General features: G+C 38.1%; 13 protein-coding genes across 28 annotated transcripts; 6 read left to right on the top strand and 7 right to left on the bottom strand.

The window, feature by feature from the left end:
• Positions 1–3606: 3606 nt before the first annotated feature.
• LOC111606236 lies at positions 3607–12559 on the bottom strand. Its single transcript, XM_023326433.1, has 4 exons — positions 11760–12559; positions 9675–10234; positions 8408–8474; positions 3607–8319 (listed from the first exon to the last, which is right to left on the bottom strand). The coding sequence occupies exons 1-4, from the start codon at positions 12322–12324 to the stop codon at positions 6794–6796; spliced, it is 2718 nt and encodes a 905-aa protein (XP_023182201.1). The 5' UTR covers positions 12325–12559; the 3' UTR covers positions 3607–6793.
• apbb1ip (amyloid beta precursor protein binding family B member 1 interacting protein) lies at positions 12256–42057 on the top strand. Of its 2 annotated transcripts, XM_023326436.1 has the most exons (15): positions 12256–12314; positions 18362–18740; positions 25467–25526; positions 26647–26734; positions 27583–27875; positions 30267–30344; positions 32727–32886; positions 35602–35723; positions 37071–37145; positions 37231–37374; positions 37979–38089; positions 39580–39678; positions 39762–39888; positions 39969–40030; positions 40565–42057. In XM_023326436.1, the coding sequence occupies exons 3-15, from the start codon at positions 25467–25469 to the stop codon at positions 41201–41203; spliced, it is 2058 nt and encodes a 685-aa protein (XP_023182204.1). In that variant the 5' UTR covers positions 12256–12314; positions 18362–18740; the 3' UTR covers positions 41204–42057. The 2 variants fall into 2 exon arrangements, with proteins under 2 accessions (XP_023182204.1, XP_023182203.1); XM_023326435.1 differs by lacking the exon at positions 12256–12314 and having other exon boundaries at positions 18307–18740.
• Positions 42058–59029: 16972 nt separating this feature from the next.
• On the bottom strand, positions 59030–63351 carry LOC111606160. The gene is made up of 2 exons (XM_023325919.1): positions 60535–63351; positions 59030–59619 (listed from the first exon to the last, which is right to left on the bottom strand). Exons 1-2 carry the CDS (start codon positions 63328–63330, stop codon positions 59269–59271), a joined length of 3147 nt encoding a protein of 1048 aa, XP_023181687.1. The 5' UTR covers positions 63331–63351; the 3' UTR covers positions 59030–59268.
• Positions 63352–68988: 5637 nt separating this feature from the next.
• On the top strand, positions 68989–76703 carry pdss1 (decaprenyl diphosphate synthase subunit 1). The gene is made up of 11 exons (XM_005805734.2): positions 68989–69169; positions 70127–70215; positions 70294–70426; positions 71095–71225; positions 71439–71580; positions 72497–72608; positions 72687–72796; positions 73805–73885; positions 73954–74067; positions 74155–74235; positions 75542–76703. Exons 1-11 carry the CDS (start codon positions 69014–69016, stop codon positions 75680–75682), a joined length of 1290 nt encoding a protein of 429 aa, XP_005805791.1. The 5' UTR covers positions 68989–69013; the 3' UTR covers positions 75683–76703.
• Positions 76649–127261, bottom strand: abi1 (abl interactor 1). Of its 13 annotated transcripts, none has more exons than XM_023326535.1 (12): positions 127033–127261; positions 111883–112050; positions 98616–98792; positions 93961–93975; positions 91930–92033; positions 91115–91258; positions 86831–86922; positions 85209–85355; positions 82758–83006; positions 81431–81517; positions 80246–80428; positions 76649–79219 (listed from the first exon to the last, which is right to left on the bottom strand). In XM_023326535.1, the coding sequence occupies exons 1-12, from the start codon at positions 127147–127149 to the stop codon at positions 79044–79046; spliced, it is 1659 nt and encodes a 552-aa protein (XP_023182303.1). In that variant the 5' UTR covers positions 127150–127261; the 3' UTR covers positions 76649–79043. The 13 variants fall into 13 exon arrangements, with proteins under 13 accessions (XP_023182303.1, XP_023182304.1, XP_023182307.1 ...); XM_023326536.1 differs by having other exon boundaries at positions 80246–80425; XM_023326539.1 differs by lacking the exon at positions 81431–81517 and having other exon boundaries at positions 80246–80425.
• A 1444-nt stretch (positions 127262–128705) lies between these two features.
• On the top strand, positions 128706–137870 carry acbd5 (acyl-CoA binding domain containing 5). 2 transcript variants are annotated; one of them, XM_014471276.2, is made up of 13 exons: positions 128706–128816; positions 129029–129159; positions 131306–131426; positions 132930–133002; positions 133726–133843; positions 134959–135153; positions 135226–135390; positions 135692–135771; positions 135847–136027; positions 136325–136509; positions 136599–136655; positions 136738–136847; positions 136941–137870. In XM_014471276.2, the coding sequence occupies exons 2-13, from the start codon at positions 129063–129065 to the stop codon at positions 136951–136953; spliced, it is 1395 nt and encodes a 464-aa protein (XP_014326762.1). In that variant the 5' UTR covers positions 128706–128816; positions 129029–129062; the 3' UTR covers positions 136954–137870. The 2 variants fall into 2 exon arrangements, with proteins under 2 accessions (XP_014326762.1, XP_023182311.1); XM_023326543.1 differs by having other exon boundaries at positions 128710–128816; positions 129025–129159.
• Positions 137871–139264: 1394 nt separating this feature from the next.
• Positions 139265–149226, bottom strand: mastl (microtubule associated serine/threonine kinase like). Its single transcript, XM_005805736.2, has 13 exons — positions 149178–149226; positions 147561–147729; positions 147330–147467; positions 146699–146838; positions 146534–146622; positions 145608–145714; positions 145361–145520; positions 144871–145016; positions 143278–144252; positions 142298–142439; positions 141159–141272; positions 140516–140617; positions 139265–140019 (listed from the first exon to the last, which is right to left on the bottom strand). Exons 1-13 carry the CDS (start codon positions 149189–149191, stop codon positions 139862–139864), a joined length of 2454 nt encoding a protein of 817 aa, XP_005805793.2. The 5' UTR covers positions 149192–149226; the 3' UTR covers positions 139265–139861.
• On the top strand, positions 148431–159720 carry yme1l1 (YME1 like 1 ATPase). Of its 2 annotated transcripts, none has more exons than XM_023326409.1 (18): positions 148431–148662; positions 149202–149321; positions 150213–150381; positions 150464–150565; positions 150645–150754; positions 151280–151430; positions 151512–151595; positions 153170–153343; positions 153420–153572; positions 153650–153782; positions 154134–154196; positions 154714–154826; positions 154943–155098; positions 157253–157404; positions 157494–157620; positions 157704–157777; positions 158897–158983; positions 159068–159720. In XM_023326409.1, exons 1-18 carry the CDS (start codon positions 148627–148629, stop codon positions 159206–159208), a joined length of 2145 nt encoding a protein of 714 aa, XP_023182177.1. In that variant the 5' UTR covers positions 148431–148626; the 3' UTR covers positions 159209–159720. The 2 variants fall into 2 exon arrangements, with proteins under 2 accessions (XP_023182177.1, XP_023182176.1); XM_023326408.1 differs by having other exon boundaries at positions 151512–151619.
• Positions 159721–160597: 877 nt separating this feature from the next.
• LOC102230027 (reducing polyketide synthase PKS1-like) lies at positions 160598–171605 on the top strand. The gene is made up of 6 exons (XM_005805737.2): positions 160598–160655; positions 160730–160883; positions 162095–162255; positions 162339–162542; positions 164564–164745; positions 165464–171605. The coding sequence occupies exons 1-6, from the start codon at positions 160598–160600 to the stop codon at positions 170912–170914; spliced, it is 6210 nt and encodes a 2069-aa protein (XP_005805794.1). The 3' UTR covers positions 170915–171605.
• A 1599-nt stretch (positions 171606–173204) lies between these two features.
• Positions 173205–182700, bottom strand: LOC102230289 (mycocerosic acid synthase-like). Its single transcript, XM_005805738.2, has 6 exons — positions 182643–182700; positions 181629–181782; positions 180731–180891; positions 179784–179990; positions 179519–179700; positions 173205–178967 (listed from the first exon to the last, which is right to left on the bottom strand). Exons 1-6 carry the CDS (start codon positions 182698–182700, stop codon positions 173430–173432), a joined length of 6300 nt encoding a protein of 2099 aa, XP_005805795.1. The 3' UTR covers positions 173205–173429.
• A 1691-nt stretch (positions 182701–184391) lies between these two features.
• Positions 184392–188671, bottom strand: LOC102225111 (retinol dehydrogenase 12-like). Its single transcript, XM_005805719.2, has 7 exons — positions 188546–188671; positions 188171–188286; positions 186046–186201; positions 185864–185968; positions 185438–185647; positions 184748–184940; positions 184392–184620 (listed from the first exon to the last, which is right to left on the bottom strand). Exons 1-7 carry the CDS (start codon positions 188557–188559, stop codon positions 184518–184520), a joined length of 897 nt encoding a protein of 298 aa, XP_005805776.1. The 5' UTR covers positions 188560–188671; the 3' UTR covers positions 184392–184517.
• A 41340-nt stretch (positions 188672–230011) lies between these two features.
• On the bottom strand, positions 230012–235609 carry LOC102225374 (carbonic anhydrase 1-like). The gene is made up of 7 exons (XM_005805720.2): positions 235293–235609; positions 234841–235038; positions 233284–233402; positions 232509–232601; positions 232359–232421; positions 232127–232282; positions 230012–230620 (listed from the first exon to the last, which is right to left on the bottom strand). Exons 1-7 carry the CDS (start codon positions 235324–235326, stop codon positions 230501–230503), a joined length of 783 nt encoding a protein of 260 aa, XP_005805777.2. The 5' UTR covers positions 235327–235609; the 3' UTR covers positions 230012–230500.
• A 1259-nt stretch (positions 235610–236868) lies between these two features.
• Positions 236869–238702, top strand: c21h8orf59 (chromosome 21 C8orf59 homolog). The gene is made up of 4 exons (XM_005805721.3): positions 236869–236946; positions 237779–237894; positions 238022–238138; positions 238215–238702. Exons 2-4 carry the CDS (start codon positions 237784–237786, stop codon positions 238281–238283), a joined length of 297 nt encoding a protein of 98 aa, XP_005805778.1. The 5' UTR covers positions 236869–236946; positions 237779–237783; the 3' UTR covers positions 238284–238702.
• Positions 238703–255180: the final 16478 nt, after the last annotated feature.

The raw sequence follows: 255180 nt of genomic DNA, 5'->3' as shown, positions 1-255180 counted from the left end.
AAGGATTTTAGCAGGTTTGGAGAAAAAAGATGTTCTTGAGTTTCAGATATTTAATAAATCAAAATGCTAAAAATCTAAATTTTTCACAGCATGTTTTCCAGTACAGCAGCCCCACACCATCACACTGCCACCACCAGGCTTTAAAGTCCACAGAAGGTTTTTCTAAAAGTCTTGGGAATCATGGAGGCGTGTTCTGGAAAAACCGAGACACAGAGGCATGACCTTTGACCTCAACCAAGGCAAGTGAGACCTGCAGTTTTTCAGATGTTGTGGAATCTTTTGTGACTTTTTCTATAGATATTTAATAATCCCAAAACTTTATAAATCACTTTTCCAAACTGAGCCATTAAGTTTCGATTTCCTTTAACTTCCTTACTGATAATCAGCATTTAAAAACTGCATTTTGTGTTTACTTATGTGACCTTTGACTACTTTTCAAGTTGTCCTGAACCACTGAAGTGACAAACATGCAGACACTTTGTTACGGATCCACATCCAGAATCATCTGCCAGAGAAAAGCAATTAACCTCTACGACCTCAGAGGAGTCGACGTGATAGAGTTAAAAATACACCACAGGGATTCGCTCCAACATTTATTCAGCAGCAGACGTTTAAATGTTCTGACCTCATACATATAGATATGACACACGCTGATGTTTATTTCCACGTTCAGGCGGTTGATGCTGTTGGCTCAGGAGCTTCGGATTGACCTTGGCAGAAAAGATTGAGGTCAAGAAGGGAGAACGAGAAGTTATGAAGGAGAATTAGAGCCACAGCGTAATATTTAGAGAATAAAGTCAAAATGTACAAGAATAGTCATGATATTATAACTTTGCTCTCGAAATATTCTATTATTGCAACTTTATTCTTGTATATTATGATTTTCTTCTGATATTATTTAGACTTTATTCTTGTAGTTTTAAGACTGTCATAATTGTCTTTATTTTTTACATTATTTTGTCTTTATTCTCATATGACTTTATTCTTGTAATGTTGATTGTCATAATTTTTAACTCTATTCTTATATTATTTTTAAAAAATTATATTATTTTGACTTTATTCTTTTACTTGTATTTTATTTTCACATGATTATGATTTTTTCCTTACTATTTTGACTTTATTCTAGTATGATTTTATTGTAATTTTATGAATTTATTTTCAGAATTAATTTTTATTTCTCTTCATTTTGTCCCAATACTCAGAACGCTTCATTGATCAGGAAATTTATTAGAAACAAAAGCAAAGATTGTGAAAATATATATTTATATTTAATTAAGTAATAAAATAAGATTAAATTTATGTTTATGTACTGATTTAATTTTAATATTGGATTTGATTAAATGAAGCAAAATTAAAGGTTTTTACACGTCTTCACCAGAAGGGGGCGGCATGGACAGCTAACCAAGTTTAATCCAAATGTTTCCATTAAAATACATTTCCATATTCAGTCTAATCAATTTAATAAACAATTCTATTTAAAGAACAGAAACCCTCTTTATGAAAGATGCCAGTAATTTCCTTCCCTCTTGTTTTCCTGCAGAGCTGTGACGCTCAGCGGAGGCCTGCAGCATCTAAACTCACCACATGCTCTAAACATTTTTCCTCCAGACAAAAGAGACTTTGGGTCTTAGAGAAACATCCGCTTCTGATTAAAGCCAGCCCGCCTCCTGCTCCGTCCTTTTTCAGTCGACTCCGCAGCGCTCTGGGGCCGCCGTCGGGTTTGCCTTTACCACAAATCACCCAGACTGATGTGTTTGTTAAAGTGACACCATATTGTTGTTTCTTATTCCAGGAAAAAATTAACAAATGATCCTGAAACATATTTTCTGACACTCGTACTGGCAGGATGTGTGTTGTGCTTTTAGCTGCTGAAACATTGAGGTTCCTGCTGTGTTTGCACGCCATTGACTGAGTCAACGCCAAACACAAAAAAAACCCTGAGAAAGCCAACAAACGCACAGCAGGCGCACATATGGTGGTGGAGGATTCCTTGTTGCCTTGCCTCAAATTGTCTGGGAGGAAATTCCCAGATATGCAATTCATTCAGGTTTCATATCTGGTCATTCACTGCAAAAACTACCAAGTATTTCTGGTCTAATATCTAGTGAAAATATCTTAGTACAAATAGAACAAAACTAATAAGTAACTTTTCAGACAGAAATAGGAGCTTGTTTAGAGTAAATAACATCCATACTATTGATTAAAAAGTAGTAGTTCCATTGGAAAACGATTTAATTTATAACATTGGTAAAATGTCTTATTAAAAGTGAAATAATCTGCCAATGGAAGTAGTACTTCTTAATCAATATTAAGTAATTATTGACTTAAAACAAGCGAATATATCTTGCTGAAAAGTTACTTGTAAGTTAGTTTAGTGTTATTCGAAGTGTACTAAGACATTTGCACTATATAAACTAGACTAAAAATAGTTGGTAAGATTTAGTGTTTTGCAGTGTAATCATATCAAATTAAATTAAATTAAATCACAGCAGATAAAACAAACATGACTTTCCCCCTTAACAAACCCTTTCTGTTATTAGTTCAGTCATTTTTGCACATAGAAACTGTCACCAGAGCTTTTCTTCTGCAGACTGTATAAAAATACATCCTGAATTAAAACCTGACCGCTCTCCCTTGTAATATAAATAATGTTAAATCAGAATACCCAGTGAACTGCAGGCTGTAGGGTAAAGTCACACTCTCTCCCTTTCCTTGGTCTCTTCTTTTTCTCTGATCTCCCTGTAACATGTGAGGCCATCATTTGATCTACAGCACCCGGCATCTGGAGCGATCCTCCCCCCAGAACACCTGGTTTCAATCCGGGCCACCGACAGAAACAGTCATTTGTGTCCAGAAACCAGAACCTTAATTTCTTTGTTCGCTCGCTCTGTCGTTGCCTCTGAGGATATTTGTTATGTTAAAGTCCAAAACCAGCTTTCCTGCAGCGAACAGATGGGAGAATAATTAGACCCGGTTATCAGCGAGTCCGTGAAAATTACAGAGTCTGATTTTCAAGGTGATTTGTGAGTAATTCTGGCACTTTTGCTGCTAATTAAAGCGACTCGGTTCAGTATGTTTAAGATTGAACCTTCAACTGTGTAATAATAATAATGTTGTTCTTGCTACATAATGCTGCCCATACTTCCCCAGAACTTAGAGAGGAATTTTAAGGAATTTACAAAATAATTTCTTGAAACTTTCCTTTAACTGACCGAGTACTTCACTGGAATGTATTGGGCATTTTTAGAAATTGGGATGCAGCTGTATTTCTATTACAAATGTACGTAAAGCTTTGTCGATATTCCGCTAACGTCGAAAAATTTATTTGCAGTGTTTCCATTAAATAAGAAACACAACTAAAATCACACATGAATAAGTTTATTCGCAGAATAAGTCATTTAAAAACATCATCCTCCAACTACTTCCTGTTGTCTTCTTTGTCGTTTTTACCAGTAGTAACTTCCAGTTAATGATCACGTGACTCATGATGCAAAAAAAGTTTTTATTGCAGTTTTGTGAAATAAACCAATTTCAATATGGCTGAAAAACTGCCTCAACATAGCGCAACATTTTTTTTAATCAGAAAACCTGAGCTTTTTTATTCAATTAATTTATATTTGTAATTCCAATTTCCGCAATTACATAATCAATGGAAACGCAGTTTATATTATGAGATGATGTATAATGATAAAACTCATTAGATACTTTCTTTCAACTTTAAATTTACAGGTTACTGTTGCAAAATTTAACATGCAGGTTACTGAGTACTTTCCTAATTATTTTTTACTATTTTCAAAAATCAGGCTAGAATATAAGTTGAGATACTTTCTTAGAATTTACCAAATACTTTCCTACAACTTGCCTGTTACTCACCTAAAATTTACAGGCACTTTTCTGAAATTTACAAGCAATTTGTGGAAATCTTTCTGTATTAAATGGTTACCTTTAAACTTATTTTATACTTTCCCAGGATTAACAAGGTACTTTCCTAGAACTTTAAATAAATATTCTGGCTTTTTTTGTATAAAAAACATACTAGATTATGAGCTGAAGTATAACTTGGTGCTTTCTGAGAGCTTTCCCAAAACTGTAATTTTACTTAATTACCTGAAACTTACCAGATACCTTCCTTAATGTTACAAAATGTTTTTCTAAAATTTACAAAGCATTTCCAAAAACCAGTTTGTGTTATAAAGTGACTTGTAATGTGGCACTTCCTAAATTATTCAGCAAGTTTCCTGGTATTTTCAGAGAACATGTAATGTTTTTAGACGTGCTAGTACGTAATTCCCTAAATGTACCGATTACTTTCCTGCTAGGTGCCCAGTAACTTTCATACAGAAAAAGGTCAGAAAAAGGGCCACATCAGTTCCAGGAAGTAACCTACTGCACCAATGATAAAGTATATCCTCCAGATGTTTTGGCTTTACCATAAAGGTGTTTCATCTCATAAATGTACATAGATTAAATCCAGCAGGAAAACTATTTTACAGGAATCGATGGAATTTGGTTTCTGGCAAAATAGCACATATAATTTGGTGATGAATAAAAACGCATTTAAAACAGAAATGGGAACGCTGCTGCTGCCAAGTCTCCCCAACACTTCATTATGTCTTTAACAGTTTGGACAAAACACACAGAGAAGCAATAAGCAACATTAATTGTGAACAGCTTTTTACTGAGAAACTTTTCTTTCTCCAAAATAACAGATGTGTGCATTAAACATAATGCTATATGTGCATAAATATACCTGATACAGAAGCTATAGCTGCATGTTTGACAGCAAACTTTATATTTTTATTGTGATGCAAAACATTAAAGTCCTGTAAACACTGCATAAACCCTTTGTTGCTTTACTGAAAGTCTTTGTCAACAAACGTCTCTCAGCAACATAGAAATGGTTTCAGTTTTTAACAGTTTATAAAGTTTAAGATGATAAATAAGAGGCTAACCAAACTTAGCATGACAGTTCTGTTTTAAAATCCAACTCTGTTTATCTAAAACCACTTATTTTTTATCAGAAGGAAAAAGTTAAAAAGTTAGCCATTAGACAGTCACTGCTTATAATTGCCTATTTTTAAGGTCCAACAATAAATCTTCATTAATATGCAACTACCGTAGAAGCTGATATCCACAGTCTTCCTTATTTTCACTCTTTGGGGGTTCAGCCAATCAGCACACAGAGAAAATAAATGGAACTCCTTGATTGGCTGCAAGCGCCAGCCTATCAACCATGACTTCCAGACTTTTGACAAATTACAAAATGGCTGCTGTTACATTGGAAAAATATAGATGATGTGGACAAGCTGTTTCCGATCTTCTACTACGATTCAGTTCACTACTCATTGAACACAAAGAGCAGCAGATCTTCACGGCCTGAAATCCATCAATCGATGTTTAAACGGCTTTATGAATATTTGCAGAAAAAACTGTAATGACCATACTATCAGCTACTCGGAAGATTTAAAATTGTTTTCATCGCAACAGCAAAACATTACTTCTGGCCAAAGCCAAAGGAAGTTAGAAGCAGTTTTGTAATAATAGGCTCTTATTATTACCACCTCTTTACTTACCCACCTTCAACATTTTACGTCAGTATTCAACAAGTGACACAAAACATGTTACACGCATACAAATCCTAATGAACGGCACTTAAATAGTTAGCTAAGTCCTATTGCAGTCCAGGCAATTCTTCACAACATGAATACATGATATTCAATACATGAATACATGATATTGAAGAAAAACAAGAAATCTGTAAGAATGCTGTTTCAATTCACTTTAGGTGACCAAAAATCTAACAGAGAGAACAAGAAGTTATTCTGTGTAAATAAAGGTGCATGTCATCTGAACACTGTTTTCATTAATATTGACTAGAATGAACATTTTTAACTATAGAGTAGAACTGAAGCCCTTGTGTACCTTATCCTTAAAGTCATACATACAAAAGATACATTAAATATAATATTCTGCAATAAAAAATATATAAAAATTGAATTATCAATACATTATTATGAAATAAAGCCTATCAATGATTGTTTACATACAATATATTCAAGCATCACTCACTGTATGCACACAGTCTGACAGATATGAAAACACTAAGACTTTAAATTGGTCACATTTCAACCAGCTGAAGGACTTCAGGAAAAAGCATCACTTGAACAAACTCCCAAAATATAAATGCTTGAACAAGTGGAAAACCATTAACGTAAAGCAAAAATTCAGTCAATATTCATACTTTAGTAAAAAGGGATGGTGGACAATAAATCAACAACAATATCGCTAAAGACACGTGATCAATACCAATAGATAATATGTTTGATAGAATATTCAGTATGTAGAATAGTCACTGAAGTCCGACCCAGAACCGCATAGCATTCTGGGATATGTAGGCAGAGATTTTGAGTTAGCTGCTACCTTAGCTAGCTCCTCAAGCTCTCACAGCTAGCTAAGCTATGTTAGTGGAATCAACTAACGCACTCACTCTGTGGTTACCTAGCAACAACCTGCTGAGTCACTTGTGCAGCAACAGTTTAAATTTCCGCCACTCAAAAAAAAAGACAACAGCGCGATGTGAAAACTGTGGATAAAGTGACGGCATCAGTTTGGCAGCATTTCAGATACTTAAAACAAAAAACTAATTAATGATTATTGATATTGACTGATATAAAATGCTTATATTATGGTAAGTTTCTCAGCCATATTGTCCAGCACTACTACATAGCACAAAAATGTCTTTGAGTTTTCACAAAAATATTTCCTGAAAATGGTAGAAATCCATCCTCCTGGATCACAGAGCGACCCAGAGAATTGAAATATTTGTGCCACCCTCTTGTGTTATTTGGTTTACACGTCCTCTGATACAGTCCAGAGTAACATAAACAGCTGTGCCATTCTGGACCTGAAAAGAGGCTCTCAGCCCGATGCTAGTCCACTCGCTGCCTTCAGGCATTGATCCAGACACCTGCTGAGCCACAGGTCCGGCCTGCTGACCTCCGACCCTCTGCAGAGTCAGTTTGACTATATTACATGAGTGGATCAGTTTGAGGTTGAGGGCAATGTTTGCTGTACCCTGCTCATGAAAGACGAAGTTCCTTCTGGCGTTTGAGTCCCCAGAGCGAGCCAGATGGACCTGCGGCGTATCCGGGCTGATCTGCTGAAACAACAGCGGTTTATTCCTGACGGCTCCGGAGGGAAGACCGGTCCGTGAAACTGTGGCGGTCAAGGCTGACGACACAGCCGAGGGAATCCAGATCAGACTCAAGATACTGATCCCGGTGCTGTCCCCAAAGTACCGGATATTGCACTGCGACGGAGAAGTGATCTCAAAAGTGAGGATGTCTTTGCTCTCTACTGTCACTGCACCAGAGAGCGCGATGGAAGTATCCCTGTAGTTCACACCCGTCTTGAAGGCTTGCATCATCTTCAGTCCAGTGGTGTTCCGGGTGGTGTAGGTGATCAGGGAGAAACCTTCGCGAATGCAGGTGTGACCCATGGAGTAAAGCGCCTGCTGAATGACAAACTTCACTACTCCGCTCTCCGTGAAGCGCACCCCACGGCTATCGTGAGTCAGGCTGACCATGTAAGGGTCGGACACTGTCGTGATGCGGAAAGTCGGGCGGTAGCTGGTTTGGTAGTGCGCCAGCAGGGACATCTGGGCCATCATGGCAACAGCACCGGTATCATGAGACAACCAGAGGACACTCAGAGACGGGGTGGGAACATCAAAAACTTGAAGGTCTTTGCTCTGATTGCAGTGCTGGTTGGGACTCTTCAGCAGCAGAGTGAAGATGTGGTTGGGTTCAACCTCCACGCCAATACTGACGCTAACCCCCTGGAAGTACTTCCCATCCGGTTGCTCGATGCGGACGCCGCTGAGGTCCTGACCTTCTTCCTCCTGGCTCCTGTTGAGTCTCATCCCGACCTGGAGGAAGTTCCTGCAGCTGTGCTTTATAGCAAAGTTATGATCCAGCCACACCAGACCGTGCTGGAGGAATGTCACTCTTCCACTCTCGTTGGACAGAAGTCTACTGCTCTCTTTGCCTTGGATGTTGAGCTGCAGACCAGGAAAGATGTGGGTGCTAGACGTACCTGCAGGAGGTAGCGTCACCTTTGCCATCCAGATCTGGGAGAGTTGGTTCTCTGAAATCTGGCCGCAGACTGCGTCGCTAATGGCTGTGCAGGGGGCGACCAAAGGCTCCCCATCGCAATCTGAGCAGGCTTGGCACTCCTGGAGCTCCTGGTTGTAGAAGTATTCAGGACCACAAAGACCTGTCACTGCTTTTCTCTCTGAAACCCCCAAACACTTGAAACCACCTGCACAAAAGGAGACTTCAGATTAGCTCTGGCAAAACTATAAATATGTTGGAGAATATGAAATGAAACAAAGACGTTATGAACTGACCAGGAGTATTGAGACACTTCACTCGCTCTCCGCAAATCTGTGGTAGTTCAAGACATTCGTCTCTGTCCTGCAATCCATACAATTATACTTTTAAAGTAGTTCCTTGGACCAGTTTGTTCTTGTCAAGCAAATTTCCTTTTTGGCATCTGCTTCAAGGATATTCAGTGGATTTAATGGATTATGCATAAAATTTAGTGAATAGACTGAAGGTACAATGCCTTGTAACACTGTTACTCCTTGCCTTTTTCCTATCTTGTCTTGTTACAACTATATGCTGCAATGTATCTTAAAAGGGTTTTATGATAGACTGTAAAGTTTTCAAGCCCATGGAATGATACCACCACCATGTTTCACTAGCTGTGTTTCCATTGACCCAATTTAACATTTTGAAAATGAATTCACTTAATGGAAACACACCAATTTAAAAAAAACTCTCCTTTTTTGACAAAAAGCATTAGCAAGAGGAGGTTTTTTTTGGCTGCATCAAAATTGATTTAATTTGCAAAACTATAATGGAAAGAGGTTTTTTGCATCACATGAGTCACATAATCAACAACTGGATGTTGCCACTGGCAGAAACCACAAAGAAGAAGATGACAGGAAGTAGTTGGAGGGTGATGGCACCGCACATTTTCTTAATGATTTATCGAGTGAACAAACTTATTTGAATGTGATTTTAATTGCGTTTGTTATTTAATGGAAACACCGTAATTTTGCAATTGTGTTTTTTTGACATTAGTGGAATATTGACAAAGTTTTGCACACATTTGTAATGGAAATGCAGCTTGATACCCTGTGTAAACTCAATGAAACACATTGACTGTGTTTCCATTTACCATAGGTTTGCTGAAATTGGAATTGCATAAGTATATTCGGTTTAGGACAACAGTCTAATTTTGAAAAACTCACTATTTTTCGGCTGTATAAAAATTTGTTTATTTCGCAAAACTGCAATGGAAACACACGACTCACATGATCAACATCCGGATGTTACTACTGGCAGAAACCATGAAGAAGACAAGTGGTAGGAGGACGATGGCATGTTTTTAATGACTTATCACATCAACAGACTTATTCACGTGTGATTTTAATTTTGTTTCTTATTTAATGGAAATGTCACAATTGCAAAATTGTTTTTCTGACATTAGCGAAATATTGACAAAGTTTTGCGCTCATTTTTACTAGAAATGCAGCTAGTGTAGTTTGTTCCAACAGGACAAAATGTGGCTTGGATTGAAGTAGTTTTGCAGGCTAATATGAATCATACCTGGCACATTCTGTCTGCAGTTTGTGAGCACTGCGCGATGAGGAAGAAGCCCGGCGGACACATGGTGCATTTCTCACACTGCGGTGGATCCCTCTGAAAATCACAGAACTCCTCTGATCCGCAGGGCGATCGGCAGCCACGCAGAGGTTGCGGGAAATGAGTCTCTCCCACAACATCCATCACTTTGGAGTCAATGTCCATTTTATGCACAGCGTAGGATTTTTGCAGATGGCTGCGGGCCTGACTCTGCAGTCCCGCCAAGTGATTCTCGAAGTAGCTCTGCAGCTCCCCCTGCAGGCCCCGGAAGGAGGCCTGCTTGATCGTCTCCAGCAGCTGGCCGAACTGGTTTTTCACCGCATCCATCTGCTCGTACATGTGCCGCTGCTGCTGCAGGACGTCCCGCTGCTGCGACAGCAGCGCCTCCTGCTGGTCGACGAGCTTCTGCTGCAGGTCACGGATTACGACCTGCTGGGCTCGGAGGGCTTCAACCAGCTTCTCCTGCCCCTTGGCCAACTGGAGGTGCAGGATGAGGGCGTCTTCTGAAGGGACTTCATTCTCCCCTGAGGTCACATTTACAACAGGGCCATTAGAGATGGAAAAAAAATAGAGGAGTAAATTTCCACCAAAAAACTCAGGAATTTTGAGATTAATCTCAGATATTTTCTACAAAACAAGTGGAATTTTTGAGTCTGAGAAGGTGAAAATTTTCTAAAAAAAAAAACACAATGAAATGTCAGAGTTTGAAAAGTCAAATATTTGCTGTAAAAAAGCTCTTAAATTTTGAAATCACTTAGAAATTTTCAAGAAAAAAAGAGAAAATTCATGAGCTTGAAAAGTCTAAATTTTTCACAAAAAAATATGTAAATTTCTGACTTTCAAGAGTCAAATATTTGCTATAAAAACTGAAATTTTGAGATGAATCTCAGCAATTTTCTAGAAAAAGGACATTTTTGGAGTTTGAAAACTCAAAACTTTCCTAGAAAAAAATCTGAAATTTTGAGCCTAACCTCAGAAATGTTCTAAAAAAAAAGAGAGAGACATTTCTGAGACTCAGAAGTCCAAGTTTTTTTGTTTTTTTTTTTCAATTTTGGAAATTTTCTGAGTTTGAAAAGTCAAACATTTTTGACATTCAGAGCTCAGAAACGCTCATGTTTTTTCTAGGAAATTTCAGCAACTAATATCAAAATTTCTGTTTTGTTTCATAATTTTAACAATGTATTGCATATGCAACGACATTGGGTCAGTAATCAAAGTGCACTGAAAGCTTCCTACATGATCAAATATCAAAATAGTCGACATTTTCCAGCTAATTGACTCTGAGGTATTTTTCCAGCTCCGCTATTGTTACTCTGTCATTATCCCTTTTCTTAATGGCCAACAAAAAGTTACTTTTATAATTTGATAACAGGACAAAGTGTGTTACTGAAAGTAAACCATGGTATACCAAACATCATATAAAGATAAATATAGGATTAGGAATAAACTGGAGGAAGAATCTGTTTATCCAGATGAAAGCAGATCTTTAAGAGTAATCTGTCTTGGTCTTATAAACTTTCAAGTTGTTATTCTTTGACGTCTGTACGGATAATAAATCACATCCAGTCGGGAGGATAGGTGAGCTGATAACCTCATGAACCTGAAGATAACAATTCACTGCAAATGTTGATGTCAGGTACTAAATATGATATATTACAATAATACAAGGATGGATGTTTGGATTCGGTTTTTTTGTTTGTTTTTCTTGGATTTTTGATCGTATAAATCTTTTACAATCTCTAGTTTTGGTGAAAAACAACAGATTTGGATCGATCAAAGCTTTTAAAACGCAACATTTAAGACTACTTAGACCACGTTTGATTAAACTGGCCTTTAAACTGCCCAGGCCTGAACTGCAAACATTATTTAGCTTTAAAATTATAAATATTTGTTGTAATTATAAATTTTTTTTAAAAATTAATGTTTGTCTCTTTTGGTCAGTTGACGACATCCACACCTCTTTAGGTATAGAAACTATTTTTAAGGTGATAAAAACGCTCAATTTTGAGTTTTTAAATCTAAATAACCGGGGTTGTGACTGAAACAGACCTGGCTTTATGTCACATGTGAGCTGGACTCCCAGCGGAGCCCCGCCGAGCTCCGAGGCTGCATGTCCAAACTCCGGATAGTCTCCCAGAAACTGCGCGGCTCTGTCGGACAGGTAGACCGAGGACATGTCCGCCTCCCCCGCGGCCGAGCATTCCTCTCCCACGCAGGAACCCCCCCGGACTTTGGGCCGGATCCTCAGCGGCAGCCGGCACTCTATCCCCCGGCAGTCTCTGGATTCATTCCGGGGCTGCTGGAGCCGGATCCGGGTGCAGCCCGTGTCGGAGCATCCGCCGCCACCGCCGTGCGGGTCGGTCTCCAGAGGCGCTCTCTGCGGGCTCGGGTGCGCATGGTGCGGGGTGGCCGCTGCGTGTCCGGTTCTCCACTGCGGCGCTGGGTTGAACTGCCGGGGGAGCCTGGAGGATCTGCTCCCTGGACACTGCGCTCCTGTGCACGGTCTTGGATCCTCCGTTACCCCGCTAGAGCAGTGCGACCCCCGGCAGAAATCCCCCAAAGCAGGCGCCACGCTGTCCATGGAGAGCAGCACCGCCAGGAAAAGTAAGACCATTTTGCATTTAGCAATAAAAAACAGTTATTTACAGCTTTCCAGATTAAATCCCCATTCCAAACAAAACCATGATGCAGCTTTCAGCTCCAGGGTTCGGTCGGACTAAAAGGAATTGGAACATGACCCACTCAGAGACCCTGCACTTCAGTGTCTGAGTGGCATTCCGGAGATCTAATTAGCGTCAGGTTTCCCCGGCCGCATTTTAACCCTTCATCCTCTCCAGCGCTCCTCATTATCCATCTGCTGAAGCCAAAACAGGCATGAAAACCAGCTTTACGGCAGGCGCGACAAAAACTACTAAATTAAATTTAAATTCTGTTTAACATCTGGCTTTCTACAAACAAGTACATGAGCCATTAGACAGGAAAAAGGAGTCATTTTCCAACAAGAATCAGATTCTTTTACAGAAAAAACAAGAAAATTTCTGAGTTTGAAAAACTGAAAATTTGCTAGAAAAAACTCAACATTTCCAAGTTTACTTTGGAACATTTTTTAGTTTTTTTTTTCATGTTTTCAACTTCAAATTTCTCAGCAACTTAAGCTGAGAAATTTTCTAAACAAAAAAAAAACATTGCAATTTCTAAGTTTGAAAAGTTGTTAGTTTTCTAGAAAATTTCCAAGTTCTTTTTCTCAAATATTTCCAAGCTATTTTTCTTGCAAGTTTTGACTTCTTAAACTTAGAAACTGTGGCAATAATCTCAGACATGTTTGAGAAAAGAGTTCTTTCTAGAAAATTTCTGAGATTAATTCAAGGCTAGTTAGCATAGCTACAGATTACGGGAGTTAAACGGTTTTCCTGTAACAGTAAGTTGTATTTCTGCCATTCGCACATTTAGCAGTGAGTACAAGAGATTGATTGACAGACCTCCTCCTGGGTCTGATTGGTTGTTTTTAGTCAGAACAGTGCTTTTCTTCAGATGCCAATAGCAGCTCAGGAAGGAGGTGGAGGAGATTTATTTTTTCACAGATTATCTGTCTGATATTAAACTGTTGAAACACAGTGATAGTTTTAACAAATATGTAAAAAAAAAACACATTTATCATAAACGTTATATACTGCAGCTTAGAGCCTAGAGATCTAAAGAAATTCATGTGAATATAAGAGGAAAGTTATTGACATTCATCAGTCTGAAAAAGGTTACAAAGATGCAAAGTTTTTGGAAAATGAAGACAAAAGAGAAAATTTATTGATGGAGTTTATTCTAATCTAAGCAGCATTTCAGACGGTAGATTTCTGTAATGGCAGCACAACGGGTTCTTCAGAAAGAAGATCCTGCAGCATAATGTCTGACCATTAGTTTCTGGACTCAATTGTTCTTGGGTTTTATATTAGGAAGCACACAAGCAAGTCTACCTCCAAATGTCCCAAACATACAAAATGAATGGTTTCAAAGTGGCCTAATCAAATTCTGGGTATAAATCTGAATGGGATTTGTAAAGCACAACATACACCTTCCAGTATGGCTGAACCGAAACTGTTTCACAAAGAAAAGTGGATCAAAATGCTTCCACAGCAGTTCAAAAGATTTTTTTGATAGTTCTAAAATTTAGATGAGACAACAGACAAACAGAGAGGAAGTAAATTTTTGTATTAATTTGTTTGTACTTCCTTTGACCTTTAATCGTGATGCAATCCAACACCAACATTTAAACACTTCTGGACAGCCGACTCAGATAAACTCACTCAGAGACGACCCAAAAACCAGTTGGACGGCTTTCACATTCTTCTGCCTTGGACTTATCCAATAAAAGGTTGACCTCTCCTGACCTTTTCTATGTAAACACAGTTTGGGTGTTTGTGTTAACCAGGTCAGTGTAAGTGGGAGGATCCAGCAGCTGCCTCAACACACAACTCAACGTTATGGGAGCTTTCTGCAGCTTCGAAGGTCACAAATGTAAAAAAAGAAAGCAAAGAGTGAGCAGAATGAGAAGAGACAGCAGTTCTGAGAACGTTACGTTGCAAAAGTATTCATGTCCCATGTCCATTTTGTCAAGTTAAAACAAAACAAGTCTTGTCCTGAAATGATTAATCAAATTAGTCACGATTAATCCATTACTGAAATAATCATCAACTAGTTTAGTAATCGATTAATCGTTAACTGGAGCATACAGACAAAAAAAAAAAGGCAATTTCCTGAAAGAAAAACAACTAAGCCAAAATTGTACAAAAATACATTCTGCATGTAAGAAGATAAACCTTCTTTATCTGTAAATATGTTCTTCCCAACTCGGCAAGTGGCATTTTTAGCTTCACTTGGTTCAAATTCTGTAAGAAGAAATATCTCCGATTAATCAACTTTTGCTACAAATATTAAGCAGTATTGTTTTAGTTGCAGATGCATCTTTTGCTACAGATTACATTTTAGGCAGTAACATTTTTAATTTTTTAATGTTTGCTTATTTCTCTCTTTTAATGTATTTCTAATATCAAGTATGTTTGAATAAAACATCTGCAGAAGATGACAATTGTCTTATCTGATTAATCGTGAGAATAATCGATTACTAAAATAATAGTTAGTTGCAAGCTCCAAAGTACTTTATTAGAGTTTTTGCAGGGTCGTGCAGTGGTCAGTAGGCCTGTCACATTGAGCAATAAATCAATTAATTGCATAATAAATTAAAATGAGATCAATAAATTCCATTGGCATGATTTATCATTTTTCTCTTTTCTCTCCTTATACCAAAATCTGGATGATAAAAGTCTTCAGTCTGGCGCTATGGACTCAACTAAACATTTTTTTGAAGGACAATTTCGTTCACAGAAACTTCAAAATTAATTTTCTTGGAACTTGTCGGTGAGGCAGCAGCGAGTTGATCCTCACCAGGGATTGATCAACCTCTCGCTAACTGCACTGGCTGCCATTCTATGAGAGCATGTTCCTCCTGTCTGTATGCCGCCAATAAAATGGTTAAAAACATTAAATATATGAACTGATTTGAAAAAGACGAAAAAATCATTTGAGTCTTGTTTTATTCTCAATGTCTAAAACAATCAAAACCAAAAATAGAATGTAGGACAACCGTTGGTGTCTTCTCACCTCACCATCTCCCCTTCACAATAAGAGTATACATTCGGGTGTGAAATACTGTATATACATTGTATCCGCCACAGTACAGTGTTTTTTGTCACCAACTGTGTGTGTAACGGGATTCGTGTGCTGAGGAGCGATCAGGAACGGCAGAGAACAGATTCAAGGTTCCCCCTGCCATGAGGCAGTTCTCCTGCCTCATGGCAGGGGGCGCTCATGATCCCAGACATTGTGACTCCACATCTGCAGAGTAAGACACAGTAACAGTGAGCTAGCCATACAGTAAAGTCAAGTGCAGCGATATATTTCTAGTTTTCTCCTCTTAGCACAGCAATCACTTATTAATAATCAAATAACAAACACTAAGCCTAAAACAATACCACTGCAACAAACTGATTGTGTGGGAAATATTTCAGTGTTTTTTTTAGGGGCGTTGTTGTCAGTTGCTATGGCAACGAGTCTGCTCGTAGCTGCGCTGTTACAGAGGAGAACGACGCGATTTTGAGTTGTACTTTAACGGGTTTTCCCTTTGCTGTGGAGCACAGCACGACATTAATATCATCTACATGTCCAAGTTTGATTGAGTTAACAGAATTATGGATGGCATGTTAAAGAATTGTGTTTTTGTCCTGCAGCATTGTCTGCATGCGCGACATTTCCTTATGTAAAACAATAACATGCAGGGGGTCTGTATTTGTATATATGATTAAGATTAAGTCAGTGCCTCACCAGCTATGAACCTCACCGCACCTAATTGCTAAATAATCCACCTTTGACCCAAATGACCTTTGACCCAAACGCTGATAGACCAAACACCAACCAACCACATTCTTTCAGAGCAATCAGTCTAGCTACACTCACTTCAAGACAATAGTAATCTCAGTTTGAAGGACTTAACAAGAGCGAGCTTTAAATTTGGAGCTAGAAAACTGCTGGTTTGCAGATTTAACAGAACCTCCATCAGAACCAACGCCATCGGACCACCCTGTTTGCCAGAAATGAGGTTATAAAGACTCAACAACACAAACAAATCGCCTCGGTCCCTGCTGCTGAGCTCCACAGCCATTAATCTGCGGATTTATTTGGGAAATGCTCTCCTTCACGTTTTGGACGTCTGCCTTTGGTGTCCATCTGTTTGTCAACCTCAGCGAGGAAATGAGCGCGGTCAGGACAAACGCCTGCACCCGGGGTGTTTGTCTAATTTATCACCTGTCATGAAAGGTTCTTGGAGGCATTTGAGGTTATTCATTTCCCCCCGTTGGTGCTCAGCTTCATCCTATGATGACAGATTTCCGCCACAGAATGGGGCGGTCTGCTTTCCTCATCAGACCTGAGGAAAATACCGCTTAAAATAGTTACATAACTCAGAGAGTCAAGTATTACTGTAAAAGTACAGTTAGCGACAGGGGAACATTTGTCCTTTAGAGCAGTGTTTCTCAAACTTTTTTCAGTGATGTACCCCCTTAAAAATATATTTTTAGTCAAGTACCCCCTGACACGGGCAAAACATTTTTGGAATAAAAAAGAGGTACAGAGATCGTGGACGTAAATCCCATTAAAACATACTTTCCCATGTACATTATGTACTTCGTCGGCTCTGGTTTTGCCCTCTTTTTCACTTTATCTGTACTTTCAGCAGCATTGCTGCTACGCTTTAGCCACGTCTCCATAGTTACAGTGTAATCATGATAACGACAGGTCGTTGACGAGTGCCCTGGGTCCGTGGGTCAAACTAACTTGGTGGGGGGGTCCGTTTTATTTTAAAGGATATTGAAACTAAATACTGAATATAAAATTCAGTGCATGAACACACATTTATATTTTATTGAACTTTTTACAAAACAATTTTTCCCAAGACTTATTATGAGGAGCCTACTGATTTTTTAAAGATATTTTGAAAAGCTTCACGTACCCCCTGCAGTACCTCCACGTACTCCCAGGGGTACGCGTACCCCCATTTGAGAACCACTGCTTTAGAGAATATCTTTGCGTAAATATCTTGAACGTCATAAAAACAGAAATGAAATCTTGTTTGTTGGCCTCAGAAGTAGGAATCCAGTGTCTGCATGAAGAGATAATGGAAGATATTCATAGCATGATGGTTTGAATCTTTCTGGTTCCCCTGAAGATAACAGACACAGTTGCACCACAGCGGTTTGTTAAGATGTCCTGACCTGATTACCGGTAAAGAGAAAAAAAAACACTTATGTTTTTGAACATTGGTATTTTCTGCAATAGATCAACACAATGTAGCATCTAAAGGTTGTAGTTTTTAAATCTTTGCAGCAATGTGAAAAGTTTGGTTATTTGTATGCAACATCCTTTTTACATTAACACCATTAAATAAAATCCAGTAATAATAAGAAATTATTAGTAGGGTAAAAACGATTAATCGAATTAATTGTGACTAATCGATCACTGAAATTAAATGTTACTTCTAAAGCTCTGATTAGAAAAAAAAACATAAGAACTGTGTGAATAAAATACAATTTATGTGATTAATATAAAAAAATTACATATTTTCCTATAATCAAATGGGGATTGTAATGAAAAATTGAACTGTGCGGTAATAAATTCATAATATATTAGCTGATAATAAAACTTTCCGCCATGGCCAATTAAAATCAGACAATCTGAGGAAACATTTATGCTAAATGAATGTAATAATTACTGAATAGAGAATAAAAACACTCTAAACATTGATGTTTCTTTTTATATGTTGTACTTTTGGCTGTGGGTTTGGAAACGGGGTCTCTGGTAAGATGTTAATGCTGCTTGGGAAGGAAAATCAATTTCCTCAAATCGTTATAAGAGATGTATTAGGTAAACTCACTCACTCACAATGTTTTCTCAGTTTCAGTTTCTGTAATTTTGTGGCTTTTAGTTAACTGTAATAACGTTGGTTGCAGCTCAGCGCTGCCACTGCTGCCTGAAGACTTGCTGTAAATCAGTTTCTGTTATGGTGAATTATTAACCAAGATGGCTGATTCAGCTTTGCTTTCTCTCAGAAACTTCCATCATCTGCTCCAGCGTTTCTCTGCATCTCCTCTCTCCGCCAAAGCAAACTCGGAACTTCTGAAGCAGTTTTGTGGAGACGATAAGGAGCGACGGTGAATCGGGGGGAGGCGGATCGGTCCAGGATTGTGAAAGTTTTTATCTCTCAGCAGGAATGCAGTGGCAGGTCTGGACCTGAACTTCCGCGTTAAGCAGGAAGAAACAGTCAGAGAGCCCAAATGCAAGCCGCATCAGCACACCCAGATCTGCGTGCATGTGGCCGTCACCTTAGGCTTTTTTTTTAGCTGAGCGAGATTTCAGCGTGGATCTAATGTCCATGTGGCTTTTATTTTGAAACAAACTGGTGAATTGAGGATTATTACAACTGAAGAGGTGAGTTACATCTCTGTTTATTTGAGTGTTGTACCTGCAGGTAACGGTAAACACCTACAACTGATCTACTTTTTACTTATACCAGGAATGTCCGGATTGTTAGTCACTTCATTTGAATGATTTTCTATTTTTCTTTTACTAAACAAGGATGTTAAATAGAAAAAACAGCTTTTAAAAGTGAAAATATTACAGTTTCCACTTTTTCGTCAAGAAAATGATAAAATATTGAGTTTGTTTAATTTAATAAAGGTAAATATGGTGGTTTTGTTTACGTAAAGCAACCATGCATCATAAGCTGGTGTGATAAAAAGGGATGTAAGTTCATATGTGTTTATTTCTAACTGGGTGTAGCCTGAAACTTGCTGCGCTTACACAATAACGACATAAAACCATCAGGTTTGCTTGTAAAGCGCCTGGTGATTTCAGTTTGCTGCTAATATAAGAGAAACTTTTTAAATGTGGATGTGAAGCCTCTTCGGAAAGAAGAAGTAAAGGTCTTTTTGGTTGAGGCGGCGTCTTTTTCGTGTCGTCAGGGACCATTTTAGCCATCGCGTTACTCTGTGACTCGTGCAGACAGGATTTGGGGTTTTAAAAAAATACAATGACGAAATGAAGATAAGAAATTGTTTTGTGTTGTGTCGGTTATGAGTCATGGCTTTTCATCCCCTTAGGCGACGTCTTTTACTCTAATTTCTCTACGTTAAATCTCTGTAAACGCGTCTCCTAGATATAAATATCACATCCAAGTAAAAGCCATCGTTGCTTCTGCGTCTGTTTTTGAATTTCAACGCATTCGTGGATAAAACGGTGCAAACATGTTTGACGTTTTGTTGGATGGTTCTGTAGAGAATAAATATTCAGTTCTGCATTTTAATTATATGTTCAAATCTGATTGTGAGGCGATATGAAGAGTTTCAGTGCGTGTTTAAGAGGAAGTGAAAACTGTCATTGTTCTCTCCATCTCACCTCAGAGAGGGCAGCCTGCCGTTTTCTTCTCAGTTAAAGTCAGAAACTTTCACGTGGTAAAAACTGCCACTTAACCGATGCTATACAAGTAAACTTGAGTCTAAAATAATCCAGTCCAACATTGTTAACCATATTAATCCCTGTTTTTAAAAGAAACTGCAATATATATTTTCATAAGTCGACTGTAGCACCTATTTATGCATGTTGCTAGCTTAGCTTTACTGGTTCACTCAAAAAAGTTGCAAGTTTAAAGTATAAAGTACATAAGAGCTTTAATTTAATTTTCTCACGTTGCTGTAATTAAGTACAATTTGTCTGTAACTCTTCCTTTTTTAAGTTGTTTAGGGTACCTGAACTTTTATTTGAGTTTGTTTTGAATAAAGTGTTACATCTGAAATCATATCTGCTAATAAATATCAATAAAATTAACAAAAAAATAAAGTTTTGAAAATTTAAATCTCATTAAAAGTACACATAATAAACACCTCACAAATATTCATAGTAACTAGGTAACTTTTACTTAAAGCAACATTTTAATTAGGTAATGTTTACTTCCATTTCAGTAACATTTTTGATCAGTAACTTTAGATGTATTCAAGTCAAATTTGACCAAAGTAACTGTACTTTATATTTTCTTTGTGATTCACATTTTACTCCTTAAAATGTGAGTTTTGTTCTAAACATTATTTGGAAAAATGTCATACTTTGAGTATAAAGGCAATTGGTGAGGAGGGAAACAATTAAAGTGTATAAAATGTTACATTAATCAGCTAAAAAGATCAGAAATTATTTAAGTATTAAACATGTCATGACTAGGAGGTTACCAGAGTTTCTGCAAGTTGAATTTAAGAATTATTAAGACGTTTTTAGGACGATTATAATGTGAATTTAGAATCCACGTCATTAACAAAAGTTAAAATAATTAAGTTAACTTAATAGCTTTCATTGTCTAGGCCTCTATTGTATAACAAGGAACTTCTAAGCAGTTATTTTAGCTATTTTCTGAAACTTTTCTTCAATTAAAACTTTAGAGAAATTCCATGAACCAAGAGACAGATAAAAACTTCAATTACGTTTAAGCTTGAACTCAAGAAAACAAAGCAGCCAGTGCATATCTCACTGAAAAATGAACAAAATTAACACACTACAATTATTGCATTTAAAAGCATTTTTTCTTAGATCCAGCAGAAATCCTTACTACGATTTGTATAATAATACTTTGACCTACAGAGAAATGAAGCAACATTTCATGAGTTGTATAAAGAAGTCGTGTTTTTTTCAATGGCTGTTTCAACAAGACGGTATACAGCACGCGATCAACAACTTGGTGTGTTTTCAGTCCAGTAAACTCAGTTTGGTTTGGGACCAAAATTACAACATTTCTTACATTTCACTGTTTCAAACAAACCAAACCTTTTAAAAAAAAAACCTCTTCCCCTCCTCGCCTGTGGGGGCGCTGCACCAATAACCACTAAAGGAAATTACAAAACGTCTGAAGAACACACGGAGAGCAACTTCCTTCTTCTCGAAATGTTAACAGATTTTAATGGTTATTTGACCTCAAGCCATTTCTACAGCTAGCGTTAGCATCATGCTTTTATTTTGGTTGTATTTACCCAGAATGCCCTGAGCTTTTGTCCGCTTCCTGCTATTGTAGCTGTCTCCAGTCCGCTTGGTGTTCACGTAAGCATTTGAACCGGATCAGAGTTCACTTCAACAAACCGAGACCGAGGTTTTTGGGTGGATCGGAGTTTGTTTTTTTCTCAGTAACCCAATAGAAAACTAGAAAACAACCAAAAAATCCTGAAGAACTTTGTGATGGAGTCCAACCATCCTGGAACATCAGGATTTTCCGTCAATACTACTACCAATACAGACTCTTTCTTTAACAGCTTACATACACTGTTGGTTAATTTCTTTAATTTATAACAAATTTTATATTTTTTATTTCTTAATTTGGAAATAATGTGCAGCACATTTGGAAAACAGTTACTACAGCCCCTCCTCTTAAAGAGACAGTGGGTCTGTGTCAGTATCTAGACATCCTGTGGTTTTCAGGCAACGTGTGAATGGTTTTAATCAAATTTAAGTTTTTTAAATAGTCGTTAATACATCCACAAATGTAAGGATTCAGTTATTATTTTAATTTAGGGTAGCGTAATTTAATCATTTGGCCTTTTTTGGGTTTGTCTCAGAACTGCAAAAACACAAAATTTTACCAAATAATTTTGGTGTACTTTAAATACAAATATCTTAGTACAGTTGAAATAACACAAAACTAACTTACAAGTAACTTTTCAGGAAGATATATGAGTGTATTTTAAGTGAATAATTATAATAATATTGATGAAAAATTTCTAGATCCATTGACAGATTATTTCACTTATAACAACACATTTTCCCATGTTATAAATTAAATCATCTGGCAATGAAAATAGTAGTTTTTCATCAACATTGAGGAATTATTCACTCAAAATAAGCTCATGTCTCTTGCTGTATGTTAGTTTTGTCTTATTTGCACTAGAAACTAAACAAAAATACTTGGTTTTGAGTTTTTGCAGTGTTTCCATTAGTGTGCTTTTTGACACTTCTGCTGGTGATGCATGTTCACCCTTATTTAAGAAGGAAGTGTCTTAAGGATCAGGTCCGCTTTTGCCTTCATCAGCAGATGTTTTCACAATCCGTCCAAATGTAATCGCTCTTCTTTTCACTCCTCTGCAAGCTGGGAGTCGTCTGTTTAAGGCATCGGGCCTCGGAAATTAACATTTCGGAGCCGTCTGACTGACAGAGTAAACCTTTCCTCATGTGAGCCGGGTTGAAAAATTGAGCTGGTTTCATTATGGAAGATAAAATGTGATGCCAGGAGAAGAATATAAAAGAAAATGAGCTGTAGACCTTTTGGTATTATTAAAGAAAATTACTAATTTTTAATGGATTAGCACTTTACTTCGACCACAAACATCTCCTCTCCTAGAGGTGCACCGAAAATGAGAAAGGCAGTACAAATTCAGTTTGCAGGTGGCTGCTGACACCATTTCCGTGATGATTTCAGTTTGCAGAATGACAGGAAGTTAACCCTTCTACCACTTCCTCTCCAGTCTGCGTGCCCTCCCCAAACATGGTTAAATGGTAAAGACTCAAACTCTCCAGATGCTCCAATATGCACATCACTTGAATTTTGTAGATCAACATTTGATTTCATCAGTATGGAATGATAAGTGAGTGGAGATTAAACCAAGAAGGTATCTAAGATGGTAGCTGCTAGTTTTCACTTTTCCAAAACTTATGTTTCAAAAAGAAAAAATTAATATTCATCTTTAATTGGCTTTTTATTTCTTCCAATGCCAAGTCAAGATTTTTATAGGACTAACAGGAATACTTTAGGAAACCATATGGATGCTGCAACCACTTTTTAAGGTGATCTATTATGTTTCTATCAACAGGTCAGGATAGGCTGATGGCCTATACAAAACATGCATTTTTTGTACAAAATCTCTCTTAAACAATGAGATTTGTTCTGATCTCCTTTCAGAATGAGCTGTTTTAAAGCCTCCTGTCACTTTAAATCCAAACGAGCTGCTTCTGGCCACGCCCCCAACTCAACACTTACTCTCACACAAGAGAGTAGCTGCAAAAAGATGCACAGTTATGCAACCATTCATCTTTGAAAAACAGAAGTAGAGCCTCCTGCACAACAAACAAGAATGCAGCAAGTGGTTTCTGAATGACAAGTCAACAACAAAACATTTGTCTTTTCCAGCAGCCATTGTACAGCGCACACAGTGGTAAAACCAACTGACCAAATGTGCTTTAATTCAGCTGTGGTTGCTAGGTAACTGGCTGGGGTTGCTAGATAACGGTCAGATTTGTGACATTCCATTCTGTAATGGCTCGTTTTCCAGACACCAAAAATCATTAATTTATTGCCAAAAACCAGCTGGGTGTTTGTTTTTTTAAGCGATTGGTCGGTTTTTAGAAGCAGTAGAAACCCAAATGGAAGTACAAAAATGTGCAAAAGGTGAATTTTGCATAATAGCTGGAAGTCTACCATTAGCGCCACACTGACAACCAAGATAACATCCACAATTTACTTCTTATTTTCCAATGTGAGAAAAACAAATCCAGGACTCCGTTTTGACTCCAAATTCAGGGATTATCATAATATTCACTTTGAGGATAGAGGCAGCAAAAATACACGCTGCTGGCAGCTGATTCAACATGATTACAGTAAGGCTTATGGAGATGTTTTTTAAAAAACAACCACTTTAGCGGTTTCTTGGGCTATTTTGCTTTAACTTTAAATAATTGATTTTGATCATGTAGTTTAGTTTTTGGAGAGCTCAAAATGTTTGAGGGATTTTTTTATGATCTGAAAATGTTTTTAATCTTATTTGTTAGCATCTTGTGTGTTAAACTCTGCCCCTACTAAAATTAAAACCATGCATTTCATAATCTCTCGCTTGGTATTACGTAAATGAAACCGGACTGAATGTCTTAATATAGACCAGTATTTGAACTTTGGGGTGTTTGTGTGAAGAGTGGTGCAAATCAAATGTTGCCTCAAGACGTACCAAGACTCTGCATCGCTTTAAGTTTTACAGAAATGCAAAATAGGACTCACCTGTTCAACACGTACAACAAGACGTGGCAAGTTTCGACAAATATCGAATGCCTGAAGTTATGCATGCAGTCTCTCTCCAATTAATGCGTGTTGAAGATGAAGACTGTGCAGCTTCAGGGAACATATTTCTGCACACATTTTAAAGGAAAGTGTTTGAGTTGCATGAACATTAAATCTAAACTTTTGATCTCCAAGATCCCATTTTAGATTTCTTTGTCACTATTGCATTTAATCATCTGCAAAGAAAGCAGCAATTATTATATTTGTAGTTCATTTCTGGCATAAGATTGTGGATGTTTATATTTCATCGCAAAACAAGAACAAAACTGATATTCCACAAGCGTTTTTGCAAATATTGAACTAAGAATTAGATTTTTCTATGCTGCAAATTCACCAAATCTTCATCCAGTGTTGATAATTTAAAAGCTCTAGAATGTGAATCTAACTTTAAATATATCAAAAAATCAGAAATAGACCAAATTTCCCATTTTTCAGAACCAATTTTGATTCCAAAGTAAAAAGCCTAAACAACATCGTCATTACTTTTCAAAAGGCTTGAACTTCATTGTTGTTGCCACAGATGTTAACAGGAGCACCATAAATCCCAAGTATTGGGCAAATCCAGAAACATAATCAATAATAGTTTACCAAGGTTTTGAAGCTCCTTGTAATTTTAATGCTGCTTTTTCAAGCCTCCAGTCACTACTAGCTCAGCATAAGGGCTATTTTCAAACTTCCTCACAAACCTTTATGTTACTTCTGAAGCACTGGTGTGCTCATTTTAAATGGCCGCTTTTCTCATATCCAGTAGCGGCTAGCTGTGCTACAGTGCCAACATGAGCGAAAATTTTATATTTTTCATCTTTCTTCATAATGTTGCTTCCTTTTCATGCATTAAAGTTATTTTGAATTACATGTCTCTCTTTCAAACATCAGAAACTGGGACTGCGGTTTTATTTCTTGTGATTAGATCATCTGATTCGAAAGAGAACTGAGTTTCAGTTTTAATTGTTTTATATTTTATGTGTTTTCTGGTTCTTGATTGCATTATGTTAGTTACACTAAAATAAATATTGCTGTTTCTCTATGTTAGTTTATGTGAAAGCAAATCAAATCTCTTTTGTTGCTGTTTTTTTCAGATGGATGATATTGACGCTATGTTCAGCGACCTGCTGGGGGAGATGGACCTCCTCACTCAGGTGAAAAACTTTTAGCAATACTTCTTCCTTTTTTTTTTTAAATCTCCACTTGGATTTATGTGCCAGTTTTTTATGTCTTTTAGAAAGTTTTATTTTTTGAGATGACATGAGAAAATAAAGTAGAAAAAGAAAAGTGTGAAGTAAGAGTGACAAGGTTTCTGATTTAATGTGTTTAATGTCAAATCAAGGATAAACTTTACTCAAAGATATGTTTCTTTTCCAAATGTGGAAGTACAAGTTAGTTTTCCACTCATTCGATTGATTTCAAAATCATCAGTTAATTATTAGATTTCTTTCTTACTGTAAAAAATCTAAGCTAAATGTTTTTAGCACAAATTTAACTGTATATAATTATAATTTATTAGGAAAGATTAATTCATTTTGCACATATGTTTTTACTGTGGGAAACTCAGTGTGTTGCAAGATTTTGAATCAAATGTGTGTGAACAATCACATGTGGGGTTCCTCAAGGCTGTATTCTCGATCCACTTTATTTTTTAATATTTTTCATCCTCCTACCTCACACAGCAGCATTACCACTTTTAGCAAATGTATGCTGGTGACATAATTTTATATCTTTGTGATCACAGTCCATTACAGTCACTAATTTTGTGCAAAAACACAATTTTTGAATGTATTTTTTAGTTTCTAGTGCAAATATCTTATTGCACTTGAAATAAGACAAAATTAACATACAAGTAACTTTTTAGCAAAATATAGAGGCTTGTTTTAAGTAAATAATTCCTTAAAATTTATGAAAAAGTGCTAGTTCTATTATCAGATTATTTAACTTGTAACATGGGAAAAATGTCTTGCTACAAGTTAAACTATCTGCCAGTGGATCTAGTTCTTTTTCAGCAATAATAAGGAATTATTGACTTAAAACAAACTCATATATCTTGCTGAAAAGTCTTTTGTAAGTTAGTTTCGTCTCATTTCAAGTGTACTAAAATATTTGCTTTACAAACTAGACCAAAAATACTTAGTAAAATTTAGTGTTTTTGCAGTGCATAATATTAATTTGTGACTGTACCAGCATAAACGTATGAGAAATTGTTGTTCCCTGTACAGAAATAATCACATTCTCATAAATAGTCTTTTTTTTAATTCTTGTCTGCAGAGTCTTGGACAGGAAATCGAACCTCCTGAACCGCACCCCAGCACTAGCCACCAAATCGACTTCTCTGTCGGTTTTACTGGTCTGAACGGTGACTTTCCTTTTTTTGTTTTTGTCAAACTCTCTCTGACAGCAAGTCACTTACACAATAACTTCTAAAGTTACGTAAAGACAGGACACAGTCATTGGTTTCATCAGTAAAATGGAAAATTAGAAGAAAAAAGAAATCATTTAGTTGCTCTGTTTGATCTGTTTAACATTTCAGAGATCAGGGTTTAATCACACCTTATGTTCATAAGAGCTGAGAGTTTCAAAGAAAGGTCACACCCTTGATGTTCACAGCTCTCTTCTCTATGTTGCTCGTTTAATTCTTACAGAATATTTTTTTAATTATATGCTAGAAGTCAGCCTTTACAAAAACTACAATTTACATTTTTAGCTTTTGTTAGCCTGTTATTGCGTTAAGTTAGCTAAGTAAGACGCCACTGTCCCTTTAACTACTCCAAGAGTGCAAAATTCAGTATATAAATATAGATATACATCATATCAACCATAAAATATCTGTTGTATAAAAAAACAGAATACAAAAATTTATATGTAATTAATCAGTGACTCATATTTAATTAATGACGGTGATGATTACTAATACTTGGTATTTCATCAGTCCTGAATCAGAATTGGATTTTTTAGGCTTTAAGGTTCAGGAGCGGAAGTAAAACTAAAGTGTGAAAGTAAAATAATGCATGAAGACACTGTGCATCAGCAGTCTTCTGTGGACTTTTTCTTTGAATAAGGAAGATAAAAAGTGGTAAAACTGAAGCAAACTTCCCATGTACAATGTTCCTGAAACCCAATAAGAGCCAGTCTCAGTTTAACAGGACATGAAAGGACCATACAACATTTGAATTACGTCTTGATGGTTTGATTCTGCTCCACCAGCGTCCCTACATGACCTGGAGGACAATGACTTGGACGCCCTGATGGCCGACCTGGTGGCCGACCTCAGTGAGACAGAAAAGAAACTGGAAGCAGAAATACAAGGTCTGAAAGCGCCACCATCGTCTTCATCAGACCTGCCTCCACCGCCCAAAGGCCTGGGCCTCCAGCCTGCCTCCTCCATTACATCACCACCATCTCCAGGAAATAACAGAAGCAGCAGTGTCACCACCACATCTTCTTCCACCACCTCACCCCTGCCGCCTCCCCCTCTGCAGTCATCAAAACCCACAATGGTACGGGTCCTCACTCTAGAAAAGGTCATTGTCATCTAGACATCAATGACAATGACCTTTTCACTTCCAAAGGTTTACAGGTACCGGTCCAGATTTTAAAAGCAGTGAGACTTTGAATGAAGGTAACATTTGGAGGAGTTTACTCTTTAGGTAGACACTACAAGGCTAAACGCCAATGGGGTAAAGTCAAGTAAAAGCAGCATTACTTCAACGTATTTTTACTCAAGTAAAAGTAAAAGTATCCAGAATAGTATCCGCTAACGGCTCAATATCTATTCCTGAAGGCCCCCTTAGCCGCCCAACAAGGTGCCTGATGTAAAACACTAAGTTTAGCATTGAAGTAAACAAACAAAGGAATTTATAACATGGATTTTCTAAAATATACTCCTATATTTTAAAATCTGTACCTTACCACATTACTTCTTGACTTTTGACATTTTTGACCTCTCATGAATTGTAAATCTCATTTACTGCCTGAATTTTTTTACACACAATAATAATTATGCTTAGCTCTTCTTCGTTTTTTAAAATGTGCTATGTAGTTTAATCATCCCACCTCTGACAAGGCTGTTCCCTTTATGTAAATTTCAGATGACTTCTTTATTTTTTTTTCCTCCTGTCTCTGTGAAACTCAAAAAAGAGTGGTTCAGGTCTTATAGCAGTCAGACAGTGAGGTCACAGATAACCAGATCCATCTGTTGGAATCAGAGAGACGCGTGAGGAGAAACAGTTGAGGGTCTGTCTGGAACAGATCAAATGCATACGACCATGCGAAAACTGTAACAGGATCAGGGGGTCTAGAGGAAGTAAAACAGTGTCAGTCTTTGGATGGCCTGGGTAGGTAAGGTAGACGGGAGCTTATTGCTTTAACAGAGCTCCTGACCTCATTTTACTGTGGTTAAAACACCAGCTGTGGCAAAAGTGTGCGTCACTGGTAGGCGAGATGTGTACAGGTTAGCTTTATAGTCTTTAAACGTACAGTGTTGATGTTACTATCAATGTAAAGACTGCTCCTGTTTGTTGGAAACTGGCAATACTGGAAGCAAAAACCCTAACTGGATTCTGAAAATAATCGCACTTTACAAATATCTAAACATACTTACCTTTCTGATAAGAAAGCCAAACCTTAAAGCTGCAGTTTGCAACCTTTGTAAAAAAAAATATTTTTTTTTACATATTGCTAGTTAGCATTTCTTATGATGACAGTAGATAAACGGTTTTTCGGTAATGGTAAGTGCTTCTCTGCCATTGGCATATTTAGCAGCGCATTCACAAGGATTATTGACAGCTCTCAGACCCTCCTCTTGGCTCTGATTGCATTTCTTCATATGGCAATAGTAGCTCAGGGAAGAGGAGGAGGAGATTTATTTTTTTCACAGATTATCTGTGTCGTATTACATTGTCACAATATGGTGACAGTTTTAACAACAAAAAAAAACAATAAAATGGTTTTTATTAAACAGAAGTTGCTTACTGTAGCTTTAATATTTTCCTCATCAGTATAGTTTTCTTGATAAAAAGCTTTCTGAAGTTTTCCACCTTGTTTTTTTGGACTTTTTCCAGTAATGTTCCATCTAGTTATGATACCAGACAAAGATAGCATGAGAAATAATGAGAATGTTAACAGAAAGATAAAAAGAAAAGACGTCAGAACCAAAATTAACCATGACAGTACACGGAAAATGAACAGATTTGAGGAAATGAGGAATGGCTGAAAAAACAAGAAAGGTCTAAAGAAAAACTTTAAAAGAAAAGTCTGTAGGATTGTTTTATGAAACTGCTTCAACCGGCAGCAGAAAAATCTTTCTGGTTGGGAGGAAAATGTAAAGAAGCAAGTTATGATTGCAAAGTTTTACACAGTACAGAAATGTTTGGGTTTTTTAATAGTTTGATTGAAGACTTTTACCAAGGTTTCACAGGCAGGTAGAAAACATATTTGGAGATGCAATTTTTTGCAAACTACTAAATTAATAATGCGGTCACAAACTGAGTTAAACATGACATTTGGGGCCCAACTATTATGCTTATTTTCAGCTCTGCGGTATAATTTTACTTTGTAGTCTTGAGTATTTTGTGGTATGCATTTCTTATACCCTGTGCCACCTTTGTTTACTCTAAACACTCTCACCTACTTTGAGCAGCAGTCTGTCTGATCTTACTCTAACAACAGCTTAACAATGAATCTAAGATGTGGCTCCGTTGTAAACCACACCGCCTTGTACCAGAATTCGAGCCAATAAACCTGATTTGTAATGTTATAATGTTTGTAGGTCAAAAACGGAAAGAGCTAACAAAGAGAGAGTATCTTCCCTCAACTATTTATTAATTGTTGCTTAAATCAGAATAGCATCTACTAACTCAGTTCCTCTATTTGTCGTTTTTCCTGTTTAGGAAGAAATCGAAGCTCAGATGAAGGCAGATAAAATCAAGCTTGCCTTGGAGAAGCTAAAGGAAGCCAAAGTGAAAAAGGTAAGACATGTAAACTTCAACTCCACATATTCTGCTCTGATCTGACTGAGCTGCATTAAAGATGAAGAGAGTTATGCAGGATGGAAAATGCCTTCTGTTCCAACACAGCATGTTGTAGTTTCCTCTCCATCTGGCCTGACAGAGAAGCCATCAATCACATTAATAGATGGGTATTTTTTATCTAGCCAGCATTCTGCTCTGGATCATTCTGTACATGGACACTTAATCATCTTCAAAGTGGCACAAAAGCACCAAAACACAGTCTTGGATATAAAGCTGTGCATCGGACAAAAGTAAAGTCTAAGTATTTGACCTGACAAAGTTATCCATTTACTATAGTTTCAATGCTGTCTTGAGATAATTTGAACGTTATCTATTGACTTTTGGCTACTTTTCATCTACTTCCACATGGAAGCTCAATAAATTCAACATGTTCACTTTTATAGGCACATATATGCCTCAGTTTTTATGTATTTCCAGTAGCTTCAGCAGATGTTTCTGTGGTCAGAAATTCAGATCTATCCCTCAGTAAACCAATGCTGCTGCCACCATGCTTGATGGTGCAAACGCTACAATATTCACATGTTTGAAAGGTGATTTATTAAAATATTCCTTTTATCATTGTGGGAAAATGGTTTCCCTGCAAATGACTTCTGCAACGTCATTTGGTTTGGTCACCAACATAGCTGGAAAGTTTGTTGGCTCCTTTCCATTCCTTGATGTTCCAACCATGTCTGGTTTATTGCAGACTTTGTTAGTAAACTAACTAATCACTCTAGCAAATTTAATTTTATCCAAAGGGGATCTTTCGAGCCCACTGGCTGAAAGTTGGACACAGTTGGGCCCCAAGCTAAGAAAACCTAGCATTGCCAGTTTTGCGTGAACATAAGAAATCCAGACATAATTTTTCCAGTAGTTTCTCGCAGATCTTTCTGTGGTCTGGTCTTTTTTCAGTTTTAGATGTATACCCTGGTTTCTGAGAATGTTTGTGATATAGGACATATTGTTCAGCCACATGGAGAAGCTGTATTTTGGTAGAGATAGAAAAAGCCAAGCAAACTGGGATCTTATTAATCTTAGCCTTTATAAGATCTACAAAAGCCCATATGTATGACAACAGTCAGGCAACCAATTTCATAAAAAGTCATCAGTCTACCAGAACTGGACTTGTTTCCATATGGCAGGAAGTGTCAATTCTCTGGCCTAGATAAAAATAAATCCCAGTCAGCGCTCTGTCTGAGAACCTAAAATTACATGCAGACATTTGACTGGAATAACTGAAGTGCTGATGCTCTCAAAAGTTTTATTAAAGCTAACATTATGAAGCAGAAACAATCATTTGGGTACATAACATGTTATTAAACTGGTCAACAAGCTGCATGTACTTCAAGGTTGGATTTAGTCTTACTTAGGGAGTCTATTTCTCTCCACATTATATCTGAGACCTTTAGTCTACAAAATGAGCATGTAAATGTAAATGCATATTAGTAGATATTAAGCATATGCCGTATTTAGTCATGCCTTGAATATGCAGCAAGGAAATTACATTTATTTCATGGTAAGCTTGTCTGCACCAATCCACAGAGATGCTGATTATTTCTTTGACTAGTCAGCATGTCTGGTGCCAGTGTGGCTGACTTGGAGTGATGTAACACCAAAAACAATCAGTAGTATTATCCCCCTGTCTACCATTGGCAACAGTACATTGTAGCAAAAATTACGGTGGCCAAACAGGGTCAACAACAAAACGCAACAACAAAAATGGGAGCTATGCTACCATGAAAGCTAATGCTATGACAGAAATAACGCTAAAACTGAAATTATCCTAAAATAGAAGCCATACTACAATGGAAGCTAATGCTACATCAGACGTAATGCTAAAATAGAAGCCATGCTAAAACAAAAGCTATGTTAAAATGGATGCTATGCTAAAACTGAAGTTATGGGATAGCTTTAACTTTAATTTTAGCATAACTTTCATCTTAGCATATGATCAAATGGAGGTTATGGTAAAACTGAATTTATACTAAAAGGTAAAATATAATAAACTTGCTAATGTAACTCACATATAGCATAACTTCCTTTTTAGTATAATTTCCATTGTGGCTTTTGCATTTTGTTGACCTCTCTGGTTTACCAGAGAATTTCAATACTGACAGTAAAAAAAATCATGGTGTTGCTTGTTTGTAGCCTAGCTATAGCTTAGCTTTGACTTAGCTGTAGCCAGGCTACTGTTGTTGATCTTGAAACATCGCATCTTTCCCTAAAGCTTCAGTTGCCCTTGTTATGTTTTGTTTTAGTATTTTCATTGTTTTGGAAATAGATTTATATAGGTACATAAAAACAGTGTAAATTTATATGTTTTGTTTTTGTTTTTGACAGCTGGTGGTGAAGGTGCTCATGAACGATGGCAGCTCCAAGACTCTAATGGTTGATGAGAGGCAAACCGTGAGAGAGGTTCTGGACAACTTGTTTGAGAAGACTCACTGTGATTGCAACGTAGACTGGAGTCTGTGTGAAACCAACCACGAGCTGCAGCTTGGTGAGTTCCTAAAATACCACCATCAGGTGATGTCACAACGCTATCATGGTCTGTGCAAAGACACGAGGGATGGAAGTGGCAAAAATAAACCAAACTCATGTTATAAAGTGTTTAAAATAAGCAATGAACTGGTTAACTGGTATACACCAAGCAAAAACAAGTGGTAAAATATAGTTTGACTTGATTACGCTACAAAAACACAAACTCTTACCAAGTATTTTTGTCTAGTTTCTGGTGCCAATATCTTAATACACTCCTGTTGTGTGTGGATGTGTTTTGTTTTTGTACCATCCGACCACACAAAGCTTTAGAAAAATGTTTTCTTTTACAGCCATACATTGCGAAAACATAAAATCTTAAGTATTTTTCGTCTACTTTCCAGTGCAAATACCTTGAAACAAGACAAAACCAACTTACAAGTAACATTTCAGCAATATAAGGAACATGGAAAGAATTATAACTGAAATAATCTGCCAATGGAACAAGTATTTTTTTTTATTAATATTCAGGAATTATTTACTTAAAACAAGCTCCTATATCTTGCTGTAAAGATACTGTAAGGTTAGTTTTCTATAATATTCTATAAGATGTTTGCTCTAGAAACTAGATAAAGTACTTGACGGGATTTTGTGTTTTTGCAGTGTACAAAAACTCTAAAATAATGAAATTAAAAAAACAAATTTAGTAATTTCACTGTGGTCAGTGGGAGGATTTGCATCAAAGATTTCATCATTCTGGACACCCAAGTCTTTTCCCCCATACTCTTTGTATTTCATTTCCTGCTTACCCTCTAATACGAGTTAATGTGAGCAAGTGGATTCAATTTGACATCCTTTTAATCAGATGTCAATCATCTCCATCTGTCTAAAATAGGAGCCTCATGATCTCAGTTGTGTTAGCTATACTCACTAATGTCACATTATCCAGCCATGTTGCTTTAAGTCCATCAGGAAATGGTTTATTTTAGCAGTTCCTGAAACTCCCCATGCGATGCGATGTGAGGTGAACACAATGCAGTGTTGAATTTTTGGGGAACTATTTGCAGTAGTGGATTGACTCATGACAAATGCTAGTATTAACTGCTTTGAGAGCATGATGGCTGTGGTTAAAAAGTTCACACTCCCACACAGAGTTAAAATTAAGCTTCTCTTATTGAAGGATCTGAATGTTAACTTTGGTTTGTTAATATTAAAATTGGTTTGCTGTAGCAGTCGTCTGTTCATACAAATAAACTTCCTGCCGCCATGTTTAATTCCTAACAGGAAGTTGTGGTTGTTTTGAAGCAATCTGATTGGCTGACGTAGATTTTAGCTTAGCGCCACACTGCCCCCTATGGGTTTGGCATGTTCAAAACAACGCTCAGTGGCGTATATTTGTGCGGGTTCGTGTGGATAAAAACTTTTCTGAAACCAATATGATATTTGTTTTTATAAAGACTTAACTTCATGTGTATTTCCTTCCCTTTAAGATTGTTTTCTAACTTATTTGTACTGCAAGTACAAGGTGACGACCTTTGCCCTACTTTTATATTCACAGCTGTCTGACAGAGATTCCCTTTTCCACCATGACTTTTATGCAAAGAAAACGTCATTTGTAGCTGCTGTGACTGATAAGCACGGGGAGATGAGTTGTGTTTTCTGTCATCGCTGACTAACCTACAACTCAAAATAAAAAAATAAAAAACATAGAGGATTTTTAAAACCTTGAGATTGTTACACCATCTCTGCTGACCTTTAATCTTTACTGAGATAAAGTTGGGCCCAATAAACACCCACTGAGCTTAACAAGAACACATCTTCAAACAAATCTGCTACTCTAAAACGTCGCCATATGCTCACCATTCGCACCAGTGAAATGAAGTTCAAAGGGACCTCAACTCTTATCAGTTCATTCCCTTGCAGCTAACTTAAAGATCGCAGCAGCCAAACTGTTGTCTGAAACCGTGGCAGCAATTTTATGTAAAGCCTAGCTTTTTCCCAGCCGGCAACCTGTAATTAAAGACAGTGGTAAAACTGCGTTCAAATGCCAACTGTGATGGAAATTTAAAAGACTAAGTCGGTGGGTGGGCAAGAGGGGAAAAAGGAAGTATGTTTATATGTTTTTAGAGTTTAAAGCCGCTAAATGTCCTCCATGAAAATTTTTAAAAGTAGCATTTTATTCTTATTTTGGACCATTTTAAGCTGAAGCTGGTTTAAAGGATTTGTGAAACATGTTTTGAGTACTGTTAAGTGTAAAAATGTAAAATAGTTTAAGTCAAATTACACAAAAAGAGCTAAGCTAACTTTTTAACAGAATATTTTATATATTGAGATAAAATATTGGATAGAAAATAATAAATGTGGTTGTTATTTATTGGCATTGTGTGGCTTCTTGTACAGGTACATAAAAAAAACTAAATGTGTTCCTCAAGGCTCCATTCTCGGACCACTTCATTTCCATCTCACTTTATAGAACATCTTGAGCTATAAATGATTGTTTTTGGTCCCAAGAAGCAAAACTAGCAGTTTGCATTCAACTAAACACTCAGAGAAGACAATAAGCTAATGCTAACATTATTTTTTTTATGGGTTTATTTAAATAGAGGAGTCTTGAGCTTACTAAATTACATTTTAATGAAGTTTTCTGATTCAAAAGAGACATTTTTAGAGCCATCGTTGTGTTTAACTCTAATTGGAGGAATTGTTTTGATTCTTCAGTGTGTTTTTCTTTTGACAGAACGGACATTTGAGGACCATGAGAACCTGGTGGAGCCCCTCCTTGCCTGGACAAGGGACAGTGAAAACAGAGTCCTTTTCCAGGAGAGAAAAGATAAATTTGAGGTTTTCAAAAACCCACAGGTTGGTCCTGTCATTGCTTTAAAGAAAATACCACCTTTTAGCTCTTTGTACGTAGCATGATATCATACAAGTCCTGGACATTTGTGCAAATCCCTCTCTGAAAAAAAGGCACTTTTCTGTGTTGAATTATGATATATCTTTCCTCAAGGCAGGCTGACCCTTTTCTTTAATGTCGTAGCTGCAATATATCAGACGCAACAGCCAAAGAGATCTTGGCATGTTTGTTGTTATAATGGGACAATTTACAATCTCTGAGAGTTTAATTTATTCAGTCTGTTGGCAGAGACAAATAGTCCGGCTGGAACAGCGCCGAAGCACTCCATCATTCACTCCAACGAAAAAGACAGAACATCTCTGTTCATTTACATTTTTTTACATTCTGACAAGTGTGTCCAAACAGATTTTTCTTCCAGGTTTTTTCCAGCCATCAGCAGATGGACTCAGAAAGGAGCTCTAAATATTTTAGAAACAGAAAGAATGGAAAGTGAAATGGTTTTTCTTTCACGGATGGGCTGTATGTTTTAACAAAATAATGGCTTAATAATGACATCACAAAGTCAAGATGTGATTTATGGAAACGTTTAGAGGCCAGGAAGTGGAGCTGTGAGCCAATTTTTATCTCTAATTTAGCGTGAAAGCTTGCCAAGGTTTGTTAAACTTTCTACAACCTACAGAAGAGTATAAGCTACAGATCCACTATCATGTCTATGGTATAACTTCTCACATTTTAAGGTTTTATACATTTTATCATCAGACAATCAGATGTCCTGAATAATTTAATGTTTGAAGTAAAAAAAAAAGCTTTCCCTCTTGTTAAGTCATAAATTAACTGGTAAAATGTATAGTTTTTTGGTGAAATTTTAACATATACACAAAAACCTGATAATGGTTTGTCATGTAGAATCAATAAATTAAACAGAATTGGAATGACAACATTAAAAAGGCAAACATGTCTAAAAAAATAACGCCAATGAACAACAGAGAATCATTTTCCACAAATGGTCGCTAAAAAATTACTTTTTCAGACTGGTTTTCCTTTAAAGATCACGTGAAACTGTTTCGTTTCAGGTTATCTTGAATATTTAAAGTTTCTTTAACTTTAACTGAAACATGTTGGGGTGCTGTGTGTTGGTGTCGTCGTACTACTTTCAAATAGAGGCCACTTGAGCCAACAAAACCTAAAAAACCCCCCAAAAACTTTAACTGAAACATTTAAGCGTTAAAAAAGGAAAATAAATATGTATAAACTTTGCATATTAGAGATATCTGAACCGCCACAACCAGTGGCCGTCTTAGTTTGAAAAAAAAAAGTATAATTCTTAAATCAACTTTCTTTGTGACTTTCAGAACTTTTATCTTTGGAAAAGGGATAAGAAAACTCTCAAAGACATGAAAGACAAAGACAAGGAATTGTTGGTGCAGGTAAGTAAATAAAATTTCCCAGGTGTTGGTAGCTAGATGATGTTTCGTCATCTCAGATTACTTCAGAATGTTTTTGGTTGTGCAGGAGAACTTCTGTGGAACGTCAATCATCGTGCCCGACCTAGAAGGCGTTCTGCACCTCAAAGAAGACGGAAAAAAGTCGTGGAAGCAGCGACTCTTTCAGCTCCGAGCCTCAGGAATTTATTACGTTCCCAAAGGAAAAACCAAGGTAAAGGGACGAGGATGCTCAGCCATAATGGATCAGTGAAGGCTTCTGATCAAATGTTACCATTTCAATGGTTCTGATGTTTCTTAAAGTGATACTACCCTATTTATTACTGGTTTTACTGGCCAACAGTACATCCATTACATTGTATATGAGGATTTAAATTATAACAAGGCATTTTCTCTTGTTTCATTTATAATTTGTCTACCAATAGAACTAGAACTTTTTAATCAATATTAAGGAATTACTTACTTAAAACAAGCTTCTAACTCTTGCTGAAAATTTACTTTTAGTTTGTTTGATTTCAAGTGTACTAAGATATTTGCACTAGAAACTACTTGGTAAGATTTTGTGTTTTTGCAGTGTATAGCTGTAAAACAGAAACATCTTCTTCCAAAACTTTGTGTGGTCTGATGGCACCAAAACAAAACACATTCACATATAAGAATGACTCCACAAGAGGAAGATTTAACCTGTGGAACGGCCTAGTCAAAGCCCATAGTCAAAGTTGACAGAAAATGTGTGGGGTGAACACCAGAGAGTGTTGCATCTCTTGGCAGTAGGCTATTTATTTTTGGTTCAGTGAAAATGTTGATCTTGTTTCCAGTCGTCCCGCGATCTGATCTGCTTCGTCCAGTTCGACAACGTAAACGTTTACTACGGCAAAGACGTCAAGAACAGATACAAGGCCCCGACTGACTTCTGCTTCGTGCTAAAGGTGAGTTCATCTCTGTGGATGCTAGCTTTGGCTTCTCAACAAACATCACGTTGAGCATGTCTGACAGCTGTTTGCCGGATGGAGAAGCTGAGATGCAATAAATACTTTCATTTGAAGAAGTGAAAGGAGTCATTTTAATCCAGTTTATCTGAAAGACGAACAAAGGGCTAATTTTGTTGAGCACTTCCTTGTATGGTTCTTTAGATCTTATTATTATAACTAATAAGCAGATGCATGATAGTAAATATAGCAGGAGTGAGAGAATGCAGACAGAAACATGCTGACAGGTTGATTTTTTTTAATAGTTAAAAGGGATGTGAAACTCTTTTTTCTCTAATCTTATTTGGGAACGCCAGACTCTACTCAGTATCTCTTTGAAAATCCTTACTTTATTTAGCCAAGTTCAATAAATTGTTGTTACTCATGAACTGCTAATGCATAACTCAGTGAATAACAACAGAAAGCAAAAAACAGGGCAAGTAAAAAAGAAATACTTAAGATTTTGCACTTTAGGAAGAGTAAAATTTGTTTGCAAATGTAGTGCAAGGCCTCACATCAGAGGAAATATCTGCCTTTATTTTGTTTTGAAAAATGATTACATTTCTGCTGAGATCTAAGAATGTTTCTTAAAAAACAAAGAAACCTCCCAGTCTGAAAAGTAAAAAGCATCCTAGAAAAAAATATGAAATTTTGGGATTAATCTCAGACATATTCCACGAAAAGTTTGAGAATTTCTGAGTAAAACATTTTTGAATATTGAAACTAAGAAATCTCCTTGCTTTTTCTAGAAACTTTTTCACTTGTAACTCAACATTTCAGACTTTTTTCTAGAAAATGTTTGACTTTAAAAAAAAACTCAAAAATTCCTGTTTGTTCTACTTAAAAATGTCTAGTAAAAAAAAGCTCAGAAAATTTTCAAGTCAATTTTTTTTTACTTTTGAAACTTGGGAATTGCTAAGTTTTTTCTAGAAAATTACAGAGAATAATCTCAAAATTTGAGTTTTTTGGCAGCAATTGAAATTTACTCTTCCTTTTTTATATAACTACAACATCCCTAAAACACAGTTGGAGAAAAGTGATACTTTAAAAAAATCTTTGGTACCAAAATGACTGTACATAACTTTTAAGAACTTCTACTTGCAGTAAAAACTATTAATTAATTATGTTTGTGTGGTGAAATTCCTGGTGCATAATGTATGGCAAATAGAATTGACTAATTAATTTATATTGTTGATAAAAAAAAACAATTGGATATTACTGAGTAATGTTGAGTTATATACAGAAATAAGTAAAATGCAATTCATAAATAATTACAGTTTTATAAAATCGACATTTTATTAATAGGCTTCTCGTATTTATTTTGTAAATATTAATTTTAATTTCACACTTTTTTGAGTGTGTGTTCTGTTGAACAGCTGAAAAGATGCCAAGTATGAACTTTTAAATAAGTAATATTTATATAATATGATATATTGTGATTTTTTCTGCAGCATCCTCAGATCCAGAAAGAGTCTCAGTACATCAAATATCTTTGCTGTGACGACGCTTGGACCATGAACCTCTGGGTGACCGGGATACGGATCGCTAAGGTACCAACTGATCTACGCTATGTTTAAAAACATATTTCAATAAAACTCAGGTGTTTTACGGCAGCGATTCGTCTCTTTTCCAGTATGGAGCGTCGCTGCATGATAACTTCAAAACGGCAGAGAGGAAGGCCGCTGTCAGCGCTGCCATGTGGACAAACCGCAGCACTCCGTCCAGCTCCAGCCCTTCAACGCCGTCACCAACCATCAAAGGTACGGCGGCTCGCAGGACGCTCCTTTTTTTAGTTGTGATGTCACTTCACTCAGTCGATTCACGTTTCTGTTTCCTGCAGCCAAAGCAGCAACTCAGGCCAACGGCTACGCCCCCAAACAGCAGCCTGGACCGACGCACCAGGTAAACAAATCACCTGAAGAAGAAACTGACGGTTTCACAAACTCACAGTCAGGAAGTTTTATTAACATCCTTCCTTCATTACTTCCTTCCTTTGTGCCCTTTATTCCTCTCTTTGTGTACTTCCTTTTTTCTTATTTTTTGTCCTACATTCCTTCACTCCTGCCTTCCTTTGTTTCTTCCTTCCTTCCCATCTTTGTGTCCTTTCTCCTAATTTTTGTGTCCTTCCTTTGTTCCTTCTTTCCTTCCTTTATGTCCTTTCTTTCTTTCTTTCTTCCTTTGTTACTTCTTTCCTTCCTTTGCTTCCTTCCTTCTTTCCTTTGTTGTTTCCTTTCTTTCTTCGTGTCCTTTATTCCTATCTTTGTGTCCTTCCTTTCTTCTTATTTCTGTTTCTTCTGTTTTTCTCATACCAAACAACATGGTGACAATTTTAATAAATATGTAAATGGATATATTTTTATTAAAGTTTCGTGCTGCAGATTTAGATATGTCTCCCTGGTGGAAATCTTCCATTAATTCGTTCTGGGGTTTTTTCAGGGCATCGGTAATCTCCCTGCTCCTCCCCCTCTGAACGAGATTCTTCCTCCTCCTCCTCCCGACCCCGTCCTTCCTCCTCCACCGCCGTCGCTGGCCTCCAAGCCTCCACCCAGCAAGTTCCCTCCACCTCCACTTTCCATGGACAGCCTCCCTCCTCCGCCGCCGCCTCCACCCATGGACAACTTCTCAGAAGATCCTCCAGACTTCCTTCCTCCTCCTCCTCCTCCTACCAGCTACAGCTCACTTCCTCCTCCTCCTCCTCCTACCAGCTACAACTCACTTCCTCCTCCTCCTCCTCCTACCAGCTACAACTCACTTCCTCCTCCTCCTCCTCCGGCTCCGGCGGCTAATTTTGGTAGAAACATAAACAAATCTCTTCCCCCTCCGCCTCCAAATCCAGAGTTTCTACCTCCGCCTCCACCTGATCCAGTGTTCGTAGCATCAGGTGCGCCTCCCCCACCTCCACCTCCACCTCCTCCTGCTCCTGCTCCTGTTTCCGCTCCGCGATCTGCTTCACAGCTAAGAAAGATGCCTCCAGCTCCTCCAAAGAGGACAACACCATCGCTTCCGGCGCCGGCAGCAGGGGGGGACTTCATGTCAGAACTAATGACAGCCATGAGGAAGCGTACTGATCAGTAGCTCCAGAGGGAACAAATACAAAACAAATAATTTTACTCCAGATGATTACAATAGTGTATAGCTGTGTATAACAATTCATTAATTGTCAATTAGATTAAAATTAGGTCTAATAGATTCACTAATAATGTCTTCTTAGATATTCAGTTAGTGTTGTAGTTTGGCCGCCATCCAGCAGAGGGCGCCGTTTATCACCATCCCTAAGCGGAGCCGTTGATGCAGAATTAAACATGGCGGCCATTTTAGAAGGGGGAAGAGAAACGGTCCAAAGTCCGTTGTTGGATCTTAAAACCGGTTTAATGATTAAATGCACTTTATGCAGTTCTGTTTTGAAATGTAAACCGATTATAACAGATATAACAAAACAGGAACTTAGGAGGTTCCCGTTTTGTTGTATTTTATAAATAAGTTTAATAATGCGAGAAACCCGCAATTTTCTGCTTATTCTGTCAGTATTTAAGACAACTGACACAAAATGTTCAAATTAATTTAAATAAGTCAGTGTATCATGAAAGATTTAGCCCTTTATAGTATAGAAAAATGCTAAGCCCTTTTTATTCAAGAGAAAACTCATCAATTAATCAGCTGATAAGATTAATACGGTTTCATGTAACAATAAAGCTTTACAGATACTTTTATGTAAAGAAATGTGTATATATTTGCTTTGACTGTAAATACTGCAGAAAGACATTCCTTCGGTCTGTTCAGAGGTTTTATTGTTACAGCCATGGCTAAGAATTTTGGCCCAAGTGTGTTTTACAAATATTGAAATGTTAGTTTTGTGTGTTGACATTTCACTGCATGTAATCGATCACTGTTAAAGCTGTATTAAATTAAAATTTGATAACAAAAAAGCATTTTCCACTGTGTTTTTCCATAAAACTGTAAAATGTTGAGAGAAAATATGTGGGGAAAAAGTGTTTTTTTTTCTGTCCTGAGTAACTATAAAACATAAAATACAATTTTAAATGTGTAAAATTAAAGACAAAATGTGTTTTCAAAACATAAATCTGGAATAAAGCTGCATAAAAATGGGGGCAATGACTTAATATATTTCTGTTTTGCTTTTAATAATGTTGGTAATTTTGGTTTTCACAGCTGATAAAAACATTGATGGTTTTTATTATGTGGTTTATTAGTTGTAAGCCACAACCATCAAATTAATTAAAATAAATATCACACTGTGTGTAATTAATTAACACAAGTTTTACCTTTTGAACCGAATTGCTGAAATAAATTATTTTTTCAATGCTATTCTAATTTATTAGGCTATTTCTACTCATGAAGAACAGCTGACCTTTAACCTTGTAGCCCACAGAGGAAGTCTGGCTGCTTGGTCCGCCTCTTCTGCATAGTCTTGTGTAACAAACGGAGATGACAGGATGCGATGCAGCAGCGCCACCTGGTGGGAACCAGAGGAAAAGACGATGAAGGCGCTGCAGCGTGACTGATTTTGGAGAACAGCTTCATCTTCCTGAAAAAATCATTCTCTGCTTTTCTGATTCCCATTTTCTTGAGGCAGAACAAATGAGGCATAACTCTGTCGTTATACAGTGTGTCACACTGTATAATTCAGCACTTTGAATAGTGACTTGGACGAGGCTAAAGCGACAATAGAACAACTAACATCAGAACGCAAAGCCCTGTCAAGCCATAATAGGAAGGTACAATGGGGAACAATGGCAGATAAGAAATTTTTTACGAATAAAATGAAAGAGAAATCACAACAATTGTACTGGCTTGGCAAGGTGAACAAGGAGCTCAATCAAGAAATTGCTGGACTGAAATTAAAGATGGACAAAATTAAAACCAGGGAAGAAAATTCAAAGGCTGAGCTACAAACAGAAGAAAAGATGGACAAACCAACTAAACAGACCCCAGAACAGGAAACTCAAGAAGAGAAATCAAGTATATTACAGACAATTGGGAGAACATTTATCAAAATGTATCAATCAGGGACTTTAAGATATTGGGTGCCACCCTGGATATTTTAATTTCGAAATAACATTCCTAAATAACGACCCCAAAAGCAGGGTAAGACTCAGATGAAGCTTGAGAGCAGAGGCAGAAATCTGTAACTGGGTTTCAGCTGTGCTCTCCCTGCAGGTAAAACTAAATTCTGACTCTTGTCTCTGATTTGTGTCTGTGTTCAGGTAATTTAAACCTAACATAAATTGGTCCTTCGAAGCCGGAGTCCGATACGCCTGCGGTTTCCAGCGGGAGGGACGGACATCAGAAGACCGTGACCACCGCAGGCCCCTAGGAGTCTCACAGATCCTTTCCAGGACTGTCTCCGACCCGCCTGCTGGAAACTATCCGTCGGATAGTCGAGAAGATTCAGGAAGAGCAGTGTGGTTTTCGTCCTGGTCGTGGAACACTGGACCAGCTCTACACCCTGCAGGGTCCTGGAGGGTGCACGGGAGTTTGCCCAACCAGTCTACATGTGTTTTGTGGACTTGGAGAAGGCGTTCGACCGTGTCCCTCGGGGAGCCCTGTGGGGGGTTCTCCGGGAGTATGGGGTACCGGGCCCTTTGATACGGGATGTCAGGTCCCTGTATGACCGGTGTCAGAGTCTGGTCCGCATTGCCGGCAGTAAGTCGGGCTCGTTTCGGTGAGAGTTGGACTCCGCCAGGGCTGAGCTTTGTCACTGATTCTGTTCATCACTTTTATGGACAGAATTTGAGGGGATCCGTTTTGGTGGCCTTAGGATCTCATCTCTGCTTTTTGCGGACGATGTGGTCCTTTTGGCTTCATCAGGCCGTGATCTGCAGCTCTCGCTGGAGCGGTTCGCAGCCGAGTGTGAAGCGGCCGGGATGAGGATCAGTGCCTCCAAATCCGAGGCCCTGGTCTTGAGCCGGAAAAGGGTAGAGTACCTTCTCCGGGTCAGGGGGTTTGTCCTGCCCCAAGTGCAGGAGTTCAAGTATCTCGGGATCTTGTTCACAAATGGGGGAAGAAAGGAGCGGGAGATCGACAGGCGGATTGGCGCAGCGTCTGCCGTCAAGCGGGCGCTGTACCGATCTGTCGTGGTGAAGAGAGCTGAGCCAAAAAGCGAAGCTCTCGATTTACCGGTCGATCTACGTTCCCACCTTCATCTATGGTCATGAGCTTTGGGTCATGACCGAAAGAACGAGATCACGGATACAAGCAGCCGAAATGGGTTTTCTCCGTAGGGTGGCTGGGCTCTCCCTTAGAGACAGGGTGAGAAGCTCAGTCATCCGGGAGGGACTCAGAGTAGAGCCGCTGCTCCTTCACATCCAGAGGAGCCAGTTGAGGCTCAGGCATCTGGTCAGGATGCCTCCTGGACGCCTCCCTGGTGAGGCGTTCCGGGCACGTCCCACCGGGAGGAGGCCCCGGGGAAGACCCAGGACACGCTGGAGGGACGATGTCTCTCAGCTGGCCTGGGAACGCCTCGGGATTCCCCCGGAAGAGCTGGAAGAAGTGGCCGGGGAGAGGGAAGTCTGGGCCTCCCTTCTGAAGCTGCTACCCCCGCGACCCGACCCCGGATAAGCGGAAGAAGATGGATGGATGGATAATTTCCTCCTTGGAAGCCGGAGTCCGATATGCCTGCGGTTTCCAGCGGGAGAGACGGACATCAGAAGACCGTGACCACGGCAGGCCCCTAGGAGTCTCACATCTTTTCCAGGACTGTGTCTCCGACCCGCCTGCTGGAAACCAGCTGCTGACGGGACGTCCGTGAAGGGGGGACAAGTGAGTAGCGTTTAAATTAAAAAGTGAGCGAACGATTGAGGGTCGTTGGGGTGTAAAACCCCATGAATTCTAGGCACTGATAGGTAACAGAAGGACGGCGGAGTCCGCGTAAACTGAAAAACCCGTAATACCAAGTGTGTGTGTGAGTGTGAGAATACTTGGAGGAATTTAAGTAAGCAAATGATTTATGAGTAATGAAATAATATGGGAAATGAAGCCTAGGCGCAAATTCAAACTGGAAGACTCTTTTAGCCCCACCTGCATCATCCAACCGGAGCTTCCGGTTCATCACCGTTGATTGATTGACGCCGGTCCAAGACTCGTCACGTCCAATCACCGTCCAAGCCCCAGCTGATAAGGACCACCATCCATGGCGTCTCGTGCTTTCCAGCAGAGCTCAACCCACCTCCACCCACCTCCACCCCTTCACCCCCACTTGCTCTGCTGTCCTGCCGCATCCTTCACCGCCTCCATCACCAGTGCCGGGTCCCGTGGAATGACGTTCCTAACAGCATATGGAATGCTCATCCGAGCCCATCGCAAAGTTTGCGATAATCAATGTCCTCAGCCGGGGCCAAACGCCAAAGATTTAATTCATGCTGTTAATAAACTTTTCTAATTGTTTCCCTTTTCTCCATCTGAGTCTCTCCAGATTGAAGTTTTAAACGTTTCACAACAGCAAAGAAAATAATAATTTGGTATTGTGACGCCTTGAGTGGACATCCAGAGAGGTTGACAAGCAAGTGTTAAGGTGCCAACCTGAACATTATCCAGCTGAATACCTCAATTTAGGCTTTGATGAGAAAAGAGCAGCTCTCTTCTCATCAAAGCCTAAATTGAGGTATTCAGCTGGATATTAGAGAAGATCTCTGAGGTTGTTCTGGTTACCTCTGAATCCTGGGAAGAAGCTAAAGATTAGGAAACCGTGAAGTGAATCTGTAAACATTTAAGTTCTGCAATGAGCTAACACATTATGTTATGGAATTCCACCAACCATAAATCACTAAAGATTAGAAACGAATTATGGGGTTTTAGAGATATAATATGGACTGTTTTGGGAAAATAGAGTCATCTTGACGGTTTAGATCATGCTGAAATAAATTATTCTGTTTGTTTTATTGTTTTTGTTTTTAAAAAAGAAGTTTTTCCTTTTAAGTAAAGGGCAGTTATCTTTAACAAAACAAAACTAGTAATAAAAATAATGAAATGGAAAAGTTATCAATGGGAATTATTAATTCAAGCCGGAAGACTAAGGTACAACATTTCCAAAAAATATTTTCCATTGAGTATCTGAAAAGACACGACACATGAACACGCAAATGCCGTGTGCATGTAACCAAAGAATAGAACTTAGTCGGGTTCAGATAGCAGTTTACTATCAACCAGTTTTGTTTATTACAAATTTCTGGACTGAAATACATCCAACTTCATCTCAACTCAAATCTTAGAGTGAACAACATTCACTATAACAGAGTCCTTGGTAAAGGAAAAAAACAAAAGAAGCTGGCCAGCAAAAAAAAATAAGTTCATATAGAGCTCTATATTTGTATGTGTGTGTCTGGTGCATACAAATGAAAAAGGTTGTCTTGACTGGGATAGGGACCCAAAATGATGATGGCAGCCAGTGTCCACAAACACGAAATATTCAGCAGCCTCTCCTTCCTCCTCTGCAGCCACACGAAGACCCAACGTTCCTCTCACAACAATGCAGACATTACCAATCTCCAGTAATGCTCACCTAGCAGGGAAACATCATATGAGCATCAAAGTTAGGCAATATGCAGCCAGGCTGAGACTAGCATGTCTCTGCTCTGCAGCAGCTCTGAACTCTAAAGCCCGGGAATTCCCTTAGCAACTGCAGTGGGCTTCAATTTAAAACAGCATTTAAAATAATAAAATGAAATAATAAAATATGCACCTTATGAACATCAATGAAAATTAAATATTTCACTTAACATAACAAACTTGACAGTCATTTTAACTCACATTACCCATGGTAAAACAGGAGTTTGGTTTCTAGAGCATTACCGCATTAGCGACAACTTAGTAAATAAAGTTAGAACACATACGACATTACAGATCTCCAGTAATGCTCACCTAGCAGGGAAACATCATATGAGCATCAAAGTTAGGCAATATGCAGCCAGGCTGAGACTAGCATGTCTCTGCTCTGCAGCAGCTCTGAACTCTAAAGCCCGGGAATTCCCTTAGCAACTGCAGTCGGGATGCTGCCGTAAAGTAATGTCGTTCCGTTCTCTTAAAGGGACACTACCCATAAAGTAAAAGAATACAGAAAAGCAAAATAGCACAGTACAAATACAAAATAACACAGTACAAATACAGCAGGGTTACATCCTCCCCCACTTAAAATGTGACGTCCACGTCACTACCAGTAGTCAGGGACTGAACTAACCCTGCAAGTTGTTGTTGCAAGGACACCAAAAAACCACAAACCAGTGTCTGCTGTGTCGGGGAACATAAGTTGTGTTGTTGAAAATGAACTTTAGAGCCAACCTGGTAGTCACTGAGGTAGGCTGGTTGAACTCGCCTTCTTTGGAGTCTTGAACGTGGTAAAACTGGACTAACTTCAGCCACTGACCCTGCCAAATCTCTTTGTTCCGAAATGAACTCAGAAGCATTGGGATTCAGGGCATTTTGTGACGGTGGCACACTCTGCAAAGAAGTTCCTGCGTCCTCCCACTGTGGTTCCTGATCTGTATTCTCTTCATCATTTGTCACTGAAGACTGCACCAGGGGTATCGGGGCCACCCCGTCTCCATCTGGTCTTCCTGTTGCTGGTAGGAATCCGCAAGGGAGAAGCATGTCTCGATGCAGAACCCTGTCTCTGCCCTCTCCATCCTCTGGTGTCACGACATAAACTGGGATACTTTCATCAGGCTGTTTAACAACAATATGAACAATGGGTTCCCACTTGTCAGAAATCTTGTGTTTCTTTCTTAGACTCAGATTTCTTATAAGAACTCTGTCACCTACTTCCAAAGGCATGGCAGTCACTTTGGCATCCCAACGCCTTTTGTTCAGCAACATTCTCTTCTCTGCATTTTTGGAGGCCAACTCATATGCATGTTTAAGCCTTTTCTTTAGGTCTCTCACATACTGTGAATGTGTTTTGTGGTTGTAACCTTGAGGGCTGATGCCAAAGCAAATGTCGATGGGGAGACGTGGCTCTCTACCAAACATTAAAAGAAAAGGAGCTTCCCCAGTCACATCATTCCTGGTACAATTGTAGGCATGCACCAGAGGCCTAACATATTTCCTCCATTCTTCTTTCTTTTTGTCCTCCAGTGTCCCCAAGAGATCGAGCAAAGTTCTGTTAAATCTTTCTACTGGATTGCCCCTCGGATGGTAGGGCGTAGTTCGAGATTTGGAAATTCCAGCAAGTTTGCAGAGTTCCGCCACGACTTCAGACTCAAAACAAGCTCCCTGATCACTATGCAGCCGGCGGGGAAAACCATAGTGACTGATGAAATTCTCCCACAACACTGCAGCAACAGTTTTGGCAGTCTGATCTCTAGTTGGATATGCCTGAGCATATTTGGTGTAGTGATCTGTTATCACCAAAATATTTCGAGTGTCTTTGGAGTCAGGTTCTAAAGATAAAAAATCCATGCAAACCAGTTCAAGAGGACCACTGACTTTGATGTTTACTAACTTAGACGCTCTCTGTACCCTTGCCTTTCTTCTCACACACCTTTCACAGATTTTACACTTTGCCTCAATGTACTTAGCCATTTTTGGCCAAAAAAATCTTGCTCTAGCAAGCTCAAGAGTTCTTTCTATGCCCATATGCCCTGTCTCTTTATGGACACCTTCGAAAGCTCTTTCTCTGTGGCTGCTAGGCAGTACAAGCTGATTAAAAGTTTCACCTCTTTGGTTGCAAACTTTACGGTACAGTACTCCTTCTATCAAAACTAGTTTTGACCTCTCCCGCAGAAGTAAAGACACTTCTGACTCTTCAACCAAGTTTAGTGTCGTAGTATCGGGCTCATTTTCTAGAAAATGAATAACCCTCGCCAAAGATTGATCATTTCTCTGCAAATAATACCAGTCATCTCTAGACATTTCAGGTAATGCTGAGAGACCTGGCCCTAAGACTGGGTCTTCCAGGTCCTCTGGGACAGCATCTTCATCACACAAAAGTGTCTCAACTGCAGGTATCTCCCTGTCCATTCCCTGCCTGTCCTCTGCATCTGCAACATCGGTCACCCCAAGGCACATGTACAAACTGTTCACCACTTCTCTATCCAAAACCTTAAACTCATCAGAGGATGGGCTGGCACGATCCAATAGGGTAGTTATTCTCCTGTCTATTTCTTGAGACTCCTCATCATCGTGAGGTGGCTCGTGGGGCCTCCTAGAGAGCCCATCAGCATCAACATTATGCTGACCGGACTTGTAATGAATGTCAAAGTTGTACAATGACAACGCTGCAAGCCACCTATGGCTTGTGGCATCAAGCTTTGCACTGGTCAACACGTATGTTAGAGGGTTATTATCTGTCAGTACTTTGAAACTAGCCCCATACAAATAGTCGTGGAACTTCTCACTGACTGCCCATTTAAGTGCGAGAAACTCTAATTTGTGCACAGGATAATTTCTTTCACTCTTAGAGAGACCTCGACTTGCATAAGCTATCACTCTGGTCTGACCATCCTGAACCTGATAAAGAGCTGCGCCTAACCCTGTCATGCTAGCATCTGTATGAAGCAGATATGGGAGCTGCCAGTTGGAAAAAGCAAGCACAGGAGCTGATGTTAACTTTTCAGTGATGAGCTCAAATGCAGTTTGACACATAGGGGTCCATCTGTCCCCAAGTGGATGTGACTGTTTGCGAGGCCAATGGCTAAAATTTTTATGCCGAGGGCTCCAGTCTCCTTTCAACAGATCATTCAGAGGTCTAACCACTTTGGCATAATCCCTAACAAAACGTCGGTAATAGCCAGTGAAACCTAAGAATGACCGTAGCTCTTTAACTGTTTTAGGTCGAGGCCATTCTTTCACAGCAGCTACCTTTTCTGGATCAGGTTCTATCCCCTGGGCAGATATTACATGCCCCAAATACTTCACAGAAGTCTGAAAGAATTTGCATTTGGAAAGGGACAGTTTGAGGCCAAAATCAGCAATGCGTTTGAGGACCTTCATTAATCTCTCCTCATGTTCTTCAATCGAGCTTGAGAATATGATAAGATCATCTAAGAAGGCAACAACCTCCTGGAGGTTAATTCCTTCCATCACTTTCTCCATAGTTCGCTGAAATGTGGCTGGAGAGTTAGTCAAACCTTGTGGCATTCTACGGAACTGCCAGGTACCAAACGGCGTGGTAAACGCTGTTTTTGGTCGATCTGCAGGTTCAACATCCAGCTGATAAAATCCACTTTTAAGATCCAACACGGTGAACCACTTTGAACCTGACAACAGGGAAAATGTCTCCTCTATCCGAGGTAATGGGTAAGCATCTTTTTTAGTTAAATTGTTTAGTCTCCGGTAATCCACCACCATTCGCAACTCTCCATTCTTTTTACGGACTAGAACAACGGGAGAGGCATAGGGACTATGAGATTCTTCTATTACACCCACAGCCAGAAGATCTTGAAGATGCCGTTTCAAATCGTCAAAGTCTGCAGGTGAGACACGTCTTGTTCTCTCTTTGAACGGCACATGAGGTTCTAGTTCAATACGATGAGAGACACCTACAACGCTACCAACATCTAGATCATGCCTAGAAAAAGCACTAGCAACTTCAGTGTTGATTCTACATTGCATGTGTTCTTTTAATTGGGGCGATATAGGGCTGTCACCAAAGTCAAGATCGAGAGTTTCAGATGTTGGCGCTACTTTTACATCACTAGCTACCAAAAAGGAATGTGCTTGGGGAACTTCAGCATCTGGTAAAATGTCTGGTTTGCTGGATGTGATAGGCACAGCCCAATCAATGGGGGAACACTCAGCAATGAGAGTTTTTGGATACAGAGTTATGTCACGTTCTGAAACATTTTTGACAGCTAGGTGGAACTTATTGTGGGATTCAGACTTTACGTCCACAATCTGATCATAAACTATTAAGCCTCCTGGTATAGGGGCTTCCTCTGCACCACCTACAAGAGCTTGAAACTCACCATTCCCCTGCTTAGAATGGCAGATACCCTTTAAAGTATACAATTCACCACTCTTTAGGTGTACAGGTACTTTGCTGCTGAGTGTGACACGGAGAACTTTTGCACTCTTTGTTTGGGAATCTGTCAACTCACGACACTTGGCATAAGCCATTACCCAACTGGCCTGAATGGGCAAAGTTTCTAAAAATTTTGTCCCACCCATCTTCCTGCAATCTCTTGTCATTAGACGCAAGACATTTGTACCAACAAGAAGAGGGTACTCGTTGTTGTAAGTCTGGTCTGGACTGACTAAAGCTAAGATATGATAGCCTTGGCCTGTTCCACATGCATCTTTTGGGAACTGAACCTCCACCTCTACATATCCCACATAAGGGACCTTTTGCCCCGCTGCTCCTTCAATATCGAGTGCCCCTTTTATAGAGAATAACTGTCGGTGGGAAAGGTAAAGGGAGTAAAATGACTGAGATATTATGGTCACCTGTGACCCAGTGTCAATAATACATTTGCACTGAGCTCCATCCAACCATGCTTCACTATCACAGGGCTTCCCCACAAGTCCAATGGGGACCTGAGAGATTTCTGTTACATGAGATGGCTCAGCAATACTCTGATTTAAAACAAGGGAACTCGTTTGACTTTGGGCCCCTGCCTGTTCCCTAGCAGGAGCCCTTACTTGTTTAAAGCCAAGTTTGGCGAAGAGGTTTTGTCTTGTAGGTTCAGTGTAAATTGATTCTGTCTGGTTTGATGTCTTGCACACAGTTTCTTTTGCACCAGGACAGCATTGGTTGGATTGGTGCATTGCGGTAGCAAATGAGCGTCGTCTCCACAGTTATAACAAAACTTTCCAACTTTCATGAGATTTGCTGGTGAAGTGGTTGGGGCTGCTGAAGTTACAGGACTGCCTTTAGTTCTTTGGTGGAGCTTCCGAAGTGGTTTCTCTTCTTTGGAGGGATAAGGGTGCTTAACAGGCACATTTCTCTGAAGCTCAGCTTCCAACTGCCTGATCCTCTCTTCCAGGTGCTCTCTAGAATAGACATCTGGTCCTAGAGGGAGTGTGTTGCCAGCGGGCTCTGAGGTGTCACTTGTGAAATGAGTCCTGGTATGGACTTTGGTTGAGCTTGCCCCCATATGTCGCTTTCTCCTCATTTCCTTTAAATGGCTCTCTTTTTCATATGTTCTTATTTTGAACAGTAGTTCTGAAAACGTCAAAATGGTGTGTGGGCTATAACCTGACTCTTTCAGACGCAGTGTAGTTATTAAGGAATCATCCCAACAGCCTCGGAGGAACTGCTTTAGTAACTGAGAGTCAAAGTCTTGCTTGGCCACACCGCTGCTTTCTACAACTTCCTGCAGCAGAGTTTGAAGTCGACGGAGGTAGTCAGACGCCCTCTCCCCACTGTTCTGATGTGTCTCTAGAAACTGAATATACAGCTCTTCCCCTCCTGTTACATTACCATATGCTTTCTCTAATTCTTGAAGGTAAGCACTTGGTGTGGCTTGGGCTCCAATGAAAAGAGCCACATTTAAGGCAGGGGTAAGTAAGCTATCGAGTATCATACGGCGCTGTTGCCCTTCTGATAGGCTAATGTCGTTTATCACTTGCTTAGCTCGAAGCCGCCATATGCTAAAATCTACTTCTGTTGGAGGTTTTGGAAAGTTACCAGAGAAAAGCCGTAGCTCTCTTGGAGGAGGCTGGTGCACTGGTGAGTCATGTTTTACAATATGTTCTACTATAACTTTTTGGACATCAGCAGGCAGAGGGCTGATTAATACAGTCTCGTTTGCTGCCTGTGTACGATTTGAGGTATGGTTCTCATCATCTGCGACAGCTGGTCTTGCACGGGTGACTGGCTGGGTTTTGAGTGCAGATGCTGGAGTTGATGATACAATGTTTCTTTCTTCATGTTTTCCATAAATACGACTTGCAGCTACCTGACTTATTGTAGCAGGGTCCATTTTGTATGTTAAGGCCAACTCGTGCACTTGTTCCTGAAAACACGTGGTCATGTTACCAATGGCACGTGCAAGAGGTACTACTTCCTGACTGAATGACTCATTTTCACATTTAGGGGAGCAGTAGTCATCAATCTGTACAACCTCCCATAATGAATCAACAACTGAGTACTCACAGTCCAACAACATAGGAGTAATACCTTCGCCGAACTGGCACAGAATGGAATCAGGGAGACTGTCAATGAATTGCACTTTGATAACATCATCAAGCGCTACAAAGGCCCTTTTTACATCATCCAGTTTAGTTGTAGCTGGGACACCCTTAAGAATTACAGTGCATTCAGGGTCAAAACCATATATTTCACAAAACTCCATTTTTTTTTTTTTTTTGACTCAGATGTTAAGCTGTGAAAATATGGTTTGTTCAACAATATTAGAGATGAGATGAATGCCTTTCAAGTCCCTGTTCGGGCGCCAATTTTTCTACTTGCTTGGATGTAACCAAAGAATAGAACTTAGTCGGGTTCAGATAGCAGTTTACTATCAACCAGTTTTGTTTATTACAAATTTCTGGACTGAAATACATCCAACTTCATCTCAACTCAAATCTTAGAGTGAACAACATTCACTATAACAGAGTCCTTGGTAAAGGAAAAAAACAAAAGAAGCTGGCCAGCAAAAAAAAATAAGTTCATATAGAGCTCTATATTTGTATGTGTGTGTCTGGTGCATACAAATGAAAAAGGTTGTCTTGACTGGGATAGGGACCCAAAATGATGATGGCAGCCAGTGTCCACAAACACGAAATATTCAGCAGCCTCTCCTTCCTCCTCTGCAGCCACACGAAGACCCAACGTTCCTCTCACAACAATGCAGACATTACCAATCTCCAGTAATGCTCACCTAGCAGGGAAACATCATATGAGCATCAAAGTTAGGCAATATGCAGCCAGGCTGAGACTAGCATGTCTCTGCTCTGCAGCAGCTCTGAACTCTAAAGCCCGGGAATTCCCTTAGCAACTGCAGTGGGCTTCAATTTAAAACAGCATTTAAAATAATAAAATGAAATAATAAAATATGCACCTTATGAACATCAATGAAAATTAAATATTTCACTTAACATAACAAACTTGACAGTCATTTTAACTCACATTACCCATGGTAAAACAGGAGTTTGGTTTCTAGAGCATTACCGCATTAGCGACAACTTAGTAAATAAAGTTAGAACACATACGACATTACAGATCTCCAGTAATGCTCACCTAGCAGGGAAACATCATATGAGCATCAAAGTTAGGCAATATGCAGCCAGGCTGAGACTAGCATGTCTCTGCTCTGCAGCAGCTCTGAACTCTAAAGCCCGGGAATTCCCTTAGCAACTGCAGTCGGGATGCTGCCGTAAAGTAATGTCGTTCCGTTCTCTTAAAGGGACACTACCCATAAAGTAAAAGAATACAGAAAAGCAAAATAGCACAGTACAAATACAAAATAACACAGTACAAATACAGCAGGGTTACATGCACACCACGCCTGTAGGGGGCGGTGAAACTTTTGTCCCAATTGTTCTTTCTGGCCTGATTTAGAGGTCCGAAATGTTCCTTGGAAAGTTTTTGTGGAAGGACAAAGTGTGATTAAAAATGGTTATTTTTTAAAAATTGGAGTCAGGTGATCTAATTTTTTAAGAAGCTTATTTTAGGAGTTTATGAGCTGTAAACCAGTCATAAAAATGAATTGACTGTCTTCAGTCTGACTGAACTTGACCTGTTTTGTAAAAACAGAACTGGCAAATAATATTTCTGTTTTTTAGATGTGTGGAGGCAGTGACAAGTCGACTAAAAGGAGAAATAAGAATCTTTGACTCTTTTATTATCCAAAAACTGTCTAAGTCTTTGTGGAAGTCGCAACAATAAAAAAACTGTTTTCTTGGGACATAGAGAAGTCTGAAACACAGCTGCACACAGAAGGTCAAAAAAACTGAAAAACTCTCGTATTATGACTAGAAAATGCCACAAATCCTCCAAAAGTATCAGGAATTAAATCTCAAAAGGTTTTATTTTGTCAAAGACACACGGTCAGACCTAAATTCAACTTTATTCACATTTCCTACTATTAAGGAAGAATAATTAACATTAACTTTGGACAAAAAGTTTGGCTCCTTCTTCCTTAAAGTCCACGGATCTCTGGCAGGCGGACTGCGGCTGGAGGAAGTGAAACCACGACACTGCGCGTTGCCGTCACAGATCACAGAGTTTAATTCCACACAAAATAACGCATGAATCAATTAACAAAGCTACAGAGATATAGAGATATATTCATTACCTGTAACAGGAAAAAATAGAAAAAAGAAACACAAAGAAAACAAGGGGGTTGGGGGCAAAGACGCGTCTTTGGAGAAAGCTTTTTATGCCAAAAGCAAAACAGTGGTAGCATTCTGAATTTTTAACGTTTACATGAAGTTTTATACTGAGTGGGCGTTTCTTCAATTTAATATATTCAACTAAGGCGTTCCGCTCTTTAACCAATTAGAAACTCCCGTAGGAACTACAGGAAACTTGAGAAGTCTCCCAATTTACAACGAAGTTCCAAAGGCGTCTGGTTTCTATCGAGAGACAAAGGCGGACCAGTTAATCTTGGACGATACCAGGTACGAATGTCCCCGGCGCCGAGAGTCTTAAGATAAGATTTCGCAGACACCCATAAATCTGACGTCTCTTCCATTATCTCTCCTAACGTTCTCGAAGAGACTTGCATCTGGTAATTTTCAAAAAATGTTATCTTTACAAACCCCAGTTTTGCTTTTGCACATTCAGCCCCCCAAAAGATTAAGTTCTGCCAAAATAATACATAAAATCCACAGGACAAAATAAAGTATAATTCCTGAGCCATTTTCTAATAGTAAAAAACATTTTCATTCAAACAATTTCCATTTGCTTCTAATATCGTCACAGATAATACAGTTTTCAAATACATTCATCCTTTAATAATTTGTAAATGAGATAATACAATCTTCAGTAAACATGGTATTAATACTTAGAAGTTAAATGTTACGGGGTTTCAATTTTCTATTTTGCATTAGTTTTACACCATCGCAGATGCTGGCCTCCAGCAGTTCTCCCCAACTGCCTGCAAGAATGTTAATTTATGCTTCTGTGTTCTGGCCGGGCTGCGCCCCATTTAGTGATCTGCATTCTAACCCCTGTCTGTCCGGTTTAAAACAAGAGTATCAAACCTACCCTTTTACACATGCATAAAATTAACTGCATTAAGCACCAAAATCAATAATTTTCCTCGACAGTCCCCGTTTTGAGGTCTCAATTAAGAGACCTCACAAAAATTAATCAAGCCTTCTAATAGAGGACCAAAAACTATGCATTATACTACTAAAGAATAAAAACCCAAAAATCAAAAATAAAAAACTCAAAAAAGAGAGACCTGAATATATAACAGTCCCCGTTTTCAAACAGAACCTGCAAGCTCCACAACTCCCTCATCAGGAACACCACGAAAGAGCATCTGATAGGGAGGTGGAGCCGGTGGTCCACTACTTCCCTTTTCAATTGAGACTGTAATAAGCCTAAGGATAAGTGAACGGACGCACGGAATACAACAGCATCCACACGTCACCACTATGGCAACAAACGTAGCCACAGAAACTAGTAATGACATGACAATCCCTTTCCATTTACCAAAGATAGTAGAAAACCACCTGTCCAAACCACCATCAATACCCGAATGTTCATGCATAGTGTTACTCAGAATTCTCAAACCCTCCAGCGCTCGAGTGACAGATCCATCAGGGGCAGTATTGTTTGGAATAAAAGTACAGCAGCTCTCTTGGAACATAAAGCAGACTCCACCCTTTTCGGCCAACAGCATGTCCAGCGCCATCCGATTTTGAATTGTCATTAAAGAAGTAGGAGCTAACTGATCCTTCAAACCCCCCACAGCATCCCTGGTCAGATTCGCTAACCTCAGAAGATTATAATGGACATAATTTATCCTGTCAACATTTTTATTCGGAGTTATAGGAAAAAGAGCTGATAATACTGGCATATTTTCAAAACCTGCTGCAATTTGATCCGCCAATTTGTATTGATCCGGAACCCCTCTCGGCACACCGATGGCATCTACATAAGTGGGAGAATTAGTAGTCAAATCAAATGCAGTATCAACACGTGTATTACGCACCTGTCGCTCATGTCTCTGTGTCCGTAAAGTGAGCACCTGCGCCGGACCTACAGGATCAAGTCTTTCTCCAACAACCATAAGCGGCACTGCAAGGCGAGTCATAGCACATATTCCAACAGTCCTAGGAGGAATTCGCACATATAATCTATCACCCCCACAAAAATAATAAAGTCCAGCTCTTGCCCAACTCCCGATTCCGGATGCTGTTAAAGTAACATTACACCAATCACTAGAAATCTGTCCTAGATTGAAATCCGGCTTAAGATGAGTAAAATTAAAACACACATACAAACCTTTACCCTTAACCGGAAGAAAAGTTCCCGTCTGAGTATAGTTATTAATAGGTGGATATATGTTGGCAAGCGCATCACAATTTACTGGGTCTGCCTCAGTTGTCAATTTTAGCATGCAATTAAAACCCCAACTATCTCCTAAGTGTAATGGGGCAGGTTCCGTGTAAAGATGAGGTCTAGCTGTGGCACATGCAATGCAGTTCCCAATATTAGTTTCTTTAGCCGTTTGAACCATCCAATTCAGCCATAAATTTTTTTCCCTATATCCAGTCGCTGTTTGAATGATGTCTAATGGTGAAACTGCTGTGTAATCAATCTTAGCCGCATGCTGATCCGGAATTGCCATATCCCTATCTTCCTCCCCCTCAGGTCTGACCATATTAATTTTAATAACCCCAAGTGGATCTTTATCATCAACCGAAGCACCTAGAGTCAAATAAACAGCTGAATCTGCCGGATACTGTTTAAAGAAAACATCATGCATCGAGGAAATGGTTAGCACTAAAGGATTTTTACCCGTCGGTGGAGAATGTCTTAAAGTCCCTCGTCTTATGGTAACCTTGTCATATTCAGTGACAGATTTATGAGCATACGGTGGACTCCAACTTGATCCCACCCATCTGAAGGCCGATTTCCAAGTGGGACACAAGTGTCGAACCCCATTTTCCTGAGTAATACAATGTCGTTGGAAGGTCAGATCACCACACAAATACACAGAAGTCTTCTGCCAGGATTGAGGGGTCGACCAGCAGCGACGAATGACCTCACACAGATCAATTTGGTAATTAGTTACAGTACCCAGAGTATAGTTCAACTCAATTCCACGATATTTAGTGAGGCACTTATCAACAGGAGGACTCAAAGAACGCTTCACACGAACAGTCGCATTTCCGCAAGACACTCCGCACTCGACAAGACTCGGTCGGAGATTAAGTGTCTGTGAGGAAATGAGTCCACTCGTGGATCCTCCGAAAACCCACATTCCCAACAAATTGAGTTCAAGAAACACACCTAGCAAAAACTTCCACTCCCAGTTCATGTATCTTAAGATGAACCCCATCCTGCGAACCTGTCAAATGTAATCCTGTGTTATTCAACAATCCAATACTCACCTTTTAACCACAAACTTTCACCGGTAAAAATTAAAAGTGAAAGGCACTTATCATTCTACAAATATGAAAAAATCATAAACTCAATTATCAGAATACAACCCAAAAACACAGTACACAGAACAGCCCCAAATGTAAAAATGCAAAAATAAGACTAAAATATGTATATAACAATAGCTAAAAATTATTCTGGAAATTTTAAAAATATATTCGCCACCAATCAAAAACATGCAGACATAAAGAATTACACAATAGTTTTCTCTTTTTTTTTTTTTAAAGTCTGTAAAAAACAAAATATGAAGTCTTTTTTTTTTTTTTTTTCTTTTTTTCAAATGTTCTTTAAAAGTCTGTAAAAAACAAAATATGAAGTCTTCTTCAAAAAATGATAAAAATTACGCGCAAAAAACGAAACGAAAGTCCTTTTTCAGAGTTCGCAAAAAAAAAAAAAAAACAACGAAAACACGCAATAAAAATGTATCAATGTTGATCCTCTTGCAGCCTGATCCTTCTCAGTGAGAAACCTCAGGTTTCCAGCTGAGCGGCCGTTGCTCACTGAAAATTGGATTATTATGCCAATATAACAGTGAGTTTCAAGGAAGGTATGAAATCTCCTTTTTCCTCAATAGAAGGACTTCGGAACAGGATTATTATGCCTGTCCGAGCCTTTTAAACCTTGAATTTCAGGAACCTGAAGTGGTCGCGGCAGGAATTCCTGCTACACTCCCTCCTGGAAGCGCCTGGCGATGCTCCTCATCCGAAGATTGAAGCCGAAGATCTTCTTGTACGTCTCGGAGCGCACGCTGTGGCTCCTCGGCTGCTGTGCACTGACTCCAATGAAACCAGGTGTCTCCTTTCCCTTGCAGACGGACAGCATGAGATGTTCTCTCCACGACTCGGTATGGTCCGGTGAAGCGAGGTTCAGACCATTTCCTTTTGATGACTTTCAGGCGCACCCAGTCGATTCCCGGAACGGGTGGTGAGCCGGGACGTTCCTGTGTCGTCTGATATTTCACAAATTCCCCTGCCAGGATCTGCAACTCATTAAAGAAATCTTTATGAGATAAGTGTGCAAGTTCACCTTTCCATCCTGGAATGCGGGTTGCAGGTCCTGGAAACATCCGTCCCGTCTGAAGCTCATATGGAGAGAATCCTGTTGATTGGTTAACAGACATTCGAACAGACATCAAGGCAATAGGCAAAGCATCCACCCAATTTAATTTAGTATGTGCACATATTTTAGCCAATTTTTGTTTAACAGTTTGATTCAGTCTCTCAACTTTGCCTTGTGATTGAGGATGATATACTGTACCGAATGAATGTTTCACTCCGAGCAGCTGCTCCACTTTCTGCAGATCTTGGTTCCTGAAATGAGTGCCGTTGTCTGATCTTACCTTCTCTGGAAAACCATGGGTCGGAATGTAATAATTGATCAGACACTTTATGACAGTTTTACTGTCCTCTTTTTTAGCTGGCCACGCCTCCGGCCAGCTCGAATATGCATCAACACACATTAATACATACCTGTATCCTCTAACGGGTGTTATCATGTCTGTAAAATCAATAATAATCTCCTTACCCGGTTGTGTAGTCCAAGGGAAATGTCCCACTGGTGGTCTGACAGTTGGTTTCGCATTGTGTTGGCCACAAATTTCACATGTTTTCACATGATGCTTGACCATGTCTCTCAAAAATGGATGCCACCAGTGCTCCAGATTTTTTAACATCTGTGCGATACCTACATGTCCGAGTCCATGAGCTTCCTGGAAAACCTGGAATCTCATATTTGGAGGGAGAATTACTTTACCATTCGGTCCGCGCCAGAGTCCCTCATTGCAGATGGCACCTCTTGCTTTCCAGACAGAACGTTCCTCAGGTGACACGCCTTTCTGGTGAAAAATAATTTTCTCCAGGTTATTCTGTTCCATCTGTTCCATTTCAGTACTCACCATGAAGAGAGATGGCAGGTATCCAGCTGCTTCTTTGGCTGCCTCATCCGCGGCCGCATTTCCTGCTGCCACTCTGGTCTTGCTCTGATCATGTCCCTTGCATTTAATCACTGCAACAGACTGAGGCAACAGCAATGCCTCCGCCAATTCTTTCATTTCAGTTTCATGTTTTATGGGCTTTTGTGCTGCAGTTATAAATCCTGCTCTGAGCCACTGAGGAAGTTCCACATGGACGGCACTCGCTACATAGGCTGAATCACTATATAGATTTACCCTCATTCCCTCAGCTAATTTCAGAGCTTCAATCATGGCTTTGAGTTCTGCTCTCTGTGCCGATTGGGCACCCTGCAGTCTTTCCGCCCTCAAAACGTGAAACTCGCTGCCCAAGTCTTCCACCACAGCGAATGCTGCTCTCAGTCCATCTGTATCATGTCGAAAACAGCAACCATCTGTATAAAAATTTCTCACACCTTCACCAGCCAAAGGAGAAGCTTGTAGGTCAGGTCTTATTTTTTCTTCCTTTTGTACTAACTCCTCACAGTTATGCGGCTCTCCGTCCTGCATCCTGTCAGCCATATTCACTCCGTTATGTACAAAGGTTATATTAGGTGATTCCAGAATTTTGCTCAATTTTTGTTGTCTCAATGTTGTCAATGTGAAATGTTGTGAATTCACATATGCTACCACACTGTGTGATGTCATAACCTGTAATGGATGACCCATCACAATGTGTGCTGTCTTTTGAATCATTTTTCCCACACCTGCTGCATGTCTTGTACATGTCGGATGTCTTATCTCCATAGGATCTAGCATTGCGCTAACATACTGGAGAATTTTCCTCTCACCCCCTTTTTTCTGAAACAGAACGGCGTTCACTGTCAGTTCTGTTACAGAAACATCCAAATAGAATTGTAGAGAATAGTCCGGAATAGCCAGCTGCGCCGCAGCAGCCAACTGTTGTTTCAAAGAGATAAAAGCATCTTCTGCCTCCATAGTCCAAGTCAGAGCATGGGTGAGCTTACGAATCCCATGCTCTCTGACTAACGCCCGTAAAGGGTCCGTCAGTTCTGTATAGTTAGGAACATAGTTCCTACTATATCCAGTCAGTCCAAGAAAAGACAACATGTCTTTCACCGTACATGGTTTGGGGTGATTCAGAATCGCAGATTTATGACTGGCAGACATCTGAGTGCCTGTCCCAGTGATAATCCGCCCCAAAAAAGAAACTTGCTTCCTAGCAATTTGCAGCTTAGATCTGCTCACTTTGAAACCCCTGCCTGCTAGGTGTAACAACAAACTTCGCGTGCCCTCAATACAAGATTCCAACGTCTGTGCTGCCAGCATGAGGTCATCAACATACTGAACCAGGGTTACACCGTCTGGTAACAAACAGTCCGCTAACTGCTGTTTCAGAACCTGATTAAAAAGCCCTGGTGAGAGAGCAAAACCCTGAGGCAGACGCGTATATCGCAGCTGCTGACCCCTGTAGGTAAAAGAAAACACATCCCTACATTCCTCATCCAATGGGAGACAAAAGAAAGCGTTAGCAAGGTCCACACAGGAGAACCAAGTCTGAGAAGGGTCTAGGTTAGTCAATGCTACATGAGGATTAGGTACTGGCACCGTAGGGGTCAATAAAACAGAATTAATTGCCCTAAGGTCATGTGCCATGCGGTAGTTGCCTGTCCCCTTTTTTTCCACTGGTAAAATAGGAGTGTTCCAGGAGGAGGTGGAAGGTTCTAACACACCTGCCTCCAGAAGACCCCCAATAGTTTCTGCAATTCCCTCCTCTGCCGCTTGCTTATGAGGATATTGTGACCTCCAAATCGGAGGGCCCGGTTGTAAATCAAACGTGACAGGTGTGACATCAACAAGCCCCACATCAGTGGGACCCGTAGCCCATAAACACTCCGGGAGAGAAGCCAACATTGCAGCCGCAGTTGGATGATCAGTCAGCTCCCTACCATGGTGTCTAGGAAGTTGAACATGTTCCAAAACCACAGAGTCCACAGCCGAACACTTTATTTTGTATGTGTTTGTAGAAGGAGAGAAAGAGAGGTCAGGAGCAACAGTATTCTGCCAGTCTGTAGCTGCAAGAGAGCGTTTTACCACGCCCCCTAACTCCATGGCCTGATGTCCAGGATGGAGAGCCAAAGAAATATGTGGAACCGCTTCATCGTGCATCTTATACCAAAACAACTGATCCTGAGTCAGATTCACTGCAGCAGCAACACCCTCCGGTGCCACATAAATGTCCTGTGAAAACACAGTCCAATCTTTACCGGCCAAATTCGCCTCGAACTGCTCCTGGAACCATTCAGTCTGGTCTCGGTCATAAAACAAAGTGACATGAGGAAAATCAGGAGCAGACCCATACGGTGCGAGCGCTTGGATCCAGGGTTTCCAAAGCAGAAAACAGGACAGAATCCCAGCATGGTCCGTCGCTTCTGGCTGTAAAAGACCCCAGTATATATCAGCCAGGTGCTCCTCGGATTGTTGGAGCAAAAATTGTCCATGCGTATATACTTCAGTGCAGGCATGGGAAGATCCATCAGGAAAAGTGACAAGTAGTCCATCAGGTCCACACAAAATAGTGGCCCCCAGAGCAATCAACAAATCTCTCCCTAATAAATTCACGGGAGATGAGGGGGAACACACAAAAGGATGTGACACTTGTTGTCTGCCCACAACAGTGTGCAGAGGTGTGGAAACAGGCAGAGTTTGTTTCACCCCGGAAAAACCAACCACTGATATAGTCCGACTAGAAAGTTTTTGTGATGGCATGACAATATTCATGGTGGAATATGTTGCTCCCGTATCCACCAAAAATGGCAATGTTTGTCCATCAACTGTCACATCAATCAGGGGATCTGCCAAAGCTCCCTGATTCAGGTTCCTCTCTGGGGTGTGTCAATATTCTCCAGCCTGAAAGTACTGTCCCGGATGTCGCGGAAGTAATGCAGCATTTGGAGGCTGTTGTGGCAGACTCGGCAACGCGTCATCTCGTGCAGCAACCGGTGTATAATGAGGACACTGTCGAACCCAGTGTCCCTCCTCGCCACAATAAAGACACCTGTCTCTGAGTTTCCAGCCTCGTGCACCCCTTCCTCGCACACCCGACCACGCGGGGGCTCTCCCTCTTCTTCCACGCCACCCCTGAAGACCAGACTGCCAGCGCGGAGCAACAGAGATGTGCGGACCAGGTTGTGCTACTGGAACAGGGACCCGACCCGGAGCAGGAATTGATGGAGCAGCTGCTGTTAACATAGCTTTAGCCTCCTTCTTTTCCTGTTTGGCAAGATGCAGTTTTTGTCTGGCTTCGCCTAATTGAAGCTTCAGCAATTGTTTCTTAAAATCTTCCTGCTCCTTCTCCGCCTCTCTCTCCTCATCCTGAGAAATCTGCAAATTATGCAACAAATGCAACTCCCATTTTGCATGGTCACAAGATTTCAACTCCGGGTTTTTTCTCATTTGAGCAGCGACAGAAGGAGGGACACCATTCAAAACAGCTTGGCGAAAATGTTCCCTCATTAATGTGGGCTGAGTCGGATGAACTCCAGTTTGTCGACTCCAGATGTCTAAGGCTTTGTCTAAAAATACCTTTGGGTGCTCTTTGGAATCCCAAAAAAATTTAGGAATAATTGAGAGAGACACAGGAGGAAACGTGTCCCTCAAAGCCGCACCCACAAGAGTCAGAACAGCTGAAAGGGGCGTGTGATCAGGCATATTCAGAGTTCCAGCAGACAGTTCAACATTATGGAAATTCGTTGTCGTTGTTGAACGACTTAAAATAGCTCTAAAATCCCCCAAAGCTAACGTTAGCCCCCCTGTTAGTGTATCCAATGCATGTAGCCAAGGAGTAGCCCCATCCGCTAAAGAGGGTAGCTTGTCAATCAGGGTCTGTATATCCCCAAAAGAGAACGGCTTGTATCTCGGTCCTTGTTGTGATACTAATAAAGGCATAGCATGATTAGAGGAGCTCTCAGACTGTACTGACGAAGCCTCCAAAATACCCGATATATTCTTAATGCGCGTGGCCAAATCATCCGCATCACGCTGCAGTTGCCCTTCCAGTTGCGAGAGACGGTCATGAAAAGACTCTCCATTAGAGGGGGCAATCACACCCTGTGGTGTGTTAACATCACGAGGAGAGGGACCATTCCCCCTATTCTGCATCTCAGTTTGGTCAAACCCCTCCCGATGCAACCCCGGAGTAGAGGCAAACCTCGCAGCGCCTCCCACATGTGGAGGAGAAGACAATGCGCCGCCCCGAGCAGGCGGTGCTTCCTCTACAAGACTGCCCACCAAGTTCATATCTACACTCAATTGTACCTCCCTCTGCTCCTCCTCGTGTGGGGGAGGGACGAGGGCGGGTACGGGGCTGCCTAGTTGATGTGTAATTTGAGCCATACTTGGGTAAATCGCAGAAGGAGGCAGGGAAAAACAAAGCTTTTCACGCTGAACCCGATCTGCCATAGGCAGACTATCAGAAACAGATTGGGAATTTTTAAGGGAAGTCGTCAAATCAGGTGACTCCCTCACCGGCGGAGAGCTAGAACTCGGAGGAAGCGCTCTCATAAGATCCCATTCAACCATGCCCCCACGAACATCTAAAACTGGATATAAACCCGTATAAGAGGGATTACTATCCTTATATGGAGGCGGAAGTGGAGCGCCCGACGGACTAAATACCTGTTCAGGTTGTTCAGAGCACACCTCCGGACGATCTACATGGGCCTGAAATGAGTCCGGAGTCCGTGTAGCTGACCCCTTTTTATAACAGTGATCCGTACCTTGCCAACTCACCAAAAGCTTAGCCCATAACTGTCTATCCTGTTCCGCGTTCTCCAACTTCTGACTCAGTTTTTTTCTAGCAAAAAAATTAGCTGCGTCTCTCTGAACTCGCAGCGAATCCCTGTCAGCCAAAGCCTGCTTTAAACAGACATTCAAAATCAAACCCAAAGGCTTTTCAGCACTGAGCAGTTCATCTTGTTTGCAGACCGCATTTTCCAACATGATTTTCAATTCATCCGCCTTCACATTAAGCGAATCCAAACCAAGCTGTTGATCATAAATACAAATTAAGTCAGCAATCTGGTCCCGCAGAGTTTTCCATGGACCTAGACCATACGAGTGGCCTACAACATCATTTGTCAGCTCAGTGTCCATAATAGCTTCACAATCAAACGCAGCAAAAGCTACGCAAATTCACACAAGCAGCGCCTTACAAACACAGCGGTCCGCACAGACAATTAGCGCATACACACGCACAGATACACACAGACACACAGACACCCACAAAGCTCCGGAGGACAAACAGCGCACTTCCACGGCAGCCGGCACACAAATCAGTACACACAGAGAAATACAGAGACACAAACGGTTTCAGACGAACGTAAAAGACAGACGGGGAAGAAATAAAATAAAATAAAATGCCGGCTAAAAACTGCATTAATTTCCAAACTTATAAACTTAGTCCTCCGAGTGATCCAACTCTATCTTAGTCCTCTGAGTGATCCAACTCTATCTTAGTCCTCCGAGTGATCCAACTCTATCTTAGTCCTCTGAGTGATCCAACTCTATCTTAGTCCTCCGAGTGATCCAACTCTATCTTAGTCCTCTGAGTGATCCAACTCTATCTAATTCTAAGTCCGCTGGAGATGAGTCAGTCTCCGGGCTGATTCAAACCCACACTAAATTTAATACACCAAAAAATTCATTATTTTAGAGGCACAAGAACGAATCCTCAGGGCTAAAGAAGACAATTAACAAACCCAGCAATTCTGACAGAGGCTACGTAAACTCCTACTGTCTTGACCAGCCACGATCACTTGTAGTGTGCATTTTCCGTCCAATTAGTAAACAACAGACTCTTTTAAAAACAATCTGTATACCTCCGCAGCTTCGAAACTCCGAGCAGCTGCAGCTGGCTGCGACAATCCACTCCGGCCCGACCACAGACGACCAAAAAAATAATTAAATAGTATCTTACCGCATCAAGCCGTCGAGCCGAAACAGGCCGATCCGCCCGCCAAGATTTCAGAACCGGACGAAGCCCCCAATTATTAAGGAAGAATAATTAACATTAACTTTGGACAAAAAGTTTGGCTCCTTCTTCCTTAAAGTCCACGGATCTCTGGCAGGCGGACTGCGGCTGGAGGAAGTGAAACCACGACACTGCGCGTTGCCGTCACAGATCACAGAGTTTAATTCCACACAAAATAACGCATGAATCAATTAACAAAGCTGCAGAGATATAGAGATATATTCATTACCTGTAACAGGAAAAAATAGAAAAAAGAAACACAAAGAAAACAAGGGGGTTGGGGGCAAAGACGCGTCTTTGGAGAAAGCTTTTTATGCCAAAAGCAAAACAGTGGTAGCATTCTGAATTTTTAACGTTTACATGAAGTTTTATACTGAGTGGGCGTTTCTTCAATTTAATATATTCAACTAAGGCGTTCCGCTCTTTAACCAATTAGAAACTCCCGTAGGAACTACAGGAAACTTGAGAAGTCTCCCAATTTACAACGAAGTTCCAAAGGCGTCTGGTTTCTATCGAGAGACAAAGGCGGACCAGTTAATCTTGGACGATACCAGGTACGAATGTCCCCGGCGCCGAGAGTCTTAAGATAAGATTTCGCAGACACCCATAAATCTGACGTCTCTTCCATTATCTCTCCTAACGTTCTCGAAGAGACTTGCATCTGGTAATTTTCAAAAAATGTTATCTTTACAAACCCCAGTTTTGCTTTTGCACATTCAGCCCCCCAAAAGATTAAGTTCTGCCAAAATAATACATAAAATCCACAGGACAAAATAAAGTATAATTCCTGAGCCATTTTCTAATAGTAAAAAACATTTTCATTCAAACAATTTCCATTTGCTTCTAATATCGTCACAGATAATACAGTTTTCAAATACATTCATCCTTTAATAATTTGTAAATGAGATAATACAATCTTCAGTAAACATGGTATTAATACTTAGAAGTTAAATGTTACGGGGTTTCAATTTTCTATTTTGCATTAGTTTTACACCATCGCAGATGCTGGCCTCCAGCAGTTCTCCCCAACTGCCTGCAAGAATGTTAATTTATGCTTCTGTGTTCTGGCCGGGCTGCGCCCCATTTAGTGATCTGCATTCTAACCCCTGTCTGTCCGGTTTAAAACAAGAGTATCAAACCTACCCTTTTACACATGCATAAAATTAACTGCATTAAGCACCAAAATCAATAATTTTCCTCGACACTACCCACATTTTTTATGTGATCTTAAGTGATCATATAAACGTGTCCAAAGTATGAACGGACGGCCATTTCCAGTTCTTCAAAGGATTTTGCCAGATACATTTTAGATAAATAATGTTTTCTTAAAAAATATTAGGTACAAAAAATAGATTCCCATTTATTGACAATGCTTTTTGCATTTATCTTAATTTTAACTGCAGTCACAAGCATTGGCCTGCTTCTTCTAAAAAGCAAACTTTACTTCTCAAATAAGAAAACAATCAACCCCCAAAATTTAGAAACTGTACAATGATTTATAGATTTGTTTTCTACAAATATCCAACTATTTTGTTAGGTTTAAAATTCAAATTGAAAATGTTTAATTTATTATTGAGCAGACCATATAGGAAAAGACACCAAAATGTTAATGAAAGTGTTGATACAAGGCGTGAGCCATACTTTTCAGATTTGTGGCTTACAAATGTAGGAAATCCTGCATCAGCCAACATTTTCCTTCCACTTTACAATAATACACTGAGGTCAATTACATATAATTCCAATAAAACCCAACTGAAGGTAAAGGTTGTGAACGGAGAAAAAATATAGTATGAAAAGTATAACATTTTTGTATTTTTATTTTCTGTTATTCATTGGTTTATTTGACTTTAATTTGTAGGAGGATGGAAGGCGGAGGGGGTAATTTAAAATTTTAATACTTGCTTTTTTTTTTATCCCAAAAGGAAATTAAATATTGTAATAATTCATATTATTCAAGTATCTTCAAAGCATGCAATTATGCAATTGAAACTACTAAAATATGCATTTATTAGTGTATCTATATTTGTGGAAAAAACATTGCTTCTTAATTTTTGTCAGCGTTATTAAGAAACAATGCGGATGCTTCGAAGAGCCAAAGGTTGAATGAACACTGATGCTAACTTTAGCGGCTAGCCGCACAGCAACTAGTCGGATCCCAAACACTGGTATATTTCCTGGAAGTAAAGTCATAAAAACGCGTTATACTGCGTTATTTTATATGCGTAAAATAGTCATTATACTTCAGTTTTTCTAAGAAAAACTAATATTTGATAGAAATGGTCCCTATTTTTAGTAACTCACTATATCCGGTGTCCAATCTTATTTTGAAACGTTGTGCTAACCGACGTCCCGCTCGCTGTGTTCCGCTTCCGCCGCATCATATAACCGGTCCCCCCCCCCCCCGCCTGAGCACGCCGCGGGCTGGGAAGCATCATGGCGGGGTCCTGGTGGATGTGCTGCCGGAGGTTGAATGGGGGCTTTACGAACTCCGGTTTAACCGAAACGCTGCGGTGTTTTAGCGGACATGCCGCGTACTCCTCTGCATCCCCTACGGGTAGGCCGTCCCTGAGCTCCACACCGAGGAAGGAGGTGAGTTTGTACCTGACAGGAAGTGCTGTCACACCCGGGAAGGTCATTGAGTCAGCCCGGTCCTCCTTCAACGATGGTTCCGATCCTCAAGTTACTGCTGTTTCCTTAAGGGTTTTATCACATTTTGTTTGCTAAAATAATCTCTTTAATTTCTGATTGAATATCCCGAATGAGTATTGACTTGTTGCAGGTGATTTTTTAAATAATATTTTAGCATTATTTTTAACCTGTGGACATAAATATTAAGACCCGTACTCTAATCTGTCTGTTTAATTATAATCCTCTTTTCATCCATTCATTCATTTAACATAAAGGCACACGGGATACTTAGGGACCTCAGGACAAATTATTTTAAAATCATTGCATATTAAAATAACTGAAATAAACACAACTTTTGATTCTCTTTTAAACCACTAAAGTATACAACAATTAAACACTAACCGGTTAGATGCTGATAATTTTAGAGTTGCACACATCCTTTTTAAAATATTAATTCAATAATTTTACCCAAGAAGTGAGTCTGTGTCTTATTTATATTCATTACACACCCAGAGTTATAAATTTCAAGTGTTAATTTGCATTGTTGTGGCTCACATTTAATAAAATCCAAACATAGGTTTTCTAGGAAATGTAGTTATAAGTCCAGTAAAAAAGATAATTTAAATACAAAAATAAAAAAAAATTCTACCACATTTTCTCCCTTCACTTAACTTTCCAACTTCAATGAGGCTTTTAACTCTGTTTATAAATCTAAATCCCAACAAATTAGAATAAAACCATAATTTTATTTCAGTAATTCAGTTTAAAAAAATAATTTGGATCATATAGTAATTACACACAGATATATTTTAAGAAAATAATATGCATGTTGATGTACGACAGTACATGTTGAATTTAATTTATAACTGTTATTTATTGCCATATAAATTATGTTTCTACTATGTTTGCTAACTTCAGAGGAGGCCACTGTTTCCTGCACAAATCCACTGCACAAATCCTCTCTTAACCAAATCCAAAGCTCTTAACCTGAATCCCTCGTTACTCAGGTGAGTTGTGCCGCTGTAGCATCACTTCTTCTTCGTTTTGTTTACGTTTGTGAAGTCGGTGCGTTTTTCTCTCCACAGACGCCGCTCTAGTTCGCTGTATTCGACGCTACAGTCTTGCGGCTGCAGGACGACGCACAGCGACGCAAAGCTGAGGGACCCTTTTACGTTAGCGCAGAAAGACCTGACGAGCATATATGACGACATTAAAAAGGTGAGCCGATGAGTTTAGCATGCAATTTAGAGAAAATAATGGAATAATAAATAGTAATGAACTTAAATGTTTATCACAACGTTTCGCAATACTATTTATTGCGTCATTTTTAGCTAACTGAATGACTGTGACTGGGTGTCACAGCAACTGAAGACCCACAAGCACAAATACCACTCAAAACATTCCTGTTTTGTAATATGCTCCTGTAGAAATTCAGCCACATAAAGAAGTGAATTTTACACAGTAACTGTATTGTCTGATTTATTGGTATTTATTAATGCTTTTATTAAACAAACAGTGCAGAAAATAGTAAAATTATCCTGACAACAAGGAAAGTTTTAAAGGGTTTTAAACATAATTACGGTAACAATAAATTAGAACTCTTGTCATAATCAGAAATTTATCACAATAAATGATAAATGCGCATGACTAATAGTAGATATTAATTAATTCATAATCCCAGAATTAAACAGATTGAAACCAAACATTTTATTTAACTCGCAACACTCTTCAGTCAGAGGCCTCTGTAAGACTGACTGACTTCCTATCCTTTCCATCTACGATGGGTTTTTGAAGATACTTGGATGATTTATGACAACATTTAGTTTCTTTTTGGGATAAATAAAGTATTTTGTGTTTGTTTTTAAGAGTCTTATTGTGTCTAACAGGAACTGTTCGTGGCTAAAACGGAGCTAAAGTACCTCTGCGATTATTATTTTGACGGTCGGGGCAAAGCGATCCGACCGATCATCGTCATCCTGATGGCGCGGGCCATGAACATCCACAGCAACAGAGCCGGGTAACATTACACAGACACTCATTCCTGCATTAAAAACATTTTTTTAAATCTGAATGTCTTTAAATATTTTTTTCTGAGTTTTTTGTTGTTGTGCAGCTTAAAAAACATTCATTGAAGCTTAGTGGAAAGTCTCAGGTCGTACTTTACCTTGTAATAAATCCATATATGAGGCATTAAAGTGTGATTTTATTTTCTCTTCTCTGCTTCCTGCAGGGATCTGCTCCCGGGTCAAAGGACGATAGCGATGATTTCTGAAATGATTCACACCGCCAGCCTGGTGCACGACGACGTGATCGACGGATCCGATGAGCGAAGAGGGAAGAAGTCGATCAACGACGTGTGGGGAGAAAGAAAGGTATGACTTCCTGGAAAATCAGGAAACTTGACTTTTATTTCTTGCTCCCTTTCCTCCTTTACTCTCTCACTTGTTTCTTTCCCATATCTCTCCGTACATTCTGTCACTCCTTTCTTTCTGGTTTTCTTCTATCCTCCCTCACTCATTTCCTTTCTCCTTACCTTCCTTTTCTTACTTGCTCCCTTTCTTCTTCACAATTTTCTTTTCATTGTTTACTTCCTCCCATTCTTTGCTTCTTCCTTCCTCACTTTTCTTTCCTATCTCCCTTTCTTTGCTTCCATACTCCACTCCCTTCATTCTTTCCTTTTTTGTTTACTTCTATCTGTCTTTCCTAGCTCGTTTCTTTATTTTCTCCCTTCTTCTTACCTTCCTTGTTACTTGGTCCTGTTCTTCCTTTACTTCTTTCTTCTGTTCCCTTCCTCCATTTATTCTTTTTCTCCCATCCTTTTCTTCTTCCTTCCTCGCTTGTTTCTTTCTTTTCTCCCTTTCTTTGCATCCTTATTTGCTTTCATCCTCCCTAGCCTTACTTTCTTGACTTTGTTTCCTTGTCCTTTCTCCTATTGTTTCCTTCCTCAATTGTTTCTTTGCTTTTTTCCTTCTTGTTACATTTCTTCCTTTACTTGCTCACTTTTTTCCTTTTTCACTTTTCTGTTTTCTTTATTTTTCTTTGCTTCCATCCTTATTCTGTTCCTTCAATACTCGCTTTGTTAGCTCCTTTTGTTGCTTACTTCCTTCCTAGCCTCTCATTCATTCTTGACTTCTTGTTTCTTTGATCATTGCCCCCTTCTATCCTTCCTTCTTTCCCACCATCCATTCTCTCTCTTTATGTCACAGGTGAATTTAATACTCTTATGCTTAAAAATCTCTGATTTTAAAGAGGAATTAAGACCTGAACTCGGCTTTTTGTCCCTTCCAGGCCATCTTAGCCGGAGACTTCATCCTCTCGGCGGCCACCATGGCGCTGGCTCGCATCGGGAACAGCGCCGTGGTGAAGGTGGTCTCCCAGGTCATCGAGGATCTGGTGCGAGGTATGTCCAAAACGCTCCACATCTTCGTCGTTTCGACAGTTTCGACTCACTTCCTTTTTTTCTTTTTTTTCCTTCCAGGCGAGTTCATGCAGCTCGGCTCCAAGGAGAACGAGAACGAGCGATTCAAACACTACCTGGAGAAAACCTACAAGAAGACGGCAAGTCTGATGGCACACAGCTGTAAAGCAGTATGTACGTTCAATAAATTAATCAATAAATCAAGTTTATTTGTGTAGCACATTTCAACAACAAGGCAGTTCAAAGAGCTTTACATCATAAAAACATCATATAGTCAACAATTGTGAAATCGAGGAGCAAACATTACATGTATCGTCATCAATTCACATGAAAATGTTGGTCAATATTCCAGTTATTATGAATTAAAAGAACTTTAAACAGGTGTGTTTTTAGTCTGATTCAAAGGAACTCAGTGTTTCAGCTGTTTGCAGTTTTCTGGAAGTTTGTCCAGACCAGAATTAGAAGACTTGAGAGGTCTGGAAGGTTGATACAACAACAGCAGATCTTCAGTATATTGTGATGCGAAGCCGTTCAGTGATTTATAAACGAACAACAGCATTTTAAAGTCTAAAACAAAATCAAACCATCATGCTCCTACCTGTTGTTATAGTCTGCGTTTCCACCAGTAGTAACATCCAGTTGTGAATCACGTGACTCGTGCAATGCGAAAAAAGTGCTGACACTTTTTATTGAAATTGGTGTGTTTCTATAAAGTTAATTTAATTTTGAAATTTCAATTCGCGCAACTTTATGGTTTACGGAAACTGTAATCAATGCGACTGAAGATAAACGCATGGATGAGTTTCTGCAGATCTTTTTGCAATGTTGGTTCTTTAACAATAGAAATGTTCTTCAGGTGATAGAAGGCCGACTTTGTAGCCATCTTTATGTGACTCTGAAGGTTCAGACTCGGATTTCAGGCCGGATTGATTGTTTCTGTGAACTCATTCTAGATATTTCCTCTTTAGGACGAAAGATAATAACTTCAGTTTTGTTTCTGTTCACCACTGATTTGTTCAGTCACCTGGTGACATCATAATGTAGAGCTAAGCATCATCTATGTAGCTATGGCAACTAATCTCGTTTCCTGTTGTAACCTGATCATAATGATGCAGAGACTGAGGGAAGTCTGTTTTTTTGTTTCACACTGATTGTCATCTGTTTCTGTTCATCTCAAGGTTTCCATTCTGGTGAACTCTGACCCGGAAGTCCATGAAATAGCGTACCAGTACGGGAAGAATGTCGGCATTGCCTTTCAGGTAATCGATACTCAATTTTTGAAGGGTTAAACATGATAAAGTCGTGTTCTGATGTGTGGTTTTTGCAGCTGGTAGACGATGTGTTGGACTTCACGTCGGGCGCCGAGCAGCTGGGGAAACCAGCGGCCGCCGACCTGAAACTGGGTCTGGCAACCGGGCCGGTTCTGTTCGCTTGTCAGCAGGTGAGGCAGCAGAAAGCAGTTTCCATTTAAAGAACAGCCAGCGAATCAGAATGGACATTTTTAATTTTTTTAAAAACTTGTTTCTAGTTTCCTGAGCTTCACGCCATGATCATGCGACGCTTCAGCTCCAAAGGAGACGTAGATCAGGCCTGGCAGTACGTCCTCCAGGTAGGACGGTGAAAAGTTTGGAAAGTGATACATTAAAGAAATAAATCAACTTCCCTTACTAAGATCTTTATAAAAAGTAGTTTTCCAACCAATTCCTCCCTGATGTTTGGTAATTTATAGCTGATTTAATAGAGTTTCTTTTTATTACACAAAATGAGAATACAGATCATTTAATTTTTTTCCAGTTTTGATTGTTTCATAATGAATCATTTTCCCAGTACATAAGAAAGAAAACTGATTATGGACGCCACATTGATCCATGGAAACCATGGAAACAATTGTTGATACTTTGATGAACTATCACAAGATAAATTGATAGATTCATTTTTCCTGCTTTATTTGCACTTAATTTCCACAAAGAATGACCTTAAAAGTACCAGCAATACTATTTCAGTTCTGGTTTTTTATTAGGTTGGACTCTGTTCTTTAAAAAAAAAGTATTTTACATCATTTTTCATCCCACAAATGGAAAACCTATCCATCTTCTTTTTACAAAATTGAAAAAAAAAATAGTGGTTATTTAAAAATTACAACACATTTCCTAAAGTAAATATTTGCACTTTTTTGACTTGTAGAAGAAAAACGAAAGTAAAAGTTTTAAGTTGAATAAGGATTGGTCAGCTGTAAGGATGCAAATAAATTAGTTATGATTAATTAGATTAAAATGAGTTCCAAAGTCCGCTTAGTCTTTCTGTGTTGTAATTTGACCGCCACTCAGCAGGGGGCGCTGGTGGTAATCAGCCTCAAACGGAGCCGTTAATTCAAAAACAAAGATGGCTGCTGGGCATATTGGAACGAAATGGTCCAGAGTGGTGTGGGATGGAAAACACACTTTATGGGGTTGTTTTTTAAAATATAAACAGTAAACAAGGTCCTTTAGTTTCACCTTAAAGCAACATCAACTTCTCAGTCAGAAAATGCTTTTGTGCTACAAAGGCGAGGATAATACCACAGCAAAGCAGATAACATGACAGAAACAAGCAATGCCAATAAGTTAGGTTGATTTTACGGACTGTCTTGACTTAAAGCAGTTTTATCATAACTTCAAGAACAACTACAGTTGTTATAAATTTATGTTCATTCAGTCAGTATTTTATACAGCTGTTAAAATGTTTAATTAAGCATGTTATGAAAAAATTTAGCCCTTTGTCATGGAAAGACGGTTGGTCCGTTTTAAATGGCAAAACTCAGGGTTTTAAGAAAATGGCCGCCAATCAATTAAACGTCACTGATAAGATGAGTAAACGTTAGATTAAATCATTGTTCGTTAACTTACAGCAACAATCAGGTTTATTTCCTGTTCCAGAGTGACGGCGTGCAGCAGACTACTTACTTGGCGCGACGATACTGCGAGGAAGCCATCCGACAGATCAGCCGGCTCCGGCCGTCTCCGGAGAGGGACGCCCTCATCCGGCTCACGGAGATCGTCCTCAGCAGGGACAAGTGACGCTCCCGCGGGGCGTCCATCTCTCTTTTCAGGCAGCTAAATGTAGAACAAACTTGCCCTGCTGCCATGTGGGACAAAGACATAGAGGGAGGTTGGATTGGAGCGATTTGTTGGCTCGCAACGTGTAAAAAATATACTAAGAGTCGCTTTATCTGTGGTGGAGGGGGCAAGTTACGATTTGTGGAGGTGATTTCAGAGGAAAACTGCACCTCAGACTTAAACCTTCGTCTTGTACTGTAACCAACAGCCTCACACGCCTCAACACGGGTAACCGGACCCTTTGAGCTGCGGAGGATGCTGGGGGGAAAACAATCTGTAATTCCAAAACGTGATGGAATCGCCGTCATTGTCTGTCTGGATGTGACATCTTCGGATCCGTCCAAACCTCAAAGGCCAAACTGTGTGTGTGCGTTTTACACTCTGAACTTTTCTTAAGTGTCCTGTAACAACAAAAGGCCTTACCACCAACGACAGTGTCTCAATAAACCAACTGCTTACGTTTCGGGTTTGTTATTTATTTCGTCTGATCGAAAAAAAAACCCAACTCCCTCTTAATCCACGCTTGGCTTCGTGAATGCTGAAGTTTTAACGGTTGTCCGTGACGTACGTAATGCGCCAAGTCGGAGCCACGAAGCTTATCGGAAATTGCCTTCGCCGTAAGCAAACCTCCTCCACTGCGGAAAGAGAAGTGTTGAGCAGAACATCATGGCTGTTAAAGTTAATCATTTGGTAGCGTGACCAACGCGGACTGAATGGCTTCGTTCACTTTCACCGCTGCTACTGCTAAAACTACGGACAGACTGCAATTCTGAAACAGCGCAGAAAATCGACGTCATCGTTCAGAACTTGATTGGCCCGGTCAAAAATCGACCGGGAAAAATATGCACTGTGTAGTGGAGTGAAACACTTATTTAAAGCTTCTGCTTTCTCCTTCCACCCCCAAATAATCACACAGAAACAAACTTATATGTATAATCGTTTATTATAAAAGACTGTACATTAATTTCTCAATCAACATATATCTACAAATGAGCAGATTCAGTACTTGGACTCATAAATTTGGAAAATAAAAAGAAGGCTGCGACGATCCGACAAGATGATTCCTGAGTGACGCCTGATGTCGGGTTTTATTGAGAGGAGACCGAGGAGGTATATGTTGTTCGGCCTGGATTATTGAGTGAATTGTCTAAAGGCAGTGTCGGATGGGGCCGCCGCAGGTTAGCCTGAATCCAGCAGCGACGGCAGGCTGATTCGAGATGGAGGAAAGCGTGGCTGCTACATTTTATTACAAAACGGGGAAGAAGCCAGAGTACCCGGTGAGAAAACATGCAGCTTTGAAGCAAATGCAGAAAGAAATATAAGAAGCATTTTGTATCCACTCAAATCTTATTTTAGAAGAATTAGGGCTTCAACTAAGCGTTTTAGTACTTGAATATTCTGACAATTGGATAAAAAATTAGCACATTCTGCAGGCTTTTCATTTAGCCACTTAATCCTTTTTAAAAGAATATATAAATTAAGAAATTCAGTGAGATGCCAATGAATAACTTAACATTCCCTAAATATCATTCCTCTAATGAATGCGTGATCATTTGTAGCAAATTATTAATCTGCAATTTAAAATATACGTTTATTTACTCAGCCCTTTCTGCTTGACTTAACATTAATAAGATGTAGGGCTAATCTGTTGACAAATACTTTGAATAACTAGATAGCGCTGGATTTTTGACAGAATTTGAACCCAGCAAAGCTAAAACTATGCCACGTGAGTTCTGAGAACATATTTCCAAACATTTTATTCCTAAGTGCAAAATGCTTTTATGTTTATACTTTCGGCTTAATTACTGCTGTGTTCTCTCAGCAAGTGATCTTTAGTTGTGTGTTCCAGTTCACGATTAATCGATTACTAAATTAATTGATTTAAATCAAGTCATGATTGTTTCTATTGTAAAAAAAAACAAATTTCACAATATCTTAATGAAAAATACTACCTGATTTTTATGCAGAAAGTTTCAGAAAATGATTTTAGCTGTATTTTAGGCTACAAGAACGTGATGAGTCACATCCTTAAAAAAACATCTTATTTGGCATAATTATACTTTGAAGTAAAACTTCCTGGATGTTTGTGGTGTTATGTGCTATTAAATTAAAATGAAAGCAAAACGGGTCTTAAAAGATGAATAGTTGCATAAGTTTTTAATTTTAATATTAATTTGTCTGCATAATTTATTTTTGATTTGTGAAAATCTCACTTTAATTAGATTTAAGTGCATCACCATCAATATTCTGTATGGTTCTTTTCTTTAATTGTAGACAAGGGCCGCACAGAATAATTCAAAGGGCTGCAAATGGCCCTCTGGCCACACTTTGGACACCCCAAATCAAAAGTAGGTATAAAAAAGATAAATTATTTTTGCTTCTTTTGTCCTAAAGTTTCCAGCAAATACCATAAAGCAGAGATACTTCAATACTTTTAAAAGTCGACAAATCTCTGGCTCACAGTGCTGCACATTATCTAAAAAGGATATGTAAAATAAACTGCTCGGGTTTGAATTTTCAATTGTTAAACGACTGCAAATGGTGAGATTTTTGCTACTGAAATGACAATTCAACATAAAAATGGACTTTAGCCCAATCAGCTGCTAGTTTGAGTGAAAACTTGATGCTTCCGTCTCATCTCGAATGAGCTTAACGTCTTGATGCTTCATAAAAAGTTTCAAATTCATGAAAAACAAAAACTCAATTTCTTTATTTTAAGATTATGTACAAAAAAGAGAAAAATCCCATGGAAAAGTTTGTAAATTGGCTTCAGAGTAAAAACTTCAGTGATGTCGACAGTCAAATTTAAAAAAAAAAGAAACATTTACAACATAATTGAAGCAAAGTGGCAAATAAACTTAAAAGATTACATGAGATTTTCATGCTTTGATTCTTTAAAATATCATTTACAGTGTTTTGAAATCAAGCCGTCTTGTGTTTGTTTTCCTGTCTGGGCTCAAAGGAACAGCGATCCACTCTGACGTTCGACGTTTTTACAGATTTCTGCGAAAAAACAAGCCCATGTTCTGAACCGATACTTGGCCTGAAGGTCCTTTCCTTTCCTTTGCTCATCTTAAAACTCTTTAATTAGATCATCTTTGTTCAGGAGAAATGTATAAATGCCACCCACCCATCCCTATCACACCATCTAAATAGATATCACTTATATTATTTGCATTCAGTAAGAGAAAACATTCTGCCATTCTTTAAAAAAAAAATCGGGATCATACGGTTATTTCTATGCATCTGCTGCTGCAGCTATCAGTCTGTCACCAGGTTAGGATATGACTGAATAAATAGGACTTGTTACTGCCAGGTGGCTTCACTCGGCGTAGTGCATGATGCTCTCCACGTAGTTGCCAGGAAACAGGCCGGTGACGCCGTTGCAGACGCCCTCGAACCAGCCGTCGTCGTTCTTCTTCACCACGTAGATGATGGCGCCCTCCATGAACGACAACTCGTCCTCCTTGTCCTGGGTGTAGTCGTAGATGGCCACCACTGCAGGAGCAGGACGAGAGGCTATGAACACGTTGCCATGACTACCGGAGGTTCCAGCTATCCAGTTGTCAACATAACGTGCTAAATCTTAAATGTGCACGTAATATATAAAAGAAAATGGAACATTGCGCGTTGCTATCAATTGTCCACATTATGACAACTAGATAAGGTCAGGAAAGAGTTTTAATTAAAAAAATTATTTTAAAAGAGGGAAGTCGGTCAGTTATGCTAGCTTGACTATGACAACCTTAACATGTAGATGTGCTGCAGAATTCAGTCACTTCAAAAGGCAATTAGTCACAACAAACCGACTCTGACAGATCATCAGTAGAGCAAATGTTTAAATTAGCTAATCAACCACCTGTGTGTAGTTTAGCTAATCGCAGCAGTAGCTAATATACCACAGCAATCACTTAGTAATCGTCTCAAAACTGTAAAGGACTGAATTCTGTTCTTTGTGTGGGAAATGTTTGCGTGCTTTTTTAATCCTGTTACGTTAGTGGTGGTATCAGTTGCTATGGCAATGCTATGTAGCGTAGCCGACAAGAGAGCAAGAAAGAAGAAGACTAATATTTCTGTAGCTGTCAGGGTTTAAATATGCCCTCTGTGAAAATTATTGATGGATGGAAAGATACATGCATGGAGGAACAGATTAATGAATGACTGGATGGAAGCTGGACTGATGGACTTTCTTTTAATGAAAGAATTAAAAGAAGAATGAATGGCTGCAAGGACAAAACGGTTGGATGACTGGATGAACGAATGCTTGGATAGACACATGGATGATAAATGATGCATGAATGGATGAAATAGTGGTTTGATTGATGGATGGATGAAACAAAGGGATGGATGAATGAATAGTTGGTAAGATGGATGGATGAAAGTACTTTCCCATCCATTTCTAGACCTGGAAAACCCTTAAATAAAATTCCAAACTTTTTCAAACTCAAATCCCAGCCCATATTCATACAAATCTACGACACTAAGCTGCAGATCAAATGTTAACAGAGGAATCCTGAAGCCAACCTTTCTCTATGTAGTTCTTGGGGGCCCATTGCGGGTCTCCGTCAGCGTACGGGTCGTCAAACTTCAGGACGGTGCCTTCTTCGTCCTCGTAATCCACTGGAGGAGGCGGTGGCGGTGGGGACTCGTCAAACATGGGGAGGTCATCCGGCGGCGGGGGCGGTGGTGGAGTTGGGGTGTCTGCTACTGTTGGACAGTCAAAAGTTAGCAATGAAAACCTTTATAGTTATAAAACAAGATGAGGAGGGCGGCAGAGGGATCATGCAGAATCATTCAGGAATGTACCAACATGCAGAGGGAGAGGTGTTCATATCCGGTGAGCAGGCTCCAAGACATTAATATAAGTCACTTAATATTCCTTAAGTCTCCTGGAAATGTTCTCAGACATGCACATATGTCGTTTATTTACTACTTATACATTCAACAGAACCCAGGTTATGTTTCAACTAAATCGTGTCTAACAGTTTATTTTACCATTTTCTTGTGACTTTTAATCAACTTAAGATTAATGGTCTACTAAATTAAAACTACTTCCAATATTTTAGACCTTCTTTTAGTGTTGTAGTTTGGCCGCCATCCATCAGAGGGCGCCGCTGGTCATCCGTAAGCGGGGCCGTTGATATAGAATCAAAGATGGCGGCGGGGACGACCATCAGAACGGTTAAAGAGAAACCGTCTAAAGAGTGCAAGACGCACTTTATTCGGTTCTGTTTTGAAATATAAACAGTCGAGCTCATTAACTTGAACCTTAATAGCGTTTCTGAACCAAAAATTACTGATTTGTTACGATGTTGAGGATGGGATGTGACGGAAAAGCGGAAGTGATAACGTAGAAAAATTACAAACATGGCGCCAATAACGACGGCTGATTTTTAAAGCTGTCGTGAGTTAAAACGAACAAAGTTTTAATATTCATTTATATTTAAAAAAAGAACTATATATACGTTTGAAACTGGTAGAGGGCGACAGTTCATTCTTAGTTGCCATACATCTTTGTTATTCAAAACTACAAAAATGCTAAAAAAGCGATGCATGCATCTACAAGTATGTGGTTTTAAAGAGAGGACAGAACTTTCCAAATCTGCTGCAGAGATCCAATAATGAGGCATCAGAGTCATAAAATGCACTTTGCATGCGGAAAAATGCTGAAATAAGTAGGAAGTAACCGAGAGTCGCCTCTTCACTTACTGCTCTCTTGCATCCTGGCCACAAAGCCAGTGAGAGGTATCTGTGGAGTCAGCTGGGGCATGGGGGGAGGAGGAGGAGCGACAGACACTGAAAGCCAGCAGAGAGAGGACAGGAAGGCGAAGAGAGGCGAAAAACAGAGACAGGAGCCCATCAGTCATCATGTTCAACCCGCTACCCAGAAAACACCAGAGAAGCGCGCTAAAAGAGGTCACATTTTCTCTTCTGATTTATTTATTTGTTTTCATCTCTGGATCACATTCAGCAACAGTTGAAAAGTTCAGGCTGTGATGAGATTTCAAGGATCACTGGGGTCGGTGGATAAACTGCGGATTATGTTTGAATTCGGTCAGATTGTTCCCCTTTAAAAACAAAAGATGACTGTTACTATTCACCACAAGGGGTCGCTGTTTCTCCACGTTTACCCTAAAGCGAATAAGTCTTTGGCTGGACAGATACAAAGGGCGAGAGCATTCAGATCTGCAACATGTGGATGTGTCTTTTTCAGCAAGAAAACACATTTAAATACCGGAATTTTTTTTTTTTTTTTTTTTAGAGAGATCAATGTGAGGTTTAACAGCTCAGTAAAACCTAAATGCAAACTATAATTTTAATTCTGTTTCACTTCATAACTAGAATCCATAATCCCAAAAGTGAATCTATCAATTTATATCATATTTGATGTTATTACATTATAAGTGACTTTACAGTATGCAAATAAACACATCATTCATTTTGTAGATAAAAATTTTCCCTAAAATTTATCAACTTAGCATAATTTAAAGTACTTATATCAACTCAGTCGGGCCTTTCGGTTCAAGCTAATGTCAATACAGTGTAGGGCTGATCTGTTCATTTTTAAAAAATTAATAATTAGGTAGCAAAAGGTGCTTTATAGATTTGAAATACAGAATTTGAACCAAGTGAAGCTACAATAGTTATTTTCCCATCTTAAATGAAAAATGTATGTATTTTTTGTAAAGTTGTAGCTTAATTACTGCTCTGATTTGCCTTTTAAATCTGCATATTCCAGTTAATGATTAAACTATTACTAAATTAGTTGATTTCATTAATCAATTAATCATGATTAATTGTTTCAGCCCTATTTATTCTGAAAACATTGATTGGAGGTAAAGTTTAAAGGATTTCCAATATGTTGAAATAAAAAACCAAGCAAGAAAATAGAGTAGTGCTCTTTCTTTAAATTTGTGGATATTAGAGGTTACTTTTTTTTAGTTGGTGACTGTGTGTGATTTGAAAGATCGTGACCTTTCATGCTTCTGTGTCAGCTCAGGGTTTAGTGTTAAAGATGGAGACAGAAGGGCCTTACTTGAGTTTTGGCCATAGCCAGGAGTGCCTCCGTTAATATGAGGCTGCTGCTGCAGTTGCTGCTGCTGTAGCTGTAGCTGCTGCTGCTGCAGGGAGAACTGCGACGTGACCGAAGGCGCCCGGCGGTAGGTGCCCGTGGCCGAAACCATAGAGACAGAGGAGTTGGAGGGGTTGTGCCGCGAAATCTGCCGCGAGATGGTTCCAAACTGGGACACTGGAGCGGGGCCCAGTCCGGGCCCAGAGGCCACCACTAGACACACCCAGAAGACGGGGAGAAAGGACAGGAAGGAACCAAGGAGGAGGAAGAGGAAGGGAAAAAAACAGACAAAAATAATCAACACCATGAAGGTTATGGAGAGATTTTAATAACCGATTAGAGCCCCACATTTTATTAAAACACCTAGACAGAACAAGAAGATGAGCTGAGGGGAGCAATTAGGGCTGGACAATATGGCTGAAAAACATATCACAATATAAGCATTTCATTATCAGTCGATATCGATAATTATTGATTAGGTTTTTGTTATAAATATCTGAAATGCAGCCAAACTCGTGATGTGCCCTCTGGTGGTCTCACAGAAAAAAAACAACTTTATTGTTAGAATCTTTTATGAGATTATAGACTTGTACAAGACTATATATCAAACACTAATTTAGTACTCTAGACTGTTGTACAGGGGCACATACACTTACTTTGTATTTTCAGAAGCAATCTTGCAAAATGCGGTTAAAAAGCTTTTATCTTTATTTCTTGTGAATCTCTAAATCTTGTACTATTCTTACAATTACAATGACATACAAAAAGAAATTTATATTAGCATATGGGTAAATTAGCGTATTGTGCAAGGAGAGGTTGAGCAGCTACAGCATTCTCTTTGCCTACATCTCCCAGAATGCTGTGCGGTTCTAGTTTTGAGTTGTGAATATTCTACATATTGAATATTATATCAGATGCATAATCTGTTTATACTGATCCTGTTTTATTAATTTATTGTCCAGCCCTATGAACAATATAAATAAACAATGTTACAGAGGCAAACATAAAGAAACTGACCATTAAATGTGTCTCAGAAGCAGAGATGAAGTGAGAAATAAGCAGAGGAGCAGCACAAAAGATCGAACCAGTCATAAAAATAACTTTCCATTCCAGTCTGGGTGTGTTTAGTAGAGCAAAAAGCATCTCAAACATTTCCTGTTTCATATTTCTACACAATATTCCATCTCTCAGGAGAACAAACTCTCAAACTGGAAACGGGCGGGACCAGAGGAAGTTAATCTTCGGAGGAACACAAACAAACGTCTCCGCGCTGTCAGCAGCAGAGGTAATTACAGCTGGAAGAGGGCGGCGATATTCAGAGGAGAAAACCTGCAAGTGATCATTTCGCTGCAGAATTCAGATTCTGTTTGGTTTATGTATCAGACAAACAGCTGCAACAAAATCCCACATATAAACCCAACCGCACTCAGATCTGGAGTCAATATTCCTGAAAGACCGATGTCGCTGTAAGCTAGCTAGCTCTAGTTAGGATTAAGAGGTCTACTGGTTCCCTTCATGCTGGCGTGATGCTGCCACCATCACACCTCACTGTGGAGATGTTTGCTGAACTTTATCTTCACACCACATTGCATTGGTTTGTGACATAAAACCCCAACAAAACACACTGAATTCATGTATTGCAAATAACTGTGTTGATTAGGAAATCACACAGGATTTAACATCACCTTCACCACAGGAGAGATGCTTCATATGAAAAGTAAATGTGATTATTGAAAGAGAAAAGAATAAATGGTTAGCTAAAATCACAAGACTTCTCTGCACCAAATTACACTCAACCTTTCCTCGTTTAGTCAGCGTTTTCTTTTACAAGAAACAGAATTTATTCTCGTGTCAGTGCGACTATTTTCGTGTGACTATTCTCATATAAGTGCGACTATTAATATTAGTACGAGTTCTCATATTACTGCAACTTTATTCTCGTAATATTTCGTCTTTATTTTTGTACTTCATTCTTGTAATTTTATTTTTTACGCCTTGTTGTGGGGATGTTTGCTGCACTTTACCTTCTTTCTTGCACTTCACCATTAAACTTCACCACATTGCATTGTGCATTTGTCTATTTGACCAATAAAATGTATTCATTCATCACTCGTTTATTCGTCAAATAAAATTTAATTAATGCAACTTCTGGAAAGCACTAAAGGGAAAACAATAAAGGGATTCAAATCACCGTCACCACAGGAGAGATGCTTCGTATGAAAAGTGAATGTGATTCTTAAAGGAGACAAGTATGAATACGATTGGCTGATATCACCAACCTTCTCTGCACCAAATTAAAGTTTTTATTTAATTAAAGACAATCTGCTCTGCTTGCAGTAAAGAAGACACCCAGAACGGCGCAGCCTTGATCCACCACCAGCGACGGAGGAAGTTCTGGAGCTGATTTAGTCTCACCTACGGCTGGATAAGGAGGAGGAGGTGGAGGAGGAGGCGGGGCCATCCCACCCATGGGAGGAGCAGGTGGAGGAACGCCAGGGGGAGGAAGAGGTGGAGGAGGAGGAGGAGGCGGCGGGGCTCCCGGAGGAGCCGGCACGAACGGGACTGAAAGAGGGATTAGCGTTACTGGAAGCGGGAACGGAGAGAGAGAGAGGAACCTCTGCACCTCCGTTACATAACATCAGAACCACTGGGAAGCCTTCGGATGCCGACGGAGCGTTTCCGCGGCAACCGGCTCGCGGCGTAGAGAGCGGCGTGAATCCTGAAGCTGCAAGAAGAAGCCTAAAAAATACTGCCTCATCTGCAGAAAACCAGCCTTCACCAAGGTCATGGTGTAAATATAGACTGCAGGTTGATCTCCATAATAAATAGATTTCCATAAAATCACTGAAAACTCACTAATTAAGATAAAAAACATGTAGTGATGCTTTCTGTTAATTTTGATAATACCTTATAGATAACAAATAAAGATGCTCAGAATATATGAAATTGCATCAAACCACTGAAAAAACAAAATCAAGGGAAGAAAATTTTTTATGACAGTTTTCCAACAAACGACACATCCAACCTATTAATGGAAAACTTAGTGAAAGGAAAAACAGTGTGTCGCTACAAAGTCAGAACTGTTTTCACTGCAAGTATATTTCTAATGCTTTTTTACAGTTCAAATAAAACAAAATTAGTATATAAGCAACTTTTCAGAAAGATATAAGAGCTTGTTGTAAGTCAATATTTCCTTAATATTCTAGTTTTACTGGCAGATTATTTAATTTATAACACTGGAAAAATGTATTTTTATAAGTAAAATAATATGGCAGTGGATCTAGTATTTTAATAAAAAAAAAAAAAAAAAAAATCAGTATTAAATCAGTATTGACTGAAAACAAACTCCAATATCTTGATGAAAAGTTACTCATGAGTTATTTTTGTTTTAGTTCAAATGTACCAAGATTAGTTTTGTGTTTTTGCAGTGTTCTCTGGTTCACTAGTAACGTTACCAACATATTTTTGTTCGTAACGTTTAGTTTTCAAATGGGATTAGCTTGCGGACGTCTCTGTTCGTCCAACTTTTTCTACCACAGCTTTTCCCGCCACTAAACTTTCCTGAAGGAACAACTTCTTTAGGGAGATGCCGATTTCATTTTCTCCCCACAGCACCAAAAAAATAAACATCTGATCTAATCACCATGGTAACACCGAGCCAGACTAAGGCAGTACTGTCAAAAAGGAAGGTGAGCAGCACCAGAACCAACATCTGAGCTGAACAGGGAGTAATGTGGACCTTTAGCTAAATAGGCCTCTCACAGCTTGGCCTATTAATCCAGGGGGATAGGGAAGCAGCTGCGCCCAGAACACAATGGGTCTTAATAATCCCCGACTGCTGAACACAAGCTTTGTGCTGAATAAAGTCCTAAAGTCCTTTTATAGGCTAAAAATCAACATTATGCATTTAAAAACCACCAGAGTGAAGAAAAACACTGAATCCTGATGAACCGAGGGTTTGTTTATTTATTCGTTTCAGGTTTCTCTGCAGTGGAGAGAGAGAGGGACGGTGACCCGAGGGGTCAGGTGGTGCTCACCTGGTCCAGAGTTGGGAATGGAGGGCGTTGGCACGGCGATGGGAATGCTGCTGCCGCTGTTCTCCCTGCTGCTGCTTCCCCCGCTGCTTCCACTGAAAAAAATAAAAATCAAATTTAATTCCACTTTTTATTCAGAAAGTTATGTACATGCAGAGAATAACAAAAATGTTGAATAATGGTGCAATAAGCAATTAATAAGTTAATCGTGTCAGAAATTAAAATGAGCCCGATCATTTCCATTCTGATGACAATTTTCTTTAGACTTCGTAATCCATTTTATTTGTGATTTTGCTCGTGTGTGGTTTCTATTCCCATTTTATTTGTTGTTTTAGGTCGTGTTTTATTTTAGATATCTAAAATGTCTTCCGATTCCAGATAAGATTTTTTTTTACAAAATTAAAGTTTATTGGTCTTTGAAAAGGGAGAACTACTATGGTTTCATATATTACTTAAAAAATTATCTCAAAACAACAATATTATAATTTATCACAATAATCACTGGGACAATTTATCATCAGGCATAGGAATAGTAATTATTAACCGTTTGGAACTAAAATTTTGACACATCTACCATTTCTTTTCTTTTTCTTGGAACTCTAGATTTACATAGGCTTAGGTTGCTAGGTAACAGGCTGGGCTTCCCTGGGGTTGCTAGGTAACGGGCTGGGCTTCCCTAGGGTTGCTAGGTAACGGGTTGGAGCCTGCTGATTTGTGACGTTACATTTGAAAGTTTTTGAAATGGCTAATTTTCAAGACACCAAAAAATATTTAACTTACTGCCAGAAAATGGCTGCATGTTTTTTTTAAGCGCTTGGATTGCTTTTAGAAGCAGTAGAAACCAAACAAAAACGTTCAAAATGTGAATTTTGGATAATAAGTGCCTAGTAGTCAAAAATGACTGGATACCCCTCCCCCCCAAAAAAAAATTATAATCACCCATTTTCTCCAGCATAAAGCTACATTTACTAATTCTTGAATTAACTTTTAGTAATAAATGCCCTAAAAACATTAATAAACAGAATATGTCTTGGATTTAGAACAGAAGTTTGGCGTCTTTATTGTTTTAGGACGGGACTGCAGCAGGGTTAGATGTACAGTAAGCGCTGGCCTTGATAAAATATAGGACATCTGATTGGAGAATGTGTGTCAGCTCTGTTACACGCTGCCTTTCACCTCGGGGCTTTTAGATCAGCAGTCTGGCAAGCTAAATCCCCTCCTGCTATCTCGCTCTCTCTTTCAGCCTGGCCTTGATCCCAGATTTTTTTTTTTAACTTCAACCCAACATCCAAACATTTCCATTTCATCCCTGCACTTCGGCTGACCCTTGCTGCCTCTCACCCTGGTGACCGCAGCTCGACTCTTCGAGGAGATTCCTTACGCGTCTCCCTGGACTCTTATGATTCTTTCTGTCCCACTGAACCGACCGCCACTACATCTCTTTATCCCCTTCTCCCCTCCCTCCTGTCTGACTCGCATCAATCAACCCCCCCGCGGCTCTAAACGCGCAAAGAAAAGGGTCACTGCCTCTAAAATTAGGCTTGCGGCAGCGAGAGCAAAGCGTAAAGTCAGCAGATTCTCATATCCTGGAAAGTTTACCTTAATTAAATCACTAAAAACTCAAAATTACATGTTTTTCCAGACTCAAATTCCCAGAATTCACAGCTATTTTAAAATTCAATTTAGTTTATTCATATCGCGCCAATTCACAACATGTCATCTCAAGGCATTTCAGAAAAACAAATAACTTTTTTTAATCACCCTCATGTATTCACTGATAAATGTGCTAAAGCCAAAGAACTTGCTGTTGAACAAGGAAAATTATTTATCTACCGTCATCGGTAGCTAAGCTAACTAGTCTGAGCACTCATGACAGACTGTGTTAAAAGGAGTACAGCAGAGAAAACAGGAAGTTATTGTGATTGGCAGCACTAAGATCCGCCTCCTGGCTCTGATTGGTTGTTTCTATTTAGCACCATTTAGCACTGGGAGAAGGCAGGGGACCTTGATCTTTTGACAAGAGTATTTGTCTCAAAGCAAACTGTCACAACATGGTGACATTTTCAACAAACATGTAAAAAAAAAAACAACAACATATATTTAATGAAAAGTTACATATTGGAGCTTTAAACCAATAAAAAAAGAAGGATTTTGTCATCTGATTGTCACTGTCATCTGCAGTGACAAACTGGGGATTTGAGATGACAGAGCAGAAACTCAAAAAATACAAAAACCGAAGGAAAGATGGATGGATGGATAAATGGACTGATGGATGGATAAACAGACAGATGGTTGGATGAATGAATAAACGTGTGGATAGATAAACAGACGGATGGTTGGATGGATGGATCCTTCATCAGAATCAGTGTTGCTGTATCCATGATGGTGATTCAGTTTCTCATTATGAACATTTTGTTTCTACAGTCCAGAAAGCAGAAACCTACAGATGAGTGGAGCCGTCTGTACCAAACCACTGGTAGCCATTTCTCTCCCACAACAACAACAACAGTCCTGTTTTCCAACAGCAATAATATCAGACACCATAATGGCTGCTGCGCTACACATTAAGGTCCAACAGGAGCTTAAATTCAGCTGAGTCTGACTGAGACTGATGAGCTGAATAAGCCCAACTGATCCCAGGCCAGCATAATCGAATCATGCTAGCATGGTGGTCATATTAGCAGGGGCTAGACTGCATCAGGCTTTTAAACAAGCTACAGCAGCTTTAGGCAACACTTTAGCAACAATAACGCTGAGTAGACACAAGTTCTGCACATTTGTTTTGTTCTTCGTCCAAAAATGTGAAGTCAGGAGAAGAAAGAGACGGAAGTTGTGAGGTATCTTTTACCATCACAGTCAGCATAAATGGCTTTTTAGCTAATGAGACCGATTCATTCACTCATAAGTCAAATTTAATGAAAGCGCAGCCGCAGCGTTCAATGCTCTGCACGCAGCATTAGTTTTTCCCCTCAGATCAAATCGCCCTTCATATCTGAGGCTTTTACAGATATTAATAACAGAGATTCTGACTGTGGTAAGGGCCACTTCAAGCCTCGTCAGACAAATACAGGATTTATTTCTGTGCGGCAGAAAAAAGAGAAAGAGGTGTGAACGTGCACTAAGCTGCTGAGGCAAATGAAGAGATTAAAACTTTCTGACATGAAGACGTTTTTCACACAGCAGTGAAACTCTGGCAGCATTTTTTCTGAACAGAAAAGGTTAAGATCACACTTGAGGTTTGTTCTTTTATACGTTTTGGGATATTTTAGTTTTATTCATGACGTTTATCATTTAAGTAGTTAAAATTGGCAAGTAAAATACTAAAAATCATGAGTTTTGTTCTATGGATTCATTTGTGGTCAAAATTTGCGAATTTGACCGCAGTATGCAAACTTTTAGCTTCTGAAAAAATTTTCAGCTTCACAATTATAAAAAAATTATTTCTTTTTTTTTTGTTTTTAATTTTCAGTTTTAAATATTTTTTAAAAACGTTTTTTCCATTTTCAAAGTATTTTCAGCTTCAAAATTATTTCTAAATTTCTTTTTCAGTTCAATTTTTTTCAACTTCAAATTAAACAAATTTTTTTTTTTGAGGAACTTCAAACTTATTTCCCAGCTTCAGAATTATTTTTCAGTTTCATTTTTTTAGAACATTTTTTCTGTTTTAAAACAGTCTCAGCTTTAACATTATTTTTGAAATAATTCAAAATAATTTGAATTATTATTCATATCTTTGCAACCATTTGCAAAGATGCAACCATCCATTTGTGCTTTTTCATTTTCGAAGTATTTTCAGCTTCAAAATGATTATTTTGTTCATCAGTTTAATATTTTTCAGCTTCAATGAAAACAAAAAAAACTGTATGCCAGCTTAACTGTATTTATTTTGAAACTTTTAAAAAATGTTTCAGCAAAATAATTTTTTTAATTATTTGTCTTTTTTCAAATTTCTTTTCAGTTTCAATTTTATATATATATAAAAAAAAAAGATTCATGTTTTTTCCCCCAGTTTTTCTGTTACAAATATTTGTTTTCCAGCATCAAAATTAGTTTTTTTTCTTTTTTTAGCAAACTTGACGGCACCAATTTAGCCCCATAGGCAGGCTCATAGGTTGTAGTCAGAACAATGACAGTAATAGGAACAACTCAATGTGATATATTATACATTTGGATCTTATCAACCGAGAGCCGGGTCGTTGTGATAATGGAAAAGAAAGCAGGGAGTTAATCATGACCGTCATCAGTACTGGAACATCCAGTGAGTCCATCAGTCCCTCTCTCACGTACCTGTGCGTGCGTTGCCTCTGGTTGAGCGACGCCGTGCGTCCGGGGCTGTTCTGCTGGCCGCCCTGTCGGGCCGGACTGGTCATGTAGTCGTTGGGGACCGTAGGCGGCTTCACCGGCTCCAGCGTTTTGTACGGTGTGTTGCGTCTGCAGCAGCCACAAAAATATATACATATATATATACAAAAAAAAACAAAACATCAAATAAATATTGAACATATAATACATTTATAATCACATTTTATTTTGGTATTTTATTTATATTGATATTGCTAAAAATACAAATTACAACTAAATTTTTCTAAATTACAATTAAAAAAATAGGAATTTGGTGTACAAATGTAATTTATTGTGGCTTGTCACACGTATGGTCTCATATATATACAAATATTTATTTAAATATAAATATTTGTTAAAAAGTTAACTTTCTTTTGATTAACTATTGAAAATAATGTTTAATATGTCTTGTGCTATATAAATTAAGTTTGCTGATGGCTACAAACAAATGCTGTTGGACATTTTTCCAAATATTAGTGAGGAGTGTTTGTATAATTATGACTCACAATACAATCAAATATATGAAGCCAATTATATTTATTAAAAACCACTATTTTTTTGTATTATGATTTCAACCCCCAAAAAAACAAGATTCACAAAAATTAGTAGCCAAAGAAATTGAGATAACTTTTTAAATAGAGGGATAAGTTGCCAACAAAAACAACAAAAATGCTACAATAACTAATCCTCTTTGTCCTCGTTAACCGTTCTGTAATTAAAGGATCAGCCCAACTCTGAGGAAACTTGACAGGCCGTCTTACCCAAGCGTGCCTCGCCCCGACATCGGTGGACTGGGCGGCTTCTGTGTTGGCGGATTGGTCCTGGACAGCGTTCCCGCTCTGACGGCCTGATTGTTTCCATGTTGCTGTGGTGGAAGAAAAACAAAACAGTTGCTTCATTTTACAAAACTCCTACAGACAAAATTGGATGATTATGACTTCTGTGAATGAAATTAAATGTTGCAGGCTGCTCAGACGGCGTATTTCTGTTGGTATTGAACTGTGGTCACATAATCTCACGAAACAGCGTACCTTAATTAAGCATGTAATCTGGATTTACATTGAAAAACATAAGAAATTATTGCATTTTTGACATGTATCTGAGCTGTCTGAGAAGCCTGGAAGATTTACCTTAACTACAAAACGTTTAAGGAATTTTTCAGGATCTAGATTTTTTTATTTTATTTTTTTCTCCCACCATACCAGTTGCAGTGCTAAGCTAGTACTCATGCTTCCTTAGCAGCCGATATTCTTTCATCAGCAAACCATTGGCTTCTATCTTAGCACCAACTTTGTTTTAGGCAGCAGTTTTGTCAACGGCTGGATCAGAAAGTTAGAAATTAAATCAGAAGTCCAGAGGAATGCTGAATCACTAATTGAGCAAAATGACTCAATAAAGGGACAAATTTGAGCATTTCTCTTTACCTAAATTTTACAAATTGCTTATTTCCATTCCTTAGTTGCCTGCTGACACTAAAAAGCTTCAAACGCCAAACTAGAAATAACTTTTAGAATGTTGGTCACATGTCTATTCTGCTATGTCAGCTGTAGTAGACATTCGCAAACCTTTTTCACTATACAACAAAATTTAGGGTTAAGATTACTTACTGAGTTTATCAACCAGATTTCATTAAGCCCTTCTGTTTCCATGGACCAAGTGTAGTTCACACTCTGGCCACCAGGTGGTGTCAATGCAGTTGGCATATGTATGAATCTGAGAGTTATTTATTGCAAAAGAAAAAGTCATTTGTGCCAACCCGAAAGCACTAATCATAAATATTGGTTCTGCTAATGCACTAGAGCAATATGTTATTTAGCAGAAGTTATTGCTAAGTTGCTATAGCAACAAGGCACTGAGCAGAAGGTAATGCTAAAAATGCTATAGCAACACTAGATGCCCCAGAAGCTAATGTTAAAATGTTGTAGTAACACTATAGCAACATAGTATTAGCAGGAGCTAATACTACAACAGTATAGCAATGCTAAGGCACTACATTCAGCAGAAACTAATGCTAAAATATTGTACTAACACTATAGCAACAGTATTTAGCAGAAGCTAATACTACAACACCATAGAAACATTATAGCAACATGATATTAGCAGAAGCTAATGCTACTGCACTATGGTAACACTATAGCAACACAGTATTTAGCAGAAGCTAATGCTATAACACTATAGTAAAGTTATAGTAACAGTAACAGTGTTTAACAGAAGCTAAAACCAAACGATATTCAACGCAGTCCTAAGCAAAGGCTAATCCCAAAATTAAACCATGTGAATGGCCACCATGTTTCAATGATACAATGTGTTACAATAGTTTATTCACAACTAAAGAGTTACGTAGCTAATTAGCATCAATCGTCCATAAAGGATTAAGCAACCAAGTTACGCGAATGACCCACACCAAAACTTTGCAAGCCATGTACAGGAAACAGGTCATGATTTTTAAAACATGGACTAGAGGTGGGTTTACGGAGAGCAACAATCAATTAAAACAAAGCAAACTGGACCAATTTGGATCAAATCTACTGACTGCTTTGAATTTATAGCACCAGTATAAGTGTAACATTGAAACAGCTATGGTGGAAAAGTCCTAAATTACAGCTAATTTACAACATGGTTGGTAAAGAGACAAGGTGGGTACTATGGGATGTTTTTGTTTTTCCACAGGAAGGACTACAGGTTGGTTAACATGGGAAACAACACCATTACTTCACACTTACAGGGATCTGATGGGAAAGGGAACAAATAGAGGACTAAACAAAACGGGTCACATAACAGACTACACTTACCTTGGCTTTTAGCCACTTAGCATGGAAGAAGAAAATATGAGCAAAAACAGAGAAACAGAAAGAGGGCATGTCAACATAGCCATGTAATTCCTTATTTACACTGAGTCAACATTTTGCAACACTAGGGAGGGTCAGCAGTTACATGCTACACAATCAGAGGAAAACACAGTGGGTCCAATAACCCAGAACCATTCCAAGTCCCTAAAGTCAAACTCCAAAGAAATCTAACTATCTAATCAAGAGGTCTTACAAGCAGAACCAGAAGGTTTTCAGCTAACCTGACTTTACCTGTGAGCAGACGATCAGATATGAAAATGATTAAATGTTTTATTGGTCTGTAAACAAAAATATAATTGATTCTAATAAGGGCAAGAATTTGGTGAGGAAGTTTGCAGAGTGGAATGATTCAAAGTTAGCCACTTTTAACACCAATACATACTGTAGTTCTCATGTGACGTCACACTTACGGGAACAACCATCTTGTTATTGTCAGCTACAACAAGATGGTTGTAGCTGACAGCCATCTTGGTAGGTATCTGTAACCGTCTTGACGGTTGCTAAGGAGTTGCTATGACAACTTAAAACTAGCTCTAGCTAACTTATAAACAATAAGTACAACTATAAAGTCAAACCTTTTTTCCATATACTTTCTTTTTCTTGATCTCAAAGCCATGGTTTATCCATGCTTTGCGCTGCGCTAGCCTACCAAGATGGAGGTTCTGTGGTGCGGACCACATCTGGTTCTGACTTGTGGAAACTACAAGCAAGATGGAGATCCTAAAGAGGTTTGACTCTAGATCATACAAGGTCACGGTTTCCATTTCAAACAACTTGACGGTTGAACACTTTACCAAAAGTTTGTCGTTTTTATTCTTTAACCCCTTAAAAAGGAGAACATGCCGATGAGATATTATTGGACGCTTTATTGATGATATCAATGATATTTAACCCAGATTTTCTTGTCTATTTCAGCTTCTTCCTTAATCAGAATATCCTCATTCACAAAATTCAGATTTTTTGATCCAATCTGATTTTTTTTTTTTTTGCGTGATTGTTCATGTTAAATATTAAATTTATCTACAATCAGACTTCTTTCTGTGTGAACAATTTCCACATAAGCACAAGAAATTCAGACATTACACAACAACTCATAGTTCTTGGAAGTAATAATTGATACCACTGTTATTGATGGATCGATTTTAAAGTTGAGCAATGGGAGCCGACAGCTTTGTCACAAGATCACAACATAAAATAAAATAAAACTAATGATGATGGCCTAAAAAATACCTACATCTAAAACTTCAAAATGAAAAGTGAGAATCAGTGTGTTTCTCTATTCTCTATTTCCAAGTGAAGACCAAAAATAATGTTTAATTGTCACAGCTTTGGCAGCTTTAGTTTACATCCTGGTATCGAGGCGAGCCAATGCTGCTACAGAGTCAAGTGGCTCATCTATAATGCAGCTTCCCTGGTGGCCTCTGCAGAAAGCTGTGCGATAAAAAGACCCAACTGGGAGCAAAACTGCGGCATCATCAGCCTCTTTTCAGAAAAATAAAGCCATTTAACTCAGTTGATTTAACTCAGATTTCATATTCAGATTAATCTCTTCCATCAGCTCGCAAACAGATTCAATTTACTATCTAGGTCATGGTGGAAATTCAGAAACCGCGGCGCCTCATCTGAATGGGAAACGCTGCATCTGTTCTGCTGAATCAGTGTGGAAATGTTTCAGTGATCGATATCAGGTTAGTCAGGACTTGGGCATGTTGAGTTTGGATAAAAACTGCAATCAAGCAGAGCTACAGGAAAGTTGGTGAATCTCTAAATAATGCAGTTTGGACTTTGTTATTGTTAAAGGAAACCAAACGCTTAAATGCTGCTAAAAGAAAGAGAAACAATCCAGCTCATTTCCATTATATCTACCAACAGGGCATCTACAGTAGATAAAGGATCTGAGGCCCAAGACTTCCTGCTGTGGGCATCACTTTCAGAGAAGAACAAGAAAAACTTTTTAAAAATCCAACTGTTTACACATTTAGTTGCATGTTTTAGTGCTCCAACGAACAATTATTTTCATAATCAATTATTCTGACAATCGGATAAAAGAAACGGGCACATTCTGCAGATGTTCTACTTTAACCACAAAGCTTTTTATACGAAATACATTAAAGAATGCAAATAAACTAATAATTCAATTCCTTTTTGAATAAGATACTTTAAATTTGAAGTTGAGTGCGTAACACTGGCATAACACTGTCGTAAATATGAAATAATGCTGTTATGAACATGAAGGAGTCTTCATAAATTTTTGCCACTGTTATTATGAAGTTTCATTTGGTAAATAATGACACTTTTAATGCAAAATTGCACAAAAAGTTGCATTTTTGGCTTAATCACAGCTCTGACTGTGTTGTTCATTCAGCTAAATTGCCTTTTTTATATCTATAACTCCACTAAATTATTCAATTTAATAATTCATCACGATTAATCCGATAAATCGTTTCAACCCTAGTTTGAAGTATCTGTTCAGGAGTAGTGTTCATCTGTAAGGCGCTCTGTTGGTGACATAATGACATTTATTCCTCCTGTCAGATTATGTTCAATCTCGTCAGCGAGACATTCAGGAATCCAGCTGGGATGACGTCAGGGTTTTAAAATTAGATGTTAGATGTCCCTGGATTTACAAAACGCCCCGACTGAAGTGATTTAACTGCTGTAAAATGAACAGATTGACTATTTAAAGTGTATATTAAGCATATTATATTAGCATGGTTAGCATCCTTTGAGTGTATTAACTTTAAAACAGGCGACAGTTCTTTCTTTAGTGACAGAACAACAAAGTCAAAGATGCAACCAAGTCAAAACTATACAAAAAAAATCCATGTATTTTACATTTAAAACAAAGAAAAGCACACTAATCAAATGATGTTGCATTTTAGGCAATACAATGTTCATTTTCTTATTTAAAAAGGAATTTATTTGTATCTGTAATGCATTTTTAACATTTTATAATAAAGGCTTAAATGAAAAATCTGCAGAATGTGCAAATTTTTATGCGATTAATCGTCAAAACAGGATGAATCAGTTATTCTATTTCTGAATCTGATTGCAGGATTTTGTGTCAAATAAATCAACTTTTAGGCCAAAATCCACCCTCAGGCGAATATTTTGATTTTACCCATAAACATTAATTAAAGCCCCCCCACCACATCATTGATTCTGGTCAGTAAGTAAAGCATGTTGCCACTGAAACGCCCACATAAACTAATACAGAGTATTGACATCAGGTATTGATTGGCTCTTTGGACGGTGACGTAAACAGATTAGAAGAATGTTAGCCATGAAGACCACAGCAGAAACATGGATTGGTTTTTATGTTTCCCCACACAGACAGATGAAATCTAGCATTTCTGCAACCGCATACATGAGAAAATCCAGTTTATGCTACAAGAATCTTCCTATTATAAGAGCAAAACAAAAAGATCAGAGGTTTTCTGGATTAATTAACTTCAAAACTGGCTGCTAATGAAATCCATTTGACGGCTGCCATCGATTGTCTGACTGATGGGACAGAAGACACTCCAGAGACAGGACAGACGCGGGGAAACATTGGGAATTATGTCACTATGTTGGGACAAATTTCTGACCCTGAGAGTGAGAGAGGTTTATTGCATCAAAAAGCTTCCTGAAGACCTTTTAGATCAAGCTGACCGACATCTAAATAACTCCACAACAAGATTATGAGGATCTAAGTGCTCTGAAAAATCTTGCAAATTCGGTTCTGCTGCCTCTTTCACAAAGCTCTGAGAACAGATCGGTTTTCTGAAAGCTGCATGATGTAATCTCTTTCTTTACGGTTCATCTCCACCCCCGTTTGGTTCCCACCAACCCACATGCAAACCTTTTCCCCGGGGGCCAGGCGGTTTGGGGGGGGGGCTTTGTGAAGATGAAAGAGGAAGTACAAGAGAGAGAGAAGAGTGTGAACAAGGTACAGATTTGGAAATAGTGGTATGAGAGATTTTTTTTCCCCCTTGTTTCTTCTCTTTTTTGTTTCAAATTATGATTTTTTCTTCTTTTTTTATTAAATTGGATGCATTATGCAAAATTAACATTTGTATGTTTTTTGTATCTCAACTGCTTCTAAAAACAGCCAAAGCTCCTAAAAAAAATTTTTATTTGGAGTCTGGAAAATGAGCCGTTTTCAACCTTCCAATTGCTAAGTCACATTCCGTTACCTAGCAACCTAAGCTGAGTCTAGGGTTACCTAGCAACCCAAGCAGAATTCCAGCACATTTTTGTTTTTTAAAACTTTTACTCCACTACATTTTACAGTAAGTATCTGTACTTTCTACTTCACTACATGTCTACAAAGCGCCACGTTACATCTAGGTGTGTATTTCTTGTGTTGAATAAAACCTTTTAGAGGCTTAAATCCTCACTTTCTCACATTTGGCCAGGTTGACTTCAATCTTTGTCTAATATTGGAATTTTTTGGATGATCCGAGACATTTATGTTTTACAAGAAAGCAAAAGCTGAAGAAAACTGTAAGGGGACAAAAACAGAAAGGAAGTGGTGGATCTGAACCAACAGATATCTTACATTTTAAAGAGTCCCAGATGTTTGCAAAGTTAAGGAAAACCTTGAAAGTGCTCACCTTCACCCCGTGGCCAACATCGTCCAGGACATTGTAGTCAATCGGCTTCCTGATGTACCTGACGGGCCGCTCCAAGTTGGCCGGAGCAACGATCTTATGAGTCCTCGCTGTGTTTTTGTTGGTGGTGAGGATCCCGATCTCCCGCCTGGCAACCTTCTCCTTGTGTATGTCCACCGTCTGGAAACAATAGAGGAAGTAGAGCGGTGATGAGATGAAGTGATAAGGAGGGTTTAATTAAATGTTTTTCCATCAGAAGCTCATATATTTATACCAAGCATCAATTCAGTGAGCGGCTGTTTTCCAAGCGGTCCTAGCACTTGACCTGTATCCATTTACTTTAGACTGTAAAAACTGCTTTTTGAAAAAGTACAAGGGTCATGTCCCCTCCTAAAATAATGTCAGTGGTGTCTGACAACAATGTTATTGATTATTTTACCTTCTTCTGAGCAGGGTTCAACACTGTTGACCATGACATATTATTGTAGCGACTGGAAAGCTCAGTCGGACTTTCTGGTCCAGTACTTGACCAGTTGGAGTTTAAAAAAAAAGGGACTTTTTTGTATCAATATGTAGTTCCCACAAGTCTGAATCGAAAGTGATCTGCGCCATCTTAGTAGGCAAGCGCAGCACAATGCATAGCCGACCAATGGATTCCAAACCAACAAAGAGAAAATATATTGGCACTCTTGACCAAGGTGCAAGAGGAACATACAAGACTCGTACGAGACGGACAATATGTTAGGCGACGTGGGAAAGCTGCGTACAATATGGAGGAGCATACTTTGTAAAGAACGTACAAACTCTTCGTGTGAATAACAGGGTTCTAGTCACTGGCAGAGTAGGTGCATGTATAAACAAACACGTAGGCTACATGTCAGTCTTAGCTAGCAGATAGAAACTACATTAGCTAAGCTAATTTTGCTAGCTTAGCTACAAGAACTAAAGTAAATAGCACTAATATTTATCTTAGTATCACAAAGAGGTGGGTAGAGCACTCAAAAATTGTAAACAAGTAATAGTTGTAATGTACTTAAATTGTTTATAAGTTAGATAGGAACGAGGCGAGGGCTAGTTCTAAGCTTGTGGCTTGTTTATTGTTGTCATAGCAACTCCATAGCAACTGCCTACCAAGATGGCTGTCGGCTGCAAAGTTCACGGAAGTGTGACGTCACATGAGAAATACATATAGGTAACTTTTCCTCAGTCCAGACATGAGTCACATTAAGTTTATAACAAGTTGTAGAGCCAAAGTGGGAATCTCAAACTGATCAGAACTAATGTAGGGAAAATTTGCCCTTCATTTTCAAAGACCAACCAGAAAAACAACTCCAACTACACAGCAGCAACAGAAGATTCCTTTCATACAAAGATCTGGATGTCGACTGAACTCCAACTCTTTTTCTCCAGACTCTGTCCTGAAGTTTGACACGCAGACATGAGCTCATCAGGGTTGCTCTGGTTGGTTAACAGGCCCACAACAATGTGATTTATGTGGGATTTCAAGTCTTGTGTGAATATAATCAGATTAAAGAATAACTAACTATGAAGGAACATACAAAGCAAAAATCCGCAGGAAAAAAACCCCCTGAACAATTAACAATTAACAGGCAGAGAAGGTCCTGTGTAATTGCTCTCACAGAGAGTTTTCATAAAATAAAAGAAATATTCCTCCTTTTCCATCCGTTCAGATTAGGAGAAACGATGGAGAATGAATGACAGTCATTTTCACCAAATTCAGATGGGAAACATTTTTTTTTACCCCTCCAAGGGGTCTTTTTTGTGGGCTTCTAGTGTCCCTTATACGACAGTAGGCTGACAGGAAACTGGGAAGGAGAGGAGGGAAGACATGCGGCAAATATCGTCTGGTCCGGGAGTCGAACCCGTGACGGCCGCATCGAGGACTCAAGGCCTCCAAATATGGGTCGCACTAACCACTTCGCCACCACGGCACGCCCAGATGGGAAACATTTTAATATTGATAAGAGACATTTTATCTGAAGGTGGGAAACAACAGAGGCAAAAACCAAACAGGAAAACAGATCAATATTTGATCAAATATGCAAAAAGAACCAAAATACATAACATACATAAAACATTGACTGCTTCAGGTAAGATTGTATTTATATAACTAAGTTAAATCCCCCTACTAAATCAATTTCTACATCCCTCAGGCTGCTTGTTTTCTATTAAATGTTACATTTATCCAAACAGCATGAGAATTTCAATGACCATGGCTTCTAGATAATAAAAATCTGACATTCAGGGTCTTAGAAAATTTTTATATTACATAAAACGAATAGAAAATTATATTTTAAAGAGGATCTATTATGCAAAATTCACATTTCAAATGTTATTGTACCTCCATTTGGGTCTCAACTGCTTCTAAAAAAGCAACCCAAACACTAAAATAAATAACCAAATAAAACAGATGCTTTTTGGCAATAACTTAATGGTTTCTTTTTTAATTTTTCATTATAAAAACACTATACAGTCACAAATTATGAAACAAGCAATAAAATTTACATTTTGTCAAATGTCATAATCAAAATCATCAAGCAAATATACATAAAATATGTTGAGAAATGTTCCAGTTATTATCAATCAAAAGCAGCTCTAAACAGGTGGGTATTGGCCTTATAGCAAAGGAACTCAGTGTTTCGAGTTTTGCAGAAAGAGGGAAACTCTTTCTAAAAACACAACAAACAGAAAGACTAGATCTAAAGCTGGATGCCATCTGGTTTGATCAGCAGGACAAACATCAGTCCAGCTGGCAGAGTGAGGGAAGTGAAAAGGCGGCTCCCCTCCTTCCTGCATGCACAGAAAACAGCTGCAGCTCCGAAAAGAACGTTACTCATTGGATCGGTCAATAAAAAAAATTTACAAAGAAACACAAGATTCCTTTGAACCTGCATCAGAATCCACCGAACAATGTCTGAGCAGAGCTAAATAGATCGAATTGTAATAAACAAACCAGAACATTTTAAATCACCCAGAAGTAGGGTTGGACAATAAATCAATAATATATACAGTATATGGCAATAGACGCATGATCAACAGCAATATACATCTGATAGAATATTCCATATACTGTATACTCCGATCCAGAACCACACAGCATTCTGGGGGATGTAGGCAGAGGAAAGACTTTAGTCGCTCCACCTCTCAAAGCTAGCTAAACAAAGTTCACGAATCAACTAACCCACTTGTTCTTTGGTTACCTAGCAACTCAGTCATTCTTTGGTTACCTAGCAACAAGATGCTGGGTAACTGGCGCAGCAGCAGTTTAAGGTTTCGCCTCGTAACTGCTTAAAAATAAACAGTGTGGAGTTAGAACTGTGGATAAAACAGGAAAGGCTGCACAGTATTTCAGATATTTAAAACTAATAAATGATTATCGATATTGACTGATATGAAATGCTTATATTGTGATAAGTTTCTCAGCCATTTAGTTGAGGAGTCCAACTCTTAGATGGGAAAGAAGCAGAACCTTTAAAGCCAGATTATTCACATGTGATGTCAATGAATGACACACATATGTTTGAGAATGGTTGCCAGTTTTCCAGAACATTCTGGCTTTGGTGGGTTTTCTTTTTCTTTTTTTACTCACCAGATACAGACTTTCCAGTTTTAAAGTTCAAACTTCTGAAACTGATCCCTTGCCCAGCAGAAGTACACCACACATTTAAATGGTACAATTCATCTTTAGTCATGAGAAAAGAAGATCTCTGGACTTCATCAGTTTGGGATACGAGTGAGTCAGCGCCGTGGCTGATTGTTGTGTTGTCAGTGGTTACAAGAACCAGACTGTTTCCATTATGTTTAAGGAAATCTGGCTGCTTCAAATCTAACAAACTGGCAGCTATTTTTAAAATTTAAGCATCAACACCAAAGGATCCAACAAGGTGACGTACTGTAACATGTCTGGAGAGGATTCAAAAGGTAATTTTAGAAAATAACAACTTTTCTAAACTTCTTATACATAGGAACGCCGTTCACTGCAAAAACACAAAATCTTACTATGTATTTTTGTATTGTTTCAAGTGCAAATATCTTGATACATTTGAAATACGACAAAACTAATTTACAAGAATTTTTTAGCAAGATACAAGAGCTTGTTTTAAGTCCATAATTCCTAAATATTGACTTGAACTGGCAGATTATTTCACTTATAAGAGGAAAATGTCTTGTTAATGCCACCCACATTTTTACTCCCTTTTGGGGAATCAAATAATTATTAGGAAGTAGCAGAATTCCCAGAGTTAAAATAAAACAAGTTATTTTGTAGAGATATAAACCCATAATTAAATAAAATGGATAAATTGATAAGAATTAAAAGAAATAAATGGATAAATGAAACAAAATAAATAAATACCCACAATTAAAATGAATGGCTTAATAATGAAATATGTCAACACATAAATAAGTAAATATCCAGAAGTAAAATAAATAAAAATCCATAAATACTACGAATAAAAATAAGAATGAATGAATAAATAAATAATTCCAGAATTAAAATAAACAATTTTAAAATAAATTCCCAGAATTTACATACATTTTCAGAAATTTAACATATTCTAAGAATTAAAATAACTAGATAATCTTTTTTTGAGTTAATTACACAAAAAAAATTATCTCACACATGACTTCAGTTTTAGAACACTGTAAAAATGTTCAAACACCTATAAGGAGGTTTCTTCATCAACATTAAATGTTTTGAAGCGGAAAATTCATTAAATGACTGAAATGCCTTCTTAATTCAAATTAAATTGAAAAATACGTTACTGATCCCAAATGTTTAAATGTTGTAAAGTAGAAATCAAACTACCCACTGTAAAAACAAAATCTAAGCAAAGAAAAACTGACATAAAGCAGGATTTAAAGGTGAAACTCCTGGAGATTGAAGCCATTTTGACTCTGAATGATGATCTATGAATGGACCGAAACACAAACTATATTTAGGTTTTCTGCTTCCTGTCAGAAACTGTTACATGGGTGTCCACTCTTCTGAGAAACAAAAACTGAACTGAAACATATCACAACATCATTTTGTTCTGCACAGCACAGACGGACGGACTTAAAGATGTCAGCAAAGATGCTTAAAAGGTCTCAAGTCCGGAGAGACTGAATAATAATACTGAAAACTAAACCAGTGGGAGGGATCAGAGGTCAGAGGAGAAAATATCTTCCTCAAAAAGCTTCTGGTAAATATAGCTAATGATAAAATGATTAATATTACTCCCACTTTCCCACATTTTGTCATATTACAACCACAAACTTCAACGCATTTTATTCTGATTTTATGTGCTGCACCAACACAAAGCAGCGCAAAATTGTTTAGTGGAACAAAAAAGGTTTTTCAAAGCTAATACTCAGCTGGAACAGATTGAGAGTGTCTCAAATTTCTTAGCTTTCATTTTAGGCAAACCAACTGGACTATTGCAACATTTGTTACATTTTCAACTGGTGAAAATGTATATTTATATATAAATGTGAAGTCCAATGTGAAGTTCAGCTTCACCTTGGACTGAGAAAAGACAAACCAAACTAATTGAAAAACCAGTTCCCCTGCTTGCCTGTGGTGGCGCTGCACCAAGAACCACTGAAGAAGAAACCAACAAGAAAACTTCTAAAGAAGACACTGAGCGCAACTTCAAGAAATGTACGCAAAAATAGAGTGGTTGTAGGATTTCTCTTTTGTCTTTAGAAAAAGACCATGAGCCATTTCTCCTAATAGAGTTAGACTTGCGTGTTTGTTTTGGTTGAATTTAACCAGAATGCTCTGCGCTGTGGTCCGATTCCTGCTTTTGGAGCCGTTTCTGGTCCACTTGGTGTTCCCATCTGCATTCAAACCACACCAGAGTTCACTTCAACCACACCCAATAAACTGCTGCTGGCCACACCCCCCAACTCAACGTTTACACTCACACGTGAAAATCCCAGCAAACAGATGTGTAACTATACAACTGTGCATCTTTGAAAAGCAGAAGTGGAGCCTCCTGCACAACCAACAAGAATCCTTGCAAAAAGACAAAATTTTACTGATAATTTTTGGTCTAGTTTCTAGAGCAAATATCTTAGAAAGCTTGAAATAAGACAAAACTAACTTAAAAGTCACTTTTCAGGAAGATTAGAGGCTTGTCTTAAGTAAATATTTCAGTATTATTGATGAAAATGTACTTGTTCCATTGGCAGATTATTTAACTTATAACAAGACATCTTTCCATTTTATAAACATTTATCTGCCAATGGAACAAGTACTTTTTCATCAATAATAAGAAATTTACTTCAAACAAGTTCGTTTGTAGGATATTTGCACTGGAAACTAGACCAAAATTACATGGTAAGGTTTTGTGTTTTTGAAGTGCAGCAAGTAGTTTCTTGCTACACCACTTACCAACAAAGTACAAAACACTTGTTTTTCCCAGGAGAAATTGTACAGTGCGTACTACAATAAAACCAGCTAACCAAATGTGCTGGAGCTACCCTGGGGTTGCTAGGTAACAGCACAATGTGACTTAACAATTGGGAGGTGATGGAATTAAAATAACAACCTATATAAATACTAATTAGTATGTTTCTGAGTATGTTGAAGGAGGCCCTGCTGAAGGACGCAGAACAGCCGGCACCAGTTCTAATGAAACGGCTTCTCAGCAGAAGGACATCCTATTCTTCATGTTTATAAACTGACAGTATATAGCGTAATGGTGCCAATACAAGTTATACTGTTTGTAGAAATATTCTACTTTATCTTATGAAATGTGGATCATGTTGCAGCTGCATATGTTTTGATTAGAGCTGAAACGTGCATTGTAACTAGGGGATGATTTTCAATAATAAGAGAGGTGCAGGCAGAATGTGCTATCAGAATAGGTGGAGATTATAACTAAAGCACATCTCTGTCTGGTCTCCTCGCGAGTATAAAGAATCTTACTCTCTTGTTTTTTCCTGTTTCTTGCATTTTTTCAATGTTCTAGATGATTCGAACCTGACAGGAGGTTTTTGAAACTGCTCGTTTTCCAGACACCAAAAAACTCAACTTCTTGCCATATATTTAATAGGGACTGTATTGTAAGTTTTGTCACACCACACACTTTGACTACTTTGCAGGTTCCAGCAGATTTAACATACTTTACGGAAAGTGGAAACTCATTTTCAGGGTAGCACAGAAACCTTGAGGACAAACCAGCCAGTAAATTATCTCAGATTTGAACCATAAACTTTAAATCACACCTGTCCTCAGCTTCTCACGGTCTCCAGACTTTAGACTTTCCACTCTGTACTTGGCCAAGATGGCCGCTAAGAGTGTCTGGTTGACTGCAGCTAAAGCGTCATCTGAAGCTCTCACCTGTAACGTCACACAGCTTTTTGTGCTACACTGAGCATGCTGGAGGTGTGAAACCCTGGAGAGATGATCTCTGCCCCAAGCACAGCAAAAATACACAAACTTTGAGAGTGAGGAAACCTGCCAAGGACAGGGTTTTGTTTGCTTACGCAGCACACATTGAGACACCTTGGCTGACTTTTCCCAATCTCACTTTGGGCTTCGGCCAACGCAGCCTCCTGTCCTAAAGATCTGCAAACAAACTCTGATGTAATACTCAATCAATCTCAGGCCTAGAGCCAAACAAAAACAAAGATAAAAACTCAAAACATCTGAGTTTGAATATCCCAATCAGAGTTTCACCAAGAAGAAGTGTTAGGTTTGGTAAGTGGTGAAGAATGTGCTGGTAATGATGATGAGGAAGAGGAAATAATGACTGAGAAGACTCAGACCAACTGGGTGATGAGTCAGTCGCTTTGTAACCTTTAGTCATATTGGACAGATGGAGAGTGTGGGTGTGTGTGTGTGTGTGTGAGGGGGAAGGGGGGTGTGTGTGTGTGGGACATGACTGAGAAACTCTCATCTACTGAAGACGTCGATCTCTCAGGTTCTGAGAGTCATTTGCCAGTTTCGGGTTTATGAAACGTTTTTCAGGTCAAGACTCCAGTGACGTTCAGAGTTCTCTTCTGTTTTTATGGCCTCTTGGAAGTTTAAATACAGAAAATCAGAATGAAAGAGAGGCAGAGGTTTCTACAGGCTTCAGGGTGGAGAAACAGCAGAAACCAAATAAAGGAAAGAAAGGAAAGGAGGGATGGATTGATGGATGGATGGGAAAATGGACGGATAGATGAAATGAATAGTGGACGATCAGAGGGACAGAGTCTTATTCTGGACGAAGTGCAAAATCTTTTACGTCCATCTGCAATTCCTGGACAATTTTACGTCAAAAGTTTAAACTCACACCTAAACTTCCTCCATTCTTGAAGATTAAATATAAACATTAATGATGTCAGTGGATATTTATTTAAATTTTATTATATTGTTTACAAATACATTGTTGTTGGATGAACTGATAAGTATATCAAGCTACAGCCAACAATCCTGTCATTTTGGTTTAGAAGAAGAGATTTTCCCACAGTTTTCAGTTTTCCCAGCTTCTTGCTAAATCCAGATGAACCAATACAAGCCGAAAAGATCGGATCACAGCGACGGGTTACTTTCATAAGCCGATGCAAGAAAGACGAGCTACAGGAAGAGAGAAAGTCCAAAACAGCCGACAAGCCGAGGAATCGGCAGGAAACACAGGGAGAAACACACACACTCTGAAAACGCGGCAACGCTCCACATCCTGTTCAGGCAGCCGCCATCTTTTCCTCAAGAGGAGGTCAGGAAGTCATCGCTGCAGCAAACAGGCGCACCTTTAACTAGCCGCTCTGCTGCATGTGCGTGTTTCTGTCACAACGCTGCAGAAACAAACAGCAGACTGGAAACGTCATGGCTGTGGGAACAAACCAGCAGAGGTGTGTGTGGGGTGTGTGTGTGTGTGTGTCAGCTGTTTTCTGCATTCATCCTGTTGTTCCATCGCTCCGGTCACAGAGTTCAATACGAACGCCGGCCAGATCCAAATGCAACCAGCAGAGATTTACAGCATCCCAAATGGATCAGCGCTGATGAAAACCTCGTGTTGTTCTGGATGAAGCAGCCAGAAATCATTGAATCGCTTTTTACTTTTAACATTTCAAACAATTAAACCTGATAAATAAACTTTTATGTTTCACTTGTAAATATTAAGGGTGAAAATTTTATTTTCCAAGATGTTTCTTTCTGGGATTCAGATTCTGTGTAAAAAAACAAAACAAAAACATAAAAACTTCCACATTTTAAAATCTAAACTATGAAATGTTACTGAGGCAGATAGGAAATGATCGAGGAAGGAAGGAAAGAAAGAAGGAAGTAACACAAAAAATAAGAAACAAGACTGTGAAACTGTAAAGGAAGCAAGGACATGAGGAAAGAGGAAAGGAAGGAACGAATGAACAAATCTTTATTTGAAAGACAAGAAGAAAGGAAAGAAGGATGGAAAAAAGGAAGGAAGGAAGGAAGGAAAGAAGGACGGGAAAAAGAAAATGCACGAGAAAAGAATAAACAGGGGAATGAAAAGGAGCAAATGGAGGAAAGACGAGAAAAAGGAGGGATGGAAGGACATGAAAAATGAAAGAAGGAAAGGAAGAAAGGAAAGAAAGAAAAGAAGAAAGGAACGAATGAAGGAAAGACGAGAAAAGAAGATTAGGATGGAAGGAACAAAGACACAAGGAAGGAAGGAAAGACATGAAAAAGGAAAGTAAGGAAGAAAAGACAAGGAAGTTGATTCTGTTTTTCTGCACCATTTTTATTGTTCATACATTATAAATCATCTGTTGCCTTTTAATGCAAAAATGCAAATTATCTACATTTTAAAAATTTAAAAAGTTTTCCTACTCATTTACAAATCACTGGGATCGGAGCCTGGAGTTTATGATCAGCTTTGGTTTTGGTGGTTCTTGTTTGTTCCTGTACCATAAAATCTCATTTTCCGTCACCTCAAAGTGACAGTTTGGGTCAAAAAGCATCATATTAACACTTTGGTACCAAGGAGTAAAATAAACAAAAGATTAAACCCGACCCAAACTTCAACAGTTTTATTTTTGACTAGCTGAATCTCAGCAGCTCATTATTTGATCACCAACAGACGAAAGCTGGTCATGGATGGCAGCACGTCTGTGGGTTTGACTTTTTCTGAACACAAATGAGGTGAGAGAGGCAGCAGGAAATGGGGAACCCACTGTTCAAACACCAAACATCCCGTCTTCCCTCTCCATCCAGAGCGCGACAAAGAGCTCCCTGTTCGCAGCCTCTTAGCAGCCACTTCACACGCAGCGCAAGGTGGAAGCCCCGCTGGCCGCGCCATGCAGCTCGCATCACTTCCTGCCTCAGAGCTGCAGAGACTCTGATGGGTGACAACAGGAGGGAAGGTGGTAACAAAACCAACACCTCAAATCATGTAGGCAGGCAGCTGATGATGCGTCTGCAAGCATGCTTTGCACTGCAACTATGGGTGTAAATGTGTGGATTCTCTTTCCAAATATGATATCAGAAAAATCAAAATCTGTTCATCACATTGTGTCAAACATAATTACCATGACAAACCGATGACCTATGGATGAACAACAAATAGGAGGATATACAAATGGATAAATAGACTGATAATTAGATTGACAGAAAAATTGATGAATAATCAACACATTTGCTTGTGGACCTAAATATGGATGATAAAGAACGGACAGACAGGAACCACGCACCAGCAGGTTGCTGTAATAAGGTGGATGCTGCTACTGAGTGAAGGCGACTCAATGTAAGAGTTTCAGGAAGCTGATAAAACAGAAGACTATTGAGGGAAGGATGGACGGATGGAAGGCTCAGTGAATGGACAGACAAAAAGATGGACAGTTGGGTCGATCCAACGGATGGATGGATGGATGGATGGATGGATGGATGGATGGATGGATGGATGGATGGATGGATGGATGGATGGATGGATGGATGGATGGATGGATGGATGGATGGACAGACAGTTGGGCAGATAGTTGGACGGACTGACAGTTGGCTAGATAAAGTCTATCTACTGTCAGTGAGAGGAGTTGCTATACAACAGGATTTAAAAGATAAAAATGGTGAATTTTAAATCATATTTAGCATTTTAACATTACTGGAGGTAGTAACTATCAACATCTCTAAATTCAGCAGCCCACGTTTGTCTTGGCTAACATCTTAAGATAACCAACTTACCTTGGTATTTATACAACCTCTTGTGAATAGATAAAATCTACAAATACTTGAAACGTCCTCAAAAATGCCTGTAACTATTTTAAGAGTTCAAACACAAATTACACCTTAATATTCATTAAAAAACACAGCAGAAACTATCTTAGCACTACTAAAGCTGAAAGTATTTCAGCTTTCAAAGCTGCATTTTCTTTAGAACATCTTAGATAAGAACTACAAAAAAAAAAATCTGCAAATGGTTTTCCACGAAAAATTTGTCATGTTTGACAGAAAAACACAATGGTAAATTCTAGTTCTGGTCATTTATTTTTAATTCAGCTGATTACACAAAAACTAAGAGCTTCAGGAAACACTGCAACCCTGGCTTTGAGCCTTTCCGCTAATTTAATTTCCATGAGCAGTAAAAAGGAAACTAAATAATGATCCACTTCAGAGTTGTAGCACCCCCACATCCTGTAAATCTCATAGCCTGGCCGCCATCTTTGAAACAAATGGAGAACTCAGACTGGGCTCATCCAGAAACAAACAAATTGAAACAAGGTGGAGAAAAAACAAGTTTTCACTCTAGCTAATGAGAGACACTAGCTGCTAAAAGTAAGAAAACCTTCAGCTGACCCGGTGAGATACTATGAGTTTATATTTAATACTTTACGAGAACCATAAAGGACACAAGACTGGGTTTAAATATAGCAAAGGAATTTCCCATTCATGTGAGCCAGCAGAGACAATAGTCCAAGAATGTAAACTAAGCTGGGAGTTCTCCTGTTAAAACTGTCTTTACCCCAATGCGGATCAAGCAGCATGGTTAAGCATGACCTTATGGTGACCTTGATCCAAAATTGCAACATTTGTTACATTTTCAGCTGCTTCAGCTCTCTTCCACACCGCATTGTGTCAATCAAACCAAACTTTTTGAAAAATCTGTTCTCCTCCTCGCCTGTGGTGGCGCTGTACCGAGAACTACTGAACAAAACAACAGAAGAAGACACTGAGCGCACCATCCATCTTCACAAAATGTAAACAAAAATAGAGCAGCATCAGATTTTAACGGTTATAGGATTTCTCTTTAGCCTTGAAAAAACAAACACAACAAAAAACCAAGACATTTCTCCTGCTAGTGTTTGTTTTGGTTCCATTTACCCAGAATGCTCTGTGCTGACGTTCCCTTCTTGCTTTTGGGGGGTTTTCAGTTCGCTTAGCATTCACACCTCCCCAAATGAAGCAGATTTTCAAGACAAACAAACTGCAGTTCAATTAAAATGGATCAGAAATTTCTGATCAACGTGTGCAGTGATGCACCAATTCACTTTTTCTCTTTTGCGATACCAAAACAGATATCGGAGGTTTAGTCTCAACCAATACAAAAAAAAAAAAAAACAGTGCTAAATTGACTTAAAAAGTTTCCTGTTTATAAAAACTATTACAGCACATTTAAATATGCCAATAGCTTCACAAGTTGGTCAAAAATGCAAAAAACAACTTAAAACTCTTCAGTCAGCCAATGTGAAATTAATAGTAAAGAAAATGACAAAAACAATAGTTTTCAACAATAAACCTCCTTTTAAATGTTTTCAAAATTGCAATTAGAACTTCTAAATGTAATGTAAAATAAAAAAGGGAGCATAGAATTAGACTGAATAGATCCACCCTTATGGATTGGTACCAAATCTAGAATTTCTTTTCAATATCAGAACCAATACAGACATTAATATCATCTCTAATTGGGTCATGTCTTTGGTGTTTGCAACCCTTCATCATAAATCGCCTGATGATCTGACTGAATGAACCAAGAAAGATAAAAAACCTAAATGCTCAAATTCAGGCAATTTTAGTCAATGGACTACAGTTCAGAGTCAATACATATAACTCTACAACTAAATGCCTAATTATCGTAAATGAATATCTTTTAGAGCTGTAGAATATTAAAAATCTCAGTGCCAGAAAAAGAAAGAGACCACAATTTCCTCTACGATAATTACAACGCCAGACAGACCTCGATGAGAAACGACAGCAGTAAGCGGAACCGTGTCTCATTCAGACGGCCATTTTAAAAACAGCATCGTCTGTGTGAGAAGTGGTAAAACCCAAACGCCCAGCTGTTTGGCCAGCAGCGCGTTTTCTGACCTGAGAGATGTGGTTGATGGAGGACTCCATGCGGCGCAGCTGCGAGGCCTGGATGTCCAGCAGCTGCAGGACGTTGTTGGCTAAGGCATTGATCTGGTAGGCCACGCTTGCCAGGGACTGGGTGGTGTAGGCTTTGGTCTCCTCCAGGGCTTTCCTCTTGTCCTGGGCCTGACACAAAAACATGACAAAGTGCTGGTTAAAGAGAGGGAAAATAAACCAATTTGCTCCTAATGTTATTACAACACCGTCTCATCTTGGAGCTTGTATGTGGTTTTGCAGCCACATGAGATCAGCAGTTCAGAAAAGGCATGCAGCTGTCTCTCAGCCTCTCATTCCACACATGCCACTCTTCTTTTGAAGGCATTTAGATAAAACATTCTGCAAATGTTCAACCAAACTTTACATCCAATCCAGTAACATTTTCCAGAATAGAGACCAAGCTTAATATTTGTTTTGTAGCAAGTTGTAGTTATAAAAAGCCAAAAGGAAAGGATTAAAACAAAGAAATAAAAGCCTAGCATGGCTAGCAGTCAGATTGTTAGCCATCCATCATGTTTCCAACAAAACAAAAAGAAAAACACATCTGTTTTAAATCAACATCTGGAAAATTTTCAAGCTCAAAGACGTTAATTATAGGATGATCTTCTTTTGAAATGCAAACTATTTAACATGAGGCGAAAACATAGTAAATGTACACTAGCAGCATCTTAAAACAACTTAGCTCACAGAATAGTGTGCAAAACAATATATTTATCAAAAAAGAAACAAATATTATATTTACTTTCCCTTTGGGAACAATAAAGTACTTTTCTGTTTGAATTGTATTATAAAAAGAGAGAAAGAAAAAAAGACATTTCACGCTAAAATGTTAATTTTTAAGTGAAAGGCCAGGTTAGCATACAAGAAAGGTACGCTAGCAGCAGCAAAACTAAAAATGATTTTTTTACCAGCTTTTTAACAGTAAATTGTAAACATTTTGTGCTTCACATTTAAAATACTTCAACAACTACCTGAATTAAAGACTTCAAAAGAAAAAAAAAGTGAGATACTGCTACGGGAAATAGCGCCCCCTTCAGTTCCAGAGTGCACCAGTTCCAAATATGGGATGGGTCTGACATTTGACTAAACGCCCCGTATTTTTTAAATCAATCAAATTTTATCTCGAGTGTTTCACTTATGACGGTACAGAAGTAACTCTAAACAGGTGGGGTTTAGTATAGATTTAAAGTAAGTCAGTGTTTCGGCTGTTTTACAATTTTCCGAATGTTTTTTCTAGATGTGTGGTGCATAGAAGCTGAATGCTGCTTAAAAAAAAAAAAAAGATGAAACATATTATTCTGAAAATCTCATTATTTTGTAAAACAACAATTTAGCACAAGATAAAATCTAGCAGCATTCTAATTAAACATGCTAGCTGTCAACACACTATTTGCTAGGACAAAATAAATCCTACAACAGCTTAAAGTGGTTCACTGCTACCTAAATGTCATCCAAGTTGCTCATTCTTTAGTAAAAGACCAAAATATCACACTGGAACTTATGCTAGTTTCTTATGCTAGCAGCTATTCCGCAAGCTAAATTAATTAGCTTGCTGGACATGCTGACAATTTAGCTGCTACATGTTTAAAAAGCCAAAAAAGATTTTTAAGAAATTCAAGAAAAGTTTGTGAAACATTTATATTAGCAAGAAGCCAATATAGCATTCAGTAACAGATAAGCTAACGGATGGTGAGCTAGCTTACAAAATATACTTCAGAGGTAAAATAAGGCAAAAATACAACAGAAACAAAGTGGTGTGAGGTGTCATTTCAAGCATCAAGTATTTCCACCATCTAAAATTAAAGCGACAACAGTGTACAGTAGTGCGTGGTGAGAATTTTGAGAAATCTTTCTTTGAACTGGACGAAAGCTAAAAGCCAGGCTCCAACTGCGCAGTGACGTTTGATCTCTTTGTAGCCGGTCCTCTGCTGCTCACTCAGTCCAAAAAGCCGTGCCTGGAGGGGGAACACTGGGCTTTGATAAGAGGCTGCTGAAGCAGGAGGTGGGCGGTTCCAGCAGAGGCTGAAGAGCAGATTACTAGAGCTAGTAGTGGTGGTGGTTAGGGGGCAGAATGGAAAGAAAAGGAACATTTGGTCATGAGGAACAGAGAGGGGGAAAAGAAGAAAACAACCGGAGTCGTTAATGATTCAGCCACCAATCCAGAATCAATCCGTAGATTGGAGAGCTGACTGCGACCTTTTGGTGGGAACCAGACGTGTTGAGCAATAACTTTAGAAAGGAGAGGAGATTCCTCATCATGTCAAAATCCCATAATCTACATGCACACACCTACTGCTGCCACTAGATGCTGTAACAGCTGGATGGGAGCAGATTAAGACGACAAAACAAAGCTAAATCCGGGTGGGAATATCTAAGCTGGTGACAGGAGCAGATTTCCTGAACGGTTCACTGAGGTCATGTTTATTTGGTTCAATCAAGATTACAGATCTTTTTATATTGCAGAAACAATCACCTCTCTATGAAAAAGGATTAAACATATAAAGACTTGAAGCTGAAAAAAAAATTGTCATGTTTATTTGATTTTCTAAGTGTTAAAACTTTATATGATATTCCAGGACTGTGAATGTACATTAGATTTCCTTAGAGAAATTGCAAAAAAACCCAAACTTCCACATCTATTTGAAAGGGCTTTTGGTGTTCAACTGTACCTTCTTTTATTGTGATTGTGGTTTGAACTGGCACTGATTTAATGTACCATGTATTTCTTTTAGAAAGTCCAGTTCACATCTTCATTTGGGGAGGTGTGAATGTGTAATCAAACTGAAAATAGAAAAACAAACGAAAAAAAAAACTCTGGTCCACCTGAAAACCTCAGTCTCTGTTTGGTTGAAGTAAACTCTGGAGGAGTTTGAACGCCAAGCGGACCAGAGACCTCTGCAAAAGCAGGAAGTGGTCTATAGCGCAGGGCATTCTGGGTAAATACAACCAAAATACACATTCAAATCAAGTGCTAGCAGCAGAAATGGGTTGTGGTATTTCTCTAATTCCTCAAACTGGTAAAATCTGACGCTTCTCCATTTTTGTTAACTTTTTGTGAAGAAGGAAGTTGCGCTTAGTGTCTTCTCCAGAGGTTTTCGTGTCACTTTCTTTTGTAGTTCTTGGTGCAGCGCCACCACAGGCGAGGAGGGGGAACAGGTTTTTCAAAGGGTTTAGTTCACAGGTGTCAAACTCCAGTCCTCAAGGGCCAGTGTTCTGCAGTTTTTAGATGTGCCACAGGTACAAAACACTGGAATGAAATGGCTTAATTACCTCCTTCTTGTGCAGATAAGTTCTCCAGAGCCTTGCTAATGACCTAATTATTCTATTCAGGTGATGCAGCAGAGCGACCCTTGAGGACTGGAGTTTGACACGCCATGTTTAGTTCATTTGACACATTGCAGTGTAAAAGCCAACCACAGCAGCTGAAAATGTAACAAATGTTGCATTTTTTGTCCCGAATCAAACCCAGTCTACCGGACTATCAAGTGTGAAAACACTCCAAATCCAGTTAGCATGTGGAAAGTGAAAGTTCGCCCCATTCCACCGGGCTCATCAAGTTTTCTGGGTGAAACCCTGGAAGACAATATCTAAGGTTCTGTAATAAATCTGAAGCTGCAACCCAAATAAAAACAGAAGCAGACATGCATTTTTGTATTCCTGCTCTAATCTGGTTTTGGAAATGTGAAGCAGGGTCAACTGTGGACAGATGCGACACTTGATTGTTTCTTAGTTGCCTATTCGCCACTCTGTGCACAAATCCCCTGACTAACCAGCTTTGCATCTCGACAGGACGATGTCAGGAGTGAAGCAAATCAGTCAGAGCGTGGAATGAGACATCTGCTAAGAAAAACAAAACAAAGTGTGTGTTGATCAGAGCCAAAAGCAACACAAGAGAGGCAGAGAATGAGGTGAACTTTGGAGAGCTTCGGTGCTCCTGCGGCACTTTGTCTCATATTTCAGAGCCGGGTAATGACAGAGCAAGAGAGGCTACATAGTATCCAGGAAGCAGTGGAAGTGTGTAGAGGAATGCAATGCACAGGAAGCATGTAGCTGGGAGCTAAAGCGAGACAACCAAACAACTGCATAAAAACAGCTAGCAGTAAAACGCAGCGTGGGAGAATGAAAAGTTTCTCAAAAATCCATTGGCTAATGAAGTACAGCGAAATGAAAGGGAGCGGCAGCCACCGCCGGCTGTCATCAATCCAGTTTGGCGAGATAAAAATCACAGATGTGCAGCCATGTTTTTAAAGACAATGCTTTCCAGTCAGGACCGACCTGTTGGACGGAGACTGGAGGACGAGTTCAACGGCCAAGAAGGAGCAGAAATATGACAACACTCAAGCAAAAACCTACATATACATTAGTATTCTCCACATTTTCTTGAGTGTGCCAGACTCATGAGGACTGGAGCTGTCCCAGTCAAAGTCCAGAGCTGAATCCAATTGAAAATATGTGCCAATGATGAAAATTTAGGTTTAGAGTAAGGCTGTAACAATTCACCTGATTAATCATGAATAATCGATTATGAAAATAATCGTCAACTAATTTAGTGACAAATTAGTCGTTAACGGGAGGATATAGATGCAAAAAAAGACCATTTGATTAAACTAAACACTCACAGCAGTAATTAAGCCAAAAGTGAACAAAAAAATTTGCATTGATGGAAAAGAAAACTAATCATTTTCTACAATTCCTTAACTTGTATACATTTGTCTTCACCTGGTTCAAATGTTGTAAAAAATAAAATAAAAATATTATATTAACCACCTTTTACTATCCAATTATGAATCTGTTCATCTAAAACAACAAGATCAGCAGAAAGGACTGAGTTTTAAGTTTAATGTCATTACTAGTTTTGCTACAAATGATCAAATTAATGTTTATTTTCTTATTTAAAACGGAAGTGAATTATTTGTTTATTTGCATCTTTTAATGTATGTGTATATTGTATAAATAAGCTTAAGTGGTTCAATGAAAAATCTATCACTTAATGATCAGAGTAAATTATTAATAATTAGTGGCAGCTCTAGTTTAGACAGGCTCTCCATTCAATCTGACTTATTTAATTTCTTTAATTATATTAATTCTTATTTAATTTCACTTTGGGATCAAAAGCGTATTTTTGAATTTGATTAAGCTTAAGCTCTTAAGCAAAAAAATAGACAAAGATAAATAAAAATCTGACTCTGGAAAGCTGAATAAGCAAACACTTTCATTTTTTTAATTTTATTTACAAACAACTCAAAAATCCTATTTTTCCTTCCAGTTCACAATGATGAACTACTTTATATCCATCACATAAAATCTCAACCAAACACAGCTAACTTTGTTGATTTAATGTGAGAAAATATATGAAAAATAATCCATGAGTCTGCCCAGAATGGTCAAACATGTCAGAACATTTCGCAATAAAAAAACTTCACGTTTCTGCTGTTGATCTGGGCCTGGATTTGCACAGATGTTGAACACATTCACGCGCTCCTATTTCTCCAAAGGGAGCTGCACTCAGGAACACAAAAAGGTCCAGGAATGTCTGGAATTCTGCAACATGTTGATCAAATAAAAACTTCCCAGCGCCGTTGAGGAATCCTTCTGCTGAGATTACAGACAGAAGAAGAATCAGAAGAGATGTAAGGCTGAAAGGTCGCGGAGCGCCACGTGAGCCATCGATCCCGACTGAAAGGGCGGGTGGTGGGGGGATAAGTGAGCAGATAGCCGCTTTATCGACAAGGATGTCAAATATTCCCCCGTCCGCCAGGTTGTGAGGTGAAGCCATGTAATGAGATTACAAGACAGACGTGTTTAGGAGCTGGCTAAGTGTTGGACAAGCCTGTTAGTGATCATCTACCTCTAGAAAACTGAAGGGTGAACTACCAGAGAATATCTGGACAATAAATCAATAACAATACACATGTGATCAATAGCAATTGATAATACATCTGATTGAATATTCAATTTATCAAATATTCACTGAACTCTGAGCCAGAATCGTACAGCATTTGGGAAATGTAGGCAGAGAAAAGACTCTCGACTCTCTCATTCTTTGGTTACCTAGCAACTCTCTCATTCTTTGGTTACCTAGCAACAACCCTTTTGAGTAAGTGGCGCAGCAGCAGTTTAAGGTTCGGCCATTGTGCCTCATAACTGCTTTAAAATAAACAATAATGCCATGGTAATGTTTTCAGTATTTCAGATACATAAAACAAATCAATAATTATCATTATCAACTGATATGAAACACTTATAACACAACAAGTTTTTCAGCCAGAGTGAATATTTTATCTGCCAATGAACTCAGCCTTTTACTTGTTATTTTTTTCCCTCCTTTCTAATTTATTGTTCTGCTGTCAGGAACTAAATTGTTTTAATTTGTCGCTTCGGATTAACGCAAAGATTTTCAAGACAATCTTTACAAAATAATGAACAATTTCCCCTTAAACCAAGGAACTGTCATTTCCTCTTCCAGTCTTTGAAAGACTCAATCCTCCAGTAAAAGTATAGCTGGACAATTTGGCTGAAAAACACATCACTATGTAAGTGTTTCATATCAGTCGGTAGATAATTGATTGTTTTTTTGTTTTAAATATTTGAAAAATTACCAAACAGTTGGTGTGACCTTTCTTGTTTTATCCACAGTTTTTATTTCATGTTGCTGCTTTTTTTGTTTTTTACTTTTAAGCAGTTATGAGGAACAGTGGAGAAACTTGAAACCGCTGATGAGCAAGTTACTCAACAACCTGTTGCTAGGTAACCAAGGAGTGAGTAAGTTGCTAGGTAACCAAAGAGTGAGTGAGTTAGTTGAGGTCATTCACCTTGCTTAGTCATTCTTATTTCGAATTAAACAACAATATAAATAATAATACATAAAATTTTTATAGCAAATTTTCAGACACTAAAAAATGCTTATATATTTTTATAAATTCATAAATATAGATTTTTCTAAACAATTTGATCAAGAAAAAAAATCTGACTGTGATGTTACTCAGCTTTTGAAATTCATGTATCCCTTGATTCGTTTCAGAAATTTGGAAAATGTGCATTATTCAAAATTTTGTTGCAAAATGGAAAGCATGTTAATTATAACAACTATTATCATCACAGCTGTTACCATTATAACAGTATAACTATTTTGCTTTAAAAATGTATTTTCAAGTAGGAAAAGATTTAAGTGTATCCAATTTTATTTGACATCTACTGTATCTATTTTATTTTAACATCATTTCTATGTTAATTTTTTGATGAACCTGACCCACTTTCCTATTCTTTTTTTTTTTTGTTAGGATTTATAACTATCACTTATTTGCTGTAGGTTTACTTTGCATGCTTTTCCCTGAACATTTAAGCGTAGCAGAGCTGTCCCTGGACCAACGCTCCCTGAAGCACAGAGGCGGAAATAAAAGCCACACATCATCCCTACCTCACACTGTGGGAATGTGGACACCCACACAATCTGCCTGAGGGGGTGAGGTAGAGAAAAGTTACTCTGAAGATTAAGCGACTTCAGTTCAACCCTGTCCTGAATGTGACACGCCAACTCAGGAGTCTGTTCTCGGACTCGCCTCAGCAAGGCAGATGGTGGCTCAGAGAAAGGCCATAAGGTCCAGCTCTACCTGACGCCATTAAAAATGTGTCAACAAGGACACAAAGGGGACGTTTGGACATGGAGCAAGCTCATTAACCCCAACCAAATGACTCAGTAATTGGTTTGACAAGAAAGAAAGCGGCCATTAAACATAGAATTGTGCATTTTATTAAGGATTTTCTCTCTGCTGATTAACACTGAACCATTTAGGTCACAACTTAGTTCCACAATTCAGCTTGGACCAAACTAACTCTGGTCAGCTGAAAGGACGGATGGGTCTGAATGGTCAGCAGAGAGCTGCAGGGCACAATAAAAACAGTCCACATTGCGGAAAGAGATGGAGGAAGGACAAAAAAAAGCTAATGGCAAACAAGATGAGCAGAAAAACTAAAGAAATACACATTAATCACGCTCAGACAAGTTAAAAAAACAGCATTAATTACAGTGGGAAACCAGAACCAAACAGGTATAGCCTGTAACATCGGCAGCCGATAAATCAGACTAGCATTTTGAAACTATTTTGGTGTCTTTGTGAAATTTCCAACCAAAGACTGGGTTTGTAAATTAGTTTGTAGCTAGGAAACCACCGTACTAAACAACGGTTGCTTTGCTTTTATCACTTGCGTTTCCTTTGGGATCAAGAAAGTATGTTTAATTTTGAATCCAATATCAGGGCTGGACAATAAATCGACAACAACGTATATCACACTAGATGCATATCAATATCAATAGATAAATTATTTGATGGGATATTCAATCATTTCACTTAACTCCAATCTAAAACCCGCACAGCATTCTGGGAGTTATAAGCAGAGGATAGCTGCCCAACCTCTCCCAGCTAGCTAAGCAAAATTGGTGGCATCAACTAACTCCCTCACTCATTGGTTACCTAGCAACAACCTGCAGAGTAACTTGCACAGCAGCAGTTTCAGGTTTCGCCACTCCATAAATATGTGAATGTTCTACAAACAACTGCGAGATACGTTCCACAGAAAAATCCACAAAAACTGAACCGCTAATAGGTGGGGTTCCACTGTGAGCTTGGAAAAGTCAAAATGAGGATTTCAGACATACAGTAAAAACTATAACAGATGGCGATAGTAGGATTTTAGAGCAGTTATCCCAAATGAGCACCGAAACTGGTTCGTTTTGGTAAAGCAGGCAAACATCAAGCTTCAGGGATGGTCGTATTGAAAATGTCTAGACTAAAAGTGATGCAAGTGCCAGGAAACCAAGCACTTAAGCGAACTTTACCAAACCAGCAACAATGATAGCCGAGCCTCTATAACTAGAGATGGACATTAACCAGATATTAGTGGTAATTTGAGCACTTTTGTCTAATTGTGATCTTGTGTAAATCAGAGAAACTAGACAGTGAATTTAAATTCGTTTTAGAACCATCCTAAACAAGAATAAACATCTGTAAGTAAAAATGATTTCTTTTTATTTAAATAAGATCTTCACCAATGATATAATGCGTAAAAACAGAAACCTCATGAGCATTCTGCTGCTTCAGCAAAGTCAGACTTATGACATTCTGGTTACTACATCACACTTCCATTTCCCCATTCCTACCTTACCATCTACGGTCTGCAAAACACTGAAACCACATCAGACAAACTGCTGAGATTTTAGAGCTGGAAATAAAAAAAACAAACTACTAAGGTGTAAAATAATAAAGTATTGAAGGAAAGAAAGAAAAGGATTGAAGCATAAGAATTTAAAGAAGGGGGTAAAGGATGTAGGACTCAATGAAGGACAAAAAGTGGGAAAGATGGCAAGAGGTAGAAACATGGTGTCAAGAAGTTGGTTAAAATAGTTTCGCAGTAATTCATTAAAAACGTTTTGAACAGGAGCACAAGTCCTCAGTTTATCCTACCAATGCAGCCAGGTGGCCACTTTGCATGCAGTCTGTTTGTCTTTGTCACAGAGGTTAAACCACACACTCTCCAAAAATATGACACACACATGTCTGACACAAACAGGAAACTATTTATAATAAAACCCTGATCAGAAAATCCATGCACAAAAGTCTTAAAGCTGGCTGGCTGGGTGTCTGTCTCTATTATTACCCCACTTCCTGACAAAGACAGAAGGCATTTCAAGAGAACCAAACAGGAAACATCACTCTGACCAGTCTGTGTGTCATACATCTATCACATGCAGTCTGAAACCTATATTCAGTGGAGAAAGTTGGTGTTCACACCAATTAGTCCGCTTTAATCAAACTCCAGTCCGTTTATCTAGAAAGTTTGGTTCGTTTGGGGAGATGGGAATGCGTAATCGATCCAAAAATCCAAACTCTGGTCTAAAAAGTGAACTCTGCAAATGTAGATGCCAATTGGACCGGAGATCACTAAAAAATCAGGAAGCGGACTAAAACACAGGGCATTCTGGGTAAATATAACCAAAAAAACCCCGCAAGAGTCTAGCGCAGAGGTGGGCAACTCCAGGCCTCGAGGGCCGGTCTCCTGCAACTTTTAGATGTATCTCTACTTCAACACACCTGAGTCAAATAATTAAGTCATTAGCAGGACTCTGGAGAACTTGACTGCACTTAGGAAGTGATTCAGCTGTTGGATTCAAGTGTGTTGGGCCAGGGAGACAACTAAGAGTTGCAGGACACCGGCCCTCGAGGACCAGGATTGCCCACCCCTGGTCTAGCGCAAGTGGGAGAAATGGCTGCGGGTCTTTTACCAAAGACAAAAGAGAAATCCCACAACTGATTTTTAACACTTTTTAAGGCCATTATGAATTAAATTTAAAACTTACATCTCTATAGAAACATACTTCATCCAGCCAACTGGTGATGAATTTGAACTTACTCATTATAAACGCAAAAAAAGCTAGAATGCTAGCAAGGGTTTATTAGAAGTGAGCCACAGAAAGCAATGAAAATGTCTGCTTGTGACTCAACCTTTTGCCTGACAGTATGACGGACTATAGGGGCCACACTAAGAAAAAACAAAACAAAAAACTAAACACGAAAATTACAAGAAAAGTCATAAAAATACGAGAATAAAGTCATAATGTTACAAGAAGATGTAGAAGAATATGAGAAGTTGTAATATTGGAAATAAAGTCACAATATTTTGAGACTAAATTCGTATTACTATAGTAAAGTCATAAAATTAGAAGAATTTGTATGAGAAAAAAGTCAAAATAATACGAGAAGTTGTAATAATTTGAGAATAAAGTCATAACATTGAGAATAAAGTCAACATAATGAGAATATAGTCGTAATAGTAGGATAATGAAGACAATATTTTGAGAAATTGTACAAGAATAAAGTCTTAACAATATGAGTATAAAGTTATATTATTTCGCAAATAAAGTTATAATACCTGTGAGACAGAAAAAAAAATAGAATGTATGATCAAATAGCCTTGCCAAAATTAAATTTAAGACCTGTGATTAACCATTTAAAGCCCATGTTAATTTTATTTTTAATGTATTTAAGACATTTTACAGCCTTAATTTTTGGTGCATGAATTTCAGACTTATGGATCCACGGACACCATGGGCGAGGGATTGAACAGGTTTTCCAATGGTGTAGATTGTTTGGCACATTTTGGTCTCTGATTGAACCGAATCTACCGGACTGTCAGGTGTGAAAGCCTCCTGAATGCTGCAGCTCAAGCACGGCCTCCGTGACAGGAACGCAGAGCGAGAGAAGAAGGGCTGGGAACGCAGGAGGGAGGAGTGCTTAACGAGACGAGACATGTAGATCTGCAGTGTAGAGTTAGAAGAGCGAGGGCTCATTCTGACACACAAAACGCTTCAAATACTGCTTCTTTTTGAGCGTCAGCACTCAGATCGAGAATTTTTGCATTAAAAGTTGGAGCTAATTTTACATCAGCGTCAACACGATCCCCCACCCTGCTGTTCTGCACTTGGCTACAATGATTTTCTGCCACATTTTTCAGCTCTGACTGTGGCTGTCAGGGGAGATCAGGGTTTCTATTAATGGACCAAAACCATAGCCGCATCAAAGTAGTGACTTTTACAGAAACAAGAAACAAAACCAGCCTCTGACTCTCTGTGCCAGCTCTAAAATAAACTATTACAAAAAAAGTCGATTATTTACAGAGATGTACAGGTTTATGACGACAGCTTCGTAGAATTTTATGGTTTCTTACTTCCCCCTGTTGCTGTGAAAGCAATCAAACCTCACCACACTGGCCTTTAAACCTCGGCAGTGTTTTGTTTTCTGTTTAAACAAAAATCACTCACACCACAGGTTTTCTAAAGAAAAGGAGGAGAATTTTTGTCCACTGAACCTTTTAATCATAACTTTTGGATCACTATTTGAAAGGTTTCTACTACAAACTACCAGACTTTTATTTTTTAATGTCCATTTATGTCAACGAGTTCATGATGCCATGAAAGAAAAAAAGATTTCCGGTCACGTAGAAAAAAGAAAACAAAACGTAAAAGCGCAGGTGCACAGGGTAAAAAGTTCATGCGGACTACGCGAGGGTTAAAACAATTACTTGGTATTTTCCCCCATGTTCTGATCAAATTTGCACAATTTAGAAATTTTTTTCTTTTATTTCAACAATTTTGATGTGCAAGATTAACCTGTTGTAATATTGTATTTGTGTATTCTACGTAAACAGACGTGCAAAACTTGGAAACAAAGGCGTTTTCTCTTTTTCTGCGACAAATACTCCATATACTTAGAATGCATACCTAAAACTGTGCAGTTTAATTGAACTAAAAACTTTTAGACATGTTCCAATGTCAATAGAGAAAACATAATTACATGACTATTCCTGCTATAAATGCTTTATTGGTGTTTTTGTTTATTTTATTCCATTTTGTTAAGATGATTAGATTGCTTTTCATGACTTACTTTGTTTTACACATTGTAATTTTGCATGTTTATTTAAAGCAGATCGCTCTTGAACATGAGACTTCACTTTTTTTAACAATTAAACATGCAAAGAAGAACTACAAAAGCCTTTCAGATTTTTGCATATCTGATAAGTGATTTAAAAACATTAAACTTTAAGTAACACAGTCAGGAAAGAAACTGTTAACACAATACATGGGAAATCAACAGATTATTTGAGCAGCACAAAGTACAAGATAACACTTCCTGTTAAACATTAAGCGTGACAGTTACCAACACTCCCAACAAAGAGTCAAACCAGACCCAGTTCTCCCAGAGTTGTGTCATAATTGTGGGAAATTCAGATTGCAACGTCTTGGTTTCATGTTTCAGTCAGACACGGTGATTCCACAACAAGGAAATCTCCCACATTGGGCTCATGAGAAAACAAAGCTGTTTTGGTTGTTGTCCGGTAAGGAATGGATCGGGCACCATGTGCAAAAAAAAGAAAAGAAAAGAAAAAAGAGAGAAAGCAGAAAGAAAGAAAAACACACGATCCCAGGACGAGGAAGGAAACTAAATTACAGGGAGTCCTTGGGGAGTACCACTGGAATGGACACACCCTCTGTAGCTGATATGTCGGGTTCTTGTTTGGATAGAAAATACCAATATAGCACCAAGACACAACTGGATGAACGTTTGAGTAGATTATAAAGAAATGTGCTGGATCAACATTGAAAACACAACATTATGGTTCAGGTTTGCGCCAAAACTTTTCTTAAAATTAAAAGCAAAGATAAATTAATGCATACATTCTCCAATGCAGGCAGCAATTTCTGTTCCCATAGATCAGAGTTTTTATTTACCTTAATTTACTATCCATCCACCAGTAATAGCTTGAATTTAAAGCCAAATAAAGTATAATAAAATATATACATTAAAAAAAACAAGTAAATCAAATTTATCAACATTCTAAACAAGATTAAATTAAATTTTATAATACTAATAGTCAAAACTTTAGTATGTAAGAGAACCATTCAAAAATCCATATTAATACAAGTTTTTATTATTTTCCTAATACACTCACAACTGTACAATAACATATGATTCCATTGCAGGATTTCAGAAAATCTGTTTTTAAATGGAACATTTAAAAAACTTCTTTGTATATATTTGGTTCAATGACATCACAACAGTGAGATGAAGCAAAATAACAAAAAGATCCTGGCAGACTTTATGAATTCAGTCGCTAATGTAGAGATTTAGATCAAAAGTGACGAAAACAGAGATAAAACAGATTATTTTTCCATCCGATTTGTTTCTGCACATATTTTGCACCCTTAAAATAAGTAAATGTTATTTTCTGCTTGTATTATCTTATTTGATACATGATTTTCCACTAGTGATAGAACATAGAGTGTAAATGTAGATTAATTTACCTAAACAACTTATCTCTTTCACTGCAGATCAAGTAGATATTATTCCACTTAAAGACTGAATCAAAGTTAGCCGAAGTGTTTACAAACCAAAAATGGCGTAACGTCTTAGATGTGATGTATTTAATAATACCTTATATTATTAAAATTTTTTTTTAACCATATGAAAGCTTTGCCGTTCAACAATTAGAGTTAAACAAGTGGAAAATTGTACAATTTATGGTGTTTTAACCTAATTTTTCTTTCCTATGAGCAAGGAGTGAACAGCAACAGGTGGGGGAAGAGCCCTTACGTTATACAGTAAATGCCTATACAGAGTACAAGTAAAATATCTGAAGTGTCAATTTTATAAAAAGAAAATTATAAACATTGAGCAAAAAAAATATATAATCCAGAAAACAAACATTTTGAAATAAAGTCATTTGTTGCCTTCTGTGATGTCACCACCATCATTTGCTAGTGGAATCTTGTTTATTGGAATATTTTTGATTAAAGAACCATTTCCAATAAAACTATTTGAAAAAACAGCTTTGACATATTGTTGCATATGTAACAGAGCAGGTTTGACTGATTTTACAGAAAATTCTGACCAGTAGCTTTAAGTACGCATTAAAATATAAAAGCCACGCTCAAACATGGTGCTTACAGTTCCAATATTGTAGACATTATCATACCACTACTGTAATGGGCTCCCTATGGAGACTTTAACTGTTTTTGTGGTATTAAATGGTGTGTTTAACGACCCTACAAAGAGCTGACTGGCAGGCTCATAATTTTGCTGACAACTAAAATAAATATAACCACAACTACCAGGCAAAAAAACCCTATAATATCCCTTCAACATGTCTGGTGGATATATATATATATATATATATATATATATATATATATATATATATATATTTGAAAACAAGAGTAGCGTTTGCTGTAAAATCAAATGGGCCTCGTTATTATCCGTGGTGAGAGTGGGAGCAGTTTTAAACCAACCCAGTTCAATGACTTAAAAAAAAAAGTAGACACACCCCATGTTTAAACGGAGAACATTTGGTCAAAATCACAAAAACTAAAACGTCCGACGGCCACAAATGCACCATCTTTAGAATTTGTATTAAAACTTGAAGCTTTTCGAGCTGAATTTGATCCCGAGAGTAGTTTCTGTATCCGCATTTCCTGTCCCAACAACCTCACAAACCGCGGAGAGAACGGGATGAAAGTGTCGGCCTGCTAACATAAATGAAAATAAAAATAAACTTTCTCACCTGGACATAATTGTTTTCGCAGTAGTCGGCTACTCTCGTCAGGTTTTGGTAACTCTCCACCAGCGCTCTCTTCCCGGCCGGAATCTCTTCGTCCAACAACATTTGTAGCTCTGCCATCTTACATCTCTCCCTGCAGAGCCTCCCTTCCTCTCTCTGCCTTCCCTCTGATTGAAACAGCCACCAGCCTGCAGCTCTGACTCGGGGAAAAAAGAAAAAGAAGCCCTCCTCCTCCTCCGCCTAGTATTGTGGGATTCCTGGCCCCGATTTGGCGTGAACTCAATTCGAAGATCGTCTGTGTTGAGAAAGAGGCGTCACTCAGATGTGGATTAACGCCATCAAGCGTTCCATTCAGGTTCCATTATCGCTTTGGCAACTGAGTTTCTTATCAGAAACTGTTTCTTCAAAATTTGTTTTGTTTTTCAGATTTTTGAAACTAAAACTCTTCATTGTGATCAAGTACAAATAATTCAAATTTGGTCACTTTTTCATATTCAAAATAATAAACTATTAGTGGCCAGTGAAAGGGAAAAACAAATTCAGTCACGTCACTACCTGTGTAGGGTGAGGTGTTTTCATGCTCGCCAATTGCAGTACTAATATAAAATTTTAAAAAGCCTTCTCATCCAAACTTCAGAACTTGTTATATATGTTTTTATTCTACATTTAGTGTGTAGTGAAAGAAACTGAGATAAGGAATGAGCGCCCCCTGCAGTCACAGTACAGTACGGCTTTGTAAATTAGGTGCCTATTCAGAAATATAAATAAAAATGACAACATAAACAAAAGTTTTTCCATTCCCAATGATTTTGTGACACTCTACCCTATATATCACTATAGAGGCAAAAAATGTAAAAATTATCAAACAAATAGAATCACACAAACTTTCCAAATCAAGCATTACTATCATAATTAAAATGTTCATAATGTTTTTCTTAATCTTCAACACACATGCACATTATGTACATTGTTTGAAAAAGTACTCAGACTGAGTTGCAAATTCCTTGTTTTGAGTCTGATATTATTGTTATTATTATTGAAAAATAATAGTAGTAATAATAATAATAATAAAAAACATGTTATTAATAATAATTATATAATAAAATAAAAGTTACTATTATTCATTTTATTTTGGACAACCACAGTTCTGTGTTGTAAAGAATAAAACAAAACATTAATAAAATGAAATATAAAGACATATAAAAAGATAAGTCAATATATTTCAAAGATAGAAATTTTTAAACATGCTCTTCTATGTGTCTATAAAACATGTACATATAACGTTTGATTACTTTTTTTACATCAGTGTCAGTATTTTGCTCGTCAAATTATTACATTTCACTACCTTTTAGAAAGTCTCTAAAACAGACAGAGTGAGAATTCCAACTTTTCTTTCGAGGTCACCTATCACGGTTCGATCTGGGAAAAATGGAATGCCTTACAGAGCATGCTGGGATGTGTAGTTCCAAGCTAGTATGCATTAGCAAAAGAGACATTTACACGGGGGGAAAAACACTTTTTAAAAATTCTGAACCATTTTTTTATTACACTTTTTTTATTAACTTTTATATCCGTAAAGTCCGCTCACTGAAACCCTTAAACTACCTTTTTAGGAGCCCGTTTTCGGGCGAAACCTGAGAGTTATGGTGTTTGTAGGACTTACCGTTGGAAGAAAACTGCAGCTCCCATGATGCACTCCGGCTTAGCTTTATCTGCTGTTCATGGCGTCTATCTTAGGGCTAAGGACAAGTTGCGTTCTGACGGCTGGATAAACATTAAGTTGAAAGGTGCGTGGTGTCTTTTTAGAGTTTTTACTTTTAACGTTTTCACGCCATTTTAGAATTTAGCGTCAAGAAGTGGCGCAACTGACGCTGCGCCGCAGAAGAGTTGCTGTGTCCTACATACTCAGCTGGTCGAATCCTCTTACTGTCGGTCAGAACAGGGGCTGCTAACTCACAGATCTGTGTTTGTTTTGTGTTTGTTGCTTTCTGTAAGGCAGGTTCCCCTGCTAGCTGTCACCGACTGGCACCAACATGGAGGTGGAGAGCGTCAGCGCGGAGGAACAGAAAGGTCTGACCCAGAAAAGGTTCGGAGCCGCGGTGAAAGTTATCAAGAGTTTACCCCCGAACGGTGAGTAAAGACCACCAGCTACTTCCGCTGCCAGTTTGACCAGTTCAGAAGGACTTTAAGTCAGAACTGGTCATGTAGAGCGACCCTTAAGCTGACTTTCGAGTTAGTGGTGAAATAAAGGGCTATTTCCTCAAATTTCACAGAAAATGAGCTCCAGAACGAACATATTGACTAACGTGATTATATTTTACACTATATACCAACCCATGGTAGCGTATTATTGTGAGGCACCTTTGCTGTTTATTTATTAATCAAATAAAAACCTGTGCAATTCAGTTTGTTTATATAGTAACAATATACAACACCTCAAGGCGCTCTACAAAAATGTGAGTTCAGTCTACATACATTCAAACTCTGCCATCAGAACAAGAACTTTTTTTATTCACATTTAGAAATTAGTGATGTAAAACAAGCTCACATTTCTTGCTGAATAGCTTTGTAGAAGTTAGTTTTGTCTTATTTCTACTAGATTTTATTTAGGAGTGGTGGGGTAAAGGGATTTGAATCAAAATGCCTGCCACACGTTGCAGTTTTCTATTTGCAAACCACAAGTCTGATTTTTATTTTTTATTTTCCAGTTAATTAAGAGCATCAAATGAAAAACTTTTGAGATGTTTTAATCTGAGGAAAGATTCTTTAAAATCATTGTTTGTGAATTCATAAATGGTTGTAAAAATAAATTCAGTTTTGTTTCTATTTTATTGAGTATTATTTATAATTTCAGGATCACAATGCCCTTGTTTATATATGTCAATTTTGGTCTTTTTTTATGGGATTGGACACTCCAAATCCCAGCAGACTTTGCATACAGGAAGAAAATAAAATAAAGATTTTGCATTTTGCACTGTGCATAGAACTTTCTGAAATCCTCTCATCAACCTCCTTCAATTTGTTGTTGCCAATACTGACCAAAAGTTCAAACTCATTGCCAAAAACTTACAGTTCAAATAAAATCACAAAAACCTGCATTAGATGGAGTTCTGACTTTTGTTTTCTCCAGGATTAAATCAGCCAACATTTCTTACTAAATCTATAAAACACAGAATCAACGGGGCAAAGTGCAACACCTGCTATCAACAGCAGGGATGTCCAAAGTGTGGCCTGGGGGCCGTTTGCGGCCCTCTTGATGATTTTGATTGTCCCCTCGCTCCACAATTCAAGAATGGAGAGAATTTACAATTAATTTAAGATTTTTACTAATAAAATCTTAGCTGTATTTATTTCTGCTTTCCCTGATTACACTTTGTTGCCAAGTGTAACAAAAATAAATAACAAACCTCATAGTTTTGGAAAATAATACAACAACTGTGCAATACCCTGTTTATATTTAGCATCACAATGATTTATAGATTTCTTTTCTATAAAAATTAAGCTACTTTATTTTACTAAAATGTTGTCTATTTGGTATTTTATTAAAGCAATAAAGACAACAAATGTCTTCGGAAATAAATCTTTTCAGTTTTAATAAAAAAATAAATTAGGGATGCACAATATGAAAATTTTATTTGGTATCGATGTTGTTGTTATGGCCGATAACCGATATTTATGGATATTAAATGTGTTTTTCTGCTGTTTGACGCTTTTGGGGGGAAAAGCGACCAGAAACGGACGGCAACAAGATGGAAATAAATATCGGTTGTTAATATCGGCCCAGTTTTATTTATCGGACCGATACAATCCGCTAAAAAATTGACTAATGTCGGCCGATACTGATTTTAGTGCCGATATATTGTGCGTCCATAAAATAAATAAGTGAAACGTGTTGCTTTTGAGGTTCCTAACTTAAAAATGTCAGAGTTTGGACGCCACTGATCTGCAGGATACTCTGATTGGCAGATTTATTGTCGTAAAAAGCAGCCTGGTAAGCTTGGAAAACTGAAGATTTTGCTCTTTTTGAATCTACTTATTGTGTCATATTCCATTTTGTCTCAATTACATCCTTAAAAGCGGTGCTCCTGAATCAGTTGCTAACTCAAGCCTGGTGTCAGGTGAGCCTCAGCAGCTTGAGTGATTTAATTAATCCACTTTGGCAGCAGACCTGCAGCACAGACCGGCCTTTCCTTTACTGCCTCCAGTCCAGCTCTGTTCACATTACCATCCGTTAGAAACACAGTTTACAAAAACTTGTTGATCTTTTGTTTTTCAGGTCCCTTTCAGCCGTCAAACGACATGATGCTAAAGTTCTACAGTTACTACAAACAGGCCACTATCGGGCCGTGTAATATTCCCCGACCCGGCTTTTGGGACGTGGTTGGTAAAGCGAAATGGTTTGTAGATTTTTTATTTTTTTTTTTTTTATTTTACTAAAATAAAAACTCTTTTATTTGAGCTTTTCATGTAAAACACGACTCTAGTTGGAGATTCTTCTGCGTGTTTTCTCAAGCTGCGCTCTCTGGACTCCGGTTGGAATGTGACCTTTGACCCACAAAGCACGACACTGCAAAACCACAAAATCTTACCAACATCTTTTTGTCTAGTTCCTATTGCAAATATCTTATTACACTTGAAATAAGATAAAACAAACTTAAGAGTAATTTAGGAGCTTGTTTTAAATTAAAAACTTCTTAATTTTGGCAGATTATTTTACTTGTAACGAGACATTTCCCCATGTTATAAGTGAAGTAGTACTTTTTCTTCAATATTAAGGATTTATTGACTTAAAAAAGCTCCTATTACCTGCTGAAAAGTTACTTGTAAGTTAGTTTTGTCTTATTTTAAACTTACTAAAACCGTGTTTTTAAAAGTGGGGGCTGCAAAAGTTAGAGGGAAAATGGAGGGGGAAAAATCAATACCATAAATGTTGTGATCTTAAATGTATCTGTTCTAAAGTCATGCTTTAAAGAGTAAATAAAATTAAAATTATTAATTTAAATGTTATTTTTGATGCTCATTTCTGCATGGCTGCCAGTCAAATTCATGAAGCTCCTCAAACTAACAGAAAGCAAGAAGATGAAAAGAGCCGCCCTGCAGGACTCTGCTGCTAAAAATAACATAAAAACTGTGGGAATAAAACTTAATTTGATGCTATTTAATATTAAAAAATACATATTTTCTTATCAAAGGAGAGGATTGTGGTGAAACATGAATCATCTGGTAATAAAGTCATAATATTTTAATACACATTTCCTCCACAAAACTCATTGCCATCTAAAAATCAGGAAGCATGAAGCAGAATTTATGCTAAATGTATGTAATAATTACTAAATAATGAATACAGACGTAATGAAAGTTGATGTTTCTTCCAAAGGTTAATGCTTTTGTGGCGGCCATTGCATGGAAAAGTTTGGGAAATCCTGTGCCAAGATATTTGCACTAGAAACTAGACCAATAAAAGTGTAGTAAGATTTTGTGTTTTTGCAGTGGACGTTTTCTCTCTTTGTTTAAAAATGTTGTAAATCATAGTAACTCACTCAACCTTTGACCCACAGATTGCAGGGAACACACTGACCTTAAATAAACTTGGTGTGTTTAAAAAGAAGAAAACAAGCGCAACTTTGGCAAAGAATATTTATTTTTAATTAATATTTCTGTCGAAATTTTGAAAAATCCACCTTTTAGATGTCGAGGAACTTTTTTTAAAAAAGACACCTTTCTGTTTCTTAATCTTTGATACATTTTTCATGGACACAAGCGTGGATTTGTTGAAAAATTCTCACTTTAATTCTGAATAGAATAACAATTATTTGCAAAACTGATGATGTTTGAAAGCTATTTAATCCAACATTGGATTATTTGTTCAGTTTTTTCACTCGTTTACATTTGTGAAACAGGGATGCCTGGAATTCTCTTGGAGAAATGTCTGAAGAAGAAGCGATGGCGGCCTACGTCGACCAAATGAAGCTGGTTGGTTTCCTTAACTTTCTAATTTATATTACTGCAAAACTTAGTGGGTATACATCAAGTTTTAAAAACTCTTTATGACAGTTATTTTTAGTTAGCAGCTAGCTTCAGTTTGAGTTAGGAAATTTATGATTGAAATAGTGATCTGTCAAATAAGGAGGAGGAACTTAAAATGGCGTTTGAGGTGTCATTTAGAGACCTAGCAAAACAGCACCCTGTGGGGGGATTTAAAAGCACTGTGTTGTGTGCCTAGTCCATCTGTAATTCACTTTTGAGAAAATACATCTCAGAAAAAACGAAGAGTCCACCTCTCTGTGAGATTTTTGACGGGTTTCGTGCCTTTAGTAAAGCGCAAATCCACCAGTGGATGGGAATATTCGCTACCTCAAAACCTTTTCCAACAAGTGTGTTTCCATCAACTCCTTTTTTTGTAAAAGTCAAAAAACATCTAGAGAGCATAGATTGTTTTTTTTTTTCAAAACAGAAGTTATTTGGAACTTTATCATTTCCATCTACCTTTTCTAATATGGTACTTCAAAATCCCTATAGACAAGTTGATGGGAACGCGGCTAGTGATGATCCTGAAGATTCGTCTCTTCCTACATTTTAAGAGAAACTCCAAATGCTTTCTTGGCTCCAAAATATATTTGTCTTTAAATCTTGAAATACATGTAGTTAATTTTTTTCTGGTTTTGTAACAAACAATAATTTGGCTTCAACCCACAGATCCTGGAGGGAATGCCGATGACCGACGAGGTGGAGGAGCTGCTTCGCGTCCTCGGACCGTTCTATGAGCTGATTGACGAGAAGAAAAAAATCACGCAGATATCGGACCTGAGCACAGGTGCGTTCTTTTTTTTTTTTCATGGAGTCAGAAACGGGCAGACGAAACTTAACTGTTTACAATTTGCCTCTGATCTGCTCAGCCCGCTTAACCAAGTTTGCTAGGCAACTGGAAGGCAAGTATGCAACTATGTACATGATGTAGAGTAGAATCTGTGTGCTATTTTAGCTAGTATGCTTTTAGTGTTTGATAGCAACGCTGTTTTATAAATATATATATATATATATATATATATATATATATATATATATATATATTAAAAAGTAGATTTGCACAGAGGTTCCCAAACCTTTTCCTACTATGGAGCCCTAAATAGAATTACCTTCTGGCTAATGCTTTTCTTTACATACTTTACAAAATATGTAAAATACATATTATTTTACATATTGTGGTAATTTTTTATTCATTGCATAATAATTATTACATTCATTTAGCATAAATTTAGCTTCTGATTTTAGTTGGACATTAGTTCTTATAGTTTTTATTTTGGTAAATTTTAATTTTTTTATATATTTTTTTCAAAAACTTGTCAATTCTGTGCTTGCTATGCTAGCTTAATGTGCAAAGGATTAACTTACATTAGACTGGCAGCCAATCAGGAAGATGAGCGTGGCAAATAGCATTTCAATAAATTATATTTTGTAATGATTAAAAAATAGCAGAGATTTTATGATGAAAAACATTGGCTAAAAATTTATGAAATTTTTATTTTTGCATATTTTCTCATCATGCATCTTAGCGCCCCCTGGAGGACAGGAGGCCCCCACTTTGAGAAACAGTTGTAACATCACCTTCCTAAAATAATGGCCTAAGTTATTTTCTTCCAAATGTTTCTTGTGTGTGTGTTGTTTTTGCCTAAAACATCTTTTGGAAAGAAAGAGGTGTTTTTTTTTTGTTTGTTTGTTTGTTGGAAATGATGGAAATGATTTTTCCATTTTGTCAAAATCATTCAGTAGCAAATAATTTTTTTTTAATGAACTTGGCTGTAATTTAATTTAGAACTCATATGTTTTATAATAATGGTTGAAAAATAGGTTCAATGTGATTTTAAAAAAATATATAAAAGTTTTATGAATTAAAAAAACCTACATATTTTTGCATTTTTTTCTGTTCAGGATTTGGAACAATGCTGAACTCGATGGAATCAAAAAGTGTCGCGAAAAGCATCATCAGAAACATGGAGAAGAACAGTACTCTGGAGACCCGGCCTGCTAGGCTCGGACCAAATGAAGAAGTGGAACAGGAAGAGGAAGAAGAGGATGAAGATGAAGAGGAGGAGGAGAAAGGAGACGCAATGGAGATCAGAAAGGGTAACACAGATGTCTGCTTTTTTTTAGATGAAGAGTATTTCCTGGTGGCTCAGTGTGTTTTTTTTCCTGTAGCAACTCAACCCAAGAAGAAGAGTTCCACCAGGAGACACAAAGCGTCGCTCCAGAACGGGAAGCTGTCCAACGGCGGCTCCCACCTGGCCAATGGCAGCCATCAGAGAGCCGACGGCGAGCACGACGCCTCCGCCAGGGAGCCTCTGACAAACGGACACCATGCAGGTAGGAGGAGCCAAAATGTCCGCCATGTTGGATATGCCATCCGTCAATTCATCCATCCATCCATCCATTAATCCACCCATCCATCCATCCATGAGTCAGCCTTCAATTCATCCATCCATCCATCCATCCATCCATCCATCCATCCATCCATCCATCCATCCATCCATCCATCCTTCTGTCCATCCATTAATAAATCAATAGATTTAATCGGTTAGTGTTTATCAATAAAGGCCTGATCAACCTGGCCTGGTTCTGTTTAACCCGAATCTCCAGCTGAACTAAAATGTCCTCCATATTCCAGACACCAGAACCAGCCAGGTGACCAGCGACTCTGACAGCGAAGTCTACTGTGACTCTGTGGACCAGTTCGGCCAGGAAGAGGCCAGTCCAAACACCAGAACCGGACTCTGGGTCAGACTTCCTGGGGTACTGACTGAAGGTTTTTGTTTGCTGCAGAACTCTGAGCAGAACCGCTCTCTGGACGACCTGGAGGAAGAGGACAGCCACTTCCAGGAGGAAGATCAGGATCCGCTGCAGGCCGCGAGGCGCAGAGGGGAAGAGACGGAGACGGGAGGGGCGGCGTCTCTGAGGCTGGACAGATGGGGACGGGGAGAGGACGGACCAGCAGGACATTCAGGTACAGTTAGAACTCCAGTTAGACGGAGCTTAGTGGGCCCAGCAGAACCGGGACCAACACACTGGGAGGGGGGTTAAATACATCCAACTGTTCATCCATCTCTTCATCCATCCATTCAAAACATTTTGGGAAAATTCTAAGACAGATAGAAATGTGTGAAAATGAAATGTCAAGATGAAACTTCATCTCCATTTACTTTTCAAATTTGGTGTTTGGTTCCTATAACTTTGTGTCGTTAATAAAGGCTGAAAACTTACAAAAGTCTGTCGCTAACGACGACCGTTTTCTGTTTCCAAGGCTACGGGTCCCTCGGTCCGGGATCCCAGCTGCACTGCAGTGGGGACAGAACGGAACCGACCGGACCGGTACCGCCCAGAGCCAGCCTTGATGAGCAGATCGTAGTGGCGCTGGCCCGGGTTCAGGAAGACATCCAGAGCGTTCTGGAGAGGATGAGAACCGTGGAGGCTCTAACCGCCAACCTGGTCAGATCAGGACGAACGGATGAACGGACGGATGGACGGACGAATGTGAAATTAAAGTTCGTCTGTCTCCCTTTTTGTTGTGTTTTCAGGCTAGATCAGTGACTCTGCCTTCCTACGGATCGCCTCTGGGCAACAAGAGGAATCGGGTAGCAAGTCTCTACCACATATTGCTGTTCTTGTTTCTTTATTTATTTTTATTTTTTATAAACGTGTGTGTCTTTCACCTAGAATCCATCATGGTGGCCTTTCGACATTTCACCAACCAGTCTGGCCTTCGCCGTTATCTGGCCGTTTGTGGTTCAGTGGCTCATCCGTCTGTACTTCCAGAAAAGAAGAAGGTAATATATCTTCATAAAAAAAAAAAAAGAGGTTTTTTTCCTCCTGTGAATGTCTAGTTTGATATATTTACTGTTTTGTTTTTATCTAAACAGACGTATCAACTGATGCAGTTTATGGCAAGACGGTAACGAATCCCTACACTGTTGGGCTGCAGCTTCTTTCGTCCTAATTAAAGTAATTTGCTTTTGCACTTCGAAGAAGGAACCTTGGAGCAAAGAAAGAGAAGAGTCTGGATTTTGGGCAAAACACGAATGTTTCTGATTTATAAGAACGGTTGTGAACTACTGTAGCTTCTCGATTATTTCCCTAACTTTGGCTCCGTTGCACAAATTTTCCACAATTTTCTTAGCTGTCCAGGAGATGCTGCTATATTAAGATGTGATTAAAACTGTAGAAAACATGTAATGAATGTAAAACTGTTGAGATGTGAGTCTTTCCTGGTAATATTTATTGCTGTTAATGAGTTTCAGATGTAAAAATCAAATAATTTTGTTGTAGATTGCTTCATATCAGGATGTGCTTTATGTCAGGTTGGTCCAAGTTTTCACTTTCATTCTCTAGGAAAAAGTGCCTCGTCATCAAAATGTAGAGGGCATTACGTTCAGTTCTTCCAGGTTTGGACCAAATTACAGCTAAACATGAGAATATTTCACTCAAATTGCTAATTATTTAACAAAAAAATCCAACAGAAAACATTGTTTTTGTTTGATTTCTTGCATAATTTTGATCTCCTGTTTGCAAAGCAGTGACTTCTGTACAAATTATATACAGTAGCTGTACAGTTCAGACCTAAATGCAATATTTTAATTGCATCTGTGTATTAATTGTAGATTAATATGTAATATTTACAAAGATTGGCGTGCTAATTAAAGCTGTCCTTTTCAGAGAAAACCAGTTTTAATAATAATAAAATGGTTTACCTTTCTATCAAAATGTACTACAGACTTTTTCACCCTTTCTGCCTGTGCAGAGTGGTGTGTGCATGTGATAAACGCAGCTTGAATTAAAGTTTTGACCAAATATTTTGAGTGTCTGCAGGTTATTTTAATAAAATAACAATTCATAATTTTTAAAAATGGTTTTATACTTGAATTGACCCGATAAATACTCAGATTTTCACCCAAAAATGTCCTATATGGTAGAAAAACTATTATAATATGATTCAACCCTCATTTGGATGTGATAAAAATCTGTTATTACAACTTTTGCTTTATTTACTCCCAATTTTAAGCCAGAAAATTCATCTTTAGGTACAGAAAATTTCATTTTAAAAAACACCAGCTGTCTTTTGGGAGCCTCAGTCGACTAAAACCATTAAATTAGCCATTCCAAGTAAAGCTTTTTAAAGTATTTTTTGTCCTAATTGATATTAATTTATTAAGAAACTTTGATTCAGTGATTTTTGTTGCTCAAGCTGAACTGGAGAGTGTCTAAGTGAATTTTCTGGTTGAATTTAAATCTTTTAAATCTCCTTTTGATTCACTTTTAGCTTTCAGTCTATGGCAAGCTATTGGTGTATTTATTCAAAAGGCTTTATCAGCCATCATTTTCAGCTACTAGTTTGCAAATACACTGCACTAGTTGTACATTTGGCCATACTAGCTCAACTAGTTGAATATATGGCTATTAGTCCATCCTGTATAGAATTTATGATGCAGTACTAGGGCCAAACTAAAAAAATACAATAAAATTATGAGAATAAACTTGTATCATGAGAATAAACCCATACAAGGATAGCCATATTACAAGAATGAAGTTATAATATGAGAATAAAGTCAAATTTTTAGAGTGAAATCATAGTATCATGAGAATAAACTCGTAATAAAATGATTTCAAACTTCACAAACAAAATCATTGTGTTACAACAATAAAGTCAGTATTATGAGAAAAAACAGCCATTGGAATAACATAACATTTTGAGAATCAAGTTATGGTATTACAACAAAAGTCATGAAAATAAAGCCGAACAAGAATAATGTAAAAATTCAAGAATACATTTATATGAGAATAAGTCAAATTTAAAATAAAAAGTCACAGTATTACCAAATCAGTAATATTGTGACTTTATTCTTGTAATTTTATTTTCTGTTTTTTAGGTTCTCCTTTTCCACAGAATAAAATCCTGGCCTTGATATTTAATATTTTGGCTCATCTTGTGTTTTTATTTCAGCACTCCTCTAAGCAATAAGCTTTAAAGCAGTTTCTCATTGGAAAGTTAAACTGTTACTTTTCTAACCTCCTGTACAAGCAGCTGTACCGCTTGAACAAATTTTCCATTTTTATATTAGCAGCTCTAAATTAGCTTCTTGTTTTAAACTTTCACTCTTATTTAGTAAAAGATTTTGTTTCTGGTTTTTATTGAAAGAAAAGAGAACAGTTTCTGAAACACTTGAAACAAGTCCAGCATATACAGTAAAGTATTTAGAGTTTATTGAAAAAGTTAGAAAAATGTTCAAGGCAGATCATGTAGCAAACACATTCTATTTGCATTGTCCCTTTAAAAAAGATTAAACAGTGAACAAGCAGTACAGGGAACAAAGAAACAGATCAAAACACATAAAGGAGAAAATTTCTGTTTTAATTCAAAAAGCCACATATATCTTAAAACAAAAGAAACAGAAATTGACACATTAAAACATTACTTATGAATATATTAATAGGTTTTTCTTCACTATTGTTGCACTCCTAAACGGTTTTAGGGTCCGCAGGTCATGACCTTTACACAGAAAAACGTAGAGGCAGAGGAGAAAATAGAAACTAAACACCACAACCTGCAGACGATAAAGTTAGCTAGCAAAGATCATTAATTAAGACTTCTTAGTAAATAAAGTTTTAAAACACTTTCCTCTCAACAGTATACAGCAGCAGTGATTGCACATGTGTAAAAGTTTCTTTTAAAAGAACCAGTGAACAGAGAACCAATCAGAACCGTTTACATTTCCGTCTGCGACTCTGATTTTGCTACACTTTTAAATCGGTGCGATTTAACAGATATAAAACCAAAGCTTTGAGGCTACAGACTGAAGGCAGACACGGCGATGTGCTGAGCGACGTTTCTCGCCTCGAAGTACGAAGTGTCGGTTTCGTCTTCCGGCTGCGGTATGAACGGCATCGGCTGGTTCTGCAGGTTGTCCCAATCCAGGCCGTCGAACAGGCGGTGGCGCTTCAGTTCTGCGAACAAGACGACAAAAATCTCAAATACAGGAATATTTTTATACGCTCCATTTTCTTTTTCCAAACTTATCAAGCTCTGAAAAATAGTTCAAGCAAATTCTGCCTATACAATTTTTAGACATTGCCAAAGTGCAAAAGAATAAAAGCTTGATGGTTATGTTGACTAATTTGCATAATACTGTACAACATAAAACATAATCATATGAACTAAAAAAGACGCTCTTATTATTCCTGACAGTATTTGTGTTCTGCCAAAGTTACATTTTAAATTTTAAATAGTTGAATCCCGATTCCAAATACAAAAAGTTATAAAATTTAGATTTTAACTGAGACACATCACATCTTTAGAGTCAATTTTCCACATAATCAATGAAGTATTTTAAATTCAAGGCTGGATAAGAATAAATAAATAAATCAAAGCAGTGGCCTATTGAAGGTTTAAAAGGCAAATTTTCTGACTTCCTGCAACTTCCCGGCAGAATATAATGTTTACCCTTCAAGCCGGCGCGTTTCGTCATGTCCATGGTGAGCAGGATCTCAATGGCAGTCCTGGAGTTTACAGGAAGTTCCTCCTCTCCTTCAGGCCAAGGGATGTCTAAAAATGTACAAGTTAAACTGGAAGTAAGAGCAAGCTGCTAAACTAGAACAGCATAAATATCAGTCTAGCAAATTTTTTCTGCGAAATGTTAAACTTTTCAAGATTTCTGAGGTTTTTCCGAACAAGCTTTTGATTTTTCAAATTCAGAAATTTCAATGTTCTTTTTTAGAAAATTTCTGAGATTAATCTCAAGTTGTTTTTAGTTAAATTTTCTAGTACATTTCTTAAACCTAAAAATTTTAGTATTTTTCTAGAATTTTTGACTTTTCAAATTTCCCATCTTTTTTTCTAGAACATTTCTGAGATTAATCTAAAATTTCTGAGTTTTTTTTCTAGAATTTTTTTAAATTAATCTAAAATTTTCTCTCTTTTTTTTTCTAGAATTTTTTGACTTTTCAAACTTTGAATTTCCCCATCTTTTTTCTAAAACCTTTCTGAGATTAATCTCTAGATTTCTGAGTGTTCTTGGTGGAAATTTTCTTCTCTTTTTTTCTTCCTATTTACAATAGCTCTAACACGCCGTCATACTTGAACTGACCTCTGTTGAGTATATTCTGGAAAACCAGCTGGGGAGTTTCGTCGTTGAAGGGCGGCACTCCGGTGAGGAACTCGAACAGACACACGCCAAGCGCCCACCAGTCCACCATGCAGTCTGGCCAGAAACAAACAGGAAGTAATGAGGATTCAGCGAGATGCTAACATGCTAACATCTACCCTGTGATTCCTGTTAGTGTGACCTGATTGGGCTGCAGTGGCTGAAGCAGGAAGGACTATGTTAGAGGTTCACCTTGACACTACTGCACATTAACTATTCACTTTAACATGCAAACATGGTAGAAATCAGATATTTACACACACAGAAGACACAAACATTTTTTTCTCTATGTTTGAAAAAAAAAAAATCTGACTAAACTTTTCTTGTTTTAGCTTAGTTAGAATTACCAAAATTATTTATATTTGCTAAAATGCAGAAAATGTAGCAAGAACATTTTTTTTTAACTTTCCTTGAATTAAAATATGTTCTCATGTTTAGGAAATAGCTGTAATTGTAGCTAAGCTAAAACAAAAAAAGTTTAGTTTGATTTAACTTCAGACTGCAAGAAAAAAAAAAAAAGTGCTTTTGTCTTTTTACTCGGGTTAAAAAAAAACAACGTTAGCATAACAGTGAAAATTAAAAATAAATCACATCAATTCTGAATTATTCATGTGAAATCGGACTAAAAATAATCTGGACTCTGAAACTGAGTTTACTGTTTTGCAGCTTCTGCATGAGTTTCAACATTTGACCCAAGCAGCTTTTCAGAAGCAGAAACCAGTTTGTCCAGTTAAAAGCCTCCAGATTCCCTTACATGTTAACTGAACAGACAACCCACTTTCATCCTTCCAATCCAAAACTTCAGTCCCAATCAATAATCAATCCCAGTTTGCTCCCAGATCGAGAAACAGAGGGAAAATTGGGGGTAGGATCAGTTTATTTCCTAACGGTATAGGCAGCCTGGCAGGTGCAACATGCAAGCTGCAAGAAACAACGTTGCTATAAACTTACCGAACAGAGCACTTCCTGAAACTAAAACAGAACGCCTGTCACAAGAGCTACAGTGACAATCAGCAGGCGATTACAGTACATCATATCGGACAGGCGGATTTGTTTGGTTTTAGAGTTTTCCCTTTTTTTACCGTGAGGTTTTCCAAGAAGAAGCTCCGGAGCCAAATAATCCGGAGTTCCCAAAATTGGAGCGCCCTCAACAGGCAGCGCGCCCCTTCGGACGCTCTTTGGAGTCCGGAAAGGGGTGTGTGAGGTCGACATGGGCTGAGGAGTCTAATGTGAGGGGAAGAGAAAAAAAGAAGAGAGAAGTTAAAAATGGTTCATAAACTCAGTAAAGTCAAGCAAACCTTTCAAAACCCCCCTGGAAAAAAAAAAGCAAAACAGAAAAATATTTATATTAAATACATATAAAACATATACTCATTTTGTTTTGAATTGGTGGTTTAGATTTTTTTTAATTTAGTCTTGATTTTAATGTATTTTCATTTTAAATCCTAATTTGTTTTATATATCACATCTATATAAATAAATATAATATATATATATAAAAGATAAAAAGGAATGATTTATAAAAGAAATTAAGTTGTTATAAGATGAAAATACATTATTTTAAAAGTGTAATTCTAAAAAAAAAATCAAACTGAAATAAAAAATTTTAATATAATAAAAACTACCAAAGTTTAAAATAAAATAACGGAGAAAAAAAATCTAATCAAGACAAAATACATAAAAAGACAACATTATTTTAAAAAACCAACACAGGTATTAAATCAAAAATTAGACCAAGATGAGAATTAAATAAAAACAAAAGCAGGAATATATAAATAGAAGAAAAAAATCAAATGCTGATATCAAAAATATTAATGCAAAAACGATTTAAAAAGTAAAATATGTTTAATTTTTTTTAAATTTCAAAATGAAAATAAAATTTAGGTAAAATAAATAATAAAAAAGACAAACAAATAAATTAAGATCCGAAACTTAACATTCATTTAAAAATCCGGAATACAATTAATAAAATAACTTGGTTTTGGGTTTTTTTTTAAATTGAGAAAAAAAAATTCAAACGAAATAAGTGTACATTCTTTGACCTCCACTCCTGAACACTGACCTGGTTAATGGAACCGTTGGAGCTTCGCCTCCGCTGCACCGGCGTAGCGGTGCTGCGGGCAGAGTTACAGGAAGCGGCGGCGGACAAGTCCATGGCCTCCACGGAGCCCACGCTGAGCCTGGAAACCTCGGACGTGTTGGTGCGGTTGATGGAGCTGCAGTAGCTGCGGAAAATCACGACGTTCCGCGGCTTCAGGAAGGACGAAGACTGCGAGAAGCTGCAGGACATGTCATGGATTCGGCTATGGAAGGATTCACCTCTCAGGTCTGACGCATTTAGTTTGGGAGTTTCTATGGTAACAGGGAAAGTCCGTTGAGGCGACTCGGAGCTTTGCTCGCGCTCCTCCGGTGAATCGACGGAGTTCCTGCTTTCTGCTGGTTTGATTGGCTGGAGAGAAGCGTTACAGTCCACGATGAGAGACGTCTCATGGATGGAGCCGTCAGAGTCCAGGCTCAGGCTCCGGCAGACGTCCACGTTCCCCGGCAGCGGGGACGTGAAACTGCACTGGGACGCCTCTTTAGTCCCGCCTTCAAACACGTCCTCTACCGGCTCCTCCAGCTCACTGAAAAGACTTTTGGCGACGGGGATTGGGCTGTAGCGCCTCAGATTGTGGTGGTCCGCCGCCATGTTTCCTGTAGTGGTGGTCAAGAAGTCGCCTACCTGGATGGTGGAGAATGCCCCAGTCAGACCAGTGTGACTATGAGCGGTCTCGGGAATCTCAAAGAATCTCTTGTAGTCTGCGTTTGTCTTCTTGGCTCTGGTTTCCAGCAGCTCTGGACTTTGGTTCATATCTGAAAATGTCCTCTTTACAGAGGAGGGAACTGTTAGCTGGCAGTTATCTCGCTCTGATTCAAGATGGCGCCGAACTGCGGACGACACTTGAGGTTTCCTGCTGGGAGAACTGGACTTTTTGGGCAGATTATGGGCATATTTAGCAGAAACTTCACATCCTCTTGACCCCTGGTCGTTTTCTTTCTGTAGAAAGAAAATGTATCCATTTAATTTAGCACCAAACAAAATCGGAGCAGCTGCCTATAACAGCGTATTAGGTCCATTATAGATAGAAAAAAAAGTAAATTCGCAACAAAAAACTTACAATTTTTGAGTTTCAAAAATCGAAAATTCTGGTCTTTCTAATAGATTTCTGATTTTTCAAACCAAAAGTTTAACTTTTTTCAGAAAAATTTCTGCATTTTTAGAGAACATTTGACTTAATTTGGCAGAAATATCTATGTTTGTATCTCAAACTTTCTGAGTTTATTCTAGCAAATTTTCATGTTTTTTTTCTAGAATATTTTTGACATGTCAAGCCAGATATTTATATTTTTTTCTGGAAAATTCCTGAGATTAATCTCAAAATTTGAGTTTTGTAGAATATTTTTCACTTAAACTCAGAAATGTCTTTGTTTTTTTTCTAGTAGATTTCTCAGATTAGCCTCAAAATGAGTTTTTCTATTAAATGTACTCTTTGTTTCTATTTCTGATGGTCCTAATACGCCATATTCTGTTTCTTTTCTAAATAAAGAAGAAACCTTAACTATTTAATTTAGCAGCAAATGAAATCGGAGCTGCTGCCATTCCGCCATCACTGACCTCACACTCCCACATGGGACTGACGTCCCCCTCGGTGTTGGTGGTGCTTCCGGCGCTCATCGTCTCAAACCGCTTTCTGCTCCTCAGCAAATTGGGAGTCAAGTTTTTGGCCACTTTATGAGGACTGAAAACTCTTGTTTTAGGTCCTGCAGGAGTTAACATACACCGCGGGAAGAAAACTCACATTAACTGCACTTATTTTAATGTTTTATCTCCTCTAAAGATGATATACTTTTATTTTATGGCTGCAACTAACGATTATTTTAGTAATCAATTATTCTGACCACTAATCGGATAAAAAAAATTACATTCTGCAGATTTTCTTATCACTTAAGCTTATTATATACACAATATTAGAAATAAACAATAGACAACAAATAAAACAGGGCTGTGACCTCAAGCCTTTTGAAAATATGTGGACTATGCTTAAGATCTGGGACTCTTCCACTAAACTGAAACAATTTAAATGAAGTTAGAGTTAATTACATACTCATTTTACAAAGATAGTCAGCTGGAGAAAACAGCTGTTCTGAGTTGTTCATCACAGGAGAACCAAGCGAATTGTTCTTCTGCTTCACTTTGCTGCAGGACATCGGGCTGGACACAACCGAGGCGCTGCAGTGCCGCTTCCCTTCTGTTGTCGACGTGTTCTGCAGATCCCAAAAACAAACAGAGAGGATTTAGAGTCCACATTCATCCCGGTCGCCTTTTCTGATTATCATTTAGACAATGCTTACGAATCCCAGGGAGCTGATCAAAGAGAGAACTTGACCCGGCGTGCGGAAGAAGTCGTTTTTCGGTTTCGCCAAAGATGGAGTTGTGAGGATGTCCATAAGACTCAGCTCTGTTTTACACACATAGTAAGGAGTGAATAAGAATGCAACAGTTGATGGTTACAGGCTTAGGGTTCTAGATGCCGACCAAAATTTGTTACATTTTCAGCTGGTGGTGTTCACCAAACCCTTTGAAAAACCTCTTCAGCAGTGGTGGCGATACATCAAGAACCACAGAAGAAAATTACACAGAAACCTCTGAAGACGACATGAACGCAACTTTCTTCTTCATGAAACGTAAACAAAAATGGAGTCGTGTCAGATTTTAGCAGTTTTACAATTTTTCTTTTGGCTTTGGTAAAAGACCACAACCCATTTCTCCAGCTAGTGTTAGACTGGTGCGTTTATTTTGGTTGTATTTACCAGAATGCCCTGTGCTATAGCAGGGGTCTCAAACTCCAGGCCTCGAGGGCTGCAGTTTTTAGATGTGCCACAGGTACAAAACACTGGAATGAAATGACTTAATGACCTCCTCCTTGTGTAGATCAGTTTCCCAGAGCCTTAATGACCTAATTATTCTGTTCAGGTGTGGTGCAGCAGAGGCACATCTAAAAGTTGCAGGACTGCGGCCCTCGAGGACTGGAGTTTGAGACCCCTGTGCTATAGTCTGCTTCCTTCTGTTGGAACGGTCTCTGGTCCGCTTACATTCACATATGCATTCAAACCGCACCAGAGTTCACGTCAACCAAACCAAGACCGAGGCTTATAGCTGGACCAGAATTCAATGATGCATTCACACCTCCACAAATAAACTGGACTTTCTAGGCGAACACACTACAGTTCAATTAAAGCAAACTAAACAGGTCTGATGAGAATTCACCCTTATTTACCTCTGTCTAGCTTGACCTTCGAGAGACCAAAGTCTGTCAGCTTGATGTGGCCTTCGTTGGATATGAGCATGTTGTCTGGTTTCAGATCCCTGAACGCATCAGATCACACAATGAACACCGATCACTTGCTGTGATAAAACAACATATTGTTGCGCACCCTGTTACCTGTGGATTATGCCGTGGCGGTGAAGGTAGTCCAAAGCCAATGCAACCTCAGAGATGTACTTCACAGCCATGTCCGCCTCAAAATATCCATAAATATGGAGTAGAGACTTCACATCCCCACCGATGAGGTATTCCATCACCTTTGATCAATAAAACAAACACTTTGTTAGGATATGACTAAAAACTGACGGCGGAATGTTTAGTAGGAAGGAAATTATTGCACAAATGTGCAATAGAGCGACACATTGTTTCACGAATGTTTGCACAAATAGGCTGCATACCAACGTATATTACACACATTTAGCCATGGAAGTGATTAGAGAATTTAAATTTAAAATGAAATATTTTTGGCAATATATTGTATTTTTCATGGCTTTGGCTTAAAAAATGTTCTGGTTTCACAGAACAATGTGGGAGGCCATTATGCATTCCTGATTATCCAATATTAAATGGATGGATAGATGGATGCAATTAATAATATCTGGAATAATTCTGAAGATGTAAATCTAGCGCTATAATGACCAGATAATGAAAGCAAATTTTCCTTCGAGGTTAATGAAGAGAACTGAACTGAGTCCACTAGAGCTGTTTTAAAAAAAAATTATTTTTAAACTCTTTCACTCAGCATTACCAGATAGATCTTGGCTGCAGTCTGGAGGGAGTAAAACAAGTGAACAACGAAGGGACTTTTGCTCAGAGCTAGGGCGTCTCTCTCTGCCTTCATCTGACTCGCCATGTTTTTATCCACCATGTCTGCCTTCTTCATCACCTACAGCGACAAAAGACAATATCATCCCCAACTTTCATACAAAAAATTAGCAAATAAATGTAATCAAATTTAACTAAAAGTGTATCGACTTACCTTAATAGCGTATAAGCGCGCATTGCTCTTCTTCCGAGCGAGGTAGACCTTTCCAAAGGCGCCGCGGCTGATGGGCTTCAAAACGGTGAAATCATCGATCGAAGGAGGCCTCGGTATTTCCATTGATTTTACATTTGAACCAACTTCGTGCTTTTCTTCTACCTCCATTCTAACGATGAAATAATTTCACTTAAAATCCGGCAGCGAGACCAGCGTAAGCACTACCATGACAGAACAACAAACATTGCGGAGTTTGTTTTGAATTTTTGAATTCCCTGCCTGTCGCGGGGTCCTGTGACGTGATGTAGGTACTCAAAAATCTGCCTGTATAAAATCTTTTGCAAAACAAAATCTGAAATGTATAATTTAATGTAAGATCACATGTAATTATATATATACATGTATACAAAATTAATCTACAAAAATGGAACTAGGTAAATATTACACAACAATCTTTTTTCCTCTTTTTTTTAATTCCAGCTTTCAGTCAAACCTCTACACAAAACCAAAATTCTTGGTTTTAATTGCTAGCAGGAGTTTTTGTTTAAGGATCTATTTAGAAGAATATAGTGGCACGTGTATATATATATATATATATATATATATATATATATATATATATATATATATATATATATATATATATATATATATATATATATATATATATATATATATAGAAGAGGGGGCTCTGCTTTAAATATTTTATATTGATATTTAAGAACGCAAGCATTGATCAAATATCCTCATTACGTACCCTTTTTCAAAAATAATAAGTAATGAGTCATTTTTAAACAGGCGAGGCAAGGACGCGACTCGTTCCTGGTAGTTTTAACTAACCGATCTGCGTCATTTTGTAGTCCATTTGACCTCAGATACCGGGGGGAGAATCCATTTCCCGATGTTAGCTAAAAGAAAAGTTGTGTAACTATCGAGAGTTGTGTAACGGGGGAAGCTAAAAGGACACCGCTGCGAGCAGGACTTGATTGTTAACATTTTATTGAGGTTCTGTTCTTACATTGTAACTCATCGAAGACAGATTGTAGCAAATACTTACGGGAGAAAAATGTTTTCTCTGTCGACGTCATTTCAGCCACAGCAGGTATGTAAGCGGACAGACTGAGAAGCAGGTTGATTATTTAATTAACTTGTCTGCATGTATCCGACAAAAGTTTCAGTTTGTCACTTCAACTCTTCTTTTAAAAACATTAAAGCCATTCATAAGCAGTAAATGCCTATGTTTACGCTTGTTTTAGTTGTGACTTTTGTTCAAGCTAATGACAACTCGACTCGGCTAATGCTAATGCTAAGGGTTTAGCTTGTAAACGCAACATTTCGTCCACATGGGCCGGTGCTTGCGTCATTTCGACTGTTAACAGCTGTTAACTCTTATCTGTATTATAGCTATTACCCCAATTAGTGTAAACGTGTCGGTACAGACAGTCTCGGTACTTCAGCAGCATGTGACTAAACTGACATAATCCTGACCTACTGTCGTGTTAGCTGGACCTTCTTCCAGTTTATTACATATTAACTATTATGATCGATTTGTGGCTGTAAATAACGTCAAGGTTAAGCGGGTCACCGGGGATCATGTGGGGAAAGCGTGTTATTCACCCTCCTGTCTTCATCCTCTCACAGATGGTGGTTCCTCTCAGCCAGGTCCTCAACGCCCTCCACTCGCTGAAGAGCTCAGCTACAGCTTCAGTCCACTCTTTGCACAAAGACTTCAGACAGGAGCACAAGACAAACCTGAAAGAGGTGAGACGAGTACGAGACATTCACAATGTATCAAAAAGTATTTTCTAATCAAATAAATAAAGATTTAAAAAAGAAAGTAGGATTAAAAGTAGAGGTAGGTTGATATGCAGGTGCATCTTGATTGTTTTAAGTCAATATATTGGCTGCAGTTCAAAAAGTACTCGCAACAAGTTATTAATGTTTCTGTTCCAGGAACATTTGCTGTAATATTTAGCCAGTTGGACAGATTTTCTCAGCAGCAGATGCTCTCACCAGACAAAGATGACATTCCCCAAAACGCTAAAGATCAAAGAGTGATGAAAGAACAGCTAAGAGAGACAAAAATAGACATGTGTTGATCGATTGAATTGATAGCAATATTTGCTCACAGTTTCTTAATTTTGTGCAAATGAAAGCAATTAGAAGCACATTCATGGACAGAATCGCTGTGCAACAGCAGGCAAAACAAAGGAGAATTAAAACAAATAAATCAACACAATTTCTTCAAATATCAAGCTAAACAGCTGAATAAATTATTCCTCATTACTTTGTAAATTTAGTTGAATGATTGCCCAACCAAATTTTCCATCTAATGATCCTTGATTTTGTCCAGCTAGCATTTTTTCTATTAGTTGTGAGCGATGATCATTCAAATAAACAGAAATAAATGCTTTAAGTTGTTGAATCTGTGCTCAATTAATCCACAATATGAGTAACACTTTTTGGATAATTTGCCAAAATTATGATTTTTAATTAATTTTGAAGCGTATTAAAGAGATTTAGTGATCAGAGTTTATTTGAATTGTCCATTTCAACCCTAATCCATAGAAACCAGGCCCATAAAACTCATAGAAGTTGCACGGCTTGTTGTTTTTGTCTCTTTGTCTCACCGCTGTTGTTGTTTGCTGCCAGCCGAGTGTCAGCCTGAGGGATCTGGGCCTCTCCAAGGTCCAGGGGAGTCAGCTGAATGAGCTGGTCAGCAGGTTACTGCCCCCACTGAGTCCTGAAGAACCTCCCACCGTTACTTCAACATGGAAGACTAGTCACGTTTCTACAGACAACTTCTTTCAGAACAAATATGGTGAGAAGATCAACCTGGTCTACTGTTCTTTTGTTTTATTTTACAAGAAAAAACCCCTGAAACATTTCGTTTTTACACAAAGGGTTTTCACAAAAAAGACTATTGGGTCATGGCTCTCCGTTATTCCACCGTCGGTACCACAGCCCTCTTCGGGACGCTTGCTCTGAGCTCCAGCTGCTGCCTGGTGAGACATTTACATTTAACCTCTACTCAGAGGCCCATGAATGGATTCAAATTTTAGCGTTTCTGTTTTCTCCTCGTAGTGTGGCTTCAGAGCCGAGGGTTCAAAACTCTCAGAGCAAAGACCAGACGAGTGGAGTCGGGTTATGACGGTCCGGTAGAACCCGATGCCTACACACCAGCTTTCATGAAGGCGAGTTTGTTAGAAAAGTCAATATAAACTTTTTTAGAGATGAGTTGATTATTGAAATAATCATCAACTATAATTAAGCAATCATTTAATTATTAAAACTGATTTTTAAAAAGGAGATTTGGTGAAAAAACATACTCACAGCAATAATTAAGCCAAATCTGTACAAAATATATACATGGTTTGCATTTAAGATGAGATGTCTATAAATATGTTGCAACCAAAACTTCTGAAGTTGTTTAGTTTTATCTTCACCCGGTTGAAATTCACTAAAGGAATGCTTTGTTATTTCATTTCAGGCAATAAAATGTCTATTTTTTGTTTTAAAAAAAGAATTAAATTATTAGTTTTTGTCTTTTAATGTATTTCTAATACAGTGGTTAAATGAAAATCTGTATGATGTGGAAATGTTTTTATTCAATTGTTAGAATGCTAGAATAATCATTATTTGCAGCCCTAATTTGTTGTAGTTTATGATTAGAGAACTGCCAGAATAATTAAATCTGCCACCTTTGGCTCCTTTTTTAGGGTTTGCTCCAGAGGGAGAAAGGAGTGGAAGCCCACTCTCTGGACCAAGTGGTGAAACTCAAAAACCTTCCTGAAAACCAGCAGGAGGCTTTCAAGACTGGCTTCACTGAGGGGTTCATGAGGTCCCAAGCTCTAACTCAGAGAACTCAAGGTGTGTGGAGTATTTGGTCAAACTTAAAGCTTGTTATTGAACTGAGAGAAGGCAGTAAGAGCTGTTGTTTTCTTTTTACAGACTCATTGAGGAGAACCAGGCTGGTGCTGCTGGTCCTCCTCCTCATCGGCATTTACGGCCTCTCTAGAACCCCTTTTCTCTCTGGTAAAGGCTCCTTTTCTGACGCCGGTTTGTTTCGGTTTTCATTCTTTCTTATGTATACAAATAAAATCCCAGCTCTACATGCACATGGTTTATTTATAAATTCATTAAAATAACACTGGGTAATGTTTGTTTGCAGCTACATCGCTTTATCACATGTTACAACCACTAATTTAAATGTTTTTTAGGGTTTTAGGTAGACCAACACAAAGTAGCAGGGGTGGTTCTAGGGAAGGTGTAGGGGGGGCTATAGCTCTCCGAAGAAAATGAAAATAAAAACTTTTTTTTCTGTCATGAAATATTTTTATTTATCCTAAATTCAAAAATTATCTCTAATAAACAGTAATTTATGAATATTTTCTAATACTTCTCGGTGACTAAGAAGGCAGAGAGACCAGAGAAGCTTCCTGCTCATGTTGCATCACTTTGTACTCGGAGAGGAGAGTAAATGAGAGAACAGACGTACCATTAACAACAATCAGAAGTTCTTGTATATCACGCAGCATCACAAAAACAAATTTTTAGACTTCTTTAAGTTGATACTTATGTCTTTGACATTTCCAATTCTTTGGTAAGCTTTGGGTATATTTTCTTTTGAGGAGCTGCAACAGAGATAGTTGAATCTCCAACCATGGATCAAGACAGATTTATTGTTTTTAAAGCATTGCCCCTCCACAAAAGACACGTTTTATTTTAAAACACCCGACACTAAGGCTGAAATCTCACAAATTGTGACCCAATCCCAATTTTTTCCTACTTTTTCATTGCCCAATTCTTATCTTATAAGCCCACCAAAAAATATGTGGAACTAAATCGCATAAGTATTCTCACTGACGTAATATATTAGAGGAAAAGAAGCCGAATAAAATTAGTTTTATTCATTAGAGATGCAAATCTTTGAGTGCCAACGATTCGATTCAGAAAAATTTTTTTTCTATTGACATGGTTTAAATTTACTGTTTAAAGTATGTGACTGAAAGAAATAAAACATTTATTTAAACTATTTTATAAGGTTCTGTACTATATCAAATTTAATCAAAATGTGTTTTTTGTTTATAAAATTCTTTAACTTAAATTAGTAGTATTAGCTTAGCTGCCTGGCTTTTTCTGAAGGAAAAAAAAGAGAAATTATAGAATTATTCAAAATATACATAAAATTAGGCTTGGATTGATTCTGAATTTTAAGGAATATAAATTGTGATTCTTTATATAATGTTTTCGGCACATTCATTCATATTTCAATTTTTTTTGGTTATGATTTTGCGTTACTTTGTGTTGGTTTATCCCATAAAATCCTACTAAGTAGAGAACAATAGAAGTGAAAAACAAGTTACAGTGTGCAAGTAGAGTTTGGTCATTCTGGTGCATGCTTCTTTTTCTCAATATGTGCATTTCTAGAGCAGCTGGTCATAGTTTCATAGCAGAACGGGAGCTAAATGAATAACTGACAGGATAAGTTTGGATCGTCATATTTACCTTTGTACCACAGTAAGCAGAAAGCTACATTTTTGTTTCGTAAAACCAGTTTGTTTGTGTTGTTTCTGAGAAGCTTTCTTGTTTTCTGGGTTTTCCCACAGTGAGGTTTCGCACCACTTCGGGCCTCGACTCAGCAGTCGACCCAGTCCAGATGAAGAACGTGACGTTCGAGCATGTCAAAGGCGTGGAGGAGGCAAAGAACGAGCTGCAAGACGTTGTCGAGTTCCTCAAAAAACCACAGAAGTTCACAGTGTTGGGTGGAAAGCTGCCTAAAGGTACCAGTAGCGTTTTTATTTTGATTATATCAGCCGTTGTGGATGAAAATAGCTTGACTGTTGACTCTCTGTGCAGGGATTCTCCTTGTCGGGCCGCCCGGCACAGGGAAGACCCTGCTAGCGCGAGCCGTAGCCGGGGAAGCAGACGTTCCTTTCTACTATGCCTCCGGGTCGGAGTTTGATGAGATGTTTGTGGGCGTCGGCGCCAGTCGCATCAGGAACCTCTTCAGTACGTTTCCAGAACCAGTGAAAACCGCAGCGGAGAGGAAGCCGACTACAAACAAGTTTTCCTTTTGTGGTTTGCAGAAGAGGCAAAAGCAAACGCTCCGTGCGTCATCTTCATCGACGAGTTGGACAGCGTGGGAGGGAAGAGGATCGAGTCTCCGATGCATCCCTACTCCAGACAAACCATCAACCAGCTGCTGGCTGAAATGGACGGGTGAGTTCCATCGCCAGTGTCTGGCCTAGTCCACACACCGCCGGATATTTGGGAAAACAAATACATTTTTATGCGTTTTGGCTTTTAATCCACACAAAATGTTAGTTAAATGTCACTAAAGATGATAAAACTTAATATTTTGTTTGCGGGTGTGAAAACTACATCTAGGGTTCTGAGTGTTATAGTGTGATAAATAATGCACATTCTTTCTTTGACACGATTCCCGATCAACATTGTCTTGCTTTATTGACTTTATATTGGGGCTGGATGGTACAGCTGAGAAACTTATTACGATAAGTGTTTCATATCCCTCATTTCCATGGAAACCAACACTATTTCAATGTTTTCCAGGTTCAAACCCAATGAAGGCGTCATCGTCATTGGTGCTACAAACTTCGCTGAAGCTCTGGATAAGTATGTTCCCACTTTGAGTTAATTGTTGTCTAGAATTAGCTTTTCTTTTTAAAGTGGGATGGTTTCAACACATAAAATAAATGCAGCAAAAACTCATGACTCAGAATATACACTAAAGAAAATAAACGAGGCTGTAGGATATTTGAAATTCATGGTGGTGACTCGAACCACCAGCAGAACAAAGTTAAGTTAATTTAACATTTTTCTTTTTATTTAGAAATATTTTATGGTGGTTTGAAGCAGCTATAGCTTAGAAAATAAGATTGAAAGCTTTTATGTCATTTGAAAAATTGAAAGAGTGTGACTGAACTTCAAATCTTCCCAAATGGCTTTTAGTAACTTTAAAAATATATATATTGAAATAAAACATGTTTTTAAATTTTTTTAAAAAAAAGTTAATTTTGCAGGTTTTCTGTGTTTTTATTGGATATTTGTGTAAAACTTTAGTTTGTTTCAACAGTTTTTAGTTTGTTTTAGGCAATTGAAGTAAAAGGAGGATAATTGTTTCTGCTTTCAGTGCTCTGGTAAGACCCGGCAGGTTTGACATGCAGGTGACCGTTCCCCGCCCCGATGTCAAAGGTCGCAAAGAGATCCTCAACTGGTACCTCTCCAAGATCACAGTGGACCCTGGTAGGTAATTTCAGAGATATTTGCTGATAGTCATCAGCGCTCCAAGCCAGTGAGCCACACAGGATCCCGCAGTCAGAGAGTCGAATAACTTGAAAAGTCATTTTGTTTTTGGTCAGCCGTCAATGCCGAGATCATCGCCCGAGGGACGGTTGGCTTCTCTGGGGCAGAACTGGAGAACCTGGTGAACCAGTCCGCCCTGAAGGCCGCCGTGGACGGGAAGGAGATGGTCACCATGAAGGACCTGGAGTTCGCCAAGGACAAGATCCTCATGGGTGAGTGAGCGCACACGGAGCTCAGATCAGCTCTTTATCACAGAAACATGAGCAGGTATGGAAAATAAATACAATAATTAATAAAAGCGTGGAAAAAAGACGGCAGAATACTCAAAAATTATACTCAAGCAAGAGTAACACTACTTCAACATATTTTTACTCAAGTAAAAGTAAAAAGTAGCTGTCCAAGAAATTACTCAAGTAAGAGTAAAAAAGTATTTGGTAAGAAGTCTACTGAAGTACTGATTAACTGATCAAATTATCAATCATTTAATATTTAAACATCACATAATCAGATGGAAATTTTGGTATTTTAAGGATGAAAATGACAATAATTCATATAAGGAACAAACAATAACATAATCAGGCAAAAGAAAAATTTACCAAATCAGTTTCTTTCAATATGCAACTTATGAAACTTTAAGAAAACCTGCAAGTCTTTGATTAAATTTTGGTTTAAACATGTTTGTATTTCATTCAGTGGGCTGAAAATCCAGAATTTTACTCAAGTAAGAGTAGAGATACTTCATAATAAGATTACTCAAGTAAAAGTAAAAAGTACAGCATAGTAAAAATACTCCTAAAAGTTTTGTGTTTTTTTCCCCCAAAATGTTACTCAAGTAAATGTAGTTGAATAGATCTAACTAGTTACTGCCTAACTGCTCCTTAAGAATTAGCATCTGTTTTTATTTTGCCCCGTCAGACAAATTTAACCAGAATTGCGTGAAATTCCCTGCAGTCAAAAATAAAAGCAGGTAACCATGGCAACTGGTGACAATTTAAAGGCATGCCGCAGTAATAAAAAAAAAGTCCTTCTTATTAAAGCAGATTCTTGGAAAAACGTGAGGTTCTGGAAAAGGTCCTAACTTTTGACAAATTACCTCCATTTGTTGGTGAAACTGGTTATAAGGGACCTCTATATGTTTTACATACAAGCATAGACGCCATCTTTGCTGGGCTTACTATTGAAGAATACGAGTGAATAACACAAAAAACACAAAGCAATATTAATTTACATGGACTATTATGCCAACGTTGCCTATGTGCCACACCTGTCGGTTCTGAACTTTTGTAGAAGCATTTATTTCTACACACGTACAATCTTGGGTTTGCATTACTGCTAATATGTTTTTATTTATGTATTGACATTATCATCATATGATTCCTCTGTCAATATTTTGGCATTTTTCAATTCATACCCATCTGTGTGGACTTGATTTTCACATTTATCATTTATATTTCCTCCCTATCTGCCTGCACTACACTTTTACATATTCGCTATAGACTTAATCTTTAAGTCATACACTTTTCTTTCTGAGCCTGTTGTACATGGGTCATGGAAAAGTCATACAAAACATTTTCTAAATACCAGTGGGAGCTCTGGATAAAACACATCACCCCAGTTTTAAAATCCTTAAACTGGAGAATAGACTTTAAAATACTCTTGTTAGTTTATAAATTACTGAACAGCTTAGCATCACAATACATTAAAGATCTGCTGTTGTTGTATCAACCTTCCAGACCTCTCAGGTCTTCTGGTTCAGGTCTGCTCTGCATCCCCAGAACCAGAACCAAACATGGAGAAGCCGCATTCAGCTTCTATGCACCACAAATCTGGAACAAACTTTCAACCGAAACACTGAGTTCCTTTAAATCTAGACTAAAATGCCACCTGTTTAGAGTTGCTTTTGATCAACATAAATGATGTTTATCAATGATTTTGACGATGGAATCTGACAAAATGTGATGTTTATTACTTATTTCTTAATTGGTGACTCGTTTTTATGATGTAAAGCATGTTGTTGCTGAAAATGTGCTTAAAAAAATAAATTTGACTTGGAAGCTACTGCTAAGTAGCTGCTAATATAGCTAGCCAGTTACTTTTTCTAATGTCTGTCATGGGTGCAAATTTATCCCCAATTGACTAGACAACGTTTTTGTCTTCTCCACTTGTTCATTTCTGTTGCTGAACCATATGAGGTTACTGTAAGTGCATTCTGGGAAAAAAATGAAGGTTTCCTATGCTGAATTATAAAACAGCAGAATTTATAGTTTTTCAGTCTTAAATTTTATTCATGGTGGCATTAAAAAGTCTTGAATTTGACTTTATGAAACCTGCAGATAACCTGATTCGCCTCGTCTCTTCCCTTTCAGGTCCTGAGAGGCGTAGCGTTGAAATAGACAAAAAGAACAAGACCATCACAGCGTACCATGAGTCCGGACACGCCATCGTTGCCTATTACACCAAAGACGCGATGCCCATCAACAAGGCCACCATCATGCCCAGAGGACCGACTCTTGGCCATGTTTGTTCGTTTTTAAGTCTTAAACTCCAGGATTGTTTGTTGTGGCTGCGTAGAAGCTGACCTGAATCGTGTTTTTGTTCGTCCTCCAGGTGTCCATGCTCCCCGAGAACGACCGCTGGAGCGAGACGCGGGCCCAGCTGCTGGCCCAAATGGACGTCAGCATGGGCGGCCGCGTCGCAGAGGAGCTCATCTTCGGAGACGAAAACATCACCACAGGTACCAGCTGCGTGGTAAAATGCTGCTTAGACGTGACAGGATGTTAATTTAAAACGTTTATTTAATAATCGGCCTGTTTTTAGGAGCCTCCAGCGACTTTGATGGAGCAACACAAATCGCAAAACTGATGGTGACCCGGTTCGGCATGAGCGACAAGGTAAGTTGAGCTCGTCATAGGAACTATTTGTCATTGAAACGCTGGTAAAAACGGCATAATGGGGAGCATTGTTATAATGTCAGACAGAGTAGAAGCTTTTTAAAGAGAAAGAGACCCAATTTTAAGATGTTATGTTGCAAAGTCGAGGATTTATAATTTTTTCCTTTTATCTCTCTTTACCTCTGTACACTTCAAAAACACAAAATTTTACCAAGCAATTTTTTATCTTGTTACTAGTGCAAATACCTTAATACAGTGGTTCTCAAACCTTTTTCAGTGATGTACCCCCTTAAAAATATATTTTTAGTCAAGTACCCCCTGACACGGGCAAAACATTTTTGGAATAAAAAAGAGGTACAGTGCTGTAAATACCCTGTAAATACTGAATATAAAATTCAGTGCATGAACACACATTTATATTTTATTGAACTTTTTACAAAATAATTTTTCCCAAGACTTATTATGAGGAGCCTACTGATTTTTTAAAGATATTTTGAAAAGCTTCACGTACCCCCTGCAGTACCTCCACGTACCCCCATTTAAGAACCACTGCCTTAATACACTAGAAAACATCACCACAGGTATCAGCTGCGTGACAAACCAACTTAAAAGTATCTTTTTAGCAAGATATGGAGGCTTGTTATAAGTAAATAAGTCCTTATTATTTATGTTAAATTGGCAGAGAAATAAACGTATAAAATGGGAAAAATGTCGTTATAAGTTAAATAATCTGCCAATGGAACTAGTACATTTTCATCAATAATAAGAAATTATTTACTTAAAACAAGCCTCTATATTTTCCTAAAAAGATACTTTTAAGTTAGTTTTGCCTTATTTCAAGTTTGCTAAGAAATTTGCTCTAGAAACTAGACCAAAAATACTTGGTAATATTTTGTCTTTTTGCAGTGTGCAATGGCTGCTGGAAAAGACAAGTGTTGTGTTGTTGGAGGAGGCTCCACTTCTGCTTTTCAAAGATAAACAGTTGATAAATTGCGCATCGATTTGCAGCCATTTTTATGTGTAAACATTGAGCAGGGGGGCGTGGCCAACAGCAGCAGCTTATTTGGATTTAAAGTGACAAAATGTGATTTTAAGGATGTAATTTGTGTTTCTGTGCAGCTCGGGGTCATGACCTACAAGGACATCACCAAGCAGAGCCCCGAGACGCAGGCCGCCATCGAGCATGAAGTCAGAGCTCTACTAAAGGTGAGCCGCTCTACGTCCCAGAAGTTGACCTTCTCACCCTGTTCTGCGTCAGTTTCTATCGTTCCTTTGTCTGTTTCTCTGCAGGAATCCTACGACCGAGCAAAGAACATACTGAAGACCTACAGCAAGGAGCACAAGAAGCTGGCGGACGCTCTGCTGACGTACGAAACGCTGGACGCCAGAGAGATCCAGATGGTGCTGGAAGGAAAATCTCTGAACCACTGAGATATTCAAAGACTGTGTAAATAAAACGCTGTGCAAGCGGGACTGGCCTTTTGAAAGCCTTTCAGCCGTTTTTATTCCTCCTTTTGACAACGTGAAAGCTGGATGAAATGTTTGAGCTCCGGCAGACATTTTTAAATCATCACAGTATGATGAATCTGCACATTTTAGTTAAAATCATAGACTTGTTTTTGTTTTTGCTGTTCCTCATTGTCAAACTCACAGCTGAAGGGTTTCTGTATCTTATGTTTTCTCCTACATATAATGTTGTTTTTAAGTTATTTATGTGCCCAAAGGTCTGTATTATTATTATTATTATTGTTGTTTTCATTTTCTTTTCTGTCAGGGAAAATCATGATGGATCCTCTTATTCACACCTGAGGAAAAACTGTAAGTGTTGGCCAGTTTATGTAAATATTCTGTAAAGCGTCTGAAAGGACGGATTGGGTGCTTCTCTGTTACTTTAGACAACGGCCTTCTTGGAGCTCCAATAAAGATTTCTCTCAGGAAACAAATGTTGGGAGTGATCTCTGTGATTCAGGAGTCAAAATAGTATGCCATTTTACTGTAGCAGTTACATGAAACAAAGAAAAAGTGATTATTTCTTGTTTTGAGCAGTGAATAAAGCTCAAACACCAAACATATATTGGAGAAAAATACACATTCTGTAGAATAGAATAGAAATACACTTTATTGTCCCCCAGTGGGGAAATTAAGACAGGTAGGTTCACAGAAAGATAAAAATTATATAAGCGCTTCTGAAAATAAAATCTTGAGCAATATGTTTTGCTATGCTTCTCAATATCTTAAAAATGTAAAAAAAAAAAAAAATCTAGTCCAAAAGTATTAACTTAATGAAATTAACAGATTTTATATCAATAAAACATGTAAAATACTAAAAATAAAAACCATTAAAAAAAAAATATTACCAATTTTAAAATTTAGACTAAATTTTAGCTTGCACTTCACAATGGAAATGCACTTAAGAAACAAAAAATAACAGAACAAAGCAGGGAAAGTACAGAGAATGTAAATACAAATAAAAACAAATACAGACAAAAATAAAATCCACCAGATGATCATAAACTTATAAAATACATTCATTCAAAATACACCTACTAAAACGGATTAGCTGAAATCCACAGTGTGCTCCTTTGTCAGGGATAATTAATGGTTATCAATGGATCATTTTAACCTGCAATTAAGAGATTTTGTTCCGAGAAAAACACACCGACCCGAACAAACCCCTGCTGTCTCTTTTCATTGACTGTCTCAGTATTTATAAGCAGGCAGCGGGTGAAAGAAAAGCTGCAGAAGCCTCCAGTTTTCACTGGACGCTTTAGTTTTACTATGAAGACGCTTAAAGACGTTCAATCAACTTCCTAAACAAAGATGGCGGACGCCGATGAGGACGTCGCTGTTATCGGGATGGGATGTAATTTCCCTGGAGGTGAGACATTTTCACTGGCTGCTGTCGGCCGCATTAGTTTTAAAGGTAATTTATTGTCTTCTACTCTACGTTAGGCGAGGGACTGGATAATTTCTGGAAAGTTCTGCAGGAGGGAAGGAATTGCGTGTCGGACATTCCAGCTGAAAGGTTCGACAGCAACTTCTGGCACGACGCTGACGTCACCAAACCCGGAAAGAGCCAAACCGCAAAAGCTGCATTTATAAAAGGGTGAGGAGAGTCATCAGGTCTGATATGTGGCGAAAAATACTTCTGTTTATTTAGGGGTAACAGACCAAAATGGAGCTCAAATTCAGTTGATCACATCATTTTCAGATTTATTATCACCTGAAAAGTGTATCTTATATTTTGTTCTTTTTACACTGCTGCCAATAAATAAATGTATGACCGTGTATTACGGTAGTCGTAGATTTAAAAACAATAAGGCGTAAATTTCCGGAAAAAATAGAACTCAGAAATTTTGAGATTAACCTTAGAATTTTTCTATAAAAACGTGGAAATTTCTGAGTTTGAAAAGTTCAAAGTTTGTGGGAGAAAATTCAGAAATGTTTAGATTAACCTCAGAAATTCTCTAGAAAAAAATGAGAAATTTCTGAGTTTGAAATGTTAAAAATTTGAACGAAAAAAAATACAGAAATTTTGAGATCAATCTCTGAAATTTCCGAGAAAATTTTTGAGTTTTAAAAGTGGAACATTTGCAAGAAAAACTCAGAATCAGACATTTAGATTTGAGATCAATTTCAGGAAATGTCTAGAAAAAAGATTAAATTTCAAAAGTCAAAAATTTGCAAGAAAAAACCCTGAAATTTTGAGATTAATATCAGAAATATTTTTTAAAAAACATGGAAATTTCTGCATTTGAAAAGTCAAAAATGTCCTAGAAAAAACTCAGAAGTCTTGAGATTAGTCTCAGAAATTTTCTAGAAAAACATGGAAATTTCTGAATTTCAAAAGTCAAAAATTAGCAAGAAAAACTTAGAATTTTTTTAATTAATCTCAGAAATTTTCAAAGAATGATAAGATAGGAAGTCACTCCACCACTTTCTGATTCTGAGTTTTTTTTTCTTGCAAATTTTAAACTTTTGAAACTCAGATGTTTCCAGATTTTTCTAGAAAATTTCTGAGATTGTTCTCAAGACTGAGTTTTTTTTTAGATTTTTTTGGCTGTTAGAATTTAGAGATTTCCATGTTTTTTTCTGGAAAATTTTCAACCTTTCAAACATAATATTTCACATATTTAAACAAAAAACTAATGGATTAGTATGAAATATCAACTGATGAGACACTTAAAGGTTTTTCAGCCATCTTGTCCAGCCCTAAGTATAAAGTTTTTCCCAAAATGTTACTCCAGTAAATGTAACTGGTTACTACCTAACTCTGTGACTCTGAGTCATGACAGATCTGTTTTGATTTTTTTATAGGTTTAATGAATTTGATCCCTCGTTTTTTGGGATTCCTGAAGTAGAAGCGGACTTCATGGATCCTCAGCAGAAGCTGCTGCTGCAGTGCAGCTACAGAGCCTTAGAGGAAGCAGGAATACCTATTGAGAGCCTCAGCGGAACCAGAACCGGTGTTTACATCGGTAACTCGTCTCATATTTTACAATTTAAACCCACCGACTCGTGAGGAAGCATTTTTCTAACCTGTTCTGCTTTAATGCTGCAGGTTTAATGAACAGAGACTATGAGATGATCAGGAATAACAAGCCGGAGACAATAACACATTACAACTGCACCGGGACGGCCGTGAGCGTCGCAGCCAACAGGATTTCCTTCACCTTTAACCTCACTGGTCCTTCTCTCGTTATTGACAGCGCCTGTTCTTCTTCTCTGGTGGCTCTGCATCTCGCCTGTCAGGCCATAAAGCAAGGTAGGCATTTCTAATTTACCTCACATCCAAGAACAATTTTCCCTTACATGTTATCTTCTTTAATATGATTTTCTCAGGGCAGCCTTTTTATTTACGGTTTAAAAAGGACAAAATGAGGGCAAAAATAAATAAAACTTGTAGTAAATTCATATAAAATAGTATGCATATAAACAGTTTGGTAGTCACTAGTTACATTTACTTGAGTAACTTTAAAAAAAAAGTTATTTTAGGAGTGCTGAACTGTTTACTTTTACTAGAGTAATTTTGTTATGAAGTATTTCTACTCTTACTTGAGTAAAGTTTTTGGATTTTCCATCCACTGAATGAAAAACAAAATGTTTTAACCAAATATTCACTAGACAAAGACACACATTTACGGTTTTTATTAAAGTTTCATACATTTCTTATTGAAAGAAACTGATTTGGAAACATTTTTCTTTGGTGTTTTTTGTCACTCATATGAATTATTGTCATTTTCATCCTTAAATACCAAAATTTCCACCTAACTTTATATTTTGGTCTGTCTGATTATGTAATTTTTACACATTAAATGATTGACAATTTGATCAGTTATTCAGTACTTCAGTACACTTTTTACCAAATACTTTTTTACTCTTACTGGAGTAATTTCTTGGAGGATTACTTTTACTTGAGTAAAATTATGTTGAAATAGAGCTGCTTTACTTACTTGAGTATAATATAAGACGAACTGGGAATTAAATCTTTCGGAGCAGCCACTTTCTCCAGTCACCGCTAGGTGGCACTGTGGTTCCTGGCATAATGAACTCCACTGGTAACAATCAGCAGTCTTTCCATGTACTGTTGAGCAAAACAAATCCATCATATTCTTCACAGTTCCTTATTACATTATATTTAATAAACCAAACTATCGATAACATTTTAGGGCCATTGTAGATAGAAAAAAAAGAGTTAATTTCTGCCAAAAACTCAAATATTTTTAGATTAATCTCAGAAATTTGCTAGAAAAAACATGAAAATTTCTGAGTTTGAAAAGTTACGGGCTGCACAGTGGCACAGTTGGTAGCACTGTTGCCTTGCAGCAAGAAGGTCCTGGGTTCGATTCCCGGCCGGGGTCTTTCTGCATGGAGTTTGCATGTTCTCCCTGTGCATGCGTGGGTTCTCTCCGGGTACTCCGGCTTCCTCCCACAGTCCAAAAACATGACTATTAGGTTAATTGGTCTATCTAAATTCTCCCTAGGGGTGTGTGTGTGTGAATGGTTGTTTGTCCTGTATGTCTTTGTGTTGCTCTGCGACAGACTGGCGACCTGTCCAGGGTGTACCCCGCCTCCCGCCTGGAACGTAGCTGGAGATAGGCACCAGCAACCCTCCCGACCCCATTAGGGACAAAGGGTGAACAGAAAATGGATGGATGGATGGATGGAAATTTCCTGAGTTTGAAAAGTTGAACAATTCTGAATTTTTTTCTTGCATTTTTTTTACTTTCAGAACTCAGAAATATCTTCTTTTTTCTAGAAAATTTTTAGTTTTTGGTGGAAATTTATTTTCTTTTGATGCTGTCATAATAGGCATGACAACACTAATACGCCTCACTGTGCTTTATAGACATTTATTGCTTATATTTAGTCTCAAATCTCAAAATATTTAGTCAAATGTAAACCAAAATAACCTATGAAATTTACACCACTGTTCTTGTGTGATGAGTGGCAAATCTAGACATATTTAGAAATGCCTCTTGTCAGCTAAATATGACTATATTTGTAAAAAAAAAAAAAAAAGTGCCAAAAAGTTTCCATTTTAGATTAAGTGTTAATGTTTTCTGCAGCCAAGAGGTAATTGGCTTCACTAGCACAAAATTATTACATATTGAACAAAAATAGTAGAAAAGAAGCCAAAGTTCAATTTAAAAAGTTTAAAGATATTCAATATGTTCATATGTCCAGTGATCAAGACCACTTTAAAGAAGGTCTGGGACAAAATAGACACAAAGTACTTTATATTTTATTAAAAATTGGATCCTAATGTATCCAAATTTGCTCTAGGTGACTGTGAGATGGTGTTGTGTGGAGGAGTTAACTGCATCATCGAGCCAAGAGTGTTTGTTGCTCTCAGTAAAGCCAGAATGATTTCACCTGAAGGAACCAGCAAGCCTTTCTGCACCAGCGCAGACGGCTACGGAAGAGGAGAAGGCTGTGGCGTTTTGCTCCTGAAGCCTCTAAAAAAGGTTTGAGGTTTCATCTAGAACAGGGGTGTCCAAAGTGTGGCGCGGGGGCCATTGGTGGCCTTTTGAACAATCCTGTGTGGACCTCCGCTGCAGTTTAAGAATGCTATGAGTTTGGCTCTCCAGAGGAAACTTTTCAGATTTTTTAGAATGAGAGTTTCAGTGACAAATTTAACTCTTCTTTAATGGTGAATGTTTTTCTTTAATTGTAATTTCCTAGCAAATAGCGATCAAGCAACTTTGTACTAAAAAAAAAAAAAAGATTGGAGCATTTTTATTCTATTAGATTTGGTTAATGGAAGGGTTCTTGAGGAACATTTTTCTTTTTGTTGTTAGAAATAGACTAAAAGATTTACTAGACCAAATAATCTGGGAAAAAAAATTACCCAAAAAGCTAAGAAACACTTCGCCTTTCTCATTGGGATATTGCATGTTTAGTTTATTGACAAATTGAATGTGTTGGGATTTTAGAGAAAAATCCCTACAAAATGAAAAACAATATGGCTCCCTGAGTAATTAGAGGGATTTTGGCCCATGTTGCAAAAAGTTTGGACACCCCTGATCTAGAAATATTTATGTTGTTTGTTATTTTGCAGACTTGAAGATCATCTAAATGTTTCTTTTCTTGAAGGAGTCGTAGAACTAGAAGGAAATATTTAAATTCATTAGATAGATTACTTATATTTATCAATATTATTTTCTGTTTCTTTTCCACTTAAAGGCCTTGAAGGACTGCAATAAAATATGGGGTGTGATTTGCAAGACTGCCGTCAACCAAGACGGACATTCGGTGACTCCTCTCACCAAACCTTCAGTGACGCAACAAGAGGAGCTGCTCAGGACAATCTACTCCAACTCCGATATCATAAATGTCCAGTACATCGAAGCTCATGGGACTGGGACTCCAGTTGGAGACCCAACAGAAGCAGCTAGCATCTCAAATGTCATTGCCAAAGCCAGACCTCCAGACTCAGAGACTCTCTGGGTTGGCTCGGTGAAGGGTAACATCGGACACACCGAATCTGCAGCCGGAGTGGCTGGACTGATCAAGGTACTCTTAATGATGAAGCACCAAACTATTGTTCCCTCAGTTTTCTACTCCAGAGACAACTCAAGTGTGGATACACATACCCTGAATTTAAAAATACCGGACAAATTAGAAAGATGGGAGACAAATCAACGACTAGGAAGGATAGCTGGGGTCAACAGTTTTGGGTTTGGGGGAACAAACGCGCATGTAATTTTAAGAGAACACATTCATCAAGTAGTTCCCAAAAAAGCTTGGCAAAAACTCTTTGTGTTGTCAGCTGCTTCTGAGAAATCACTCATAATGACCATTGCAGACACCCACCAAAGACTGTGCAGCAGTCACACACTTGACTTTCAGGCACTTTCATACACCTCTGCTTGTGGGAGGAGTCACTTCAAACACAAATATCGGAAAGCTTTTTTGACATCTTCCCTCTCAGATCTACAACAACAGCTCAAATTAGCACAAAAGACAGAGTTTCAGTCGGTTCAATCTGACATCCAGGTTGTCTTTGTGTTTTGTGGAAATGGGGTTTGCTACAGGGGTATGTGCAGGCAGCTCATGAGGCAGGTTCTTGCTTTCAAAGAGACAATCCAAAAAGTTGAAATTGCCTTTCAGACGTACACTCCCATCAACATCAGTAAACTTCTTGAGAGTGAATGTGATGACGTCGATATTAGCCGGCCAAATGTTATCCAGCCTCTTCTTTTTGCAGTACAAGTTGGGATTGCCACCCTGCTGAAGCAGTGGGGTGTTAAGCCCTCAGCCATGCTTGGCCACTCTGTTGGAGAGGTCGCTGCAGCTCACTGCTCAGGTCTTTTGTCTCTTTGTGATGCGGTGAAAGTGTTGCACTACCGCAGTACTCTTCAGTGTAGAGTCACAGGAGGAAAGATGCTTGTCATCAGCAATGTGGCTGTAGAAAAGATTTTTGAAGTTCTCACAGTCTTTGGTGGCAAGATCTGTGTTGCTGCTTTCAACAGCCCTCAGTCCTGCACTTTGTCAGGTGATGCAGATTCAGTGGATGCTCTCCATGAGATGCTGAGGATTCAATTTGCAGATGCAAATATCTTCCTCCGTATCTTAGATGTCCCTGCTGCTTACCATAGCCACATGATGGATCCAATTCTAGACGACATTGAGAGCAGCATAGGCTTTTTGAATACTAAAAGCATAGCATGTCACCTGTTTTCCACAGTTACTGGAGAGAGACTTTCAGATGGGGATTTCAGTTCCGGCACATACTGGGCAAAGAACATCCGGGAGCCTGTTTTATTCAAGAAAGCTCTTTGTGCTGTTCTCAAAGAGAAACCAGCAAAAGGAAATGTGGTCTTTGTAGAGGTTGGACCTCGAATGGCTCTCCAAAGGTACATCTGTGAAACTCTTGGCAATGAAGCCAAAGTTCTCCCATCAGTCCACCCAAACAAAGACTGTGACACCATTTCCTCGACTCTGGCCAGACTGTTTGAAGTTGGCATTAATGTAGACTGGAAGGAGCTCTTCAGGGGTTGTGGGACATTACCCAGTACTCCTCCAGTCTACCAGTTTGACAACACAAAGAATGAAGTGAACTTTGAAGCCTTAAGGGGAGATAATGTACCATCTGATGTTTTTTGCGATGGACTTGAGTCCCAAATAAAAAGGGACAAGAAAGAATGCACGTTTGAACTGTCTTTGAAGACAGCACCCTATCTCTGGGATCATAAAAACAACGGCATTGCCATTGTGCCAGGGGCATTTTATGTTGACTTAGCTTATGCCTTGGTGATGGCCAACCTGAAGCCAAAGAAGCCTGCCTCTCTCAGTATAAAATTTGAGAGTGTGCTTACTCTCAACTCAAATTCTAAGAAGCTGAAGATGATACTGGAACAATCAGAAGGGGAAGCCTTGTTTAAAATACAGTCACCTGTTGCAGTTCATGCCTCAGGCACATGCAGGTATAAAGATCAGCAACCACTGCTAGAGGAAGCAACCATTTGTCTTGATGTGATCTACCAAAGGTGCAAAATGATTCTGACTCAGCAAGAAATTTATTCACTTCTCTCTCAGGCCGGATTTGAGTATGGCCCGCTTTTTAGGCATCTAAACAATGTGCGTCTTGGCAACAAATTCAAGGAAGCCGTGACTGCTTTTCAAGTTCCAGAGGACATTCTGAAAAGCCTCCATAAACATTTTATTCACCCTGTGCTACTGGATTATTTCATTCAAATGGCTGCGGTGGTAGCAATGGGACAACAAGGATCCAAGCAGGGACTCCCATCACAGATCGCTAGCATTGCTATTTCAGAACCCCTGCAGGAGACAATGGTCATGTATCTTCGGACAACTCAAGAGACTCAAGATTTTCTTGAGGTGTGTGGTTGCTTTTCTACCAAAGATGGGAAGGTATTGGTGGAATTTAAGGGTGTAAGGATTTCCTTTTTGCTCCAAAATTCAGATGTTACCAAGTCATTGTTTTTTCATAGTGAAACCGTTGCATTAGCAGAAGAGAGAGATGTGGATGGCTCTAAAATAAAAGCCATCATCTTTGAAGATAGCATGGGCATTGCTAAAGGTTTAAGACCTTACATATGCACTGATTCGGTCATTGTAGGGATCAGAAAGAAGTTAAGTGCGGATGAAGTAAAAAGCCTAGTGATTCAATCGTTGAACAACAATGACGATCTGAAGAAAGTTCTCTTCATTTGGGGTGTGGAGAACCTGACTCACTTGTCCTCTGAAATGATTCTGGAGAGCTTTGTGACTTGTTGTGAGATATTCCGTCACATTGTTTTGGCTGTCAAAGAGACCAAATGTTTGTGTGCCATCAAAGTCATAACTTACAGATCAACAGAACTGACGGTGGACCACGTGAGTCTTGGTTTTGTGCTTTCTGGTATGATGAGGTCCTGCTCAGCTGAGATTGCAGACATTCATTTCCAGCATATTGATCTGGCTTCTGTGACAAGTGAAGACATCCAAACATTGGCTTGTGTAATTAAAACCAACCAACAACAAGATATAAGGATCAGCAAAGGTCAGGCATCAACAACAAGGATAGCACAAACTCCAGTTAAAGACAGTGATTTATGTGAAGAGGCAAAAACAGCTGGCCAATCAAGAGACTTCGTCCTACAGACCACCAATCCCTATGAAATAGAAAATTTGTGTCAAGTCTCTAAACATAACTTTGATAAAAGTCCAGTTCCAGAAAGCTTAGTTGAAATTCAGCTGACTAATGTCTGCATACATTCGTCCGACTACTTCCCGGTCAGCACTTCCCATTTAAATTTTGGCAGGACATTTTACTGGAACAAGCATGTGACAGAGAATCATGACCTTCTGGGTTTAGATTTTAGTGGTATTGTCTCAGGTGTTGGCAAAGACGTCAAAACTCTAAAACTGGGAGACCAAATTGCTTCGTGTTATCCGGTTCCTGCAGTTTCAAAGATCTTGATTCCTGAAGCAGTGTGCTATGGCACAAAAGCATTTCCCTTTTTTCGAGAGACGCCATGTGTGTCCTTCTTCATCCTGGCATGGGAGATCTTGCAGAGGCTGCTGTGTGAAGTTAGAGGAAGGCACAAAAAGTTGGCAATCATCTCCCCAGACTCAGCTGCTGTTCTCATACAAGTTCTTGCCCTCACAGCAAACAGGTCAGGCTGGAACGTTTCTTGTCAAGCTAGTGTTACCAAGGAATCGACAAATTTTGATGCTTTGCTTTTTCTACCGCCATTTAATCAATCATTTGAGGGATTGTTTGACAATAGTGACACAGTGAAGCATGTCATCTTTATCTTCAGCAGTCACATGTCACTCTCAGTCGCCACAAGCAACACTACATTGAATGATAAAAACATTCATGTGCACCGCCTTGATGTGGCGTATGTTCTCCAGAAAGTGAATCTAGAGGCACAAAGAAGAAATATTTCTAACTGGCTTCTGTCTTTAAGGCTTGATCCAGATTGTCTGCCGCATAGGGAGGAGATCCTTCATGTGAAAGAGCCTAAAATTGAGTCCTCTTTCACAACAGCAACAGTGCAGCAAGTTGTTCTTGATAAAGGATTGGATTGGCTTAAATGTCCTCACAGCTCTTTGCCTACAAAAGCCGCACCACTCTTTGAACAGAGATGTGTTTATATTGTAACTGGAGGCCTGTCTGGTTTGGGGCTGGAGACGGTTAAGTTCATTGCACACAATGGTGGAGGTTGCATTGCAATCCTGTCAAGAAGTGTCCCATCTGATGAAATCCGCTTTCAGTTGGATCTCCTTCAGAAAAGAAATGGGGTTTCTGTCCTAAACATCCAGTGTGATGTTTCAGAGTCAAAGCAGGTGGTGGATACCATCACCAAAATTGGGGGAATGTTTCCATCTTGTCCAATCAAAGGAGTGTTTCATAGTGCTGCGGTGCTGCATGATTCCCTCATTGAATCCCTTGATGAGTCGCTGTTCAGAAAGGTGCTAAAACCCAAAGTCAGTGGAACTCTGAATCTCCATTTCGCAACTCTTCACAACAAATTAGACTACTTTGTATGCTACTCCTCAATCTCATCATTCATTGGAAATGCATCACAGTGTAACTACGCAGCAGCCAATGCTTTTCTTGACACATTTTGTCACTACCGGAGAAACCTTGGGCTTGCTGGACAGTCCATCAACTGGGGTCCCTTGAATCTTGGTCTACTGCTCAACAAAGGCCACTTTCAAAAGTTCTTGGAGACCAAGGGGATGATGACAATGGGTGTACATGAAGTTCACAAGACACTTCAAAGGTGTCTGTTTATGAACAGACCGCAGCAAGTAATTTGCAAATTCAACTTCAAGAACCTCAGCTTGCATGTCCTTTCCCAAAATCCATCTCTCAGGGAGCGAATGGCGACTTTAGTGGAAACAGCAATTAAAGATGAAATACACAAAACCCCCAAAGTTCAGCGTTCCTTTACAGCTTATGAGACAGTGAGGATAATAGTCAGTGAAATGCTCAATATAGATGCGGAAAAAGTTGATGATGACTCCTGTTTGTCAGCACTGGGCATTGACTCAATGCTGGCCATGACTCTGCAGAACAAAATCTACCAGGAGACAGAAATAAATGTGCCTTTGGTTACAATTCTGGATCCTAACACCACACTTACCACTCTGATCAGTTTTGTGCAGAACAGCATGTAGTTAAGTACAAAACTTGTGCTTTAATGAAAGACAGAGAAGAAACCCAATTATTTTGTTGCTCTTAGTCATTGATATAAGAGCAACTATCACTGTAGAACCTTGCTAAAAAACAAACAGTTTCACCACAACCCTGGTTCATGTGTCCTGCAATGATGGCAGAGACATTTCTAAGAACAAACAAGTAACAAATAATTGGAAACCAACAGCAAATAAAATATCTACGGGCTATAATGATTATATAATGATATAATGACTAGGTGATGTTTGGAGGGTTACTGGCATAAATAACATGATTTGTGTAGTTAAACTATATTCATAGGAATTACCTACGACCCCCCTCCCATGAAACAGAGGAAACCTAAAGAACTGGAGCTAACACCAGCTATTGCTGTTCCTACCCTCTGGACCTTTCTAGCTAAGCAGAAACTTGCTTTACTGAGGGAAACAGTATCTGGTTAGCACTCAAAGTGTTGGAAGAGCTACTAAATTAAACAATATCCTCAGACTTATTTGAGTATGAACAATCCTACAAGCTTCATGGGAATAGATTATTGGTGCTTTAAACTGTTCTCTATCTCTTCGAAAATGCTAGCTTGAACAACTGTGCTAATGCTAGCTTAGTATTTTTATTGATTTTGAGGTTTATTTTAATCCATATACAGGGGGTGATTTCTTTTTATTGCCAGATGAGTTGAACATTGTACAAATGAGGCTTCCATCAGCAAGAATAAAAAGTGCATTTTTCTTCTACATAAAATTAAACTGGTCCTTTTGTCTATGGAAACTTGTGAAAAGCTAGCATCAGCCCTGGTTTAGCACAGATTGGTAAAAATATTTTGCATCTTCTATGTGAAGATGGTGTTGTTAGTCATTGATATAAGAGCAACATTAAAACAAAGTCAGTAATACTATCTGATGACATATGGAGCAATAGCTTTTAAACGTCTGCTAGCATCTGTGCTAGCACTTACATAAAGAGGAAGTGGAGATTCAACTTTTAGCTTTTTTTTCTTTGTCGCCATCTTTAGATTTTTTTATTATACTTATACCTTTCAGATGGTTTATATTAATGCAAAACAATCTTACATACACTGACTGATTAGTATTATTATTTGTTTATCTCTGTCCGTACATGGACTTTGTACAACAGTAGCAGATCAACTTTTATCAGTACTTTATAAGTACTGGATTTAGACTTTATAGAAACATTTTCATCATGTCGTGGCAACTTGGATGTTTTGTTTATATTTTTTAAAGTTTCTTTATTTGAAGACCACTAAAAACCCAGTTCTTAAATCTTGTGTCTATTTTTCTCGTGTTTCCAAATCTATTATCATGTATGTAATAATGTAAAATAATAAAATATCTTGCCATTGAGAACTTTTTATTAAAATGTTTGTATGCCATAAATATTCTTGTCATCAGTCTGACAGTAATGAAAATGACAAAAGATGAACCATGTTTGTCAGAATACTGGTATTTTAAAGCTCTTAATCCAGTTGAATAAATATTTATTTCTTTTGTTCATCATTTTTTATGTATTTTATTTAGAAGTGTTAATCAAGACCAATGGTCTTTTCCCACATGTAATAAATCCGTAGCAAAAAGACTTTTTATGGGACATGACAGATTACTGTATCATATTTCCCACCATCATCATAAAACCAATAATCAGTCTGAATTATTAACTTATTGGTGATAAGAAATGACCATGACCTGTGGATCTCGGTTAATATAAAACAAGTAGAAACATTTTTACATCTATAGACAGACATCTGGCCTTTACATTTCTTGAAATTTAATAAAATAGTACAAAAAGGTATCGATATACAGAGATTACATAATATTTTTTAAAATATTGTTAGTGACAATTATATTTTTTAGATTTAATTCTGACTTTTTCACATTTTCATTAAAAATTGATTGACATAAATTATTAAGATGAGCTAAAAAAGGTTTTAAAAAAATCCACAGCATCCTGTCTGAATTTGAAAAAGCAGTTTACCCCTTGATAAATCATGAATGAACTTTGATTAAACACATTTTTGGAAAGCTGAGTACAATTTCAGATTAATACTAGACTAGATAAAGAAAAAATCACTTAAAAATAATCTTTTTGACATCATGAAGAAGAATAAAAGATTAGAAAAACATGTATCATACCTATATGAAAATAAATCCAATAACAGAGATGAGAAACTGAATCACTTATGAAATCTCATTTCTAAACAACTGTGAAGAACAATAGTTAGCATTCACAAATGGAGAAAAAACAAACGGTAGTAAAAACTTGTAGAAGTAGGTATCCAAAATGTGTGATATTCATATTTGCATGATGATTTGAAGCATTTTGCAAAAAACAAAACAAAACAGGAAAACAGGGGAAACCTACACTACATTTAATCTAAAATGCACTAAAAACATGGAGACTTTTCATAAGAATTCGTACAAAAAAGCTGATAAAAGAATAATTATGAGCCATCAATACATGTAGCTGATTATTTTGTTTTAGTTTTTATAATCTTGTTAAAACATCAACGTCATTCTTGTCTTCATCTAGGGGAGAATTTTCGTTGACATTTGCTTCACTCAGTATGGTTACCACTGTCCATATTGTGGCGTTGGGATCCAACAACTTCACCAGAGGCACATTGACTCCTCTCTCCTGAAACATCATATTTTGCAAAGTCATCGCCTGCATGGAGTCCATGCCTAAGGATGTCAGAGGGGAGTCATCACTCAGCTCACTCTGATCAATGCCTATTGTCTCGCTGAGCAGAGAGAAAACATATTCTTTTGGTGAGACAGAGTCACTTTGTTCGGTTTTAGATTCTTCCTCTTTGAAGTTTTGGAAAGCCTCATTGACTAATACAGAAAGACGTAAGCTCAAGGCTTTATTTTGAGAGAGGATGTTGTATCTGATGATCCTGAAGTGAAACCTGCAGACAGCCTGCTGGGGTCGATTCAGGATGAGGCATTGCTCCAGGCTTTTATGGACTTCTACAACATCCAACAGCATCATCCCCTTTGCTTCCAGAAAGCGATGGAAGTGTTCCTTGTTTAGGAGCAGACCGAGGTTCAGAGGCCCCCAGCTGATGGACTGCCCAGGCAGCCCGAGTTTGCGCCTGAAGTGGCAGAACAAGTCAAGAAAAGAGTTGGCTGCTGCGTAGTTTGTTTGGGATGCATTTCCAAGGAACGCTGAGATGGAGGAGAAACACACAAAGTAGTCCAGATGGCAGTGCTTTGTAGCATGGTGTAAATTTAACACCCCATTAACTTTGGGTTTAAAAACCTTCTCATAAAGGGCTCTGTTAAGGGTTTCAATCAGACCGTCATGCAGGACAACCGCACTGTGAAACACCCCTTTGATTGGGAAACCCTTAAACTTCTGCTGGATTTCAAGGATGACCTTCTGCACACGCTCAGAGACGGAAATGTCACACACCATGCTGGTGATGCTGTTTCCATATTGCTGCTGAATATTGAGTATTTCTTGCTGCACCTCTGCTGTGGGCTTGCTCCTGGAGAGAATTACGATGTACTCCCCTCCTCTTTGTGAGATAAACTTTACTGTTTCAAAGCCCAGGCCAGAGAGACCGCCTGTCACAAGGTACACCGCTCTCTTTCTGAACAACTGCTTTTTCACTGGCAGTAGATGAATCTCAGTCAGTGTGGTCTTGTCATCTTTTTCCAAAGCAATCACAGCCAGTTTCTTTGAACTGACGTATGATGATAATATCTGTGGTTTTACATCATTACCTTTAGATTTCACATTCTGAAAAGTGAAGTTTTCGATAATAAACTTTCTGCTGACGTTCAGCAACTTCAGCCAGTGATAAATGTGAGACATGTGTGCTCTCAGATAACCCTTCTGCAAAACAGTTTGTATCTGAACTGTTTGCACATGAACACTTCCCTTTATGTTTTGGCACAAGTCCTGAACAAGCAGGGTTTGCATTTGAGATTCACAAAGTACTACGACATACCGAGCCACTGGGAAATCGCAAATTTTCACAATGAGAGACTCATCAAATGGTGGCAGGATGACAAATGCATCCAACTGATTGAGATCTACAAAAGATCCATTACACTGTGTGCTTAAAATCACATTCCAACCAGATTTATGAGAAGTAAGTACAAAGACTTTCGCAAGAGCTGAATCAGGGTTGGGGCAAATGATCCCCAAATTCTTTTTGGGTTTAGGCAAGACTCGATGAAGCATCTCCCAAGCCAACACAAAGTAGGAAACACAAGGTGTTTCTTGAAAATGTGGGAACCTCTTGATGCTGTAGCATACGTCCTCTGGCACATGAACCTTACTAGCCGCCACAACTGGATAACAAGAGGCAACGTAGTCCCCAACTTTGAGTTTTCTGACATTTTTTCCAACTGCAGTGACAGTACCACTAAAGTCAAGCGCGATTAACTCATGCTTCTGAGATGAGTGCTTGTTCCAGTAGAGTGTCTGACCAAAGTTTAGATGTGAGGCACTGACTGGAAAGTAATCAGATGAATGAACGCATATTTTACTTGGTCGAATTTCAACTGATGTGCCATTGATTGGATCCGTTTCCTTGTCTCGAGGAATGGCATTCAGTTGACTCACTGTATGTGCGTCAGCTGTCTGAAAGTTGCAAGGTTTAGAAGTTGTGGAGGTGTAACTACTTTCTGTATGGTCAGTGACTTCCAGTGGGGTTCGGACGATTGACGGTTTTAAGATCAGCCCATCTTTTATGACCAATTCTGGGTACTTTTCACAAGGATGTGATCTCAGGACCTCAGAGAGAGCTTTAATGTCCTCAGTAAAAATGGAGCCTATGTCAATCAGTTGAAACGAAAGATCAGGAATCTCTGCTGCAAAAGACCTGACCATTCCAGCCAGAGCAAAACCTGGACTTATGTGATCCACGGTGATGTCAGATGAGCGATAGGTCACTGCTCTGATGGCTTTGGGGAACTGAATCCTCTTCAGCTCCTGGACAATTTGCCGGAAAATCTCACAGCAACTTGCAAGATTATGCAAGACAGCATCAGGTGATTGTGATGTAAGATCTTCTTTGCCCCACAAAAATAACACTTCATTAAAGTTTTTCTTAATATTCGCAATGCTGAGGTTTGAAAGAAGAGACGGGAATCCATTGCTTAAAATATCCTTTGCATGTGTGAAGGAAACAAATCTAGATTCTTGGTCTAAATGTGGTTGTAGAGCTTTTGAGATACCTAAATGATCAGAGAACACCAAAGCCTTTGGAGGCTTTGAAGAAGTGGAGCTTTCAGGGATGATACTGAAGTCATTATGGTAGAAGTACTCTTCAACCACATGACAACGACTGCCAAGGTACTGGAATATCACATGCTTCACCTCAACCAATACTCTGCCTTCCTTATCTGCAAAGCAGCCACAAACCTCAAAGTGATCTACACCCACATCAGTTGCTCTCAGGTAGATAATCATCTCATTCTGCAAGGGTTCAAAAACAGCAAGGCTCCCTATTTTGGCAGGAAACCCCGGTCTGCCTGTAAATATATGCTCAACGGTGACAGGGAGAAGTTGCATTAAGTAATCCAACACAACAGGATGAATGCAATAGTCATGCAAATGTGGTCGGAGCTCTTCTGGAACTGAAATAGCTGCAAAGGCCTCCTTTAGATCCTCACCATAGTGCACATTTGCTTTATTCTGGAAGACATCACCATACTGGAAGCCGCCTTGAGAGAGATGTCCATAAAACTCCTGAAAACTCACAACAGAGGTGCATCTTTTGGAGATCAAACTTATCGAAATGGCTTGTTCCTCAATCTGCCTCTCTCCCTTTGAAACCACCGTGCCTGAAGCATACACTGTAGAAGAAGAAAACACTTTGAAGCCAGTTTCTTTTCCTTTTGGCTCTATTTGGACCTTCATTTCAGCAGAGTTCTGTGTCAAAATAAATGGGCTGTGAAACGTGACGCTGAGGTGCAGCGAGCTCAGGGGCACTTTTGGTTTAGTGGTGGCCATGACCGATGCTAGACCCAACTCCGCATAGAAGGCACCGGGGATGATGGGTATATTATTGTGCCTGTGCTCTTTCAAGTAGAAGGTTGAGTCAGATGTTAAATTACAGCTGAAAATGTTGCTTTCACTTCCAGTCTGACAGAGAACAGAATGAAAACTTGCTTTATTGTTTTGGGCAGCTCCAATGATCACGTCTCTATTGGAGCAGTCAAACTGGTACTTTGGGAAAACCAGTGGTGTTGTCTCATAGCCTTTGTAGAAGACGGTCCAATCTACCTGAATGCCCAGTTCGAACAACTTGGAAACAACGGAGATGACTGATTCATAATCTTTCTTGGGTTCCACTGAGGCAACAACTGCTACGTTGTTTCCAAGAGTTTCCATAATGTTTCTTTGCAGTGCTCTTCTTGGCCCTATCTCTATAAACACTACACCTTTCTTCCCTTTAGCTGCTGACCTCAAAGCTTGCTCAAAAGCAACGGGCTCACGGATGTTCCTTGCCCAGTATTCACCCGTGCTGAAATCTCTGTTCTCAGCTTCCCTTCCTGTAACTGTTGAGAACAACTCAGTGTCAAGCTCATTCTTATGCAGGGTGCCAAGGGTGTCCCTAATTTCCTGGAGAATTGGGTCCATCATGTGGCAGTGGTAAGCAGCAGGGACATCGAGCACACGGAGGAAGAGATTCTGATATTTGGATGAGTTGCTTAGCTCTTCTAGGAAGCTCTCAATTGCATCTGCTTCTCCTGAGAGAGTGCAGGACTGTGGGCTGTTGAAGGCTGCAATGGCAAGTCTTCCAGAATATTTAGGGAGGATCAAAGCCACATCTGATACAGCCATGTTACTGACCACAAGCATTTTACCACCAGCAACTTTCCTTTGAAGGGTGCTGCGGAAGAATATGACTTTCACAGCGTCTTCGAGAGACAAGAGGCCGGAGCAGTGAGCGGCAGCGACTTCGCCAACCGAATGTCCGAGCACAGCATCAGGTTTGACACCCCAGTGCCTGAGAAGGGTGGCAATCCCAACCTGAATGGCAAAGAGGAGAGGCTGGACAACATCTGGGTTTTTGGTGTCACTCCTTTCAAACTCACTCTCAAGTGTGTTCAGGATGTTTAGAGAGCTCATCCTTTGGAAAATCTGAGTGATTTCTTTGATTTTTTCTCTGAATACAGGCTGGTTTTTCAACAGCTGCGTGCACATGCCGTGGTAAGTGACACCATTTCCACAGAAGACAAACACTAATCTTGGATTTGAGAGAGCCATGCTGATGTTTTTGCCAACACTGGCTATGAGCTTCTCCTTAAGATCGCCTACAGATGAAACTGCAATGGCCTTTCTGTATTTATGCTTTTGGTGACTTCTCCTGCAGGCTGATGTGTACGAAACAGAACCAAGTTCTATGGTGATATTATCCTCCAACTGTTTTATGGTGTCTTCTATCATCATAGTCAGAGATTTCAGTGAATTTGCTGACAGGACAAAGTATTTCACCTGCTTCTCACTGCTATGTTTTTTTAAGTTTGTCTGCATGTGCTGTTTGACGATGGCATGTGCATTCGTTCCTCCAAAACCAAAGTTGTTCACCCCTGCAACCCTCGCTGTGGTAGATTCCCATTTCTCAATATTCGTAGGAATTTTAATATTCAGGGCTTTGGTATCAACACTGGAAGTTTCATCAGAGTAGAAAACAGATGGGACGATAGTTTCATGCTTCATCATCAGAAGAACTTTAATTAGTCCGGCCACTCCTGCTGCTGACTCCGTGTGTCCAATGTTGCTCTTCACCGAGCCGATCAACAGAGTCCCTGACCCGGAAGGTCTGGCTTTGGCGATGACGTTGGAGATGCTTCCTGCCTCTGTCGGGTCTCCCACTGGGGTTCCAGTCCCATGGGCCTCGATGTACTGGACATTTGCAATGTCAGTGTCTGAGTAGGTTCTGCGCAGCAGTTCCTCTTGTTGAGTCGTGGAGGGTTTAGTAATCGGACTGACAGAGTGTCCATCTTGGTTGACTGCGGTTTTACTGATGATTCCCCAGATGTGGTCATGGTCTTGAAGAGCCTTGAAAACGGGACCAGGATGAAACAAAAAATGAGGAAAAGAACACTGTGTAAATGTTTTACAGCACAGGTGTCAAAGTCCAGTCCTCAAGGGCCGGTCTCCTGCAGTTTTTATATGTGCCACAGGTACAAAACACTGAAATGAAATGGCTTAATTACCTCTTCCTTGTGTAGATAAGTTCTCCAGAGCCTTGCTAATTATTCTATTCAGGTGTGGTGCATCTAAAAGTTGCAGGACACTGACCCTTGAGGATTGGAGTTTGACACCCCAGTTTTATAGGGTCAAATATTTGTGGGATTAGGAAAATTGCTAGCTGTAATTTTTATATCCAACGCAACTTGTATAACGTGTTACCTAGTCCAGTGGACTAAAGTTAATGTAGTTGCATAGATTGCAGATTTCATTCACTATAGTTAATTAATTGTCAAAGGTTAGGAACATTGGGTGCATTTATAAAACTATCCAAAAAATTAAACATAAAATCAGAACTTTATATTGTTGGACATTGGTAAAATAGAAACAGTTTCTTTAATCACTCTGCAAATCTTCACCTTTTTCAGTGGCTTCAGGAGAACCACACCACAGCCCTCTCCTCTCCCATAACCGTCTGCTCTGCTGGAGAACGGCTTGCTCGTCCCTTCAGGTGAAATCATCTTGGCCTTGCTGAGCGCCACAAACACTCTTGGGTCAATGATGCAGTTAACGCCTCCACAAACAGCCATTTCACAATCGCCTAGATAAGATAAATCTTATAAATAGCACCAATAATAAAGCTGCCTGTCGATTTGGCAGGCGAACCACTGCTGCAGGACAGACCTTGTTTAATGGCCTGGCAGGCGAGATGAAGAGCCACAAGTGAGGAAGAGCAGGCGCAGTCTATGGAGAGTGACGGTCCAGTGAAGTTAAAGATGTAGGAGACTCTGTTGGCTGCGATGCTCATGGCGAGTCCGGTTCCGGTCCAATGGTTGATCACAGTTGGGTGCACGTGTGCAGCATTAATTTCGTAGTCTCTGTTCATTATTCCTACCATAGAAGAAGAAAAAGAATTATCTCAGCATGTGGTCGTCTGAATACTTTTTAAAGGGGGGGCAATTATTCAAAACTAATACTATGCACATTTCTATGCTTCTAAAAACACCCCATGTACTTGAAAAAAACACCACTCAGGTGTTTTGTTTTAGCAATAAATTAATGTTTTTTGGTACTTTTTCCCTCCCAAAACCTTCCGGTTAAATCACAATGCTCCGTTACATAGCAACCCATGTGGAACTCCGTTCGTTACCTAGCAATCCAAGTGGAACTCAGTCCGTCACCTAGCAACCCAAGAGGAGCTCCACCACATTTGGTCAACTGGTTTTACTGCTGTGCAATGTTTTACTGACTTTTTATCCAGAAATCACTTTCTGTATCCTTGTTGTTTGTGCGGGAGGCTCTACTTCTGCTTTTCAAAGATGCACAGTTATATAACTTCCTATCTATTTGCAGCCATTTTCATGTGCGAGTGTAAAATGTTGAGTTTGGGGGCGTGGCCAGCATCAGCTTATTTGGATTTAGAGTGACAAGACGCCCTAAAACACCTAATTCTGGAAGGGGCTCAAAATATTCAGAACTGACCAGATTAGAATCTCATTATCTAAGATGATTTATTGCAAAAAATTTAATGAAAATGTTTTGTATAGTACATAAATCTATCCAAACCTGTTGAAGAAGCATAGTAGGTTATCTTTAATATGGAAGTAAGGGTCATATGTTTTCTGTGTTACCAATAAACACGCCTGTCCTGGTCCCACTGGCTCTCTCCATGGGAACTCCAGCGTTTTCCAGAGCTCTGTAGACACAATGAAGGAGCTGTTTCTGCTGAGGATCCATTTGCTCCACTTCACTGTCACTGATGCCAAAAAACTTGTGGTCAAATTCATTGAACCTGGAGAAAATAAATAAATAAAATAAAAATCTCTAAAATGTAGAACTGTATAAACAAGTTCAATTACATTACTTTAACATATAATTTGCACCTAAACAGTACAAGTTAAAATTTCCAGATTGTTGTAATTGGAAATAATTTGATTTGTTTAGCCAATCATTGAGAAAAAAATATGGATGTTAATTTTTCAAAGTCATGTTTTCAACATGTTATTACTAAATTTATAAATATCGGAATTCAAAATTAAGTACTTATATTTACAACCAAAATATTCAAACTGCTATGTCAGTAAATACAAGTTTGCAAACTAAATGTTTAATTTACAAACTGAATATTTAGCTTGTGAATACTTAGTTTGCAAACTAAATATTTCGGTTTCAAATTAAATATTCATCAGCTCCACATTTAGCATTTATTTTTCTGACAAAATATTTATTTTCTAATTAGACATTTAATTTTCAAGTTAAATATTTAGTTTGCAAACTAAATATTTAGCAATCAAACTACAGTAAATATTTAGATTTCTAACTAAATATTTACTTTGAAAGTTAAATACTTTTTTACATGTACAGTTTTAACTTATAAATATAGGAATAACATGGTGAAAGTATGACTTTTTTATGACGGGCAAAATTATTGCTGTTATTTTTTTACAGTGTAACTTTACTCAAATGAGACCCAATGACACTGAATAAAGAACAAACAGATGTAAAGAACTTTTTCGATGAGGTTCGTACCCGTCAATGAGCGCGGCCCTGGCTGTGCGGGTTTTCCCCGGTTTGGTGTCATCTGGGTCAAACCAGCTGCCAACGTCGAACCTCTCTCTGGGGATTGAAACAGAACAGTTCCTCCCCTCCACCAGAACCTTCCAGAAATTATCAAGACCTTCTCCTGTAGGTAAAAAAAACACATGTGGAGAGAAAATATTGTTTTAATTTTCAGTTACGTACTCATATGTCTTCACATTGCACATCTAACATAATAAATCAATACCAATACATATCCCAATTAAGACATGATCAGTATCAATAGATAATACAGCTAATATTAAATATGCAGAATATTCACTGGACTTGTTTCTTCAAGTCAGAAGAAACATACTTGTAAAATCAAATGATTACTTTAAAGCTAAATCTGCGAGTTTATAGTCTCTTAATCTGGTAAGGTACTATAAAAACCTTAACTGTTAATTTTCTAACTGGAAAAAACTCTAAACAAGCAGCCAGAACTACAATGGAGTTGTTTCAGTCAAAACATTTTAATGGCCCTGTCAAAGTACGGACCTAAAACACCTTGAAAATCTATGAAAGGACTCAAAATGTTTTATTATTTTACAAAGAAGTGTGGACAAACACTTCAATCTCAAAATACACAAAAACTATATTTTTCTTAAAAAAAAAAGCAAAAAAAAAAAACTTTCATAATTTTTCTTTTTGTTTATATGTTGCTGAGTGATATCCTTTTTTTGGTTGTTGCTTGTAAACACAAATATTTAATCTAAGCTTGTGCTGAAATAAATAAAAGAGGACAAAAAGAATAACAAAAATAAATAATTTTAAATAAACATCAACATTGTTAATATAGACCAAATGTCTAGTGATTCTGTAATAATGTAATAATCTAATCGTACAGAAAACAAAAATATATTTTATTTCATGTTAATGGTTAACTATAATGATATGTTTAATAAACCTAAATATTATTACTAAAAGAAAAAAACAAATTAAAAGAAGCTCTGAAATGATCTTTACCTCCTGGAAAGTTGCAGCCGATTCCCACCACAGCAACTCCATCCTCTGCTTCTTCCATCCTAAAAAGCTTCAGAAAGTAACAAATAAAATTGAATCCTAAATCATGTTTTTAATCACTCGAAAGCGTCCCGGCTGCATTTAAACAGCAGTCTGTTGTAACTCTGTGTTGAAACGTTGAGAGCGGTTTAGTAACGCCTCGATGCGCCGCAGCATCCATCCCTGAGGAGATGTTATCACGGCTCGCTCTTATAGCAGCTACGTTTGGTTATGAAACATTAATGATTGATTGTATATGTGGCCATGGAGATGAAGGAGTCCAGTGAACACATTTATGAGAGCCTGCAAGTTTTAGGCCAAGTTTTATCAACATGTTATACAATAGAGGCTCTGTGGGCCATTTTACTAAAACCTGCTGTAACAGAACAGAACTCCGTGTTAAATATTAAATATTTATAAATATATACAATACATATTTTGGGATGTAATTCAAATATGACAGAATATTTTAAATTTTAAATAATCCTCATTATTCATTTTTACATTAAAATCTTTACTTATTGCTAAATACCTTGTTTGCCAAAAATGGCTGCTTTAATATGTATTTTTATAGAAAAAGTTCAGTTGTAAAAATCAGACAGCCTGGAAAAATGTGTTGTTGATAAACACCACAGATTGCTCGGCTAGTTTTCAGGTGCATCATGTTCTGCACCAAGTTTGTAAAATTCCAGAAGGACAAACTGGGTCATAATGCAAAGAAAGCGTAATCAGAAATAGATTATATTGATCAACATTGAGCCAAGCAGTCAAGGAAAACCTCCAATTAAATATATAACTTTTTAAATGGTTGAATGTTTTTGGAATAGAAAAGGTTTGAAAAGGCGGTAGTTTCCAAACCATGAAACTACCGCCGCTGTACTTCAGTTAGCATCTGCTCCTGCAATTCTGTTTGGTTGATGTCGAATATGTTCGCTATCCTGTTCTCCAAATAATTCAGTTTTGGACTCAGCTGCCCTGGGCTTTTTCTGCATTTTCTTTTAATAAAATATATTAAATACAAGATTAACACCAAACAACATTTATACATGATGCTGTTGCGCCTGAAGTTCCCCTTTGTGGGACAATAAAATCTGTTTTTATTCTGCAATCTTTAGCCTGGCCTTCAGGTTTTGTCATACAAGACGTTTCCTAATAAAACAAGTTTAATTTATTTAGTGTGCATCACTGCAAAAAACTAAATGTAAGCATTTTTGTCTAGTTTCTATTCCAAATACCAGTGTACTTGAAAGACAAATAACTTTTGAGCTAAATACTTGTTTTGAGTCTAATTCTTGAATATTGATAAATACTAGTTCCATTGGAAGATTATTTCAGTTAGAAGAGCATAAAATGTCCACCCCCCCCAATATTAACCAATGATTTTGATGCATCTGTATCCCTCTAGCAAGTAAAAATAAAGCTAAATAATCAAGTTTGACTCAAAGTTTTATGTTTTAAATTTAAATCTTTAATTTATAAAAGTGCACAAAAATGACAGGTAGAAAATTCTACATAATGGGCCTGGATAAACCCACCAGAACCAAATTAATCCAGTTATCAGCAGGCACTCCTATGATAAAGTTTACAAAACTGGATCTTTTAAATAAGCATCCAGGTTTACTGTGCAACATGTAAACAGATGGGAACAAATTCCCCATCTGTTTTAGTCAAAAAGACCATGAAAAATGACTTCATAGCTGTATTCATTTAAAAAACAGTTAGTAAAACCTTGTATTAACACAAACATGTACAAACAGCAGGGAAAATGCTGTGCGCAACAAGTAGTTTTCTACGAAGACGTTAAGGAATGAGTTTGTAAAATAAATGGGATGAAAGGCTTTAGTCCCAAGACAAGGATAGCATCTTGCAGCTCAACTCCCACAGCTTCTGTGCCAACTCGTCGTCTTTTCCAGCAGCAGAGCAGTTGGCAGCAGCGCAGCCACTGCAAACAACCAGAGGTTGACATGAACTACTTTATATCCACATTCCATCACACAAATGGGTCATTTATGGAGATAATTCCCACAAAGCCCACAAGTCATTAGCTGCTACCTTTGAACTGGACGTACCTGTAATATCCACCGCTCTCCTTTTCTAAAGATGGCTCCACGGCGCAGTAGATCGTGGTCTGAGCTCCCTCCGCCGAGTCTTTGGTGAAAGGTTTGGCAATCTTCATGAAGAACCTCTCGGGGGCGCTCAGGTGGCGCCACAGGTCCGTCTGAACGACGCCAGGGTGGAGGGAGTATGCGGTCACCCCGGTGCCTAAACGAGCGTCCAACACATCAGCAACAACCAAAACATCAGGAGCTGAAATGTCTTCAGAATCTAATGATCGACGAGGTTTAAAAGCTTTTAAATTTTTATGTGAATTAGAGTTCCACTGGGGTTGCTAGGTAACGGCAACGCGAGACGTCTCAGGAACTGTTTGAAACTGCTCGTTTTCCAGACACCATGAAACGGTAATTTATTGGCAAATAAATTTTTATTAGGCGTTTGGGATTTTTTAGAAGCAGTCGAGTTCTAAATGGAAGTACAAAAAAAAAAGATTCGGTGTGTGAATTTAGCATAATCAGTATCTCTGAATTTGCTGGAGCCTGTTTTTATTCTCACCGACTTCTAATTCTTTCACAAACCATTATTTTAAATCAATCATTTTATTCCTGGAAAATAAAATAAAGCTCCAAACATGTAAACTTCCAACAACAACTTTAAATGAACCGTATAATAAGTTAAATGGCAGAGATGAGGTTGTGACAGACCTTCCAGTCTTTTGGCCAGTGAGCGGGTGAAGAGCACGTTAGCGAGTTTGCTCTGAGCGTAAGCTTTGCTCTTGTTGTAGCTTTTCTCGCTGTTTATGTCCTCCAGGTTGATGGCGCCCCAGGAATGAGCCATGGAGGACACGTTTACGATTCTGGCCGGGGCCGAACTTTTAATCAGGTCCATCAACAAGTAAGTCAGCAGGAAGTGACCTAAAGAAAGAAAAGAGCCAACATTTCAACTTAAATTCAAACATTTTACAGAAATAATGTTGAGAGCTAATGTAGAACAATCACATTAACAAACCTCTATTTTAAGAAACAAATGCTGTATAATATTAATAATTGAATTATCTGATGTAACAATAATCACGAATGTATGCGTCATGTTACTACACACCAAGTTTGTTTGTGGTTGGTTATATTTACCAAAGTGATTGACTCCAATCTGCATCTCAAAGCCATCGGCTGTCTTCCCATACGGACAAACCATCACACCCGCATTGTTGATGAGGAGGTTGAGCTTCAGCTCATCTGCAGAGTAAAGAAAAAAAAAAAAGTTTTAGACTCTTGAAACATTTAGGTAAATTTATATCTATTCCTCAGTTTACTTTGCTGGACGTTTGTTGCAAACTCTCTGATCGATTTGGTGTCTGATAAATCCAGTTTCATGCAGACGACATTGTCGTTGCCGGAGCTTTTGATGATTTCCGTCAACGCCGTCTGGGCTTTCTCCATGTCCCGACACGCCAAGATCACTCTGGCTCCTAAATAAATACAAAAAAAATTATTGAAAAACTGAAGTTCAGCATACTTTAAGGAAGAAAAAAAAACAGCAATTAAAACATCTAATCACTTCACACACAAAAATAAAGCCACACATATGTATTAAGGCAAAACTGCACAAAGAAACTCTTAGGAAATGAATAGAGCGCCCTCTTGTGACCAGAAGTGTGAAGAGGTTTCTCCTCAGGACCAGATTATGTTTTATCATCTTGGTCAGTTTGGACCTCCAACGATCAAACTACGATAGCGAGTTAGGTTGTCTAAATATTCTTACATTAGGTAGTGTGGAGAAAAGAAAAATAATTGATTCTAAAATAAAAAGTTCAAAAGGGAAAAACTTTCATAATTGTCTTTTTTTTAAATAGAAAAACTAACAATTTAAAGTAAATTTGAAGGCAAATATTAGTGAGCTCAAAATTGAACACAAAAGTTCATATACATCTCTAGAAGCAGAAACTAATTTTGACCTTTAAGTATTTGAAAATCTTTTTTTTCCCCTAAAAAGGTGCGACAAAACAAAAAAAAGCTTGGGTGCAAGAATTGGGTTCACATTTAAATACATATAGGACTATGTAAAATATTTTGGCCAAAAGCTGCTGGCAAACATCCCACACACCGACAAGCCAGAATATTTCTGGAGGAAATCTCAGATGAGATAAAAGATTGACAACAAGAGGTTTATATTCACACTTGGAGTTACATCTGAAGCAACCATGAAGCCTTTGACTTTAGATTAAGCCTCAAATGCAGAAATCAAAACATAAAAAACAAACTAATTTACAACTTAAAAAGTACATTTTCAATTTCTGTTTAAGGTGCAAGAGGATGTTCACTCTACATCTTGAAGACAGCCTGGCAAAAACCTAATGAGACAACAGGGATTATTTCTTTCAGTCCACTTTCAGTTTTAGCACAAACGCTAGAACTTGTGTACAAATTAGTATCTGTGGCTCAGATTATCATCTGTTAAATGACAGCGATGATCTGAGCCACAGAAAACAGATAACACATGACTGACTCGAGATTTGGTTATTTAACTGTCACAAATGTCCACCACTACTTCATTTCTTATGAAACAACTTTAACATTTATGATTCTACTTCCTCCCTTATGTCAGTCAGATCAAAGCTGCTGATTGCATTCAACCGCAGAAGTAGTTAGAATTGGTGTAAATATATAAAACCACACTTTAAGGTTCCCGCACAGTGCTGCTTTTCAGTCCCTTTTCCTGCAGAGGCACAAGCTAAAATAGTTTAGCGTTCCCCATGGAAGTCCAATAATTCAACTAAACAGCAGCTTTAAGTCATATTCTAATCAGGTAGTGAACTTTCTATCTTTCAGGTTCTCCAGAAAAGCCAATGATCCAAAGCATGTACAATTAAAAAGAGTATCCATTTAAACAAATTGCAAAGTAGCTTAAAAAAAATCCTAATTTATTATAGATTTGAAATTTTTAATATGACTCTTAACTAGTTTAGTAATCAATAACTGGAGTATAGAGACTCAAAAAAGGGGCAATTTCTTAAAAAGGCAGAGCAGTAATTAAGCCAAAAATATACATGCATTTTGCAGTTAAGTTAAACACTGTTGTCTTTAAGTGGCATCGTTTTAGCTTCACCTAGTCAGAGGTCTCAAACTGCAGTCCTCGAGGGCCGCAGTCCTGCAGTTTTTAGATGTGCCACAGGTACAAAACGCTGGAATGAAATGGCTTAATTACCGCCATAATCGTCGGAATAACCCGGTAGAACGATCAATTAGTAGAATAATCGCTAGTTGCAGACCATAAAAAGTTTTTAAAAATGGCAGGTTTTTAAAGTCTGTAGATTACTGCACTATTAGACCTTCATATCTTGACAAAATTATTTTCGTTTGTTATGATGTCAAGATCATTTAAAGTACTTAATGTCAACCCAATAAAGATCAGAAACCAGGTTTGATTGAGCTGCTTACCTCTCTTTGCCAGATCGATGGCGGTCTCCTTGCCTATCCCGGTGTTTGCGCCTGTGATCACCGCGGTTTGGCCATCGAGCCTGACGTCAGAGGACCAGGGAGCCCCGAAGAGGTTTCTGGGGAAGTTATGAAATCTCAGCCGGTGTCTCAATCAACGTAATGGGCGTGGACGTTACTAAACTACCGCTAAACAAAACCATGACAGTACGCACTCAAGCTTAAATGTTACAAATGAGACGCTAATAACACTTAGCTTACAAACTGAAGTTGTTTGTTTGGCTAAAAGTTTACATACAGCTAGTATGATACAGATAGTCAACACTTTAAACAAACAACGTAAAGATTAGGCGATTACAAACAGAACAGCAGCCTCACCTTAGAGCTTGCATGTTACTAGGCAGATGAAAATGTTACAAAAACCCCAGAAAACCGGACAAACTGAGAACCAGTTCTACAGCAGCTTCCTCCACGGCGTTTCTCAATTAAAATGTAAGGCACAACTGTGACGACACACTTATCTCCAACGGACAGGCGTTCTGACCAATCAGATGCGAGCTCGTCAGTGTTAGACACAGCTGATTGGTCAAAGTCTGTCGCCGTTTTTGATTGGTCTGGTTGATTACGCATACCGGTAAACCAATATTAATTCAGCCATAAAAAAAAAAAAAACATTTTAACATTTTAAGGGAAATTATATTAAAAAAATAAAAAAGAGAGAGTAATAGAAGACGATACAACCAAAAAATCTTAACTTTCAAAATTTTATTTAATTATATGAACGTTAAGAATATTTTTTTTGTTTCATTTGTATATGGATTATAATATTAGCGAAAGAAATCCCTGTCCAGACATTATTATGATATGTAATGGAGGGCTAACTGTCATCAGTTTTACTTTCCAATTGTTTGAAGTGGTTGGGTAAATAGTTAATAAAATTTTATGATCAGAAAATGTTTGTATTTTTAGTCCTCATTTAAAGAAACCAAACGTTTCTTCACATTTTAGGGTTTCAGGCAGTTGGTTCCACAGTTAAATAGCATGAGAAACTAACATTTGCAACTGATAGGTTTATTTTGTCATAACCTGCAAAGAATCAGCCAGAGACAGAGATTAGGTTTCTTTTTGATAGGTTTATTTGTCATAACCTGCAAAGAATCAGCCAGAGACAGAGATTAGGTTTCTTTTAATTTCTTTTCTGCAGAATAGGAGAATTGAGAACAGACGCGACAAATCGCTGTCAAACACTGTCTGGACTCAATTCTGCCAGTTCTTTCTTTGCATTTCTCTTTATTGTATAGAAAAAGGAGGTTGGGCTTCTTCACACAGTCACACAGAGAATTGACCAACCGTCTTTACATTCTGAAACCTCCTATGGACATGCCCTTACAAGGGCATGTGACTGACCACAACTAATCAGTTACATATGGAACTAATAACACATGAATGTTTAACGTTTTTAGCTTCCAAGCAAACATCCTAAACAAAGTTAATGATATACTATACTACAAAAGAAAGAGAAGTTAAGTAAATATAAAAAGAAGAATAATATGAGAGTAATAATATAAAAGAATAATATGAAAAGAATAATATGAAAAGATAACTTATAAAATAAACTCATGAGTAAATGAACAGGAGGATAATTTTCCTAACATTTCCCACCTGTTTTTCATATTAAGCATGAAGTCTAACACAGACATCAGGAATACATCACTTGCTGGCACATTTTCAATGCATCCATCATAACGTTAGACATCAGGGTGCCCCTCAGTGATAGAGGCAACAAGTTGATATTGATATAGAACATGTCCAACAGTTTTGGCTATCAGAGATTTTAGACATGGGATTATGCAGGCAGTAAAAATACAAAACAAGAAAAGAATAATAAGAAGAGGCATCATTAATTTTAACAGCAGGTGCCACCATGGTCCAGATATGAACCATGAAAGGAAATCTCCTTGTGAGGGAACAGCATCCTGTAACATGGCTTGTTGCAGATTCTTTAAGGCAGACATGGCTTCAGCAATATGAGTTTCATTAGCATCAGAAATATAAGTACAACAAGATGTTCCTATCATTACACACACACCACCCTGACTAGCTGTAAGTATGTCTAACACCATCCTGTTTTGGAGAACCATCAGTCGCATTTCACTAAGTTGTTGATTCTGTCCTCTCTCAATGTCCATGGTAATATTTACCAGGGTCTTCATCCTGTAATCCAAAGTTTCAATCATCAGCATAGATTTTGCTGCTCCTACCCATGGAAAAATTGACAGTCCCCATTTCTCAGCAGTACTCCAATGTTTGTGTTCTTTAGGAACATTTGAACCCCAGATAGGATCATGTGGCTGGAAAACAATTTCTGAATTTCTCCGCCGTCGCAGGTGATGAGAGTGTACTGCTGCAGTAGATACGATGATGGTATGATCAGAGACAAACACAGGAGCACAAGTACCTGACCAGTTCATGGGTAGCGACGCATAGATATTACTTCCTCCACACAGAAACCAACCACCCTCAGTGGGATAATTTCCTCGAGGTGTCCACATGGGACATGGAATAAGAGTCCCATCAGCACTTGGACAAACGGAGCTAGGAAATAAATCAGTGATATTTTGCTGGCATCCAGGTACATGGCCTACCCGAACAGTCCAGTTTCCTGGTGGAGAATGGATACAGACCGGATGTTTTGTTCCTGGCATCGTGACAGCTTTCATCCGTGATGGGTATCCAGTAACATTACTGTAAGTGAAGATGGGCTTCACGCCAGTGCACACCCTTTTCATCAGGATGTCACCATCTGAAGTGTTGACTGGAGTCGCTGGCATGAAACGTAAAGCACAAGAGGCAAAACAGACAGCTTGGGACCTGTTCATGGGACTGACATACAGAGTAGGTTTTCTGGTAGACTTTGGCATCACCGAGCAGACGTAGCAGTTGGTCATGTTCCGTTCTTTGGCCAACATCTCCACATAAGTCTGCCATATGTTGTCATGGTGATGGTCTGGAAGGTGTCCTAGCCAGATCTTCATAGCAGTGGTATGGACAAATCTTCTCCCCAGATGGATCAGTGAGGTTGGACTGAAAAAACAGGACAGGCACACAGCAGCCACAGCACAAAAGAGGCCCCATCTCCATGAGGACCCCATCTTTGCTCAGTTACAGAGATGTTAGAGTTTACCTAGGACTCTATGGAACAGGGATGTGATGAGTTCTTCTGCTGACGTTGAGATGTGTGACCCTATAAAGCCACGCCCCTTTGTAGTCAGATCTTCCCCACTGCCCCCACCTAGGTCTCCAACACTCTCTGCAACTTACAGTGGCTGAGGTGAATCCAGGATGGTCTCTCAGCGATCTTTACTGCAGTGGGAGTGGTCAAAAGCACTTGAAACGGTCCCTCCCACCGTGGGCAGGCCCAGTTCTGTCTCTTAATGGCCTTGATGAAAACCCAATCGCCTGGTTTCACCACCTGGAGGTCCTGTGAAGACAAAGGTTCTTCTGGCAGTGAATTTGCATTTGACACTTCTTTAGACTGTAACATTTCTTTCATGTAATCAGCTAAAGTTTTTTCACTGTCATCTGGTGGTGGTGTGGTGTCTTTAAATAAAGGAAGCTTAAAAGCTCTGCCGTGTACTATTTCAAAAGGAGTTAAACCATTCCCAGTGGGCACAATTCTCATGTACATTTTCACTAAATCCAGACACTCTGGCCATGGCCTTTTAGTGTCTTCCATACATTTTTTAAGTCTGGATTTAACAGTAGAATTTGCTCTTTCAATTAACCCTGCGCTTTGGGGATGGTACGAACAGTGATTTTTTAATGTTATCTGCAATCTGTCTGCCATTAACCGAATGACTTGATTCACAAAATGTGGACCATTGTCACTGTAGATTTTCTGTGGGATGCCATGAGTTGGAATGATAGTTCTGCATATTGCTTTAGCTACAGTTAGTGCATCCGCATGTTTTGCTGGGACAATTTCAACCCATTTAGAAAAAGCATCAATCATCACTAAGCAATATTTATAGGGACCACTTTGAGAAAGTTCAATGAAATCCATATGCATAGTCTCAAATGGGTATTGTGGCTTAGGAAATTGACCCCTCTTTGGTCGAACATTTCCTTGTGGATTATGTCTTACACAGATTGTACATGCTCTACAGAAAGTTTTAGCATATACATTAAACCCAAACGCTGAAAAATGCTGCTGAATTATGTGAACCATCCCACCTGTGGACACATGGCAACAACTATGAGTCAGAATTGCTGCAGCATTAAAAAGACTTTTAGGAAGAATAGGTTTGTTGTTAAGCATATAAAGGCCTGTTGTGTCCTTAACAGCACCCTTACTGAACCATGAGCGTTGTTCAGCACGGTGAGCAGCTTGTTGGTGTGACAGGAGAATTTCTAGATCAATAAGAAGTTCCTGTGATGTCGCATGATATATTTCTGACACACCAAAAGCGCCTGTAGCAGCTAGCTTAGCCGTGTTATCTGCATAACGATTACCAGTTGACACAAAATCAGTCCCTTTAGTGTGAGCAACACATTTGAGAAGGGCCAACTTAGATGGTAAGAGTATGGCCTGAAGCAGCGATAACAGAAGCTTAGCATGTGTAACAGGTTTGCCAGTACTAGTAGTCATACCCCTGCGTTCCCATTGTTTAGCAAAAAAGAAAACTGTAGAAAATGCATATTGACTATCAGTATAAATAGTGACATCTTGACCTTTAGCCAACTCGCAAGCCCTGGTCAAAGCAATCAGTTCAGCAGCCTGGGCTGAATGATGTGCTTTGATCTGTTTGGCTTCAACTACTTCACCAGCAGAGGTCACCACTGCGTAACCTGTTTGAGTCTCCCCTTTGTAATTTTTGGAACAGGATCCATCCACAAACCATACATTGCCAGTTTTTAATGGCACATCAGACAAATCTGGACGAGGTAATTGTAATTTTTCAGTTTCAAACACACAGTCATGTGGAACACCATCTGTAGCAGTTGGAACAAGAGTAGCAGGATTAAGAACAGTACATCTCTGAATTGTTAAATGAGGCTGAGAAAGCAAAAGTGCTGTGTAGGAGAGCTGTCGAGCAGGTGACAGAAAAGACATTTTTGCCTGCAACAACAGCACATCTACAGCATGAGGAACTAATAAATTTAGTGGGTGATATAAGACCACTTCTGCTGAACTTTCTACCGCTAGGGCAGCTGAGCATACGGCTTGTAAACATAAAGGAAGTGCAGATGCGACTGAGTCTAGCCGTTTGGAATAATATGCGATAGGTTTTAATTTTCCTCCATGAGACTGTAACAGGACTGAACACATAAACCCATTTTTACAATCAACAGTTTGAACGAACGGCTTCCTGTAATCAGGTAGCGCAAGAACTGTGGATGAGATAAGCTCTGTTTTCAAATCTGTGAACTGTTTTTCAGCTTCCAGTGTCCATGTTATCATCTCAGACATAGCCATAGGAGTCTCATAAATGAGATTAAGTAGCAGTTGTGTTTTTTCTGCAAACTGTGGGATCCAGGCTCTGCAATAATTACAGAGGCCTAGAAAAGCCATCATCTGTTTTTTTGTTACAGGTTTTGGAGCATTCGCTATTGCAGATTTTCGCTCATCATGTATTTCTTTCCCATTTTCAGAAATCTGATGTCCCAAATAGCGAACTTGTTGTTGAACCCACTGTAATTTTGATTTGCTAACTTTATTTCCAGTAGATGCAAGGTGATGTAAAAGTTGCAGAGAATCTGCTTTACATGCTGCTTTACTTTTAGAGGCTATGAGAAGATCATCTACATATACCAGAATTTGACTGCCATTTTGCGGAGTAAAACTTTCCAGACAAGTCATAACTGCTTGTGTGAAAATAGTTGGACTATCAGCAAAACCCTGTGGCAAACGCGTATAAGTATACTTTTTTCCTTCAAAAGTGAAAGCAAACCAGTATTGTGAGTCAGGATGTACTGGTATTGAGAAAAAAGCATTACTTAAATCGATCACGGTGAAAAATTTGCTTTCTGGGTCTAGGGAATTAAGCAACGTGTGTGGATCTGGAACGTTTGGGGCTCGAGTTTGGACTGCTGCATTCACAGCACGGAGATCTTGGATCATCCGCCAATTTTTTCCATCAGCCTTTTGTACTGGAAAAATTGGAGTGTTACATGGTGAATCAAAACATGGTCTAATTATTCCAGCATCCAAAAGGTCCTGTACAACAGGTTTTATTCCTTCCTGTGCATCCGGTTTTAACGGGTATTGTTTTATTCTGGGCCTACACTGTGATTTTGGAGTAATAGTGACTGGTTCCACTATAGTAATTAATCCTACATCTGTTGGACCTTTGGACCATAATGAAGCAGGCAAAGTCTGTAGGTCATCCTCATCAGACTGCGATAGTAGGACTGTGGAATCTAGATTAAGTCAAGGAGAATCTGTAACTTTTGGTTCTGTATCGAAGAGAACTCTGTACGACATTCTCCAAAGCTGTGTACTCGGACTGTACATCCAGCCTAATTTTTGAGAACAAGGCAGAAAATCAGATGCCATTTCTGCTGCTTTTAAACGGGGACCTGTGTCTCTGCTTTGTGTGTCATCAGCTTTAAACAAAGACAGATGTGGGACCCCTGGTAGGCAATAAAGAGATAGCTGTTGTGTGGGCAGAAGCACAGAAGCTGCTGCAAATGAGTTTCCATCAGTATATAAATACTGAGTAGTCACCAACATTGGTTCCTGCTTTAAGAACTTTTTTGCATATCTGTCATCTGTTGTTAAACACACATTCATGATAACTTCTAGTTCTGCTAACGGTGTTTCATCAACAGGGACAGACAGAGACTCTTTTGCTTTGGTTAAGAGTTCACTTTTTTCACTTATCTGTTTAAGAAATGGCAGCTGCAGAGCATAATACATTGGTTTTTCAGTTACTGTGGCCATAACATTTTCAACTCTTACAGCTTTCATTCCTCCTTTTGTAGGGAAAATTGCAATGCCTAATTTTCCCATCAAATCGCGCCCTAAGAGATTAATTGGGCAGCTAGGTGAAATTACAACAGGGGCGTGCAGCCTTTTTCCTGTCTGAGGATCACAGATGTCAGTAGAGCGGGACATCCACTCTTGTGAAGTTTGACCATTTGCTGCTTTTACAAATATAGGAGTATTGGAGGATTTGAGTCCTACACTGTCTTTAACGCAAGTTTTACAAGCTCCAGAGTCACATAAGAAAGTCACAGGCTGACCATGGACAGTCAGAACAATATACGGCTTTTCTTTTAACATATTTAATAGTTCCATTGCCCCATACATATTAACAACTTGAGTCTGAACTTCGTTTTTAACAGTTGATTCATCTAGTCACGCCTGATAAGGTCGTGAATTGCCCCTGCGACCTCTCCTCCTCCCCCTTTGGTGTGGCGCCTGTCTCTGATTAGGACATTCTTTTGACCAGTGATCTAGTGACCCACAAATCCAACACCCCTCCTCTGTTTGTGGTATTCTATTTCTTAACTGAGACAACCCCCTAGACCGAGGGCCACCTCTGCCCCCCTGAAAACCACCTCTATTTCCTTGAGGGGGTCGGGTGCTTTGAAATGAAAACACTTCCTCTGGGTCAGAGGTGGAATCTGCCCAGAAGATTTGTGCATCTCCCTTTGTTTTTGCATGTTTCTCTGCATGCCGTGCATACTCCATTAACTCATGAACGGTGGAGGTGTTAAATGCTACCAGATGTTTTCTAATCCATTTAGCAATGTGTGGGAGAAACCCGGACATTAACATATTTTTTAACTGTTGCTGGTAAGGAGAGCCGTTGTGATCACTGAACATAATGCCGCTGTGAAATTTATATTCGTTTTCAAAACGGATTTTAAAATCATCCACATCTTCCCCTGATTTTTGTTTAATTGAACCAAGGTGGGAATAATCTGCATGCCTAGCAAAAACCTCCCTAGCTCTTTGTTGAACTTCATCCCACTGACGTTGCAGTTCACCTCCCATAGTAGCTTGGTATGGTAAAGCAGTTCCTGGAGAACGGATTGAGTATCCAGTATAAGTGCCCCGGACTTTTGCCCAATCTTTCCCTAAAGAAGATTGCAAGGCTTGGCCAAATTCATATCCATTTAATCCATAGGAATTATAAATCCCCTCCATGTCCATGATCCATTTATCAAGATCTTCTTTTGGAGAAGTTACACCTTCTACAGCTTTTCTGGCTTCTTCAAGAGACCACGGACGGAAAACTAGTATTGTAGGTTGTTTATTTTCCTCTCCCGGATTAGGATTTGCAACCTGAACCATTGGATATAACTCTTCTGATGGCTCAGACAGTGAAGGGTACAACTTTTGATATGAGCTAGAAGAACCCGGAGTTTTAGAAGAATTATATGGAGGAGGATTTTCCATTTGTACATGGATTTTAGCAGCTATTGGGGTTGTTTTACTGCGAGTGGATTGAGAGGGACCCAAAGTTTCCTGTTTTTTTTCTATTTTTTCAGGCTGGCCTGTTAACACCCCCCTTAATGCCTCAGGAGCGTCCTCCTTTGGGTCAAAGGCTGGGGGTGGGGTTTTTTGTGCACATACTTGAGCTCGAGGTTGAGTTTCATTATCTTCTGGTCTAACAAACAAAGCTTCGGTTTTTCGGCCTAATTTATTTTTAGCACGCGCATTATGTCTATTTTGTGCCTGGGTTAACCACTTACGTGCAACTACAAGTTCCTTTAATTTTTTCTGTTGTCTGGTACCAGTTTTTGAACTAACACTTGTTTCTAATTTACACACCACGTCCTTCCATTGTTCCACTTTCAACACACCATTTATTCCATACTTCTTTTTCCATTTGGCGAGGTATTTTAAGTTACCTGGCTCCATCTCACACATAAACTTTTCATCCCCTTTTAGACTTTTCACCTTCCCATGTGAAGAACCCATTTTTTACAGTGTTTTCGTCCCGTTCTTTATAACACCTAGGGTGGACGCTACAGAACGGGGGATTGGAAGTGGGGTGGTGGTTAAATTCTTGTCGTGGTAATCCTCACTTCGACTCAACTCAATAAATGATTTGAGTGGAGGATTCTTGCTACACATCCCCAACAAGGCCCACCACTTGCTTTCCCACTGTTTTTTTAAAGGTTTCACAGGTTTCTTTCCCTTCGTGTGTGTGTTTTATACTTTCCCTTCTTTATTTTACATCAAACGGGGGACTGAAAACCACCCGGATACCACATTATTTACTTACTTGGCTGATTCCTGCTCTGTCTCGGTTCTGAGTCCCGTCAATCCGCCGTTGGCTGAAAGAGGTTGACCTAAGACACTGGCCCAGCGAGGAATTTACCCCCCGGGACTTTCAGGTTAAAGAACCTGACTGCCGGCAGTTTTCAGCGCGTCTTTCCTCCGTCTGTCAGCGGCGGGTATGTTGGGAATGCCGGACGAGCCTCCAAAAATGATAGGTTTATTTGTCATAACCTGCAAAGAATCAGCCAGAGACAGAGATTAGGTTTCTTTTAATTTCTTTTCTGCAGAATAGGAGAATTGAGAACAGACGCGACAAATCGCTGTCAAACACTGTCTGGACTCAATTCTGCCAGTTCTTTCTTTGCATTTCTCTTTATTGTATAGAAAAAGGAGGTTGGGCTTCTTCACACAGTCACACAGAGAATTGACCAACCGTCTTTACATTCTGAAACCTCCTATGGACATGCCCTTACAAGGGCATGTGACTGACCACAACTAATCAGTTACATATGGAACTAATAACACATGAATGTTTAACGTTTTTAGCTTCCAAGCAAACATCCTAAACAAAGTTAATGATATACTATACTACAAAAGAAAGAGAAGTTAAGTAAATATAAAAAGAAGAATAATATGAGAGTAATAATATAAAAGAATAATATGAAAAGAATAATATGAAAAGATAACTTATAAAATAAACTCATGAGTAAATGAACAGGAGGATAATTTTCCTAACACTTTTAATTTCTTTTCTGCAGAATAGGAGAATTGAGAACAGACGCGACGAATCGCTGTCAAACACTGTCTGGACTCAATTCTGCCAGTTCTTTCTTTGCATTTCTCTTTAACACTTCAGATGGTGACATCCTGATGAAAAGGGTGTGCACTGGCGTGAAGCCTATCTTCACCTACAGTAATGTTACTGGATACCCATCACGGATGAAAGCTGTCACGATGCCAGGGACAAAACATCCGGTCTGTATCCATTCTCCACCAGGAAACTGGACTGTTCGGGTAGGCCATGTACCTGGATGCCAGCAAAATATTACTGATTTATTTCCTAGCTCCGTTTGTCCACGTGCTGATGGGACTCTTATTCCATGTCCCATGTGGACACCTCGAGGAAATTATCCCACTGAGGGTGGTTGGTTTCTGTGTGGAGGAAGTAATATCTATGCGTCGCTACCCATGAACTGGTCAGGTACTTGTGCTCCTGTGTTTGTCTCTGATCATACCATCATTGTATCTACTGCAGCAGTACACTCCCATCACCTGCGACGGCGGAGAAATTCAGAAATTGTTTTCCAGCCACATGATCCTATCTGGGGTTCAAATGTGCCCAAAGAACACAAACATTGGAGTACTGCTGAGAAATGGGGACTGTCAATTTTTCCATGGGTTGGAGCAGCAAAATCTATGCTGATGATTGAAACTTTGGATTACAGAATGAAGACCCTGGTAAATATTACCATGGACATTGAGAGAGGACAGAATCAACAACTTAGTGAAATGCGACTGATGGTTCTCCAAAACAGGATGGTGTTAGACATACTTACAGCTAGTCAGGGTGGTGTGTGTGTAATGATAGGAACATCTTGTTGTACTTATATTTCTGATGCTAATGAAACTCATATTGCTGAAGCCATGTCTGCCTTAAAGAATCTGCAACAAGCCATGTTACAGGATGCTGTTCCCTCACAAGGAGATTTCCTAATGAAAAGAATAACTTGTAAAATAAACTCATGAGTAAATGAACAGGAGGATAATTTTTCTAACAGCAACATCATTTAATTCTGGTCCTGCCAACACAAAGTAAGCAGGTCTGGGATAACCTGATGGTCTAAATGATTCAGTCCTGACCAGCAACTCTGAAATGCATTTCAACCTGAGCCCATTTAATGCCTTAGAGACTAGTAGCATCATTTTTTAAAAATAAACTGCTTAAAATAAAAAATTCAGTACTATTTGACAAAATATCAAGCTAAAAAATGTACAAATGATAACTTTCCTTCTGTTTTTATACCCAAAACATCACAATTGAACCACATTGATTCAGTAGTGCCGTATCATTACAAAAATAACATGTTTTTTCTTTGTTATTATTATCTTTATATACACACAGTGCCTTTTTTGTGTTTAAAGATGGAATAGTTGGTTGATGTTTAGTTGCTTATAGTGAACGTTTGGGGGTGGACTATATAAGATTTATTTTGAAACGATTACTTTTCATTCAAATTTTTGTTTATGTCAACATGTGATATGCACATTTTAAAATATAAATGAATGAAATGAACAACTAAATAAATAAAATAAAAGATTTCTTGGAATGCAGTTGGATAGGAAATGTTTATTAGCCTCTCCAAAAGGTCACAAACTACCACAACTTCAAAACGTAAAGAGTAAATTGTCTTCTCAACATGTTTGGGTGCATAGAAATACTTGCTCAGACTTGTGTTGGTCTCAAAATTCAAATAAAATACATTTAATTTTTTTTTTGCATTTTAACTGAATTCGTAGTCAAATTTATGTCTTCGTATATATTCTAAATAAAATCTTTTGAAATGCTTTCAGATTATAAATTAATTTGTAAAAGTAAAAGATGAGTTTAATGTCATATTAGAAATATTTGAAACTTAAGAAGCAAACTCTAAAAATGTTGCAACATTTGTCCAGCAGGTGGCAGCACACGATCACAGACTGCTTTAAACCACCAGCGGACGCATTTCCATCTTTCACACCGTTATTCCTGAGACGCGACTCTTCAGACAGATTAACAGGTTGGTATTTGGGTAAATCACGTCCTTGGCACAGATTCTCCGCTCTCCTCCGGCCAGCAATCTGCATGAAGCCTAATTATTCATCAGGCCTCTTCAAAAAGATCTCCAGAAAACACCATGAATGGCTCATTCATGAGCTTCAGACATTGTTGGCAGCAGTAACAGAGGGCTTACACTGCAGATAGGAGGTCATTAGAGAAGGAAACGCTGAATGCGCTGTTCATCAGCTGATTGTGCGAAAGCAAACATTTTCTTCCCTTTTCTGTCTGTAAGATCAGTCAGCAAAATTGTGTGTGTGTGTGTGTGTGTGTGTGTTTTTAGCGTGCATCTGTGGAAGAAGAAAGAGAAGAAATCTAATAGGGAATATTACAGTTTGTAGTAATTGGTTGTAATTGAGTGGCCTCCCGTGGGAAATGCATGTAAATCAGCTTTTTGGATTTTGTCAACAAGTAAAACCAACAATCCTGCGATTATGTAACCTTTGGCCTCCAGTACTTCCTTAAAGCAAAAACGAGATCTTCTACAACAATCAGTTTTTCCAGTATTTATTAATCTCTCATTCCACATCTGACTTGTTTATTGCCAACTTCCCGTTTGTGTTTGCTGTTTTTGTGTCATCGGCGGAACGAAGCAGTTGACCTAACCCCTTACCGGCGCCACAGTAGCAGCTTCCTGAAAGCCAAACACAATAGTGAGGCAGGAGGATGCGCCGCATGAACAATTTGTCAGCCATATTGGGAGTATTAATATTGCTATGACAGATGGAGACCCAGAGGATGCAGTTATTATTTATATGTAGGAGGTGAAGGGGAATAAATAAACAAATGAGAATTAGAGGAGAATAGCTTGTGCTGATGGCAATGAATTGACAATGGGTGTAATGATCTGATGAGCTAAAAATAAACCTGCTGCACAGGAGAATACACAATAAAATAAAAAAAGGGAAGGATACACCTGTAAAGACAACTTCCCGTTTTCATCAGGGCCGGCCAAAACCTTTTTGGGGTTTTCATTTTGGCCGATTTTGGCCGATTTTCATTTTGGGCCTTCCATATCAACATGCTAACACCAGATACTTTATCATTGTGTGTAACGTTGCTACTGTCATTAGCATAATTAGCATTATATCAGTGTTGTTATGGCTGTTGTCTTTAACCTTACAGGAGTAGCAAACTTTTAAAAAATTGTATTTTGAAATGCAGTTATTTAAATTATTTAAATATTATTTTACTTATTTGTTAAGTAAAATAATACTCACTAAGAAAGTAAGTATTATTTAGTTTAGAAAAATGTTGTGTTTTTTGTAAACACAAAATTTACAGTAAACAAGTTAAGAAGTTTTTAAAAGTAAAAAGTAGCCATTCATATATTTCCTCTGCAGTAGTAGAAGCCAACAGAAGGAAGACATTAACCATTATTTGTGTAACAACTATAAGAACAATATAGAAATTGTTTTTTCATATGTAATAGAACTTATTTTGTATTATTCAAAGTTATATATATATTTTATTGTGCTAGCTTGGTGCTCTTGGGGGACCCCTGGTGGTGTGGAAGTTAATTTCTTCTCTACAACAGTGAAACGACAAATAATGGTGGCTTTAGCATAGCTGCTAATGCTCTATTTTTAAAGAATAAAATGTATTTTGAGGTAAGAATTCACAATGAACCAACAATCCTAAAACATTAGATCATAAACTCTAGAAAAAAAGAAAAAGGTAACCAAAAGTTCAAATTTTTTGAAGACTTAAAAAAAATCCCTTTGACATAAAAAAAAGGAAGAGAGATATTCTTTGATCTTATGCAAACAGAAATATTTTTAGCGCAGCTTGAAAAAAAAAAAAGTAAGATAAGTTTGTGTGAATGTTTGTTAAACAGATCAGTAGCAAAGCTGGAACAGGAACCACCCAAATGTTTACGTTACAACAGTATCTGTCCAAGGTCACTTTCTTTCTGCCTCCCCAGACACACGCACACAGGCGGCCAGCAGTCTGGACTCTCATCTACAAAACCTGAAATTATCCGAAGCTCTGGGGGATGATAAGCATCTCCAAGTGTCCACATCTGCTGTCACCGCCTCCACTGGACAGACAGACATCTTTTCTAATGTTTTCTTTTTCTTTTTAACCTTTCCCCCTTCCACCGCCTCCCTCACTTCTTTGAGTGGTTACGTAACACATGAACGCTGCTATTCATTTGCTTAAACTGTTCACCTTTGCTGATACAATCTCTCCATACCTCCGTAATTACAGTCCCTTTTACAAAAAAGTGGCCTTGTTGTACACCAGATGACAGAGTTCTCCATCTCTCCATGGTGCTGCCGACTGAAACATGTTGCATCGTTTAGCCACTCCACTTCCCTTTGATCGCTCAACATGCATGTTTTCTCACCATTTTTCATTTTCTCAGGGGAAATCAAACTTGGAGATCACTTTAAAGTTTTTAAGTCTTTTGAGAATTGAAAAAAAATATCTATACAACTTGTCAAAGGAGAATATAAACATCATTCGCCTTAACTTTTTTATGTTGATAATAAGCGCAAATATTGCAAAATTTCTTGCAAATATTTAACAATTAGCACCACAAAATCAATTATTTTAATTGCAAAAAATTACAAATAAATCACAAAATCCTGGCAGGACTGATCACTTGTAACAAGACATTTTTCAATAAAAAAAACTTATGAAACTTTAGCAAAAACTGCTTAAATTTTTCTTAAAACATGTTTGTTTTTTATTCAGTGGGTAGAAAATCCACAAATGTTCCTCAAGTAAGACTAGAAATACTTCAGTAATAAAATTACTACAGTAAAAGTAAAAAGTACAGTGTAGTGAAAATACTCCCTAAATTTACTCAAGTAAATGTAATTGAGTAAATATAACTAGTTACTACCAAACTCTGGTTTCATCAGTACATTGTAGCCCTTTGAGGACCTTCATGATCTCGATTTGGCCCAAAATGAAAACGAATTTGATGCCTCTGGTCTAAACTAAAAGCTCCAGGATCTCCAGGATTTCCATCCTCCATGGATTGATCCTCACCATTTCATCGTGATGAAAGGATGAAAGGACATCAGCTCAATGTCACCTTGTTGCTCCAAACTGGACCAAACAAATGGGATCCACTGTGTCCTTTTAACATCAATGTGATTAACGGACTCAAAGCGGCCCTTCAGGATGAAAGTGGGACAGACGGTGAATCTAGGTTGGGTTTCTCTTTGAAGGTGAGCAGACGCTCGCTGCAGCTCTGCTGTGTCCTGCAGGAAACAGGCGATCCGATCTATTTATAGAGACTTTTCAAGCAGCCAGAGGAGCTGTTAGAGAGTGGAGCAAAACTGACGCCTCCGATTTCATGAAATTTGTATCAGGATAAGAGATATACTATGTCTTGATGTATTTTTAATCATTGCGTTGCAAGCAGGATTTTGATGTTTTTCTTTATGGATATTAGAGAGAAATGGTTTGTAAATCCTTTTAATTTTATGGTGCTGAAACTCTAAGTGGTTCCTAGGGATGATGTAAAGTAATAAAGGAAGACCCGATCTGATTCCAGTCGGCCAGAAACTCTGCAGGACGTCAAAAATGTTGTCCCTGAATAATTGTTTTATTTTATTACCATTCCTTTCCATTTGTCATCCATCATTCTGATTTTTCATCCTGATTTCTATGGAATATCAAAAATTATGTCTTTAAATAAAGGGTATAAAAATAAATTTCATATCAATTCGAAAAGCTAATGAGTAGATACAAGAAAACGAATGCTATTATGCCTATAATTTAATTTGTTTAATAAACGCACAAGTTAGTTTCAGTAAGCTATAGTTTTTCCCCATTAATTTCCAATTAAAATGTCTCAGTTTCAGTTTTCGTTAGCTTTAGTTAACTATAAAAACCTTGTTTCCCACAGTGGGACAGACGTTTGTCTTCCAGATGTTCCCAGGTCTTTCTCAGGTCGTAAACGGGTTTATAAGGTTTACTAAACATTGAATGATTTGTGATCTTCCTCCAACAGTTATCAAATGGGAAGCAACTCACAGGTTTTGACATTTACCACTGTTTGTTTAGTTTTAATGCAGTACGCTGGGCAGCATGATTTCTGATAAAAGTGGTTTTATTCATGGATTTTCAAAATGTACTTACATGCTAAGGCTTGAGTTTACTTAATCATAGGCCTGAGAACGCAAAGACTTGTTGTTTGAGCTTTGCACTAAAGTTATTTTCTGGTCCACCTAAGTGGACATAAATGTTCTTATTTTAATTTTAAAATAGCTGTTTATTTAGCTCAGACGCAAATAAACAGCTTGGGATGAATACGGTAGTTTGAAAAACGTGTTTGTTGCAGTTGAGACCAATTTAAATGAGCCACATCTTAAATTGCACCACAGTTTTTGAGGCTTATTTTCAAATTCTCAGCATTAATCAGTGAACAACCAGCACTTTATGCAAATGAAGGCTATGATGACACAGAAAAATATTTATTTTTAATCTGAAGAGCTACATTTTACACTTGCTAGGATGTTCATTATATAACAAGATCAAGAGTAGGGATTATCAGTTCTATTTATTGCATTTTAAACAACATTAATACTTCATAATTATCAGGCCATTAATCACAGATTCCAATAGTCTCCAACAGGGTTTTGATGTTTAAGTCTTAAATATCTTGAAATTTCAGAATTGAAACCAAAAAAATGTCAACCATAAAAAGAAAAGGACTCAGAAAGCTGCATATGATACACACTTTAAAATATTTCATGACGTCACAATCATCCGCTGCCAGTAATTGTCAGTAATTAGCTCAATTGTTAGCATTAGCACTCATATGGTAGCCTGTTGTGCCAACATTAGCATCCTGCGTTCCCAATACCGTTAATCTATTAGCTCTTATTAACAGATCTGGAAATGACATCACAGATACATTGAGTGTATTAAAGTGCCAAATGGTGAAATCCAGAAAGATTTTGCTAACTAAAGATGAGTAAATATGTTGAAATAAAATAAAGGTCTGAGTATTTTTGGTCCTGAATCGCCTGATTAGAAGCTGGCTGGTAAAGGCTTACTATTGCTATGGCAACTGGACTGGAGTCAGGTAGGAAAACAGCATGAAATAGGACCAGACATTTAAATTAATTAAAATGATCAGATTTTTATTAATTTAAATGAGCAGCAATTACTAAACAGGTTGACTAGCATCGTCAATGCTGGGATTGACTAATTAATTCCATGATGCTTTGTCACAGCACACTTTCTGTCTTCTTCTTCTTGTGTTTTATTGGTGGTTGTCAAGAAATGTTTGGTATGCATTCCTGCCACCTACTGGTAGTAAATGTTCAAAACTTCATCAAAAAGCTTGTTTTCCCAAAAAGCTTAATTCAGATGTAAATGTATTGAATTTCTTGATCTCCTGGTTGTATATTTATTAAATTAAATGTTTTTTTAAATATATTCTTTCTAAACTCCTCCAACATTAACCCTTTTTTTAATCTAATTTTTCCAAAGTACTATTTTGTAGACTGGTAAGCCTCCTTTTTGTCTCCTGTTTATTTGTGTTTTCAATACACACAATTTTGCTTTTATGTATTATTTTCTCCCAACGTTTTAACAATTGTCTATTTTTGCGTAGAAGACAGAGTGACATTGGAGATTTTTTTCTTGATTTCAACTAATTAAGCCAACAAACATGATGTTATTTTGAAGGAAGTGCTTAATTTCTCATGAGATATAATTGATTCATCCGGTGTTCCACATCATGCTAATGAACCGGCGCTCGTACAAATATAATCAACCACAAGGCTGGAGCTTGTGTCTGGGCAGAGCAGAACAACCGAATACTTTCACTAGCATTTTGTTTTGTTTAGTTTGTTTGCAAAATTATAGGTGGCAAAATGTGATGCCTTGCATAAGAAGGCTGCAAAAGCTTTTATAGGGATTGGTGGTTAATGATGTTTATGTTCTAGTGATGCATGTAACTCTGTTTGCTAACTCAGCTACAGCATTTTCAAAAGCTACCAGCTAATTGCTGCTCAAACACATGACGCTTTTAGTTTTCCTAAGGGCATGTTGTGTGGTGCACAGAGGCAAGACCGGGTGCATTTTGACTCACTAGAGATGGAGATTGATGTATAAGGGGAAAAAAAAAATCATACAGCTTGTTCTTAGAAAAACAAATCACTCTGACCTCATCCGCCCTCTTCCATGACCCAATATGCCTCTCGGGCTGGCAGTGTCCAAAAATACCCGAGTCCTGGTGATACACTTGAATTGGGGACACTGCTTCTTTATGTAATCCAACTTGTTTGGAGTTGGAAGAAAAAATGCAAATCTGTGTTGTCTAATTGGTTTTTAGATTTAGGATATTATCGCTAAAACCTAAAATATATCAATATCAGTATATTAATACTAATCTATCTGGAGTAGGATGTCTGAGTATCATCTCTAATAAAAAGGCATTTGATTCAGACTCTCTGTGTCGGCTAAAAGGCATTTCAACAAATTCTCCAGGGCGTAGATTTGATTTTCTATGTTTTTCTTTCAGGGATTACATTATATAAGACGTCACATAATCCTAATTTGTATGTAAACTAGATTTCTGGATCGATCAGACAGATTAAAAGCGCTTTAAGGCTGAACAGCATTTCAGTGTTTTTACCATAAATTCACTTGGCCATTCCTAAGTTCACTTTTTCAATCTTTAAATCTTCCCAGAAAATATCCTTGAGCTTAAAATACTATAATTACAACACTGATCACATAAAGTCTCTTTAATCTTTAATAAAAAAAATTCCACCACATTTAAGCTATGAGAGACAAGAAAAAAGTAGAAATAGTATAAAACGTAAATTGTGACTGTGCAAATAATATTTACCAACACATCATTTTTATTTATTAATGACGAGCATTTGAAGCCAAATTAAACGTTGTAAAAAAAAATTGACAAGTAAGCTTTCACATATAGTTAGGAAAACAGAGTAGAAGGGAAAAGCATAGGTCAGTCAGAGTTGATAAAGGCTGAGAAAACCTTAGAGAGTTGCTCTTGGTATTGCTAACTAGACTCTTGAGTGTTCTTGTGGTCTCTTTGCAATTTTCTTGCAACACCTGAATGAATATTTCTCTCATGGATGAGTGACCCTGAGAAAGTTTATAAAAACTAAGCAGTAAATTGGGAGGAGAGAAAACATTATTCAGACTGTTTAGACAACTAAGGATAGACTGCAATTTACAAATGGAAGAAGCAATGGCTTCAGTTAAACATTAAGATGTTACAGAAACATATTTTTGTCTTTAAAAGGACTGAGAAAGGAAAACAGTCAAATAACGATTCAAGAAACATTTCAAAATTTGCAACCTGACTACAGCCACTGCCTTTTTGCTGCTCAGCTCTCACTCTCAGTGGCTCCGCCCTACTCACTGCAGAACTTTGTTTTGATTGGCAGCATGGCACCCTTGTAGCCAATCACATGTGAGGATATAGGATCATACCATTATGTGAAAACAGAGAGGGGGACGTGACAGTCAGAATCTGAGAATCTGTTCATCTCTTCAGTCAGCTAACTCCTATAAAAGAGGCAGCATCTGCCTGCAGTTTAAGGATATATAATATATAAATTAATAAATCAAGGCTCTGTTCGGTAGATTTCTTTGCAGTGTTCGTTTGTTTTTGTGTTAAATGAAAACTAAACTGACAGGTATTTTTTTGTACCTAAAATACAAAGAAAGAACCACAGACAACGTTTGAGTTTTCAACCAAGCTTTTGCAAAAGGAGAAGACACAACGAACTGCTCCTCTGAACAGCTCACCATGTGTTCTGAAACTCTGCAGTAGAACTTGCCTTTTATTAACACAAAACAAAAGAAAGGGGGCTGGTGCTGATAAAATTAGGAGTCCCCAGGAACTTACACATAACAAACGCAGTTTTACGACTAAGGAATCTCTACGTAGGGGGGCACAGAGTATAAACAAACACAGGTTTACGACAAAGGAAACTCTAAGAAGACCATCTTCAAAGAACATGTTTTAATGGTTAAAAGGAGGTCATCTCTGTCTCACACTTAAGCAATAGATGACCCTAGTAACACTACTAATGTAACAATGATAATAAAATTATTCTAACATAAACCTTTGATATAAATAATATAGTAAAAAAGAATGCCTGCTGTCGTAATCAAATACATAAAAATAGGCAAATATAAAGTTTCTTGTAAAAACACGGAATTCAAAAGGATTCATTCACATGCAAAACATTCATTTTTGCTACATTAAGCTCCAATATGAGGCTACAGTGAAATTAAATTAAGGCACTCGGGAGCCGAAAGACTCAGCTCTCTGATAAGAGCAAAACTTCCCATTCTAGTCTTGATGAGAAAGACGCTGTTGAAGAAAACCATCATCAAGACTCGACTAGACTTTGGTGAGAGTCCATGGTGAAGTGGTCAGATAAGACCAAAATGAAGCCTTTCTGCCATCAGACAAGATGATATGTTTAGCGGACATGGCCCAGTCAAAGCCCAGATTGTAATTTGATTGATTTTTGCCAGGCTTGAAACCTGACAAAGCTTGGAAGAATGGAGGAAAACGGCATCATCCAGATGAGACTGACTGAGATTTTTCCACACAGATTCCAAGCTGTGATCGCAGTTAAAGGAGGAAAATACTAAATACTGTATCTGTGCAAAACTTATTTTATGTTTTATATTTTTATTTAATTAGTTCTGTTTCTATTACAAACATGCACAAAACTTTGTTGATATTCCTCTAATGTCGAAAAAATAAAAAATTCCATCAAATTTAAATAAAAAATGTAACAGAAACACCACATTTAATTGAAATGAATTTTCCTTTATTTAAAGAAACTTAATATTAATTTTATTTGGGATCAATATTTGAATTTAAAACACAATTAAAATCATGTGAATTTTTTTTTCCACAACATGTCATTAAAAAAATCTTCTTTGTCATTTCTGCCAGTAGTAACAGCCGATTGATATTAAAATGTATTTCCATTGCAGTTGTGCAAAATATACAAATTTTGATAGTTCTGAAAAATCACCTCATCCAAACACAAAGACCTTTTATCGAAAAACAAGATTATTTTTTTTAAACTTCCATGTTGCAGATTTGTCAGTATTTTGTAGAAATCCACTTTGACAAAGGATTTTATTTTGGTCAAAGCCAAATTCTGCTGCTTTTATAGACAGAAACTCAGAGCCTGGCTGGTTTCTGCATTCATGGAGTCTCTGGGTGTAAAATCTCTTGGCCCTGTAGGGTCAATGCTGACTGGCACATTGTTAAAACGGAGAGCAAAGTTTCTTTTGCTATTCAGTGAACATAAATTAGCTGCAAGGGCCAGAATGAAAGGATAAAAGAAAACCATCCAACCCTGTCCAGCTCTGAGAGAGAGAGCTGCAGGGTTCATATGCATCTAAATGAAGGCCTGACTTGATTCAAGCTGGGATTAATGCCAATTTGTATTTTGGTTTCCAGATGCAGCAGAATATAAGATCCAGACATGGACGGTTACTATTCTGGTCTGTTTACCAGTTTGGATCCATTTAGGAGGCAATGTTTGGTTCAATGTCTCCATAATTAAAGTTTTATGACCTTTTCTCTGATCCAAACGCATGGAATATTTTTAGTCTCAGCTTGACAAAGAAAGGAAAAACTTTCAGTTTTATGCATGAGTGAAAAGATGCTTGATCTTGTATGAAAGGGGAAAACTCTCAAACACAATTTTCATATCCTGCTACCAGATATCGTAAACAGATGGAAGTATTGCTGCAGGCGTTCTTGGGCTTTTTATAGACAGATTACAGACAACACAGATTTGTGCCTCACCTTTTGAGCCTGTGTTGTCGTACATTGTTTTTTAAGGAGAATTGGCATCTGATGTGTGGACACTGAACCCAACCAGCAGCTGTTGGATTCAGCTTTTACCATTTCCCCTCCAGGTTACTGGACTGATTTCAGATTCCTGGGAAATAAAACAGGAGTCTGTTTGTTTTCTTTGAGAGATCTCTTTGGGGACTCAAGACAGAAGAAAATAGCAAAACCTTTACTTCTATACATTCCTGTGATTTATGTACAATTTTGTGCTTTGTCAGGGTCTATTTAGTCGCCAATATGTGCATCTATTTTGGATCTGTCGCGTTCATCCCTTTCAACTTTGATTTTGTACCTGTAACTAACTTGTTAACTACAAACTTGTGTGATTTTTGTAAGCACAACTTAAGAGAACTTGATAAATCAAATTATATTTTAATTAAACGACACCAACATCGTACGTTTTTTTTTTTTTGTATATAGTGCACATGGAAAGTATTCACAGCACTTCACTTTTTCCATATTTTGTTAATTTACAACCTTATTCCAAATTGTATTAAAGTAATCTCTGAAAACCAAGCCATCAAATGTATTTAGCTAAAGGTTAATCAGAGAAATGATAATAAAAAAAAAATCAGCATGAAAGTCAAACTGCATCCCTTTTATTAGACTTTATATAATAGTATCAAAATATGAGTTGATTTCCTTTCCACAAAATGTGGCTTCCTGTTTTGGATCAAATACTAAACTTTTCCTGCTGCGGTGACCTCATCAGTTACATAAATGTCTATCTTATCTTCACGGAGTTTAATACTTTATCACGTCTGCAAGTTACTCATTCTGGTGCAGCATCGACCGCTTTCTGTGAGCGTGAGAATAAGAAAGCTGTTTGACATAAAGCGTGACGTATCACGGTCGGTTTCAGGTGACATGTGAGAAACTATTTTGTAAAGGTTTCGTAGAAAGTTGAACTACTGTAGGGAATAAGTTTGAGAGCTTTTGTGAAACAACCTTGAACTTTACGACAGGTTTTAAGAGGAGTAATGAAATCTGAATCCATGAAAAAGAAGAACAAGGGTAGAGCTATTTTAATGTTTTGCTTTCACTGAACACATAAAGAATAATTATAGAGATGTTGTTAATTTTCCCATGTCAATCACAAAGCCGGAATTAATTTCAGCTTTGTAGAAAGTCTAGAAGTTTCTGTATAATAACCTGAACTGAATTTATTTATCATTGGATGAGTCAAACTGCATTTTCTGGTAAGAAGTTCAAACAATTAACCATTGTTAATTAAAATCAGAAATACCACTTAGATATTTCATACCTTCCGGATATTTTTGGAGAAACATATCTGAATGGATTTGTTCTGAAACTGGAGGGTTGTCGGTTAGAACACCGACTCCAACCATCTCAGCTGTTGTGTTTTTGGTTGTCGGAGTCAAAACACCAATTCAAGTATCTTTTTTTTAAATGTTGATGAAGTTCTGTGCACATTTACAATGGAAATGCAGTTATTGTTAGCAAAATGTCACCAAAGTACATGTAATTTGTTGCAGTACACTCTTTAACCACTGTTTAAGTCCCACTTAAAACAATGTAAAGAGTAAAATTAAGGAACCAATTTTTATGAGACACTTAAAAAAACCCTTTGCAATAACTTGATGTCATGCACAGTTTAATTAAAGAAAATATCACCCAGGAATGACGCAAATCTGTGTAAGGGGTTTCACACACATCACGAAAGAAATACAAATAGAAATCCCCCAGATGTTTACATTTCTCAACAGTTCACATGCACCAATTACAGACTGATCTCCCACCTGGCAAATCCACTTTCATTACAGTTAAAACTCAGTATTACATAAGCTGCAAACTGTATTCACACATTTAACACAAACATGACATAGTAGGGATTGTTAACTGATTAAAACGTGCAAATCCGTTTGGGTTCAAGTAGAGTTAAATGATCATTTAGAGTAGAAAATTAAAATCTCAGCGACTGTGTCTGCTGCCGATGTTTTTACCAATCAGTTAAGTTGCAATCTGATAGCTTGTCAGTGTGTTTATTCTGATGCTTTGGATTACAGCAGTGGCGAACGATATTAAGATAATGAGATCGGTCTTTCAGGGACAGATATCCAGGAAACAGCAGCTCTGACCGACTACAGCGGCTCTAAATGCTCAGAGCTGAAGGAGGTTTTGTTTTGGATGTAACCTTCAGCAAATCCTTTAATCAGCATTGAATTAACACAATGAAATCCTATTAAATCTTTGATTAATACGAACCTTTGTTCATTCATTCCTGTAAATCTTGCTGGCCTTAGCAGAATTAAAAAAAACACCATGACCTCTGCAAATCTTCAAAGCTTTATTGTGACCCAAAATATTAGCTTCCCAAACACCCATTTAAGCTTGTTGTCTGTAAGAGGAAGTTGACCCTTATTTATTGAAAGCCTACTGAGTTCATGCATGATTACTGATAAAAAGAAAGCTGACATTTTTATTATTATTTTAGACTTTAGTAGATTTTTAAAAAAATGTTCCTGAAACATTGTTGAAGAGCAAATTTTGCTGTATCCTTGTTAAACATGAAAAGAAAATTGCAAGATAGTGTCATGATTTGTGGAAGAGGTGGTGAGGCAGAACGCAGCAGAACCAGGTTGAAAAGAATGATGGTGGTTTAATGATGAAAATAAGCACAAAACAATCCAAAAATCCAGGCAGCACAGCTGAGCGGAAAGGCTAAGGCTCAACACTGGTAGCGACTGGAAACAATGGACAAACATCAGACGCGACACGACAGAATTGACATACTGGTACGACAAGGACCCGACAAAGACACAGAAACGCAGGTGGCATTAAATACACAGAGACACACCTGGGAACAATCAAGGGGTAGACAGGACAACAAGGAGACTCAAATGACACAGAAACCCAAAATAAACACACAGAAAAACTCTCAACACAGAGAAAACCCAATCCTGACAGTACCCCCCACCAACCCTCAAGGGCAGCTACAAGACACCCAAAAACAGCCCCAAATCAAAAACACAACAAGGGTGGGCAGAGGGGCGCTGGACGGGGGCCTGAGTCAAAAAACCCCAACAAAAAACAACCCAACCAGGGCGGGCGTCAGAAGGAGGGCCAGAGTCCATGAAAAAAAAAAAGCAGGGTCAGGGCGGGGCCTGGCGTGAACCGTCCAGTGGCAGAAGGTGCAGGAGGTGACCCGTTGTGGGAGGTCCGGCGGGCGTTGGCAGCGCAGGGGGCGGAAAGATGGCGATGAGGAGTGTCTGGGACCATTGGGGGCAACGAGGGACCACAGGGAGAGGGAGAACACCCACTTACAGGGGCGGAGAACCCACTTACAGGGGTGGAGAACCCACTTATAGGGGTGGAGAACCTACTTACAGGGGCGGAGAACCTACTTACAGGGGCGGAGAACCTACTTACAGGGGCGGAGAACCTACTTACAGGGGCGGCAAGTGCTGCTGATGCAGCAGCAGCAGGAGACACGGAGACCTTAGCTGCGAGAGACGGGGAGTCTGGAGCTTAGGCTGAGGTGGTGGCAGCGGGTGTGACTGATTGCTTTTTCTAAATGAATGAATGAGTCATAAAGTTAAAAAACTATTTCCAACATAAATTAGTCTCTTTTGAACTGATCAAACAGGTAAAAAAAAAAGCTCCTCGGAATCCATTTCAAAAAAGTTGTTTGGCAGAAGTGACGGGGAAAACTTGGAAGCGTTGGTGGAAGCTGTCGGGGCGATTCTGGAAGAGGCGTGAAACTGGTTCTTCATTCGATCGTAGTCCGACTCCAGTCTCATTTCCTCCAGCAGCAGCGGAGATCCCTCTGTGCCAACTCCAACTGCTGCTGGATCCATCCCTCTCGGTCCGTTTGGTCCATAGACGCTGCAGCATCACCTTGTTTTTGGTCGGGTCCTTCTGTCATGATTTGTGGAAGAGGTGGTGAGTCAGAATGCAGCGGACCCAGGTTGAAAAGAATGCTGGTGGTTTAATGATGAAAATAAGCACAAAACAATCCAAAGATCTTTGAAAAGTGGTTTCTGGATGGTTAGACAACAACTAACACTTCCAACAGTCATTGTGGAGGGCATACAGTGGTAAAACCAGCTGACCAAACATCCTGGAGCTCAGCTAGGGTTGCTAGGTAACGGACGGAGCTCTGAGGGGGTTACTAGGTAACGAGGCTGATTTGTGACGTTACATTCCAAAGTCTTTGGAAACAACAGACTTTCCAAACACCAAAAAAACATTAATTTATTACCAAAAATCGGCTGGGTGCTTTTTTTTTTTAAGCGGTTGGACTGTTTGTGGAAGTAGCAGAAACCAAAATTTAAGCACAAAAATATGTAAAATGTGATATGGTTGCAAAAGTAAACCTGTCCTGCTTGTTGCCTCTGTCATGTAGCAGTAGGATGATGGTAATTGTCTGGCCTCTTACTCTTTCTGTTTTAACTTCAAATGAGCAAAGTACTTTCTGTTTGGTTTACCAACACAAACCTGACCTACATCTGTCTTTGGATCAAATAAAGATGATGTTTGGTGTCAAGTCAGTGATGCGGGTCAGAGAAAAGTCATGCAACAATTAGTCTCCAGTAAAGTATATCTGTAGATATCGGCTTATCTTCAAAAGATCTTTTAGGAGGTCTTTTAGACGGTGTTTAAAATTAAATAGAGAGAAAATAATGAATCCAGGTCAGTGAAGCAGACTGATGGCGGGTTCTCACATGAGGAGCCATAATAGAAAACAACATGCAGCCCAAACAACTTCCTGATAATTAACTACAATCAGTATTATCAGCTAACAGATCAGAGCAGACAATAAAAGCTTACAGATTTACTCTTACATAACTCAGTTTGCTGGCGTTTCTTCACTCCCAGTCTCCATCCTCCTGCCATGGTTTGGTGTTTGTTTCTTTCCCACAAACTCAATTATGTTCAACATTCACTGGGAGATGGGAAAGCCGTGTTTTCAAGGTGAATTCATGGAGACAAATCATCTCTAAAACTGTTGTGAGCACCAAGTTTCGAAATCTTGTGAGTTGTACGTCCGACTGAATCGGATCTGTGGGAAGTGTGGAAAAAAAATCTGTATTCCAAGCACCAACAGAACAAACGTTTAGTTTAATCTGACAAAAACAATGAAAATACAGACTTCAACATTCATAAAAAATCAACTTTTTTGCAGATAAAGTGTATAAACTGGGCTTGAAGGGTGCTATCGTTATTGTTTGTGTTCATGTAAACCTAAAACCATCTCAGCGCTGCCCTCTATGGGTTGAAAGGTGGCTACTGCAGTTGAATTTTCATCAACAAATCATAAAATAGCTTCTATATTTCTGAAAAGTTGTTAAATATAGCGACAAAGTGGTAAGTTAGCTGACCACACCCCTGATGAACTCCCTCCACTCATCCCCTCACTTGACCACGCCCCCTAACGTCTCTTGGCTCCGCCCACTTTGGTGATATTTTTCAACTCTGACCAGCTGCTGAAGAAATAAAATAAGGTGATCTGCATTGTTAGTTGTCCACTACACATTTCTGTTCTCCAGCATGTATTTTGCCTGTAGCAAACTACTGAAAGGACAAAAATTTTCCTTAAAATATCTATTTCTTGCCGCCACGCTTCCACAAAGACCAGATCTAACAAGGTCTAAATCTACATCAACGGTGTTTGTAAGTCCAGGAGGATTGACATCAGTTTATTTAGATTAGCATTCCACTGAATTTGAAGATTTATCTGTAAGATAATTAAAGCTCTGTTTTTTTCCCCATTGTATTTCTGATGCGTGTTTTGAATGTGTGAACAGAGGAAAGTAACAGAAGCTGTAATCACTGTAATCACTCAAACAGTGTTGACATAACTGAGTGTAGCTTGATGACACAAGGTGAATTATGTACCACTGCTCAGTTTAACCTTCCTGGTTATGAGCTAAGAATGCTGCTGACCTTTCCACAGGTTCAGTTTCTACATGAAAGTAAAGAAATACAGAAAAACTGTGTGAGAGGAAGAAAACACTAAAGTCAAAGGAATATATTAATGGTAATTCTAAGGAGTAAAATGTGAGTCTGTGGTCCAACCAGAGACTAGAGTGACTGCCGAAGCAAAACCGCATTGCAGTGTTGGTTTACATCAGACTGAGCACTAATATTTTAAATTAAAAAAAGGTTAGTTTTATAATCTAAAACTAATGCGTATCATTTTAAAGTATAATTAACTGAATATTTTAATTTGAAGAAAACTAGCTCAGAATTTGTCTCCCAGTAGCAGACACAGGAAATGCATGAAACGTTTTTGGAGCCTATACATTACTGTAGATATTGTGATTTTTACATCACTGGAGTCCATGTATGTTATCAGGAAGAGACTGCAGGGGATGAAAAGTGAACCAGTTAGAAGAGGATGTGTTGTGTCTGTCTGAGTTTATTGCTTTGAAATTTACAGCGCCTCGTTTGTAAATGTTTTATTCCTATAACATGTCAAATTTGGACTGTAAAAAGTTACGTTTTTACTTATTAACTTTTTGTTAGGCTCTGCTGAGAACAGGCAGGTGAAACATTAATACTCACTACAATACAGAGAAAATGTGAGATTGCTTTCTTGTCCCAGAATGTTCTGCTGTGACTCAATAAATCCATCATCGAGTCAAATCTGGACAGCCGTTCTATGAAAAATGGCAGCGTTCCTGGATAACGATGCCTTCTGGAACAGAAAGAAATGGGTTCAATCGTGCAAATGCAGAATTTCAAAACATTTCATGGAGTTCTCTGAGTTTGCACGTGAAGTTTTGTGCATTTTTTGTGTGACAAGCAAAAATGAAATTGCACATTTCCCCTTTAGCCCTTTAGCTCATGGGAATCAGTTCAAATGTCATTTAACAAGAACTTCGTCTCAGACTTGGCGTCAAACCCACTTTACCCACATGTCTGAAAACAACCTCTCAACTTCCTCAAAGGTCTCATCTTGTAACTTCGATTAAAGTAATGAATCCTCAAAATGTTTTGGCACATTTGAGCTTAAAGTTCCTGTATATATTTTAACAAAGACCTAATTTTGCTTCTGTAAACGAGTTCTCTCTGCTCTTTTGGACTCCTCCATTTGGTAAAGAGTTTTACATTTAACTCTTAAATCAAAATAGATAATAGTTTGGATCAAAACAGATTTAATGTGTATGTTATATTCTCATAGGCTTCATGCTAACCTGCTTTATATATGGAAAAAAACAAGATATTGTCTGTTTTGCTAGCAAAATGGCAATAAAACTTTCTCATTTACATAGTAAAGACCAAACATCTATTCTGTCTGTAGCTTTGTTTTGTGGCCCACATAAGCTGAGGAAGCATTGCAGCAGAAGTAAGAAATACTGCCACCTGTAGGTGGGAATTAGCATGACATAAACAAAATGTTATTCACCATTTTGGTGGAAAATTTGCAGTAAACTCACAATTAAGCATTATCACAAAAAAAAGTGTGGGGATGTGATGATTTTCCATGATCGTAAAATCTTAAAAAAAACTGGAGAGACTGACGCAATTTGACAGAATACGGATAAAAACTGCTTTTATTGAATAGATACAATCAAATCGAATCTATGTGTCCCTCTGGAGTCCAAAGGGCCACATAGATAGCTGCGTTGGACCGGATTTGGCCCTTGGGCCATGAGTTTGACACATGTGATCAAATCGATTATTCAGTTAAGAGAAAATGTCACAGAAGCAGAGATGGGCAGAGCACCAAAAGATTGTACTTTAGTTAGAGTCGCATTACTTCAACATATTTTTACTTAAGTAAAAGTAAAAAGTAGCCGTCCAAGAATTACTAAAGGAAAAGTAAAAAAGTATTTGGTGAGAAGTCTACTCAATAACTGAGTGACTGGTCAAGTTATGATTTAATGTTTTAAAATTACATAATCAGATGGACCAGAATATAACATTAAGTGGAAAGTTTGGTATTTTAAGGACAGAAATAACAATAATTCATATAAGTAACAAAAAATAACAATCAGGAAAAAGAATTTTTTTCCAAATTATTAATTATTTCTAAAAAATTTTTTATGAAACTTTAACAAAAACTGCAGGTGTGTGTCTGTGTCTGGTTAATCTTTGGTTAAAATGTTAAAAAGTTTTTCATTCAGTTGGTAGAAAATCCAGAAATTTTACTCAATTAAGAGTAGAAATACTTCATATTAGAAAAGTTAAAGTAAAAAGTGGCGTAATAAAAATACTCCTAAAATTTTATTTTTTACAAAAGAGTTACTCCAGTAGATGTAACAGAGTAAATGTAACTAGTTACTACCCAACGCTGTGCAGAAATGAACCTCATCACACTGTTGTTAATCAACATTTCATTTCAAAAGCAATGAAGACGTGACCCTCAAAGAAACCAGCAGACAAAATGTAATCACCACATCAACCAGCCTGCAAAGGATTCTTGTTTGACATGTTGATAAATTTCGTCACATGTGGACGGCAGCGCTCACATGCAGCACATGTGTATCCCTGCCACAGACTCAACCCCATTCTTTCCAACTTTCAGTCAGAATCTCGTTAATCATCTTTACTTGAGTTTCATCCTCCTGTAAACGGTTTGTGCTCCATGAGTTCACAACAACAAAACCGAGCGAATGTTACTGCTGTTTTTCCTGTCTTCTTGTGGCTGTTTAAAGGCCGAGTTTCTCTGCCGTTGCACTTCATCTGCTCCTCACCCTTTGCACCGTCGCCCATTTCCTTACTGAGGTTATTTAAAGTTAACACAGACTTGATCTGTCTGTGTGAGGGAACTTCTTCTAAATGGCGCCAAATGTAAAGGACACATATAAATGTTGATTTCTTTTCTCAAGCGAGACTCAGTTAGCCTTTTCTTTAATTGGTTTTATTGTGCTGAATCTCTTCAGGTCTTATGTCATGTTTTTGTTTTTCTTCTTGCATTTTTTATATGCTACACTTTGTTGCAGTAAAAGGAGTAAAAAAAACCCAAAACACATCAAAATCTGAAAATAGAAAATGTAATCTGCAACAGAAAGTACTTTAATTTAATAATTTAACTTTTAATTTAATTTATTAGTAACAAGGCCCAGAAACAGGTAGTGGTTTTTATTAAAATGGAGGCTTGGAAAGGGGCATTTAATAAACCTGGAAAAATAAAACGAGAGTGAGCCACTGAATGTTTTTGTAGCTAAAAATTGCAAAAAAATCTAGAAAAAGCTGAAAAATTTAGCACATGGTTTACCATTTTTTATTTAAATCTACAGAGAGCTGCAGACATCCGACTGCTTTGTGTATTTCATTAAAATATTGTATGCTCAATTTGTTTAATTAGCAAGTAAAAATTTAAAAAATAAAATAGTTTTTGTGACTAGAAAAAAATGCAAAAGTAATTACAACTTGAAATTGGTGACCCCACTGTGCAAGATGGATATAATAATGATTGAATATTGACTAAAAATGTCTAAAAGTTGATGTCTCTATATATATTTTGCAGCATTGAGTTTTCACAGTGGCTCCCCAGCCAGAGGTTGATGTTTTTTGTGAACCACAGAACTAAAAAAACCATTAAGTCGTCCTAACAGTATTCTGTAAAAAGCTCTGGCTAATAGGTTGTAATGCGAGAGGCGTGACCTGCTGTCGCCCCAACAGGAAACCCAACTCCTGTGGGTAACGCTAGCCAGCACACCACAGAGAGCGGACTGGACTGCGAACAGAAATACGGCCCATTCTTCTATTAATTTGATTACATGAAGGAGCAGAAAAAAAGAAAGTGGAGGAGAAAAGTAATTAGAAAATAGAAAAACAGGAAGAAATAAAGAAAATCATATCAAATATCTTGTAAGAGGTTGGATCTGTGAGAAAATTATGTAAGCTAATTGAAAAAGGATCAATCAAATACAGAAATGAGAACATGACTTAATTCTAAAGCAGCTTTATTGGATTTGATGTTGCAGGTTTTATGAGGATGACTGTCGGAGTCGGAGGCGGAGGGGTGAGTTTCGGTGTAGGTGACCCAGATTACGTTACAACCGGGCCGAGCGAAGCGCACCCAGCCCGCCGTCGTCAGTGTTGGTCTGTGAAAACTCAAACAAGTTAGATGAGAAGATATAAACAAGAATCAAAATGATTTGTTGGCAAACTGAATAAGTTCAGATTCTGACTTGGAGCTTAAAATGAAGAGCAGAAAGAAAGAAAAGAGCTTTATGGTGGTTTTCGCTCCTAACGTTTGTTCTCTGTCCATCATAAAGTATGAAAGTTTTGTATCTGATCGACTTTTTCACTGGTTTAACAATAAATCTAAAATAAACCACTGCAAACTTCCACTTTTTTCACTTGTGATACCGATACTAAAATCTGACGCTGATGATCAGTCGACACCAAACCGATACAGAAAATCAGCGCTGAAATTGACTTTCAACATTTATTCTTTTAAAAACACAGACATAAATGTACTGAAATTTATTTGGTAACTTTGCACCAACACAGCACAACAGCTCCACAAGCTTGGTCGAATCAAACATGTAAAAATAACTTTAATTTGATCAGTGAGTAATTAGGAGTAAAACCGGCGATGTGAAATAAATCATAAAGAAACTGAAACTGACAAAAAACAAACTGCGACAAATTTTCTTTCAAATGGTTCAGAAAGAGAAATTAGGAATAAAATCTAAAATAAATAATGAAGCATTTTCCCTTATGTTGTCATGGATACAGAGATTTTTTTTTAAATTTTGAGACTGATACAGATATTTATATCAGTTTGGTTTATCTCTAATTTATTTCACCTTAATATTATGCTTATTATGTAACTAGTTTTACATTTTATCAGTATATAAATTAAAGGAAATAAATTGTAAATATTGTTGCTACAAGGTGAATATAATTTAGTTTTTTTTATCCACATAGTTAAAAGGTTATCTTAAAGTCACAACACACAGAAAATCATAACAAATCCTTCTCAATCAATTAATTAATCAAGTTTATTTTGTATATCACATTTCACCAACAAGGCAGTTCAAAGTCTATTATTACGTCATGAAATCGCAAAGAAATACAAACACACAGTCAACAGTTTTCAAGAACTATTGTTGCACATCAAAATGTTGATTAATGTTTTATTTATAATGTTTAAAATCAACTCAAAAAAGTAATTTGTTCAAGAAAACAGTTAATCGTAACTATTTAGTAATCATCTCAGTTTAAACGTAATATTTTTAAAAGCAAGGGGATAAATCCTGTTCTGTCCACGTCCTGCAGGGCTGAAGCTTTAATTTGAACTCTGTGAATGAATAACGTGACCTCTAATCTGCTCAGTTGACCTTGAGCAGCAGAAGAAACTCCTTTCCTGGATCAATCCTCCAGAGAGTCGCTCCTGATTCACTTCATGTATTGTTTATTGTTTCTTTCTTTTGCCTGGGAGAGGAATACACTGTAATATTTGCATAATGGGTTATAATAAGAAGACAAAACGGTTCGCAGTGTAAAGATTTATTAGGCCTATGGTTTAGTTGTTATAATTGACGGATACTTTGAGAAGTTTTGCAATAATATTCATACTTTGAATGTCTTACTGAGCTCTGTTCAAACTATCATCCAACAAAGGAGCATCAAACCTACCAAAACATTACTTTTAAACAAAAATTATTAATAGTTATTTCACCAAAATAGTCCCATTGAGATTAAAAATATCTCAGAATTTTAGTACGGTAAAATTCTGGCGACCACTTTGGGCATATTGAAATTGGTTTATTTTTCGAATAAACCAATTTCAGTATATAAATTATTACTGAGACTCATCCGCAGCGTAGAGTCGCTGTCTGCAGTCTGGCAGGGAGATGATTAGTAGATAAATAGCTGCTGAGCTTGCTGTTCGCAGATTCACAGCGCTTAGGTTGCTGCAGAGCTGCGGTCCTGACTCTGACCCTGCAGGGATTTTCCCACGATCCTGTTAAACTTAGAGCTGCGCTGCATTCACCTGTCACTATCAGTTTGGGGTTTCTGCACCTCTAACTGCAGCCATTTAGAGCAAAAGCTGTGAATAAAAAGGAGAAACAGGAAAGGAAATGATGCAGTGTCACCTCAGCTGCATTTTCTACAAGACGTGTTAGGCTGCAAAAGAGAAAGAATACAAAAGTCACCAGGTTGAGTCACTTTTATACTCAGGGTTGAGTATTTTCTGCAAGACGTTTGCACACTCTCCACATGCCTGAGTGGGTTTTCTCCAGGGACTCCAGCGTTCTTCCACAGTTTAAAAACGCCACTGTTAGTTACTTTTAGAGTAAAAAATACAAACAAATATTAAAACACAGAACAGAGGCAGATGGTGCATTTATAAAGGAAAGCACTCAGACGCTTCATAGTGGTGTTGTAAAGTTATTGATCAATCTGGTTGCATCAGTGAAGAAACAGGAAGAGCAGGTAATGAAGGCAGGGCGGTTTATGACACAAGCTACGCCTTTCTTGACACTGATGGTGTAAATATCTGAAATGTACTGTCTCCTTCTCTACTTCTGAGCAAATAGGGTGAGTAGTAAGGACATTTTGTTTATTTAGGGCCTTTAAATATAAAAGTCACAGAAGTTTTTATAGTTGAACTCCACCTTTATTTGCAACCTTCAGACCTAAACTGAACTGAGAAACTTTGACTTGAGTCTCTCAATATTTTATTTGTGAAATACTTCAAAAAACTCTGCATTGCTTTTAATCTGCTTTTCGGTAGCCGCTCCTAAATTACCGCCGCCCTGGGTGACCTCCTGTTGTCCCCTAACCAATCAGAAGTCAGAAAATCAGTCATGCAGAAAGCAACTAAAACTTGTTTGAGGCACAAATGACAAATCATATCTTTTATCCCATTTCTACACTCTTATGTCGCAAATGGGAGCTTCCTGTTTGGTCCATATATACAAAATGGCCACTGATGCATTTTATTCATGACTTTATGTTGGTCTGCCACATGAACTCTCAATAAAATACATGCAAGTATCGTTTTATATACGTATACTGCTTTAGTTGTGGGGTTGATCTTCACCTCAGTTGGTGTCACTTTTTCTTGGAGGCATTAAAAGAATAAAAGGGTTAATAACTGATAATGTGGATACTTTAAAATTAGATTTTTGGGTCTTTTAAAAAGGATGCAGCGAAATTAAAATCCTCCTAAAATGAAAAGCACAAACTGTTCATCTTTAATAACCACATTTCATGTGTTAATAAGCATCTAGTGACTGAAATAAGCGTAGCTAAATAAAGCAGGAGGTTTTAAGTAATCCTGTGCTGGTAACTATGAAAAAACAGGAAAATGCAGATGAAGAATTCAGAAATGAGACATTCTATCTTTGTCTTCTTTTTTTTAAACGGTAAAATAAGAGACAGTTTCTGTTTGAGATCTGAAACAATTTAGAAATCCCGTCTCTACAAAAATCTAACTATGTTATTTGCTTCTTTAAAATATTTTGTACTATAAAATTTTTTTTTGCAGTTTTAGCGAGTAAAATAATAGCATTTTGTTGTGTAAACATGTGTAAACCACTTTCACCTCGGCAGGTTTGGTCCCAGTTAAAGTCTGGACATGATGGACGCTCCTTCATGGTCTTTTGTAGAAAAATGTTTCTTTGTGCGTCTCTTAAAAAGTGGAGTTTCTGTTTATATCAGATTTTCCTTCATGCATTATCATGCAGTATCCTAAAGCTTTTAGTTCCTGATTCAGTCACGTTGTAGAAGAAAAATCCCACTGCTGTCAGAATTGAAGCAGGATATTTTAAAGCTTGTTGAAGGAACACATCTTTAGAAGTTCATGTTTACAGAAAGCTGTGAGAAAGATTGAAGGAAGGAAATGACAAAGGAAATTCTTTTTTCAGTTTGACTAACGCTTTGTGACGCGTGGAAAGTTTCCTGGATTCTCTTGAACCTATGTCAACCAAATACTTGGAAATGTTTTCTGCTGAAGCAGAAATAAAATGAACGTGTCACTCATGTCATATCAGATGCATCAGTGAGATTGTTTTCAAAAGCTGCAGGAGTAAAAACAAAGAGATTACATAACATTAATTCTGTTAAAGCCCTAAAGGAAAAGGAATCACTCCGCTACGATTAAGAATCAATACCAGACCAAAAGTCCTCCATATGACTTTTATTGCCAAGTGAACATTTTCCTCTTATTTTTAACAAAGACTACGGATGAATAATGTGTCTGATTTTTGGTATGCAGCTTTGCAGCGAATGGCGTGGATCTAATCAGTTTGTCACAACCTGTTTCTGAATAGTGATGCCATAGAGATAGAAACACAAAATGCAGGTTGATGATAAATGACAACGACTGGTTGTGCCTCCCTTTGTTAAAATAACCACAATCCAGAGTTTACAAAAACAAGTCGGTCTCCTACATCTCTGTACGTCTCTGTGTCGTGGGAATTGTCCACCAACTTGTTCTGTGTGTAAGAAATATGTTGGCCAGACAAAGCTAACCCTGATTCACTTGTTTTTACCATAAGAGTTCAAATAGATGCATAAAAAAGCAACATGCAGCCATCTTCCTGTGTTTTTTTTTTTTTTGGTAAAGATCTTGGTGTTTCTAACAGAATAGTCACACTGGATGTTGTAGTTTTACTGGTACATTTGGGCGAAAGTGCAAAAGGAGCTGAAACACGCACATCTCGTCAACATGTTGGCATCCGGCGGCACCTTTTCCTCCTGTCCAGCTGTTATTACAGCAAAGAACATGAAAGAGGCATCACAGAGGGCAGCGCCAGTGAACCAACAAAGAGGAAGCACCAAAATAGCATCCGGGGTTAAAGGTCAGGGGTTAAATAGCTAAAGGTTAGCTATTTAAATAATCCCAACACTGGAAGAAAATATAATTTGTTGGTTTTGGATAGAAATCCCCCTAGAATTTTTTATTTTGGTGGAATCTCCTCTTCTTATGTCTTTTGCAGCACCATTTTGATTTATTATTGTGTATAAAGCCTTAAATAAAATAAATGTTTATTGTGGTACCATAATCTCTCACAAACAGTTTTTAAAATAAAATCAAACCTATAAGTATATATATTGTACAGACCAAAAGTTTGGACACACCTTTTAATTCAATGAGTTTTCTTTATTTTCATGACTATTGACATTGTAGATTCACACTGAAGGCATCAAAACTATGAATAACACATGTGGAAATATGCACTAAACAAAAAAGTGAAACTGAAAATACCCCTTATACTCTAGTTTCTTCAAAGTAGCAACCTTTTGCTGTGATTACTGCTTTGCACACACTCTGCATTTTCTTGATGAGCTTCAAGAGGTCGTCACCTGAAATGGTTTTCACTTCATAGGTGTGCCCTGTCAGGTTAATAAGTGGGATTTATTGCCTTATAAATAGTCATGAAAATAAAAAAAACCCATTGAATTAGAAAGGTGTGTCCAAACTTTTGGTCTGTACTGTATGTATATATATATATTTATTTATTCTGAAAAAAAACTCCCAACCAACCAACCAACCAAACAAAAAACAAACAAACCTGTAGCCGAATCTAAAAAAATGGGAAGAAAACAAACTGGATGCTTGACGTGGGTTTGATGACTCAGGTCTCAATGTTTTTTACGTCGTGTTTTGCTGGGACGCAGCTGATTCCTTCCTGATGTAGATTGTGTAAAGGAGACGTGGGAGGAACATTACCTGGAAACGGGCAGATGACAATCATGGCCTGCAGGGACATGTCCTATCATTTTACCGTGTCATGTCGCACTGTTGCACTAGTTTTCATCTCTAATATCATCCACAGGTACTGAATTCATAGCTGTTTGGATAAAACGTGATTTGTTAATACAGAAGGTGATGCAGGTTGCTTTAAAGGCGTTATGCTTCTTCCTTTATGTACATACTTTGCAGGATTTCCTGGTATTCTCTTAAATGATACTGGGATGATTTCAGATGTTCTAAGTAAAATGTTGGATCACCAGAGACGTTTTAGCAAGATTATGGAATGGGCTTAATGAATATGAGTGAAGAAATATTACAAAATCATAAGGTAACAGTCATAGTTATAGTCATGTTTAAGAAAGAAAAACAAGATATCCATATTCTGTTTAATGCCACATTTATTTTGGAGGGTTTAAGGGCTTTGAACGCCCATTCTAGTCAACACAATGTAAAATACAGATAAGTTTAACTAACTAAAAATAAACCAAAACCAGACTAGAATCAGAAAAACAAATTAATTTTATGTTGAAGTGACATTCAGTTAATGATATAAGCATATCATAATCATGTTTGATTGATTTTTCCCAGCAGGAATAGTGAAGCTGAACAGCTGATTGGAAGATGACTGGAGATAAACACGTAGAAATCCTGGAAGAAAACCAGTTAAAGCCTTAAAGAGTTGAGAATAGGACAAAAGATCCATCAGGACAATGACCCCAAAACGTCAGTCAATGCTTCAATCCAATGGTTAAGATCCAAGCATGTTCATGTGTTAGAATGTCCTAGTCAAAGTTTAGTCCTAAATATAACTGAGAATTGACGCCATTAGTGGAAATTGATGCGTAAGAGTGTTTTCACACCTGGTGGTACAGTAGGCTTGATCAGATTGGGAACCAAAGTTGCAACATTTGTTACCAAACTAACTGAGAAACCTGTTCACTCCATCGCCTGTAGGGGTGCTGCACCAAGAACCACTGAAGGAAACAAGACAAAAGAAGAAGAGCACAACTTCCTTCTTCAGAAATTTTCTTTAGAAATTGTAGGATTTCTCTTTTCTCCTCACCAAAAGACCAAAAGCCTTTTCTCTTGCTAGCGCTAGACTCTCGTGTTTGTTTTGGCTGTATTTACCCAGAATGCCCTGCGTTGTAGTCCACTTCCTGCTTTTGGAGCGAGCTCCGGTCCGCCTAGCGTTCACATGTACATTCGAACCGCACTAGAGTTCACTATTTGCAAAAAAGATATTTGTACAATGTATTGATTTTGGTTTTTCAGAATTGTAATTGTAAAACACGTTAAAAACCGTATAACTTTTCCTTCCATTTCAGAATTACGAATCAGTTCCTATCGCACAAAATACCAATTAAATACAGCTCTGGAAACATTTAAGGGACCTCTTGAAATGATCAGTTTCTCCGATTCTATTTTTATAGGTATATGTTTGAGTAAAATGAACATTGTTCTTCTATTCTCTGAACTACTGACAACATGTCTCCAAAATTTTAAACAAAAATTTTTAATTTATTTGCAGAAAATGAGAAATGGTCAAAATTGCAAAAAAGATGCAGTACTTCCAGACCTCAAATAATGCAAAGAAAACAAGAAAATATTCATTTAGAAACAACAACACTAATGTTTGTTGGTCAGAAGTCAATATTTGGTGGAATAATGATGAAGTTTTCAATGGTTTTTCCAGAGCTGTACGTTTAGTTGTAACGTGACAAAATGTGAACACGGTCCAGATGTTACCTCTACCCTCATCATTGTTGAAAAGTATAGCAGGAAAAACAAAACAGAGCATAGTTCCACGAAAAGAACAAACACATTTGATACTCCTGACTGAAAACAGTATTGTTTCTGGTTTAACTGGTTTTCGCTAAAGGACGGTAAAGAATGGGTCGCCCAATGTCTCATCTCATTGTTAGCATTTATTGAACTTTGTGCATTGCACCACTGCTAATGACATCTGGCCCCAAGCAAACTTTCCTCTCTTCTTTTTTGTTTTTATAGAGCTCTGTATTGACTCGACTGTGTTAATGAGATTGAAGCTTCACCACTCGATACTAGTTATTTATATTGATCTTTCAGGATGGCACACGTTTTATTTGTGTCACAGTGCGGCTCTGCTTTGAACTCGGTCAAGTACTTTTTCTGTAAAAAGACACAAAAAGCGGCATAAAAAGAAAGAAGAGTGAAGTTGTCTGCTCACATTTCCACCGAATGTGAAGAGTAACTGCTGATTAATATCTGCAGTGATCTGACATAGAGATGTTACCAAATACCAGCAGCTCATGATGCATTTTAACTATCGCCAACAAATCAATGTCTGATCAGTGCTAAAGCTACTCGACCAGTTTAATGGACAAAATATTAACTTTTTAGATTAAATATCGCTGGATAATAAACTCAGGAGCAGTAATTCATTTAATGAGACACAAAAATCATTGAAATGAGAAACTTTCTGGTTTTAATGACTAGAGTGATTCTGTCTGTGTTGTTTTTTTCATCTGGCTGAAAGGCAAATTGTGTATTTAAGTGATCCTGGTGTCCTTAGCACAACAAATGTATAGGCCACACACATTGAAGTAAATAGAAGATAATATTGATGGTCTCAAAGTATGTTTTGCTACCAAAATATTGGCAGATTCCATATATTAGTATGACAAACTGGATTTCAGAATTTAGTCGATTTTAAAGGGGACCTCTTATGCTTCCTTGAACAGGTTTGGATAAATCTATGGCCGATACAAAACATTCTCATTACATTTTGTTTGCATAAAATCAGTCTTAGATTTTTAGATGAGATTTTAGTCTAGTTAGTTCTCCTTTCAGAATGAAATGCCTCTCGTCATTTTAAACCCAAATAAATTGCTGGCTGGCCACACTTGCATGTGAAAAGGGCGCACTTATACAACTTTGAAAAGCAGAAGTGGAGCCTCCTCCACACCTGACAAGAATGTAGCAAGTGGTTTCTGAATGGTAAGTTAAGAACAAAACACTTCTCTTTTCCATCAGCCATTTCACAGCGTATACAGAGGTAAAACCAGCTGTGTTGGAGTTCAATTTTGGTTGCTAGGTAAAGGAATGGGCTTCACTGGGGTTGCTAGGTAACCGCCGGTGACTGCTGACTTGTTCCTGCTTACTTTCAAAAAAATAAAAAACGATGGGATGTTTCTTTTTTAAAGCAGTAGAAACTCAAATGGAAGCATAAAAATGTGCAAAATCTTTTAAACCTTGAAGAATAATACTTTTTACTAATATACAATATATAAATGTAAACTAAACAAAGCAGAAAAGAAGCATAGACACAGATTAATCATAAAATGTATTTATTCAACTATTAAATGTTCACACCCAAAAGAAATACCATTACACACCTTTAACCACAGCATTACTCATTCACCTTTCTATTACACATTTCTTTCAAATCTTTCTGGAGTAACAAGTGCTGCACCCAGACGTTCTGAAGGGCGTTTTGTTAATCACTCTATTGTAAAGAACACAAAGCTGACAGGACCTTTCATGTTTTCCTCCCAGGACAGTTTCTTCATTGGCATTTAATGCTAGCTGCTATGCTGTATGGCCACAAGGCCACAGTGCATCTATACTCAGCAATTGTGCCACTTTGCTCCTTATTGCTATAATTATCAGGATTTAAGCAAAAAAAGAAGGTGATTTTTGTCGCAATGCATTATTTAAGAATTATTTAAAAAGCTGTCAGGATTTAAAAGACAATTCATCATAAAAATAAAGAAAATAGACTATAAAAATAAACATTACAAGCTATTGTCATGGAGCTGTCAGCCATTATGTACAATTTGAATCAATAAGGAGGTCAATGCCTTCAGGCTGCATGTCTGCATGGGACTGCACGTGTGTGTGTGTGTGTGCGTGCGCGTGTGTGTGTGTGTGTGTGCGTGTGTGTGCGTGTGCGTGTGCGTGTGCGTGTGCGTGTGCGTGTGTGTGTGTGTGTGTGTGTGTGTGTGTGTGTGTGTGTGTGAGTATGAGCCAGAGGGGGATTTTCTAAGTCAATCACTTGCAGTGGAGGCGGCTGCAGCGGTTCAGTAAGCTGCTGTGTTGCAGAGGCTGGCAGGCAGTTAGAGATTACAGCTAGATTGGCAGCGGGAGTGTCCTCATGTCTGTGTCCACTTTTGGCACCTTGTAACTCACACACGGTGATATGCTGTTATCCTCCCCCATTAACTGGAGCTATGCAGCCTATGGTTTCTGCAGCGCCCCACTCTGGTGAAAATATTTTAGCCAACATGACATGTTTGACTTTAAAGAGGCAGTATTGTGTAAAACGTTTTAGCTTTACATCATGTTATAATGCTAATCCGTCATCAAAAACATAACTGGAGCGTTGGTTTGATTATTTCATGGGTATTTGAGAAATATTTTTATCTCCCCAGGCAGCCTTTTTGGGTGCAGAAATGCTTGGGGGAACTGAGTGGTACAAGTTTAATGGAAAAACTTTGTTGCTATGACTTCCAGAAGGAGGAGTTTCCAAAAAAGCAGGAGCTTCTTAAAGAGACAGAGGCCCAATTCCAAGGTGTTAAATTGCAAAATCAAATTTCTTTTCTTGACAGCATTTTATGGCACTATGCGTCCTGAAAATACACAATACTGCCCCTTTAAAAATAAACTTTAACAGGCCATGCTATTTGGATCCAGAAATAAATGCAGCTGTTTTACAGGAATTTGAGTTTTAGAGCTGGACGAAGAGAGATATGTCTTCTTCCTATGGTTTCCAGGGAAAAAAAAGGTATTTCTGAAAGGGGGAAGGGAGGAAAAAGGGCAGGAGAGGGGGATGGGAACTACTTGAAGGAAGCACGGACAGTGCGACCTTTGAGTGGCTGCGGAGGGCGGTAGTTGTCCACCATGCAGCATTCGGTCTCGCCCTCACCGGAGAAGAGGAGGCTGCGAAACTTGGCCATCTGTGAAACAGGAGGAGAAGAAGAAAAGTAGTCAGAGCAGCCCACCTGTGATTTACTTACACTGATTTAATCCCAGAGACACTGCACACAGTTCACTGGAGCAGATTACTGTCATTTAAATCAGCTGCAAATCTACTATCCCAAATCAGAGGATTGATAGCTCATCAAATCTGCAGTAAAAACCCCCTGAAAAGGTCATTTCCAGGTTAAATAATGGTTTTTGGGCAAAAGAAAAAGCTTAAAATAATGAAATCATATAAGTTTTCTGTAATATTTTCTGCCATGTTCAGTTTAGCTGTTCTTACTTATCTTAAATCTTGAGCATGTAAATGTCAAACCTTTTAAATTATTCATGAAATGGAACAAAAAATAAAAATAAACAAAAATAACCTTGATTTATGAGGCAACATATGCTTCACAAGCCACTGATTAGCATATAAATGTTACATTTTCCATTGATTTTGTAATAAAAAATACTTTAAAACAATAGCTAACAGCTAACCTGCTAAATTCAGGTAGCTTCCTACCCCCTAAATACCAAATAAATGTTACATTTTGCATTGATTTTGTAATAAAAATAGATTAGAACAATAAGTTAACTTTCCAAAGTAATCAAAAGAGATGTTTTTTTTAATTTAATCCGACCCATCTTTGTAATTTCTGAAAATATTTAAGTATTCTTGCAGCAAAGCAGCTATAATCTAACCAAACAGTTGCAACATGATTGTGTCAGATGACCTATTTGAAGGATTTTCCAGTAATGCTGGATAATGAGTTAATAATTTACACACTCCTTCACGAAGCTTCTGGTACACGAGGGAGTGGACATAGCAAGTTAATTATTATTATTATTTTTTCATAGCTTCGGCCGAATAATTTAGGTGATAGTTTCAATCCCTTGTAATCAGCTGATAGACTATTGACTTTTTTTACTTGCTTGTAAATGTTGGGCCAAGTCTGAAAGGGCACTGAGTCGAAAGGTTATCCTGCACCTTTTGTGTCTTTATTCCAGGAAATGCAACTTGTGCATGCAGTGTTAGTTTTCACATGGCTAAGGGACTTGAGCTACAGAGACAAACTAATCTGAGTCGAACGTCTGCTGTGTTTGGTGTTCTTGGATAGACACAAATTATATTTACTGTAAACGCTGCAGCATCATGCTCTAAATACATGAAAGTCCCTTTAGTTTCAGACTTTCATGTGTGGGTTGAATATTTCCTGCTGACTCCCCACACATTCGCTCGCACATTGTGGTAAGCCAGTAACGTCTCTGTGAACTCTCATTTGAACTCTTTCTCTCGGTTGGCAGTGTCAATTTTTTCTCATTTGAGACTAAAATGGGGGGGGGGGTGCTGTATTGCATTTCTTCCCCCTAAAAGAGGTTTGTTCTTCAGGTTTCAGGAATGCCAGCAACACCAACAATTAGGCCCTTGATTCGGACCGTAGCAAAAAGGAGAAGGTTTGCTCACAGAGCCGTGGAAGAATGGGCTCTTTAATTAGAAATACCTGCTCAGAGCTGACGCTGATTGGCTCTTTGCAGACGATCCAAGTGACGCTTTCCAGCAGAGGAGGCGTGGTCAGAGAGCCCTCGTACGTCCAGTAGTCTAGGCAACCAGGCAGCAACGTCTCAGGGTTGAAGTCAGCGAAGGAACATTGGCTGCCCTGAAAGTACATGACAGAAAAGTTCATAAATTCATTGATTCAGAAGATGAACAAGAGTGGTTCTGTAGATACGTACTTTGGTCTTGATTGAGTCAAATGCATCAATAAGTTTCTGGAGATTAGGATTTTTTTCACCAATCTGGAAGACAGGAAATAATAGCATACCAGTGTACATTTTTCTGAGGTGTTGAAGTTACAGTGAATGACTTCAATCAATAATGTTTACCTTTAGGAAGACTCCAACTACAGCAAGCCCATCAGGTTGACTGGCGGCTTCCCCAAAGTTTGCATATTTAGTGTTCCAGTGCACCAGATGGAGCTGGAAATAAATTAGTGCAATAATGTTTTTATTTAGGAATACCAAATAATGACTTTTAACCTGTTTCTGTGCCCCAGATTTTATGGAAAAGACAGTTAATCTCATTAGCTGGCTTAGAAAATAGAGAAATAATCTGACACTTTCTGTCCAAATACTACGAATAGTCCTTTTGGTTGAGAGGTCTTAGCGCTCTCAACCACAGTCTTGTGTGGTGCTGCTCTCTACTATATCCTGTTGTGAATGCTGAACATGCTTTCCTGAAACAGTAAGTTGTTTCTCTGCCATTAGCACATGTAGAAGCAAGTACATGAGGAAGATTGTCAGCGATAAGACCCTCCTCCTGGCTGTGATTGGTTGGTTTTGGTTGGGAATGGAAGTGGAGGAGCTCCATCTTTTCACAGATTATCTGTCATACATTATACTGTCAGAACATGGTGACAGTTTTCACAAATATGTAAAAAACATTTTAAAAAAAATAAAAGTTATGTACTGCACCTTTAGGATTTTGCAAACATGAATGAAAGAATCAAAGCAACACTCCAGGTATGTTTTTGATGAGATTAACATTTACATTTTATCATGATGTAAAGTTTACTTTAACTGACAGAATCCAGAACTACACCCTTAATATTCTAACTTCAATCTTTCGTGATGTGATATTTTTATATTAGAGCATTCTTACTTCAGCAGGGTATTTGGTCCTGGCCACAGTATGTTCAGACCCGTGGTCGTCTGAAGCCCCCCAGTGAAAATGAAACTGCTTCAGTCTGTGGTTAAATAAGACGGGTCCGTCTTTCAGAGCTGCAGAGAGGACAAAAAAGGAAACACTCCTCAGTCAACTCAGCCTACACTCAGTATGAGTCAGCCACAGTGAGGGTTTGAATGTCGCACTTTGGTAGATGAAACATAAACACGCTGCAAAGGAAATACGTCCTTGAACAACGATAATAAAGAGCAACCTAAATAAGATGAGATACAAACTTCCTTCTTGATGAAACAGACTCATTTCCTGTTGTATAAGAACTGATGTCCAAAACACAGTTCAAGTTGCATAATCTATTTATGCACTGAATACAAAGCAGTGGAAATAATTGAGACGCTCAAAACATTTAGCAGTAGTGACGCTTCGTTAAAGAAACAAATAGAGGTAGTCGACATGTTTCATGTTTTCCACAGGGTACATATGATGCATAATCACATCCTGCAGACAAACGGAGGCTTCATGCAGAAGAAGTAGGAAGAAGATGAGCAGTCCAAGTTAACAACGCAGAAATTACACTCTAATCTCAATTAAATGTGTAAATTAATTCAGAAAAATTGCAAACCAAGAAAACAAAGCAACCATAGATTGTGTTCTTCCTGCAAGAAAACCACCAACCCCCAACTTTTTCTTTCCTTCTTCACTTTTTCACTATTGACCTCGCTGCCAGCTTAAAAGTTGCCATGGGAAACAGTTACCAGGGGCTTTCTTTTCCAGTATCTGCATGCTTTGTACTTTTCTTTTAATTTACAATTCAATAGAAGAAAGAACATTTAAATTAAAATCTATTTGTGGGACTGTAAAATAGCCAGTAAAATCTGTTCAATCCTGAAAATCATTAAATCATTTGTTCTTAATCTTAACCATCTAACTCCAAATGTATAATTTCTGATTCACATATTTGTATGAGAAGATCTAAGGCAAGGATACTAGGAAGCTACAAAGTCAACAAATAGAAAGTAAAATATAAATACCAATTATATACAGTATGTCTACAGATAGAGAAAGAAAGTTGTCAGTAAGTGTGATACCTGACGTTGTTTTAGTTTTTCTTAATTTCTGGCATGTTATTTTAATTTACAGAATCGATTTTAGCTTGGTTTGCAAATTATGATTGTAATATTAGTTATACAACAATGAAGAAATCCAGGTATTAGTAAAAATTATTGTTTGACTAAAGACAATTTGTTTTAAACTTAAAATCATTCTAAAATCAAGGCACCAATCTATAAATTAGTTTGCTTACACTTACAGCACACCATGATCTGCAGCCAATAATCTCTATGACCATTTTGTATCAGATTGATTTGATATAACTGGCTGCAAATTTCACCTGCTTGTCTTGTAAAGCCCCTTAAGATTATCTTGTTGAATTAAATTAACATGAATTAGGCTGGAACGTGGAAATCTTAAGTAACTGGAGGAATGTTGCCCTGTTGACCTTAAAAATCCATGCAGTATTCAGAGCTGGATACTAACTTGAGCTGTCAATGTCGTCTAGGAAGGTCACTTGGAAGGAATGGCCGTTGTTGAGGATCTCCAGGCAGGTGGATGGGTCGTACTTCAGGACGAGCGGCTTCAGCGCCGGATCGTACGACGCTTCACCCGGAACGATGTCGATGGGAGACTGGCGGGGTCCGTTCGCGATTGGGAAGCTGTCAGCCCATTTGTCGGGTCCTGGAAATCATGCGTATAGTAAAAAAAATTAATTGGATTAATTTCAAGAAGCTTTGTGTGTATAAAATGCATTTTGGGGGAGGAATCTGTGCGTAAAATTTCCCCAAAACGCATTAGTCATATTCTGATGACACAAAAATCTCTGCAGAGTTCAGAGGATGCGCATTATGCTTTAATTTATTCAGCACCCTTCCCGTTCCTATGACTGGTTCTAATATTAATTTTATTGCTGCACCATCCAAACAGCGCCTCACCGGTATCCGCTCCGTATCCCCAAGCGTGAGACATTGCTAATGTGTTTTCTGCAGAGGCTGTGTAATCTCCCAGCGCAGTACAGAGCAATGCGGTGCAGAGCTGCCAGTGTCCTCCACCTGACAGCTGCCGAGCTTATATAGCCTGTGCGCAGCGCGTCTGCCAGGCTGGTGGTGGCCACATGATGCCCTCGTATAGTGACCGCGGGAGGAGTTTAGACGCGCTGAAGCGACGCTCCGTATCAATCCAAGGCTCCAAATTCCTCATTCCTGCCGGAGGAACATGCAGATTGATGCGCGTTCGGTGTTCATCTAATGGATTTTGCTGCGTATTACGCAATGACGTGACGCAGTACAGGGTGGCGGCGCAAGGTGAAACCGGACTTCAATTATACCAGTAATTGTCAAATTACAAAAGCTAAAAGAAAAATTATGCTATAAAGGAAGAAGATTGTTTTTAGCTTATTTTTTGTTGTTGCAATTTATAATCAATCTCAGACTGTTAATACCTTCATTTAATAATAAAGTCATAATTTATTAGACGAGCTCAACAAAATTACATTAAAACGCAAAACATGCATCTTCACCTCCATATATTTATAACACTAAATACATAATAAATGTGACAACTCAATGAAATAATTTCAGATAATTATTTATTCAGTCTCATTGAGAATTTCCACAGACCTTGTAGATTATCATTTGCAGCCCAATGGCAGCTACTCCTCAGTGCAGCATGACAATGACATAATGAGGTTTGCATCGCGGAGCTGCGTGAAGATCTTGCAAGCTGGAGGGAAGGGGTAATTATTTGTGTAATGGCACCATCTGGTGGTGCTAAGCAGAACTGCAAGAGTTTTAGTGCACCAGAAAGGCAAAATTTTTTGTATTTTATAGGGGTTTTATGTGGTTTTTATGTACTATTAAAGTATTGCTTTAATAGTTTTTACAATTAGCAATCTTAAAACGGCGGAGTGGATTTGTATTCAGTGCATAAACTACCTTTTTATTTAACTGCTGTCTATGTCTTTTTGGATACATTTGTACATACAGACATTAGATTATTTGACCATACTTAGCAACAAGGAAACAGAACTCTGAGATATTCAAAGTTTGCAAAGTTTGTTTCACAACCTAATCCTGTTTTACACTTCTCAAAAATAATATAATATAATATAATATAATATAATATAATATAATATAATATAATATAATATAATATAATATAATATAATATAATATAATATAATATAATATGAGTCAGGTTAAAGCAGGGGTGTCAAACTTCAGTTCTCGAGGGCCGGTGTCCTGCAGTTTTTAGATGTGCCACAGGTACAAAACACTGGAATGAAATGGTTTAATTACCTCCTTCTTGTGTAGATCAGTTCTCCAGAGTCTTGCTAATGAACTAATTATTTTATTCAGGTGTGGTGCAGAAGAGGCACATCTAAAAGTTGCAGAACAGCGGCCCTTGAGGACTGGAGTTCGACACCTGTGGGTTAAAGCTTCCCTTAGACCCACCTGACCAAGATGGCGCCCGCATTGACAGGTTTCACAATACCAGTCATTTTATTGCGTCGTCGCACGCAAGTGACGTAACCGGCAGGGCACGTTTGTAGCACATGAATTCACAAACATTGCTCCTCATATGAAAAAGGTATGAAAACTTTTATTTCGTGCTTCTATTTTCTGATTTCGATTTTTGGCTCCTACTTGGCTTCTCTGTGGCTGTTAGCCTGTTTGGCTAAAATGTACGTTGTGATTATTACGCATTTGTTTACAACGTGGAAAGTGAAGAGCTCACAATAACGAGTTCGGTATTAGTCAAACAGCACATTGTATGAAAGGTTAATTGTTTTAGAATCGTATTTGTCAACTATTAAAACAACATTAAAGAACATAAACATCTAGCGGAACGTGATTTGACCTATTTTAGTAGTTTAATTCAACTACATAAACAAGCGCTAAAAACAACTAGTAGCTTACAGCTTTTTGTTTAAGTAAACGTTTCCAACATTTAGGATATAAAATGATTGTTATACAGATTTATTTCAGAAAATAAATCTGCAAAATAACGACATCTGCTTTATTTTTATTTATTTTTTTTATTTGGGTTCATAAATGCAGTTTAACTACCAGAATAAGGCAGAGAATTTACTAGTTTAGTTTATTACTTCCTTTAAAGTCAGAAGTTTGCATACAGTAAGACTGCTGGGCTTTCAACCAGCTTGGGAAAATTCTGGATGATGATGATGTCAAAGCGTTAGAAGCTTCTGATAGGTTAATTAACAGTAAAAGAAATCAGCCATAATGTGATATCTAGACACCTAAATGTGCTATTGTAATATTTTTAAACAAGTATGAACAACATAAGAATGTGAGAAGACATTTTTAGGATGCTGGAAAGACGGTGTTATCCACACGGAGACTAGTTTTGTTCTGTATTTTTCTTAAATATTTCTCTGTTGCTGTTTTTCCATTTCCTTCAGGTAACATGGCGAAGAATAAACAGAAAGGAAAAAAACAGAAGAGTGTCTTCCAAGTAGCAAACAGGCATCTGAAGATGAAGAACAAAGCAAAACCTGTCACAACATCTCTAAAAAAAGTGAGACTTTACCCTTCCCCCCTTAAATTATGCACATGTATTATCCATCCCCTCCATATATCTTACATATATCCAGTTCAGTGTAGCGTTTACACCTGCTGCTTCGGTGTGTGTTGTGTTTGCACAGATCAATGCAATGAAAAATGAGAAGGTGGAAAACCTAAACCAGATATTTACGGAGGTGCAGAGGGATGTGAAGAGCATTTCCAAAGGTGTTGCTCCGCAAACAAAGAAGCAAACACAGGTAGAGGACGAAAATGTTTAATGCTTTAGGTACTTTTATGACACAGATAATAACACATATGTTTTGGGTTTTGTAGGGTCCGAAAGAGCCACCAAAGGAACCGGTAAATGTTGACAACGCTGCTCAGCTTTTCTCTCAGCTTTAATGGATCAATCCTGATGAGTGATTTAGTTTTTTTCTGATGGACTTTGTCATTAAATGTCAAAAAGAGGAATGAAGATTTTCCTCCAGCACCAGCATGATGTTTAATCCTTCGCTGCAACTGAAGAAGTTTGTATATTAGCAGCAAAAAATGAGACTGTCAACAATGAATCTTCTGTTTTTGTCCTTGACTAATTTTTCTACGTTTGCACGGATTAACAAAACAAAAAAAGGAAATTTAAAAGAAACGAGTGATGTCTTTGAATCAAACAACACTTCATATGTTTGGATATTTGTCCTTGTGAAACTGCAGTAACTGTTTTTGTCAAACCAGAACGCGAACCAAACACATCTGAAGTTTGCATGAGTATTTCAAGCTGTATGCATTAATTAGAATTAAAATTCAGAATCAATTTAAATTTATACAGCCAGTTCTTGTTTTTCTTTAGTCACTTAAGTTGTATTCCATCGAGAAAATCTCCTGCTGGTTTGTCTCAAACCTCCACACAGCCAAACTGCTTTAATTATCCCACTGACGCCTTTCGATGCAATTTCATATTGCCGTTGCTCTGTCGCCATCTAGCGGCCAGAATTACACATAGTTGTTCCAGTTTAGCCACTTTGCATATTAAATACCTAAATTTTCATCTGGTTTGTGTGCTATAACATACCTCAACGTTGAGTGATATCATGCTTTGCCTTTTTATGAATAAAAAGTACAAAGAAAATACATAATGTTTTATTTTTGCCATTTTCCAGTGCTGGTGTGTAGGCTTACAAACTGGTTCAACTTTTATTATGTAGATAAAACAAATAAAAGCCAAACACAAAAATATGTGGCCATAGCCTTGTAACAATAATAAAACAATAAAAGTTCAAATTGGACAGAAAACCCACAAAAGCAAAGAAAGAGTTAAATTATACTAGGAGCAGCTGCACCTTCCCTCTTTTATTATTTAACATGTTTTGTTGTGACTTTTTGTAAATCTCAGTTGACTCCTGCTCCCATTGTTGATGGGTCAACCCAACATTCATGACCTCCCGCCAAACAAACCCAGAGAAGGAAGCCTGTTCATCAGGGAGTTCACAGTTTCAGTTTCCTCCACTATAAAACTACAGACTTGAAAAGTGATGTTCTCAGACACAATGGTTTCAAATGTTGATCTGCAAAAACACAAAATCTTACAAAGTAATTTTGTCTGGATTCTAGAGAAAGTACCTTAGTACACTTGAAATAAGACAAAACTAATTTCTGAGAAATCTTTCAGAAAGGTAGAGGAGCATATTTTAAGTTAATAATTTCTTAATATTGATGAAAAATTACTAGTTTCATTGGAATATATGAAAAAAAAGGTCATAAGTGGAACTAGTACTTCTTCATCAATACTAAGGAATTATTGACTTAAATTAGCTAATATATCTTTCTGAGAAGTTACTTGTAATCTTATTTTCTCTTATTTCAAGTGTGCTAAGATATTTGCAGTAGAAACTAAACAAAATGACGTTGTATATTGTTTTGTGTTTTTGCAGTGTAGAGTTGCTTCTACAGAGTCGTACACTTGAGAGGCTAAAAAAAATTTTCATTTTGTTCTCTGTCAAACGTTTTAGATTTGTTTAGAAAACAAATAAATTACAACTTAAATGAAAGCCTTCAATTTTAACAAAAGTGTCCTACTTTAGGTTGGAAATAAACAAACTGAAGTTATTAGTTGACATCTACTAAAACAGAAAAAAAAGAATGCAATTTTAAAATGTTTATGTATTTTAATGTTTTATTTTTGAACTGCATTGTTCTACTAAGTATTTCCTTGCCCTCCTGTGCAGCTATCAAACATTTCTGTAGAAAAAAAAAACGGATTCCTGGACGTCACGCTGTCATCCATCTTGAGGGCACCTGAAGGTGGAGTATGGATTTTTTTGGCTCCGCCATGGAGCCGCAGAGCTGTTATCAGTATTCTGCTGCTGCATACTTCTGGAGTAAGCTGACATCTGAGGTCACCGGTGCTCCATCGCCCTCCTGATTGCTCGTCTCCATGGCGACCTCTGGCAGAGTCCAGCTGGTCAATACATTTGGAATAAGCGTGAGAAGAGGCCTATGGCAAACCCATGCAGGACTGTGATGAAATGAAAAACATTACAGATTCAAAAGTAAAGTTCTGATGAGCTAAGCGGTACATCGTGACCTCATCGCTGATTTGGACTGATGATAATCCATCTTGGTTTTTATTAGTTGGAAATGTGTTGTCTGTCTTGTAAATCTGAAACTTTTTATTCTGTTAATTCAGCTGATTTTTGTCTCTTTAACATCTTTTCTGAAAATAATACACAATGCATTGGCTAAAAAATATATTGGCTTCCTTTCACACTTGATTATTGACAAATACTTGTAAAAAGCGGATTTCTACACTGCAAAACAGAAATCTTACCAAGCATTTTTTTAACCTAATTTCTTGCTTAAATAACTTAGTACACTATAAGACAAAACTAACTTACAAGCAATTTTTCAGCAAGATGTATGAGAATGGTTTCAGTCAATAATTCCTTAAATTGATAACAGCATTGCTGTATTAAGCATTTCCTTGCCCTCATGTGCAAATATCAGGCATTTATGTGTCAAACATTCATCCAGAAACTTTTTGTTATAAGTGAAATAAGAATAAGTGATTTGACTAAAAGAGACAAATATATTTTTTTTACTTGTTCAGAAAGACCATAAACAATAAATAATGCTAAATTACTTAAGATGACATAATTACAGATACTACAACTGCAGAGTTGAGTCTGCCAAATATCATTGATCCCTTTCAAAATTAAAAAAAAAATAAATTCACATTTTCACATAAAACTAGAGCCAGATGTGTAAAAGGCTTTTATTTTCACATATTGTAGATGTGAAGTTTACCAAAACTGGTTTATTCATCCTTCAAACTGACAGCTCCGCCCCCTTTTTTCTGTTGCCGCCAGAAACTGTGGTATCAACTCTTCGTTTTCTTTACAAGAATTATATTTTAACATACATTTAGGAGAACTTTAACTAAGTACAGGGTTTCATGTGTACTTCTGCCAGGTTTTGTATATGTTTTCAACTTTTATCGTTGTTTAATTTTACAAGTGTTAACTGCTGCTAACTGCGGTCAGCGGTTCATTGGGAACCATTGCTCTGTAGTTTGTTTAGGGTTATTTATTGTATTTTATCTTTTTACTTTAATGTATAGGGCCAGAAACTGCTGGACTGATGTTAATTACCAACTTGATTTTCTCTCTTGATAGAATAAATTCAAAGAACCTGAGTGCGTTGTGAAGTCAGCCTACTGAACCTGAGATGAACAGAGAAGGGTTACAGATGTGTCTGAATATTAAAGAAAAGTGGATTTAGCATTGCTGAGTTTTGCAAAAAAACAAATTTACAAATCTTAATTAGCAGGACATGGTTTGGCTGAAATCCTTCGCCTTGATCCCTTCTGGATAAAAGGTGCAAACGGGTGATGAGAAGAGTCTGCTGGAGCTGCTTTTTAAAGCCGGTGCTTCCCACTGAGATCCAGATGGCAGCATCAGAACACAAGCGGAGGGTTTGCACCACTTTCACACCCCAGGGAAGCGGGTTTCATGCCAGAGCACGCACACATCAGATTGGATTGGGTTTTTAATCTACATGAGCTGGTTGGGTGTGTGTGTGTGTGTGTGTGTGTGGATCTGTGGGAAGGACGGTGAGGGTGTGTTTATCATACCAGAGAGTGTTGCTCCAAAAATACTAAAATCTTCAGCTGTTTTCTAATTCTTATGATGTTTTAGAAGGAGATATAAGATGCAGTGTGACCAAAATGACTAAAATAAAAGCAATTTAGACAGAGAGAGTTTGAAATATCCACAAGATGGCGCTGTGGATAACCCCCATCAATATGCAGAGAGAGGCGCAGAGAAGCGGGTCTGTGCGTTTGTTTTGGGCTCACAGATCGGGAAAGAAACAAGGGTTTGGTTCCCTGAATCCCAATGAGAATCCAAAAGCCCATTTGCAGCGTGACGTTCCCTCCACTCAGCTCTGTTTTTCACTCTGATGGGACCAACAGCAAAAGGTTACAGCATCTGCACTCCTCCATGTGAGAGAATTGGGAATCGATGGGTGTGTTTGTGCAGGGTTGAGGCACACGGAGCACGTATATGGGTGTTGGCTGTTGTTCAGATTTGCTTTTTCAGAGTCATTTCAGATGCAGAGGTTGTCACAACTCATGCAAGCTTTATTGTCAAACATCCACATCGTAATTTCTTCTGATTCCACTTTATGAAACTAAATTAAATTACAGATATATTTCTCGAATGATGTTTTAAATTGGGTTAGGCTATTTCCAAACCAATAAACTCACATAAATTATTGTGTTTTTTAATTTTGTGTACTTATGTATGAGTAAAATGGGCAGAAAACACTGAAGCAGGTTAATTTCCCTCATGTCACAGCAATCTGGATGTAAACGAGAAGCTATTTTAGCTAAGCTAACAAAAACAGATAAGAAAAAAAAGCAAAGTTGAAAATTTGAACAAGAAATGAAAACAAAAAAAGTATTATGAATAGCTTCTCTTTCTACGCTAATGTAAGCATGCTAGCTCATGTCTGTGTTGCTAATGCTAATGCTAATGCTAATGAACGTACGCTACCTGTTGCTGTCACAACTTGGAGAGGCGCTGGACAAAAACGTTTGAATATGGCAAGCTGTTTATCATACAATACACAGTTATCTTTGAAAGCAGTGAAATTAGAATATAGTAGGTGTTTTGTACATTTAATGGCACCGTTTTCTATAAATATTTCATTATAACATATGTAAAGTGGATGCTTTCAGCTTTTCGTGATAAACTGGATACGATAAGTCAACAAAAAAACCTGCTTTGGCTTTGCTAAAATGTTTGAATATGAAAGCGGTACATTAATGGTCCTTAAAAGGTCAGAACTTAAGTCAGACGTATTTCCATCACGACTTATAGAGAATGCTATTAGGTAACACTAAGAAAGCTGGAAAGCCTCTTTGTAATGTCTTAAAAAGTGAATTCATTAATATTTATTTTCTTCTTCAAATGCACTAGTCTACTTAGTGGCTTTTAATCTCTTCTTTAATGTCTTTAAAGACCATTTGCCAACTTGTTAGATAGCCAAGATTTAAATTGTGATTGAAAGTTTTCCTCCTAAACCCCTGGAGTGATGTCTCACTCTGTCCTCAAGGTAACCTCAAATCAAAGTTTTATTTTATGAAAACTTACCTCAAAGGTACTTTGTTGCAAAATAGACAGTTTTCTTCACTCTGTTGCTGTAAATCTTAAATATATTTTCTTCTATCATCAAAAGAGTGAGATGATAACTCTAGTTTAGAAGGAATGTTTCATTCATTTTAATTTAGAAATTCATCTTTTAAAACATTTTTTATACATATGATTTGACTAAACATGGGAAAAAAAGAACCTTCATGAAGATTTTGATTTAGTTTAATTGATGCAATCACTTCTGCTCTTTGTAACACCTCCGGTTTGTTTGAAAAGTCTTGATTAGCCTTGCTGAGTTCATGAAAGTATGACAGAGGTTACTGTAATGGAAATATGCTTTCTTTATTGTTTTAAGTCTTGGAAACATAGAAAAGGTGGTTTTCTGTTCATGTAGAAATGCATACAACACATTCTCCACTTCAGCTGCAAAGACATTGGAGTAAATTATTTTAATATTAAATTATTGTAATAAGCGTAGGCCTACTTGGGTTTCATATTTGGAGCTTATTTACAAACAATTTCCAATTTATTAAGATGCATTTATGATTGACGGAGTCATTAAAAAGCTTTTTGTGTTAATTTTTTAGAAACCTTAGCAGAGGATAACTGTCAATCCAGTTGTGTAATGGCAAGATGTGCAACAGTCCATTTAGTACATCTGGGAGAGTATTAACAAAAAAGTATAAAAATAAAATTACGAGAAAAAAGTCATAATATTTTGAGAACTAAGTTGGAACATTATTACTTTATTCTATCTTGTAACCAGGTTGCTATGTATTGCAAATTTTTTGCTCAGGTCCCTCTTGAAAATGAGATCTAGATCTCAACGGGGTTTACCTGATTAAATAAAGGAATATATATTCTTGTATCATTTTGACTGTATTTTTGAACAAAATTATTCTCATAATTTTATGACTTTATTCTCATAATGTCATTACTTTCTTCCTGTAATTTCATTACTTTATTCCAGTAATTATAGGACTTCCTGTAAAATTCTTGTAATTTTATTTCTTTTTATTTCTTAGTGTGGCCCTAATTCTCCATCGTAATATTTCAGGTAAGCTGACAGCGTGATGCGATGAGTTTTGCGTTACTTGGATGACTGGTTTTCAATGTTTTTTGGCCGCGGTAGGAGACAGAGGAGCCCTCTTCTTCCTGTGATTTGTTGTTTTATTCTGCAGCTTGTGTGTAATGTTCATTACTCAGTTTGAAGCAGTGCAGAGATTCAGCTGGTTTTTTGCTCCTGCATTGTGTCAAAGTGCCTCGAATCATCTGTTAAATGATATAAAACATTTATTGTTATCCTCCTCTCTGCTGCCTCTAATGCAGCTGAAACGTCGCCCTGTTGTCTAAATGAGGATGACGCAGCTTATAAACACTAAACTGAAGGTTGGAAATTTAAATCTCACTGATCAATTCATTCAGTTGCACAGATTTACTGCTCTGTGTACAAGTGTCTGCCTCCATCTGGCAAACACCCTTTAAGAAAGATAATTCCTGCTTTTTAAAAATGTATTGCATTGATGGATCTGTGTTAAAGCAGCCATGTAATCCTTTTCCTGCTATTGCCTAATGGTCATAGGTTGTGTGCAACATGGTGCAATTCTTTTCAAAATTTTGTATTGAAAAATATGACTTTGTGCAGGTGGCAAAAGCACCTTGTGCTCTTCGTCTTTTCTATTCCACAATTCCACAAGGGGGGGGAAAAAAGAAAAGCATGAAAAGAAAGCCTCCCCCCTTGGTGTGCAGCTGAATTTTTTTCTCAACGGGAAAGATCAACCCATCAGCCAGTATGACAGCTTTCATGTGTCACCTGTGGCAGCCAGCTACTGCCCAGAGATTAGTCAGTATAAACTGGAATAATATAGAATTTTCAAGGTTTGTAAAGGCTTTATTATTGTAATAACAACAATACAAATGTATTGGAAAAGTTTATATTTTGCCTTTAGCTGTTCATACTTGTCATCAAAACTTTAATTTAATGCGTAGTTTTCATGCGACGTCACACTTCAGTGAACTTTAGCTGACTTCCATCTTGTTATTGTCATTCCAGTTGCTATGACAACAATAAACAAGCTATAGGCTTAGTACTAGCTCTCACCTCGCTCCTATCTAACTTATAAACAGTAAGTACATTACAACTATTACTAAATCACAATTTGTACTACTCTACCGATCTCTGTGTAATACTAAGCTCAATATTTACTGTAGTAGTTCTTTTACAAATCCATTTAAATATTGATTGTGTGAATCCCTGGATTTCAGGCTGTGAAGATCCTCCATAGTGTTTCCCTAACATAAGATCAGCGGCAGCTTGTCCATGTCATCTGACATATTTTTCTTCTCCCTCCGATACGGGTCGATCCCGAAAGCAGCCATTTTGTTCATGCATCTTTGTATGTTTCAGTCTCGCACATTGGTCAAGAGTGCCCGTATATTTTCATTTTGCCATGGGTCAACTCTGCATTGCTCATGCTGTTGCTTACTAAGATGGTGCCAATCACTTCCAGTTCGGACTTGTGGAAATTATGTACTGAACAAACCCCCCCTCCCAAAAAAATGCTTCCCTCAAATTATTAAGAAAATTCATTGTATAATGAGGGATATATTTCAGGTGGTTGTTTCCGGTCATTTTAAAGGTTCAATATTGAGCTTTTATAAACAAAACGTTTCTTATACATTTGTTGAAACCATCATGACGGTGTAACATGAGACAATAATCTGCAGTTCAACTGTCAACTGTTCCCAGTCAGACACAACTAATCAGAGCCAGGAGGAGGGTCTTAGCGCTGTCAATCAAGCTTGTGTGTGCACCGCTCCACCCTCTCTCTTGCTCTCTGCTACTGTACAGCTCCTTCCCTACACTGCAGCCTGCTGTGAATGCTAAGGCTAGTTGGAATAGCCACTGGATTTAATGGATGGTATGCTCCATTAAAACTTGCATTAAAAGTCAGTTGAAAGTGTCATTATTTACCAAAAGACACTTTATGACAGTCATAAGCATTGATGAAGACTCCTTCATGTTTATGACAGTGTCATGTCAGTCATGTTACTTAAAAATGTTGTTTTTTGACACCAAAAATGTTAAATTGACTGCGAATTGTTGTGTCTAAGTTTTGAATCACTTTGTTTGAGCTTTAGAAAAACAAAGCAACAGCAGAAATCCGTTTTTTAGAAAGCCACGTTCTTAGTCTGTGACACCCTACAAAGGACGAGGGAGTTGAACAGATGTACTTTGTTCATCCGTCTGACAGGTGTAGCAAGGCGCACTCGCCTCTCTCTGTCTTCACTGACAAGCAAAACACGCTCTCCTGTCCTCTCCACACATCTCTCCTGAGCCGCCGCCTCCTGCACTCAGCCGCAGACCGGACCCTTTTACCTGCAGGTTGGGACCTCACCTGAGACTCCAGCATTGTGCCAGATTCCTATTGTTGAACACACACACACACACACACACACACGCCCACACAATCCCGTGTGCTGTGTTTCTTCAAGTGTAAAGCCTATTTCATACCCAACCAAACAGCTTGCAGTGGCGTGACGCTCTGCTGGTTCGGTGCAGATGGAAAATAGAGCTGCAGAAGCTTGGGATTGTTTGTTTGGGCATTTGATTGTTATCGAGATCCAGTTTTCTGCGTGTAAATGACTTGGCGGAGACCCAGCAGATTTTGATCTGCAAATGGTCACACTTCTCTGTAATTTGGAAATTTCTGACATCTTCATCAAATTGCAAAAGGGGAATTTAGATCTAGTGACTTATTATACGTCCTTGAGCAGGTTAGGATAAGGGCTGTACAGAACATGTTTATAAATCTTTTTAGAAATTAAAAAATTTCTTCTTAGAAAATGAGATTTTAGTCTGGTCAGTTCAGCCTATTTTGATCTGTTTCAGGGTCTTTTGTCACTTTAAATCAGCGGTGAACAAACTTTTCGGTACGAGGGCCAAAAATGTCAAATTGAAACTATTCAGGAGCTGCAAAAGTTTTTTTTTTATATATTTTACTTTCCCATGAAAACTGCAAAAACTAATCTGTTTTTAAATGTTTAATGAACAACAAACTAAACAGAACATTTTAATAAAATAAGCAAATAAGTAAATTTGAAGGTTTGCCACACCAAAACAGTAAACAATATCCTAAATCGTTAATCTTTTTCTGGATTTTTTTTCAAATATATTTTTAGCAGCAAGAACAGGATGTTAGAGCATCCTGTTCATTTATTTAGCTAATTGTAATAAATGACCAAAATTGCATTTTAGGAAAAGCCACTGGATGTTTTAGGTCTCTGTTACTAATAACTTAAATTAAAAGCAAAGGTATGCATGGATACCTTTTATTCCACATTGAATTTTATATTTTAATTGTATATTTTCTGAATTTTACCTCAACATCAGCTGCATAAACTAGCAAACCAGATCTAGGCTATTCAGGAACTGTGATGAAGGACCAAATTATTCAGAGGGGCGCAAATGGGCCCCAGGCCAAACTTTGGACACCCCTGCTTTAAATCTAAATAATTTTCTTCTGGTCATGCCCCCAACTCAACGTTTACACTCACTTGTGAAAATTGTTGCAAAGTTTCTGAGATTAATCGCAAAATATCAGAGATTTTTCTAGCAATTTTTTGACTTTTAAAACTCAAAAATTTTCTAGAAAAAGGAAATTTCCTTGCTTTTTTTCGTGAACATTTTTGAGATTAATCTCAAATTATCTGAGTTTTTTATAGCAATGTTTTGATTCTTAAACTTAAAAAATCTGTGTTTTCTACAGATTAATCTCAGGATTTATTATTATTAATTATTATTATTATTATTATTATTATTATTAGTTCTAAAGGGCCAGAAATTTCCTTGCTTTTTTTATGGAAAATTTCTGAGATTAATCTCAAATTATTTTATTTTTTTCTAGCAAATTTCTGAAGTTTAAAGCTCAGTCACAATTTCCACCTCTTTATCGATTAATTTTCTTTTTAAAACGTAAGAGCCAACAGGACACTCAGTCGATTCCACAGCTCCACCCAGCTTTGGTTTACTGGTGAACACCAAGGGAATGCGTCTCTGCTGAGCCTCCCAGTGCTCCCAGCGTCTGCAGGAGGAACCTTCTGCTGCCGCTCAGATTCACCCTCTCAGAGGAGGACGCATCGATGTGTGCACACATAAACAAACTGTGTTTTCAGCCTAAGTAATGAACTGTGCAAAAACCCATCTGTGTTCCATTTTCAGTTCCTAACATCTGCATCAACATTAATGAGCCCACAGACATATTGGTGTGCAACATAGTCTGCTTTGTAGCATATATTTCCTTCACACTTTTCTTCCTGGTTATCAAAAATAACAAAAAAACTGGATTTGGGAAAATGCAGTAGCTTTATGAACAAGAGAACATTTAGAAACCATTTGAAAAGCCAATGAACTCATTAGTTCTGAAGCCATAAATGTGTTTTGAATAGCCACTATCATTAACAGGGAAAACTGCCCAAAGGGATCATGTTTTAGGAAACACAGATAAAAATTATTTTCATCTCGTTTTTATTATTTGAAGCTGCATTGGGACATTTAAAATCAGTAATAAATTCTTGTAGTTAAACTTTAATTATGATGGTGGAAACAAGACTAAGAATTTTCAACCTTAGTAACCTTAACTTTGGCAGAAACTGTTTTGAAAAAGCTTTAATTAATGTTTTTTATTTTCTTTCCAAAGAGTCTCACGTTCTTGCAATCTTTTAAGGTGATTATGATCAATCTTCTCTCTTCCTGAAGGTCTCAAAGTTTTTCTTTACCCTTTAGCGCTAACCTTACATGATCTTGAACTCAATAGACTGAATATAAATGAATTAAACTGAAATAATACTATTTCAATGTGAATAATAATACTAAAAAAAAAAATCTAATTGACCCACTAAATTAAAGATAAAAAGGTAGATTTTAACTTCAAGAATAAGGACATGGCTTTTTCCTTGCACCAAATATGTGCAAATCAGAGTTTGTCTAAATCTCAGACTGGATTCAAAGGCAGATTTTCCCATTCAATGAAGCTAAGAAGTAAACATTTATTTTTATTAATGTAGACGTTATGGATGCTGGTCGAGTATTTATGGAGATGTGAACAAAAAGAAACAAAGATGAAAAGTTACATTTGACTGACAGGAAAGTTTTTTTAGTTGTTAAAACAAAAGTGAAAACAAGGTTTAATTCTAATGCATAAAATGTTATTCATACCAAAAGAAATTAAATGTCACTCATATACAAGTTGTTAATGAAAGGGTCTCCTGTAGCAGTCAGTGTTACAGCAAATCTAGAGAAGCCTCTGATCAGAGACAACAGTATGCTCAGGATTCTCAGCAATATTCTTAATTTTATGACAAATTCCTATTTGCACAATTATCCGATAATTTTCCATAAACAAAATCACTGATCAGTCTTCAATAATAATTGATGAAGGAGCAAATTCAGAAACTAGATACCTACAGTTGGCAGCAAAGAAACTTCCTCCAAATAAAAATAAAAGCCAGTCTGTTGGAGTCTGATCACAATAAGCTATATAAGTCGTTAACTGAGTTAATATCTGTGTCTCAGTTTGCCTGCTGCAGCTTGTAAAGCAGCATTGTGTTGTTTTGTGAAGCGCTAACTCTCCCAGAGTTATTTTGCTTTGGCACCTCAGGGCCACCATGCCTCACAGGCGGATGTTTTGGAGGTAATGGGGAAAAAAGACTTCACAGAGTTTCAGAATGAGTGTGAAGGCGTAGAAATTAATCAAGGCAATGCAGCAGGAGCCACAGCGCCGAGGACATGAGAAGACTAAAGAAAAATGCTCGTCTGGCTGGTAATAACCAGGAATTTATGGTATTTAATGAAAGAAATATATGAGGGCGTTCATAACTCCTAATACAGTCGTGGGAAAATTAAGTGAAACCTGTGATTTAATAATGTGCAGCATTGTTTAGCTGCAATAACCTGAAGAAATGATTTTCTCTATAACTTTACCACTCTCTCATATCACTGTGGAGGAGTTGGCCTTCAGTTTATTGAGGTTTGCAGAGATTTTTGTTTTCTCTGCAGCTCTCTTACGGTCCCACAACAGCAGCTCAGTTTGGACTTTGACAGTTTCATTGCAAACTGTTAATTCTTCTGTTTTTCGGCCTCGTTGTTGTGGATTTGCAGCTTTGTTTGGTATCAGTTGAGCCGTTTGGGCCGAGATTGGTCTGTCGGACAGACGGCCTCACATTGGACTCTGGACTACTGTAGTATACAGAGGAGAGAGATTACGTTAACTCAGTGACTCCAAGGAACTCAGGTCTATGGTTGTAAAGTTACACAGTAGAAAATTAACAGCAAATATTTGGTTTATTGTGAGTGTTAATTTTTCAAAGTCATAATTTTGCATAATACGCCTCATTTAAAGTAGCGAAACAACTTTACATCTTCTCAAACGGAGATCATCACATTATAGATTTGTGTCAGCTGCTTTTTAAATGAGCTTTTCCATTCTGTGCTCTGCAGAGTTGGAAGATGAAAATAAACACCTATTTTAATGCTGGAAGAAGTTTGAGCTGCATGTTAGAATTAGAAAGCTAATTAGAGAATTTAACCAGGTGTACTTGCATCTACTCTGGTTTAATTGTGTCTCATTTACAAATTAAGTTGTTCTACCAAAGCAGAAGAAGCAGATCGACTCAGACAGCTTCACACGGATAGCTAAATTACATCCAGACTATTTTCCCAGGCCTTCCTCTGGCGCTGGAGGCCATCTTCAGGATTCCTCCTTCCTCGCTGGATTCTCCATCGATCCCCCGTCACAAAGCCCCCACATCACCCTGAGCATCTGTTTTGGAGAATCAAATTATGCATGGAGATATAATTCAAAAACCTGTGTCCCCCCCTCAGCATAACTCATAATTTATTGATGCTTTAGAGCCGACATTAATATTCACACTATGAATAAAACTAATCTAACACGGTTTATGATTGGTAGCCATTCTGATGTCTTCATTATCTGCCCAGCGGTTTGCAGGGAGGTTAATCTGACTCTCAGACATGTGGTGTTTGTACAGTATGGGCTCCTCTTGTTATGCCTAACCTTTTAAAAGGTTGCAGCATTTCATCTGACATTTTAGAAACGGCTCATTTGCTTTTGCCGGCACAAAATAAGAGAAAGAAGACGTTTGGGTTTTAGCTTAAAACCTGCAGGGAAATGTTTTTTCTACTGGTTGAAATTAAATTTTACTGCCTGATCTAGTAGTTATTGTAGAAACTATTTTAGATTTGGAGTAGTTCTGATTTGTTCTTTTTATTCTTGATGTTCTTAGTTGAAGCGTTGCACGTCTGGTTTTTGATGCTGTGCAGCTAGAAGAGATTTTACTTTTACTCTTTTACTTTTCGGACGGTTGCGATGATGCGTAACCTCGGAAACAAGGTGTTGCTTTTACAACTGAGAGGAGCTGATTCACGGAGAAGGAGGAGTTGCAACATTTTACTTTCATTTAGGATAAATAGGTGTTTTCAATTGAATTTAAACTAACATCAATATATTTTTAACTTTGCCTATACCTTAACTTTACGTCAAACCCAGTCTTCAGTTTATATTATCAGGATTTCATCTGATAGACCAGCAAAACCAAAAGATAACTAATATTTCTGTCTTTATATGTGTCAGACATGTAGTTACATGCCTGTACTTACTTACAGTTGTAATTGCAGCAAAATAGTTCTATAAAATATATTTAAAGTATATTTCATGATTTTATTTCTAAAAAATCATTCAAAGCCATTTATTTTTCTTCCATTCCACAAATATATGCAATTTTGCATCAGTCTGCTATATAAAATCTCAATAAAGCACATTGATGTTTGTGGTTTTAATGTGCAGAAATATGAAAAGATTCATTTGCACTGCAAAAATGCAAAATCTTACCAAGTAATTTTGTTTAGTTTCAAGTACAGATATCTCAGTAAACTTGAAATAAGACAGAACTAACTCATAAGTGACTTATCATCAATTAATAGAAGCTTGTTGTAACTCAATAATTCCTTCATAATGATGAAAAAATACTGGTTATTTAACTTAAAACCTGACATTTTTCCCATGTTGTAATTTAAAGTAATCTACCAGTAGAACTAGTACTTTTTAAAAATTAACATTCAAGAATTATTTACTTAAAACAAGCTCCTATATCTTGATGAAAAGTTACCTGTAACCTTTTATAACTAGAAACTGGACAGAAATATGTAACAAGATTTTGTGCTTTTGCAGTGCGATGCAAATACTGTGGAAAAAAAGGATCAGGATTCCTAAACCAAATTATTTCTATGATAAGACTTTGTGAGTCATGTTGCAGTTAAAACAGAGAAAACACATAAAATAATGATAGGAGTGACATTGCTGACGAGTATCATGAGAAAAAATGCATTTTAATTATAGATCAGATGTGAAGTGGGAGTAAAAGCAGCTTCGGCTGCAGTTTCACATTAATTATCAACAAACTTAGAAAGCTTCAAACACTTTAGAAAACTTCCATCAGTGAGTCCAAGCAAGGAAAAGTTCACAGAAGAATACAATTCTCATTCTTTTACAAAACAAACATGTGAAAAATTAGATTTATTAAGTTAAATTGGAGCAGAAAGGCGTAAGTGCTCTGAAATTCAGAGGCACATTTTAGGAAATCAATTCCTTTTATTCAAACCAGTAAAAGCCACAGATGAGAACTGCTTTGGAGAGAAAAAAGCAATCAAAGAAACCGTTCATCTCTCGCTGGGCTGCATAAGAGAGGTTTTCCTTTTCTTTTTCCTGTTACCTGAAGCCTTCTCCTTCTCTGCTCTGCCAGAGCGCATCAAGACCTTCAAAACAAGGGAATGGAGTAACAGTGCCGGTCTGTATCCCATTACTTTTCCAACTTGTGGCTAAAAAATTCACCAAACGGTGTGGAGACCGGCACTACACCGAGTAAAACAAGCTCCTTCAAGAGGTTAAATCGGAATGTTCTTAAAGGGCCGGTTGTCCCAGAATGTATTGATAAACCCATTAAACTGTTAAAATATCAATAAATAGCTGTTTGTTTCAGAATTCAATTAGTTTCTTAAAATTAAATAATATTGTTTTTGTTTATGTGTTTTTTCTTTTGCAATCAAAGTCACAGGTTTTGTGATGCTAATTTAGAAATATTTGTAAGGAATTTTTATAACGTGTTCTAATGTATGCTGTTACATTAGAACTGCGTACATGAATAAAAATAACATTTTATTAATTGCTTATTGCTCATGGACTATAACTTGACATCGGCTGAGGCAGTGGTCACTTAAACTCTATGTTTTTGGCCAGTTTTGAGAAAAATTTGCAGTAATAAATAGAGAAAATGTGGGAATCTGTAGATTTTGTGTGAACTTTGAGTGAGTTTTGCAGATTTGTTGAAAAACTGGAGGGACTTATTCATGCAATTTTAATCTAGAGGGCCACATAAAAAGCTAAGGCGGGCCACATTTGGCCCCCAGGCCTTGAGTTTGACTCATGTGTCCTATGTCTTGCTGAAAAGTTAGTTTTGTCTTACTAAGATATTTACAGTAGAAACTAGACAAAACTACTTGGTAAGATTTTGTGTTTTTGCAGTGCACTGATAATGTGCACCCCGCCAGGCGGACACACACACACACCTCCCATAACCTTGGTCCGCCACAGCGTGCCTGGAATCAATCAGCATTGAGATATGGCCGCCGTCATGGCTGTGGCCAATTTTGGCATGCAAGGTTCCCCTTAATAGACAAAGAGATGAAGATCAATAGTCAATTTGGCCTTGGAATGAGGCTCCAAGGGATCAGGCAAAATTCATCTCTCAAAACTCTATTTTCTCCTTTTTTTATCCTGGAGAAGTTGTAAAAAACAATGATGACTATTCAGAAATTGTACAGTAAAAAGGAGAACTGTTATACAACTAACATTGGTGCCTAAAACATTTGGAAACATTAAAGAAAATCTTTTCTTCTTGACCTTCTGACATTGTTTTTTTTTTTATGAGGTATTGTACTTTGAAATGCCTTGCTGTAAATTATTGTTCAAAAAAAAAATTTTTTTTTCAAAACTGGTGTGTTTTCATTAAGAGAATTCACTTTTGTAATTTCAATTTCCTTAACTTCATAGTTAATGGAAACACAGTTAATGTGAAACATATTTTTGACAATTAGTACCGTCACGATATAAAATTTTGCTGGACGATAAGTTGTTCCAGAAGTTACTGTGATAAGCAATAATATTGTTGTTTTAAGTAATACTATAAATTCTAATCAACATTTAACACATGAATTGGAAGACATTTTAAATACTCAAAATAAATAAGCAATACAACAGAAACAACAAATAAATGAGTCATGAAGTTTCTGTAAACAAAATTACTCTTAGACCAATTTGGGTAGAAAGAGAAAGAGAAAAAAAACAACAATAAATCATAAATCACTGGTTTATTGTTATTTGCGACAAGCTTACTGACAATTACCGTATTTTCAGGACTATAGAGCGCACCTCACTATAAGCCCCACCCACAAAATAAAAAACAAACAAACTGGAAGCCTACATATATAAGCTGCACCGGGCTATAAGCCGCTGGTATCTCCACCGCTCTGTTTTCCACAAGGACGCAGCGGAGGGCATTGTTCTAAATGAAAATCA

This window comes from Xiphophorus maculatus, chromosome 21 (assembly GCF_002775205.1).
Source record: "Xiphophorus maculatus strain JP 163 A chromosome 21, X_maculatus-5.0-male, whole genome shotgun sequence".
NCBI lineage: Eukaryota > Metazoa > Chordata > Actinopteri > Cyprinodontiformes > Poeciliidae > Xiphophorus > Xiphophorus maculatus.
The sequence above is the reverse complement of the archived record's forward strand: the minus strand, read 5'-3'. Positions and strand labels throughout refer to the sequence as shown.

Excerpts from the sequence above, each read along its gene's own strand:
- LOC111606236 (XM_023326433.1), bottom strand. The coding sequence starts at position 12,324 with ATGGTCTTACTTTTCCTGGCGGTGCTGCTCTCCATGGACAGCGTGGCG. Across the intron at positions 8,475-9,674 it reads CTGCAGACAGAATGTGCCAG|GACAGAGACGAATGTCTTGA; the intron begins GTATGATTCATA and ends TATGGATTGCAG. Across the intron at positions 8,320-8,407 it reads GAAGTGTCTCAATACTCCTG|GTGGTTTCAAGTGTTTGGGG; the intron begins GTCAGTTCATAA and ends CCTTTTGTGCAG.
- apbb1ip (XM_023326436.1), top strand. The coding sequence starts at position 25,467 with ATGGATGATATTGACGCTATGTTCAGCGACCTGCTGGGGGAGATGGAC. Across the intron at positions 27,876-30,266 it reads AGTCATCAAAACCCACAATG|GAAGAAATCGAAGCTCAGAT; the intron begins GTACGGGTCCTC and ends TTTCCTGTTTAG. Across the intron at positions 32,887-35,601 it reads CAACCACGAGCTGCAGCTTG|AACGGACATTTGAGGACCAT; the intron begins GTGAGTTCCTAA and ends TTCTTTTGACAG.
- LOC111606160 (XM_023325919.1), bottom strand. The coding sequence starts at position 63,330 with ATGAATATTGTCATGCCATCACAAAAACTTTCTAGTCGGACTATATCA. Across the intron at positions 59,620-60,534 it reads ACCTGCCATCTCTCTTCATG|ATCCTGGCAGGGGAATTTGT; the intron begins GTGAGTACTGAA and ends AATGAGTTGCAG.
- pdss1 (XM_005805734.2), top strand. The coding sequence starts at position 69,014 with ATGGCGGGGTCCTGGTGGATGTGCTGCCGGAGGTTGAATGGGGGCTTT. Across the intron at positions 71,581-72,496 it reads ACGTGTGGGGAGAAAGAAAG|GCCATCTTAGCCGGAGACTT; the intron begins GTATGACTTCCT and ends TGTCCCTTCCAG. Across the intron at positions 73,886-73,953 it reads ATGTCGGCATTGCCTTTCAG|CTGGTAGACGATGTGTTGGA; the intron begins GTAATCGATACT and ends TGGTTTTTGCAG.
- abi1 (XM_023326535.1), bottom strand. The coding sequence starts at position 127,149 with ATGGCAGAGCTACAAATGTTGTTGGACGAAGAGATTCCGGCCGGGAAG. Across the intron at positions 112,051-127,032 it reads GCGAAAACAATTATGTCCAG|GCCCAGGACAAGAGGAAAGC; the intron begins GTGAGAAAGTTT and ends TTTTTGTGTCAG. Across the intron at positions 83,007-85,208 it reads TCCTCCTTATCCAGCCGTAG|TGGTGGCCTCTGGGCCCGGA; the intron begins GTGAGACTAAAT and ends GGGTGTGTCTAG.
- acbd5 (XM_014471276.2), top strand. The coding sequence starts at position 129,063 with ATGGAGGTGGAGAGCGTCAGCGCGGAGGAACAGAAAGGTCTGACCCAG. Across the intron at positions 136,028-136,324 it reads CGGACCAGCAGGACATTCAG|GCTACGGGTCCCTCGGTCCG; the intron begins GTACAGTTAGAA and ends TCTGTTTCCAAG. Across the intron at positions 136,510-136,598 it reads AGGCTCTAACCGCCAACCTG|GCTAGATCAGTGACTCTGCC; the intron begins GTCAGATCAGGA and ends TTGTGTTTTCAG.
- yme1l1 (XM_023326408.1), top strand. The coding sequence starts at position 148,627 with ATGTTTTCTCTGTCGACGTCATTTCAGCCACAGCAG. Across the intron at positions 155,099-157,252 it reads CAAGGACAAGATCCTCATGG|GTCCTGAGAGGCGTAGCGTT; the intron begins GTGAGTGAGCGC and ends CTTCCCTTTCAG. Across the intron at positions 157,405-157,493 it reads GAGGACCGACTCTTGGCCAT|GTGTCCATGCTCCCCGAGAA; the intron begins GTTTGTTCGTTT and ends TTCGTCCTCCAG.
- mastl (XM_005805736.2), bottom strand. Across the intron at positions 146,623-146,698 it reads CGCCACGGCATAATCCACAG|GGATCTGAAACCAGACAACA; the intron begins GTAACAGGGTGC and ends TGATGCGTTCAG. Across the intron at positions 142,440-143,277 it reads CCAACGGTTCCATTAACCAG|ACTCCTCAGCCCATGTCGAC; the intron begins GTCAGTGTTCAG and ends CCCTCACATTAG.
- LOC102230027 (XM_005805737.2), top strand. The coding sequence starts at position 160,598 with ATGGCGGACGCCGATGAGGACGTCGCTGTTATCGGGATGGGATGTAAT. Across the intron at positions 162,256-162,338 it reads CAGAACCGGTGTTTACATCG|GTTTAATGAACAGAGACTAT; the intron begins GTAACTCGTCTC and ends TTAATGCTGCAG. Across the intron at positions 162,543-164,563 it reads CTGTCAGGCCATAAAGCAAG|GTGACTGTGAGATGGTGTTG; the intron begins GTAGGCATTTCT and ends AATTTGCTCTAG.
- LOC102230289 (XM_005805738.2), bottom strand. The coding sequence starts at position 182,700 with ATGGAAGAAGCAGAGGATGGAGTTGCTGTGGTGGGAATCGGCTGCAAC. Across the intron at positions 179,991-180,730 it reads CAGGACAGGCGTGTTTATTG|GAATAATGAACAGAGACTAC; the intron begins GTAACACAGAAA and ends CTTCTATGGTAG. Across the intron at positions 179,701-179,783 it reads CTGCCAGGCCATTAAACAAG|GCGATTGTGAAATGGCTGTT; the intron begins GTCTGTCCTGCA and ends TATCTTATCTAG.
- LOC102225111 (XM_005805719.2), bottom strand. Across the intron at positions 186,202-188,170 it reads CATCGATCTGGCAAAGAGAG|GAGCCAGAGTGATCTTGGCG; the intron begins GTAAGCAGCTCA and ends GTATTTATTTAG. Across the intron at positions 184,941-185,437 it reads ACTGGCCAAAAGACTGGAAG|GCACCGGGGTGACCGCATAC; the intron begins GTCTGTCACAAC and ends ACGCTCGTTTAG.
- LOC102225374 (XM_005805720.2), bottom strand. The coding sequence starts at position 235,326 with ATGTCTCACGCTTGGGGATACGGAGCGGATACCG. Across the intron at positions 232,422-232,508 it reads TAGTTGGAGTCTTCCTAAAG|ATTGGTGAAAAAAATCCTAA; the intron begins GTAAACATTATT and ends CCTGTCTTCCAG. Across the intron at positions 232,283-232,358 it reads TTGACTCAATCAAGACCAAA|GGCAGCCAATGTTCCTTCGC; the intron begins GTACGTATCTAC and ends ATGTACTTTCAG.
- c21h8orf59 (XM_005805721.3), top strand. The coding sequence starts at position 237,784 with ATGGCGAAGAATAAACAGAAAGGAAAAAAACAGAAGAGTGTCTTCCAA. Across the intron at positions 237,895-238,021 it reads TCACAACATCTCTAAAAAAA|ATCAATGCAATGAAAAATGA; the intron begins GTGAGACTTTAC and ends GTGTTTGCACAG. Across the intron at positions 238,139-238,214 it reads AAACAAAGAAGCAAACACAG|GGTCCGAAAGAGCCACCAAA; the intron begins GTAGAGGACGAA and ends TGGGTTTTGTAG.